A 288,358-nucleotide genomic window follows, 5' to 3' on the forward strand; every position below is an offset into this window, starting at 1 on the left:
ATTTTTATTCTGTACAGGCTTCCTTCTTTTAACTCTGTCAATTAGGTAAGAATTGTGGAGTAAAATATTGTTGATCCATCCTCAGTTTTCTCCTATTATAGCTATCAAACTCTGTAACTGTTTTAAAGTCACATTCGTCTCATGGTGAAATCCTTGTGCGGTTTCCATCCTCTCCGGCAACTGAGTTAGGTAGGACGCCTGTACCTTTGTAAAGACGGGGTTATTGATACACCATCCAAAGTGTTATTATTAAGTTCACCAAGCTCACAAGGATATTCAATGTCGTTATTTTTTCACTGCTCGACTGAGGGACCTTCCAAATAATGTCAAATCAATCTAATTTACCACAGGTGGACTCCAAGTTGTACAAAACATCTCAAGGATGATCAATAGAAACAGGATGCACCTGAGCTCAATTTCAGAGTCTCATAGCAAAGGGTCTGAATACTTATGTAAATATGATATTTCTGTTTTTTATTTTTAATAAATCAATAACAATGTCTAAAAACCTGTTTTTGCTTTGTCCTTATTGGGTATTGTGTGTAGATTGCTAAAGATGTGAATTTATTTGATATATTTTAGAATAAGGATGTAACGTAACAACATTTTGGAAAAGAAAGTTGTAAAGAGGCCACGACAAAACCCATTCTCCTTCAGGAGAGACCATCGAGAGCATTCTGACGGGTTGCATCACTGCTTGCTATGGCAACTGCTTGGCCTCCGACCTCAAGGCACTACAGAGGGTAGTGCGTATGGCCCAGTACATCACCGGGGCCAAGCTTCCTGCCATCCAGGACCTCTATACCAGGCGATGTCAGAGGAAGGCCCTAATAATTGTCAAAAACTCCAGCCACCCTAGTCATAGAGTGTTCTCTCTGCTACTGCACGGCAAGCGGTACCGGAGCACCAAGTCTAGGTCCAAGAGGCTTCTTAACAGCTTCTACTCCCCAAGCCATAAGACTCCTGAACAGCTAATCAAATGGCTACCCAGACTATTTGTACACCCCCTCCCATACACTGCTGCTATTCTCTGTCATTATCTATGCATAGCCACTTTAATAACCCTTACCAGCATGCACAGTTGAGGTCGGAAGTTTACATGCACTTTGTTTGGAGTCATTTAACTTCTTTCGGACAGGGGGGCGGTATTGAGTAGCTTGGATAAAAAGGTGCCCAGAGTAAACTGCCTGCTATTCAGTCCTAAAAGCTAGAATATGCATATATTTAGTAGATTTGGATAGAAAACACTCTGAAGTTGCTAAAACTTTGAATGGTTTGAATGATGTCTGTGAGTATAACAGAACTCATATGGCAGGCAAAAACTTGAGAAAAAATCCAACCTGGAAGTGGGAAATCTGAGGTTTGTAGTTTTTCAACTCTTTGCCTATCCAAGATACAGTGGAAATGGGGTCATATTGCACTTCCTAAGGCATCCAGTAGATGTTACCAGTCTTTAGAACCTTGTTTGATGCTTCTACTGTGAAGTGCCTTGAGCTGACCACGCGCGTTCAAGAGAGAGTTAGCTTGCATTCCATTGCATTTCTACAGACAAAGGAATTCTCCGGTTGAAACATTATTGAAGATTTATGATCAAAACATCCTAAAGATTGATTCTATACATTGTTTGACATGTTTCTACGGACTGTTATGGAACTTTTTGACTTTTTGTCTGCTCACGCCTCATGAATTTGGATTACTGGGCTAAACGCACAAAAAAAGGAGGTATTTGGATATAAATTATGGACTTTATCAAACAAATCAAACATTTATTGTGGAACTGGGATTCCTGGGAGTGCATTTTGATGAAGATCATCAAAGGTAAGTGACTATTTATAATGCTATTTCTGACTTTGTTGACTCCACAACATGGCGGATATCTGTATGGCTGTGTTTTTCTGTGACTAGGTACTGACCTAACATAATCGTTTGGTGTGCTTTCGTCGTAAAGCCTTTCTGAAATCGGACACTGTGGCTGGATTTACAAGTGTATCTTTAAAATGGGGTGAAATACTGGTATGTTTGAGACATTTTAATTATCATGCACTAAGTTGACTGTGCCTTTAAACAGCTTGGAAAATTCCAGAAAAGATGTCATGGCTTTAGAAGCTTCTGATAATTATAATTGGCATCACTTGAGTCAATTGGAGGTGTATATGTGGATGTATTTCAAGGCCTACCTTCAAACTCAGTGCCTCTTTGCTTGACATCATGGGAAAATAAAACTAAATCAGCCAAGACCTCAGAAAAAAAATTGTAGACCTCCACAAGTCTTGTTCATCCTTGGGAGAAATTTCCAAACGCCTGAAGGTACCACGTTCATCTGTACAAACAATAGTAAGCAAATATAAACACCATGGGACCACGCAGCCGTCATACCGCTCAGGAAGGAGATGCGTTCTGTCTCCTAGAGATGGACATACTTTGGTGTGAAAAGTGCAAATCAGTCCTAGAACAACAGCAAAGGACCTTGTGAAGATGCTGAAGGAAACAGGTTCAAAAGTATCTATATCCACAGTAAAACGAGTCATATATCGACATAACCTGAAAGGCCGCTGAGCAAGGAAGAAGCCACTGCTCCAAACCACTATTAAAAAGCCAGACTACGGTTTGCAACTGCACATGGGGACAAAGATTGTACTTTTTGGAGAAATATCCTCTGGTCTGATTAAACAAAATTAGAACTGTTTGGCTATAATGACCATCGTTATGTATGGAGGAAAAAGAGTAGGCTTGCAAGCCGAAGAACACCATCCCAACCGTGAAGCACGGGGGTGGCAGCATCATGTTGTGGGGGTGCTTTGCTGCAGGAGGGACTGGTGCACTTCACAAAATAGATGGCATCATGAGGGAGGAGAAGTATGTGAATATATTGAAGCAACATCTCAAGACATCCGTCAGGAAGGTTGAAGCTTGGTCGCAAATGGGTCTTCCAAATGAACATTGACCCATTGCATACTTCCAAAGTTGTGGCAAAATGGCTGAAGGACAATAATGTCAAGGTATTGGAGTGGCCATCACAAATCCCTGACCTCAATCCTATAGAACATTTATATGCAGAACTGAAAAAGCGTGTGCTGAAATAAATCATTCTCTCTACTATTATTTTGACATTTGACATTCTTCAAAAAAATGGTTATCCTAACTGACCTAAAACAGGGAATTTTTACTATAATTAAATGTCAGGAATTGTGAAAAACTGAGTTGAAATGTATTTTGCTAAGGTGTATGTAAAACCTCCAACTTCAACTGTACATAATTACCACAATTAATTTGACACCTGTGCCCCTGCACATTGACACATTGACTCTGTACCGGTACTCCCTGAATATAGCCCCACTATTGTTATTTAGTTATTTGTTTTTCTTGGCTCTTACTTTTTTAAGTGGAATTTCATAAAACTGCATTGTTGGTTAAGGGCTTGTAAGTAAGCATTTCACTGTAAGCATTTCACTACACCTGTTCTATTTTGTGCATGTGACAAATACGATCAGATTTTATTTGAAAAGTCAAGGGTTCTGAATACTTTCCAAAGGTGCGGTCACGGGGATCGTAAGAAGCGGACCAAGGTGCAGCGTGGTGAGCGTACATATTCCTCTTTATTAGAAATGTCGCCAACAAAAACGAAACAACCGTGACGCTTAACAGCGCAACACATAGAATGCCCACCCCCATCACACCCTGACCTAACCAAATAGAGAAATAAAACGGCTATCTAAGGTCAGGGATTGACAGATGCTATATATTTGCAGAAAGGCACAACACAAATTAGAATTTAATAGAATAATTGGGTACTAGGGTACTAGGGTAGGCTTGTATACCAAACAAACTTCCTTAAATCCTTTCTTAAAAGCTTCCCAACCTTGCTTCTGTTGATGGTATTTTAGGAAATACAATAACTCAGTCTCTTGAACTAAATAGATTTACGTAATGAGTACATAATGCTTGCATTTACTTCTGAGTGAAGTCCACACATTACTGTTGACTCCAAGTGATCTAGCTTAGACTAGGGCTTCTTGTACTTTAGACCTAGTCCTAGCTGAGACACTTCAACATACAGTATGAATGACTGCAAACCTTTTTGAATTATAGTTTTAGGTCGATTTTAAGTTTAAAGATCTCAATGTAGTACCAAAAATGATGTTATAATCACAATTGTGTGCATTTTCTGTGGCCAAACACTGAAAACCTTAGCAACAGGTGTCAGAGATTGCAACCACAGGTATCACAGAGTGATTTCAACATAACAAAAAATAGTGGCAGACCCATACTTAGTGTTCTAGTGAACCTCCGTTTTCTTTTGTAGTTGGCACAGTTGGCGGTGCGCCAACCTCCATCTCTACTTCTAGGTCATGTACATATTGTTTTGAATTATAAAGCACAGTTAACGTTCCATGAACAAAGCCATAAGTAATTGACATGTTTCATTTTCTACAGTTCATTGAAACATTATGCAAGTTCTACTAAAAGTAATAATATTGAACCTGCTTTCGTTTACATTACATTTCATGGTGATGACTCAGGAATTTAACACAATGTGGTCACATATGCTGCGGATATCTAACAAGGTATAAAAGGACAAGGGAGCCACTAGCATTGACAGTCAAGCTTAAAAAACCAACAGCCACCATGACCATGGGCAGGGTAGGTGGATTTTCAACTATTTTCTTAATCATTCTAACTAAATGAGTGCTTTACATATGTGTTCACTATACCTTACTGCTGCAATAGGTGTTGTATCGCATTCTTACAACTTGTCATGCAGATCATCTTCTACGAGGACAAGGACTTCCAGGGTCGTTCCTATGAGACCAGCCAGGACTGCCCTGACATATCTTCCCACCTGAGCAGGTGCAACTCCTGCAGGGTTGAGAGCGGCTGCTTCATGGTCTACGAGCGCCCCAACTTCATGGGACATCAGATGCTGGTCAGAAGAGGAGAGTACCCTGACAACCAGCGCCTAATGGGCATGAGCCAGAGTGACTGCATCAGATCCAGCCGTATGATCCCCATGGTAAGGAAAAGAGAGCATTTCCTCCTTTAAATTACAAAGTAGGCTTCTTAAAATGTCAGACCTTGGTATGAATACAAATTGTTTTAAATTCTCCACCAACAGCACAGAGGCTCCTACAGAATGAAAATCTACGAGAAGGAGAACTTTGGAGGTCAGAACATGGAGCTGATGGACGATTGTGACTCCATCCACGATCGTTACCGCATGTCCGATTGCCAGTCTGCCCAGGTCATGGATGGACACTGGCTGATGTTTGAGCAGCCCCACTTCAGAGGAAGAATGATGTACATGAGGCCTGGAGAGTACAGGAGCTTTAGGGATATGGGCATGGGTGTCAAAGGCATGAGGTTCATGAGCATGAGGCGTATCACTGACATGTGCTAAATCATCTGATTGTCAATAAAAACATTTTTTAAACGGTATCTACCAGTATGTCTTACTCATTACATACACCCTCTTCAGTTTGAAATATCACTTTCATTTTATAATATATTATGTCATAAGACATACTATACAGTGTTGATCTGTGCACATACACCTATTTTATAGGAGTTACAGCACTTCCATAGGTATTTTTCTCCTCTAAAGAGCTGTGCTCTCACTAAATCGACTGTCCATAAGTAACTACTTTACATGCTATTTGGTCACATGAGGGAGAAACAATAAACCTGTACATCTAAAACTCTGTACCTATTTGACGTGGAAGATAGGGATCTTTAAAGTTTTCTTTTGATCCAATGCTTATTCAGACAGTGATACATAATCTGAATGTGAATTAAATGTTATTTAAATGTTAATGCTAACTCACTGTAACACTCCACTTTTTCATCATGTAAGTTGCTTTACAAAAATGCTACCATAGTGCCCTCAAAGCTCATCACTAAGCTAAGACTAAGCTGAGACTAAACACCTCCCTCTGCAACTGGATCTTGTGCTTCCTGACGGGCCAACCCCAGATGGTAAGGGTAGATAACAATACATCCGCCTCGCTGATCCTCAACACGGGGGCCTGTAGTGGAAATTTCATGTATTACCAAATCATGAGAGAGCAAAACCCACACACAAGTCAGAGTTATCATAAAGTCCATCTTTAATTATATGAGCTCCATCACAACCCTGTGACTCTCAGATCAATTCAGTGTCTATAAATGAATTCTCTGAAGGTGCTTACACATTGCAACTGAGATCCTTTATAGCAAAGACACACATAGCCAGACAGCATTGGCTATAAATTATCGTTCAGCTTTGGTCTCCTAAACTATGTTCTTATCTCGCTCTTGGTACCACTCAGGACCAAAAACAAAACCTCATCCACTAGCATTTATCAAATACACCCCTCCTTTACAAGATCACAGAGACGGTGAGCCTCCTAGGCCATATACTAAATCAAGATAAGGGAAACCTCAGAGGGGACATGCAAATAGTTAGACACATTCCCATAAGAAGACAAGCCTAACCTCTCCCCAATGGGGAAAGTAGGGAGTGACTGGCACACAGACATTGTGGAGCCAAGAGATAATTGGTTCCCCCTCAATCATCCTTTCACATGGTTTAAAATATACGTTTACATATGAAAATTAATAAAACATCTTATTTATAAATGTTACCTAAAGGTTTCTGATTCTGCCACGACAGGCCCCTCAGAGTTGCATGCTCAGTCCCCTCCTGTACTCCTTGTTCACTCATAACTGCACAGGCCCCCCACAACTGCAACACCATCATTAAGCTTGCTGATGACACACCAGTGCTACTTCTGATCACCGACAACGATGAGACTATAGGGAGGAGGTCAGAGATCTGACCGTGTGGTGCAAGGACAACAACCTCTCCCTCAACGTGATCAAGACAAAGGAGATGATCATGGACTACAGGAAAAGGAGGACCGAGCAAGCCCCCATTCTCATCGACAGGGCTGTAGTGGAGCATGTTGAGAGCTTCAAGTTCCTTGGTATCCACATCACCAACAAACTAACATGGTCCAAGCACACCAAGGCAGTCGTGAAGAGGGCACGACAAAACCTACTCCTCCAGGGCCAAGCTTCCTACCATCCAGGACCTCTATACCAGGCGGTGTCAGAGGCAGGCCCTAAAAATTGTCAAAAACTCCCTTAAAATTGTTAAACACTCCAGCCACCCTAGTCAAAGACTGTTCTCTCTGCTACCGCATGGCAAGTGGTACCGGACTAGCAAGTTTAGGTCCACAAGGCTTCGAAAGTACCAGTCAAAAGTTTGGACACCTACTCATTCAAGAGTTTTTCTTTATTTTATTTTGTCTTGATGACAGCTTTGCACACTCTTGGCACTCTCTAAACCAGCTTCATGAGGCAGTCACCTGGAATGCATTTCAATTAACAGGTGTGCCTTGTTAAAAGTTAATTTGTGGAATTTCTTTCCTTCCTAATGTGTTTGAGCCAATAACTTGTGTTGTGACAAGGTAGGGGTGGTATACAGAAGATAGCCCTATTTGGTAAAAGACCAAGTCCGTATTATGGCAAGGACAGCTCAAATAAGCAGCAAGAAACGACAGTCCATCATAACTTTAAGACAATCAGAAAAATGTCAAGAACTTTAAAGGTTTCTTCAAGTGCAGTTGCAAAAACCATCAAGCGCTATGATGAAACTGGCTCTCATGAGGATCACCACAGGAAAGGAAGACCCTGAGTTATCTCTGCTGCAGAGGATAAGTTCATTAGAGTTACCAGCCCTCGAAATTGCAGCCCAAGTAAATGCTTCACAGAGTTCAAGTAACAGACACATCTCAAGAACAACTGTTGAGAGGAGACTGTGTGAATCAGCCCTTCATGGTCAAATTTCTGCCAAGAAACCACTACAATGGAGTGCTGCATCAGATGACCTGGCCTCTACAATCCCCCGACCTAGACCCAACTGAGATGATTTGGGAAGAGTTGGACTGCAGAGTGAAGGAAAAGCAGCCAACAAGTGCTCAGCATATGTGGGAACTCCTTCAATACTGTTGGAAAAGCAATGTGCAAAGCTGTCATCAAGATCAAGGGTGGCTACTTTAAAGATTCTAAAATCTGAAATATATTTTGATTTGTTTAAAACTTTTTTGGTTACTACATAATTCCATGTGTTATTTCATAGTTTGATGTTTTCACCTTTATGTAACCAGATAGGCTAGTGTTACGGTGCGTGAATGAGGACCCAAAAGCGAATTAACTTAAACAGAGCTTCTTTAATTACCAAACATAGGTAGGCTCAGACGGACCGGCAGATTCCGACAGGACAAGACAAGGTTACAGCAAACATGACGACAGTCTGGTTCAGGCATGAAACACAACAAACAAGAATCCGACAAAGACAGGAGCAGAAACAGAGAGAGATATAGGGACCTAATCAGAGGGAAAAAGGGAACAGGTGGGAAAAGGGGTGACGAGGTGGTTAGGAGGAGACAAGGCACAGCTGGGGGAAAGAGGGGGAGAAAAGGTAACCTAACAACGACCAGCAGAGGGAGACAGGGTGAAGGGAAAGGACAGAGACAAGACACAACATGACAGTACATGACAGTACCCCCCCACTCACCGAGCGCCTCCTGGCGCACTCGAGGAGGAAACCTGGCGGCAACGGAGGAAATCCTCGATCAGCGCACGGTCCAGCACGTCCCGAGAGGGAACCCAACTCCTCTCCTCAGGACCGTACCCCTCCCAATCTACGAGGTACTGGTGACCACGGCCCCGAGGACGCATGTCCAAAATTCTACGGACCCTGTAGATGGGTGCGCCCTCGACAAGGATGGGGGGGGGGGGGGGGAAGACGAGCGGGGGCGCGAAGGACGGGCTTGATGCAGGAGACATGGAAGACCGGGTGGACGCGACGAAGGTATCGCGGAAGAAGAAGTCGAACTGCGACAGGATTAATGACCCGAGAAATACGGAACGGACCAATGAACCGCGGGGTCAACTTGCGAGAAGCCGTCTTAAGGGGAAGGTTCTGAGTGGAGAGCCAAACTCTCTGACCGCGACAATATCTAGGACTCTTAGTTCTACGCTTATTAGCAGCCCTCACAGTCTGCGTCCTATAACGGCAAAGTGCAGACCTGACCCTCTTCCAGGTGCGCTCGCAACGTTGGACAAAAGCCTGAGCGGAGGGGACGCTGGACTCGGCGAACTGAGATGAGAACAGCGGAGGCTGGTACCCGAGGCTACTCTGAAAAGGAGATAGCCCGGTCGCAGACGAAGGAAGCGAGTTGTGGGCGTATTCTGCCCAGGGGAGCTGTTCTGACCAAGACGCAGGATTGCGAAAAGAAAGACTGCGTAAGATGCGACCAATAGTCTGATTGGCCCGTTCTGCTTGACCGTTAGACTGGGGGTGAAAGCCGGAAGAGAGACTGACGGAAGCCCCAATCAAACGGCAAAACTCCCTCCAAAATTGAGACGTGAATTGCAGACCTCTGTCCGAAACGACGTCTGACGGAAGGCCATGAATTCTGAAAACATTCTCGATGATGATTTGTGCCGTCTCTTTAGCAGAAGGAAGCTTAGCAAGGGGAATGAAATGAGCCGCCTTAGAGAACCTATCGACAACCGTAAGAATAACAGTCTTCCCCGCTGACGAAGGCAGTCCGGTGACAAAATCTAAGGCGATGTGAGACCACGGTCGAGAGGGAATAGGAAGCGGCCTGAGACGGCCGGCAGGAGGAGAGTTACCGGACTTAGTCTGCGCGCAGACCGAACAAGCAGCCACGAAACGACGCGTGTCATGCTCCCGGGTGGGCCACCAAAAACGCTGGCGAATGGAAGCAAGCGTACCCCGAACGCCAGGGTGGCCGGCTAACTTGGCAGAGTGAGCCCACTGAAGAACGGCCAGACGAGTAGGAACGGGAACGAAAAGAAGGTTCCTAGGACAAGCGCGCGGCGACGGAGTGTGAGTGAGCGCTTGCTTTACCTGCCTCTCAATTCCCCAGACAGTCAACCCGACAACACGCCCCTCAGGGAGAATCCCCTCGGGGTCAGTGGAGGCTACTGAAGAACTGAAGAGACAAGACAAAGCATCAGGCTTGGTGTTCTTAGAGCCCGGACGATAAGAAATCACGAACTCGAAACGAGCGAAAAACAGCGCCCAACGCGCCTGACGCGCATTAAGTCGTTTGGCAGAACGGATGTACTCAAGGTTCCTATGGTCAGTCCAAACGACAAAAGGAACGGTCGCCCCCTCCAACCACTGTCGCCATTCGCCTAGGGCTAACCGGATGGCGAGCAGTTCGCGGTTACCCACATCATAGTTACGTTCCGACGGCGACAGGCGATGAGAAAAATACGCGCATGGGTGGACCTTGTCGTCAGAGAGGGAGCGCTGAGAAAGAATGGCTCCCACGCCCACCTCTGACGCGTCAACCTCGACAACGAACTGTCTAGAGACGTCAGGTGTAACAAGGATAGGAGCGGATGTAAAACGATTCTTGAGGAGATCAAAAGCTCCCTGGGCGGAAACGGACCACTTAAAGCACGTCTTGACAGAAGTAAGAGCTGTGAGAGGAGCTGCCACCTGACCGAAATTACGGATGAAACGACGATAGAAGTTCGCGAAGCCGAGAAAGCGCTGCAGCTCGACGCGTGACTTAGGGACGGGCCAATCAATGACAGCTTGGACCTTAGCGGGATCCATCTTAATGCCTTCAGCGGAAATAACAGAACCGAGAAATGTGACGGAGGAGGCATGAAAAGTGCACTTCTCAGCCTTCACAAAAAGACAATTCTCTAAAAGGCGCTGGAGGACACGTCGAACGTGCTGAACATGAATCTGGAGTGACGGTGAAAAAATCAGGATATCGTCAAGGTAAACGAAAACAAAGATGTTCAGCATGTCTCTCAGGACATCATTGACTAATGCCTGAAAGACAGCTGGAGCGTTAGCGAGGCCGAAAGGAAGAACCCGGTATTCAAAGTGCCCTAACGGAGTGTTAAACGCCGTCTTCCACTCGTCCCCCTCCCTGATGCGCACGAGATGGTAAGCGTTACGAAGGTCCAACTTAGTGAAAAACCTGGCTCCCTGCAGGATCTCGAAGGCTGAAGACATAAGAGGAAGCGGATAACGATTCTTCACTGTTATGTCATTCAGCCCTCGATAATCTATGCAGGGGCGCAGAGACCCGTCCTTCTTCTTGACAAAAAAAAACCCCGCTCCGGCGGGAGAGGAGGAGGGGACTATGGTACCGGCGTCAAGAGCTACAGACAAATAATCTTCGAGAGCCTTACGTTCGGGAGCCGACAGAGAGTATAGTCTACCCCGGGGGGGGGTGGTTCCCGGAAGGAGATCAATACTACAATCATACGACCGGTGTGGAGGAAGAGAGGTGGCCCTGGACCGACTGAACACCGTGCGCAGATCGTGATATTCCTCCGGCACCCCTGTCAAATCACCAGGCTCCTCCTGTGAAGAAGAGACAGAGGAAACAGGAGGGATAGCAGACATTAAACATTTCACATGACAAGAGACGTTCCAGGAGAGGATAGAATTACTAGACCAATTAATGGAAGGATTATGACAAACTAGCCAGGGATGGCCCAAAACAACAGGTTTAAAAGGTGAAAGAAAAATTAAAAAAGAAATGGTTTCACTATGATTACCAGAAACAGTGAGGGTTAAAGGTAGCGTCTCACGCTGAATCCTGGGGAGAGGACTACCATCCAGGGCGAACAAGGCCGTGGGCTCCTTTAACTGTCTGAGAGGAATGTCATGTTCCCGAGCCCAGGTCTCGTCCATAAAACAGCCCTCCGCCCCAGAGTCTATTAAGGCACTGCAGGAAGCTGACGAACCGGTCCAGCGTAGATGGACCGACAAGGTAGTGCAGGATCTTGAAGGAGAGACAGGAGTAGTAGCGCTCACCAGTAGCCCTCCGCTTACTGACGAGCTCTGGCCTTTTACTGGACATGAAGTGACAAAATGACCAGCGGAACCGCAATAGAGACAGAGGCGGTTGGTGATTCTCCGTTCCCTCTCCTTAGTCGAGATGCGGATACCTCCCAGCTGCACGGGCTCAGCACCCGAGCCGGCAGAGGAAGATGGTAGTGATGCGGAGAGGGGGGCAACGGAGAACGCGAGCTCCTTTCCACGAGCTCGGTGACGAAGATCAACCCGTCGCTCAATGCGAATAGCGAGTTCAATCAAGGAATCCACGCTGGAAGGAACCTCCCGGGAGAGAATCTCATCCTTTACCTCTGCGCGGAGACCCTCCAGAAAACGAGCGAGCAAAGCCGGCTCGTTCCAGCCACTGGAGGCAGCAAGAGTGCGAAACTCAATAGAGTAGTCTGTTATGGATCGATTACCTTGACATAGGGAAGACAGGGCCCTGGAAGCCTCCTCCCCAAAAACAGATCGATCAAAAACCCGTATCATCTCCTCCTTAAAGTCCTGATACTGGTTAGTACACTCAGCCCTTGCCTCCCAGATTGCCGTGCCCCACTCACGAGCCCGTCCAATAAGGAGAGATATGACGTAGGCGACACGAGCAGTGCTCCTGGAGTAAGTGTTGGGCTGGAGAGAAAACACAATATCACACTGGGTGAGGAACGAGCGGCATTCAGTGGGCTCCCCAGAGTAACACGGCGGGTTATTGATTCTGGGCTCCGGAGATTCGAAAGCGCTGGAAGTGGCCGGTGGATCGAGGCGGAGATGGTGAACCTGTTCTGTGAGGTTGGAGACTTGGGTGGCCAGGGTCTCAACGGCATGTCGAGCAGCAGACACTTCCTGCTCGTGTCTGCCTAGCATCGCTCCCTGGATCCCGACGGCTGAGTGGAGAGGATCCGAAGTCGCTGGGTCCATTCTTGGTCGGATTCTTCTGTTACGGTGCGTGAATGAGGACCCAAAAGCGAATTAACTTAAACAGAGCTTCTTTAATTACCAAACATAGGTAGGCTCAGACGGACCGGCAGATTCCGACAGGACAAGACAAGGTTACAGCAAACATGACGACAGTCTGGTTCAGGCATGAAACACAACAAACAAGAATCCGACAAAGACAGGAGCAGAAACAGAGAGAGATATAGGGACCTAATCAGAGGGAAAAAGGGAACAGGTGGGAAAAGGGGTGACGAGGTGGTTAGGAGGAGACAAGGCACAGCTGGGGGAAAGAGGGGGAGAAAAGGTAACCTAACAACGACCAGCAGAGGGAGACAGGGTGAAGGGAAAGGACAGAGACAAGACACAACATGACAGTACATGACAGCTAGTTGAGAACAATATTTAATTTTGGATTGGAGATGTTTAATATGAGTCTGGAAGGAGAGTTTAAAGTCTAGCCAGACACCTAGGTATTTGTAGTTGTCCACATTAGGGTCAACCGATTAATCGGAATGGCTGATTAATCAGGGCTGATTTCAAGTTTTCATAACAGTCGGTAATTGGCATTTTTGGACACTAATCATGGCCGATTACAATGCACTCCACGAGGAGACTGCGTGGCAGGCTGACTACCTGTTATGCAAGTGCAGCAAGGAGCCAAAGTAAGGTTCTAGCTAGCATTAAACTTATCTTATAAAAAACAGTCAATCTTAACATAATCACTAGTTAACTACACATGGTTGATGATATTACTAGTTTTTCTAGCTTGTCCTGCGTTGCATATAATTGATGCGGTGCCTGTTAATTTATCATTGATTCATAGCCTACTTCACCAAACGGGTGATTTAACAAGCGCATTCGCGAAAAAAGCACTGTCGTTGCACCAATGTGTACCTACCCATAAACATCAATGCCTTTCTTAAAATCAATACACAAGTATATATTTTTAAACATGCATATTTAGTTAATATTGCCTGCTAACATGAATTTCTTTTAACTAGGGAAATTGTGTCACTAATCTTGCGTTCTGTGCAACAGAGTCAGGGTATATGCAGCAGTTTGGGCAGCCTGGTTATTTGCGAAATATGAAGACTATTTCTTCCTAGCGAAGACAGCCAACTTTGCCAAATGGGGGATGATTTAACAAAGCGCATTTGCGAAAAAAGCACAATCGTTGCACGAATGTACCTAACCATAAACATCAATGCCTTTCTTAAAATCAATACACAGAAGTATATATTTTAAACCTGCGTATTTAGTTAAAAGAAATTCATGTTAGCAGGCAATATTAAACTAGGGAAATTGTGCCACTTCTCTTGCGTTCATTGCACGCAGAGTCAGGGTATATGCAACAGTTTGGGCTGCCTGGCTCGTTGCGAACTAATTTGCAAGAATTGTACGTAATTATGACATAACATTGAAGGTTGTGCAATGTAACAGGAATATTTAGATTTATGGATGCCACCTGTTAGATAAAATACGGAACGGTTCTGTATTTCACTGAAAGAATAAACGTTTTATTTTTGAAATGATAGTTTCCGGATTTGACCATATTAATGACCTAAGGCTCGTATTTATGTGTGTTATTATGTTATAATTAAGTCTATGATTTTATATTTGATAGAGCAGTCTGACTGAGCGGTGGTAGGTAGCAGCAGGCTCGTAAGCATTCATTCAAACAGCACTTTCGTGCGTTTGCCAGCAGCTCTTTGCACTGCTTCAAGCAATGTTTATGACTTCAAGTCTATCAACTCCCGACATTAGGCTGGTGTAACCGATGTGAAATGGCTAGCTAGTTAGCGGGGTGCGCGCTAATAGCTTTTCAAACGTCACTCGCTCTGAGACTTGGAGTAGTTGTTCTCCTTGCTCTGCAAGGGCCGCGGCTTTTGTGGAGCAATGGGTAACGATGCTTCGAGGATGGCTGTTGTCGATGTGTTCCTGGATCAAGCCCAGGTAGGGGCGAGGAGAGGGACGGAAGTCATACTGTTACACTGGCAATAATAAAGTGCCTATAGGAACATCCAATAGTCAAAGGTATATGAAATACAAATGGTATAGAGAGAAATAGTCCTATAATTCCTATAATAACCTCAAACTAAATCTTCTTAACTGGGAATATTGAAGACTCATGTTAAAAGGAATCACCAGCTTTCATATGTTCTCATGTTCTTAGCAAGGAACTTAAACGTTAGTTTTTTACATGGCACATATTGCACTTTTACTTTCTTCTCCAACACTGTTTATGCATTATTTAAACCAAATTGAACATGTTTCATTATTTATTTGAGGCTAAATGGATTTGATTGATGAATTATATTAAGTTAAAATAAAAGTGTTCATTCAGTATTGTTGTAATTGTCATTATTACAAAAAAAAAAAAAAAAAGTAAAAAAATTGGCCGATTAATCGTTATCGGCATTTTTTGGTCCTCCAATAATCGGTATCGGCATTGAAAAATCATGATCAGTCGACTTTAAGAGCAGTTGGAGGCCACGGAAGGAGTGTTGTATGGCATTGAAGCTTGGTTAGAGGTTTGTTAACAGTGTCCAAAGAAGGGCCAGATGTATAGAGAATGGTGTTGTCTACGTAGAGGTGGATCAGGGAATCACCTGCAGCAAGAGCGACATTGTTGATATATACAGAGAAAAGAGTCGGCCTGAGAATTTAACCCTGTGGTACCCCCATGGAGACTGCCAGAGGTCCGGACAACAGGACCTCCGATTTGACACACTGAACTCTATCTGAGAAGTACTTGGTGAACCAGGCGAGGCAGTCATTTGAGAAACCAAGGCTGTTGAGTCTGCCGATAAGAATACGGTCGAAAGCCTTGGCCAGGTCGATGAAGACGGCTGCCTAGTACTGTCTTTTATCGATGGCGGTTATGATATCGTTTAGGATCTTGAGCGTGGCTGAGGTGCACCCGTGACCAGCTCGAAAACCGAATTGCACAGTGGAGAAGGTACGGTGGGATTCGAAATGGTCAGTGATCTGTTTGATAACTTGGCTTTCGAAGATTTTAGAAAGGCAGGGCAGAATGGATATAGGTCTGCAACATTTTGGGTCTAGAGTGTCACCTCCTTTGAAGAGGGGGATGACCGCAGCAGCTTTCCAATCTTTGGGGAACTCGGACGATACGAAAGAGAGGTTGAGCAGACTGGTAATAGGAGTTGCAAAAATGGCAGCGGATAATTTTTAGAAAGAGATTGTCAAGCCCAGCTTATTTGTACGGGTCCAGGATTTGCAGCTCTTTCAGAACATCTGCTGTCTGGATTTGGGTGAAGGAGAAGCTGGGGAGGCTTGGGCAAGTAGCTGCGGGGGGTGCGGATCTGTTGGCCGGAGTTGGCGTACCCAGGAGGAAAGCATGTCTAGCCGTAGAGAAATGCTTATTGAAATTCTCGATTATCGTGGATTTATCGGTGGTGACAGTGTTTCCTAGCCTCATTGCAGTGGGCTGTTGGTAGGAGGTGCTCTTTTTCTCCATGGATTTTACAGTGTCCCAACACTTTTTGGAGTTAGAGCTACAAGATGCAAATTTCTGTTTGAGATTTCTGCCCTGGAAGTTAATGTCCTCGTAGAAGATTATCTGCAAGAGACCACACATCAAATGTTCAATTCCCTGTCTCAAGTTGTTTGCTGAAGTTCTGTGAAGTTCTGTTAGTAATACACGAGGAAAGGCACCCTACTATTAAGCAATAAGGCCCTAGGAGGTGTGGTATATGGCTAAGGGATGTGACACATGACGCAACGTGGAGTGCCTGGATACAGCCCTTATCCATGGTAAATCGGCCATATACCACAAACTGAGGGGGCCTTATTGCTATCAAGAACTGTCTACCAAAGTAAATAGACCAGTAAAAAATCATTTTTGTCACTGATACACCACGGCTTTCAGACAATCGTCCTTCATGTCTCAAACCACCCGGTTTATAATATGCAATAAACTATGATGATCTAAATATCCATCCTTACCTATCTTTATTCCATTTCAAGCTATCTCCTGTACTTTTCCATTAGCTGAATCCAAGATTGGGCTGTGTTAGAGGACTGACAGGCTGACCCAGAGCTGGCTGATATGTGCACACCCTGTTTGATGTTCTTTGTGGGATTCTGTCCAATGACCTGCGGCTGCCAGTGGGATTTATACTTTATACGCACCGTAATGAGGTTTTGTTATTCACATTTTATGGAACCTGATGAATAAGCAGGTATGCAATCACTGTCTTTCTTTTTCGCTATCACGACTCACAACGAGGGAGTGCCCATGGCGCTGAAGACACAAGGAGGAAGCAGGAATGTAAAGAACAGAGTGGATTTCTTAAAGTAATTGTCCAGTGAAAATGTCACTTTTAAAAATGTATATTCTGTTAACTCATACCCAAATAATGTTGAACAATGACTCGTATTTGTGGCAAAAGCATTGGAGAAAAAATACAATCCCACCTCAAACTTGTATTTCAAACAGACCATTTAAAAAATGCTTGCTATTTCCTCATATGATATATCATACTCCTGAGGTGGATGAGCTGGCCAATTAGTGGTCTAGAGGAGGATGAGCTGGCCAATCAGCGGTCTACTTGCATGAATATTTTTTATGACTGATATACTCCTACACCATTCTGTTGTTGGGGAACGCCCACAACAATCCAACATAGAAAAGCTGCATTTTAACATACTTAGTTTTTAAAATATTGGAAGGAAAACTATGCTGTAGGTCATATTTCATTTAAATCTGGAAACTGGACAGTTACTTGCATGTTTAGGAGTCTACCGTTTTTGAATGCTGTACAGATGCACAAAATTATGGTATTTATGAAATATTATGTTAATAATCGGCTAATTTCGGGAAAGCGAGTTTAAACATTGAACCGTCAATATCACACTGAATTTATTGTTCTCTTTTCAAGAGAGAGACTTGTCTATAAAATACATTTGTCAGTCCCATTTCCCACAATAAGTAACCCTAATTTGTGGGAACTGTCATAATGCAACTGTCATAATATTTGTTAATCTCTGTTAATTATAATCTCATAATCTCTGATTAACTCCATTGTATATGATTGTGTTGTCATGTGTGTCTTTGTAAACAAACAAAGTATAGTTTCAAAACATTCAAAGCTATCATTTCAATCTCATGGACAGTCAATCCTTGCAACCATAGCTCTGTTGTTACGTTTCCCCAGCCCCATCCCCCATACAAAGCCAAGTGGTGGAATTGCCATTGGGCTGAAACAAACTCAGGATTGTGGCTTCAATCAAGGGCATGCTTCAAAGTACCAATAACAGTAGTTCGAGATTAAGGGGCTCAGCCTTTGCAAAATTGTTTTTGTAAATGAATGTATTGAAGGATGTAGGCTTTAGCTCAGCAAGTTTATACACTCCTGTGATGGTCAGCAGACCCAGGTTTAATCCCAGATGGGTCTCTTTGTGAAGGAGGTTGAAGTGGATCGGAGGTGCTTCAATAAAGTACAGTCATGGATTTTTGCCTGAGACATAAAGACTTCACTAAGCTCCCTGAAGTAACACTGGCTTACAGGGGACACACATAGCAAAATCACAAGTGTTAAATGTAACACTCAAAAGTGTCTATATAGTGCCATACCACACAGAGTTAACGTTACTGCTTCTGTCACTGGCCAACAATATTTGTTGTAATCACTTTGCACTGGTGTTAAGTGTTTAAAATATTTTAATCATGTAAAGGAGATAAAATAACCACTGAAATCATGGACAGAGATGTGGATTTAAGAAAACAGGGTCCATGAGATTACCAGGAAAGTTTCAAACATTTTGAGGCTATACATTGTTTCTTTAACAAATACTAAAAGCTCTGAGGAAGGCCTTTAGGCCCATAAGTAAAGTGTATTAAAGAGCAGTGATATTAGCAAGAGCAGCGTGCGGGTTTCTTCTTTTATTTTTCTCTCTCTCTTGTTAACAAATACCAAAATTACTAGAAAATCAAACGATGGCATAATACAGCTGTAGATTGAGGGTTAATATCTCTAATCTGTGGTTTCAGATTTGTTTGTTATCGAGTCACAAAGACCCTATAGTCATCCAAGAACTCTCTACTCTGACTGCACATAGCCCACAGAGGAGTACACACTTTGTCATTCTTGAAATATCTCAATAATTTTTCCCGATCTGAATGAGACATAAATTGAAGAATTGAAGAAAGTAATTCATAGTGGTCACTTTCAAAATGAGAAAATATCCTTGTTCTGGTTCAGAGTTTACGTTGTGTCAATCATTTGACAGCTTTCTTTACAATGCATTGCCATGCTCTTTCCTCTGTCTCCACAGTAAATTAAGAGCACATCAAAAGCCACAAGAGGATCCCATCAGCGACTACTAAATTCTGACTCGATATTGACTATTGGGATGAAAGTTCAGTCATTATCGCTTCTACAACTTCAGACTTGCACGACGAGACAACACAGTTGCAAAACGAGACAGTTCCTGAACATGATGCTAAAGACAAAATAAAATCACAAAAAAAAATGTATTAAAGATCGAACAATACTAGATGCCATAAGAAACCAATAAAGATTCCATGATAGCAGACTGCTTGGATAGGCTGGGAGAGGTGGCCATTAGAACTTTCACATCACAGTTCTGGAAATTCTTTGATACGGAGCCATTGCAAAGGGAAATTAAACTTGAACAAAACATTTGGCTGATATGCAAATCAGGCTAATTTGCTTAACAAAGGCTTTCCTTTATCGGCACATTCTGCATTTCGATATAAACCTCAGCAGTACAGCTGGTGAGTGGGAGGTGAGCAATAACAATAAAAAATGGGGAAGGTAAGAAGGAGTCTTTAGATTATATAGATAATATCAGAGAATATATGTAAAACGTGTATGAGAAACTTTGCTCGACCGAAAAAGTGCTTATACTTTTAGTTATGTTAATCTGCCTTGATTTGACTACTGACGTTGATTTGATTTTTTGTCACTTCTGTAACTTCAAGCAGCATTGTAGGTATTGCAGCTTGGCAGAGGAGCAATCATTACAGCCACATATTGGAAGAAGTACTGTATAAAAGGTATGGCTTGCATCTTACCAGGCTTTTCTGTCTCTATCTCTCTTCCAGATTGTATTCTTTGAGGATAAGAATTTCCAAGGTGGTAGTTATGAATGCAGCAGTGACAGCCCAGACCTGCACTCCTTCTTCAGCCGCTGTAACTCTATCAGGGTGGAGAGCGGCTGCTGGGTTCTGTACGAGCGCCCCAGCTATGCAGGCTACCAGTACATCCTGACCCCTGGGGAGTACCCTGACCACCAGCAGTGGATGGGCTTCAACGACAGCATCAGATCCTGTCGATCTATCAAAAACGTAAGCCTACCTACCAAAAGTACAAACTGTAAGCCTAGTTTGAAGATGGGACTGACGAATCTGATGTTTATTTGTGTCAGTAGATAGATACTGACAACTTGAGGCAAGAAGTTCATAATCATTGCTCAAAGTCTCCAGGAAACAGTTTATTGATTTGCATTACTTCTAGCATTTATTTTGCTTTTTGACAGATGTTTTCTCGATCTTAAATGTACCCATTTTACATCAGACAGACATCACTAACTTGTTTTTATTTATTTTATGCTTGTATATTTGGGTTTTGGCAATTAGGATGTTAAAATGTGTCTGACCAGATTTGGATGCAGGGCAATGCCCAGCTTGAATGGAATGCCCCAGGGTGCACCAACCAGGCAATGATCAGTCAAAAGCCAACAGACAATAAGGATAGATAAAAGGCTCATGTTTTGGCAGCAGTTTGCCTCATGTCCAGGCCCATCTACATCAGTTGTTGAAGGAAACCAGGACAACAGCCAATAAACCAATTTAAAGAGGCATCCCACATTTCTAATATAATTTTTTTGCATACTACATGAATGACAATTCAAATAATTAACATGATTACTTTAATATGATTAATTAAGGATACTGGCATTTATATATTTTTGGTTGTATTTATTTTGCAGGTCTATGGAAATTCCTACAAGATCAGATACTATGACAGGCCAGATTTTGCTGGCCATATGGCAGAGTGGAGTGAGGACTGCCCATTGGTCCACGAAGCATTCAAGTTCCATGAGTTCCACTCTGCTGTGGTGATGGACGGTGCCTGGGCATTCTACGAGCTGCCCAACTACAGGGGGCGCCAGTACTTCCTGGAGCGTAAAGAGTACCATAACTTCACGGACTGGGGCGCCACCTCCCCTGTCGTGGGCTCCTTCCGCAAGATCACAGAGTTCTAGAACCTTACAACCTCTAGAGTTCTAGAGCCCTACGATGACCTCTTTCCCAGAAACCTCTCTGCAGTGCCTTATGACACCCACCTCTGTGTGAGAGTGTTGCAGTCTAACAAATAAAACTCTGTCTGATTCCCACATACCCCATTGTCTTCATTAATTTGACATGAGAATCACCGGGCACAAGTACTGCATGTCAACACCAGTAGATCTACTCACACTGTTTATTTAGTCGTCTTTGCAACCATATCAACAACACTAAAATAGAATGTAACAGAATACAATACAATCCTGTATTGCCTTCCAAGGAACAAAGTCTTTACACAATCCTATAGAAGAAACCCATACAAATGAACACACAAACAGTTTGTAACACGGTACAGTGTCACACAATAAAAAGCCAGTTAAACATGTACAGTCTAAGGGGCAGCGTTACATTCCGTAAAGACAACCCTAGATGTCATCGCTCAACAGAAAAGGGAACTAACAAAGTAGTCTTTGACAACCAAATCAAAACAGAAAGTGTTTCAGACGGGTTCTGAAAGAAACCCATGAGGGTGTCCACTGAATGTTGGCAAAGCAACTAGAAAGGGACCTAAAAGACAACCCCTATGGATGGCCACTTGAATTCCTCATAAATTCCTCATAAAAGACAAAATAAAATAAAAAACGGACAAAAACTTAGGATAGGGAGTTACAAAAAATGTAGACCAAACCTAAGAGGGGATTAAGATTACGGCTTTGTTTGGCTACCTAAAGTGGAAGCGCTAATGTGAGACGTAACTCTCCCAACATCTCCTTTTCCAGCAGATGTACTGGGCTAGCAGGTCTTAAATACCAGCTGGGCCAGCACTGGTGAAACACATCCTCACTAACGAGATCACTCTCTGGGCCAGCTCAGGTGTAACCCATTTTAACAAGGTAACCAACCTCGAAGTGGAGAGAAAACCCAAAGCCAGTAATAGCACGCGCAGCAGACAAATACAATTTGAATCTGAGTTAAAAGTTGGATGATCGACACTTACATGTTTAAATTCAAGATGCATTACAATGAATCAGATTGTATGCAATTTTGCATTACTTTACCACTCAAAGACTTCTAAATAAAATGCTAGCATACCATGACATCTCAGCACACAACACAACTCATCAAGAGTAGGATCAAAAAGGTATTTCTCTGAGCAATGCACGCACTACCCTTCTAATATTTAAGTTTAGAAACAAGGGACATTCAGTACAACGGCCCATGTCAACATAAGCCCTTGTCACTGTGACAGTTTGCATATTACATGTGATGTACTACAACAACTTTATCCAGGATAATATTCAAATGTTCTGACTGTGAAACATGTTCACTTTCATGTTACACCTGCATCGTCATTTAGTTGTGTTGATCCTGGATCGTAATTGAATTATGTTTATCCTGTATTCAACCCGCTGAGTCGATACATATTAAAATCACATTTGGCGGCAGTTACAGCTGTGATTCTTTCTGGGTAAGTCTCTAAGAGCTTTGCACACTTGGATTGTACAATATTTGCATATTATTATTTTTAAATTATTCAAACTCTGTCAAGTTGGTTGTTAATCATTCCTAGACAGACATTTTCAAGACTTGCCATATATTTCAATCCATTTTAAGTCAAAACTGTAACTAGACCATTAGGAACATTCAATGTTGTCGTGGTAGCCAACTTCAGTGTCTATTTGGCATTGTGTTTTAAGTTTTTGTCCTACTGTTTCCCAATGTATGTTGGAAAGCAGACTGAACCAGATTTTCCTCTAGGATGTTGCCTGTGCTTAGCTCTATTCCGTTTATTTTTATCAACAACAAAAAACTCCCTAGTCCTTTCCGATGCCAAGCACACCCATAACATGATGCAGCCACCACCATGCTTGAAAATATGAAGAATGGTACTCAGTGATGTGTTGGATATACCCAAAACATAACACTTTGTTTTCAGGAGATAAAGTTTATTTCTTTGACACATTATTTTTGAAGTTTTACTTTGTGCCTTATTGCAAACAGGATGCATGTACAGGCTTTTCACTCTGTCAATTATGTTAGTATTGTGGAGTAACTACAATGTTGTTGATCCATTGTCAGTTTTCTCCTTTCACAGCCATTAAACTCTGCAACTGTTTTAAAGTCACCATTGGCCTCTTGGTTAAAGCCCTGAGCAGGTTTCCTTCCTCTTAAGAAGGAATGTTAAGAAGGATGCCTCTATTTTTGTAGTGACTGGGTGTATAGATACACCGTCCAAAGTGTAATTACTAACCTCACCATGCTCAAAGGGATATTCAATGTCCTTTTTTTACCCTTCTACCAATAGGTGACCTTTGTGAGGCATTAGGAAAAAAAAATATATACAGTGCCTTGCGAAAGTATTCGGCCCCCTTGAACTTTGCGACCTTTTGCCACATTTCAGGCTTCAAACATAAAGATATAAAACTGTATTTTTTTGTGAAGAATCAACAACAAGTGGGACACAATCATGAAGTGGAACGACATTTATTGGATATTTCAAACTTTTTTAACAAATCAAAAACGGAAAAATTGGGCGTAAAAAATTATTCAGCCCCTTTACTTTCAGTGCAGCTCTCTTCTCTCCAGAAGTTCAGTGAGGATCTCTGAATGATCCAATGTTGACCTAAATGACTAATGATGATAAATACAATCCACCTGTGTGTAATCAAGTCTCCGTATAAATGCACCTGCACTGTGATAGTCTCAGAGGTCTGTTAAAAGCGCAGAGAGCATCATGAAGAACAAGGAACACACCAGGCAGGTCCGAGATACTGTTGTGAAGAAGTTTAAAGCCGGATTTGGATACAAAAAGATTTCCCAAGCTTTAAACATCCCAAGGAGCACTGTGCAAGCGATAATATTGAAATGGAAGGAGTATCAGACCACTGCAAATCTACCAAGACCTGGCCGTCCCTCTAAACTTTCAGCTCATACAAGGAGAAGACTGATCAGAGATGCAGCCAAGAGGCCCATGATCACTCTGGATGAACTGCAGAGATCTACAGCTGAGGTGGGAGACTCTGTCCATAGGACAACAATCAGTCGTATATTGCACAAATCTGGCCTTTATGGAAGAGTGGCAAGAAGAAAGCCATTTCTTAAAGATATCCATAAAAAGTGTAGTTTAAAGTTTGCCACAAGCCACCTGGGAGACACACCAAACATGTGGAAGAAGGTGCTCTGGTCAGATGAAACCAAAATTTAACATTTTGGCAACAATGCAAAACGTTATGTTTGGCGTAAAAGCAACACAGCTGAACACACCATCCCCACTGTCAAACATGGTGGTGGCAGCATCATGGTTTGGGCCTGCTTTTCTTCAGCAGGGACAGGGAAGATGGTTAAAATTGATGGGAAGATGGATGGAGCCAAATACAGGACCATTCTGGAAGAAAACCTGATGGAGTCTGCAAAAGACCTGAGACTGGGACGGAGATTTGTCTTCCAACAAGACAATGATCCAAAACATAAAGCAAAATCTACAATGGAATGGTTCAAAAATAAACATATCCAGGTGTTAGAATGGCCAAGTCAAAGCCCAGACCTGAATCCAATCGAGAATCTGTGGAAAGAACTGAAAACTGCTGTTCACAAATGCTCTCCATCCAACCTCACTGAGCTCGAGCTGTTTTGCAAGGAGGAATGGGAAAAAATGTCAGTCTCTCGATGTGCAAAACTGATAGAGACATACCCCAAGCGACTTACAGCTGTAATCGCAGCAAAAGGTGGCGCTACAAAGTATTAACTTAAGGGGGCTGAATAATTTTGCACGCCCAATTTTTCAGTTTTTGATTTGTTAAAAAAGTTTGAAATATCCAATCAATGTCGTTCCACTTCATGATTGTGTCCCACTTGTTGTTGATTCTTCACAAAAAAATACAGTTTTATATCTTTATGTTTGAAGCCTGAAATGTGGCAAAAGGTCGCAAAGTTCAAGGGGGCCGAATACTTTCGCAAGGCACTGTACAATTACATTATGGTGTATTGTGTGTAGGCCACACACAATCTCAAAATGTGGAAAAGGTCAAGGGGTGTGAACACTTTCTGAAGGCACTGTAGCCACAGTATATCGATCCTGGATTGTAATTGAACTGTTTAGTCCTGGGTCTGTCTATATACATTTTGTGAATCAGAGGAAAAACAATTCTAACTAAAATGTGTCCTATTTATTTGAGCTACAATCAGGACCATAAAACTACATTGACTTACAAAAGTTGTTAGAAATCTGTCTTGGAGTTGTGCTAGTGGGCTGTTTGAAACTGAGCTACGTACATGGAGGACCTCTGCACAAAATAATTGAGGGTTTCATCAACAACGGCATGAAAGCTAGCAGTTGGCATTGAAAGTGGTATGCTGATAATACAGGACTGCATTTGCATGAACTGTATGAACTGCATATAGAATCATATTTGGCCTTTTTAAGACTTTGCGTTTAAGACATTTACTTCTGGGTTCTGTAAGAGTGGCCTAGCAACTACTTCCTCCCTTCCTCTATAATGAAAGGTTGCACATATCATAATGAATACATAGACAAAAGGGCATTTGTATTCCCATAAAGACAGAATCATGTATTTCATTCATTACAAAGTTATTACAATGTATCACTGCTGGACTTTAAAAAAATGATTTTAACAACATATTAGAATGACACAATACAATAGTTTCAATATTTTATTTTCATTTTGATGTGAAGATAAGGGGTTATCTAGAATAAGGGATACTGAAACAGAGTAGTACAGTTGTAACATTTTGTTGTTTGTCCATTCGATACGGACAGCCTGTTAAGAGCTTGTGAAGTCCTGGCCTAAATGTATCATGACATGGATTTTCATGGGTTAAAACATACAGTGAGACTCATTCGATTTCCCATTCGATATATTTGTTTAATGTTTATCTTAAGCTGCCCTTGGCGGCCCTGGATTGTTTTGGATCCCTCATGAACTGACTGAAATGTGGCACTTTCTACCTGCTATTGTGTGTGGATCAGTGATTCAGTGCTTTAGAACAATGCGTTGAGCCTAGATAAATATTTGAATAGCTGATTGAAATATCTGATTCACTTTGTGCTAACCATGTGCTTGGTGTTATTGTCTCTGCCATCTATAAAGAGTATACTTGCAGGCCCTGAGCTTTAGTGTCATTTACTGTGCCTAGTATTCTGAACTCTGAAGAGATGGAGAAGGTGAGTTGTGTTCCGGTGGAGATTCATATAATGAATGAGCACCTGTTCCAAAGTTTCATAGTTCTGTAATTTTTTAAACTATATGGAATTCAGAAATGTCACACGCTGTCTCTTCTCTTCCAACAGATTGTGTTTTATGAGGACAGGAACTTCCAGGGGCGGTCCTACGACTGCAAAGGAGACTCCGCTGACCTGCATGACTTTTTCGCTCGATGCAACTCTTGTCGGGTGGAGGGCGGCTGGTGGGTCCTCTATGAGCGCCCCAACTACATGGGTTACCAGTACATCATAGGTCCCGGGGAGTATGCAGACTACCAGCACTGGATGGGGTTCAACGACTGCATCAGATCCTGTCGGGTCATCAAAAAGGTAGGTCATGTAAACTAGGAGACCAACATTTTTTTTTATAGAGAAACATGATCATGGCCTTATTCAGGTTACTATCAGAACTTAGGTAGGCCCACACCTTTCAGAACTTCATAAACAGCCAATAATGACACATTCTTTGATGTTTGATCAACTTTTTCCCAGACCACTGGCCCCTACAAGCTGAGGCTGTTCGAGAGGCCCAACTTCGATGGTCAGTCCCTGGAGGTGACGGAGAACCTGCCCTCTGTCCAGGAACGTTTCCACAGCCGCGAGATCCACTCCTGCAAGGTCCAGGAGGGTTCCTGGGTCTTCTTCGAGCACCCCAACTTCCGCGGCCGCCAGTACCTGCTAGAGAGGGGGGAGTACCGTCGCTACACCGAGTGGGGAGCTCTGCATGCCACCGTGGGCTCCATCCGTCGCATCATAGCCACTGGAGAGAGATGATTGTAGTCGCATGGTGAGATTCGAATAAAGTTTTCTGATGATAAACATGAGCTTGATTCTGAGTATGATTGAGGTCACATGGAAGTTAAAGAAGAACATGGAACTTTTATATCAAAAGGCATATATTATAAAACACAATGGTCAATATCTTAGTAAATATAAATAGATGTGTATAATAACAGTTACTGTATAACATGAAAGGTGTATTTAAGGAATCCAAGAAGTAAAAACACAGAATGTTGCTCTGAGAATAAAAACACAGAATGTTGCTCTGAGAATAAAAACACAGAATGTTGCTCTGAGAATAAAAACACAGAATGTTGCTCTGAGAATAAAAACACAGAATGTTGCTCTGAGAATAAAAACACAGAATGTTGCTCTGAGAATAAAAACACAGAATGTTGCTCTGAGAATAAAAACACAGAATGTTGCTCTGAGAATAAAAACACAGAATGTTGCTCTGAGAGTAAAAACACAGAATGTTGCTCTGATAATAAAAACACAGAATGTTGCTCTGAGAATAAAAACACAGAATGTTGCTCTGAGAATAAAAACACAGAATGTTGTTCTGAGAATAAAAACACAGTGTGTAAGTTTTCCAGTTATTTCAATGAATGAAATATCCTTGATTTGGAAGAATAGGTAACACTTCACTGTAAGCACTTTATGTACTGTACTTATTCATAAAGCCTTCATAACTACTACATAAGAAATGATCAAATCTGTCATAGGCCGTTATTAACGATATGAACAATAGCATAAGATGTTATGAAGATATTTATAACGGCCTATATGACTGGCAAATCTGTTGTCACATGCTCTTCCATCAGCTGTAACAAGTGACTTAAGTATATCTGCATAATACTGATTTTTACTTAGCCTAGTTGACTTGGATCTCTTGACCACATCTACAGGCACAGCATTTAAACATCTTCCCAGATTCCACTAAAAAAAGTAAACAGTTCATGCAAACAACTAGGTAGGCTAATATATATATAAAATATTGTCCTTGCCTTTGTGGGTTGTAGATTTTAGTTCTATAAAATAAGTGGGTAGCTTCTGACAAGAAATTCATGCTAAATTCACAGGGTGGCACTCTTTCTGTTATAATTGACCACTTTGACAACCAAGGGCTCTCTTTCGGAAAAAGACACCAGTTGTGTTGCCTTTGGAATCCACAACATCCATTTAGGGATCCAAGTACTTTGCTTGAGAGCGTTTTAAATCCTGATAGAAATATGCAATACGCATGGGTAGAAATTATTATTAAGTCCAAGCAAATATGAAGTTGGGCATAAATGGCTAACTAAGAAATTGGAAGATACATAAAACAATGTACCACAATGTTGCATTAACCTTTATAAAACACACTTTTACTAGAAAACCCTTTAAAAGTGTTAAATGATAAATAATGGTGGATCCCTGGTTGTGACCCCACTCTCCGAAGGTGTCTCAGGGGGAGTGGGATATGTAAAAAATACATTTCCATTTCACACCACACACTTGTACAGGTTACACACTTGTGTGAAACGGGACAAATATAAGCACCCCCTATTTGCATTGTGTGATTGTCCTTTGGATGCTTGCCCAAAGCTGAGCTTGTTTAGTGTTACTGACTTCAAGAAGAGTGATCAGAAATTACAATCCATCTACTGTATCTGAGTTAAAACTTCTTCGGGATCGGTGTCCCTTCCACGGGACAGTTGAGCTAACGTAGGCTAATGCGATTAGCATGAGGTTGCAAGTAACAAGAACATTTCCCAGGACATAGACATATCTGACATTGGCAGAAAGCTTAAATTCTTGTTAATCTAACTGCACTGTCCAATTTACAGTAGCTATTACAGTGAAGTAATACCATGCTATTGTTTGAGGAGAGTGCACAATTTTGAACATGAAAAGTTATTAATAAGCAAATTAGGCACATTTGGGCAGTCTTGATTCAAAATTCTGAACAGAAATGCAATGGTTCATTGGATCAGTCTAAAGCTTTTGACATACACTAATGCCATCTCGTGGCCAAAATCTAAATTGCACTGGGCTGGAATAATACATGATGGCCTTTCACTTGCATTTCAAAGATGATGGTACAAAAAAAATACAAAATGACATTTTTTTTGTATGATCTTTTACCAGATCTATTGTGTTATATTCTACTACATTCCTTTCACATTTCCACAAACTTCAAAGTGTTTCCTTTCAAATGGTACCAAAAATATGAATATCCTTGCTTCAGGGCCTGAGCTACAGGCAGTTAGATTTGGGTATGTCATTTTAGGTGAAAATTGAAAAATAGGGGCTAATATTTAAGAGGCACTACAATGTTAGCCAACTCCAACTCTAAATGTGGTAGATGAAGGGTGGGGCATTGGTGTTGGAATCTTGAGGTGTATTGAACTGTAAGGACAGTCAAGACTTCATAAATACTGATCGGAGACAATAATCCATCTATTCTTTCTGGGTAACTCGATGTTGGTCGACTCTTTCTACAGTAAATGTGGTGGTGTGCTGTGTACAGTAGCCTAGATGGAGGGTGGGGCATGATGGTTGTTGGAAATGCACCTGTCAGTTCCATTGCAGATGTTAAAGCTTACAGAACAGCAGTTTGGCCAGAAGACTACTTCATGGAGGCCATCGCACAACCAGCAACCTGGAGAACAATTTAATTACATCAATAAATCAGTTTCTGGAATCAGGCATTGTAAGATCAAAAGGTCAACCTGTATACAATCACTGGGTAAACATTGTATAAAACGGGCACACTTTTAAAACAGTTGCTGCATCAGCTATTGTGCCGATATAAATGCTGAGGCTATCCAAATGACAATGATTCCCCTGGCATTGCATTTCAATGTCCCACATATATAAATCTGGCCCATGGCAGTGGTGATACCACTGTATGTGAAAGGAGGCATAAATATTGAGTTATCGAAAAAGTCGGAGATAAGCCCCAATCATGGACCGCATTGGAAAGGTAGGTCATTTAACAGTAATTTTCCTTTTTGCCCCGTCTCTATATTCGCACCAAATTGGGTTGCAAAAGTCCAGAAACCTTCCAAAAGTTACCTGTTTTTTCAGAAATCCTGGTTGGATGATCCTCGGAATCAGGAGGGAATGAGCAGAGAAGGAATTATCCAATTTGGAATCCTCCAACCAGGATTTCTGAATATTATGAACTTTGTGAAAGTTTCAGGAAATTTACAACCACCTAATTCACCTTGCATACTCCCACCTACTTGCCTTGTCAAGCAAAGTGACCTCTGCGCTCACATTTAAGTTTTACTTAAAGTTAAAGAAAATGTGGGCTACCGTGAGATCAGCCTGGTTTCACAAAGCTACTGACCCACCTCCCCTATTTTGAATCCACAGATCGTCTTCTATGAGGACAAAAACTTCCAGGGTCACCACTTTGAATGCTGTAGCGATTGCCCTGAGTTGAGTTCCCACTTTAGCCGCTGCAACTCCATCCGTGTGGAGAATGGGAACTGGGTGTTGTACGAGAGGCCCAACTACCTGGGCACTCAGTACATTTTGACCAGCGGAGAGTACCCCGACTACCAGCGCTGGATGGGCTACAATGACAGCATCAGGTCCTGCCGCGTCATCCGCAACGTGAGTCCTATCAAGGAGGCAATGGGTTTGGCTTGAAGATTGGGGGCCATGCCGGGCAATATTAGTTTGGGTTAATGCTGATCGAGAATACAATTATCTCCTTTTTATTTCTCCCCATCTCTCTCTCTTTCTCTATACCTCTCTCTCTACCTCTCTCTCAATCACACACATGTATACATACAGGTTGGCACACACAAACCTGCGTGTTACAACATACAGTGGGGCAAAAAAGTATTTAGTCGGCCACCAATTGTGCAAGTTCTCCCACTTAAAAAGATGAGAGAGGACTGTAATTTTCATCATAGGTACACTTCAACTATGACAGACAAAATGAGAAAATCACATTGTAGGATTTTTTATGAATTTATTTGCAAATTATGGTGGAAAATAAGTATTTGGTCACCTACAAACAAGCAAGATTTCTGGCTCTCACAGAACTGTAAATTCTTCTTTAAGAGGCTCCTCTGTCCTCCACTCGTTACCTGTATTAATGGCACCTGTTTGAACTTGTTATCAGTATAAAAGACACCTGTCCACAACCTCAAACAGTCACACTCCAAACTCCACTATGGCCAAGACCAAAGAGCTGTCAAAGGACACCAGAAACAAAATTGTAGACCTGCACCAGGCTGGGAAGACTGAATCTGCAATAGGTAAGCAGCTTGGTTTGAAGAAATCAACTGTGGGAGCAATTATTAGGAAATGGAAGACGTACAAGACCACTGATAATCTCCCTCGATCTGTGGCTCCACGCAAGATCTCACCCCGTGGGTTCAAAATGATCACAAGAACGGTGAGCAAAAATTCCAGAACCACACGGGGGGGCCTAGTGAATGACCTGTAGAGAGCTGGGACCAAAGTAACAAAGCCTACCATCAGTAACACACTACGCCGCCAGGGACTCAAATCCTGCAGTGCCAGACGTGTCCCCCTGCTTAAGCCAGTACATGTCCAGGCCCGTCTGAAGTTTGCTAGAGAGCGTTTGGACGATCCAGAAGAAGATTGGGAGAATATCATATGGTCAGATGAAACCAAAATATAACTTTTTGGTAAAAACTCAACTCGTCGTGTTTGGAGGACAAAGAATGCTGAGTTGCATCCAAAGAACACCATACCTACTGTGAAGCATGGGGGTGGAAACATCATGTTTTAGGGCTGTTTTTCTGCAAAGGGACCAGGACGACTGATCCGTGTAAAGGAAAGAATGAATGGGGCCATGTATTGTGAGATATTGAGTGAAAACCTCCTTCCATCAGCAAGGGCATTGAAGATAAAACGTGGCTGGGTCTTTCAGCATGACAATGATCCCAAACACACCGCCCGGGCAACGAAGGAGTGGCTTCGTAAGAAGCATTTCAAGGTCCTGGAGTGGCCTAGCCAGTCTCCAGATCTCAACCCCATAGAAAATCTTTGGAGGGAGTTGAAAGTCCATGTTGCCCAGAAAAAGCCCCAAAACATCACTGCTCTAGAGGAGATATGCATGGAGGAATGGGCCAAAATACCAGCAACAGTGTGTGAAAACCTTGTGACGACTTACAGAAAACGTTTGACCTCTGTCATTGCCAACAAAGGGTATATTAACAAAGTATTGAGATAAACTTCTGTTTTTGACCAAATACTTATTTTCCACCATAACTTGCAAATAAATTCATAAAAAATCCTACAATGTGATTTTCAGGATTTTTTTTCTCATTTTGTCTGTCATAGTTGAAGTGTACCTATAATGAAAATTACAGGCCTCTCTCATCTTCTTAAGTGGGAGAACTTGCGCAATTGGTGGCTGACTAAATACTTTTTTGCCCCACTGTATGTCCTGTGCAGGCTAAAGGCAGGCTTCTGAGGAGACAGAAAAGAACACAAAAATGGTAGATAAGAAAAATGTTGCAGCCAAGCTGTCACAACTCAAAACCTAGAGCAGTAGAGGATGCTTCTTGGAGAAGGAGAGTCAAATGTCTTCCCACATATATTTTTCTGTGTTAAATTACTGCCACCGCTCAGGAGCCACATCATGTGGGACCAAACGTTGCATATCTATACCCAGCATTTTTCCCAATAGCTATCCCAATAGCTCTTCCCATGGTCTCATCAATCATACTGTACAGCCATATGACATGAATATTCTGTAGAGTATTCAATCAAAACCAGTGACCACGTATTCGTAATAAGCAAAGAAAATATAACAAGCATACTAATATGCAGGTGTATCTTTTTCAAGCTGTAGTTGAGTGTTAGACTAGTTGATCACATGAATCCTAAAGTGCAATTTCACAGCACAAATCTGTAATCAGATATGCAATGCCTTAATTAAAACAGTTCAAAAGTTATGAGCATGGGTATGCAAATATGAAACAACACAATATATGTATAATGTGTACATGCATATCCTAAATACAAATCTTATTGGGTGTTCCCCCCCTACCACCCACCCTCCCCCCAGACATCTGGCAAGTTCAGGATCCGCCTCTACGAGCGTCCCGACTTTGCAGGTCAGATGATGGAGTTCAGCGAAGACAACCCTAACATCCCCGAGCACTGGCGTCACCCCGAGGTGCACTCTTGCAACGTGATGGATGGCGCCTGGGTGTTCTACGAGCTCCCCAACTACCGCGGCCACCAGCACCTACTGGAGAGGGGCGAGTACCGCCACTTCAACGACTGGAGGTCCAACGTGGGGTCCATTCGCCGCGTTCAGAATCTTTAGAGCTGCCTCACAACATGCATGTTTATAATCATAACTGTTATTTGCACATTTATTAATAAAATTAAAACGTTGTGCTCAAATGAGAGATGGCTCTTTCTGTTCTTTCATCTGACACCTGAATGTCCCCACCCCTACTGGTGCTTCTACACCTGCATTGCTTGCTGTTTGGGGTTTTAGGATGGGTTTCTGTACAGCACTTTGTGACATCAGCTGACATAAGAAGGACTTTATAAATAGATTTGATTGATTGATTGATCACTGCTTTCACTACTACACCCAAGAATGGTCATTTAGAAAACAGCGCATTCTTTTACATGGAGATTGACCTATCATCAGAGGAAAAGTAAGCTTGACTTGACAAATTAACTTAACACCTGTGATATCACAAACTATCGTCAAACTCCGGTGTTATATTTTACTGTAAACTGAGACTCCTCTATACTGGTGGTTTCTAAAACAAGTGGTATATTTCATTAATTTAAATTACTTTAACGGTTAAAAAGTAGTCACTTCAATTAACTTCAGCCATGAAAAGTTTGGATGCCGCAGCTATCAAGACTTATTGCAGTCAGACTATCAAGACGTATTGTAGTCAGACTATCAAGACTTATTGCAGTCAGACTATCAAGACTTATTGCAGTCAGACTATCAAGACTTATTGCAGTCAGACTATCAAGACGTATTTCAGTCAGACTATCAAGACTTATTGCAGTCAGACTATCAAGACGTATTGTAGTCAGACTATCAAGACTTATTGCAGTCAGACTATCAAGACTTATTGCAGTCAGACTATCATGACTTATTGCAGTCAGACTATCAAGACGTATTGCAGTCAGACTATCAAGACTTATTGCAGTCAGACTATCAAGACTTATTGCAGTCAGACTATCAAGACGTATTGCAGTCAGACTATCAAGACTTATTGCAGTCAGACTATCAAGACTTATTGCAGTCAGACTATCAAGACTTATTGCAGTCAGACTATCAATACTTATTGCAGTCAGACTATCAAGACTTATTGCAGTCAGACTATCAAGACGTATTGCAGTCAGACTATCAAGACTTATTGCAGTCAGACTATCAAGACTTATTGCAGTCAGACTATCAAGACTTATTGCAGTCAGACTATCAAGACTTATTGCAGTCAGATTATCAATACTTATTGCAGTCAGACTATCAAGACTTATTGCAGTCAGACTATCAAGACTTATTGCAGTCAGACTATCAAGACTTATTGCAGTCAGACTATCAAGACGTATTGCAGTCAGACTATCAAGACTTATTGCAGTCAGACTATCAAGACGTATTGCAGTCAGACTATCAAGACTTATTGCAGTCAGACTATCAAGACTTATTGCAAAGTAAACTCCTTGCAGACGATAAAGACGTACAGCAGACTATCAATACTTATTGCAGTCAGACTATCAAGACTTATTGCAGTCAGACTATCAATACTTATTGCAGTCAGACTATCAAGACGTATTGCAGTCAGACTATCAAGACTTATTGCAGTCAGACTATCAAGACTTATTGCAGTCAGACTATCAAGACTTATTGCAGTCAGACTATCAAGACTTATTGCAGTCAGACTATCAAGACTTATTGCAGTCAGACTATCAAGACTTATTGCAAAGTAAACTCCTTGCAGACGATAAAGACGTACAGCAGACTATCAATACTTATTGCAGTCAGACTATCAATACTTATTGCAGTCCAACAATACTTTTTGCAGACCATCAAGATTTAATGCAGACTAGCAATATTTGTTACAGACTGTCAAGACTTATTGCAGACTACAAAAAATGTATCGTAGACTATCAAAACATATTGTAGACTATAAAGACCCATTGCCAACAATCAGAATAAATCACAATCACTTTACATTCTAATTTGACTTAATGAATAGGTGCTGCCAGCAATAGACAATGTACAAACAGAATACAGACAAAGTCAACATAGTCAACGTACAGGATATATAATATAAGTACAATAAACATAAAACATAAAACTCTGGAGTAAAAGTTGATTTACAGTGAGGATATACAGTGCAATTTACAGAGGGAATATATATCTATATACAGATGAAGGGATGCTGCCGTGACAAATACTTTATATAAAGTGTATATACAGTGTAGTGCAGATGTGTACATAGTGCAAATGCAGTATAGTACAATCAAGACTTATTTCATACTATCAAGACTATTGGAGACTATCTAGACGTATTGAAATCTATAAAGACATATTGGAGACTATCAAGACGTATTGGAGACTATCAAGACATATTGGAGACTATCAAGACATATTGGAGACTATCAAGACGTATTCAAGACTATCAAGACGTATTGGAGACTACCAAGATGTATTGGAGACTATCAAGACGTATTGGAGACTATCAATACATATTGGAGACTATCAAGACGTATTGGAGACTATCAAGACATATTGGAGACTATCAAGATGTATTGGAGACTATCAAGACGTATTGGAGACTATCAAGACTATCAAGACGTATTGGAGACTATCAAGACATATTGGAGACTATCAAGACATATTGGAGACTATCAAGACGTATTGGAGACTATCAAGACGTATTGGAGACATTCAAGATGTAGTGGAGACTATCAAGACGTATTGGAGACTATCAAGACATATTGGAGACTATCAAGACGTATTGGAGACTATCAAGACGTATTGGAGACATTCAAGATGTAGTGGAGACTATCAAGACGTATTGGAGACTATCAAGACATATTGGAGACTATCAAGACGTATTGGAGACTATCAAGATGTATTGGAGACTATCAAGACGTATTGGAGACTATCAAGACATTTTGGAGACTATAAAGACATATTGGAGACTATCAAGACGTATTTGAGACTATCAAGACGTATTGGAGACTATCAAGACATATTGGAGACTATCAAGACGTATTGGAGACTATCAAGACGTATTGGAGACTATCAAGATGTATTGGAGACTATCAAAATCTATTGGAGACTATCAAGATATTTTGCAGAATCATACTGTCAATGTTTGCGAAAGCATTTCACTCTTCTTTGTTTCCTGACTCTCTATTCTCTCATTGAGCCAGCATCTACTGTACATTGCCTCCCAGCCTGGTTGTCAAATTGAAGCTTTCCCTCAATCATGCAATACTCCCCTCTACTGGAAATGCTCAAAAAAAAACTTTCATTACAGAATTTTGTGGGGAAATAATTTTTTTATTGTTATTTTATTTGATTACCCGTTTTCTCCCCAATTTCATGGTATCCAATTGGTCGTAACAGTCTTGTCCCATTGCTGCAACTCCCGTATGGACTCGGGAGAGGCGAAGGTCGAGAGCCGTGCGTCCTCCGAAATACAACCCAACCGAGCCGCACTGCTTCTTGACACAATGCCCACTTAACCCGGAAGCCAGCTGCACCAATGTGTTGGAGGAAACACCATACACCTGGTGACCGTGTCAGCGTGCATTATGCCCGGGCCTGCCACAGGAGTCGCTAGAGCGCAATGGGACAAGAACATCCCTGCCAGCCAAACCCTCCCCTAACCCGGACGATGCTGGGCAAATTGTGTGCCGCCACATAGGTCTCCCGGTCGCGGCCGGCTGTAACAGAGCCTGGACTCGAGCCTAGTTGCACAGCTAGCACTGTGGTGCAGTGCCACTCGGGAGGCCAGGGGGAAATTAATATTGAATACATTTCTCAATGGGAGCACTTCCCTTGACTTCTGATCAATACAAATGTTTTCTGTCAGTAACATGAAATGCTATAGCGCTTTACAAATTGCACTAAAACTTGTAGATAGAGATCGAGTGTAATTACTGTAGGGAGACTGTGAAGTTTTCAAAAAAATGATGTGGTAAAGGTAGTAAGACTGTGTATCGTCTCTGTTTGTAGGCACTAGGTGGGAGGGTTGGAGAGAGAGGGGTGTGTGTGATGCGTCAGGTCAGGGGGTAGGCCTACGTGCATCCGCAGAGCGTGTAATGTGGTATGCCAGGAGTGCAGCACCGTTACCATTGAAGGTGGTCAATAAGCAGCATGCAGTTAAACCTTCTAACAAAAAGGTCAGACCACCGTGCTGATGACTCATGGGATTTGCCAACAAGGGCCCAGAGCATGCCAGTCCTGCTTTGTGCTGATGTGAGCAGGCACAGGGCTATCTGAAACAACACAGGCCTTATCAACACAAAGGCCAGCACTTTCCCCCAGCTGGGTCACTGACCTCTACTGTACCCTTGTTAACCTATACTGGCCTCTTCTAGCATGTGTAGAGGTTCAGAAAGACAGACAGGCTATACAGTGCCCCCTGCTGTTTGGTTTGGTGTGTCACACCAGGGTCATTTGGTCATAGCATAATGGCCTCCATTCAGATGGGGAAGCCAGCCAGCCAGCCATGCTTGCCCTGGTCAACAACTGGGAGGGAACACACTTGAATTGCCAATACAGGGAATGTTTCAGTGTTTTGACTTTGGGCATGGATAAGAATACCTTCCAGGAAGATGTATCAAGCCAAAGCCATGCCACCAGGCCAATTCAGGTGTTAATTACCTGGTACCTGTGGGATCTGCCACTGCATCTCTGTGTCCAATGGAGACATCTGACACAGAGACGTAGCAGGTTGCCACCATAAGATCACAGCTTGGGGAATTAGGCTACTCTTCAGAGCCTTGCTGCTACTCATCTTCCGCTGGGGCGCAGGGAATGACAACTGACACAGAAGGAAAAACTACCAAGCAATATAGTACAGAGATGCACTATAGAGGATATATACTGTCAAAGTCAGGGAGAGATAAACAAACATGTCCCTCTCCGATATGGCAGTGGTGGAAAAAGTACCCAATTTCCATACTTGAGTAAAATTTAAGACACATTCATAGAAAATGACTCATGTGAAAGTCACCCATTAAAATACTACTTGAGTAAAAGTCTAAAAGTATTTGATTTTAAATATACTTAAGTATCAAAAGTAAACATATAAATCATTTCAAATTCCTTATATTAGGCAAACTAGACAGCACAATTTTCTTTTTTTATTTTATTTTTCTTACGGATAGTCAGGGGCACGCTCCAACACTCAGACATCATTTACAAATGAAGCATGTGTGTTTAGTCAATCTGCCAGATCAGAGGCATGTAGGGATAACCAGGGATGTTAACTTGATAAGTGCGTCAATTGGACCCTTTTCCTGTCCTGTTAAGCATTCAAAATGTGACGATTACTTTTGTGTGTCAGGGAAAATGTATGAAGTAAAAAGTACATAATTTTATTTACGGACTGTAGTGAAGTAAAAGTAGAAGTTATCAAAAAATAAAATAGTAAATTATGTACAGATACCCCAAAAAAAGTATTTTTACTTAAGTACTTTAGACAACTGCGATGGTCATGTTTGTGGTTTGTGAGCTGGACCACACTTAACATGCTTATGGCTCCAAACCTCTTTCCTCCATCCAAGATTCAGGCCAACATCCCCCATCCTCTCTGAGCTATTTATTTATGTTGGGGTCAGTGATAGGGCCCCACAGCTGAAATGAATTACTTGAATCCTATTGGAAAGAATGTGAAAATAAACTTTCCAGACCAGAGAGTTGCCATGTATGGCTGTGATGGATGAAAGGGAAAATAAAGGAACTTAGCTAGAGAAAGAGAGGGAGAGCGAGAAAGAGAGAGAGAGAAAGAGAATCTGAAAATAAAAAATGACAATAAAAAAACAGGAGAGAAGCAAAAAAGAAAGAGAAATGAAAGGTGGTGAGGTGACTCCTTGACAAGGGCCTAACCATCTCTGTAGGTTGACTGAGTACAAACAACACAACAGTGTTATATATCTCCTTGGGATAAAATTGCACCAGGTTTAATACCTGACAACATTATTATATTACACTAAGAAGTTAACAATGCTGCCAATACAGTTAACAGCCAGAAGCTGTGATGAAATCCCCCCCCCCCCCCCCCCCCCAGAGGTCTGTCTAAGAGGTTGACACGCTGAGGTACCTCTTATAGCGAGGGTTTTGCACACCAAACCCGATGCCAAGCCTAACCCGACATCAGCTATTCTCATGATCAGTTCTCTCTGCAATAATCTTAAAAGACTGTTCAATAAATGATGACCATTTAGGCACGTAACACAAGGGGATAAAATTAAAGCCATATTTGACTCAGCTCAAACGGATTTAAGACGATGAGGTCCAGTGTTACTAGAATGTCTCTGATCCGAAATGATGCTTTGATAAAAATGATATTTTTATGATGCCATAAAAAAAAAAACATATTGCATTTGTCATGAAACATTGAAACTTCAAAAACGATCACCCCACACTAAATATTGCAGTATGTATATACATTAGCCATACATAATGTATATACATACTGCAATATTTAGTGTGGGGTGATAGTTTTTGAAGTTTCAATGTTTCATGACAAATGCAATATGTTTTTTTTTTATGGCAGTGTCCCCTTTTCAGCTGAGCTTTTTGTAGTTCATCTAAACCACATCCACTTTTCAGCCATCAGGTCCGGAGATTTAATTAAAACAAACATTGTTGCTCATGAAAGCTTTTCATTAGTGTCATGTCACTCACAAACCCTTCTTTGGACGGGTGCAGAAAGAGATGAAACAGAAGTAACGTTTTCCTCACACGTTGTTTAACAATGATGTAATGATGGGAGCCATGAAAGTGCTTTTGTAAACAACATCAATAAATCCAATAAAGAAATGTTTTAATTTGTCAGACTAATGTCTTTAAACATTCACAATTTACGAACTCAATTACAAGATCCATTTTAAAACCGGCGTCTATCATCCCGAGAGAATTATGGGGAATGACTTTGGAACGATGGGGATGGGAAGATAGATATGTAGTGGCGTCATTTGTCTGCTATGGCTTGTGATCAAAATATTCTCCCTAAAAAGCAAACAAGGGTCACACAGGCCTAATTAATATTCAGCTTTCTGCTGATAGTGTTCTTAAAATAATCTTCAGTCCATTAGGGTGAACAGAGGTGCATCGGTCTTAATGATTTTCTCTCAGCAAGTGCTCATGAATTGATCGTCTGACAGTGCCACTCTCCCTCCATCTCTCTCTCTCAGTCTTTCTGTTAGTAAGAGAGGAGCGGCCACGCTGGCTTACTGTATTTCTGGACATGCAAGCAGACAACTGCCATTTAAACTAGTTGTATCTAGTGTAAGAACCATAGAGTGAGGATGCATCAATCATTCTAGAATTGATTCAGTGTTTTGGAGGCCATGTGGTTGAGGTCACGTTAGGTCAGTGTGCTGTGGATTGTCTGCCCATCATACTCCCAGCTGGCAGTGACAACAACCTCCCTGCCCGCCACACAAAGGCATGCTGGGACATTAATTAGGGCCCCTGGGCCAAGCAGGGAGGACGTCCCACTGGTCCTATACTGAACCTGTCAGTAAGTCAATACGCATCTCTCTCTCTCGGACCTGTTGGACACAAGCACCACTCTCTGACAGTGCAGATGGAGAGCGGGATGATTAGGAGTCACGGTTTAGGATTATAAGCATGTGGCTAGTAACAAAAGGGTATTTGTCCACAACACTAGAATAATCTAGTCCACATCAGTGACAGATAGTATTGGATACACATTGCACGTTGTCGGTTGTCATGTGTGCAGTAGAGCCAAAGATTAGTATGAAATAAACCAAGATAGAACACAGCCTGTTGTTTCTAATGGGGAAAAAAATTGTCATAGTGGACAGAACAAGAACAAGCTATCAAGGTCCTATTGGCACGTTCTAGCATCATCTGCATATTTCCGCTAGGGAAGTGCGCACGTGCAATAACTAAATTCTAAATAATGCATTTAAAAAAAATACTTTTGCAAAGGGTTAGGTTACAAACCTTAGTCCACTCTGTTCATAACAGATTTTAGTTTTGGGAAAAGAAAACTCTATTGAGATCAAATGTTTCATCAATGAGAAAGTTTGCAGAATGTCGGCCAAAATTAATCTCGTTCCGTCTTCTCCCACTACCTGCCAGTGGGCTTCCTCTGGAAATGCCAAGCGGATGCTTCACATTTAAACATCCAGTGAAACATCTGTCTCATTGTTCGATCTGTGGCAGAGCTCTTTAAGGTCAAGCTTTGTCTAATACTACACTATTTACAATGTTATTTTGTCACCAATAGGTGGCAGCATTGCTCATTACAGTCCTTGACTGTTGGTTGACTTTGAACATTATGACGTCTGTCTAAACTGGGCACCTTCAAAGCATCATTTTTGCATAGTAGTCTTACCATTTTATATACAGTTGTGACATTGCTCAGTGTTCAAGTCAGCAGAGTTAAGATGTATCCCTGTCGATACTGTATGCGTCATATCTGTACTGTATCAGGTTGGTGTCCTGTAGCTCCATTTTACAGTAGAGTTGCTGATTTATAATGTCCTTATCAAGCCATACAACACAACCAAACTGAAGCAAGGGTGAGGTGTAGCCTATAATTACGCAGAAACAGCAATATGACTGTCTGACTTTGTCCTTGATCAAGGCAGTCAATAGACAACTCAAATTACTGTCATCTTCCTCTAGCTATCGATCCTACACATGCTTTCCTTCCTCTCTCTATATCTCTCAGTCATGCACACGCGCACGCACACACACACACACACACACACACACACACACACACACACACACATACACACACATACACACACACACACACACACTAACCTTTGTGCAAAGGATTTACCAGAGGCAGATGTGACGTCAACAAACCTGAATAAAAGGATTGCCATGGAAACCCATCTCCCTCCTCCTTTTCCCCATCCTGCTGGATCTTCAGGCATGAATGCAGTGCTCCTATGACATCAGACTATTTTCAACACGTACATCACATCAAGAAATTGATCACATTTTCTTACATGCATGATGTAGGCCTAGTACATGTTTACAAACATCAATTATTAAGGTTTCTCTCCCTTACCACTTACCAGTAATCATTTATTCACATGTTCGTATGGCGTGTAGGTCTATTTGACACAGTCCTACTTATGCTTAAGGCTATTTGTTAGTTTGCTTTATACATGACTGACTTGCAGCAAAACATTGTGTTTAGATTTGTTGAATAAGTTACAGGCCCTACACAGACTGTAGGGAATGGTGTATTGATTAGCGAGTACTAGACCTAGCCTACACATCACATTTATAATGTCAGAAAAGAACTTGATTTGCATGTTGAATGGACATTCAACTTTTAAAAGGCCCTCTAAAAAATTTATTGTACAATATTGTAACATGGTGACCTCTCACAAAAATGATGACCCCTAAAATTCAGTACAACATATTATCATGCCAAAATAAATCTGAAATATTGCTCTTTATTTTATAAATGTACGACCAATTTCAGAACAACATTTTGCAACGTTCACTGTGACTGCATCACCTTGGGTATGGACCGATTTTAGTGGCAATAATTCTTAATTTGTATTAGGTTATTGAATTTGAATGTAATACTTTTGCATTTGTAATGCACAAATTAAATCATTGAATTCATAAATTGAACTTGTATTTCATGATTTAAAACTGAATTGAATGAATATTGCATTCAGTTAAAAAAATAAAATAAAAAAGCTTAATTTTTCAGCTTAATTTTTCAGCAGTCTTATGGCTTGGGAGTGGGAGCCTTTTGGACCTAGACTTGGTTCTCCGGTACCTCTTGCCATGTGGTAGCAAACAAAAAAGTATATGATTTGGGTGGCTGGAGTCTTTGACAATGTTTTGTGGCTTCCTCTGACACCGGTCCTAGATGGCAGGAAGCTTGGCTCCAGTGATGAAGCTCTCGACCCACTCCACTACAGCCCCCTTGATGTGAATGGGGGCGTGTTCAGCCCTCCTTTTCCTGTAGTTCACAATCAGCTTCTTTGTCTTGCTCACGTTGAGGGAAAGGTTGTTGTCCTGGCACCACTCTGCCAGGTCTCTGATCTCCAACCTATAAGAAGTGTCACAAAACGCAATTTGGCCCCCATAAGAATTTAGTTAAATAGTACTGTCATAGCCCTTCTGAGGACTTTCCACTCCCTATTTAATCTTGCGACAGACTGGGTTAAAACCAGGTCTCCTGCATGTGACCAGACTCTGTTAGCCCACTTAGCTTCCTGAACTCATACCTACCTATAGGCTTGAGCTTTCAAGTCCCCCCACCGCACCATTCCTTGACCTCATACTCAGAAATAACAGCACCAATATAACTAACTGGGCTTGAAATTAGGCCTATGGCAGAACAGCAACACTTTTTGTGGCAAACCGAAGCAGACAGATTTGTGCGCCCCATTTAATGAGAGTGCAACAGAGGTGGTTTGGTTATCCATGCATGTGAGGAGCAACCTTGCCTGAGACCTGATAAACGTGTTAGTTTGACTGCTGGGGTTCTAACCCAGGTATCCTGTGCGCCAAACTTTTCAGGTCTCAGACAAGTTAATCATGTTCCAGAGAGTCTAAGCTTTCAGGAATGGGGTCATAACAGCTTATAGCCAAAACGGTCCAAACGCTAGAGCCAAATTCATAGGAAGAAACTAAATTTAACATGCCACATTGGCTTCAGAAACCACCAGAATGCTTCTGTTGATCTGTGCTACCTTTTCTGGCTGGCAAAGTACCAGGATTTTGTCTCTGGTTTTGAATATGAATTTAAATTACTGAATTTGAAAACTGAATCTGAATACATCCGAGAAGTTGAATATATGAAACTATTCAACTTGAAATTATAGTTTGTTAATATCTACCATATTGAAACTGAATATGTAAATATTGAATTTGAATATTCAATTAGATAGAACATTCATTTGAAAACTGAATGCAATATTAATTCAATTTCAAATCATGAAATACGCATTCAATGATACAATTTGTGCATTACAAATTCAAAAATATTAAATTCAACATCCTAATACAAATTCAAAATTCTGAAATTCAAGTACAGTTTCTGTTGGCACTGAAATATCTCCATACCTGGGACTCACTTTGCGGGAAAATGATAGAGACTAACTCTACACAGATAGTCAACCAGACACAGCAGGACATTTCAAACAGTCAACGAAGGGGTTGAATTTCTTCAAATGTTTTGCGTTTGATACCTGAAGGATGAATGCCATGTTCTAGACAACTGGGAACTCGCAAAAAAATAAGCTCCGAATGTGAAAATTTGTTTTCACCGGTCTTCCAACTCGGAATTCCACGATGGGAACTCTGGCCTCTTTCTAGAGTACCGACTTGCCGACCTGAAGATCACAGCCATCATGATTTGACCTAGTTCTTTTCAGCACTATGAAATGAGCCACCTGCGATTCCCAACATGGCAGCATCTTGTCATTGTTGCTAGCTCTCTGAATGTTCAGAATCATAACAACTCACGCCTTCCGGCCACATCAATGCATGAGCATCATTTCCATAAAGTTGTCAGACAACCCATCTATAGAGAACAATAGTAATGGCGTCTTTTTGTAGGCACCATAGTGTCACGCCCTGATCTGTTTCACCTGTCCTTGTGCTTGTCTCCACCTCCCTCCAGGTATCGCCCATCTTCCCCATTATCCCCTGGGTACTTATACCTGTGTTTTCTGTTTGTCTGTTGCCAGTTCGTCTTGTTTGTGCAAGTCAACCAGTGGTTTGTATCTGCTCCTGCTTTTTCCCACTCTCTCTTTTCTGCCCTACTGGTTTTGACCCTGACCCTGAGCCCGCGTGCCTGACCTCTCTGCCTGACCACTCTGCCTGACCACTCTGCCTGACCTCTCTGCCTGACCTCTCTGCCTGACCTCTCTGCCTGACCTCTCTGCCCAACCTGAGCCTGTCTGCCGTCCTGTACCTTGGCCCCACTACTCTGGATTATCGACCCCTGCCTGCCTTAACCTGTCGTTTGCCTGCCCCTGTTGCTGTAATAAACATTGTTACTTCAACACAGTCTGCATTTGGGTTTTACCTGAAACGTGATACATAGAGATAGATAAATAAATAATGTGCCTTTAAGCATCTGTGACAGCATGGGCAGCGCCATTGAAGCTACAACCCATAGGAATCCACACCCGGTTGACTACATTGACTACTTTAAAATGGTGGAAGGCCTCAATGACAATGTCCATGGTAAAACACAGGCTAATGAGATCTTTACTTTATTCAATTTTAAAACATACAATCTACCTTCAGTGAAGACGCTCAAACATTTACATTACATTCAGTCATCTGGCAGACACTCCCATCCAGAACGACCCACAGGAGAAACCAGGGTTAAGGCTTACGAGATCTTATATGTTTTGCTCTATTATTTCATCTTCATCAACTAACATCACTTTTGGTGAATTTTTAAGGATTTATGTAATCAAAAAAAGCACATAAAGGCTTCATAATTCAAAGGTCATTCATTCTAGTCATATCTTATCCAGAGCAACTTACAGTAGTGAGTGCGCATATTTTCATATTTGTTTGTGCTGGTCCCCCGTGGGAATCGAATGATTACATGTAAATAACCTGTCCATAGGGGTTTCAAAACATCAAGAAGAACATAAGACCAGTCCTCTTCATACATGCTTGGCAGTGACTCCAACATCTGCAAGTTTAGTATAAAATTAATTTACTCCCATTCAACACAGCCTAGTCTACATGAAGAAGATAGCCTTTGCTCAACTGTCCTTTGACATTACTGTGATGTGCTGTATCAGAGCCAAGGTGTCCCAGATTTTAGGGTAGATGAATATTGTTGTTTTTCAAACCACCTGAGCTGAGCCATAAAGACTACATCAATAAGATAACAGGGCTTGTCCAGCTCTAGTCATTAAAAGGCTTGATATCATCTTTATAGGATCCTAGTAAATTCATCTGAGATCCTCCTACCATAATCAACCGATGACTGGCAATCTTGCTTTTCACTTTGATTTTGTATTTTTTCTTTAATTCAATTGAGATGATGATATGCATCAGCATTACACGTCTTGGATGATCTAAATGTAACCTTTATTTATACTGGTTAGACTGTTGTTGTAGTGATTGTAGTAACATTGATTGTACAGTAAATGCCTCAGAGCCTGTTTAAGTAACACCACAGATGGCTTTCATTGTATCCTACCTCGTCCTCGCTTTCCCGCTTGATTATACATTGCCTGCCAATCTAAACATTGGTTTAAATGGGATGAGGAGCAGAGCAGCCCAGGCTGTAGGGCTGCAGAGTGTCTGCCTGTGCAGTGATGCTGCCTGCTGTCGCTGGGCTGGCTCAGAGTGTTTATAGTGTGAGGGGGGGACTCCTAGGAGGCTGCTATTTTTAGCTCTGCTTTCATCATACCTCTCTGCTCTGTGCAGCGTGGAAGGAAGGGATGGTGGGAGGGAGCCCCGGGCTGCATTCTAATGAATATGACAGCTGAATCTGGATGGCAGCTATAAAACAACTCTTTCTGTAAGGTTGCGTGTGTGTTGTGTGTGTGTGTGTGTGTGTGTGTCGGCTGTGAAACAACTCCATCTGCAAAGGGGGGCCCCTTCTCTCTCTATAGCAACGTTGATGATGGTTGTAAATCCATGGAATGAGCTAGCTGAGGAGGGGATGGGATGGGAATTAAGAACCACTCTTTGGTCCCTTTCATTTTCTTTCCCTTGTTATTTTTTGCATGTTGTTTCCTCACTGTTTATTTATGCTGCGTTGAGAGTGAAAGTGCATCACACAATCAGGATGATGTGATGGTGTTCGAATTGTATCTGTTGAACAACTACTACAGTAGAACAAGCTATGTTATTGTGTGTCTTGTAGAGCGACACATTGGAACCCCAAGCAGTGTTAGGGTTTATTGTGAAGGATGGCAGACAGCTTTATGTAGTGCAGTCTTGTGTAATGCATTCAGTGACACTCTGGCTGCCCAGCCAGTGTTTCTCCTCAGGTTGCCACAACAGATGGTAAAGTGTTCTTTCTGCTCTTGATGCTTTTTTAAATGACGTAATAGCCCCTTCATATGTCATTTTTAAACAATACAATTCATAACATAATCACAAGACAAACAGTAGGCTAATCTTCCCTTTCTGAGGCTGTGACCAGATGGGTAGGATACAAAGCAGGATAAATGAGTTAGCCAGCTAACATGCCTAAATATTATGAAATAACTTTGTATTTTTTGAAAGATACTTTTGAAATGGGCATGGTCTACTCAACAACCAAAAATACATGTCTAAGTTTAGCTTTCTTAATTAACCTGAAAATCAATAGTTATTTCTGGTTGTTTGTCAAAGTTAGCTGGCTAACTTATTGATCTTGCTTTGTATGTAGTATATCCCTCAGCTCTGGTATATAGATGTATGCTGGTTAAGGCCCTTGACTGTAATTAGAAACATTAAACACACACACACCCCAACCCCTTATGGAGGGCCATTGGAGCATGAGACCTCTAGGAGAGAATACTCATGAAATGAGAATCTAACCAATACCTCCCTGGCCTTGCCAGTCAGTCCATCCTCTGTGTGTGTATTTTTGGATGTATTTAAAGTGAAGCTATAACATATCCTGAAGGAATCACCATGGAGATAAATGGCAAAACAAGCAGATAATGGAAACAAAGTTCCCTCAGTCGAGGCCTATTGTTAGACCTCTGGTCTGAGGGAAGAGAACAGATATCTATTTGATCATTAAGAGTGGTGTGTTTTGAACCTCTGCTCCTGTCACTATTGCCCTTTGTTCTGTTTGTCCAGGTCTTGTAACTGGAGGCTTTTGTTCTATCTGAAGTCTTCATTTAAACTGGAAGGATTTATAACAAGAAATGTTACCAAGCAGAACTATTCTCAGTAACACAAATTGAGTTTGCAGACAAGTCCGACCTCCCGAAATGCCTCAGGATTCAGCAGCACGTATTTGTCTGTGGCTCGTGGCAGGTTGCATCGCAGGGACAGTTATAATATAGCTGACACTCTCTGTGAAAACAATGTCCTCATGAGGACTAGGCTAGATGGGCTAGACAGTCCCTGCAGTGAAAGCTAAATAGACACATTACACCTTCAAAACACCTTGTCTGCATCCCCGATGGCACCCTATTGCCTATATAGTGCACTACCTTTAACCAGGACCCATAGCGCACTATATATGGAATACGCTGCCGTTTGGGAGGCACACACTGAGATTTTCCATCATGTGATGAGAGTGCCGAGATCGCTGGGCAATCTTGCCAAGGCTCTTGACTGAAGAATATCCTGCTGGATGTTATGTGGCTGTTTGAGTGAAACCACAGGCAGGTTAAAAGAAAGTTGATATATTTTAGTCGTCATTTTTCTCACCTTCACTCCCCCGCCACCAACCTCATCACTCTTTCAACACCTTGTTTTTCTTTGTCTCATTATATCCCAAAATAGCTAGATTATTTGTCACAAACGGCAGACAAGCATCGATCATCATGTCACCAGAATAAGTTAGATTTATTTATTGGAAAGGAGCATCTAGCTCATCACCGTGCACTTTCACCACCCTGTGAAGTTCATCATAACATACTGTATTTAATCTGTAGCATAACAAACTGCATGCTTTCCTGAGTCATTCCCAAGTCATAGTGGGAGGACCTCACAGCACATCATCGCATGACTCCAAGTTTGCTTTGATATAATGGTTATTATATCAATATTTGCACATAAAGGCGTTTCCACTGTAATTTGTCATATATATTCATTTTACAGACACGAAAAGATCCCACGTTGTCTAGCGTACTTAGTTTTGTCGACATTTGGAAAGTTTACAGAAAACGTTGCTGTTTCCATCAGGCCTGTCATGATATATTTTATCGGACTTGCACTTTACTTGCATAAAAAAGGTTGGATGGAAACCTGGTTAGTGATTTGAAAGGATAGTGTTGTTTTAGTCTTTGTAAACGTGGCTTGGATTCACTCAGCCAATAACACAGTCAGGCGATCATTTAAAGTCCAATTGTTCTCCTTTATTGGTATACATATAGCTGTGATGAGAAGACAGAGAAAAGAAGAGCCTGGTTAAGGTCATCATCCATCATCCTCCTAAATACAGCTGCGCTTGTCTTGTTTGAATGTGTGTGAATTTGATTTACAACGTGGAATAACAGAGGAGGTTAGGGCAGATGAGTCAGTTTCACCAAAGAGAAGGAGCCCACTACTGTTTATTCAATTTATCCAGGAAGACAAATAGTGGGATTACCCACAAATAAAATAAAATACGATTTTTAAAAAAGTGGGATTTCGTAGTATAATGCCAGTGCCTGGCTTCTCTGGAATCAATAGTCCCTGCCTCTATGGTCGAAAAGAAGCATAAAGCCTAAATTAAAGTGTACAGTACAGCTGGTTCAATTTCTCAGCCACATAATATGGCTTGTTATCTATCTAAACAATGTTAATCAGCCTTACTAGCCAAAACAGCTTCTCTCATATACATTCATTACATTATTCTAGCCTGTACATTGGTGGCTAGAACAGAAACGCTATGTGAAACAACCTGCACTCCACACACACACACACACACACACACACACACACACACACACACACACACACACACACACACACACACACACACACACACACACACACACACACACACACTATAGACACAGAGGACGATTGATGGTGTGTTCTAAAGAGATTGGAGACAGGGGTAATCGTGTGGGACACTACAGAGCGTCTCTCTCTTAAGTAGCTGCAGTTACTCTGACATCGTTGACAAGGTGAGGGTCGCCAGAGTGGGTGGGGCTGAGCGCAGGCGGATATGGCTCCTGTGTAGTGATGATTATCTGACAGGAGATAATATTTGCGTCCCAAATGGCTCCCTATATAGGGCACTACTTCTGATGAGCCCTATGAGCCATGGTCAAAAGTAGTACACTACATACACTAGGTAATGGGTTGCCATTTGGGACAAAGATAATGACAGAAGTTGGCTCCCCAGGTACAGCAGGCAACGAGGCTGGTACAGAAGAGGATCATTTTAGGACAGTGTTAGCAGCATTATTGTTATAATGGCCTGGAGTGGCTGGGGAGAACACCGTGGGTGAAAAACACAGAGGAAAGGAGGGAGAGATAAAGTATTTCTGTACAGGGTAGGGAGGTGTGTGTGTGTTTGTCTTTACTTCTGTGTATGTGTATGCATTTTTTCTTTATTTCTGTGAGCTTGTGTGTGTGTGTGTGTGTGTCTGTGTGTGTGTGTGCGTGTGTGCGTGCGTGCGTGTGCGGGAGGCTGCTTTTAGTGACAAAAGTGAAAAAGTTAAATGAGGAATGTAGTAACTGAGTTACAGTTCATATAAGGAAATCAGTCAATTGAAATAAATAAATTAGGCCCTAATCTATGGATTTCACATGACTGGGAATACAGATGGTATCTGTTGGTCACAGATACCATAAAAAATGGTAGGAGCGTGGATCAAAAAAAACAGTTTGTATCTGGTGTGACCACGATTTGCCTCAAACATTCCTCTTTTGCATAGAGTTGATTAGGCATTGCGGCCTGTGGAATGTTGTCCCAATCCTGTTCAATGGCTGTGCAAAGTTGCTGGATTTTGGCGAGAACTGGACACACTGTTGTACACGTCAATCCAGAGCATCCCAAATATGAGCAATGGGTGACATGTCTGGGTATGCAGGCTATTGAAGAACTGGGACATTTTCAGCTTCCAAGAATTGTGTACAGATCCTTGCGACATGGGGCTGTGCATTATCATGCTGAAACATTAGGAGATGACGGAGGATAAATGGAACGACATTGGGCCAGGATCTCGTCACGGTGTCTCTGTGCATTCAAATTGCCATTGATAAAAATGCAATTGTGTTCATTGTCCGTAACTTATGCCTGCCCATACCATAACCCCACCGCCACCATGCTGGCCTTCTAGGCAGAGTTGCAAAGAAAAAGCCATATCTCAGACTGGCCAATAAAAATAAATGATTAAGATTAAGATGGGCAAAAGTACACAGACACTGGACAGAGGAACTCTGCCTAGAAGGCCAGCATCCCGGAGTTGCCTCTTCACTGTTGACGTTGAGACTGGTGTTTTGCGGGTACGATTTAATGAAGCTGCCAGTTGAGGACTCTAGACACTGTTTCTCAAACGAGACACTCTAATGTACTTGTCCTCTTTCTCAGTTCTTTCTATTCTGGTTAGGGCCAGTTTGTGCTGCTCTATGAAGGGAGTAGTACACAGCGTTGTACGAGATCTTCAGTTTCTTGGCAATTTTTTTATAAGGAAAAGCCTTCATTTATCAGAGCAAGAATAGACTGACGAGTTTCAGAAGAAAGGTCTTTGTTTCTGGCCATTTTGAGCCTGTAATTGAACCCACAAATGCTGATGCTCCAGATACTCAACTAGTCTAAACAAGGCCAGTTTTATTGCTTATTTAATCAGGCCAACAGTTTTCAGCCGTGCTAACATAATTCTAAAAGGGTTTTCTAATGATCAATTAGCCTTTTAAAATAACAAACTCTGATTAGCTAACATAATGTGCCATTGGAACACAGGAGTGATGGTTGCTGATAATGGGCCTCTGTACGCCGATGTAGATATTCCATAAAAAATCTGCCGTTTCCAGCTACAATAGTCATTTACAACACTGTATTTCTGATCAATTTGATGTTATTTTAATGGTCAAAAAATGTGCCTTTCTTTCAAAAACAAGGACATTTCTAAGTGACCCCAAACTTTTGGACGGTAGTGTATATATGTCCCCCCCACTTCTAAAACCAAAGTTACATATTTGTGCACAAAATCGGAGAGAAATAAGCTTTTTGTGCACATGGAACATTTCGGGGATCTTTTATTTCAGCTCATGAAACATGGGACCAACACTTTACATGTTGTGTTTATATTTTTGTTCAGTAACAGTTCAAACAGAGTTCAGAGACACCAGACACTGACTTATCAGGACCATCATGCATTATGTTTTACGGACAAGAAAATAGTGATTGTCCCCTGTTCGGTCTCTGGCTTGTTGGAAAAACAGAGGGCTTGTTATGAAGTTGTGGTTGCAGACTGGAGTTTGGGAAGAGGGGAGTTAGTGTAGTATGTTGTCACGGACCGAGGTGCAGCGTGGTGAGCGTACATTTTCCTATATTATGTAAATGTCGCCAACAAAACAAGAAACAAAGAAACGACCGTGAAGCTTACTAGGGCTATAGTGCCACTAACAAAGTCAACTACCCACAAAATACAAAGGAAAAAAGGCTGCCTAAGTATGATTCCCAATCAGAGACAACGATAGACAGCTGTCCCTGATTGAGAACCATACCCGGCCAAAACATAGAAATAAATAAACTAGAATGCCCACCCTAGTCCACCCTGGCAACGATAGACAGCTGTCCCTGATTGAGAACCATACCCGGCCAAAACATAGAAATAAATAAACTAGAATGCCCACCCTAGTCCACCCCACCCTGGCCTACCCAAAATAGAGAATAAAAGCCTCTCTATGGCCAGGGCATGACATATCTCTTATTTTTCTTCTTCTTTTATCCCATCCCTGTGTATCTTATCCATCTCCCGTGTGCATTCTCTCTTGGCTTTATGATTTATTAGGGTACGAATGGAGCATTCGCTGGGAGATTGCATTGGGGCAAATCTGATTAGGGAATGATCATCTAGGAAATACAATAACTTGTTTTTGGAAATCCATCCAACCGGTATCCACTCCCCTCCACTCCCCTCATTATAGAATTGTATGGTCATTAGGTTCAACTGGAAATTGGAAAGAAATGTAGGCAACCTTAATCTATTTCCAGACGATGACACTCTGATGACAATTTTATTAATTTTTATTTGACCTTTATTTAACTAGGCAAGTCAGTTAAGAACAAATTCTTAATTTCAATGACGGCCTAGTGGGCAGCCTAGTGAACAGTGGGCAGAACGACAGATTTGTACTTTGTCAGCTCGGGGGTTTGAACTTGCAACCCTCCGTTTACTAGTCCAACGCTCCAACCACTAGGCTACCCTGCCGCCCCTGGGCGTGGTCCATCAGATCAGATAATATGTTTGACGTATAGAACATCCTCTGCCAAATCCTCTGCCAAACCGAGGGAGAGGGAAATGACCATGTGAGAAGAGAGCACTCCAATCACAGAGAGAAAAATTATTTACATTGGTTGTGACAAGATCCCAGTAGAGGAGATTCATATCAGGCCAGCGCAGGATTTAATCATCAAATGAATCTACTCAGTAAGTATGGATCACAAGTGTGTTTAAGTGTGTGTGCGTGCATGTGTATGCGTGCGTGTGTATTTTGGAAGGGCTGAGGGATTACGTTGTGAAGAGCCTGCTTCTTTAGTAGATTGATTCATATTTCAGGGGAATGTTCATCATGTCATGGTAGTGTGTGACGATTTGCAAATCCGACATTTAAAACTGATGCATCGTGGGTGCTTTCTACTTTGTGCTTTTCTTCATTGTTTTAAGAGAATTATGTTATTTTCTATTCATACTATATATCTTCAGTACATTTTGAGAACGGGCCAGTAAGTCAAAAATGAAATAGCTTATTTCCTCCTTATTTTTAAATGGGCAATCAGTCTTAGTTCCAGTCAATAACGGTATAACAAACCCACGCAAGGTATTTAAAGGACCGGGAGGGTATCGTTTCTAATGCACTGTGGTGAAACCACAGGACAAAGTCAGCTGTCTGGAGATGAATACACTAATATATTCTGGTGTATTCTCCCTGCCAAGCGTGGGTAGTTGGTACAAATGGAGCGTTTTAATAAAAAAAACTGCTAAGACACAGCGAACCAGGATGAAGACAGGCTGGCAGAGCAGTGCCAAGGTCTCCCACACATAGCCTAGCCTACACACTAGGCTTGGGTGATATACAGTTTATACCGTATTCAGTTTTTTTCCAAATACCAATGCTATGATTTTCAATACGCAACAAAATAAATAAGTAAATAAAAAATAAAACAATTATATATATATATACACTTTATTTTAAGAATGTGAAATGTCAGAATAATAGTAAAGAGAATGATTTATTTCAGCTTTTATTTCTTTCATCACATTCCCAGTGCGTCAGAAGTTTACATACACTCAATTAGTATTTGGTAGCATTGCCTTTAAATTGTTTAAGTTGGGTCAAATGTTTTGGGTAGCCTTCCACAAGCTTCCCACAATAAGTTGGGTGAATATTGTCCCATTCCTCCTGACTGAGCTGGTGTAACTAAGTCAAGTTTGTAGGCCTCCTTACTCGCACACGCTTTTCCAGTTCTGCCCACAAATGTTCTATAGGATTGAGGTCAGGGCTTTGTGATGACCACTCAATACCTTGACTTTGTTGTCCTTAGGCTGACCAGATGGCTCATAAAAGGACAGAGAAATGACACTGTAACTTGACTGCATGTGTTTCTTCTGTCAGACAGGCCATCCACAGCCATGTTGCCTTTTAGAGAAGTCGGAGCATGTGGTCCAACTTCTAATATTATGAAGCATTCTGTTTTATCACGAAGATGTTATTCCTCTATAAACCTGTCCTATACCATGAAGCATGCATTTTTGTGTATATTGTGGTTATTATAGTATGTTATGTGCATAGTACCTCTATGATGTTAACATGTCCATCCATTCATCTACTGTGTTGTATGATTAGTGTTCAACAGGGTTTTCCAGTATTTCCCTGGTTTTATAGCCGTGCAACACATTGCATCGTTATGCACGTGTCCATTGAGATGTTTTCCAGCACGTTGGCCTCCTCCATCTCTGCACGGCCAAATCCAGGGAGATTACCGTTGTTATGGTTACGGAAAGCTGCTGATGTAATTCGGCCAGTTCGTCAGGTTGGACAAAGGTGGGCAGTGTGCTTCCCCCCTCTCCCCCTCCCTCCCTCTCTTCTTTCCCCCCTCCCGTCTTCCCTTCTTTCCCGCCCCTTCTACAGTGAGAAAATTGAGGAAACCAAAACATCATTGATGGGTTGGTTACAACATCATTGATGAATAGTAAGGTGATTAAAATGAGATCGTTCTCTAAATCTCTCTTTTCACGTGACTAATTTTCGAGGTGAATAATTGGAAAAACGAAACAAGGTGGTTATTTTGGGTACATTTCCCTCTACCCCCCCCCCCCCCCCTCTCAAATTGGTAATCAAGTCCCCTTCATAACGATGGTTGGAAGCATGGTAATCACATCATAGCCATATTTACTGGCATGGGAGGGTCAGGCTGGACAGACAGGGTGTATATTTACTAGGGTGCAGCTGGAACACATCAATAATCGTGAGCGGAAATGCAAGGAAATGTTCCTAGGATGTCTTTCTAGCCAAGTGTATTTGGTTCCCATTAATTTGGACATTAAACCGGGCAGCTAATTGTCCATTAGGGCTTAATGTATTTTTTTTCCCTGCAACTCCAGTCCTGGTGTGTCTTATGATGGCAGTGTTGTTGCCATTGACAGGCTACACACTGTAATAAGACAGAGAGAGGCAGCAAACTAAAATGTGAGTCGCTGTGACTTAAGTTATTGGGTAGGCCCCACTGTAGTCATTACAGAGCAAACTCAATGGACCAAGTACAGCAATCTCTCTCTCTCTCTCTCTCTCTCTCTCTCTATGTCTCTCTCTCTATGTCTCTCTCTCTCTCTCTCTCATGTCCAGGAAATGGTCAACGAAGATAGTGGGTGTGGTAAGGATCGACCATAAGTTAATCAAAGAGTCATCTATCTATGATGCAGGTTGCCCTGGTGAACTGGTGCGTTCTGCATTGTGTGCATGTACCTGATTTGAAAATGCCATTGGTCTGATTTGAATGGCAAATTTGAGGAAGTACCCATCGTCGTGACATTTCAATGTTTGAATAGAGGTAGGCTATCTGTGCCACATGGGGCCATTGTCCCTGTGAACGTGAAGGGACTCCCAGTCAAGCCCTGGTGCAGGACTGCCCTGTTCCGTTTTGTCCTTGAATAGCCAGGTGCAGCCTAACTCAATAATTCATCATGTAGACTACTTTGAATGGCCTTGAAAGTGTGTTTCAGGAGAGCAGAAAAAAAGGTTTATTAAATACTACAAGACTGCATAAAGAATGCCCCTTACCTCTCCCTCTGTCCTCTCCCTACCCCTCCCCTCGCATCCCTTACCTCTCCCTCTGTCCTCTCCCTACCCCTCCCCTCGCACCCCTTACCTCTCCCTCTGTCCTCTCCCTACCCCTCCCCTCACATCCCTTACCTCTCCATCTGTCCTCTCCCTACCCCTCCCCTCCCCTCCCCTCGCATCCCTTACCTCTCCCTCTGTCCTCTCCCTACCCCTCCCCTCCCCTCCCCTCGCATCCCTTACCTCTCCCTCTGTCCTCTCCCTACCCCTCCCCTCCCTTCCCCTCCCCTCGCATTCCTTACCTCTCCCTCTGTCCTCTCCCTACCCCTCCCCTCCCCTCCCCTCGCATCCCTTACCTCTCCCTCTGTCCTCTCCCTACCCCTCCCCTCGCATCCCTTACCTCTCCCTCTGTCCTCTCCCTACCCCTCCCCTCCCCTCGCATCCCTTACCTCTCCCTCTGTCCTCTCCCTACCCCTCCCCTCCCCTCGCATCCCTTACCTCTCCCTCTGTCCTCTCCCTACCCCTCCCCTCGCATCCCTTACCTCTCCCTCTGTCCTCTCCTACCCCTCCCCTCGCATCCCTTACCTCTCCCTCTGTCCTCTCCCTACCCCTCCCCTCGCATCCCTTACCTCTCCCTCTGTCCTCTCCCTACCCCTCCCCTCCCCTCGCATCCCTTACCTCTCCCTCTGTCCTCTCCCTACCCCTCCCCTCGCATCCCTTACCTCTCCCTCTGTCCTCTCCCTACCCCTCCCCTCGCATCCCTTACCTCTCCCTCTGTCCTCTCCTACCCCTCCCCTCCCCTCGCATCCCTTACCTCTCCCTCTGTCCTCTCCCTACCCCTCCCCTCGCATCCCTTACCTCTCCCTCTGTCCTCTCCCTACCCCTCCCCTCCCCTCGCATCCCTTACCTCTCCCTCTGTCCTCTCCCTACCCCTCCCCTCGCATCCCTTACCTCTCCCTCTGTCCTCTCCCTACCCCTCCCTCCCCTCGCATCCCTTACCTCTCCCTCTGTCCTCTCCCTACCCCTCCCCTCGCATCCCTTACCTCTCCCTCTGTCCTCTCCCTACCCCTCCCCTCGCATCCCTTACCCCTCCCTCTGTCCTCTCCCTACCCCTCCCCTCGCATCCCTTACCTCTCCCTCTGTCCTCTCCCTACCCCTACCCTCCCCTCGCATCCCTTACCTCTCCCTCTGTCCTCTCCCTACCCCTCCCCTCCCCTTGCATCCCTTACCTCTCCCTCTGTCCTCTCCCTACCCCTCCCCTCCCCTCGCATACCTTACCTCTCCCTCTGTCCTCTCCCTACCCCTCCCCTCGCATCCCTTACCTCTCCATCTGTCCTCTCCCTACTCCTCCCCTCGCATCCCTTACCTCTCCATCTGTCCTCTCCCTACCCCTCCCCTCGCATCCCTTACCTCTCCCTCTGTCCTCTCCCTACCCCTCCCCTCGCATCCCTTACCTCTCCCTCTGTCCTCTCCCTACCCCTCCCCTCCCCTCGCATCCCTTACCTCTCCCTCTGTCCTCTCCCTACCCCTCCCCTCCCCTTGCATCCCTTACCTCATACTCTGTCCTCTCCCTACCCCTCCCCTCGCATACCTTACCTCTCCCTCTGTCCTCTCCCTACCCCTCCCCTCGCATCCCTTACCTCTCCATCTGTCCTCTCCCTACCCCTCCCCTCGCATCCCTTACCTCTCCATCTGTCCTCTCCCTACCCCTCCCCTCGCATCCCTTACCTCTCCATCTGTCCTCTCCCTACCCCTCCCCTCGCATCCCTTACCTCTCCATCTGTCCTCTCCCTACCCCTCCCCTCGCATCCCTTACCTCTTCATCTGTCCTCTCCCTACCCCTCCCCTCGCATCCCTTACCTCTCCATCTGTCCTCTCCCTACCCCACCCCTCGCATCCCTTACCTCTCCCTCTGTCCTCTCCCTACCCCTCCCCTCCCCTCGCATCCCTTACCTCTCCATCTGTCCTCTCCCTACCCCTCCCCTCCCCTCGCATACCTTACCTCTCCATCTGTCCTCTCCCTACCCCTCCCCTCCCCTCGCATCCCTTACCTCTCCATCTGTCCTCTCCCTACCCCTCCCCTCGCATCCCTTACCTCTCCCTCTGTCCTCTCCCTACCCCTCCCCTCGCATCCCTTACCACTCCATCTGTCCTCTCCCTACCCCTCCCCTCGCATCCCTTACCTCTCCATCTGTCCTCTCCCTACCCCTCCCCTCGCATCCCTTACCTCTCCATCTGTCCTCTCCCTACCCCTCCCCTCGCATCCCTTACCTCTCCCTCTGTCCTCTCCCTACCCCTCCCCTCGCATCCCTTACCTCTCCCTCTGTCCTCTCCCTACCCCTCCCCTCCCCTCGCATCCCTTACCTCTCCCTCTGTCCTCTCCCTACCCCTCCCCTCCCCTCGCATCCCTTACCTCTCCCTCTGTCCTCTCCCTACCCCTCCCCTCGCATCCCTTAACTCTCCCTCTGTCCTCTCCTACCCCTCCCCTCGCATCCCTTACCTCTCCCTCTGTCCTCTCCCTACCCCTCCCCTCGCATCCCTTACCTCTCCCTCTGTCCTCTCCCTACCCCTCCCCTCCCCTCGCATCCCTTACCTCTCCCTCTGTCCTCTCCCTACCCCTCCCCTCCCCTCGCATCCCTTACCTCTCCCTCTGTCCTCTCCCTACCCCTCCCCTCGCATCCCTTACCTCTCCCTCTGTCCTCTCCCTACCCCTCCCTCCCCTCGCATCCCTTACCTCTCCCTCTGTCCTCTCCCTACCCCTCCCCTCGCATCCCTTACCTCTCCCTCTGTCCTCTCCCTACCCCTCCCCTCGCATCCCTTACCCCTCCCTCTGTCCTCTCCCTACCCCTCCCCTCGCATCCCTTACCTCTCCCTCTGTCCTCTCCCTACCCCTACCCTCCCCTCGCATCCCTTACCTCTCCCTCTGTCCTCTCCCTACCCCTCCCCTCCCCTTGCATCCCTTACCTCTCCCTCTGTCCTCTCCCTACCCCTCCCCTCCCCTCGCATACCTTACCTCTCCCTCTGTCCTCTCCCTACCCCTCCCCTCGCATCCCTTACCTCTCCATCTGTCCTCTCCCTACTCCTCCCCTCGCATCCCTTACCTCTCCATCTGTCCTCTCCCTACCCCTCCCCTCGCATCCCTTACCTCTCCCTCTGTCCTCTCCCTACCCCTCCCCTCGCATCCCTTACCTCTCCCTCTGTCCTCTCCCTACCCCTCCCCTCCCCTCGCATCCCTTACCTCTCCCTCTGTCCTCTCCCTACCCCTCCCCTCCCCTTGCATCCCTTACCTCATACTCTGTCCTCTCCCTACCCCTCCCCTCGCATACCTTACCTCTCCCTCTGTCCTCTCCCTACCCCTCCCCTCGCATCCCTTACCTCTCCATCTGTCCTCTCCCTACCCCTCCCCTCGCATCCCTTACCTCTCCATCTGTCCTCTCCCTACCCCTCCCCTCGCATCCCTTACCTCTCCATCTGTCCTCTCCCTACCCCTCCCCTCGCATCCCTTACCTCTCCATCTGTCCTCTCCCTACCCCTCCCCTCGCATCCCTTACCTCTTCATCTGTCCTCTCCCTACCCCTCCCCTCGCATCCCTTACCTCTCCATCTGTCCTCTCCCTACCCCTCCCCTCGCATCCCTTACCTCTCCCTCTGTCCTCTCCCTACCCCTCCCCTCCCCTCGCATCCCTTACCTCTCCATCTGTCCTCTCCCTACCCCTCCCCTCCCCTCGCATACCTTACCTCTCCATCTGTCCTCTCCCTACCCCTCCCCTCCCCTCGCATCCCTTACCTCTCCATCTGTCCTCTCCCTACCCCTCCCCTCGCATCCCTTACCTCTCCCTCTGTCCTCTCCCTACCCCTCCCCTCGCATCCCTTACCACTCCATCTGTCCTCTCCCTACCCCTCCCCTCGCATCCCTTACCTCTCCATCTGTCCTCTCCCTACCCCTCCCCTCGCATCCCTTACCTCTCCATCTGTCCTCTCCCTACCCCTCCCCTCGCATCCCTTACCTCTCCCTCTGTCCTCTCCCTACCCCTCCCCTCGCATCCCTTACCTCTCCCTCTGTCCTCTCCCTACCCCTCCCCTCCCCTCGCATCCCTTACCTCTCCCTCTGTCCTCTCCCTACCCCTCCCCTCCCCTCGCATCCCTTACCTCTCCCTCTGTCCTCTCCCTACCCCTCCCCTCGCATCCCTTAACTCTCCCTCTGTCCTCTCCTACCCCTCCCCTCGCATCCCTTACCTCTCCCTCTGTCCTCTCCCTACCCCTCCCCTCGCATCCCTTACCTCTCCCTCTGTCCTCTCCCTACCCCTCCCCTCCCCTCGCATCCCTTACCTCTCCCTCTGTCCTCTCCCTACCCCTCCCCTCCCCTCGCATCCCTTACCTCTCCCTCTGTCCTCTCCCTACCCCTCCCCTCGCATCCCTTACCTCTCCCTCTGTCCTCTCCCTACCCCTCCCCTCCCCTCGCATCCCTTACCTCTCCCTCTGTCCTCTCCCTACCCCTCCCCTCGCATCCCTTACCTCTCCCTCTGTCCTCTCCCTACCCCTCCCCTCCCCTCGCATCCCTTACCTCTCCCTCTGTCCTCTCCCTACCCCTCCCCTCGCATCCCTTACCTCTCCCTCTGTCCTCTCCCTACCCCTCCCCTCCCCTCGTATCCCTTACCTCTCCCTCTGTCCTCTCCCTACCCCTCCCCTCGCATCCCTTACCTCTCCCTCTGTCCTCTCCCTACCCCTCCCCTCCCCTCGCATCCCTTACCTCTCCCTCTGTCCTCTCCCTACCCCTCCCCTCGCATCCCTTACGTCTCCCTCTGTCCTCTCCCTACCCCTCCCCTCCCCTCGCATACCTTACCTCTCCCTCTGTCCTCTCCCTACCCCTCCCCTCGCATCCCTTACCTCTCCATCTGTCCTCTCCCTACCCCTCCCCTCGCATCCCTTACCTCTCCATCTGTCCTCTCCCTACCCCTCCCCTCGCATCCCTTACCTCTCCATCTGTCCTGTCCCTACCACTCCCCTCGCATCCCTTACCTCTCCATCTGTCCTCTCCCTACCCCTCCCCTCGCATCCCTTACCTCTCCATCTGTCCTCTCCCTACCCCTCCCCTCGCATCCCTTACCTCTCCCTCTGTCCTCTCCCTACCCCTCCCCTCGCATCCCTTACCTCTCCATCTGTCCTCTCCCTACCCCTCCCCTCGCATCCCTTACCTCTCCATCTGTCCTCTCCCTACCCCTCCCCTCCCCTCGCATCCCTTACCTCTCCATCTGTCCTCTCCCTACCCCTCCCCTCGCATCCCTTACCTCTCCCTCTGTCCTCTCCCTACCCCTCCCCTCGCATCCCTTACCTCTCCATCTGTCCTCTCCCTACCCCTCCCCTCCCCTCGCATCCCTTACCTCTCCATCTGTCCTCTCCCTACCCCTCCCCTCCCCTCGCATCCCTTACCACTCCATCTGTCCTCTCCCTACCCCTCCCCTCGCATCCCTTACCTCTCCATCTGTCCTCTCCCTACCCCTCCCCTCGCATCCCTTACCTCTCCATCTGTCCTCTCCCTACCCCTCCCCTCGCATCCCTTACCTCTCCCTCTGTCCTCTCCCTACCCCTCCCCTCGCATCCCTTACCTCTCCCTCTGTCCTCTCCCTACCCCTCCCCTCCCCTCGCATCCCTTACCTCTCCCTCTGTCCTCTCCCTACCCCTCCCCTCCCCTCGCATCCCTTACCTCTCCCTCTGTCCTCTCCCTACCCCTCCCCTCGCATCCCTTAACTCTCCCTCTGTCCTCTCCTACCCCTCCCCTCGCATCCCTTACCTCTCCCTCTGTCCTCTCCCTACCCCTCCCCTCGCATCCCTTACCTCTCCCTCTGTCCTCTCCCTACCCCTCCCCTCCCCTCGCATCCCTTACCTCTCCCTCTGTCCTCTCCCTACCCCTCCCCTCCCCTCGCATCCCTTACCTCTCCCTCTGTCCTCTCCCTACCCCTCCCCTCGCATCCCTTACCTCTCCCTCTGTCCTCTCCCTACCCCTCCCCTCCCCTCGCATCCCTTACCTCTCCCTCTGTCCTCTCCCTACCCCTCCCCTCGCATCCCTTACCTCTCCCTCTGTCCTCTCCCTACCCCTCCCCTCCCCTCGCATCCCTTACCGCTCCCTCTGTCCTCTCCCTACCCCTCCCCTCGCATCCCTTACCTCTCCCTCTGTCCTCTCCCTACCCCTCCCCTCCCCTCGTATCCCTTACCTCTCCCTCTGTCCTCTCCCTACCCCTCCCCTCGCATCCCTTACCTCTCCCTCTGTCCTCTCCCTACCCCTCCCCTCCCCTCGCATCCCTTACCTCTCCCTCTGTCCTCTCCCTACCCCTCCCCTCGCATCCCTTACGTCTCCCTCTGTCCTCTCCCTACCCCTCCCCTCCCCTCGCATACCTTACCTCTCCCTCTGTCCTCTCCCTACCCCTCCCCTCGCATCCCTTACCTCTCCATCTGTCCTCTCCCTACCCCTCCCCTCGCATCCCTTACCTCTCCATCTGTCCTCTCCCTACCCCTCCCCTCGCATCCCTTACCTCTCCATCTGTCCTGTCCTTACCACTCCCCTCGCATCCCTTACCTCTCCATCTGTCCTCTCCCTACCCCTCCCCTCGCATCCCTTACCTCTCCATCTGTCCTCTCCCTACCCCTCCCCTCGCATCCCTTACCTCTCCCTCTGTCCTCTCCCTACCCCTCCCCTCGCATCCCTTACCTCTCCATCTGTCCTCTCCCTACCCCTCCCCTCGCATCCCTTACCTCTCCATCTGTCCTCTCCCTACCCCTCCCCTCCCCTCGCATCCCTTACCTCTCCATCTGTCCTCTCCCTACCCCTCCCCTCGCATCCCTTACCTCTCCCTCTGTCCTCTCCCTACCCCTCCCCTCGCATCCCTTACCTCTCCATCTGTCCTCTCCCTACCCCTCCCCTCCCCTCGCATCCCTTACCTCTCCATCTGTCCTCTCCCTACCCCTCCCCTCCCCTCGCATCCCTTACCTCTCCCTCTGTCCTCTCCCTACCCCTCCCCTCGCATCCCTTACCTCTCCCTCTGTTCTCTCCCTACCCCTCCCCTCGCATCCCTTACCTCTCCCTCTGTCCTCATCCTACCCCTCCCCTCGCATCCCTTACCTCTCCATCTGTCCTCTCCCTACCCCTCCCCTCCCATCGCATCCCTTACCTCTCCCTCTGTCCTCTCCCTACCCCTCCCCTCGCATCCCTTACCTCTCCCTCTGTTCTCTCCCTACCCCTCCCCTCGCATCCCTTACCTCTCCCTCTGTCCTCTCCCTACCCCTCCCCTCGCATCCCTTACCTCTCCCTCTGTTCTCTCCCTACCCCTCCCCTCCCCTTGCATCCCTTACCTCTCCCTCTGTCCTCTCTTACCCCTCCCCTCCCCTCGCATACCTTACCTCTCCCTCTGTCCTCTCCCTACCCCTCCCCTCCCCTCGCATCCCTTACCTCTCCCTCTGTCCTCTCCCTACCCCTCCCCTCGCATCCCTTACCTCTCCCTCTGTTCTCTCCCTACCCCTCCCCTCGCATCCCTTACCGCTCCCTCTGTCCTCTCCCTACCCCTCCCCTCGCATCCCTTACCTCTCCCTCTGTCCTCTCCCTACCCCTCCCCTCCCCTCGTATCCCTTACCTCTCCCTCTGTCCTCTCCCTACCCCTCCCCTCGCATCCCTTACCTCTCCCTCTGTCCTCTCCCTACCCCTCCCCTCCCCTCGCATCCCTTACCTCTCCCTCTGTCCTCTCCCTACCCCTCCCCTCGCATCCCTTACGTCTCCCTCTGTCTTCTCCCTACCCCTCCCCTCCCCTCGCATACCTTACCTCTCCCTCTGTCCTCTCCCTACCCCTCCCCTCGCATCCCTTACCTCTCCATCTGTCCTCTCCCTACCCCTCCCCTCGCATCCCTTACCTCTCCATCTGTCCTCTCCCTACCCCTCCCCTCGCATCCCTTACCTCTCCATCTGTCCTGTCCTTACCACTCCCCTCGCATCCCTTACCTCTCCATCTGTCCTCTCCCTACCCCTCCCCTCGCATCCCTTACCTCTCCATCTGTCCTCTCCCTACCCCTCCCCTCGCATCCCTTACCTCTCCCTCTGTCCTCTCCCTACCCCTCCCCTCGCATCCCTTACCTCTCCATCTGTCCTCTCCCTACCCCTCCCCTCGCATCCCTTACCTCTCCATCTGTCCTCTCCCTACCCCTCCCCTCCCCTCGCATCCCTTACCTCTCCATCTGTCCTCTCCCTACCCCTCCCCTCGCATCCCTTACCTCTCCCTCTGTCCTCTCCCTACCCCTCCCCTCGCATCCCTTACCTCTCCATCTGTCCTCTCCCTACCCCTCCCCTCCCCTCGCATCCCTTACCTCTCCATCTGTCCTCTCCCTACCCCTCCCCTCCCCTCGCATCCCTTACCTCTCCCTCTGTCCTCTCCCTACCCCTCCCCTCGCATCCCTTACCTCTCCCTCTGTTCTCTCCCTACCCCTCCCCTCGCATCCCTTACCTCTCCCTCTGTCCTCATCCTACCCCTCCCCTCGCATCCCTTACCTCTCCATCTGTCCTCTCCCTACCCCTCCCCTCCCATCGCATCCCTTACCTCTCCCTCTGTCCTCTCCCTACCCCTCCCCTCGCATCCCTTACCTCTCCCTCTGTTCTCTCCCTACCCCTCCCCTCGCATCCCTTACCTCTCCCTCTGTCCTCTCCCTACCCCTCCCCTCGCATCCCTTACCTCTCCCTCTGTTCTCTCCCTACCCCTCCCCTCCCCTTGCATCCCTTACCTCTCCCTCTGTCCTCTCTTACCCCTCCCCTCCCCTCGCATACCTTACCTCTCCCTCTGTCCTCTCCCTACCCCTCCCCTCCCCTCGCATCCCTTACCTCTCCCTCTGTCCTCTCCCTACCCCTCCCCTCGCATCCCTTACCTCTCCCTCTGTTCTCTCCCTACCCCTCCCCTCGCATCCCTTACCTCTCCCTCTGTCCTCTCCCTACCCCTCCCCTCGCATCCCTTACCTCTCCCTCTGTTCTCTCCCTACCCCTCCCCTCCCCTTGCATCCCTTACCTCTCCCTCTGTCCTCTCTTACCCCTCCCCTCCCCTCGCATACCTTACCTCTCCCTCTGTCCTCTCCCTACCCCTCCCCTCCCCTCGCATCCCTTACCTCTCCATCTGTCCTCTCCCTACCCCTCCCCTCGCATCCCTTTACCGCTCCCTCTGTTCTCTCCCTACCCCTCCCCTCGCATCCCTTTACCTCTCCCTCTGTTCTCTCCCTACCCCTCCCCTCCCCTTGCATCCCTTACCTCTCCCTCTGTCCTCTCCTACCCCTCGCCTCCCCTCGCATACCTTACCTCTCCCTCTGTCCTCTCCCTACCCCTCCCCTCCCCTCGCATCCCTTACCTCTCCCTCTGTCCTCTCCCTACCCCTCCCCTTGCATCCCTTACCTCTCCCTCTGTCCTCTCCTACCCCTCCCCTCCCCTCGCATACCTTACCTCTCCCTCTGTCCTCTCCCTACCCCTCCCCTCCCCTTGCATCCCTTACCTCTCCCTCTGTTCTCTCCTACCCCTCCCCTCCCCTCGCATCCCTTACCTCTCCCTCTGTCCTCTCCCTACCCCTCCCCTTGCATCCCTTACCTCTCCCTCTGTCCTCTCCTACCCCTCCCCTCCCCTCGCATACCTTACCTCTCCCTCTGTCCTCTCCCTACCCCTCCCCTCCCCTCGCATCCCTTACCTCTCCCTCTGTCCTCTCCCTACCCCTCCCCTTGCATCCCTTACCTCTCCCTCTGTTCTCTCCTACCCCTCCCCTCCCCTCGCATCCCTTACCTCTCCCTCTGTCCTCTCCCTACCCCTCCCCTCGCATCCCTTCCCTCTCCCTCTGTCCTTTCCCTACCCCTCCCCCTGTTACACTCCACACTGTTTACCTTTCCACCACGACCACAGCGGCCTCTCAATAAACAGCAGCATCTTCAGTTCAGTCGTTCCCATGCAAATACACACAAACCCCCAAAAGATATGATTACGAGAGTAGCAAACACACTCAGTGGGCTGGATTGACTCTCAGCTGCTGTTGCAGCCAAGGTGACAGTAAAAACAATATGAGGAACTGTGGAAAAAGCAGTTAAATGATATAGCCTACTGTAACTAATCATGGCCCAACACTGTGTTTTATTACATTACCAGCTAAACAATGGTTATCTATGGAACTGTAAATGGAAAAACCTCATTGGGTTATTTTTCCGTTGGTCTACCCACACACACACAGCGATAATCTGAAGCAGAATGGGCGATATCACCAAATGGATAAGGAGTGCCTTGCGCAAATGTGGGTGTTACTTGACAGTTTATTACGGGTGATGTTTTGTTATGCAAGTTATGAAGTTGTCAACCAAGAGTCAGAAGCACCAATTCAACCAATGAGCTTTAGAGTTGCTCCCCACGTGCTTTATCTTGAGTCTTGAAAACCTCTGCACTATCGAAACAACCTTTGCTTGAGGGGTCTAATGCACTTGAATGTTTTTATGCAATTTCTGCATTTTTTTTAAATTAAAGATTGAATAATTGAAACTTGGGTGTTTAATTATTAAGAGGTGTTCAGGAAGCCAAGGTTTGAAGGATAGGGCCAGCGATCCATAATAAGGACGCTGGCAGCAACGGGGTGGCAGGTAGCCTAGTGGTTAGAGCATTCGACTACTAACCAAAAGGTTACAAGATCGAATCCCTGAGCTGACGAGGTACAAATCTGTCATTCTGCCCCTGAACAATGCAGTTAACCCACTGTTCCTAAGATGTAATTGAAAGTTAGAATTTGTTCTTAACTGACTTGCCTAATTAAATGAAGTTAAAATAAATTAGAATAAATATATTCTCAATAGGAGTTGTTATGGGGATGGAGACAAGGCTTGACAAGGCCTGTTCTTCCTGGAGAGTCCTGCATGCTACTTATACTTGGAAAAGTCTTCTCATTAGTGTAGGTTGTCTGCGTGTGTGTGTATGTCACCGGGTGACCATCCTCTCCAGGGACACAAGATTCCCTATAGCCTCTAAACTTAGTGTCAACTAGATCCACTCACACACACACCTCCTCACCTCCAGAGGCAAAGGTCAATGTTTCCCAATAAAGCCTTTGGTTTGGACAATATTAAAGAATAGTGGATGGAAAACATAATTCATAAAACCATTCATCAATATGCTGCCTTGGCTTTATTGATCGCCTGGGTGGAGCCAATACTTAAATGTACAGATGGGTTTCCTGTCAGAGGTGTAGTTGTATGTAAAGATAATGAGCACTACCATTTATGGCTAGTTTTATAGGTTTGAATACATTAGCAGGGCTTGCCATGAACTTTTTTAGCCACTTATCTTTCGGTAGGACTGATGTTTTTCTTGTCTGAAAGCTCACGTCACTAAAAATAGACGGGTCTGTAACGCCATGGGCCAAAAATGTGACTGAAAATTGTGTTGTATGATGCAAGGAGCCACTTTACAAAATAAAGTGAATTATTATAATTATTATTACCCTACCGAGAATCAGACAACATGTAGGCTGCCCTCTGCCTAGAGCTGGGCAATAGGGCCAAAAAGTAATATCATGATAAATTAACCCATTGAGCTCATTAACTTTTAAATGCACAGTTACTTTCCATTAGTGGCAGAAAAGTAGACATACAGTACTTTATCCAGTGCCAAGTCGGACATGAAAGAAGTTAGCTATTTAACTAACATGTTCAGGGAATGCATGATGGATATTTTGTCAAAATAGGATCCAGAATGATCAGATTTATTTTGGGGTCTGAAGAGATACCTTTTCTTTAATATTTTTGGTGCATGTTTGCCTAAGCTATAGGCCCCATGCTACATACTGTATTTCAGGATGTGGGAACGCAAAACATATTATCTAGATTGCTAACCTTAAATACAGTCGTGTAAAGCAGTTAAGTAAAAATACTTTAAAGTACATCTTAAGTAGTTTTTTGGGGTATCTGTACTTTACTTGACTTTTTATATTTTGGACAACTTTTACTTTTACTTCACTACATTCACTCCATACATTTTTCCTCACACCCAAAAGTACTGTTACATTTTGAATGCTTAGCAGGACAGGAAAATCAAATCAAATCAAATCCAATTTTATTTGTCACATACACATGGTTAGCAGATGTTAATGCGAGTGTAGCGAAATGCTTGTGCTTCTAGTTCCGACAATGCAGTAATAACAAGTAATCTAACTAACAATTCCAAAACTACTGTCTTGTACACAGTGTAAGGGGATAAAGAATATGTACATAAGGATATATGAATGAGTGATGGTACAGAGCAGCATAGGCAAGATACAGTAGATGGTATCGAGTACAGTATGTACAAATGAGATGAGTATGTAAACAAGTGGCATAGTTTAAAGTGGCTAGTGATACATGTATTACATAAGGATACAGTCGATGATATAGAGTGCAGTATATACGTATGCATATGAGATGAATAATGTAGGGTAAGTAACATTATATAAGGTAGCATTGTTTAAAGTGGCTAGTGATATATTTACATAATTTCCCATCAATTCCCATTATTAAAGTGGCTGGAGTTGAGTCAGTGTCAGTGTGTTGGCAGCAGCCACTCAGTGTTAGTGGTGGCTGTTTAACAGTCTGATGGCCTTGAGATAGAAGCTGTCTTTCAGTCTCTCGGTCCCAGCTTTGATGCACCTGTACTGACCTCGCCTTCTGGATGATAGCGGGGTGAACAGGCAGTGGCTCGGGTGGTTGATGTCCTTGATGATCTTTATGGCCTTCCTGTGACATCGGGTGGTGTAGGTGTCCTGGAGGGCAGGTAGTTTGCCCCCGGTGATGCGTTGTGCAGACCTCACTACCCTCTGGAGAGCCTTACGGTTGAGGGCGGTGCAGTTGCCATACCAGGCGGTGATACAGCCCGCCAGGATGCTCTCGATTGTGCATCTGTAGAAGTTTGTAAGTGCTTTTGGTGACAAGCCGAATTTCTTCAGCCTCCTGAGGTTGAAGAGGCGCTGCTGCGCCTTCTTCACGATGCTGTCTGTGTGAGTGGACCAATTCAGTTTGTCTGTGATGTGTATGCCGAGGAACTTAAAACTTGCTACCCTCTCCACTACTGTTCCATCGATGTGGATAGGGGGGTGTTCCCTCTGCTGTTTCCTGAAGTCCACAATCATCTCCTTAGTTTTGTTGACGTTGAGTGTGAGGTTATTTTCCTGACACCACACTCCGAGGGCCCTCACCTCCTCCCTGTAGGCCGTCTCGTCGTTGTTGGTAATCGAGCCTACCACTGTTGTGTCGTCCGCAAACTTGATGATTGAGTTGGAGGCGTGCGTGGCCACGCAGTCGTGGGGGAACAGGGAGTACAGGAGAGGGCTCAGAACGCACCCTTGTGGGGCCCCAGTGTTGAGGATCAGCGGGGAGGAGATGTTGTGGCCTACCCTCACCACCTGGGGGCGGCCCGTCAGGAAGTCCAGTACCCAGTTGCACAGGGCGGGGTCGAGACCCAGGGTCTCGAGCTTGATGACGAGCTTGGAGGGTACTATGGTGTTGAATGCCGAGCTGTAGTCGATGAACAGCATTCTCACATAGGTATTCCTCTTGTCCAGATGGGTTAGGGCAGTGTGCAGTGTGGTTGAGATTGCATCGTCTGTGGACCTATTTGGGCGGTAAGCAAATTGGAGTGGGTCTAGGGTGTCAGGTAGGGTGGAGGTGATATGGTCCTTGACTAGTCTCTCAAAGCACTTCATGATGACGGAAGTGAGTGCTACAGGGCGGTAGTCGTTTAGCTCAGTTACCTTAGCTTTCTTGGGAACAGGAACAATGGTGGCCCTCTTGAAGCATGTGGGAACAGCAGACTGGTATAGGGATTGATTGAATATGTCCGTAAACACACCGGCCAGCTGGTCTGCGCATGCTCTGAGGGCGCGGCTGGGGATGCCGTCTGGGCCTGCAGCCTTGCGAGGGTTAACACGTTTAAATGTCTTACTCACCTCGGCTGCAGTGAAGGAGAGACCGCATGTTTTCGTTGCAGGCCGTGTCAGTGGCACTGTATTGTCCTCAAAGCTGGCAAAAAAGTTTTTAGTCTGCCTGGGAGCAAGACATCCTGGTCCGTGACTGGGCTGGATTTCTTCCTGTAGTCCGTGATTGACTGTAGACCCTGCCACATGCCTCTTGTATCTGAGCCGTTGAATTGAGATTCTACTTTGTCTCTGTACTGGCGCTTAGCTTGTTTGATAGCCTTGCGGAGGGAATAGCTGCACTGTTTGTATTCGGTCATGTTACCAGACACCTTGCCCTGATTAAAAGCAGTGGTTCGCGCTTTCAGTTTCACACGAATGCTGCCATCAATCCACGGTTTCTGGTTAGGGAATGTTTTAATCGTTGCTAATTCACGCGCTTATCAAGAGAACATCCCTCGTCATCCCTACTTCCCCTGATCTGGCAGACTCACTAAACACACATGTTTCATATGTAAATGATGTCTGTACATTAGAGTGTGTCCCTGGCTTTCCATAAATAAATTAAAAACATTAACATTTTGCCAACTAGTTTTCTTAATATAAGGAATTTTAAATGATTTGTTATTTTACTTTCACTTTTGATAATTAAGCATATTTTAGCAATAACATTTTCTTAACATAATTGCAAAAAGGTTTTTTGTTGATCAATTAGCCTTTTAAAATGATAAACTTGGATTAGCTAATGTGTGTGCCATTGGAACACAGGAGTGATGGTTGCTGATAATGGGCCTTTGTACGCCGATGTAGATATTCCATAAAAAAATCTGCCATTTCCAGCTACAAAAGTCATTTACAACATTAACAATGTCTACACTGCATTTCTGATCAATTTGATGTTATGTTTAATTGGACAAAAATAATGTGCTTTTCTTTCAAAACATAGGAAATTACTGAGTGACCCCAAACTTTTGAATGATAGTGAATGTTTGAAACGAAATACTTTTAGAATTTTACTGAAGTAGTATTTTACTGAGTGAGTTTCACTTTTTCTATTAATAAGGTATCTTTAATTTTACTCAAGTATGACATTGGGTACTTTTTCCACCACTGCTAGAATATATGATACTGTTAATAGATAGAAATTACTGTTACAGTGCCTTGCAAAAGTATTCATCCCCCCCATCCCCGTTTTTCCTATTTTGTTGCATTACAACCTGTAATTTAAATATATTTTTATTTTGATTTCATGTAATGGACATACACAAAATAGTCAAAATTGTTGAAGTGAAATTTTGACTTGACTTGTTTCAGAAAATAAAAAAACATGCATATGTATTCACCCCTTTGCTACGAAGCCACTAAATAAGATCTGGTGCAACCAATTACCTTCAGAAGTCACATAATTAGTAAAATAAAGTCCACCTGTGTGCAATCTAAGTGTCACATGATCTGTCACATGATCTCAGTATATATACACCTGTTCTGAAAGGCCCCAGAGCCTGGAACAGCACTAAGCAAGGGGCACCACCAAAAAGCGGCACCATGAAGACCAATGAGCTCTCCAAACAGGTCAGGGACAAAGTCGTGGAGAAGTACAGATCAGGGTTGGGTTATAAAAAAATATCCCACAAACATCCCACAGAGCACCATTAAATTCATTATAAAAACAAATGGAAAGAATATGACACCACAACAAACCTGCCAATAGAGCGCTGCGCACCAAAACTCATGGACCAGGCATGGAGGGCATTAATCAGAGAGGCAACAAAGAGACCAAAGATAACCCTGAAGGAGCTGCAAAGCTCCACAGCGGAGATGGGAGACTTTAGCCATACACTCCGCAGAGCTGGGATTTACAGAAGAGTGGCCAGAAAAAAAGCCATTGCTTAAATAAAAAAACAAAAAAAATAAAAAAAATAAAAATAAGCAAACACGTTTGGTGTTCACCAAAAGGCATGTGGGAGACTCCCCAAACATATGGAAGAAGGTACTCTGGTCAGATGAGACAAGCTTTTTGGCCATCAAGGAAAACACTATGTCTGGCGCAAACCCAACACCTTTCATCACCCCGAGAACCCCATATTTTGAATTGGCAGGGACTCGGAAACTGGTCAGAATTGAAGGAAAGATGGATGGTACTAAATACAGGGATATTTTTGAGGGAAACCTGTTTCAGTCCTCCAGAGATTTGAGACTGGGACGGAGGTTCACCTTCCAGCAGGACAATGATCCTAAGCATACTGCTAAAGCCACACTCAAGTGTTTAAGGGGAAACATTTAAATGTCTTGGAATGGCCCAGTCAAAGCCCATACCTTAATACAATTGAGAATCTGTGGTATGACTTAAAGATTGCTGTACACTAGCGGAACCCATCCAACTTGAAGGAGCTGAAGCAGTTTTGCCTTGAAAAAGGGCAGAAATTCCAGTGGCTAGATGTGCCAACCTTATAGAGACATACCCCAAGAGACTTGCAGCTGTAATTGCTGCAACAATGTTTTGACTTTGGGGGGATGAATAGTTATGCACGCTCAAGTTTTCAGTCTTTTTGTCTTATTTCTTGTTTGATTCACAAGAAAAAATATTTTGCATCTTCAAAGTGGTAGGCATGTTGTGTAAATCAAATGATACAACACCCCCCAAAATATTTTAATTCCAGGTTGTAAGGCAACAAAATAGGAAAAATGCCAATAACATGGCTATGTCCAACACAAACCTCCCATTGGTAGTAGGGACATCGAACGTCCCTTTGGACTAGGGTTGAATATTTTCACAGTATTCTACAAATGTTCCATCCCGAGAATAAATCCCTTTTTTCCCGGGTAACCGAGTATTTTCCCGCTAAAACATTCAAAAGCATTATAAAGCATATAAATACAGTATGTCCAGATTTGATCCAGCTTCGACCAGAATGAAAATTCTAATCTGATGCTACCTGAGCCTGATAAGTCATGTATTAAATACATTATTAACGAAATATAATGAGCCCAAGCCCAAAAAAGCCCAAATGGTTGTGCCATTATCCAATAAATACAGTGGGGAGAACACGTATTTGATACACTGCCGATTTTTCCTACTTACAAAGTATGTAGAGGTCTGTAATTTTTATCATAGGTACATTTTAACTGTGAGAGACGGAATCTAAAACAAAAATCCAGAAAATGTCAACATTAATTTCCAATGGGATTGTACTTAATCAGGTACAAATGGCTTTGCCCTGGCTATTGGTAGGTTTATATAGGCTACTTGATGTAGGCATATTCACCGCAAATGGTGCTCATAATCTCAATGACGTGCTCTGTTTGTAAAGTGGTGGTATTTCCTCAATACTGAGTGTTGTGAAATAATTGCTATACTCACATAAAGCTTACAGTACAACAGTAACAGTAGATGTTTTCAAAACTGTTTTTTCCCTCAAGTACATTGTGAAATCTTGCTCAAGCTTTGTTTGATTGTTCTTATCAGAACGCATGTGCAAAGCGAGGAGAGGGAGTGAGAGCTGGCAGTGAAACAGGGGCAGGGCAGATACAGAACATAGTACACGACAATGACATTAATACGTGCTAGTAGCTAAATAGTTAACTACTGAGTTGAATTGGCTATCTAGTTAGTCTGTTGCATATCTATCATTATTTATTTTATAGGATACTCTACCTGCTGCTGCAGTGTCTCTCTCTCTCTCCTCAAGCCACAGCCCGCTCGTTTTATGAGAATAGGAAACCTGTTTGCTGACAAAAACATTGCTGTAACTGGTCAAATAACTCACTAACTAGCAAGGAATATCAACAAATGTGCTTATGTGATTGCAAGCAACTCTGCACACTCAGGGCCTCCCGGGTGGCGCAGTGGTTAAGGGCGCTGTACTACAGCGCCAGCTGTGCCATCAGAGTCCCTGGGTTCGCGCCCAGGCTCTGTCGTAACCGGCCGAGACCGGGAGGTCCGTGGGGCGACGCACAATTGGGCTAGCGTCGTCCGGGTTAGGGAGGGATTGGTCGGTAGGGATCTCCTTGTCTCATCGCGCACCAGCGACTCCTGCGGCGGGCTGGGAGCAGTGCCCGCTAGCCAAGGTTGCCAGGTGCACGGTGTAGCCTCCGACACATTGGTGCGGCTGGCTTCCGGGCTGGTTGGGTTGTGTATCGGATTGGGTTCGGTTCGTCTCTCCCGAGCCCGTACGGGAGTTGTAGCAATGAGCAATGTAGCAAGATAGTAGCTACTACAACAATTGGATACCACGAAATTGGGGAGAAAAAGGGGTAAAATTCAACAACAAAAAAACTCTGAGCGCTCAACGATCACTTGTCTCTCAATGCCCACATTATTTTTCCGTATAGCAATGTGAGGATTTGACAGTACTCAGTAACTCTTTATCTAATTTCACTTAATGTGACACTTGAAATCCAATCGATTGTCATGAATGTGAATTGTGAGTTCAGTTCCTCCTTTGCTGTCTAGGTTGTTTCTAGTTTGCACACACACACACACACATCAAATCAAATCAAATTGTATTTGGTCACATAGATGTGATTAGCAGATGTTATTGTGGGTGTAGGGAAATGCTTGTGCTTCTAGCTCCGACAGTTCAGTAATATCTAACAAATTACACGACACATAACCAATACACACAAATCTAAGTAGGAATGAATTAAGACTTTATACATATGGACGGGCGATGTCAGAGCGGAACGGACTAAGATACAGTAGAATAGTATAGAAAACAATATATACATACGAGATGAGATATGTAAACATGAATAAAGTGACTAGTGTTCCATTCCTTAAAGAGGCCAGAGATGTCTAGTGTATGCCTATAGGCAGCAGCCTCTAATGTGATAGTGATGGCTGTTTAACAGTCTGATGGCCTTGAGACAGAAGCTGTTTTTCAGTCTCTCGGTCCCCGCTTTGATGCACCTGTACTGACCTCGCCTTCTGGATGATAACGGGGTGAACAGTCAGGGGCTCAGGTTGTTGATTTCCTTGATGATATTTTTGGCCTTCCTGTGACATCGGGTGCTGTAGGTGCCCTGGAGGGAGGGTAGTTTGCCCACAGTGATGCATTGGGCAGACCGCACCACCCTCTGGGGAGCCTTGCGGTTACGGGTGGTGCAGTTGCCATACCAGGTGGTGATACGGCCCGACAGGATGCTTTCAATTATGCAGCTGTAAAAGTTTGTGAGGGTTTTAGGTGACAAGCTTCCTGAGGTTGAAGAGGCTCTGTGGCGCCTTCTTCGCCTCACAGTCTGTGTGGGTGGTTCACACACAAACACACAGATGTACAAACAGTTTGATGACCTAGCTTCCTGTCTCTCCCCCTGCCCTGTTCCGGTGGGGCGTCCCGGGCCACTGGCTGCTCGATGTGCCCGATATGGATCTGATTATTGGCTGCAGTGTAATGTATCTGCATGGCTGGGCTCAGACTGGCTATCACCCAGCTGGGAGACTCATACATTATCACAGGTAGAACCATGGTCCTACTCTGGTGAGGGATTATCACGGCTGTCTAGGTGTGTAGAGAAGAATCAGGCGCAGAGATTTCCAGGGGAAAGATGCACTTTAATGCGGCACCAAAAGTAAATGCCCAAACACGCAGGGCGCAAAACACTGACCATCCCAAAACAAGGGGTAACATGGTTCAGAGCACAAACAACACCAACGACACAACGTGAACATCAAAATAATCCCGCACAACAAAGGGGCGGGTTCCACACGCTAAATAGGGAAGCAAATCAAACACACACAAAATGGGAACAGGTGTAACAAATGAGACAAAACTAACCGAAAAGAAAAAGGGATCGGTGGCGGCTAGTAGGCCGGTGACAACGACCGCCGAGCACCACCCGAACAGGCGGGGGGGAGCCAACTTTGGTGGGAGTCGTGACAGGGATGGGTGTATTGGGACTAAGTGGCCGAAGTGGTTGTATTTTGTACTGGATTGTGTAATTGTATTTTTAAAATATCAAATATATCTTCTATCTAATCTGTCAACCAGAAAGTTGTAGTTTGGCATTAGAAAGCTAGTAGTTATTATAGTACCTTCTCCCACCTATATACAGTATATATATATATATTTACCTTTATTTAACTAGGCAAGTCAGTTAAGAACAAATTCTTATTTTCAATGATGTCCTAGGAACAGTGGGTTAACTGCCTGTTCAGGGGCAGAACGACAGATTTGTACCTTGTACCAGCTCGGGGATTTGAACTTGCAACCTTTCGGTTTCCAACGCTCTAACCACTAGGCTACCCTGCCGCCCCATATTACTGGTAAGCATTATTGAGATGGTGTTCTTACATTTTTGTTCCTCGCCTACATTGATGAATATAATGGCTTTAGTGAGGTTTAGACATAATAATTCTGTGAAACTAATCCTGTGAAACTAAACCGAAGATCTCAAAGGCATCCAACACACTACTTAGCAGGTCAAATATTTACACTCCAATGTCTTATAGTAAACAAATACATTGTTCTTCTGTTTTTCCTCTCAACAAACCCACAAACAAACAAAAGCATCCAATTTCTCCCTGTGCACACTTGCTGTAGCTATTCTATTGTGGCCACTTTTCACGAGATGGTGTATTCTCACACCTACCAATCCATGGGGGTTCAGTTCAGATCACCTACCCTTGACTGTCTGATTGAACCATTTTCTTCCAGGTCTGCTCTCTCTGTGAGCTCTGTGGTCCAGTCTGAGGTGCCAGGGAACCACGCTGCTCTACCATGTGTTACTCGGATTACTAGAGGTTTCAGTCACAGTCAAACCCCCTGCACTGCAGGGATGCACACGCATGCACATGTACGTATGTACCATGCACGCCCATACTGTATGCATGCACATATGATAACACATGCACACCCACACACAGGATATTACAGCCACCACGCAAGACGTAGGAGGAAGTAAGAGGCCGTAGATCAACATACATATTGGATGTATAGGGAACGTAAGGACACACAATCTCTGTTACAACAGCAGCAGGTTCTCCCCACGACAATCAACCCCTCACCTCAGTCACCCCCCCCCCCCTTCAACCCCTGTGTGTGTTAGTATGTGGAAATGCATGTCTATGTGATACAATTTTGATTGTAAACTAAAACTGTGTGTGGTTTCTGGTTTGTGATGCTATCGGTGATACTCACTTGAAAAAGAACAGACACATGAGAATAGGAACACGGCAGGAAGTGAAACAGCACACCACAATATTACACACACACCTCCCATACACAATGACACACATACACCTTGGCATGCCCTTTAGAGCATTAGTTGACAGTGTGCGTTAAGTGCTGTCATTCACTCGTGTAGTTTATAACTCAATGTTTCTATTGTATTACGTAGACAGTATTATGTATAAAGTTGTACATCCAGTGTCACTATTATGTACAGTATTTACGTTTTATGATTGTCTATTGTCTATTGTCATTTACATTTTTGTATATATATATTTTTTTACTGTATATTCAATTTCTATATACAGTTGTTTATCAGGTTCTTGTTCTAGACTCCGAAACCCATACAGTAGTTGGTTTTGTCACCCTATTCCCTATATAGTGACTAAGTACAGAATAGGGTGCCATTTTGGACACATCACACATGCAGTACCTTCAAAAAAGTATTCACACCCCTTGACTTCTTCCACATTTTGATGTGTTACAGCCTGAATTTAAAAGGGGATTCAATTCAGATTTTGGGGGTCACTGGCCTACACACAATAGCCCATGTTGGAATCAAGATTTTTTTTTAATTAATAAAAAATGAAAAGCTGAAATGTCTTGAGTCAATAAGTATTCAACCCCTTTGTTATGGCAAGCCTAAATAACTTTCATAAAAATGTGCCTAACAAGTCACGTAATGAGTTGCATGGACTCACTTTGTGTGCAATAATGCTTTTTGAATGACTACCTCATCTCTGTACCCCACACATAAAAGTATCTGGTAGGTCCTTCAGCCGAAAAGTGAATTTCAAACACAGATTCAACCACAAAGACCAGGGAGGTTTTCCAATGCCTCGAAAAGAAGGGCATCTATTGGTAGATGGGTAAAAAATAAAAAAGCAGACATTAAATATCCCTTTGAGCTTGGTGAAGTTATTAATTACACTTTGGATGGAGTATCAATACACCCAGTCACTACAAAGATACAGTCCTTCCTAACTCAGCTGCCGGATAGGAAGGTAACCGCTCAGGGATTTCCCCATGAGGCCAATGGTGACTTTAAAACAGTTACAGATTTTAATGGCTGTTAAGGAGAAAACTAAGGCTATATCAACAACACTGTGGTTGTTCCATAATACTAACTTAATTGACAGAGCTTTCTTTCTTGAATTCAAAGTGTTGTGTTTGGGGCAAATCTAAATTAACACATTACTGAGTACCAGATTCCATATTTTCAAGCATAGTGGTGGCTGCATCATATTATGGGTATGCTTGTAATCGTTAAGGACCTGGGGGTTTTTCAGGATAAAAAATGAAACGGAATTTGAGCTAATCCATACTGGGAGACGAATTCACCTTTCAGCAGGACAATAACCTTAAACACAAAGCCAAATCTACACTGGAGTTGCTTACCAAAAAGACAGTGAATGTGCCTGAGTGGCCAAGTTACAGTTTTGACCTAAATCTACTTGAAAATCTATGCAAGACCTGAAAATGGTCATTATGGGAATAGTGTGTAAATGGGCAAACAAACACAAAAATAATCAATTTTGAATTCAGGTTGTAACACAATGAAATGTGGAATAATTCAAGGGGTACGAATACCTTCTGAAGGCACTGTAAGCTCTCCAGAGGAACTGTATTGTTGTGATGTTTAGTGGGTGTTGCATGGGAGGCAGGCCATCTCTATTTAGTGCGGTGACACTTCTGTAACTTTCAGAGAAAACCACCCTATCAGGCACGCCTCCGAAACCTTCCCAAGGCGGTTAGACACTTAAAGGTCATCAACGACAGAGTCCACACATGTGCCCAGTGCCCCCACCCTTATTAGCCAACTTGAACTTAATGTGTGAGGCTGAGGGAGGATAGGGTGCAAGTGGAGTCGTGAGAGAGTCGTGAACAGCACTGCAGTGAATCAGAATTGATTGATTTGAATTGATTAGATAAATAAAAGTAGTAGGCATCTCCAACCGGAGACAGCATTTACATACAAAATGATCGAGGATAAAAACACAATAAAGACTGGAAGCTTATTTCCATTGTCCTCTTTGGCAGCAAGGTAGCAGGTGGGCAAGATGGACACTTTACACTCAATTCAATCAAAAACAACAACAGTAGCACAAATTAAAAATATTTACAATTTACAACAATATCAACAGCCCAGAGCCCGTTTAAGAGTCACCTCGTAAAAGAATACCCCTAATCAAATCACCATGTTATTTCTCATTGACACATTACAGTGATACTCTTATGACAGTTTTCTGGTAGCTTGGTAAACTGTTCCACAGAACAAGGAGATTTGAGGTTGTAACTGAAGCAGTAACCTTTCTTCTACTTTCCTTGACAGTTGTTGCATCATGGAGCTTTGACTACAGGTTGTCTACCAACATGAAGGACTTGAGCTAAATAAAGTTCTCTAAGAGTAGTGCTGTACTGTAATTGCGGCTTTGCCAAAAAAGAAAGAAAGAACAAGCCAGATTAAAACAGTCTGCTTTTGATCAGGCAGTAGGGGTGGAGCACTCTGGAGCTATTTTTATCCCTTTGTCTGCCACTCAAATAAAGCAATGGACTGTTGGTATTACTAAAGCCCCTTGCACTTTGATAAACTAAAGGCTGGCTGAGATTCGGGTGATAAGAACATATAGCTTTGTCTGATATTCAGAGTGGTAAAAACATAGCTAATATTTGAGCTGATAAGAACATTATTTGGCTGATATCCAGGAGGGAAAGAAAACCCTTATTGTTATCCTCCCAATCTGACCTTTAAGTTAAGTTGCATCATCCCTCATGACATTTTAACAGCCTAGAATCTTCTGAAAGTCTCACTGAATATCAAAACATTCTTTAGAAAGTGGAAAAGACTTTAGATACAAGTAGTTTTTTTCTGATGCTAAAGCATTTTACTGGCACTGTGGAGGAACTCAACAAAAGCAATGTTCCTTTGAGTACGTATTCACCCCCCTAGGGTATTGTTTCTGTTGCCTGTCCAGGGGCTCGTTCTGTTTGGGACGAGGCTTTCTTATGGCATTGTGTATGTCCTTCTACAGAGCACTCATGGCATAGGGCTGTTCTCTCTGTATACTACCATCCTTCTAGGTGCTTGGCATTATGCCCCCTGCCTATCCACGCTATTAGAAAGAAGGTGAAGAACCTAAAGAACCTAAAGAAACCTTGTTGGTTCCGGGTAGAACCCTTTTGGTTCCAAGTAGAACCATTTTGTGTTCCATGTAGAACATAGGGTTCTACATGGAACCCAAAATGGTTCTACCTGGAACCAAAAATGGTTGTCCTATGGGGACAGCCAAATAACCCGTTGGAACCCTTTTTTCTAAGTGTGCATGGCTACTTGTATCACTTTAGTTCTTGTTTTGTTTGGCTGATGTCCTTTTAGTTGTGTCAGAGAAATAGCCATAACTCTTTTAATAATTACAGTTGTATTGAGTTAATTTATTTAAAGTAACTGTCCAGTGTTTCCAGATTTCTATGAAATATGACATAATTAATTACGATATGAGTGAAATACGTACTTTTCTAAGTATGAGTGGGTGTATATCGGTCATAAAAATATTAACATGAGTAGACTGCTGATTGGCAAGCTCAGCCAGCAGAATGACATAATTCTCTATGAGGAAATAGCAAGTTTGAGGTGTTTTTTAAAAGTGTTTTTCCTCCAATGTATGGTTTGGGCACAAATACAAGTAGAAGACGAGTCAACAACATTATTTGGGTATGAGTTAACAGAATATTAACTTTTAAAATAAAGATTTTCACTGGACAGCTACTTTAAAGAAGCTGAAATAAGTTCAGTGTAAGATTAATTGGCAAACAAACAGAGGTGAGGTAGTGAGAGACAACAGAAGAGATAGAAAAGACTGAGAGAGAAAGAAAGGGCATGCTCTCTCCTGTTTCTCTGACTATACATTATCCCTATTTAGCTCACATTTGCCAGGAAATAATGCAGGATTTCTGTCAAATTAACATCAACTTGTGTGTGTGTGTGTGTTACGCGATTGTGTTTAGAGGTAGGTGAAGGAGTCAAGAGCAGGAGAGCAGAGATGTCCGAGTAGCGTTTTTTACCGGGCAAGTCCACAAACATATAGGTCAGGTACAATACCAAAATAACGCCCTCGACAAAAGAGAAACCAGTTACTCACGGAAAGAGGAAAAACTACGCTCCTAAACTTATACACACTCGGTATAATACGTGAAAATAAATAAGGCACAACCTTAACGAGCAAGATGACACGAACAATCCCGCACAAACCTAAGCAGGCAACAGGGGTAATTATACACACAGAAATTAAAGCAAATGAAAGCAGGTGTGAAAGAAACAAAGACAAAACAAACGGAAAATGAAAAAAGGATTGGTGATGGCTAGTAGGCCGCTGACGCCGACCGCCGAGCCCCCCCCCCCCCCCCCCCCCCCGAACAGGGAGAGGAACCACCTTCGGTGGAAGTCGCGGCAGTGTGTGTTGCTGTGCATGTGTGTGATGATGGTTGTTTTTGAGTGGAAGACACACTTGAATTTTCCCATGAATTGTCTTTTCTAAGAAATGTCCTGCGCAATAGGCCAATACATTGAAATTAAATATTTGGAATTCTCTGAGATATACATACTACCAACACACAGGATGCACTGTGAGTGTGTGAGGGAGGGAGATGGGGAGGGAGAGGGAGAGGATGAAGGGGAGGGGGAGAGGGAGAGAGAGAGGCACGAGCTCTAGTGGTTTACAGGGTAGGGGGGCTGGAGGCGTTGTGGCAAAGCAGTGTCGATAAGAGCGAGAAAGATAAAGAGAGAGATTGATGGAGAGAGTGGGAGAGTGAACAGATCTATGTAATCAGGGTGTCAGAAAAAAAAGTGCAGGGACATTTTCAGCCTGCTAAGGCTGGGAAAATAATCACATAGGATCTGCAAAGCAACACTCACTAGGGCAGAGAGAGAAACAGAGAGAAGAGAGAGAGAGGGACGAAACTGAACAGAGAGAGTCGGTGACAGTGAGAGAGACAGAGAGCGAGAGAGAGACAGAGAGAGAGGAAGCTATATAGCAACAGAGCAAAGGAGAGGAACTAAGCAAAAGGGAGAGAGAGGAAAAAAGCTTAATTAATTCAGGCTGAATGGGAGGGAGGGATGTTGCTACCTCTGCCGGGGCTCCAGTGCCTTTGCTGTGCCTCTCTGTGTAGCTGGAGCTGTGTTGTGTAGCTGTGGCTCTGCTCTTTGTAGCTGTAGCTGCCGGTTTGTGTTGTGAGTGGCTCGCTGCTCTGCTCACGGGGGAAGGGAGAGCAACCCATGCCCCGGGCAGCTTGGAACGGACTGCCTATCAACCTATACTGAAGGAAGGAACACACACACAGACAGCAAAACTGCTGGGATGGGCAGAGGTATGGGACAAGCTGTGATTCTCTGTATCTCTTTCTCTGTCACTGTTTCTCTCTCTGTTTCTCTGTTTATCTCCATGTTTCTCTCATTCTCTGTTTATCTCCATGTTTCTCTCTATCTCTTTTCGCAGACAATCATTGTCCATTGATTATTACTTTCTGACCAGCCCTTGACCGCTTTCTCGCTCTCGCCATCTGTCCCTGTTTCGCTGGAATGTGTGTGTGCATGTGTGTGTGTCTGTGTGAGTGTGTGTGCGTTTATTTGTCCTTCCATCTTGCCAAGTGCCTTTCACTTTCACTCATTCTGTTTTGTCCTAAGTAACAGTGTGTGTTGATATCTTGGTTGTTGTGGTCAGTCTCTTAGTGAAAATGATACTAAAACTTGTTTCGGCCTAATGGGGGCCAGTGTGTGTGCTTGTGCTTATTGTGGCTATGATGGATGTATGGGTAATATGGTGGAGCCATAAAGAAACACAGTTACTCTGTCATTCCACTGAACTCACCCTACTGTCCTTTCTCTCAGACACATCAAGCAGGATTTATTTCTTATATTTAGCCATGCTGGATGATGTCTAAGACGGATAGTCATGTTTTGGACATATTTGTAGAATGTCTACATACACAAAAATGTGGATGAACAGTAGGGGAGAGTGGGGTAAGTTTTTACATTCAGCATCACTCCGTCAAGGGAAATATAGTGTTCTTTCTATCAAAGATATCTACATATATTTCAGGATGTTGTGTATCCCTGGAAATAATCAGAATTATTGTAAACAAAACAGTTTTGAAAAAATTGCTTGTCCAAAATAAGTGGTCTCTTGGCACAACTTACCCCGGGTAGGTAAATTGAGCCACAGCTCAGGGTAAGTTAAGCCATCTACAAATTTCTGTACTGAATTAAATATTACCACTACCTTTTTAAAACCATGTCCATCTTTATTTATTTTATCTTTAAACCCTGATGAAGACAGCTTGTCTGTCGAAACGTTGGGCATAAATATTTTTGCATCTGAGCTCTTAGAGTGTGTGGCTCTCCTTTATTTTTTTCAAGTGTTCCACTCCGCTAGCCAGCACCTCGCCTAAATAGGTGTGCGTTTCTTTCACCTCTAGATCTTTATTTCACAAACACAGTTCAAGACAATCCCAATCACATTTTCGTCTTTTAATCCTTTTAAGCATATTTGAAAACAGGCTTAACACCTAAAACATCTTTGTTATTTTTTTTTAAACACTTTTAACACAGGCTCTATTGTTGCCCCATATTCCAGCGATAATGCCTTGCAATACGCCTGGGAAGAAACCACTTGCTCAACTTGCCATTGGTTCAACCATTGGCTCAACCTACCTCATGACCATTGGTTCAACTTACCCAAAGGCAAACATGTTGATAATATTAGCCCACACAGCTATAAAGATGCATTTTCCTGTTAGGTTAAGGACTTCATATTCGAGCTTATATTGCATCCTCCTAACTGATGTTTAGAACAATCTGAAAATGATCTACTTTGGTTTAGAAACGGGCATCAGGAAACCTCTGACATGGTACATTCATTTGACTTGGTGAAAATCATTTGTTTTTTACTTTACTTGCTTATCACTTTTCCCAAGTGGTTTCTTCCTTTACAGACTCCATGAAATGATGACCTCTTCCTAAATATTTTGTCAAATGATCCATTTTGAGTATGGTTTGCCAGAAACAAGGGTGGCTCAACTTACCCCCTTTTTGTCATGGTTTATTTCTCACAAGAACTTGTGTTGTCAGAAGAGTTGCATTCTCATAAATAGATTCTAATGTTGCACATTTTCACACATTAAAAACCACGCAGCACATTCTTGACTGTGCTGCTGTGAGACGGGTCGAGTGATAGCTGTCACAGATTTCCAGTCCTCACCTCTGTTTGTCAAGGCTGTCACCGTTTACCTCAAGCTTTGCTCTCTCTCTCTCTCTCTCTCTCTCTCTCTCTCTCGCTCTCGCTCTCATTCTCTCTCTCTCTCTCTCTCTGTCTCTCTCTCTCTCTCTCTCTCTCTCTCTCTCTCTCTCTCTCTCTATCTCTCTCTCTCTCTGTCTCTCTCTCTCTGTCTCTCTCTCTCTCTCACTCTCTCTCTCTCTCTCTCTCTCTCTCTGTCTCACTCTCTGTCTCTATCTCTCTCTCCCTCTCTCTCTCTCTCTCTCTCTCTCTCTCTCTCTCTCTCATTCTCTCTCTTTCTCTGTCTGTCTCTCTTTCTCTCTCTCTCTGTCTCTCTCTCTCTCTCTCTGTACCATGTGATTCAGGCGCCAGACTTTGATCAAATCGAATCAGCACTCTTAATTACGCCTCATCATCCAATTACTGAAAGCAATGGTTATTCACGCCCGGACCGGATGCCTGAATCGCAGGCTGGGTAATAAACAATGTAGGATGCTTCTGTTCTTGCACGATACACAGAGTGAAGACCTGCCTGTCTACAGAGAATGAGGAGGAACGAGAGTCTCATTCACCACCACCACTAATTGACTATGCTGATCACGTTCTCTGAGCTCAAAACAAATCAAATCAAATGTTATTGGTCACATACACATGGTTAGCAGAAGTTATTGCGAGTGTAGCGAAATGCTTATGCTTCTAGATCTGACAGTGCAGCAGTATCTAACAGGTAATATCTAACAATTCCACAACAAAATCTAATACACACAATCTAGTAAAGGAATGGGATGAGAATATATAAGTATAAAATATATGGATGAGCAGTGACAGAGCAGCTAAGATGCAATAGATAGTAAAGAATAGATAGTGAAGGATACAGTATACAGTATATACTGTACATATGAGATGAGTAATGTGAGATATGTAAACATTCTTAAAGTGACATTAATAAAGTGGCTAGTGTTCCATTTATTAAAGTGGCCAACAGAAAATTGCATCCCAAATGGCTATTTTCTATGTGGTGCACTATATTTGCTTGGAGCCATACAGAAGCAGTGCACTGCCATTTGGGATTCAACCAAAGACATAAGTTAAGCCTAGTTATCAGAAAAGGCAAAGATGCCCATCTGTAACCATATTATTAGAATGAGAGGTTCTATGTCCATTCTATTCATTTCTAATTGTGTGGTTACAGCTTCTCATCTTTGCCTTTGAATGGAGAATCCTGTTCTACTCATTCTAATTCTATGGCTGTAACTAATGTTGGGTGACATGTTGTTGCTTTCTCTCTTGAGAAGTTGATCAATAGTCCTAGGTAAAATTAAAATAATGCAATGTCTGATAATAGCGATTTCATTACAATGGTAGTTAATAGTGATTTCATTTGTCAAACAAGTCAAGTGCAATTGGACAAAATAGTCATAACCCGTGGTTTATACACTTTTCTCTTGGGTATTCGATCTAATGTGGAGTCGTGCTGAATTATCAAGTTAGTTATTGCTTTTGTAATGAATAACCCATTCTGTGAATGTCTGTAGATAGGGAGCCGCCTCTCTGTGCTAGTGGTGGCAGTTTAACAATCTGATGGTCTTGAGATAGAAGCTGTTCGTCCTTGATAATCTTTTTTGCTTTCCTGTGACATTGGGTGTTGTAGGTGCCCTGGAGGGCAGGTAGTTTACCCCCGGTGATGCGTTGTGCAGACCGCACCACCATCTGGAGAACCCTGCGGTTGTGGGCAGTGCAGTTGCCGTACCAGGTGGTGATACAGCCCGATAGGATGCTCTCAATTGTGCAGCTGTAAAATTTAAGGAGGGTTTTCAGGGACAAGCCACATTTTTCCAAGCTCCTGAGGTTGAAGAGGCACTGTTGCGCCTTCTTCACCACACTGTGTGTGTGCGTGAACAATTTTGGTTTGTCGGTGATATGTACACAAGGAACTTAAAACTTTCCACCTTCTCCACTGCTGTCCCATCGATGTGGATAGGGGGGTGCTCCCTTTTCTGTTTCCTGAAGTTCACGATCATCTCTTTTGTTTTGCTGACATTGAGTGAGAGGTTATTTTCCTTACACCACACTCCGAGGGCCCTCACCTCCTCCCCTGTAGGCTGTCTTGTCATTGTCAGTAATCAAGTTTACCACTGTAGTGGTGTCTGCAAACTTGATAATGGAGTTGGAGGCGTGCATGGCCACGCAGTAGTGGGTGAACAGGGAGTACAGGAGGGGGCTGAGAACGCATTCTTGTGGTGCCCCAGTGTTGAGGATCAGCGGACTGGAGATGTTATTTCCTTCCTTCACCACCTGGGGGCAGTCCATCAGGAAGTCCAGGACCCAGTTGCACAGGGCAGGGTCGAGACCGAGGGTCTCAAGCTTAATGATGAGTTTGGAGGGTAATATGGTGTTGAATGCTGAGCTGTAGTCAATGAACAGCATTCTTACATAGGTATTCCTCTAGTCCAGGTGGGATAGGGCAGTGTGCAGTGTGATGGCGATTGCATCGTCTGTGGACCTATTGAGGCGGTAAGCAAATTGGAGTCGGTCTAGGATGACAGGTAGGGTGGAGGTGATATGATCCTTGACTAGTCTCTCAAAGGACTACATGATGACAGAAGTGAGTGCTATGGGGCGATAGTCATTTAGTTCAGTTACCTTAGCTTTCTTGGGAACAGGAACAATGGTGGTCATCTTGAATTATGTGGGAACAGCAGACTGAGATAGGGATTGATTGAATATGTCCGTAAACACACCAGCCAGCTGGTTTGCGCATGCTCTGAGGACGTGGCTAGGGATGCCATCTGGGCCGGCAGCCTTGCTAGGGTTAACACGTTTAAATGTTTTACTCACATCCACCATGGAAAAGGAGAACCCACAGTCTTTGGGAGTGGGCCTTGTCGGTGGCACTGTATTGTCTTCAAAGCGCGCAAAGAAGTTGTTTAATTTGTCTGGCAGCAAGATGTCGATGTCCGCGACGGGCCGGTTTTCTTTTTGTAATCCGTGATTGTCTGTAGACCCTGAGACACACGTCTCGCGTTTGAGCCACTGATTTGCGACTCCACTTTGTCGCTATACTGATACTTTGCTTTTTAGATTACCTTACGGAGGGAATAACTACACTGTTTGTATTCGGCCATGTTTCCAGTTGCCTTGCCATGATTAAATGTGGTGGTACATGCTTTCAGTTTTGCGCAAATGCTGCCATCAATCCACGGTTTCTGGTTAGGGAAGGTTTTAATAGTCACAGTGGGTACAACATCTCTTATACACTTCCTTATAAACTCGCTCACCGAGTCAGCGTATACATCAATGTTATTGTCTGAAGCTACCCTTCCTGTTTTAGTTTCTGCCTATTTGATTGTGAGGAATTCTAGGTCAGGTGAACAAAAGGACTTGAGTTCTTGTACAATTACACCATGAGTTGTTAATCATGAAACATACACCCCCACCCTTCTTCTTACCGGAGAGATGTTTGTTCCTGTTCCTGTCAAAATCCTGTTGGCTGTAATGACTCCAACAGCATGTCCCCAGCTAGCCATGTCTCCATGAAACAGATTATGTTACAATCCCGGATATCTCTTTAGAAAACAAATCTTGCCTTAATTTCGTTGACTTTGTTACCTAGGGACTTGACATTAGCGAGTAATATACGTGGAAGCGGTGGGTGGTGTGCACGCATCCGAAGCCTCACTAGAAGACTGCTCCGGCACCCTCTTCTCCAACGGCTTTGTTTTGGGTCGGCGTCTGGAATCTGTTCATAGAGATAGAGACCTCTGGGAAATCAGAGGGTGCGCATGCCTGTGTGTGCGTGTGTAGTGTGTGTGCCTGCGTAGGTGTGCGTAAGTGTGTATGTTATATGTGTGTTTACTGTAGGAGGGTCTGTGGTGCCACTTAGATTAATGTTTACAATCATCCACGATATAAGGAGGTTGTCAGGGTTAAGTTAGGTTTGTAATAGCAGGTAGTGGTTAAGGAAGTTAAAAGATGGGGGACATTGACAGTGACATCCCACTGTAGCCATTGTGGACAGCTCCTGTTTCGTGACATGGAGTGAAAAATTATCAATAAGTGAGTAAGAATATTCCTCCAGTGGTTCCATGTGATTAACATGACCAATCTCATAGGATGTCTCCAGGTGATTGATTACTAACAGAAAATTGCATCCCAAGTGGCTACTTCTTATGTAGTGCACTATATTTGCTTAGTGCACTGCATAGTAAATAGGGTGCCATTTGGGATTCAACCAAAGACATCTGTTAAGCCCAATTATCAGAAAAGGAAAAGATGCCCATCTGTAACCATATTATTAGAATGAGAGGTTCTACGTGTGTGGTTTCCGCTTATCATTTTTACCATTGAATGGGGAATCTTGTTCTACTCATTCTAATTCTATGGCTGTAACTAATGTTGGGTAACATGTTGTTGCTTTCTCTATTGGGAAGTTTTTTTAATAGTCTGATAATAGGGATTTCATTACAATGGTAGATAATAGTGATTTCATTTCAAACTATTACAGACTGCAAAGGGAAGCACAACCGAGAGCTGCCCAGTAACACGAGCCTACCAGAGGAGCTAAATAACTTCTATGCTCACAGCGAGGCAATTAACAATCAAACATGCATGGGAGCATCAGCTGTTCCAGACGACCGTGTGATCACGCTTTCTGCAGACGATGTGAGTAAGACCATTAAACAGGTCAACATTCACAAGGCCACAGGGCCAGACGGATTACCAGGACGTGTACTCTGAGCATGCGCTGACCAACTGCCAAGTGTCTTCACTGACATTTTCAATCTCTCCCTGTCTAAGTCTGTAATACCAACATGTTTCAAGCAGACCACCATGGTCCCTGTCCCCAAGAACACTAAGATAACCTGCCTAAATGACTACCGACCCGTAGCACTCATGTCTGTAGCCATGAAATGCTTTGAAAGGATGGTCATGGCTCACATCAACCCCATTATCCAATAAACCCTAGACCCACTCCAATGTTCATACTGCACCAACAGATCCACAGATGATGCAATCTCTATTGCACTCCACACTGCCCTTTCACACCTGGACAAAAGGAACACCTACGTGAGAATACTGTTCATTGACTACAGCTCAGCGTTCAACACCATAGTGCCCTTAAAGCTCATCACTAAGCTAAGGACTATGGGACTAAACATATCCCCCTGCAACTGGATCCTGGACTTCCTGACGGGCCGCCCACAGGTGGTAAGGGTAGGTAACAACACATCCAACACCCTGATCCTCAACACGGGGGCCCCTCAGGGATGCGTGCTCAGTCCCCTCCTGTACTGCACGGCCAGGCATGACTCCAACACCATCGTTAAGTTTGCTGATGACACAACACTGACAATGTTGAGACAGCCTATAGGAAGGAGGTCATAGACCTGACTGTGTGTGGTGCCAGGACAACAACCTCTCCCTCAATGTGATCAAGAAAAAGGAGATGACTGTGGACTACAGGAAAAAGAGAACCGAACATGCCCCCATTCTCATCGACGAGGCCGTAATGGAGCAGGTTGAGAGCTTCAAGTTTTTGGGTTTCCACATCACCAACAAACTAACATGGTCAAGCACACCAAGACAGTCGTGAAGAGGGCACGACAAAACCCATTCCTGCACAGGAGACTGAAAAGATTTGGCATGGGTCCTCAGATCGTCAATAGGTTTTACAGCTGCACCATCGAAAGCATCCTGACGGGTTGCATCACTGCCTGGTATGGTAACTGCTCGGCCTCCAACCGCAAGGCACTACAGAGGGTAGTGCGTACGGCCCAGTACATCACCATGACCAAGCTTCCTGCCATTCAGGACCTCTATACCAGGCGGTATCAGATGAAGGCCCTAAAAACTGTCAAAGACTCCAGCCACCCTAGTCATAGACTGTTCTCTATGCTACCGCACGGCAAGCGGTCCCAGTGCGCCAAGTCTAGGTCCACGAGGCTTCAAAACAGCTTCTACTTCCAAGCCTTAAGACTCCTGAACATCTAATCAAATGGCTACCCAGACTATTTGCATCCCCCCCAACGCTGCTTCTACTCTCTGTAATTATCTATGCATTGTCCCTTTAACTCTACCTACATGTAAATATTACCTCAATTACTTCGACACCCTCTGTATTTTGTCCCGCTATTGTTATTTACTGCTGCTTTTTAATTATTTGTTATTCTTACCTCTTACCTTTTAAAATGTATATTTTTTAAACTGCATTGTTGGTTTTAAGGGCTTGTAAAGTAAGAATTTCACTGTAAGGTGAAATACCTGTTGTATTCGGCGCATGTGACAAATAACATTTGATTTGATTTGTCAAAAAAGTCAAGTGTAATTGGACACAATAGTCATAACTCGTGGTTTATACATGTTTCTCTTGGGTACTCGATCTAATGTGGAGTCGTGCTGAATTATCGAGTTAGTTATTGCTTTTGTAATGAATAACCCATCCTGTGAATTTTTATATTCAGAGCCCGTAGTAAGATACTCTACATGACTAAATCTAAAATATGTTTTCATGTTCCATAAAAAACCCTCTTACCTCTGATGTACAGGTGTTCATTTTCATCATATAAATGTTTGCCTCTCAGTCTGGTTGTCTCCCAGCCCCAGGCCTCTTCAGAACCAGCCCTCCCAATGCTGGAGCTGGTCAGAAGGGATAAGGAACAACCTGAGTCTGGGATGTGAACAGGTCTGGTCTTGCTTGCCCATGCATGGCCTTTAGTATCTAGTACAGTATACTGTAGCTTGGCTTCACCACTACCACAACAGACACAGTTCCACAATTTCATACCAATCCCCCTGTTGCCATGACACCCAGCAGCCCCTCCATAAATACTTGTGGTATTTCTGAGCCTCCCCCCGCCCTCAAGAGAATAGAGAGCCCTAACAGCCTGGCTGCTGAGCTCTGATGCTTTCTCAGCTAAGGAGGTGCACAGGGGGAAGAAAGCTGAATAAAAACAGTCAAGCTACATTTTGTGTGATGAGGATTTAGGGGAGGCACTAAGTACAGGATCCTATTTAGAAAGATGACGAAGATGAGTTGTGATTACATGGATGAGAGGTGCTAATTCTGTGTTTGTCTCAGATCAAGAAGAAGGATTGTGTGTGTGTGTGTGTGTGTGTGTGTGTGTGTGTGTGTGTGTGTGTGTGTGTGTGTGTGTGTGTGTGTGTGTGTGTGTGTGTGTGTGTGTGTGTGTGTGTGTGTGTGCGCATGCGTGCATGTGTGTGTTGGACTGTTTCAGCATCCTGTCTGACGTACCGACAGAGCAAATCATGGACAAATACCATTTATGGGCAAAGTCCAAGCTCCCTCAGTCCAGGGCCCTAAGGTTGACTATGCTCCAGTTCTCTCACTAAACTAACAGGAGATGAAAGATTTGACTTGAACTTTGCCTTTGGTCTGTACCCCTTTCCTCATGTCCTGTCAGAACATCTAATGAAATTCAGTCCTCCAATCCACAGTTATCGGCACAAGAGTGATGAGCTGCTATACTGTAGCTGATAATGAGCCTGGCTGAGTCAGGAAGGACGATCAAAGAGCAGGGCTCAAGTGGTTCAATCCATTTTAGACTGACCTGTATACCCTACTAGACCTCAGTGGGCTGCTGGATGCTCAATTAATAAGGCATGATGCTTTTTCCTCTGTGTATCAATCCGAGTGTGTGTGTCATTCAAATGTACTATTAGTCCCATTCAAATTGAGTTATGGCAAGGCAGTTCATAGAGCTTCATGGAACTGATCCTAGATCGATGACTGTGATCGTTTGAGAATAAGCTAATACATGACATATTTTAAGGTGTTGCCTATGTGGTCTTCACAATGATGAAGAACACACATGCAAAGCAGGTGGCACCCAAATAAACAGTAGGGGGATTGCAGGTGTGCGCAGGTCAGGCCCATTCCTTACGGATTGATGTTCATAGTGACCTTATAGGTTTAGGGTCAGTGCATATCAGAGATAATTGCGTGCTAGTGTTCTTTAGCTATGATACCTGAAAATGTATTTTGCAAGCTATGAAAGAATCCCTGACATTTTTCTTTAGGGCATTGATTTTTTGGTGAGTAGCTGTTTGAGGCTCAGCATTCATAATGACAAAAATACTTTTAAAAAGTTTATATTTATTCCTCCTTTGCATTGCTTTAAACACTAAGTGGACTACACAATTGCAGTTTAGTATTTAGTATTCAGTTGTTTGGAGTTTGGGCTGTGATGCTGCAACATGCAGACCAGGCAGACACAGGCTGACACAAGCAGACACAAGCTGAACTGTTTTTTTTTATTTTTTAAATTGCCCAGAAAGTCATCTGGACCTCCAGCTTGTCTGTAAACAGAAACTGTCTTTAGATTTTAGGTGCAACTGCCATGACAACTGCCAGTCAAAATTCCTTCCTCAACCATCTGTCATTTTCTTTCCTCGATTGCCCTCTCACACACTGAGACCATTAGGGTTATGGAAAGGGTTAATGTCAATTCCATTCAGTCAAGTCAGGAAGAGTTTTTCTCATTCAGTGTATTTATTGAATTGGCTGAATTTAAATTAACTTGACCCTTACCCTGGTTACAGTCAGAAGCCTTTGACACAGTGACACTTCGGTTCAACATTAGCTTGTCCTCTTTCCTGAGTGCCCCACTGTTGACATGGTTTTCTTTTGTTACCCAGTAAATGGGTTGTGTTTTTTCCAGACCAGCAGTTATTCCTATTTCTGTCCCCGTCTCATCTCTCTTCCCTACACACACACAGGCACATAATCTCAAGTGGAATAAATAAACAGTGAGTGACGATAACTTGGCTATACAGTATACACAGGGTACCAGTGCCGAGTCAACTGGCAGGGATACGAGGTCATTGACTAATGATTAGAGCATTGGGCCAGTAACCGAAGGGTCGATGGTTCAAATACCCCAGCCGACAAGGTGAAAACCTGTTGATGTGCCCCTGAGCAAGGCACTTAACCCCAATTTGCTCCAGTGGCACCATACTACTATGGCTGACCCTGTAAAATAACACATTTCACTGCACCTATCTGGTGTACAAAACATTAGGAACACCTGCTCTTTACATGACATAGACCGACCAGGTGAAAGCTATGACCCCTTATTGAAGTCACCTGTTAAATTACTTCAATCAGAGTAGATGAAGAGGATGAGACAGGTTAAAGAAGGATTTTTAAGCCTTGAGACAATTGAGACATGGATCTTGTATGTGTGCCATTCAGAGGGTGAACGGGCAAGACAAAAGGCTTAAGTGCCTTTGAACGGTAGTAGGTAGAAGGTGACAGGCACACTGGTTTGAATGTGTCAAGAAATGCAACGCTGCTGGATTTTTCACTCTCAACAGTTTCCTGTGTGTATCAAGAATGGTCCGTCACCCATCCAGACAACTTGACACATCTGTGGAAAGCATTGGAGTCAACACGGGCCAGCATCCCTGTGGAACGCTTTCAACACCTTGTAGAGTCCATTCCCCAAATTAATTTGAGGGCAAAAGGCGGTGCAACTCAATATTAGGAATGTGTTCCTAATGTTTTGTACACTAAGTGAATGTGACAATAAAAACATTTATTCATATATTTTTTTGGTAGGGATAAAGTGACTATGCAACAGGATAGATAATAAACAGTAACATTTAGTATTTAGCAGCCTTATGGCTTGGGGGTAGAAGCTGTTAAGTTTCAGACTTGGTACATCGGTACCGCTTGCCGTGCGGTAGCAGAGAGAACAGTCTATGACTTGGGTGGCTGGAGTCTTTGACAATTTTTAGGGCCTTCCTCTGACACCACCTTGTATAGAAGTCATGGATGTCAGCTCAGCCCCAATGATGTACTGGGCCATGCACACTACACTCTGTAGCGCTTTGTGGTCGAATGCCAAGCAGTTGCGATACCAAATGGTGATGCAGCCAGTCAAGATGCTCTCAATGGTGCAGCTGTATAACTTTTTGACGATCTGAGGGCCCATGCCAAATCTTTTCAGGCTCCTGATGGGAAAGAGGCGTGGTAGTGCATTCTTCACGACTGAGTTGGTGTGTGTGGACCATGATAATTCCTTGATGATGTGGACACCGAGGAACTTGAATATCTCGACCCCCTCCACTACAGCCTATGTGGATGGGGATGTGCTTGGCACTCCGTTTCCTGTAGTCCATGATCAGCTCCTTTACTGAGGTTGTGGGACTGCCAGGTCACTTACTTCCTCCCTATATAATGTCTCATCATCGTCGGTGATCAAGCCAACCACTGTTGTGTTGTCAGAAAACTGAATGATGGTGCTGGAGTCGTGGACTGCCACACAGTCATGGGTGAACAGCGAGTACAGGAGGGGACTAAGCTCACACCCCTGAGGGGCCCCCGTATTGACAGTCAGCGTGGAGGATGTATTGTTGCCTACCCTCACCACCTGAGGCCAGCTCATCAGGAAGTCCAGGATACAGTTGCAGAGGGAATTGTTCAGTCTCAGGGTCCTGAGCTTAGTGATGAGCTTGGAGCTCACTATGGTGTTGAACACTGAGCTATAGTCAATGAACAGCATTCTCAAATATGTTTTCCTTTTGTCCAGGTGGGAGAGGGCAGTGTGGAGTGCAATAGATATTGCATCATCTGTGGATCTGTTGATGTGGTATGCAAATTGGAGTGGGTCCAGGGTGTCTGGGATGATGGTGTTGATGTGAGATGCTCTCAGACATGGTTCCGCGTTGCTTGCCTCTGAGAAAATATAGAAGGATTTTAGCTAGTCTGGTAGGCTAGCATCACTGGACATCTCACGGCTGGGTTTCCCTTTTTAATTCATTATAGTTTGCAAGCCTTGCCACATCCCCACACTCATACAAACAAGTCACTTCAAGCTGACAGCAGATAGAGGGTCAGGGCCTATACTGACTGATGAGGAGACATTGTGATGCTTTTATCATGAGTACCACAGCCACTTCCTGAAGAGGGGATCCTGCATTCCATTGTTGCTTCCTGCCAGCAAGCATGTCCACATTGGCACAATGTGTTGCTATCGAATATATTTATATACTTGAGATGTTTCTCATTTTTCTTTTGGAAAAGTTTTATTGATACATTTCCTTTAAAAACAGCTCATACATTTTTTACATCATTGATACATAAAAACGGCAACAAAGCATAAAACACAGCATTTGAAAGTTACATTTAAATTTGTTAAAAAGTACATGTTGTTAAAACCAATGAAAACAACCATGGATAAAAGTACTTTCCTTGTAAAAACATCAAATCTGTAAAAGCCATTTAAAATGTGTACTAATGATCTAACAAAGGTAAAACATTTTTAAGACATGAAAAACCATGTTAAAAAGTCACTTTGTTAAAAGGCTGTCTTCAGTCCCTTGTACAGGAGGGGGGGTGAGTCTTTATCAAGCTCACCTCATCCTGCTCTTCTGAATAGATCATCGTCCCGTCCTTCGGGGCCCAGAGGAGATCCCTCCCCTAGGCGCATCGCCCTAGGCGCCGCAGCGCTGTCAGGCCGTGGCCGCCGGGACCTAGGGTGTTGTGGGGGACCCTTCGCCTGGGGTCGAGGCCCCCTTCCTTCCGTACCACCCCAGGGCTTCCGTGGCTACCATGGCCACTGCCTGGGGGGTGGTCTCTACGTTTTTCGCTACCAGCAGGTTACGGGAGGACCACAGTGCTTCCTTCAGGCACGTGAGGGTGGGCCAGAGCTTGGCGAAGGCCTTCGATGGAATGGGCCTTCGGCCCACCCCATACAGCACGAGCTGAGGTGTTAGGTCCTCCCCTGCTGGCAGACACGAGGTGATCAGGGGGCCTGCTTCCTTCCACAGGTCCCTGGCGGCTCTGCACTCCCAGAGCATGTGCCTCACCGACTCTTCTTGGCCGCAGCCTGGTCGGGGGCACGCGGATGTCCTCGCCATGCCCCGTGAGTGCATAACGGCCCTGACCGGGAGGATCTCGTGGGCGACCATCCAGGACAGGTCCCGATGCCGATTCAGGAGAGCAGGATGGGCCACGTTGCGCCAAACCGTTGTGGGCTCACCTATAGCGAGCCCGCGCACTGGACACACTGGTTCCCGATCCTGCACAAGAGAGAGAAGAGAGCGGTGTTTTGTTAAAACCGTGACTGTTTCTTTTTCCAGTTTAAAATGTCTTAAAAACTTCTGGAGCTGGGCGTAGTGCGGGGGTAGCAGGAAAGAGACTGGGGCTCGCAGGTCGACTGGGATCAGCCTCAGAGTCCTGAGGTAAGATCCCAGCCAGAACCGTGCGAGGGCCTGGGTCTTGTTGTTGACCGGGGAGGTGGCAAGAGTCAGATGTAACGCTGTGTAGCGGCTGCCCAGGAACAAGTAGAGGTCAGGCAAGCCTTTCCCCCCCTTGGACCTGGGCCTCTTGACCACCTCCCTCCTCAGCCTCTCCCACTTGCCTCCCCACAGGAAGTAAAACAGCGTCCGCTCCAGGTCTAAAATGCTCCTTCGAGGGGGGATAAAAACAGAACTGATTAATAAAAGCACAGGTAAAATCACAGCTTTAATGATTAAAACCTTGCCCTCAAAAGTCAGCTGTCGTAGTCCCCAAAAACCCAGTCTCTGTCTTACCGTCCCCAGGATTCCGCTCCAGTTACCGCTCCCTCCTCCCCCCCGGTCAAACTTTACCCCCAGTACCCTTATGTCCGTCAGTTTAACTGTCAGAGGTAGTCTGGTCAAGTCTGGGTCTGCCCACGGTCCGAAGAATTGGGCCTCTGTCTTGTCTCTGTTCAGTCTCGCCCCAGAGGCTCGTCCGTACCAGTCAGTCCTGTCCAGAGTCCTGTCGACGGATAAAAGGTCGGTACATAAAATGTTGACGTCGTCCATGTAAAAGACGCACTTGGCGGTCATCCCCCCACTCCCCGGGATACCCACCCCACTGATCCCTTGGTCCCTTCTCAAGACCTGTGCCAGTGGTTCAATACAGGCCACGAACAGAAGGGGAGATAACGGACAGCCCTGACGGACGCCGCAGTGTACTCCCACTGCTTTTGACAGATGCCCATTTACAAGGATTTTGCTGGTGATGTCCCCGTACAGCAGTCCCACCCAAGCTAAGAACCTGTCCGGGAAACCCATTTTTTGCAGTACCTTAAAGAGGTACTGGTGCGAGACCCGATCAAAGGCTTTTTCAAAATCTAAATTTAGGACTACAAGCCGCATGTTTCTGTCTCTCGCATAACAGATGGCATCTCGGATCAGTATCAGGCTGTCCGTGATCTTCCTTCCGGGCACGGCACAGGTTTGGTCCGGGTGGATCACCTCCCCTAAAACAGAAGACATTCTGAGTGTTAAAACCTTGGTAAAAAGTTTACAATCAAAGTTTAAAAGGGTAATCGGTCTCCAGTTTTTCAGGTCCGTCCTGTCGTTTTTCTTATGTAAAAGAGTCACGATCCCCACTCTAAAACTGTCGGGTAGTCTGTCGAGGTGTTCGAAGTCAGTAAAAACAGTCAGAAGTTCGTCGGCTAAAACATCCCAAAAGGTCAGATAAAACTCCAAAGGGAGGCCGTCCTCCCCCGGTGATTTACCTCTCTTAAAACGTTTCAGTCCTTGGTCGATTTCTGTCCTCGTCAGGTCTTTTTTCAGGTCGTCTGTATTGGGTAAGGTCTTGTCGATGTATGTTAAAAGGTCCCCCATTGTTCCCTCGCACACATCTTTTACCCCAAACAGTTCCCCATAAAAGTCCTCGACCACTTCCTTTATTCCCTCTGTGTCTGTTTTTAAAACCCCGTCCTTGTTTCTCAATCCTGTCATAATCCTACCCTTACTAATTATTTTCTTAAAAAAGTACCTAGTGCACTTCTCCCCCTCTTCTAATTCCCTTTCCTTGCTTCTTAAAATAACCCCCTTGCTTCTCTGTTCTGCTAAAAGTGCCATTTCCTTCTTTACTTCTTTAATTTCTTGGTTAAAATCAAGGCCCTGTTGGCATAGGTTAAAATACCTTTCCAGTCGCTTTTGCTGTCCCACCATGCGTCTATCTTTTTCTCTGCTTTTTTCCTTTCCTATCTCTCTAAAGAAGGTCCTTGTCCTTTCCTTCACCATTTCCCACCACTGTGCTCGCGTGTCAAAGAAGTCCTGTAGCGTCTGCCACTGGCTGAACTGCTCTCTGTACTGACTGATGTTTCTCATATGTCACATGTACTTTATTATTGGCAGTGTACAAGTTTAATTTTTTGAGGACTTTACACCAAGGAACATTTAAACTGGAATGGCACTCTCAGTAATGGTTGCACAAAAATAACTAGTGACCTTAGAACTAACTATAAGGTTCTATCTGAAAAAATATGTTTCCAAGATAATTGGTTTTAAAGTTCAGAACACTCATTGGTTTGAAAGATGTCAGCAATTTTTAATAAATATCATGAATTGGGTAATTTGCAAACCACGCCCTCAAATATTTTAATGAGCACCCATCTCTACATTATGAAATAACTGGGCTTGGTATGGGCTAGCCCGTGCGGGGCTTGGTGTGGACTAGCCCATGTTGGGCTGGTGTCCTCTAGCCTGTGTTGGACTGGTATGAACTTCGTGTGGGTTAGCCTGTGGTGGGCTTAATATGGGCTAGCACCTTGTTGGGCTGATGTGAGCTAGCCTGTGCTGGGCTAGTGTAGGCTAGCTCATGTTGGGCTGGTTTAGGCTAGCCCGTGTTATCAGAATGGAAGATAAACTGAATACTGGGTGAAACATGCGTGTATCAAGAGTCTCAGAGTAGGAGTGCTGACTTAGAATCAGACGCCCCGTCTATATAATCTTATTCACTATGATCTAAATTGATACTAGATCAGTACCGAGATGCTTGTGGATTTGAGTCCTAGCTGTGCCTGTCTGGCATTGGCTGTCTTCTCATTACCTTTGACTGATTGTGCTCTTTCAAACTACCCCTCACTCCATGTATTTCCTTATCTCTCTCTCCCACTACCTCTCTACCCCTCTCTCGCTCCCCCTCTTTCTCTGCCTCCCTCCTTTCTTCCTCCTCCCCTCTCTCCCCTTCTCCCTCTCTCTTTCTCTAGGGAAGGTGATGTCTTGCACCTCCATTCCTCTTTTATCGTCGTGGTGATCAGTGTCCTAATTTGGCAGTGCTGTCTCGCTAACATGCTCCAGCCATTCAGGCGAGATAAACGGCTCACTCCAGTGCAAGTTGTGCATTTATGTTTCAGTAGGTACTAGCGAGGTAGAGTACACTCGAGGTGGAGTACACGCTCGCTCCCTTTAGTACTACCTTGATTTATCTTTACACGTTTTGCAGGTCGTTCTTAACACATTTTGCATGTCTGTTTTCTGAAATGGGAGAGAACCGGTAAACATTTGCCCTGGTCGTAATAGAACTAGGGAGGGACGGTAAAGTTTGTTTCCCTTGGCAGTGTAAAGATAAACAGATCTGGGATCAGACTGCGCTGTCTTGACCTTGAATACTGGCAAGACATCACCAACAGATCTGGGACTAGGCTACCCTTGGAGAGGAATACGATTCAGATGCTGATCAGTAGGTGGCTGATTGTGCTCTCAGAATTTGGACACACACAGGTGGAAGAGGAAAGTGTGAGTGTTATTTTGATTGCTGTGTTCAAAAGAAAGACTGTAGGTGAGTGTGTGTAAGAGAGAGAGGTAGAATCAACTTACAACATATAAATGTAAATATGTTCCTTTCAATTTTGTTTTTAAATCACATCAACACATTATTGCAAGATATAGAGCTTTCAAAAACCTCAGCCGAATTAAATATTAAAGCTTACAGTAGAGGAAGAAACAGTGGTCAGTGAGTCTGGAGAGAGTAGTACTCAGTGTACTGTCTGACGACACTGCATATGGCTTGAGGACATAGAAAACCTCTGAGTCACCATTGTCTCTACAGTACCAGACAGGTCAGGGGTTGACTGGCATAATTTTAATTTAACAGACATTTGAGGAATTTAGCAGACCCATATGCATTGGGTGCGTAACCACCCATGGTGCTCAGAATGACAGCTTGTCATTCTGTGCGATTCCAAACAGACTTTGGGGCAGTTGTAGGACAATAGATCCCAAATTCATACAACCACTAGACCTAGGCTACATTATTGTAATAATGGAACTGTGAGTCGGGAAGCAGGTGAAACGTTGAATAAAACAAAACCTGGAATGAGACAATTCCATGTGGCTACAAGCCGGTACACAAGAATAATACCAACTAGTGAGTGAACATAAGAGTGACATATAAAGGGGAGGACATGATGAAGGTAATGAAGTCCAGGTGTGAATCATAATGATTAACAGGTGCGCGTAATGATGAGTGCCAGGTGTGCGTAATGATGAACGGTGGTGGAACGGTGGTTACCGGCGACGTCGTACGCCAGAGAGGAGGAGCAGGAGAAGATGTGACAATTATTAAGTAGGTTAAGAAAGAATTCTTATTTACAATGACGGCCTACCCCGGCCAAACACTAACGACGCTGGGCCAGTTGTGCGCCGCCCTATGGGACTCCCAATCACGGCCAGTTGTGATACAGCCTTGAATCAAGCCAGGGTCTGTAGTTACGCCTCTAGCACTGATATGCAATGCCTTAGACCGCTGCGCCACTTGGGAGCCACTTGGGAGCCACTTGGGAGCCCACATTATAGGCAGTAGGCAACGCACAAATGTTCATTGCATAATGCAATTAGCTGGAAAACACCTTTGTCAGAAGTGCCATGCACATCTCACTGGGCACAAACATCAATTCAACATCTATCCACGTTGGATCAATATAATTTATTTGAAATGACGTAGAAACAACTTGATTCAACCAGTGTGTGCCCAGTGGGATGTCAGCGATTTCATGTGTGTAATGTATAACAATTTAATTGTCAGCCAACTTACAAGCAAATACTTAATGAAATTATTGTAACAAATCAACTGGCAATGTTGCTAGCCAACTAGCATGCTAACGATAGCCCTACCAGCCAGCTAACGTTACTTTAAAACTGAATGAGTCAGCCAGTTGCTATTAATAGCTAGCTTACAGCTACATTAAAATAAAATAAAAAGTTTTGGAAATACATAACGCCATCTAACCAGTTATCAAATAATGTTAGCTATATGCATTTATCTTAGCCAGAAAGCTAGCCAGCCAGCTAAAGTTAGCTATTTAGCCAACTAGCTATTAGCTTAGCCACCCTAGCCAACCACCACATTTACTGAAACATAACCGCATATTAAAAGCAAAGAGAAAGCAGAGACTTACAGATTGATGGTTGGGGCCCATCCAATGAGTGCAGACTGAGTTAGCTATCAAAGCGAAGGGGAGGTAGGTGCTTCACCTGGCCGAAATCCAAAATAGCTAAATTCCAGATGTCAGTCAGCTAGAGAGCTACTAAGCCAAGGTGGAAAAATTTACAAAACTTCTCTAGCCTACTTCACAGAGAACATGCCGAAAAGTTGACAAAACAAAAAGGAGAATAGGCGAAGTACTACACAAAGAGGTAGCAGTTATGATTTTCTCTTTAGTTTTGAACCCACAGCAAGAAAGCACTAATGGGTTCCCACTAAATAAAACAGCCACAAATGTGAATAGTATTAGGTGCGTCCAGCTTGTGCTAGCTACCGAGCTAGCATACGAACTCGGTAGCACAAAGTAGATCGTCCTCATAACGTTGAGAAATAGTGCATTGTGGGTAGTTTAGAGGTTATCCGGAAATAAGTGAATAAATATGTAATAACTCTAAACAACTATGTTTACACTTATAGGTAACCAGATCGTGACTATAACTAAGTTACTACGTTTTTGACCACACTGTGTTGTTACATTGGTGAGTAAAAATGAAAGGCTTCCTACGCTTTAAGTACAGTATATGTTTTCAAAATGCCTAGTGCTTCCAGCTCATTGCAAAGTGGTGTGTGACGCGCTGAAGCCTGCCTACCAATGTTTTTAATTCTCACAGACAGCTGGCGGGCAGCAGTTTTACTTAGCGGCTTTTCATTTTTTTTATGCTCCAGCCATGTTTTTTTTAGCGACCAAAAGCCGACTTTTACCAGGGAACAGATAGAGCATGTTGAGTGGAGCCCCATCAGTGTAGTAGTGGAAGTGCTCTGCAGAGCTGGGAGACAAAAAAAGACAAGAAGCTGAGTATGAACACAAAGTCGTCAATATCCACTTTCCTTTCCTCTCTTTTCTTCACAAAATCAAGTCTGAATGGCTGAAAAACTCACTGCAGTCCATTAGAACACTGAACAGAGAGAGGAAGTCTGTGTGAGCTTTTTTCTCATTTAATTTTGGCAAGTTTCTGATTCATAAATAAAAGGGTTGCACGTTGCTCATTCCATGACTCTTCTTCCTGTGCAACGACTTAAAAATAGAAGCCTTACTCATACCACTCACAGGCCGTGTTTTGTCATTTATTATGCAGACTGGGGGAGGTGTGTATGCAAGGATTCCCCGATTCCTATTCTGTATAATTGTGCTCATAAAGAATGCTCTGTCTTCCCACGTACTCTGATGACAGTGAAGGCACCATGTTGTGCATTTCGTATACATGCATCATATTAAATCTAGAATTTTTTGGGGAACTCCAATTAACAATATCTCCTTTTCTTGTGAAATTACAGAAATATAGAAGCTTTACACCACTCATAGACCTTGTTTTGTCAGGAAGGAGATTCGAGTGCAGGATTCCCCATTTAACATTTTGTATACAGTGCATTCGGAAAGTATTCAGACCCCTTGACTTTTTTTTACATTTTGTTACATTACAGCCTTATTCTAAAATGGATACAATATTTTTTGCCCACATCAATCTACACATAATATACTATAATGATAAAGCAAAATCTGTTTTTTAGAAATGTTAGCAAATGGATTCTAAATAAAAAACATATTTTTTTTTTTTTTACATAATTCAGATCCTTTGCTATGAGACTCGAAATTGAGCTCAGGTGCATCCTGATTCCATTGATCATCCTTGAGATGTTTCTACAACTTGATTGGAGTCCACCTGTGGTAAATTCAATTGATTGGACATGATTTGGAAAGGCACACACCTGTCTATATAAGGTCCCACAGTTGACAGTGCATGTCAGAGCAAAAACCAAGCCACGAGGTCGAAGGAATTGTACGTAGAGCTCCGAGACCGGATCTGGGGAAGGATACCAAAACATTTCTGTAGCATTGAAGGTCCCCAAGAACACAGTGACTTCCATCATTTTTAAATGAAAGAAGTTTGGAACCACCAAGACACTTCCTAGAGCTGGCCGCCCGGCCAAACTGTGCAATCGGGGGAAAGGGCCTTGGTCAGGGAGGTGACCAAGAACCCGATGGTCCCTATGACAGAGCTCCAGAGTTCCTATGTGGAGATGGGAGAACCTTCTAGAAGGACTCCACCAATTAGGCCTTTATGGTAGAGTGGCCAGACGGAAGCCACTCTTCAGTAAAACGTACATGACAGCCCTCTTGGAGTTTGCCAAAAGGCACCTAAAGGACTCTCAGTCCATGAGAAACAATATTCTCTGGTCTGATGGAACCAAGATTGAACTCTTTGGCCTGAATGCCAAACATCACATCTGGAGGAAACCTGACACCATCCCTACGGTGAAGCATGGTGGTGGCAGCATCATGCTGTGGGGATGTTTTTCAGCGGCAGAGAATGGGAGACTAGTCTGTATCGAGGGAAAGATAAATGGAGCAAAGTACAGAGAGATCCATTGATGAAAACCTGCTCCAGCAGGGCAACGACCCTGAGCCAAGACAACGCAGGAGTGGCTTTGGGACAAGTCTCTGAATGTCATTGAATGGCCCAGCCAGAGCCCGGACTTGAACCTGATTGAACATCTCTGGAGAGACCTGGAAATAGCTGTGCAGCGACGCTCCCCATCCAATGCGACAGATCTTGTGAGGATCTGCAGAGAGGAATGGGAGAAATTCCCAAATACAGGTGTGCCAAGCCTGTAGCGTCATACCCAAGAAGACTCTAAGCTGTAATCACTGCCAAAGTTGCTTCAACAAAGTACTGTAAATGTGATATTTCTGTTGTTGTTTTTTTAAATGAGCAAAAATGTGTATAAACTGGTTTTTGCTTTGTCATTATGGGGTATGGTATGTAGATTGATGAGGGAAAACAACATTTTAATACATTTTAGAATAAGGCTGTAATGTAATGTGAAAAAAGTAAAAGGGGTCTGAATACTTCCCGAATGCACTGTTATTGAGTTCATTCAGTATACTCTGTCCTTTCAACCCACTATCACAGATTATCATTAAATAAACACAAATTACTTGTTTGAAATTTGTGATAGGCACACAAAGTTTTTTGTGTCCACCACAAATGTTCTTCATAAAGCATTCGTGCCCAACTCACATTTTTCTTGTTGTGTCGAACATTAGCTAGGTTAAGGTTTAAGGTTAGAATTAGGGGTTATGGTTAGGTATGAGTGTTAGTGGTAGGGATTAGGGTTAGGTAACATGCTAGCTAAGTAGTTAAAAAGTAGTAAGTAGTTGCAAAGTTGGTAATTAACTAAAATGCTAAATTTGTCTATCATGTGGTTAAAACACGCAACATTTTGGCTGCGTATTCACCTACCCCTCCTCCCCAACCAACCTCCCTCCTATTGTTTCTGCCTTAATAACTTACTACGTTCATCTGTGATTGAAATGCACTGTATAAAAATAAGTGTGGTGGACACCATTTTTTTCTTTTCGTTTTTCTATCACGAATTTAGCAAAAGTAATTTGCGTCTATTTCACGATAATTTGTGATAGTGGATTGGTCCTTCCACATCGTGTGTGGACGTCACAGGTTGACTTGCACTGCAAACAATCATGTTTTGTGTGCATTCACATGCCCATGCACACATACTCCACACTAAGACAGAAACTGATCCATAAGGTGCCACTCTGCTGCTGAACCTCCCCCTACCTCTCCCTCCTCCTATTGTGCATCTCCTTGTTGTGTGCACACTTACTGTATGATGTCAGAGTTGCTAGGCAACCTTGTGAGCAAGCCAGAATCCCTCTCTGCACAGAGGGGAGGCCCTATCCTATTGATTGGCAAGTGCTTCTGTCTCCCATTCGGCCCCCCACACACACACACACGCACGCACGCACGCACGCACACACACACACACACACACACACACACACACACACACACGCAGACAACCAGCTCCACTCTTCTCTTTGTCCTCTACCTCTACTGTAGGTCTCCAATCTCCAAGCATGCATGCTCTACGTCTGTACTTCTGCAGCCTCATTATCACAGTGTAGTAGTGGTAGTGCTCTGCAGCAACGAGAGGCTGAGTATGAACTTAGAGGTGGTAATATCCACTCTCTTTTCCTCTTTCTTTTCCTCCCCACATCAACAGTCTGAATGGCTGATTGACTCACTGCAGCTCATTAAGGACAGCACTTCTTTTGTACTGAAATGTTTTTTTGCACATCCTCCCCATCATAGAATTAACTAAGAATAATGTTTACGACCACACATAACAATAACTGTAGCGACCCTGTGTTTATAAACGTGGTATTAACTTTGCCACTTCAGCATGCTTTTGTGGCACAGTCGATGTCACGCAGGGCTACGGGACAGAAGGTTGAGGGTTTGCCGACCACCGCGGACAAGCACCCTCTCCCTGCCTGTTTCATTAGGCTTACACTATGACCAAAGCCGGCAGCAGACAATGATCAGCTAGTGGGAAATCGGATTTTCCAAATGAAGATGCCATATTTATAATTACATAAAATACATGCAACAAATGTTCCACCAACAGGATTTTGTGACAATGCAATAAACAAAGCACACTGACTTCAATCTCGACAAACAGTAAATAGGTCCCTCCTTACCTTGTCGGTATCTCCGAATGTCATTCATATTTTGGGTGGTTTGTGACAGATGTCTCTTTCATTCATCAAATGCCCGCCGCACAGTTTAGATTGTTTAGTTGATTTTATTTGTCAGTTCAAAAAAATGCATAAACACAAAGAGTAAAAAAAAAAAAACAAGTGACCGGGATTGCACATTAAAGTCAGGGACTTATTTCCATCGGGGTCCTTATTTTTCCATCGGGGTCCCTATCAGTACATGCAATTACATAGATACAGACACATTACAGAGATACAGACACATTACAGAGATACAGACACATTACATAGATACAGACACATTACATAGATACAGACACATTACAGAGATACAGACACATTACAGAGATACAGACACATTACATAGATACAGACACATTACAGAGATACAGACACATTACAGAGATACATACAAATGTTCACACATTAGCCAGCTTTTAACATTCTTTTTAAAAGTGGTTATGGTTGGTATGGTTTTGAGTTGCTTTGTTCCACTCAAACGCACTGGTATATTTAAACCAGTGAATATTAACGTTTCTGGCTCTGGTAATACGCTGGTGTACATCTCTAACAAATGAAAAAGAGTTAAGTTCCTGGGGGCTGAGTCCGTGATAAGTCTGTGGACCAGACCAAGTTGAATCAATTGGGGAGCGTAATAATTACAACAACAAGAAAAAAAGTTGAATAAATACTACTTTTTTCCCCACAGATAGACAGCCTAGCCGCTTAAAATGCTCAAACTCCAGAAGAGAATGAGAGGGGAGTTTACAATTCTTGTTTTGGCTGGTCTGTAGCTTATTCTTTAGATGTTTAGGGCTGCTGGTGAACCATGATGTGCAGGATTAATCAAAGTGACACTGGACTAGCGCACCTGCCATTGTCTTTAGGGTGTCTATAGGTTTCCATCCAATTGGTGACAAATTTCCATGTGAATATTCAAAAATCTGCATTAAAAACAATATGCGCATTTTCCAATCAGATTTGTTTCCATCAAATTGACATGTGGATACAACTCTGTGAGTAAATATGTAGTGCACATAAAAATAACTTTATCGCATAAATTCCCAGGTACCGAATAAAAAATACAAGTTAAATGGGTTTCCATCGCATTTGAATCTCTAGGCCTACTGATGGTTTTGTCACAAAAAAATGTTGTGTAGGTACAGCGAGTGTGCCCACTCTGGTACTACACATGTGTTCCAGCGAACAGCTCGCACATACAATGCAGGTATAGCCTACTACATGATGAGATAATTATGGACAAAAGTGGGTTTTTTGTGGGGTTTTTTGTCAAACGGCAGCCAAGCATCGATTATCATGTCACCAGAATAAGACCGTCAGTATTTATTGAAATCAGCATCAAGCTCATCAACATGCACTTTCACCACCCTGTGAAGTTCATAATCATTTGTTTAATCTAGCCTAATATATTGCACGCTTTCCCATGATGTTGTGACCTTTTTATCCGACATGTACTTTACTCACATAAAAAGGTTGGATGGAAACCAGGTTAATGTCAGGCCATGTTGATGATGCTGGAATTAGATTTTGGACGAACGTGTGCATGCTTACAGGAGACTTTTTAAGTAGCCTAATCAGATTAAAACATTGTGACTGGTTGTGATTATGCCACGTATAAAATGTAACACATTTGAAAAGTTAAACAACAAATATGTTGACTATATTGAAGCGTTAGGTTCTAGGTGTGTGGAAAAGCTGCTTGGATTGGAGAGGAGGCAGAGCGCACCTTAAGCTTTCCTGAAAAACGGGGCCTTCCAGGTTATTATAGGACGACTTGGGAGAATGATGATCTGCAACAGACAGAGCATCTTAGTATCAGAAGTAAAAATACAGCCAGACTGGCCTGGTACTGTACCTTTCTAGACACATAAACTGTCGAGAGTACTGATCCACAAGGTGCCACTCTGCTGCTAAACCTCCCCCTACCTCCCCCTCCTCCTATTGTGCTTGTGTGCACACTTACTGTATGACGTCAGAGTTGCTAGGCAACCTTGTGAGCAAACAGAATCCCTCTGCACAGAGGGGAAGTCCCATCCCGTTGATCGGAAAGTGCGTCTGCCTCCCCCTCGGCCCCTCCCCTCATTTCCACTACCCTACCCTCTCTCCTTCCCCCGGATTCATGCACAAACACACACAACCATACACACACACACACACACACACACACACACACACACACACACACACACACACACACACACACAACCAGCTCCACTCCTCTCTCTGTCCTCCACCTCCACTGTACATCTCCAATCTCCAAGCATGCATGCTCTACGTCTGAACTAGCCTTGCTGCAGCCTCATTATCACAGTGTAGTAGTGGTCGTGCTCTACAGAGCTGAGAGATGGAAGGCTGAGTATAAACTTAGAGGTGGTAATATCCACTCTCCTTTCCTCTCTTTTTTCTTCACAAAATCAACAGTCTAAATGGCTGAACAACTTACTGCATGCAGTCCATTAGAACACTAAATAGAGAGAGGAGGTCTGGCAAAAGGATGGTTAGATTGATTCTCTCTGTCTGTGTCTGTGTGGGCTTTTTTCTCATTGGCTTTTGGCAAGTTTCTGACTCAGAAATAATAAGGGTTGCATGTTTCTCATTGCATGATTCATTCAATCATCAGGGGGGACCACAAGACTGACTCTTCTTCCTGTGGAAAAACGTAAAAATAGAAGCCTTACTCATACCACTCACAGGTCATGTTTTGCCATTGTCCTGCAGACTGGGGGAGGTGTGTATCAAAAGGATTCCCCGATTCCTAGTCTGTATAATTGAGCTCATAGTATGCTAGTAGGCATCATGGTTTGCATTTCACATATCACATGCATCATAGTCATTCTCAGATTTTTCGGGGAACTCCAAGTAAGTAACAAGATCAAATTTTCTTGTGAAATGACACACGCGCACGCACGCACACGCACACACACACACACACACACACATACACACACACACACACACACACACACACACACACACACACACACACACACACACACACACACACACACACACACACACACAAACACACACAAACACACACACACACACACACACACACACACACACACACACACACAGACAACCAGCTCCACTCCTCTCTCTGTCCTCCACCTCCACTGTACGTCTCCAATATCCAAGCATGCATGCTGTGCTGCTGCCCCATTATCACATGCCACCCTTGAACGTTGTTTGGACGTGGAAAGTTATCAGGTACGACAGAACTTTCATTTTTGAACAACACCTTTTTCTCCTTGTCTGCCTGTGTCACAACTTCTGCCGAAGTCGGTCCCTCTCCTTGTTCGGTCGGCGTCGCCGGCCTCCTAGCCATCGCTGATCCACCTTTCATTGTCCATTTGTTTTTGTCTTGTCATCCCACACACCTGGTTCCAATTCCATAATTACATGCTGGTTATTTAACCCTCTGTTTCCCCCATGTCCTTGTCCGGAATTGTTTATTGTAAATGTATTTGCACGTTATGTCTGGCGTGCGAAGGGATTTTGTCCCATTGTATATATTGTTTTTGTTCACAGTGATTTTTATGGTTAAACTGCGCCGTTGTAACACAGTCTTTGCTCTCCTGCGTCTGACTTCTCTGCCGCCAGTTCGCACTCATTACAGCCTGTAACTGGCTGTGAGACAGAGGAGAGAAAGGGGAGACTGATAGGCTACACATGGAGAATGTTTGTTTGGTCTATTTTAGTATATTTACAAAGTACATGACCGCAGGCTGACCAGTTTTGAACACATTTCTGTTTTTAGACTTCCTTCCAGGCTTGATTATCCAATAATTGGGATTCATACTTTCTTTTTTTCTTTTTCTTTCTTTTTTCTGCCCTTCCTTCATTCTCAAACCCATAGCACCTTTATTCAACTCATCTGTTTACAGAAACAGTATGGCCGTGTCTGGGAAAATGCCAAGAAATGTCACTGTCTGAAAGTGACACTGTGGTGCTTCACAGTTGGGTTTTTATATCCATTCACCCTTGAGATAGGCTTACACAAACTCAAATCTTCATTAGTCTAAGTGTATTCAATCAGTTAATCTATATTTAGTCAGGATAGTCCACTCAGCCATTTGTGAAGTAATGGCATAACCAGGTGTCGACCTGAGCAAAAGTCATACTTTTTTTTGATTGATTCATCGAGTCATTTGTTAAGAACTGATAGGCAGGAGAACTGAGACGTGACCTCGCTAGCTCCAAATATGATGATTTCCATATATTCCACTAGCTTAGTACTCTCAAAGGAATATGATAATATTCCATTTTTTTGGGACTCCGAGTTGGAAGTAAACTGTTCCTGTGGGGAAACATATTCATATGTATTGCTGTTATGGGAGAGTAACAGAAATAACACCAGCCATGATTAATGGACAAACTTAAAAATGATGTTATGAAACTCTGGATCACACTAATGATCAAAATGAACAGGAAAGAATATATTGTACCTCAGGTTTGATAAAGCTGTGCCAGGCTAGCTTGACAGATGTAACCTGGCCCAGTGCTGGCAAAGTACTGCCCAAATCAAACACCAACTGGGCACTTTAATTATATCGGGACACTAACACCCACCTGGCTCCCTGCCAGGCTCCCTCAAATAGTAAGAAAATATTGGAAGAGCGCACACACAAGCTCAGACAATCTGCTCTCAAATTACTTTCCAGGAACTGGATGATTTGACAGGAACATGGACAAATACAGACCATACTCATAGAGATCAGACCATCTGTGTTTGGTTGTATAGGTACTGAAAATAGGCCTAGATGCTGCCCCATAGTCTATGTACAGACAAAGGTCTCTTTATGTTTTCTAATGCCATTAGAGTAGTGGATCCTCCATATTGTCTGACCACCTCTTCAGTAAAGTAGGAGAGAATGAGGTATGCTGAGCCATTTTTTACATTCAGCATCACTACTTTAACTTAATAGAAGTTAAGGGAAATATAATATTCCTTCTAACAAAGATATTTACATGCACTGAGTGTACAAAACATTAAGAACACCTGCTCTTTCCATGACATGACAGGTGAATCCAGGTGAAAGCTTTGATCCCTTATTGATGTCACCTGTTAAATCCACTGCAATCAATGTGGATGAAGGGGAGGAGACAGGTTAAAGAAGGATGTTTAAGCCTTGAGACAATTGAGACATGGATTGTGTATCTGTGTGCCATTCAGAGGGTGAATGGGCAAGACAAAATATTTATGTGCCTTTGAATGGGGTACGGTAGTAGTTGCCAGGCGCACCGGTTTGAGTGTGTCAAGACCTGCAATGCTGCAGGGTTTTTCACACTCAAAAGTTTCCCATGTGTATCAAGAATGTTCCACCACCCAAAGGACATCCAGCCAACTTGACACAACTGTTGGAAGCATTGGAGTCAACATGGGTAAGCATCCCTGTGGAGCGCTTTCAACACCTTGTAGAGTCCATGTCCCGATTAATTGAGGCTGTTCTGAGGGCAAAAGAGGGTGCAATGTTTTATACACTTCAGGTGTTTTGTATATTTCAGGATGTTGTGTATTCTTGGAATTCATGTAAACATCACAGTTTTGAAAACGTAGCTTTTCCAAAAATGTGGTCTCTTGGCATAGGGACAGGGTAAGTTGAGCCGCCTTGGGGTAAGTGGGTGGCGGTGTCCTGTGACAGTGGGTGATGGTGCTGGTAGGTCAAGGTTTAATTCATGGGGATGTGGTATATTGCATATCTTAAATGTATGCCTATATTTAGATATAGATCTCTCTGTTAAATATCACTTACCCTTCCACTTCTTGACCAGTTGTCTGGGACAGGGATGTTGTTTCAATGTGCCAATTCGTAGACAAGTTCTCTGCATTTGAGGCTACTAAGCCCATGAAACTGGTCCACAAGATTCTGAATATAATTAGCAAGCTCAGCCTCCATGTAGTCAGAAAAGACCTTGTGTGCCTCTGCTACTGTATCATTGCCTCTCCTTCGAACATGTTTGTTTTCTTTTTTGTTCATGTACTGTACGTCTTCAGTGCCATTCAGTTTATTTGTTCATCCCTTGATGCTGCTCGAATGGACTTCTTCCCTTCTCTCACTTCCTTGCCTGCTCGCTCAAGAACCTGAAGGGGCTAGACCCCTGCTTGTTTTACGTTTGTGAACACAGGGCATGATGATATCTGCTCTATAACAATGCACTACCTTGAGTTCATATGCATGACACACTGCAACAATATTGTGCATTAAACTGGCAACATGTTATAATCATTTGTCTGTTGGCTATTGGCTCAACATACCACAAGGCAAATATTCTGACTATATGATCCCGCACAATTAAAAAGATGCTAGGTTTGGAACCTCAAATGCTGTACAAAATAATCTTAAAACGTTCAACTTTGGTTTAGATACAAGCATCATGAAACCTATAACACAATACATTCGTTTGACTTTGTCAAAATCTAACCTGGACTCAGGGGTAGACATAACATAGTAAAATTAAATCTGGGGAAACTCAATATAGTCTGATATGTAACGTTTTATGGTATGTATTCATTTGTGGATCTCCATCATCCATTTTGTATGAATGACAATTTGATGTGGCTAACGTTAGTTAGGTTGTTAGTTGACTAATGCTAATGTTATCTAGGTGGCTAAGATTAGCTAGGCTAGGGGTTAAGGTTAGGAATTAGGTTAAAGGGTTAAGATTATGGTTAGGGGAAGGGTTAGCTAACATGCAAAGTAGTTGCAAAATAACTAACAGTAGTAATTAGTTGCATAGTTTCTAAAATGCTAAACTTGTCCATGATAAGATTTGAACACGCAACGTTTGGGTTGCTAGTTGTTCGCTTCATACACCTACCCATACACCCTGACAAACCACCCTCCTTTCATTTTTGTGAAGTAACCTTCTGTCTTTACGTGTCCTGGATTTTCATGTGCTATGTTACATCTAGTCTATGAGACCTGGCTGGAAAGTCCTTTTTCTCTACCTAACTTGTTTACCACTTTTTCCATGTGTTTTCTTCCTTCATCTACTCCATGAAATGATGATCTCTTCCTAATTATTTGCCACATAATTCATTTTGTATCTGGTTTCCTAGAAACAACCCACTGGGCATAGACGTCAATTCAATGTCTATTCCACATTGGTTCAACATAATTTCATTGAAAGTAAGTGGAAACAATGATGATTCAACTAGTGTGTGCCCAATGTGGGAAGGGCTGGCTCAACTTATCCCACTCTCCCCTATAGTATACTTTTAGTGCCACCCAGGGATTTCCCCACCATATTTAGACACTGTATTCTCTCTCTCACACTAGAATGTCAAAGAAAATTGTATGTCACATTCTTCGTGAACACTAGGTGTAGACTGACAGTGAAATGCTTACTTACGGGCCCTTCCCAACAATGCAGAAATAAAGAAAATAGAGAAATAATATAAAAGGTATAACACGTAATAATAAAAGTAATAATGAATCAAATCAAATTTATTTTTCACATACACATGGTTAGCAGATGTTAATGCGAGTGTAGCGAAATGCTTGTGCTTCTAGTTCCGACAATGCAGTAATAACCAACGAGTAATCTAACCTAACAATTCCAAAACTACTACCTTATAAACACACGTGTAAAGGGATAAAGAATATGTACATAAAGATACAGTGCCTTGCGAAAGTATTCGGCCCCCTTGAACTTTGCGACCTTTTGCCACATTTCAGGCTTCAAACATAAAGATATAAAACTGTATTTTTTTGTGAAGAATCAACAACAAGTGGGACACAATCATGAAGTGGAGCGACATTTATTGGATATTTCAAACTGTTTTAACAAATCAAAAACTGAAAAATTGGGCGTGCAAAATTATTCAGCCCCTTTACTTTCAGTGCAGCAAACTCTCTCCAGAAGTTCAGTGAGGATCTCTGAATGATCCAATGTTGACCTAAATGACTAATGATGATAAATACAATCCACCTGTGTGTAATCAAGTCTCCGTATAAATGCACCTGCACTGTGATAGTCTCAGAGGTCCGTTAAAAGCGCAGAGAGCATCATGAAGAACAAGGAACACACCAGGCAGGTCTGAGATACTGTTGTGAAGAAGTTTAAAGCCGGATTTGGATACAAAAATATTTCCCAAGCTTTAAACATCCCAAGGAGCACTGTGCAAGCGATAATATTGAAATGGAAGGAGTATCAGACCACTGCAAATCTACCAAGACCTGGCCGTCCCTCTAAACTTTCAGCTCATACAAGGAGAAGACTGATCAGAGATGCAGCCAAGAGACCCATGATCACTCTGGATGAACTGCAGAGATCTACAGCTGAGGTGGGAGACTCTGTCCATAGGACAACAATCAGTCAGTCGTATATTGCACAAATCTGGCCTTTATGGAAGAGTGGCAAGAAGAAAGCCATTTCTTAAAGATATCCATAAAAAGTGTTGTTTAAAGTTTGCCACAAGCCACCTGGGAGACACACCAAACATGTGGAAGAAGGTGCTCTGGTCAGATGAAACCAAAATTGAACTTTTTGGCAACAATGCAAAACGTTATGTTTGGCGTAAAAGCAACACAGCTCATCACCCTGAACACACTGTCAAACATGGTGGTGGCAGCATCATGGTTTGGGCCTGCTTTTCTTCAGCAGAGACAGGGAAGATGGTTAAAATTTATGGGAAGATGGATGGAGCCAAATACAGGACCATTCTGGAAGAAAACCTGATGGAGTCTGCAAAGGACCTGAGACTGGGACAGAGATTTGTCTTCCAACAAGACAATGATCCAAAACATAAAGCAAAATCTACAATGGAATGGTTCAAAAATAAACATATCCAGGTGTTAGAATGGCCAAGTCAAAGTCCAGACCTGAATCCAATCGAGAATCTGTGGAAAGAACTGAAAACTGCTGTTCACAAATGCTCTCCATCCAACCTCACTGAGCTCGAGCTGTTTTGCAAGGAGGAATGGGAAAAAATGTCAGTCTCTCGATGTGCAAAACTGATAGAGACATACCCCAAGCGACTTACAGCTGTAATTGCAGCAAAAGGTGGCGCTACAAAGTATTAACTTAAGGGGGCTGAATAATTTTGCACGCCCAATTTTTCAGTTTTTGATTTGTTAAAAAAGTTTGAAATATCCAATAAATGTCGTTCCACTTCATGATTGTGTCCCACTTGTTGTTGATTCTTCACAAAAAAATACAGTTTTATATCTTTATGTTTGAAGCCTGAAATGTGGCAAAAGGTCGCAAAGTTCAAGGGGGCCGAATACTTTCGCAAGGCACTGTATTTGGTTAACTATTTAACAAACTATTTAGCAGTCTTATTGCTTGGTTCATTGACATCACTTGTTGTGCGGTAGCAGAGAGAACAGTCTATGACTTGGGTGGCTGGAGTCTTTGACATTTTGTAGGGCCTTCCTCTGACACCACCTGGTATAAACTTCCTGGATGGCAGGGAGATCATTCCCAAGTGATGTACTAGGCCGTACGCACTACCCTCTGTAGCGCCTTGTGGTCGGATGCCAAGCAGTTGTGGTCTGCCTATATCAAACTAGGTCTCTCTAGTCATCCCTCCTCTCTGGGCCTTTCAAATCAGCTTATGCTTTACAATACCTAGAAGTAATTACATTTTTACTATTCTGATTCTCAGAATTTACACTGTATTCTCTCTCATTATTGTTCTGTCAGTCTACACTTGAGGTCTACCTAACTAGTATACTAAATCTCTCTTGTAATTTCCCTCTCCTCTTTCTGCCAATCAAGTCATCCCATGCCACAGTACTGTTAAATATTGTAGTTTTACCAAGAAGTCATTTCATCTTTACAACTTCTAGGAAGAGAATGCATCAGAAAAGCTCTCATAGAATTGGATCAGTTGCAAATCACAGTGTGTGTCTATTCAGTATTCTTGCACATGTTGCATGCACGTGTGTAAATGTGTATGTGAACATGAATAAGTGTGTGTCTGCGTTTGTACATCTGTATACGCGTGTGTGTGTGTGTGTGTGTGTTTGTGTTAGTACATATGTGGTTGACGAGATTCAACTTTGATCTCTCCACACCAACCCCAGGAGTCCAATTTACACCTCTGTGATGAGCTCCCATGGCTAACATCATCACCTAACTCTCACTGAGGGTAGGGCAGCTTTCATCACACAACCTTGGCCTCAGTTATAGGTCCTCTCCCCGATCCTTCCCCTGTGTTGCTGTTTCTCCTTCTGTTGCATTTAAACCAAGTGTCAGACTCATTCCACGGTGGGCTGAGTGCCTGTGGGTTTTCTTTCCCCTCTTGATTGATACATTTGATTGATAAATTAATGTCACAAATTGGTAAGGAGCTCCCCTCACCTGGTTGTCTAGGTCTTAATTAAAAGGAAAAGCCAAAAACCTGCAGACACTCGGCCCTCCGTGGAATGAGTTTGACACCCCTGATTTACACCTTACAGATGTTTGATGCTCGAATCTTTCTCCCCACCCTCCTCCCTGTCCATGAACGGGTACATTTTGTGTGAGTGTGTGTATGTGCGCAAACATGTGCGCATTTGTGTGTGTGCGTGTGTCTATGAACTGGTAAACTGCTGTGCATTTTCCACCTGGCTGCATCCCTGTGAGGATGTCCACCCAGAGAGATGTATTGATTTCTCCTCCACAGAGCAGAGCTGGCTCCATTTAGGAGAGACACTTTTTAACTCTACGTACTGTATGTGGTTTTTCTTTATCCAGGACGGGATAAACAACAGGGGTATAACCTTTCTGTTTGTATTCTATGTATGTACTCTGTGTTCTTAAATGGTGAAAGATGGTTTGATAAAAGCTAAGCTGCACCTTCTCTCTACCCCCCCCCCCCCTCCTCCCCCCTATCTATCTAGGTCATTATAGGTCATTGGTGCAGCAGACCTGCTAAGGGACCCTGTGTGGACTGACTGTGGGCTGTGGACATATCACTTCCTACCAGAGATGAGGGGAACAGCTTGAGTCTGACGTCAGAGAGCGGGAAAGACCTAGAGACCTGCCTCTAGCTGGACCTCCATATCACATACTGCCCGTCCTTATCCCCCTTCCCCCACCCCACCATCTCTGGCATCTGTTTCTACCACCACCCCCACTCACTGGGAAGGATTTGGGATGACAGTTAACCTCCTCAGCTCTACCTCACTCCTCTTCACCACCCAGGGATAACCAGCACTAGAACCTCTGTACCCTGAGAGGCACACTACCATCCTCCCTCACCTCCCCCAGCTGGCATCATGATGGGAGATGGAGTTGGGAACTGGGAGTGTCTGAGTCCATCTGAGTTTGGACAGCTGCAGCAGTACAGCGAGTGTGAGTACTAGCAATACCTGTTATACCCATAGGTAAATTGAGCTAAAAATGCCAATACCTTTGTCAGACCTGGGTCACATACTGCACATTCAAACACTGATCTTGAGTTAATTTTCGCCAAAAGTGCACACTAAATCAAAGCATTTGACCCAGGTCGGATACCTGTGATACCCAGCATGAGAGTCAATTGCCAGGTTGTGCAAGGAGTAGGGATGGAAATTTGAAATAATTTCACTATTCGAATAATATCCAGATTTTTGGAGGGGATATCCGGATAGTCGAAATACATGTGTTTAAAAAAAAAAGGTTGTTTGTACTGGGGTACTTGCATGCTGCTGAGGCTGCGAAACACAGGGGAGAGTGGCTTGCTGCTGTTGCAGCGGGGCTGGGGAGGGGGAGGCAGAGGCTTGGGATATTTCGTTGCACTCCCCGTTCTTGTCTACAGCAACTCCATTCAGACTAAACATCAGCCTACCTGTCAGTTGCTCGTTGTAGCCTACTCCTTCTCATTTTTATTTTTATTTTTTTATTTTACCTTTATTTAACTAGGCAAGTCAGTTAAGAACAAATTCTTATTGTCAATGATGGCCTTTGAACAGGGGTGGCAGGTAGCCTAGTGGTTAGAGTGTTGGATTAGTAACCAGGAGGTTGCAAGATCAAATCCCTGAGTGAACAAGGTAAAAATCTGTCATACAACCATCATTAAAAGTAAGAATTTGTTCTTGACTGACCTGCCAAGTTAAAAAAGAGTCAAATTAACAGGAACATTTAGCTAACTTCATTCTGTAATTTTAATTCCAATTTGCATGGATTAGAATGGAGTCTCTGACTGCAGTGCCACTTTGATTGGCTGACAATAACAACTACTTTCACGAGTGAAACCTGTGTGGGCTGCACTGTCTTTTTATGGGGCGAACGTTATAAAAACTACATTCAAAAGTGTTTTTCATCAAATTAAGAGCTTGAAATGTCATGTTATATCATTGTGTGTAGCAATGTCACATGGATCATGTAATCAAGTAAGTAATCAAATACTAACATCCGTTCGGATATTTGAATATTTTATTTATTTAACCTTTATTTAACCAGGAAGGGCTCATTGAGATTTAAAATCTCTTTTTCAAGAGCGTCCTGGCCAAGATAGGCTGCACCAAGTCATTAAACAACATGACAAACAAGTAATCTAGTAAAAACCATAGAATTCACAAGAGTATAACAAAATCAAAAACAGCTAATTAAAAACATTGACAGGTCAGGGAATCAGTCTCAAGATCATTCATCAGTGATTTAGAAATACCAATCGGGACAAGTTCTTACAGTTTAAAAGTATTTTGTAAGGCATTCCAAGACCATGGCGCAGAGTACATAAAAGCCCTTTTACCAAATTCAGTTCGGACATTTGGAACAGTTAGCAGGATAAAGTCCAGCGAACGAAGAGTACCCACCACATTTCTGAACAATAAAAATGCCCAAATAAAAAGGTAGTAAACTCCCCAAATGGCTTTGTAAATAAAAATATACCAGTGCCTGAGCCTACGAGTGACTAGAGAAGGCCAGCCAACCCTGGTACAAAGTGCAGTGGTGCGTAAGGATTTTATAGTTTAAAATAAATCTCAAAGTGCCATGGTAAAGGGTGTCAATTGATCTCAAACACTGAGCGGAAGCATTCATATATAAAATATCCCCATAGTCTAGTAAAGGCATAAATGTAGCTGATACTAGCCTTCTTCTGGCTTCAAAAGGAAAACAGGCCTTATTCCTAAAATAAAATCCCAATTTCAGCTTCAATTTTTTTGTAGGTTGTTGAATATGCAATTTAAAAGAGGCCGTCATCAATTAAAATTCCAAGATATTTATATGAGGTTGCAACCTCAATCTCCTTGCCCTGACAGGTAGTAATAGGTGAAAGGTTCAGAGGTATATTTCTTGCTTTAGAAAACACCATTAGCTTAGTCAGTATTGAGGATAAGCTTCAATTGACACAAGGTATGTTGAATAGTATAAAAAGCAGTTTGCAAGTTCTGGAAAGATTTTGTAAGAGACGAGGCACAACAGTAAATAACAGCATCATCAGCATAAAAATGAAATTTTGCATTTTGGATATTTTTGTCTAAATCATTTATATAAATAGTGAATAAGAGAGGACCAAGTACGAGAGCCTTGGGGCACACCATTAAAGACAGACAATTTAACAGACATAAGACCATCAAATTGAGTGCACTGAGTTTTATCAGACTGATAGTTAGCAAACCATCCAACTGCATGCTCTGAAAGACCTACACTCGACAATCTCTGCCTTAGTATAGCATGATCAACTGTATCAAAAGCCTTAGAGAGATCAATAAAAAGTGAGACAGTGCAGTTTTTTTTATCAAGGGCTTCAGTGATATCATTTAACACCTTCATGGCTGCTGTAATTGTGATATGCTTCTTCCTGAAGCCCGATTGATACATTGATAAAATAGAGTTAGTAAATAAAAACTCTTTTAGCTGTTCATTCACAAGCGTTTCAAGTATTTTCACCAGGGGTGACAGCTTTGAGATGGGCCTATAATTATTTAAAAGAGTTGATCTCCCCCTTTTGAAAGTGGTAGGGTTAGATCATTCCAGGGTTAGATTGAACAGATATGTAAGTGGTTCAGCTATGAAATCAGCTGCCAGATTTACAAAGCAGGGATCCAAAAGATCAGGACCTGCAGGCTTTCTCTGATCTAAGGATTTCAGGGCTTTATGTACCTCCTGCACTGAGAATGGCAAAAAGCAAAAAGTTTGACCAGCTCTCACTGGTTCATCCACACAGGGTTGAACAGAGACAGAGGACACTGAATCAAACAGCCTACCAGATGATACAAAGTGCTCATTGAAACAATTCAGCATTTCAGTTTTGACATATACAGCAACAGAGTCCTTCAAAACACAACACAGTAATTCATTAACATTACTGTTACCAGACATAGACTTAATAGCCTTCCAAAACTTTCTAGGGTCATCCAGGTTATCAGTGGTAACAGACAAAATATTCAACCTTGGCCTTCCTGAGAACAAAGAAAGAGAAGAAAGAAATGTTCTAATAACCATGGCTATTCCGAGTAAGGAGAGGCCAAAGCAATGCATCTCCCCCTTTGAAGCCTAACTTCCTACCCATTTGCCTAGGTGGTATAACATAGGCTGTTGTTTTTATTTGTGCTTGAAGTCAAGTGATTCATGCAGACTAGTATTTTTCCCCTCCCAATTGACTATTTCTAGCATTACACTATTTTGCTTGATTTTTCCTTTAATGAGGTGACTCATCCGTATCAGCAGTCTTCCCACCACAGACATTTGCTAGTCAAAAGAGAATACATCACTAGTCTGGCTTTCCCTGTAATAGATTAGGTTTCGTTTTACAACTTACTGAGCAGATACAAAGCCACACAACACCTAAATAGATTGTGGTGTCTGAGAGAAACCCAGTTTTTCTATCTGAGGATTCCTATATGCATAGACCTACTGTAACTAAGAAAACAGTACTTATATTCCTTGGACATATGCAGTACATCTGTTGTCTAGGGATATACTCAAGTGTTGAGTGAGCTTGTCATTGAAACAGAAATGGATTAAATACAAAAGTCTAACAAATAAACGGTTCTGTGTTAGATTACATCACCTCTAGTAAGGACAAATTGCTATGGTATATCTTTGCCTTGTTCATCTGTGTAATTTATTGACAGCCACAGCTAACAATACTACTCCTGGCTCTTTCTTTTTCATTCTCTCTATCCAGAAACACTTGTTTGTTTTGGTTTATTTTATTTGATGTAGTTTTGCTCAGTAACATAGCGATCCAGACGAGCTGGAAGTAAGCAATACTGTATGTGACTCCATATGTGTCCATGGTGAACAGTCAATCTCTACAGCCAACTAAACCACTTAAGTGGTACTGTACACTCCTGCGTTGAAACAGGTGAAAGGTGCACACTCAGTAGGTGCGTTTGTGTGGATGCTAAATATCACACAGTATTAATTCACTGGCGTGTCACTGGGCCACTCAAGGACATTCAGAGACATGTTCAGAAGTCACTCATATGTTGTCTTGGCTTTGTGCTTAGGGTCGTTTTCCTGTTGGAAGGTGAACCTTCGCCCCAGGCTGAGGTCCTGAGCGCTCTGGAGCAGGTTTTCATCGAGGATCTCTCTATGCTTTGCTCAAGTCATCTTTGCCTCGATCCTGACTAGTCTCCCAGTCCCTGCCGCTGAAAAACATCCCTACAGCATGATGCTGCCACCACCATGCTTCACCGTAGGGATGATGCCAGGTTTCCTCCAAATGTGAAGTTTGACATTAAGGCCAAATAGTTAATTATTGGTTTCATCAGACCAAAGAATCTTGTTTCTCATGGTCTGAGAGTCTTGGGTGCCTTTTGGCAAACTCCAAGTGGGCTGGCATGTGCAATTTACTGAGGAGGGGCTTCCGTCTGGCCACTTTACCATAATGGCCTGATTGGTGGAGTGCTGCAAAGATGGTTGTCCTTCTGGAAGGTTCTCCCATCTCCACAGAGTAACTCTAGAGCTCTGTCAGAGTGACCATCGGGTTCTTGGTCACCTCGCTGACCAAGGCCCTTCTCCCCCGTGAGGCCAGCTCTAGGAAGAGTCTTGGTGGTTCCAAACTTCTTCCATTTAAGGTTGATGGAGGTCATTCAAATAAAATAAAATAAAATGTATTTATATAGCCCTTCGTACATCAGCTGATATCTCAAAGTGCTGTACAGAAACCCAGCCTAAAACCCCAAACAGCAAGCAATGCAGGTGTAGAAGCACGGTGTGTTCTTGGGGACCTTCAATGCTGCAGAATATTTGTTTTACCCTTCCCCAGATCTGTGCCTTGACGCAGTCCTGTCTCGGTGCTATACGGACAATTCCTTCGACCTCGTGGCTTGGTGTTTGCTCTGACATGAACTGTCAACTGTGGGACCTTATATAGGGTGCGTTCATAAATTCACTCTGGAGTGCCAAAGAACTTTCAGAATGTGCTCTGGGCATTCGTAAATTCATAGCGTTGTCAGATTGTCTGTTTGTAAATTCAGGGTGTTTTGCTCTCGGAGCGTTTAGAGTGCACACTGGACGCTCTGGCCGAGGAGTAGGGTTGATGCGAGCATTCTGACCACACAACGGCAGTCAAGCACCCAAGCTAACTGGCTAAAGTTAGCTAGCTTGCTAGCTACTTCCAAACGTAAATAAGAGAACACCTTACTCTGACCATTTTACTTGCCTTAACATAGCTGGTTAGGCTGTTTTCATGTTATCCAGAGCTTTGGTGACCGCAACAATTGAACTAAGCTTTTTTGTTTACTGACACCGGCCATATTCAGCGGGTGTTGAGTGTTCGTAAATGTATCAGTTATTCTGCGCTCTTGCACACTCATGTCCAATCAATTGAATTTACCACAGGTGGACTCCAATCAAGTTGTAGAAACATCTCAAGGATGATCAATGGAAAGGATGCACCTGAGCTCAATTTAGAGTCTCATGGCAAAGGGTCTGAATACTTATGTAAATAAGGTATTTCTGTTTTTTGTTTTAATACACTTCTAACAAATTCTAAAAACCTGTTTTTGCTCTGTCATTATGAGGTATTATGTGTAGATTGATGAGGATTTGTTTTCTATATAATCCATTTTAGATTAAGGATGTAACGTAAGAAAATGTGGAAAAAGTCAAGGGGTCTGAATACTTTCCGAAGGCACTGTATATATATATATTATTTATCCTGAGCTCCACTCTTAGGCCTGTTTTCTGTCCCTGGCTGAACATCCCCTCTCCGCAGAGCAGAGTGATAAAGGGCTTGTTTATTTTGATGCTGCTGTGCTAATGAGAGGAGGATATTTGATATCTATTTATGCTGGGTTGCTAATGGGCCCTCAGTCACATGTACTGTAGCACCTAGACCCCTGGTGATGGAGATGTGTCTGGGACCTGCTGTTAGGGACCACAATGCTGGCGGTGGCTGAGTGGGTGGGTAGATGGGTGGGTGGGTGGCAGTGTCTGTTATACCGTACAGCAGATTGGAGTTAATTAAGTACTTGTTTATCTTTCAAATACTTTTTGTGTTTTATTGAGCCTGCCTTGAGTGACCCGGTAGGTGGGATTTGCACTTTTGGGACTATTCCATTTGTTCCATTGTGCGAGACAAGCTCAGGCAAGTGCATATGAAATATTTGAAAGAATGCAAATACTATTTGAACCCAGGTCTGGTGTGTTGGATGGATGACCGTGTCTGTGTTCATGTTACTATATACATGACATGTGTCTGTTTCCAATATGGGTTAATAAAGGAGAGATATAATATGTGAGGTGAAAGGTTAGTGTCCATTACAAAGCCACATGTCAGTTCAATGAGCCCAGCTGCACTACACTGAAAAGCTTGCTTCGTCCCAACTGGCACCCTATTCCCCCACAGTAGTCTAGCGTAATGTACTGCACTGTATTGAGAATAGGGTGCCGTTTGAGATGCAGCCGTTCTTTTACTCAGTGTTCTGGTCTTATCTTCCCCTTGCGTTACTAATTGGCTCAGTGCTGTTTTTCTCTTCTATAAAGAATTAATAAAGGAAATGAAGTTGAAGGCAAAGGAATGCTGATGACGTACGATGCTGATTTACTGTTAACCTTCAAGCTATTGGCTGTGATTCTTCAGTCCCCACTGCATTTAGCCTACTGGCTTCTGTTCTGTTGTGATTCAATGAGAGTCTGCCTTACATTTACATCAAAATGTTGGTCCTTCAGTAGATGCTCTTATCCAGAGTTGTAGTGACAACAAAGAAAACAGATTAAACTAGCTAGAGCTACAGTCTAGTTAGCTGTCTGATCTGGTTAATGGATGCTGTTATGGTAAATACACTGGACATACTGTAGCATATGTTGTCTCAGTTCATGATCTATTAATAACTGATTCAGCGAGCAAATACTTTATGATTGCTCAGATCAGAGATTTGCCTCGGTGCGTGTACCTGTGTACACTCATACCTGCATGCATAGATGTGTTTGAGCAATTTAGTGAATGAGAATGCCTTCTCCAGAGCCGGCCCTAGCCACTGGGCGACATAAGCGACCGCTTAGGGCAGGGTTTACCAAACTCGGTCCTGCACCCCCCGGGTCCACGTTTTGTTTTTACCCAAGGACTACACAGCTGATTCAAATAACCAACTCATCATCAAGCTTTGATCATCTGAATCAGCTTTCTAGTGCTAGGGCAAAAAACTAAACAGAATGTAGTTTTTTAAGTGCAATTTCTAAATTTGGTTGTACAACAAGTCAGTCACTTTTTTTCCCCAAGATGGCGTAGCAGTCGGACATGTGTTTATCTTGTCCCGTGTACATAGTCATTTCCTCTGTTTTTTTGTATATACTTAGTATATATTTTAATCTCACTTTCCATCTACGAACCGAATATACTTTCCTGCAACCCTCCTCACCCAATGTGGTATGGATCTGCTATTTTTATACTTTAGAATCGGAACCCCCATCAGAAGCAAGCCAGCTAACTAGCTACTAGCTAGTAGTCAGTTAGCCACTGCTAGCGGACTTCACCGTTAACTCTGACACCATCCAGCTTCAGCTCGGTCAATACCTGCCAGTCTGCACAGCGCGATATCAACCTAGAGATTGGTGTGGTACGAACTCATTGGTGAGACCCGGGTCCATGCAGATTCACGGGCTATACGACGTTCAGAACGAGGTTGGTAGAGGCAACTGGTTAATTAGCGGCTGTGGTAGAATCGATATTCTGATATTCTTTGAGTTAATTTGGGAAATAGACACTCAATAAAAACTACTTTTCCCATGGTGCCCCAGGTTAATGAGTTAAATAATTGCTTGATTCAGTTAATCAAGCAATTAGAAACTTTAATCATTCGATGAACAACAGTTGTCACATTAACTAATACAACGTCACGACAGGTGCCACAGAGTTCAATTCTCGGGCCGACTCGTTTCTCTGTATACAGTATATCAATGATGTCGCTCTTGCTGCTGGTGCTTCTCTGATCCACATCTGGCCCTTCTTTTGACACTGTGTAAACAAACCTCCAAGCGAGCTTCAATGCCATACAACACTCCTTCCGTGGCCTCCAACTGATTATAAATGCTAGTAAAACTAAATGCATGCTCTTCAACCGATTGCTGCCCGCATCCGCCTGCCCGACTAGCATCACTACTCTGGACTGTTCTGACTTAGAATATGTGGATAACTACAAATACCTAGGTGTCTGATTAGACTGTAAACTCTCCTTCCAGACCCATATTAAGCATCTACAATCCAAAATTAAATCTAGAATCAGCTTCCTATTTTGCAATAAAGCCTCCTTCACTCATGCTGCCAAACATACCCTTGTAAGACTGACTATCCTACCGATCCTTGACTTTGGCGATGTCATTTACAAAATACCCTCCAACACTCTACTCTACTACAAATTGGATGCAGTCTATCACAGTGCCATCCATTTTGTCACCAAAGCACCATATACTACCCACCACTGCGACCTGTATGCTCTCGTTGGCTGGCATTTTTCGATGGGAAGCATGTGGACACCGTTAAGTCAACTCACCTGGTTAGATAAGGGTTTAACACTGCATTCCCTGCATCCATGACTTGCCTCAGTATGACGTAACTGGCATTGGGAGGAGGACAGGTTATCTCTGGGTCTGTAGGGGGAAGCCTCCTGTAGCATCTTTCAGCCCTGAGAGAGATTAGCATCTCTGGGTGTAAATCACCATTACCCATGGCCGGTAGGAACACACCCTACCCTGGTCCCTGTGACTCACACCCTGCCTGGTCAGTCAGTCTCCTCAGATCTCCCAACACCTCGTTGGCCTTTGTTTTAGAGAGAGGAGAGAGCGGGTCCAGCCTCACTCCACAAAGATGATTTACTTAGATAAGGTATGCTATGTTTTTTCCAAATCTAAACTACTCAGCTCACCTAACACGAACTGGACTGCTGCATATTAGAGAGAAAGTGAGGCATGCAAACCATAGATCTAATTCTATACCCAACTCCAGAGATTATTCCATATATTTTAAGGTATTTTGTACTAGAGAGAATAGAGAGAGAGTGGAGTGTTTATCCAACCTATTATATTTCTGTGGTCTATATTTCTTAACTGAAATGATTTAATGTGCTATTTCTTGTATTAGAAAGAGAAGAGAGAGTGGGGTGTCCAGTCTAACTCCACAGAGTTGATACATTCAGATAATGTTTGCTCTGAGGGTTTTTTGTATTCCAAGGAAATTTCCTGGCTTAATTGGTCTATTTGTTTAATTAATTAGCTAAACTTATTTTCACCTCTGTGAAATGTTTGCCTCATGATCTACCCGGATGTTCCTCTCAGATACAGCTAGCGCCCAAAAGACAATCATCACATCCAGCAGCACTTTCCCGCTAAATGATACGCCTGGTGCCAAAATGACTAAATGATGAGGTTTATAAAGCCTCTCTCATCCCTGTCTCATTCTCAGATTCCACCAAGAAGCTCAAGGATGTTCTGGAGGAGTTTCACGGTGAAGGAGTCCTCTCCAAGTACAATCCTGAGCAGGTACAGTACGTCACTACCTCAACCCTTCTCTCCCTCCCTCCCACCTATCCTCTCTTCTACACTCCACTCTTCTCTTCTCCTTTTTCCCTTCATTTTTTTCCTCTCCTTTCCCTTCCTCTCCTCACTGTCATTCTTATCCTTTCCTCTGTTCTCTTTTCCTCTCCTCCCCTCCTCTCTTTTCCTCCCCTTCCTGAGTGAGATCATCATTATTTTTGTTAAGACCCTGGCAATCCCCTGACTCCCCTGAGTCCCTGCTCCATCACTGATACACTAAGTCATCCGCTGTGTTTAGACAGTAGTAAGGTGAGCAACACTTCCTCCCTACCTCGCACTCACCATCAATGTCCAACTGACTCCCTTTAACTTCGAAGTGACGACAGAGGGCCGACGAGTTATGAAGGACAAGTGGAGCTGACATTTTTATTATGGTCTGTCTGAATGGGTCACCGCCCCACTCCCCCTACCCCCCCGCCCCACCACCCCCGCCCTACTCCTCTCCCAGCCAGGGTGCATCCCTTCTTCCTCCTTATAACTCCAGCACTGTGATATGAGTAACAGCCTCACAGAGGCTGGTTGGCGCCATCAGAGCCCTGTTGGATTCAGACATCATGTGGCCTGTGTTGTGATCACCAAAGCCAGCAAGTGCAGGCGCCAGGCCGGTGGTATTTTCTGCACTGTGTGGGAAGGAGCGAGGTGACTCTTCCCACTGGGAACAAACTGGTTGAATCAACATTGTTTCAACATAATTTGTTAAAGTATTGTGACATGGAATCTACGTGGAAAATACATTGGATTTGAAAAAAAGTAATCAACATACTGTGGTTTGGAGGGTAAGATTTCAACCACAGGATTATGCCATCATGGTAACCACTTTTTAACATTGACAAACCTCGTATAAAATATGTTGAATTTATACCTTTGAAACAACGTCAGATGTCAGATCTTCAACATAATATCCACTATAAGAAAAAAAACAATAGGCAGGGCAGCACCTCCTCTTGGAGAGTTGATCTATCTACAGCTATTAATTCAGTCTACCATCCAGGGTTTTAACCAAGCCCAGTCCTGCTTAGCTTTTCTATCTGTCACTGACTACTACCAATGTGCTATCGTGAGAATGATTGCTTAGAAATCTCCACTTAATAGATTCACTGTTGCTATCGAAGTAGGTTCAACAAAGAAAATGAAATGTAACCATACTATAGCAATCCTATATCATCAATGATGCTATTTAGGCCTATATAGCATTTGGGAAGTCATCAACAGCTATTGTTTAAATTCAGCCCAGGATTTAACTCAACATTGACAATACATATTGGCCTAGGGTTTCAAGTTTTGGTTGATTTCAAATGGAATCTACTACAACTTAATAATAAATATGTTGGATTCACGTCTCCATCTCAACCAAAAACAAAAGTTGAAGAAGAGGATTTAAATCAAATCAAACTGTATTTCAAGTTTGACTATATTTAGTCCTATTCTTTACCTTAGATTTTTGGTTCAAACGGATAAGTGAATCCAACACATACATTATTAATTTCTAGACCAACTGGAAATAAAGCCAGACTCAGTGGCACAGATGGAGCTATCCATGCAGAAGATACATCTCCTTCAAAAGTTGATATTTGGTTGCGTTGACAACCAAACACAATTCAATACCACTCTTGCAATACGTTGAATAGCCTGTTAACTTTTCCACAAGTTAACAAATGATATGTTGGACTCAGGTCTCCATCTCAACCAAATCTAAAAGTTAAAGTATAGGATTAAGATTAAGACAGTGGCTCAGATGGAACTATCCAAGCTGTAGATACAGTGCATTCAGAAACTATTTAGACCCCTGGAATTTAAGCAAAAAAAAACGTTAAAAACACTGATATCACCTTTACAATAGTATTCACACCATTTACTCAGTACTTTGTTGAAGCACCTTTGGCAGCGATTACAGCCTCAAGTCTTCTTGGGTATGACGCTACAAGCTTGGCACACCTGTATTTGGGGATGTTCTCCCATTCTTCTCTGCAGATCCTCTCAAGCTCTGTCAGGTTGGATGAGGAGCATCACTGCACAGCTATTTTCAGGTCTCTTCAGAGATGTTAGATCGGGTTCAATTCCAGGCTCTGGCTGGGCCACTCAAGGACATTCAGGGACTTGTCCCGAAGCCACTCCTGTGTTGTTTTGGCTGTGTGCTTAGGGTCGTTGTCCTGTTGGAAGGTGAACCTTCACCCCAGTCTGTGATCCTGGGCGCTCTAGAGCAGGTTTAATCAAGGATCTCTCTGTACTTTGCTCTGTTCATCTTTCCCTCAATCCTGACTAGTCTCCCAGTCCCTGCCGCTGAAAAACATCATGATGCTGCCACCACCACAGTTCACCGTAGGGATGGTGTCAGGTTTCCTCCAGATGTGACACTTGGCATTCAGGCCAAAGAGTTCAATCTTGGTTTCATCAGACCAGAGAATCTTGTTTCTCATGGTCTGCGAGTCCTTTAGGGGCCTTTTGGCAAACTTCAAGCAGGCTTTCATGTGCTTTTTACTGAGGAGTGGCTTCCGTCTGGCCACTCTACCATAAAGGCCTGATTGGTGGAGTGCTGCAGTGATAGTTGTCCTTCTGGAAGGTTCTCCCATCTCCACAGAGGAACTTTGGAGTTCTGTCTCTGAGTGACCATCAGGTTCTTGGTCACCTCCCTGACCAAGGCCCTTCTCCCCCGATTGCTCAGTTTGGCCAGGCAGCCAGCTCTTGGTGGTTCCAAACTTCTTCTATTTAAGGTTGATGGAGGCCACTGTGTTCTTGGGGACCTTCAATGCTGCAGACATTTTTTGGTACCCTTCCCCAGATCTCGGCCTCGACACAATCCTGTCTCGGTGCTATACGGACAATCTCTTCGACCTCATGGCTTGGTTTTTGCTCTGACATGCACTTTCAACTGTGGGACCTTAGGTGTGTGTGTATGCCTTCCCAAATCAATTTCTGACATGGAATAGCCTTCATTTATCAGAACAAGAATAGACTGATGAGTTTCAGAAGAAAGTTATTTATTTCTGGCCATTTTGAGCCTGTAATCGAACACACAAATGCTGACACTCCAGATACTCAACTAGTCTAAAGAAGGCCAGTTTTATTGCTTCTTTAATCAGGACAACCGTTTTCAGCTGTGCAAACATAATTGCAAAGGGGTTTTCTAATGATCAATTAGCCTTTTAAATTATAAACTTGGATTAGCTAACACAACGTGCCATTGGAACACGGGAGTGATGGTTGCTGATAATGGGCCTCTGTACGCCTATGTAGATATTCTATTAAAAATCAGCCGTTTCCAGCTACAACAGTAATTTACAACATGAACAATGTACTACTTTTGTAAGACAGTAAATAGCCTAATGTTAAGGCTATCTTACAAACTAATGTAACAGTATTTACTCAACCTTAAAATGAGTAACACATCCATGGCCACTTTGAGTTTACTGTATCAATACATGTCTTATGAAAGCGTGCATGTTCAGGGTCACAGGTCTGTGGAGATCTTCACAATTGCTATAATAATCTGTGCAGAATCTCAAACGGCATTGATCACTTGTACCATGTAATCTCAACTAACTGCAATCCAGGTCATTTGGTTGTGCGACTAGATCAAGCACAGTGATAACACATTAAGTTGCTGTGTAAATAAACAAAAGATCTGACATCTTGTTCCCATTTGAACTTTGATGTACTTTTAGATAGTTGAAAGCATAGTGATAACATATTGGGAATTCAACAAACTTGTGGCTGTAATGGTTTTCTTCGTGAGAAGGAGAGTCGGACCAAAATGCAGCGTGTAGATTGCGATCCATGTTTTAATGAACAAACGTAAAACACGAATCAATGCAAACACTACAAAATAAAGAACGTGATGAACGTAACGAAAACCTAAAACAGCCTATCTGGTGAAAAACACATAGACAGGAACAATCACCCACAAACACACAGTGAAACCCAGGCTACCTAAATATGGTTCCCAATCAGAGACAATGACGAACACCTGCCTCTGACTGAGAACCATATCAGGCTGAACATAGAAATAGACAAACAAGACATGAAACATTGAATACCCACTCAGATCACACCCTGACCAATCAAAACATAGAAAATACAAAGTAAACTATGGTCAGGGCGTGACAGTGGCTGTCTTTTTGAGTGGGTGAAAATAGGTTAGAAACTCATTGATCAACGTATCTACCAAATATTACCCAGTTCTCCACGTTGAAATGACATGGTGTGCCCAGTGAGTTGTACTCGTGTCATCAATTATTCATGCTCTTGGTGACTCACCAATCCTCGCCTGTCCTGGAAGCTGCCCTAAACGCCAGTGGCACACCATCAATGGCCTCGCCTCGCCCATCTCAGACTGTATTTCTCCGTGATGGATGAGCGATAAGGCAGAAAGGGGACTGTAAACTAAGGGTGGATGGGTTTCCACACACACACACACACACACACACACACACACATTTCACAGCAGGCTCTGAAGGGGGGAATGTCATTCAGGTGGTCTAATTCACGACTGGGCCATTCAGTTGAGCTCATCTGCCTGAGAATGTACAGTGGCAAGAAAAAGTATGTGAACCCTTTGGAAATACCGGGATTTCTGCATAAATTGGTCATACAATTTGATCTGATCTTCATCTAGGTCACAACAATAGAGACACAGTTTGCTTAAACTAATAGCACACAAACAATGATACGTTTTCATGTCTTTATTGAACACGCCATGTAAACATTCACAGTGCAGAGTGGAACAAGTATGTGAACCCTTTGATTTAATGACTGGTTGACCCTCCTTTTAGCAGCAATAACCTCAACCAAACGTTTTCTGTAGTTGTGGATTCCTCTTCGCAAAACTGTTTAAATTCAGCAATATTTTTGGGATGTCTGTGAACTGCTCTCTTGACGTCATGCCACAGCATCTCAAATCAGGTTGAGGTCAGGACTCTGACTAGGCCGCTCCAGAAGGCCTATTTTCTTCTGTTGTTGATTTACTTCTGTGTTTTGTGTCGTTGTCCTGTTGCATCACCTAACTTCTGTTGAGCTTTAATTGGAGGACAATTACATCTCATAGTGTTGTGTGTTCCTTCCTTACAAACAACACAACTTTAGTTTCATCTGTCCACAGAATATTTTGCCAGTAGCGCTGTGGAACATCCAGGTGCACTTTTGCAAACTTCAGACGTGCAGCAATGGTTATTTTGGACAGCAGTGGCTTCTTCCGTGGTGTCCTCCCACATACACCATTCTTGTTCAGCGTTTTATGCATCGTTGACTCGTCAACAGAGATGTTGGCATGTTCCAGAGATTTCTGTAAGTCTTTAGCTGACACTAGGATTCTTCTTAACCTCATTGAGCATTCTGCGCTGTGCTCTTGCAGTGATCTTTACAGGGCGGCCACTCCTAATGAGAGTAGCAACAGTACTGAACGTTCTCCATTTATAGAATTAGTCTTACCGTGGACTGATGAACATCAATACTTTTGTAACCTTTTCCAGCTTTCTGCAAGTCAACAAGTCTTAATCTTGTGTCTTCTGAGCTCTCTTTTGTTAGAGGCATGGTTCACATCAGGCAATGCTGCTTGTGAATAGCAAACTAAAATTTTGTGAGGGTTTTTTATAGGGCAAGGCAGCTCTAACCAACATTTCCAATCTCGTCTCACTGATTGGACTCCAGGTTTGTTGACTCCTGACTCAAATTAGCTTTTGGAGAAGTCATTAGCCTAGGGGTTCACATACTTTTTCCAACCTACACTGTGAATGTTTAAATGATGTATTCAATAAAGACAAGAGAAATACAATCATTTGTGTTATTAGTTTAAGCACACTGTTTGTCTATTGTTGTGACCTAGATGAAGATCAGATCAAATGTAATGACCAATTTATGCAGAAAAACAGGTAATTCCAAAGGGTTCACATACTTGTTCTTGCCACTGTATGTCACTTTAGTGACGAGGACCCGAGGAGTGACAAGAACAAGTTAATATGTATTGAGAGCACAGGCAGGGTGGAGAGACAGGGTTTGCTGTGCTGCCATAGTGTGGTGGTTTGACTTGTGCTCTGGTGATAGGTCTATACTTGAGTTTTTTATGCAACATTCTGCAGTTTTTACTTCTTTCTCATGGCTTTCTTGGCTCAGATAGCATGGCGTCTCCTTATCCTTACCCTTTACCCCCATCATAGCCTCTCTCTGTCAAGACTGCATGTGCCCTCCAATTTTAATCATAAATATATCCGAAGGCCAGGCATGATGACACACCTAGCTAGCGTGTGCACATTATTTTTTACCTGTTGTGTTCGCATGGCTTCCAGAATGGATTTGATTGATTTCTCGAGGCCATCAATGCTAAAAGGGAGATGGAGACAGCTGGATGGAGACCTTCCAGAAATGCCTATCAAATCACTCTGGGTGTTCTTATTGCAGACAAGCTTGTCTGTCTTACGATATGTGACCTTATGGCTCCATCTTTTTTCTTTTTTTGGATACGTTTTTGGAACTTGTGTGCATGTTTGTGTGTGCATTTTTCTCAAAATCTGCTGTTACATGATGCAAAGTAAAGCTTCACCAAGGAGGAGAGGAGAGGAGAGGAGAGGAGAGGAGAGGAGAGGAGAGGAGAGGAGAGGAGAGGAGAGGAGAGGAGAGGAGAGGAGAGGAGAGGAGAGGAGAGGAGAGGAGAGGAGAGGAGAGGAGAGGGATATGAATGATGGTTCAGCGGGTCTGGCCTGCCAGCCCAGTGCTCTCTGTCTCTCTGTTTGGGTTAGATCAACAGCACAGAACCACTGCTGTGAGGTCCGTCAATCATACAACACATTAATAAGATATAATCAGATTCAGAATCACCTTTATTTACCAAGTACAATTACACATATCCAGAATTTGCCTTAGTGAGAAAGTGCTGCCAGCAATAGAAAATATACAAAAACAATAAAGACACATAGACATCATAAAGAATATACAATATTGGAACAGTAAACATAAAACATACAACTCTGAAGTATAGGCTGATTACAGTGGGAATATACAATTTACTGAGGGGATATACAAATGTATACTGTATATACAAAGGTATGTGGACACGCCTTCAAATTAGGGGATTCTGTTGCTGGCAGGTGTTTAAAATTCGAGCACACAGCCATGCAATCTCCATACACAAACATTGGCCGTAGAATGGCCTTACTGAAGAGCTCAGCAACTTTAGACTTGGCACCGTCATAGGATGCCATCTTTCCAACAAGTCAGTTCGTCAAATTTCTGCCCTGCTAGAGCTGCCCCGGTCAACTGTAAGTGCTGTTATTGTGAAGTGGAAACATCTAGGAGCAACAACGGTGCAGCCGTGAAGTGGTAGGCCACACAAGCTCACAGAACTGGACCACCGAGTGCTGAAGCGTGTAGCTTCACTCTGTTCTTGGTTGCAACACTCACTTCCGAGTTCCAAACTGCATCTGGAAGCAACGTCAGCACAAGAACTGTTCGTCGGGTGCTTCATGAAATGTGTTTCCATGGCTGAGCATCTGCATACAAGCCTAAGATCACCATGCGCAATGCCAAGCGTCGTCTGGAGTGGTTTAAAGCTCGCCGCCATTGGACTGTGGCGCAGTGGAAACGCATTCTCTGGAGATATGAGTCACACTTCACCATCTGGCAGTTTGACGGACGAATCTGGGTTTGGCGGATGCTAGGATCATGCTACCTGCCCGAATGCATAGTGCCAACTGTAAAGTTTGGTGGAAGAGGAATAATGGTCTGGGGCTGTTTTTCAAGGCTTGGGCTAGACCCCTTAGTTCCAGTGAAGGGAAATCGTAATGCTACAGCATACAATCACATTCTAGATGATTCTGTGCTTCCAATAGTTTGGGGAAGGCCCGTTCTTGTTTCAGCATGATAATGCCCCCATGCACAAAGCGAGGTCCATACAGAAATGGTTTGTCGAGATCAGAGTGGAAGAACTTGACGGGGCTGCAGAGAGCCCTGACCTCAACCCCATCGAACACCTTTTGGGATGAATTGGAACAGCAACTGCGAGCCAGGCTTAATCGCCAAACATTAGTGCCCGACCTCACTAGTGCTCTTGTGGCTGGCTGAATGGTAGCAAGTGCTGGTTACAACGTCTAGTGGAAAGCCTTCTCAGAAGAGTGGAGGCTGTTATAGCAGCAAAGGGGGGACCAACTCCATATTAATGCCCATGATTTTGGAATGAGATGTTCGAAGAGCAGGTGTCCACATATTGTTGGTCATGTAGTGTATCTAAAAGGCTTGATTCTGCAGACATACTGTACATGAGGCATTGTTCGTTCAGATAGGAGGGAAAGGCCAGTGCCAGTTGCGCACTGCAACATCACCCACCTTACAATCTGAGCGGAGGCAGACAACATTTTCAAACTATTTAAACATCACCCACCTTACAATCTGAGCGGAGGCAGACAACATTTTCAAACTATTTAAACATCACCCACCTTACAATCTGAGCGGAGGCAGACGGCATTTTCAAACTATTTAAACAACACCCACCTTACAATCTGAGCGGAGGCAGACAACATTTTCAAACTATTTAAACATCAACTTAAGTGTTTAAAACCTGGATAATTTTTTGGTCATTTTATGAGGTATGTCTCACCTTGTTCCAACCGTAGGAATGTTAAGGGGATTGTTTTATAAAGACTTCCTCATATACCATTGAAACCAGTATTTATGTTCTGAACTTTCTTTGATGTCCAGCAGCCAAAGACACACTTCTAGTCCTATTAACAACCCACGCTTGTTGTTGCATCTTTAGATCTTCCCTCTTTCTACATTTCTGAAGTATATTTTCATCGCTGTCATTAAAAAACACTCACATTTGCGGTGCACTTTTGACAACAGTGTTTTCCAGCTAATTGTATTTTGGGACATTATATCCTACTGCCATGTGCACATTGCTGCACTTTTAATGCGAAGAAACAGCTTAACAGTTTATCAACATATAAGCTAAACGTTCTTATCTGTTGCATCAGCCTACTTGGTTTTAAAATATTTGTTTTATCTACAGGGATTGTATTCATTTGGGATCTATCGCGTTCCACAACTGTCCCAGAGTATGTTTGGAATATTTAATTTAATAGAATAAGTCAACTTTTGTACTATTGGGGATATTAGATTGACATAGTGGATTGGCTAGTGCTTTTTCTGTTCGTTACACATCTTTTGTTGGTTGACGAAAAGTAAATGTGGACAGTTCTTCTAACATCTTCAACATGCCCCTCGGAATTCAATAAGAAGGAAATCAAATGTGAGTGAGAGGTGCTTCGGATCACGGCGTATTGCAGGCGGGAGAAGGGAATTCTAATTATTATATTCAGCCCAAGGGCACAATGGCCAAAGTGGCCGTAAGGCATTATTTTTTTTAGCAGGCATTATGGCCGTCGATGCCGCCGGGAGATTAGAGTCCTGTACTTATGACTTAGGGGTTAGAAGCTGTTCTCGGTCTCGTCATCGTCGGTGATCAGGCCTACCACCGGCATGTCATCAGCAAACTTAATGATGGTGTTGGAGTCATGGGCAGCCACTATATAAGCAGAGGGAGGGATGCTGCTGTGGCGAATATATACAGTGCATATGCAGTGTTTTGTGGATGTGTACATAGTGCAAGGTAGTACACTGGTACTGGCATTCTGTAGGTAGTACACTGATACAAAGGGTTGATAGGTAACCTGAATAGATGCATTATGTCCCACAAACTTGCCATAGGCACAGCATAGCTTGTTTGCCGTTTTTATCTTGAATTATTAATGCATAGTGCATACAGGTTAATTAATTTGATACATTTTGGGGGTTAACTATGGCAGATATTGTCTGTAAAAAGTCCAGAGATTGGATGCTGCATGCATGCGTGTGTGGAAGGGAATGAGGACTAGCTTCCAAAAGAGGGTGTGGCCTCACCCCTGGCTAACCCTAGCTCTAACTGCTTCCACACCCTTTACTACTGCTGCCAGACCACTATAAAGTAACCCCTATGTCTCCTTCTTACCTCTTCCTGTTCCCTCTGTCAAACAGAAGCAAGACGTTCTCAACCAAGTAAGCCACACCCACTGCTGGGGGTCTGCATGATCTGTGGTTTCCGTGTATACATGTACGCTACAGACTGCATGTAACATGTAACATACTTAACCCTATATCATCAGAGGCACCAAGGCAAAGGTCAAAGGTCAGGTGTCAGAAATCTGTGGTTTCAGTGTCTAACACTACAGAATGCATGTAGTATACAGCACATAACCTTATCCCATCAGACACCTATAGCATGCTGTACAACAGTACTCATAATGCTCTCCCACAGTCAGAGGTCACAGGGGTCAGGTGAAGTGCTTCAGTTTGCCAGCTATGTGTCTTTGTGACGCTCAATTTACCAGCATGTATCAACAGTGTTTCCATAACAGAGGAATGTTGATGTGCCGTTTTTTTCTCTTTCTTTTTCATTTTGTTTTTCAACCGCAAGACTAATGGCACTGATCACTGTCTGAAAGCCAGTTCAGACAACCTCATGTTGTTTCTGTAAAGGTATCTGCCCTGAGTAATCTCTGTCAATTATTTTACTCTGTCTGCTTGCTGATAAAGTGAGTCAGGATTGTTTCTGTGTACTGTCTGTATGCCTTTTACGTTTGAAGGTTTATACTAATATTACACTTTTAAAGGCTAAAACCACAGCCAGCGCACCACCCTGTCTGAAATCCATGAAATCAACTGATTTATGTTTTCTCCAAATTGGCCATTTCCAGTCTCCTCTCCTAAAGCTTTTTTCAAAAAAGGCCCAAAGCGATAACTGTTATCATCATGCTCTGTCTGTGTTGTAGAGAGATGATTGAACACAACATACTTATCTAAAACACAATACTGCAGACCATCAATAGAACTTCCAGCATACAGGCAAACAACTTTTCTAAAGGATTCATTCCTTTTTATATACTGAAACAGATTGTTTCTACTGCAGCAGTATGTGGTTTACAACACTTCACAGGTGTTGCCTTCCCACATAAACAAATTAGGGACGTATGGTGATAGCCTTTTACTCAATGTCACCATTGTGTACTTTTTTGCTGCCCAGACTCTGTTGTTTACAACATTTATATCCAAGGTATCTGACTCTTCTTTTTCTCTATCTCTCCATCCATCCGTGTGAGCAGCCCATAGACTATGAGGGTTTCCAGCTCTTTATGACCACATACCTGGAGAACGACATCCCTGAGGAGCTGTGTCAGCACCTGTTCACCTCCTTCAAGAGCAAGACAGGGGGCTGCTCTCCTGAGGTGCCCCGCGCTGGAGCAGGACTGCTGGGTGAGTAGTGGCCTCCTTCAACCTGGTGGTGATTTACTCTGGCTGGGACTGGTGAAAACCTGGGTTGTGTTCAGTAGGGCAGTAGGGTTTATTTTTATTTTTTGTGTTATTGGAGAAGTTCAGGTAATACCTTCCCGTTCCAAATTGTTTCTCAATGTTTTCTCCCTACTGAACATTCCCTGGTAGATATCAACAGTGTCTTTCCTGGCCCTCAAAAGTGTTTTGGATGGAGTTAGGCTAAATCGTTGGTGTACTATTGTATGCATCTCCCAAATTAGATTCCCTCGCAGGTTAATGCTTGTCTCAGGGAGAGTGTCCCTCGCTACAGATTGTAGTCAAGGGAGTTAGTTGTAGTCTGCACTCACAAATTCCTCAAAACACTTTCCAAAAAAACACACAATGCAAACACTGCTGCTTTACTTGCCATGGCAGATCCCTCAGGAATACACACACGCACACATGTTCATGTACCACTTTACTTGCCATGGCAGATCCCTCAGGAATACACACACGCACACATGTTCATGTACCACTTTACTTGCCATGGCAGATCCCTCAGGAATACACACACGCACACATGTTCATGTACCACTTTACTTGCCATGGCAGATCCCTCAGGAATACACACACGCACACATGTTCATGTACCACTTTACTTGCCATGGCAGATCCCTCAGGAATACACACACGCACACATGTTCATGTACCATTTGATTGAACTGTTTAAGCCTAAAGTGGTGCTGGAGTGGCCACAAACAATGACAGTGGTTTAGGTTCATTACTTCCACTGCACCTGGACAGCTTGTAAACTGTGTGTCCTCCTCCACCATATGGGTTTATATGTGGTCTCTATCAGCCTGCCTGGCTGTCCCTCACTGCTGAACATCTGAACACTAGGGGACAGATGGGAGTAATCTAACCCCTCTCCAAATGGAAAGATGGAGGGATTTGCATGCGAGCCCACCCAACCATCTGAGATGGAGAGATGTAGCGATAGAGAGAGGGGGGGAGAGGTGGTGTTACTCCTGAGCCTCTTCATTTGATCAGATGTGGAGAAGAAGAAAAGGGACAGCCTACACTGCCATCTGGTGTTTGATCTCTCTACTAACCTCCGTGGGTGTGCAGAAATGAGAGGATCAGATAGATAGATACACATTTACCCAGCTAGTGTCTGTCTTTCTCTTGTTTTCCTAATATGTCTGTCTGTCTGTCTGTCTGTCTGTCTGTCTGTCTGTCTGTCTGTCTGTCTGTCTCTCTCTGTCTCTCTCTCTGTCTCTCTCTCTGTCTCTCTCTCTGTCTCTCTCTCTGTCTCTTTTCTCTCCTCTCTCTCTCTTTTCTCTCCTCTCTCTTTTCTCTCCTCTCTCTCTTTTCTCTCCTCTCTCTCTTTTCTCTCCTCTCTCTCTCTCACACTCTCTTTTCTCTCCTCTCTCTCTCTCTCTCTCTCCTTTCCTCTCTTTCTCGCTCTCTCTCTTGCTCTCCCTCTGTCAGAGTCCCATCATGGTTTTATCATTCAGGACCAGAAAGGCTTGCGTTTCCTTGCCTGAATCAATCTCCCAGTCCCCAACAAAAAGAGACAGGGATAAATAAGTATTTTTAGTGTGTTTTTGACATTATTATTCACTCCTTTGTCTTGATAGAAGGTATCTTTTGTTGTGTGTTGGGCAGGCAGGGGCCACAGTTCTCTAATAGGTTGATATTCTGCTTTCCTCTCAGGGCCAAACAGACTATCTGTCTTTCTTGTATGACTTTTGTGACTTCCTGTCCTGTCCTTCCTTGCCTACAGCACCAGTAGAGGATTTTACTATACGGGCCAATAGGAACCTGCTATTGACCCTAGCAATGCATGACCCTAGCAATGCACTGGTTATAAGAATGTTTGTTGTTTGACTATAGACAAGGTCCCATAATTTGTCAATAGTCATTGAAGCACTAGTCCGCTTCTTTAGACTACTGCAACCTCTAATCTGCTTTGCCTTTTTATATAGCTTTCTCTTCTCTTTAAAATGTCACCAGATACATGTTTACTGTATTTTATTATAGTTTTATTGAATTGGAATTTTTTTGAATTTTGCCTTGGTTATAAATAGAATCCACCCTCATATTGCCAGACATTTCTATGTATATCTGACTCCTTCTCCTTCCCCTTTAACACAGCCTATATCACACTCCTTCTGTTTCCCATTTAACACAGCATATATCACACTCCTTCTCCTTCCCCTTTAAAAACCTCTTAGCGCACAGATCCTGTTAATGGGATCAAAATCAAACATATCCGGTGAAGCTGGAGCGCACCAAATTCAAATGACAAAATTGTAATATTAAACATTCATGAACATACAAGGGCCCTACATCATTTAAAAGCTTAACTTCTTGGTAATCCAATCGCGTTGTCAGATTTCAAAAAGGCTTTAAGGTGAAAGCATACCATGCGAATATCTGAGGACAGCGCCCCGCATACGAAAGCATTATAAACATTTTCCAAACCAACAGAGGCCTCACAAAAGTCAGAAATAGCGATAAAATAAATCACTTACCTTTGAATATCTTCCTTTGTTTGCAATCCCAAGGGTCCCAGCTACACAACAACTGGTTGTTTTGTTAGATAAAGTCCTTCTTTATATCTCAAAAAAGTCAGTTTAGTTGGTACGTTTGATTCAGTAATCCACCCGTTCCACTAGTTCAACATGCGTACAAAGGAATCCCAAAAGTTACCAATAAACTTAGTCCAAACAAGTCAAACAACGTTTCTATTCAATCCTCAGGTACCCTAATATGTAGATAAATGAGCCACCTTGAAAAACTACAACTGCTAATTTATTTTTCAGAAAACAAGGCTGAAACCCTTTCTAAAAACTGTTGACATCTAGTGGAAGCCATAGGAACTGCAATCTGGAAGCTATTTATTTGTATATCACATAGACAAGCATTGTAATGAACAGTGAGCTCAAATAAAAAACTTCTGGATGGATTTTCCTCTGGTTTTCACCTGCAATATCAGTTCTGTTATACTCACAGACATTATTTTTAACAGTTTTTAGAAACAGAGTGTTTTCTATCCAATGCTACACTCCTTCTCCTTCCCCTTTAACACAGCCTATATCACACTCCTTCTCCTTCCCCTTTAACACAGCCTATATCACACTCCTTCTGTTTCCCCTTTAACACAGCCTATATCACACTCCTTCTGTTTCCCCTTTAACACAGCCTATATCACACTCCTTTCTCTCCCTTCCTCTATTTCACATCCTCTCACTTTTTCTGTCTTGCTTTTCTTGCCCTGATGTGTCTGCAGAGCCACGTTCCATTGATGCAGGCATCTCTATACAGACTGAAGTGGCCTGTGCCCCCATAACAGGTACCACTGCAGGACAACAGGGCAATGTTTAGATAATCCTACTAAGACTCATGGTCCAGTTACTGTCTGTCAACAGTGTTTGACTGCTGTTATAAAGTGACTTGTGATCTGTGTTTTGGAGCAGGTGACATGATAGTAGTCTGTACCATGGCTCAGTGGAATTTAGTTTGTTGTAAACTGTTGTTTTGTGTGTCTCACCTGACCTTTCTTGTTTCATCTGTACCATCCTTGTTATTGTTGTGGAAAATGGAAAAAATGTCCCGTTTTTGGTTGTTGTGAAATGCTGAAACCTTTTCTATTTGTCATTTTGAATCTCTCTTCATGACCCATGGTTGGAAAGTGAGGTATCTTTACTTTGTGTATTTTGTTGTGTAGGCTTAATCCTCAATGCTAAATGTCTGCTTCTGTAAACACAACTGTTTGCAAATTAATGAGTCCACTGCCTACCTATCTTGCTTTATCTTTCCTGAAATCATCTTTCCCCCTTATCTGTCTTCTAGGAATGAATGGGAAGAGCATCCTGACAGCAATGGGCCGGCACACACCAGAGCATTCCATTGTGATGGCCACATGTTCAGGTGCCGTGTCTACCTCTCCCTGCTCCTCCCGTTCCTCCTCACAGCACTCTGGGACAGGGGCCCACACACCCGGGGGTTCCTACCACTCACCTGCCTGCACCCAAGCCAAACTCTCCACAGGTAGCAGTAGTAATGCTCTGACCCCCACCCCAGCCAAGTCCCCAGCCTCCCCTCGCCTCTCCCCAGGTAAATACCTTGTTCAGGTGCTGTAGGCAATTACACTGTTTTCCTGGAAAAGTTGTGACGCATGCTGTATTAGACTATGGTATTACCGTAAACAATGAATTCCAATGACATCAATGTTGGAGAAATGTTGTGCCTGGAACATTACTAATACCACAGCACTAAAAAACACTACATGACCAAAAGAATGTGGACACCTGCTCCTCGAATATCTCATTCCAGAATCATTCATATGGAGTTGGTACCCCCTATGCTGCTATAACAGCCTCCACTCTTTTGGGAAGGCTTTCCACTAGCCGAATCCACGTAAAAGCACTAGTGAGGTCAGGCATTGATATTGGCCGATTAGGCCTGGCTCGCAGTCAGTTCCAATTAATCCCAAAGGTGTTCGATGTTGTTGAGGTCAGGGCTCCGTTTAGGCCAGTCAAGTTCTTTGACACCAATCTCAACAAACCATTTTTGTATTGACCTCACTTTGTGCACGGGGGCATTGCCATGCTGGAACAGGAAAGAGTTTTCCTCAAATTGTTTCAAGTTGGAAGCACAGAATCGTCTAGATTTATCTTCACTGGAACTAAGGAGCTGAGCACGAACCATGAAAAACAGCCCCAGACCATTATACCTCTTCCACCAAACTTTACAATTGGCATTATGCATTCAGGCAGGTAGGGTTCTCCTGGCATCCGCCAAACCCAGATTTGTCTGTTGGACTGCCAGATGGTGAAGGGTGATTCATTACTCCAGAGAACGCGTTTCCAGTGCTCCAGAGTCCAAAGGCGACAAGCTTTACACTGCTCAAGCCAACACTTGGCATTGTGCATGGTGATCTTAGGCTTGTATGCGGCTGCTCAGCCATGGAAACACATTTCATGAAGCTCTGGACATTCCCGTTCAGCACTCGGGAGACCCATTCTGTGAGTTTGTGTGGACAACTACTTTGCGGCTGAGGAGTTGTTTCACCTAAACGTTTCTACTTCACAATAACAGCACTTACAGTTGACCGGGGCAACACTAGCAGGGCAGTGACAATGACAATGAATGTCACTGAGCTCTTCAGTAAGGACATTCTACTGCCAATGTTTGTCTATGGAGATTGCATGGCTGTGTGCTCAATTGTATACACCTGTCAGCGACGGATGTTGCTGATATAGCCGAATCCACTCATTTGAAGGGTTGTCCACATACTTTTGTACTGATTATCACTCACAGCAAGGCATTTTAGCTAGCAGTTTGATAAAGTGTGCTGGTTAATATTGTCTGAGCTGTGGCCATTGGTTTCTGTTAGCTCAATACTTTGCATGGCAATGTAGGGCATGTGTATTGGTAGCTACCTCAGCTTTACCAGCTTTACACAGGCTATGGTATTTATTGGATTTGATTTATGTGCCTATCACATCATATCACCATATCTATATCACCATGCCATATCACATTTCAATCTGCCATGTTGCTTAGTCCTGCTCATGGTCATTGCTGTATTACATCACCATCATCCATTGATCTCTTGTTACATTACATCCATAGAGAGGATCAGAGCGGAGAAGAGGAGGAGTCCATCACCCCAGAAGGGCTCCCCTTTACTCTCCCCCCAGGTGGTGTTTCTGAAGGACATTGTGTGTTACCTGTCCCTGCTGGAGAGGGGCACACCAGAGGACAAGTTGGAATGTGAGTTATAGGGGTTGGTTGGAGGCAAGTTTGTAATGACTTGTGGTTGAAAGACCAAGAGGGTCATGTGGAGTCAAAAGGTCTGTCCCTAAACCACTCAGAAAGACATCCTACCATAATTTGCGAGGATTAGTCTAATTAATTAATTCAGGTAATACACTCAAAAGAAATCCTGGGTTTTAAACAACCCAATTTTGGTTATTTGGTAACCCAGCGCTGGGTAAATATTGGACAGAACACATGCTGGGTGATTTTGACCCAGCCAGTTAGGTTGCGTGAATAACACAACAGGTTGGGTTTTCAGTTCAGTTCAGGTTTTAATTCACTTTCATACTGGGTTGACCCAACAGCTGGGTCTTTTTTTAATGGAATAGGTTATTTTCAGGAGGTGTGGCCTATTAGGGGCGTGGCCTTCAGATCATTTTATGGGGCCACATGTGAGTGAAAATGTCATTCCTGCTCAGGTTGTTTGTACACTGAAAATTAATATTTTTGCATTTTACATATTTTAGAATAAAATTACAACATTGGGATATGCATACGCTCTTGAGGAACTCATATGTGTAAGCCTCATTAAAGCTACAAAAGTGTCAGTGTTCAACTTTATCATGTGATAACAATACAACAGACAGATAAACCAGAATGACATTCACTCTTGCAGGTGACCAAAAATAACTATCTGAAAGCTACGCCCTACTAAGCCACTACTAAGCTTTTCTCTCCCCTCCAGTCTTCTGATCTGACCCACTGGGTCATATTTCAATAACCCAGCATCAACAACCCAACCTCACTCTTTTTAAAGAAAACCACCCAACTAAGTGACCCAATGCCTGCAAACCAGCAGTTGGGTCATCCAAAAAATCCACCATTTTTTTAATTGTACATTTAATTATTTAAGCAAATAATGTTTACAGACATATCTATGTGGCCAAATACAGTCGAGCTCTCACACAGGCACACACAGGCACACACACACACACACAGGCACACACACACACACACAGGCACACACACACACACACACACACACACACACACACACACACACACACACACACACACACACACACACACACACACACACACACACACACAACCTGCCTACACACCTGCCTGCAGTGGCCTCAACACTCAGCAGTACAGTGTAAGTGAGTGACTGGTTGCTAGCAGTAAATCAGGAGCAGGGCTCCCCTGGGGATTATCTCAGCACCTGTCCTTGTTAGCCCCTTGACATCCTAAGCCGTGGTGTGTCTAATAGACTTCTTTAGCATCGGGAGCTATGTCTGCACACCCTGACACAGCTAATCTCAGCTAACCGATTCTGACATCTCAACAACACAGAAGTACATGTCACGCTCTATTACCTCCCCCTGCTTCAACACAGGAGTGGTGTCGTGTAGCACTCTAATATTTCCCCTGCTTTCCAGAGGGGGGTCTGACTGGGAATGTTAGCAGTGCTAACAAGAACTCATTATAGCTGAATCATGGGGTCTCTTTTCTCTCTTTCCCCTCTAGTCATGTTCCGGCTGTACGACACAGATGGCAATGGAGTACTGGACAGCTCGGTAAGTCTGTCCCTCTCTCCTCTTTTCTCATCTCCTTTTCTCTCCCCTTTCTAGTCCAATTACATACCAACCTTCCCACTGGGCAAGACGTTGATCAATGAGATTACAACCTTTATTCACCCAGTCAAGAAGAGCCAAAAGTTAGTTGAATTTCAAATGTGTTATCACTAGGCTTTCAACCATCTAAAAGCACAACCAAATTCCAAAGAATAAACTATCAGATTTTTTGTTTAGTTGTCACCCAAATGTCTATCACTGCACTTTCAACCATTTAAAATCACAGCACATTTCAAGTGGGAATACAATGTCACATATCTTGTTAATTTATACAACAGATTAATGTGTTACTTATCAATGTGCTTCATCTAATAGCAGAACCAAATGACCTGGATTGTAGTTGAGATTACATTAAAAGTACATGGTGCAAGTGATCAATGCCGTTCAAGATTCTGCACAGATTATTATAGCAATTGTGAAGATCTCCACAGACTTGCGACAACCTACGTATGCTATCTTGAACATTCACACTTGATATGATTACATAAAAATACATTGATAGTTACAGTACTTCTCCATTTCAACCAAAAATCTATCAAATCAAACTTTAAATGCACGTTTTAAATAAAGTTTCATTTGATTTAGTCCTATTCTTTAGCATAGATTGTTGGTTGAGACGGAGATGTGAATCCAACATATCAATTATTATCTAAAAAACTGGAGGCCTCTTATACTTCAATGTTGTGATGCAAAAATACTAGGGAAATGCATAGCACTCAGAATTAAAAAGGTTTTACCGGGTATTGTTCATCCTGATCAGACAGTTTTTTTTTTACATGGACGATACATTAGAGATAATATACGACAACTACTAGAAATAATAGAACAACATGAAACATCTAAGAAGCCATGCCTGGTATTTATAGCGGATTTTGATAAAATAAGACTTGATTCTAGTTATAAATACCTGGATTTTTTTCAATTACAATGAGTCTCTTAAAAAATAGGAAAAAGTTATGTATAGCAACCCCAGGTGTAAAATAGTAAATAGCAGTTACTTCTCAGAAAGTTTTGATTTGTCAAGGAGTTAAACATGGGTGTCCACTGTCACCATATCTATTCGTTGTGGCCATCGAAATGCTAGCTATCAGATCCAATAACAACATTAGAGGATTAGAAATCCAAGGCTTAAAAACAAAGGTGTCCATGTATGCTGATGACTCAAGTTTTATATTAAGTCCACAAGCTAGATCCCTGCAATGTCTAATTGAAGATCTAGATAACTTCTGGACTCTCTGGACTAAAACCTAATTACAGTAAGTGTACAATATTACATATTGGATCTTAAAAAAACACACATTTTACATGACTTTGCAGTTTACCTATAAAATGGGCTGACGGTGAAGTAGACATACTTGGTATTCATATCACTAAAGACATAAATGAACTCTCCACAATCAATTTCAATAGAAAACAAGTAAAAAGATCCTGCAAAAAAAAACATTTTGCTTTATCTGGGATGCTAAACCAGACAAGATAAAACGTGCCTATCTATATAATGAAAATGAACTGGGTGGGTTGAGATGATTAAATATAAAAACACTAAACCTCTCTAAAAGTTTCACTTATACAAAAGTTTTAATTGAACCATAAATGGTTCTCAAGTAGATTATTGAGAAAAGCTCATCCATTGTTTGAAAATGGCGATTAATTGAAAATTAAACCTTTTTCAAAGTCTCTCTCTTTTCCAAACCAGCATTACAGAGCTGGTTGCAATTTCAATTTCATCTCCCTGAAAAATAGAACAAATGTTACAAATACTATGTCTGAACTCAAATGTGCTGGTGGATAAAATACCTGTATTTATGAAAAGGGAATAACAAACAAAAAAAGATACAGTGCCTTGCGAAAGTATTCGGCCCCCTTGAACTTTGCAACCTTTTGCCACATTTCAGGCTTCAAACATAAAGATATAAAACTGTATTTTTTTGTGAAGAATCAACAACAAGTGGGACACAATCATGAAGTGGAACGACATTTATTGGATATTTCAAACTTTTTTAACAAATCAAAAACTGAAAAATTGGGCGTGCAAAATTATTCAGCCCCCTTAAGTTAATACTTTGTAGCGCCACCTTTTGCTGCGATTACAGCTGTAAGTCGCTTGGGGTATGTCTCTATCAGTTTTGCACATCGAGAGACTGACATTTTTTCCCATTCCTCCTTGCAAAACAGCTCGAGCTCAGTGAGGTTGGATGGAGAGCATTTGTGAACAGCAGTTTTCAGTTCTTTCCACAGATTCTCGATTGGATTCAGGTCTGGACTTTGACTTGGCCATTCTAACACCTGGATATGTTTATTTTTGAACCATTCCATTGTAGATTTTGCTTTATGTTTTGGATCATTGTCTTGTTGGAAGACAAATCTCCGTCCCAGTCTCAGGTGTTTTGCAGACTCCATCAGGTTTTCTTCCAGAATGGTCCTGTATTTGGCTCCATCCATCTTCCCATAAATTTTAACCATCTTCCCTGTCCCTGCTGAAGAAAAGCAGGCCCAAACCATGATGCTGCCACCACCATGTTTGACAGTGGGGATGGTGTGTTCAGCTGTGTTGCTTTTACGCCAAACATAACATTTTGCATTGTTGCCAAAAAGTTCAATTTTGGTTTCATCTGACCAGAGCACATTCTTCCACATGTTTGGTGTGTCTCCCAGGTGGCTTGTGGCAAACTTTAAACGACACTTTTTATGGCTATCTTTAAGAAATGGCTTTCTTCTTGCCACTCTTCCATAAAGGCCAGATTTGTGCAATATACGACTGAGTGTTGTCCTATGGACAGAGTCTCCCACCTCAGCTGTAGATCTCTGCAGTTCATCCAGAGTGATCATGGGCCTCTTGGCTGCATCTCTGATCAGTCTTCTCCTTGTATGAGCTGAAAGTTTAGAGGGACGGCCAGGTCTTGGTAGATTTGCAGTGGTCTGATACTCCTTCCATTTCAATATTATCGCTTGCACAGTGCTCCTTGGGATGTTTAAAGCTTGGGAAATCTTTTTGTATCCAAATCCGGCTTTAAACTTCTTCACAACAGTATCTCGGACCTGCCTGGTGTGTTCCTTGTTCTTCATGATGCTCTCTGCGCTTTTGACGGACATCTGAGACTATCACAGTGCAGGTGCATTTATACGGAGACTTGATTACACACAGGTGGATTGTATTTATCATCATTAGTCATTTAGGTCAACATTGGATCATTCAGAGATCCTCACTGAACTTCTGGAGAGAGTTTGCTGCACTGAAAGTAAAGGGGCTGAATAATTTTGCACGCCCAATTTTTCAGTTTTTGATTTGTTAAAAAAGTTTGAAATATCCAATAAATGTCGTTCCACTTCATGATTGTGTCCCACTTGTTGTTGATTCTTCACAAAAAATACAGTTTTATATCTTTATGTTTGAAGCCTGAAATGTGGCAAAAGGTCGCAAAGTTTAAGGGGGCCGAATACTTTCGCAAGGCACTGTATATTGTACATTGGAATGGTAGAGTTGTCATTCATGCAGTTATCTTTATTGTTGGAAAGGTCTGCTCAATCCAAGATTACAACCAATTGATTACAGCATTACCTAAAAAATGGAGGAGGCAGGTGGCAGCGGGAGGAATAAAAATAGCATAAATAGGAAAGTATACCAGTTTCATTTGAGGACCAGGATGTTGACAGCTGTGCCATGCAGATTACAAAATACTTGAGAAGAGATTTGATGGACCGATTCTATGGTAGAGCATGTATGAGTTGATATATAAAACGAAGCAAGATTGAAGAATTCATGCTTTCATCTTAAATTATAAATCTTTATCTCACAATCTGTGGATACTATTCGATTAGATAGAAATTGTACGTTAAACATCACAGCATAGTTGAAAGATATGTTGCATAGAAATCCGAAGAGGGTGGCCAGCAGAGATAGGTGGGAAGGGCTGAGGGAAGCTGAGGGTTGGGATTGGTTTATTTTAGTCTGAATAATCTTGAGGGGGGGGGGGTGGGGGGGGCGACGACTGTGAGGGGTGGGTCTCGTATGGTTGAGGGGCAGCTCACTGGGAACTGTGGGAGGGGGGGGGGGGGGGGGGGGATCTTGGAGGGCTGGTGGCCTGGCAGTTGGGAGCTTGGGCCAGTGGCTGATAGTTTGCTGAGATCTGTCGACATGCCCTTGAGCAGGGCGTTGATCCTGGTTGCTTCTGTGGGTCGCCCTGGATGTTAGTCTGTTAGATGACTGAATGTAATGTAAATGCTGAGTGGCTTCACTGCAAGTACATCATATATTTTAATATTCAACAAAAATTTTACAAAAATTTAAAACAAACTGGAATTAAAGCTACACAGATGGAACAATCAAAGCAGAATATACATCTTCAAATGTTGATATCCTGTTGCTTTGACAACCAAACACAATGAAATGTAACTAAACATCATTACATTTGAAATCAACCAGAGCTTGAAACCCTAGGCCTTATGAAAATAGTCACACATCTTGACTTTAACATTTTGTTCTGTAACAACCTGAATAAAAAATGGATTACATTTAGATTCTGTCTCACTGGCCTACACATAATGCCCCATAATGTCGAAGTGGAATTATGTTTGAGAAAATTTTACAAATTAATACAAAATTCAAAGCTGAAATATCTTCAGTCAATAAGTATTATACCCCTTTGTTCGGGCAAGCCTAAATAAGTTCAGGATAAAACATTATTGCATAACAAGTCACATAAGTTGCATTGACTCACTGTGTGCAATAAAAGTATTTTTGAATGACCTCATCTCTGTACCCCACATATACAATTATCTGTAAGGTCCCTCAGTTGAGCAGTGAATTTCAAACACAGATTCAACCACAAAGACCAGGGATGTGTTCCAGTGCCTTGCAAAGAAGGGCATCTATTAGTAGAAGGGTACAAATCTGACATTGAAGTTATTAAATACACTTTGTATGGTGTCTCAATACACCAAGTCACAACAAAGGTACAGGCGTCATGTCACGGTCATTGTATGGAGGACACCAAGGCGCAGTGTGATAAGCGTACATTATATTTTATTAAACGAATGCACCACTGAACAAAACTAAACAAAATAACAAAACGAACCGTGAAGCAGGATGACTAGTGCGAACAAGCAACTAAACATAGAATAATAACCCACAAAACCAAAATGGAAAATGGCAACCTAAATAGGATCCCCAATCAGAGACAACGATAAACAGCTGCCTCTGATTGGGACCCAGTTCAGGCCACCATAGAGCTACATATACCTAGACATACTGAAACCCCATAGAATTACAAAAACCCTAGACAGGACAAAAACACCTGGACAATACAAAAACTAAACCAACCACCCTCGTCACACCCTGACCTAACCAAAATAATAAAGAAAACAAAGATAACTAAGGTCAGGGCGTGACACGTCCTTCCTAACTCAGTTGCCAGAGAGAAAGGAAACCGCTCAGGGATTTCACCAATGGCTGTGATAGGAGAAAACGGAGGATGTATCAACAACATTGTTGTTACTCCACAATACTAACCTAAATGATGGAGTGAAAAGAAGGACGCCTGGACAGAATACAAATATTCCAAAACATGCATCCTGTTTGCAATAAGCCATTAAAGTAAAACTGCAGAAAATGTGGCAAAGAAATTAACTTTATGTCCTTAATACAAAATGTTTTGTTTGGGGCAAATCCAACACAACACATCACTGAATACCAGTCTTCATTTTTTCAGGCATGGTGGTGGCTGTATGATGTTATTGGTGTGCTGTGTCATCAGCAAGAACTACAGAGTTTTTTTAGGATAAGAAAGAGCGGAATAGAGTTAATCACAGGCAAGATCCTAGAGGAAAACCTGGTTCAGTCTACTTTCCTACAGACAATGGAAGATAAATTCACCTTTCAGCAGGACAGTAACCTAAAACACAAGGCCAAAAATACACTGGATTTGCTTACCAAGATGACATTGAATATTCCTGAGTGGCCTAGTTACAGTTTGACTTAAATTGGCTTGAAAATCTATGGCAAGACTTGTCAAGCAATGATCAACAACCAACTTGACAGAGCTTGAAGATTTTTTTAAAGAATAATTTTCAGATATTGTACAATCCAAGCGTGCAACGCTCTTAGAGACTTACCAAGAAAGACACAGCTGTAATCACTGCCAAAGGTGATTCTAACATATGAATGAGATACTTCTGTATTTCATTTTCAGTAAATGTGCTAAAAATGTGTTTTCACTTTGTTATTATCGGGTATTGTGTGTAGATGTGTGTGGGGAAAAATCTATTTAATCCTTTTTGAATTAAGGCTGTAACACCACAAAATGCGGAATAAGTCAAGGGGTATGAATACTTTCTGAAAGCACTGTATTGTCTATTTGAGGTTAATCCTGGGTTTAATTGAAAAAAACGTCATAGCTAAGCAGGGCTGGGCTAGGTTGAAACCCTGAATGGGAGACTGAATTAATAGCTGTAGATAGATCAAATCTCCCGTGTTTTTCTTCTTCTTATAGTGGATATCATGTGACGTTGTTTTAAAGGTACAAATTCAATATTCAGTACCAGTCAAACGCTTGGACACACCTACTCATTCAAGGGTTTTTCTTTATTTTTACTATTTTATACATTGTAGAATAATAGTGAAGACATCAAAACTACTAAATAACACATATGGAATCATGTAGTAACCAAAAAAGTGTTAAAAAAATCTAAATATATTTTATATGTGAGATTCTTCAAAGTAGCCACTCTTTGCCTTATGTGTGGATGAGGTCATTTATTATCAAGAAGACTACCACAATGTTGTTGTTGTTGTGGTCTAACGTTTTGCCCTCTTCCTGTGTGTGTAGGAACTGGACCGCATCATCAATCAGATGGTCCACGTGGCAGAGTACCTGGAATGGGACTCTACAGAGCTGCGACCAGTAAGAATGCACACAGCCTTATGTGTCTTGTTTTCCCTGGTCCCAACATATTTGAGCGTTGGAGTAGGTCGACCTGAACAGGCTAGCTTAACTACAGTGACAAGGAAATAACGGAACGTTGCAGTATCACAATTTGACAAGACTTTACTGGTCTTTCCTCCTCGTCTCCTCCTAGATCCTGAAGGAGATGATGGAAGAGATAGACTATGACCGGGACGGAACGGTCACCTTGGAGGAGTGGATCAGGGGAGGCCTCACCACCATCCCTCTGCTGGTCCTGCTGGGCATGGAGACGGTGAGGCACTTTGTGTGTGTGTGTGTGTAATATAATATGATAATGGATGCCATTTAGCAGATGTTTTTATCTAAAGCAACTTGCAGTACAGTGAGTGCATACATGAGTGCATACATTTTAGTAAGTGTATGATCCCTGTGGGGAGAGAGAGCAAGTGTTTGTGTGTGTCTCTGTGAGTGCGTTTGGGGCGGCAGTTCCAAAAAATCAATTCAGAAAGATCTTTTTGTGGTGATGGATTACTTAAAAAGAAAAAAAGGATTAGCCCTCTCTTAAGCACTCTGGTCTATCATGCCATTCTCTCCACTGATCTCTTGCTCTCTCTCTCTCTCTCTTTCTCTCTCTCTCTCTCTCTCTCTCTCTCTCTCTCTCTCTCTCTGTGTAGAATGTGCAGGAGGATGGGCAGCATGTGTGGAAATTAAAGCACTTCAACAAGCCAGCCTACTGTAACTACTGCCACACCATGCTGCTGGGAGTCCGCAAGCAGGGCCTCTGCTGCTCTAGTGAGTCTGTGTGTGGCCCTCAGTTCCACTCTCTCTCTCCTTCAGTCCCTATTTCTGTCCCTTGTTGGCATTCACTACTCTACTCTCTCTGTTCTGTCGCTTCCTGGGTGCCTTTCAGTTCCTCTCTCTCTTTCAACCAGATGCTTGTCTCTATTTCTCTCTGACTCTGTTATCCCATCCTCCATTCTGTGAATAACAAACATGATTGCGTGACTAATTAATGATCTATTATCAAGGCAAATGTTATGTTATCGCTGGGTCATTTTATTACATGTTTCAATGAAAGGGTTGGTCTGGTGTTTGGTGTTCATCCACTGGTTAACTGTCTCTCTGTGTACCTCTGTGTTTCAGTATGCAAGTACACAGTCCATGAACGCTGTGTGTCCAAAGACATCGCTGCCTGCATCAGCACCTACGCCAAGTCCCGCAGACACACTAATGTGAGTACTATACATACGACTAAACACACACACAAACACAGACAGTAATGATGTTGTCATGTGTGTCATAGCAGTATCTATTATGTGCCTATGTTTTAGAAAAAGTGTGACAAATATTGAGAAATGTAGGTCTACACTTTACTATATGACTCACAATTCTCTTGCGTGCATTACTCATTCTAGTGTAATCCTCTCAGTCAGTGAGCTTGACTGTGACTCAGGCCTACAATATCCTACCTTAAGTGACTCTTTAGTGTGATGCCTTAAGCTGAGAGCTAACCCACAGCTAACCCCTAACCTCCATCTGACTAACGTTGTGTGAATAGAACGCCCTGTCGTTGCTAAGCAACCTGTTCTGGCAGTTGGCCGAGTGCTAAGGACTGGAGAGGAGCAGGAGGATCATGGGAACAGGGACTCACACACACACACACACTCTCTCTCTCACACACACACACACACACACACACACACACACACACACACACACACACACACACACACACAGGATCATGGCGGCAGGGAGATCATGCAGAGCTACTTATGTTGTTAACCGGTCTCTATATATAACCTCTGATTTAATTAGAGCTCTTCTGGAACTCACAGACCTTGAAATTGTCCCTACTCTGTTTCAGCTCCACTTCACTTTCTCAAGTCTGGTTCACTAGCAGATGATGCCTTTCAGAAGGCCTTTTATTTTTGTAGATATCTGGCACTAAATATAGCCCATTTAGCACTGGATTTATGTTGTGACCTCGTGATAGTTACTGTCTCTATCTTTCTCGTTCTTTCTCTCCCCCCCCCCCCCTCCCTCCCTCCAGGCTATGCAGCACGTGTGGATGGAGGGAAACTCTCCCACTAAGTGCGACCGCTGTCACAGAAGTATCAAGTGCTACCAGGGCTTAACGGGCCTACACTGTGTGTGGTGTCAGATCACTGTAAGTAGTACACACTCAAGGCCATAACTACATATGAGGACACTGTGTGTGGTGTCAGATCACTGTGAGTAGTACTCACTCAGGGCCATAACTACATATGAGGACACTGTGTGTGGTGTCAGATCACTGTAAGTAGTACACACTCAGGGCCATAACCACATATGAGGACACTGTGTGTGGTGTCAGATCACTGTAAGTAGTACACACTCAAGGCCATAACTACATATGAGGACACTGTGTGTGGTGTCAGATCACTGTGAGTAGTACTCACTCAGGGCCATAACTACATATGAGGACACTGTGTGTGGTGTCAGATCACTGTAAGTAGTACACACTCAGGGCCATAACCACATATGAGGACACTGTGTGTGGTGTCAGATCACTGTAAGTAGTACACACTCAGGGCCAAAACTACATATGAGGACACTGTGTGTGGTGTTAGATCACTGTAAGTAGTACACACTCAGGGCCATAACTACATATGAGGACATTGTGTGTGGTGTTAGATCACTGTAAGTAGTACACACTCAGGGCCATAACTACATATGAGGACACTATGATAATACAAATATATATATTTGTACACAATAAAGAAAATCAATTATGAGTAAACATGAAAATATTGCTCCCAGCATTGATCAAAGCTCAGAACACTTATATTCTTGATCTGACTGAGTTCTAATCGCGACTGGCTCTTTACGAACTAGTGGAATCATGAACAGTTTTTTTTTCGTTATGTTCGGCTGCGTCCCCTGGATTTGCTTCACAGATTTGCATTTTTAGCAGCACAGGCCGAGGGCCTGAGACGTGAAACGAACTACCCCAGCTCGGTCAAGCAAGCAAGCTGCTGACAGTGTGTTTGCCAGATGCCAGACAAAATGCAATTTTAGAACTGCCAGCAACTCGTGTCGCGTCTACAGACATCCCCCAAACAAACAAAAAGCAACTCTCGGAGTATGACTGGGAAAATAGTTGCTTAAAAATGTTTCAGTAATGTTGAATTGCTCTGGCTAGTATTATAATTTTTTTTAATGTTATTTTTTACCCTTTTTTCATGATATTCAATTGGTAGTTACAGTCTTGTCCCATCGCTGCAACTCCCTTACTGACTCAGGAGAGGTGAAGGTCGAGAGCCATGCATCCACCGAAATACGACCCTAACAAGTCGCACTGCTTCTTGACCATCAATCAATCAATCAAATGTATTTATAAAGCCCTTCTTACATCAGCTGATGTAACAAAGTGCTGTACAGAAACCCAGCCTAAAACCCCAAACATCAAGCAATGCAGGTGTAGAAGCACGGTGGCTAGGAAAAACTCCCTTGAAAGGCCAGAACCTAGGAAGAAACCTAGAGAGGAACCAGGCTATGAGGGGTGGCCAGTCCTCTTCTAGCTGTGCTGGGTGGAGATTATAACAGAACATGGCCAAGATGTTCAAATGTTCATAGATGACCAGCATGGTCAAATAATAATAATCCCAGTAGTTGTCGAGGGTGCAACAGGTCAGCACCTCAGGAGTAAATGCCATTTGGCTTTTCATAGCCTTTCATAGCCTTTTCATGGCTTTTCATAGCCGATCAGCCGAGTATCTCTACCGCTCCTGCTGTCTCTAGAGAGTTGAAAACAGCAGGTCTGGGACAGGTAGCACGTCCGGTGAACAGGCCAGGGTTCCATAGGCAGATCAGTTGAAACTGGAGCAGCAGCACGACAAGGTGGACTGTGGACAGCAAGGAGACATCAGGCCAGGTAGTCCTAAGGCATGGTCCTAGGGCTCAGGTCCTCTTAAATCTTAAATTCACACAGGACACCGGATAAGACAGGAGAAATACTCCAGATATAACGGACTGTCCCGAGCCCCCCCGACACATAAACTATTGCAGCATAAATACTGGAGGCTGAGACAGGAGGGGTCGGGAGACTGCTCGCTTAACCCGGAGGCAAGCCACACCAATGTGTCGGAGGAAACACCGTACAACTGGCGACCGTGTCATAGGCCTATATTAAAATGCAAAAAATACAGTTCTAAAAATGTCATACGTTTTCATTTATATCGTTTGTTGTTTGTCTTAATCTCGATCACCCACTGGAGTTGATAGTTTACCCATTACCTAGCTTGTTTTTACCATTACATCACTGATATTAATATAGAATTGTAAGTGATTAATACAATCATCTGTGTGCTCCATTGATGTCTGTTTGTGCGGAGGTTGATTAGTAATGCCTACGAATACAAAGTGAAAGCTTCACTAAAACGCAAAGCCTGATTATGGCCCTGTACGCACTCCCCTCTACTGGAGAACTCCTAGAATTGGGCCAATGTTTCTGTTCATAGTGCCTCAAATGCCTCAGAGAGCTTCTGATGATAACAATGAACCTGAGGAAGTTCACGGGAATAGTTTGTAATCTACCTATTTTCTCATTTCTACTTTACCTTATATGTCCACTAGATGTCCCCATTTAGGTAAATGCTCAGATGAAAATTCAAACTGTGGTTCCTCAAACCACCAGTAAGGGGAGTTCAAAGATCTTGCTAGGGTTGTCAATTTATATATATACTGTATATATAGTTTAGCAATGTGCTCATCCCTGTAGCATCACAGCAGGCATTTATTCATCCTCAGTCTTAGAAGCAGCTACTGTACTATACATTATATCTGGTACTGTTATGCAATATCTGGCACTGTGTCAAATGCCTATTTTTGTTTTTCTTTTCCACTCTTCTCCTTCGCCTCATTCTCCTTCTTCTACTCCTTCTCTGCTCCTTTCCTCCCTCCATCCTCCTCATCCTCCTTCCTGATCAGCTCCATAATAAGTGTGCGTCCAACATGAAACCAGAGTGTGATGGAGGAGCCCTTAGAGACCACACTCTACTCCCATCCTACATCTGCCCTGTAGTCCTGGTGAGATCACATGCCGTAAATCACATTCTGAATCTCTAAATGTTTTATCTCCAATACTTTCAATGCTGAAAAAAAAAACTTGAAATATATAATTATAGACCCACAAAAGTATACTGAGGGGTGGACGGTTCATAATAATGGCTGGAATGGGCTGAATGGAATGATACCAAACACATGGAAACCATGTATCTGAGGTACATTTATTCCATTCCAGCCATTACTATGCACCCGTCCTCCCCAATTAAGGTGCCACCGGCCATCTGTGACATACATCTTTTGTCCAATTTCTCTGTCACAATTCATATACGCATGAACACATTTATATTTCTGTCTATTTATGTGTCTCTATGCCTGCTGGCCTATCTATCTGTCTATAGGACCGTCATTCTGTTGTGAAGCGGGGTGAAGGGGACTCCCCGCCCAGCACCAGCCCTGACGACCCGAGTCAGAGCTTCAAATTCACAGGAGACGGACAAGCACTGCAGGTGAGTGAATCGAGCCCAGAGCATCTTCAGAGCCTTGGAGTCTGTTGTGTTAGCTCATGGCAGGCTAAAATGTGGATTGTGTATCTATGGATATACAAGATATCTCATGAGACTGTCTCTGCTCTCCTGTCCAGATCACTCCTCTCCCAGGCACACATCCCCTCCTGGTCCTGGTCAACCCAAAGAGTGGCGGGAGACAAGGGGAGCGGTAAGTGACAGAGCACAAATTTCCTAGGTGGTAAAGGTCCGGAGGGATATTGTCTATCGGCATAGTAACAAACCCCCCCATCTCGTGACCCATGTGACCCCAAACTGTTCACTCCCCTCTTGTTGGCACAAAGAAAATATTGCCATTCTAAAGCTAATTTCCTACAATTCGACAATTTTGACATAGGGCAGATAATTTGTTTTGCAGGTTTATAGCTAATTTCTTGCAATTCTACATATTTTGCCATGTCTTATGTGTGTTCATATGATACCTGAGTGAGCCAAATTGGCACCTTTAATTGGATGGGTAAAAAAAAAGCAGATATGGTGAAGTTATTAATTACACTTTGGATGGCGTATCAATACACCCAGTCACTACAAAGATACAGGAGTCCTTCCTTCCTTCCTTCCATTCAGTTGTTGGAGAGCAAGGAAACAGCTTAGGGATTTCACCATGAGGCCAATGGTGACTTTAAAACTATTTAATGTTTGTGATAGGAGAAAACTGAGGCTGGATCAACAACATTGTAGTTACTCCACAATACTAACCTAAATGACAGGGAAAAAAAGGGTGCCTGTCCAGAAACAAAATATTAAAGTAAAACTGCAGAAAATGTGGAGAAGAAAAATACTTTATGTCCTGAATACAAAGTGTTCTGATTGGGGCAAATCCAAATCAAGACATCACTGAGTACCACTCTTCATATTTTCAAGCATGGTGGTGGCTGCATCATGTTATGGGTATGTGTGTCATCAACAAGGACTAAGCAGTTTTTTAGAATACAAAGAAACAGAATAGAGCTAAGCACAAGCAAAAAAAAAGAGGAAAACTTGGTTCGGTGTGCTTTCCTACAGACACTGGGAGACATATTTACCTTTCAGCAGGACAATAACCTAAAACACAAGGCCAAACAAACACTGGAGTTGCTTACCAAGACGACATTAAATGTTCGTGAGTGGCCTAGTTACAGTTTTGACTTAAATCGGATTAAATATGGCAAGACTTGAAAAGGGCAGTCTAGCAATGATCAACAACCAACTTGACAGAGCTTGAAGAATTTGTTTAAGAGTAATGTGCATATTTTATAATCCAGGTGTGCGAAGCTCTTAGAGACTTACCCAGAAAGACTCAAATCAAATCAAATGTATTTATATAGCCCTTCGTACATCAGTTGATATCTCAAAGTGCTGTACAGAAACCCAGCCTAAAACCCCAAACAGCAAGCAATGCAGGTGTAGAAGCACGGTGGCTAGGAAAAACTCCCTAGAAAGGCCAAAACCTAGGAAGAAACCTAGAGAGGAACCAGGCTATGAGGGGTGGCCAGTCCTCTTCTGGCTGTGCCGGGTGGAGATTATAACAGAACATGGCCAAGATGTTAAGACGTGCATAGATGACCAGCATGGTCAAATAATAATAATCACATGCAGAACAGTTCAAGCTGGAGCAGCAGCACGGCCAGTTGGACTGGGGACAGGAAGGAGTCATCATGCCAGGTAGTCCTGAGGCATGGTCCTAGGGCTCAGGTCCTCCGAGAGAGAGAGAGAAAGAAAGAGAGAATTAGAGAGAGCATACTTAAATTCACACAGGACACCGGATAAGACAGGAGAAGTCCTCCAGATATAACAAACTGACCCTAGCCCCCCGACACATAAACGACTGCAGCATAAATACTGGAGGCTGAGACAGGAGGGGTCAGGAGACACTGTGGCCCCATCCGATGATAACCCCACCCACTTTGCCAAAGCACAGCCCCCACACCACTAGAGGGATATCTTCAACCACCAACTTACCATCCTGAGAAAAGGCAGAGTTTTGCCCACAAAGATCTCCGCCACGGCACAACCCAAGGGGTGGCGCCAACCCAGACAGGAAGATCACATCAGTGACTCAACCCACTCAAGTGACGCACCCCTCCTAGTGATGGCATGAAAGAGCACCAGTAAGCCAGACTCCCAGCTGTAATCACTGCGAAAGGGGATTCTAACATGCATTGACTCAGAGGTATGAATACTTATGTAAATTAGATATTTCTGTATTTAATTTTCAATAAATTTGCTAACATTCCTAAAAACATGTTTCCACTTTGTCGTTATGGGGTATTGTGTGTAGATGGGTGAGAAAATAAATATATTTAATCCATTTTTCATTCAGGCTGTAACAACAAAATGTGGAAAAGAGTAAGATCGTGCCGACAGATATGGCAGATCTGCTTCTAGCGCCTAAGAGAATGTGCATTGTTTAGTTTTTTTTTGTGTGCTCTTTCTTACATTATTAGCCCAGTCATTTTTTTGTGTTATTACATACAGTCGGATATAACTTTTCGATATCAGAGCGGCAGTAACTCACCAGTATTACGACCAATAATATGACTTTCCCGAATTGGATCCTTTGTTCGTACCCCCCAGGGCAATTTAATTTATTCCAGAGGCTGCTCCAAAACACAACCAATGGAGAAGAGGTAATCGGAGTGGACTTCTAGTCTGACTCAGGAGGCGTGCACACCATTCACCGCTTCTGAGTATATTACTCGCTAATGTTCAGTCTCTAGATAATAAAGTAGCAGAGCTCAGGGTGAGGATCTCATTCCAGAGAGACATCAGGGACTGTAACATACTCTGTTTCATAGAAACATAGTTCTCTTGGGATATACTGTCCACATCCATACAGTCAGCTGGGTTCTCAGTACATTGCGCAGACAGGAATAAAGAACTCTCCGGGAAGAAGAAAGGCGGGAGTGTATGTTTCATGATTAACTACTCATGATGTGATTGTGATAACATACAGAAACTCAAGTTCTTTTGTTCACCCAACATAGAATAGCTCACAATTAAATGCCAACCGTATTACCTCCCAAGATAATTATTTTTGGTCAAACTGATACCATCACAGCCCTCAAAGAACTACACTGGACTTTATGCAAACTGTAAACCACATATCCTGAGGCCGCATTTACTGTAGCTGGGGATTTTAACAAAGCAAATCTGAGGAAAGCGCTTTCGAAGTTCTACCAACACATTGACTGTAGTACTCGCGCTGGGAAAACATTGAACCACCACTACTCAATTTTTTTAAATGCCTACAAGTCCCTCCCATCGGCAAATCTGATCACGACTCCATTTTCCTCCTCCCTTCCTATAGGCAGAAACTCAAACAGGAAAGAGAAAGGGGGATACCTTGTCAGTTGTACAACTGAATGCCTTCAACTGAAATGTGTATTCCACATTTAGCCAACCCCTCTGAATCAGAAAGGTGCGAGGGGCTGCCTTATAATCGACATCCACGTCTTCGGAAGTACTCGTGATGAGGTCTATTCAAAGCTGGTCTGACCAATCGGAATCCATGCTTCAAGATTGTTTTGATCACGCGGACTGGGATATGTTCCAGGTAGCCTCTGAGAGTAACATTGATGTATACGGTGACTAAGTTTCTTCAGGAAGTGTATGGGAGAAGTTGTACCCACTGTGACAATTAAAACCTACTCATTCCCACAAAACTGAAAGCATGAACCACTGCATTTAACCATGTCAAGCTGACTGGGAATATGGCCGAATACAAGTCAATCAAACATGCAAAACGTCAGTACAGAGACTAAGTGGAATTGCAATTCAACAGCTCAGACACGTGACTTATGTGGCAGGGTCTACACTTGCTTCCGGAAAAGCTAAACACCTTCTTTGCCCGCTTTAAGGATAACACAGTAACGCCGACGCAGCCCACCACCAAGGACTGTGGGCTCTCGTTCTCTGTGGCCGACGTGGGTAAAACATTTGTGTGTTAACCCTCCCAAGGCTGCCGGCCCAGACAGCATCCCTAGCCGCATCCTCAGAGCATGCACAGACCAGCTGGCTGGAGTGTTTACGGACAAATTGAATCTCTCCCTATCCCAGTCTGTTATCCCTACTTGCTTCAAGATGTCCCCCATTGTTCCTGTACCCAAGAAAGCAAAGGTAACTGAACTAAATGACTATCATCCGTAGCACTCACTTCTGTCATCATGAAGTGCTTTGAGAGGATATCATATCACCCTAGACCCACTTCAATTTGCATACCGTCCCAATAGATTCACAGATGATGCAGTCACCATCGCACTGCACACCGCCTTATCCCATCTGGACACAAGGAATACCCATGTAAGAATGCTGTTTATTGACTATAGCACAGCATTCAAAAACATAGTACCCTCCAAGCTCGTTATTAAGCTCGGGGCCCTGGGTTTGAACCCCGCTCTGTGCAAATGTGTCCTGGACATCCTGACGGGCCGCCCCCAGGTGGTGAAGGTAGTTAACAGCACCTCCAATTCGCTGATCTCAACACAGGGGCCCCACAAGGGTGTGTGTTCAGCCCCCTCCTGTACTCCCTGTTCAGCCATGACTGCATGGTCATGCTCGCCTCCAACTCAACCATCAATTTTGCAGACAACACAACAGTAGTCAGCCTGATTACCAACAATGACGAGACAGCCTACATGGAGGAGGTGAGGGCCCTGAAAGAATGCCAAGAGTGTGCAAATATGTTTTGATTTGTTCAACACATTTTTGGTTATGACATGATTCCATATGTGTTATTTCATAGTTTTGATTTCTTCACTATTATTTTACAATGTACAACATTTTACAAATAAAGAAAAACCCTGGAATGAGTAGGTGTGTCCAAACTTTTGTGCATTGGGTTTGCACTTCTTTTTCAACAAGACAGTCACACGACCTCCACCCAATTGTGATGGTTTGGGAAGAGTTGGACGGCAGACTGTTGGAAAAGCATTCCAGATGAAGCTGGTTGAGAGAATGCCAAGCGTGTGCAAAGATGTCATCAAGGCAAAGAGTGGCTGCTTTGAAGAATCTCAAATATAAAATATATTTTAGTTTTAACCCCTCATCAATCTACACACAATACCCCATAATGACAAAGTAAAAACTGGTTTTAAGACATTTATGAGAATTTGTAAAAAATAAACATTAAAAATGTTTTTTTAAATGGAAATATCACATTTACATTAGTACTTTGCTGAAGCACCTTTGGCAGCAATTACAGCCTTGAGTCTTCTTGGGTACGACACTACAAGCTTGGCACACCTGTATTTGGGGAGTTTCTCCTATTCTTCTCTGCAGTTCCTCTCAAGCTGTCAGGTTGGATGGGGAGTGTCGCGGCACAGCTATTTTCAGGTCTCTCCAGAGATGTTGGATCGGGTTCAAGTCCGGGCTCTGGCTGGGCCACTCAAGGACTTTCAGAGAATGGTCCCGAAGCCAGGGCCGTTGTCCTGTTGGAAGGTGAATCTTTACCCCAGTCTGAGGTCCTGAGCGCTCTGCAGCAGGTTTTCATCAAGGGTATCTCTGTACTTTGCTCCCAGTCCCTGCCGCTGAAAAACATCCCCACAGCATGATGCTACCACCACCATGCTTCACCGTAGAGATGGTTTCCTCCAGACATGATGCTTGGCAGACATGCCAAAGAGTTCAATGTAGGTTTCATCAGACCATAGAATCTTGATTCTCATATTCTGAGTGCCTTTTGGCAAACTCCAAGCGGGCTGTCATGTGCCTTTTACTGAGGAGTGGCTTCTTTCTGGCCACTCTTCCATAAAGGCTTGATTGGTGGATTGCTGCAGAGATGATTTTCCTTCTGAAAGGTTCTTCCATCTCCATAGAGGAACTCTGGTGCTCTGTCAGAGTGAGCATTGGGTTCTTGTTCACCTCCCTGAACAAGGCCCTTTGTTCTTGGGGGAGCTTCAGTGTTTGTGTGGTACACTTCCCCAGATCTGTGCCTCGACACAATCCTGTCTCGGAGCTCTACGGACAATTCCTTCGACTTCATGGCTTGGTTTTTGCTCTGACATGCACTGTCAACTGTGGGACCTTATATAGACAAGTGTGTGCCTTCCAAAATCATGTCCAATCAATTGAATTTACTACAGGTGGACTCTAATCAAGTTGTATAGTCATCTCAAGGATGATCAATGGAAACAGGATGCACCTGAGCTCAATTTTGAGTCTCATAGCAAAGGGTCTGGGTAGCTATGTAAATAAGGTTTTTCTGTTTTTGTTTTTTATACATTTGCTAAAATATCTTAACCTGTTTTCGCTTAGTCAATATTGGGTATAGTGTGTAGATTGATGAGGATTTGTTTTCATATAATCCATTTTAGAATAAGGCTGTAACGTAACAAAATTTGGAAAAAGGGAAGGGGTCTAAATACTTTTTGAAGGCCCTGTATATATTCATTTTTTTGGTCACGACCCGTGGTCCGTATTGACCCCATTCTGGGTCCGGATCCTGACCGCTGTCCACCAGTTGAGAATGGCTGACATAGAACGTCTCAGATTATTCACTCTGATTGAAACACTCCTGCAATATGTGTTTTATAGAGTCCTGTAATGCTACTGCCAAAGTGTTCTAAACCTTTGGCTAGCTACTCATCATATACTCTAAATAATGTGAAGCTAACATAGCTAACAACAATGACTACATTCAAGAATTTTAAGGCTTTGTAATTGCAGAGGATTTTAAATTTGGTAAATAATTATGGTCATTTCGCTGTTCCGACATAGTCCTAAAGTCCCAAGTGCCATTCTGGCTGTAAATGAATGTGTTCACTGTTTCAGTTCTCTCTCCTCTGTCCTCCCACCATGCATTTCATAGCCCTGTGAGGACACTATTTTGGCTTCAGAAACACCATCACCATAGCAACATAGTCTTAAATACCACTTAAAGGTAGAATTATTCTCTATTAATAGATGTGTTCTCATAACAAAAATAAACATTTACTCTCTGAGTACAAAAAGCAAGCCTATTTATTTCTCCCTTTGATGTAAATAAGGACATGTTGGTGTCACTGATTGGTCTTGTTTTTGTAGATGAGCATTTTAAATGACATACAGTTCTCTTAAATTAAGTAGTATATCTCTACTATTTTCTCTTTTTGGGTGAACTTGGTAACAGTTAAATTGACGTGTTCTTTATGACACATTCATAACAGTATCCTAACACGTTTACTGCCCAAATTATCTGCCACACTACTGTACATAGTATGAGTTGCATTCTAGGACAAATGGTTAGTTCATCGTGACACATTCTAACCTAGCTGTCGGTTTTCCGTTGTCTCCTCTACCCACTCCTCTTCATCCTCTGTTCTCACTCTGACCAAAGTGCTGTGTGGGTATCGGAAGCTAACACAATTACCAGTGCAAGGCTCCATGAAGAGCACTGTGGAGGCTTCAATAGAATAGCCCTCTGATGCATCTCCCACTTTTCAAGGTTACAGGAAACTACTGTGTCATTGGGCACAGTAAGCTATAGAGATATTGACCATTTGTGGAGCAGAACATTTACTGTAGATGGTGCTTTTAAGTAAAACTTGTACTATTTGGATGGTGCTTCTTTACATGTTATATGTCTGTCTTTGTATCCATGAAGTATTACCTCTCTCTCTCTCTTTCCATCTCTCTCTGGCTCCATTTGTGCACAGACAGTTTGTGAGTTTGTCAGTTTGTGTGTGTGTGTACAGTAACTTTAATACTGCTGTTATGTCTCCTGCAGGGTATTGAGAAAGTTCCAGTACCTGCTGAACCCCAGACAGGTGTACAGTCTAGACCGAGAGGGACCCATGGTGGGGTAAGTCTCATCCTCATCATTCACAGTCCCATGGTGCCACTTCTCAAGGCAACACTTGCTCTATGATTGGATCTATACAAAAATATTTTTTGGTTTGTTATAACATTGTCGTGTCTTTGGCTATGCCGGATTAAGTGATATGACATGCTATTCTATAAAATAATTTCTCCGTAATTAATATCACCTGATTGAGCTAATCATGTAAATGTAATTAACTAGAGAGTCGGGCACCACAAAATAATATTTATAGAGCTGTTATCGTCCGAATAAACTCTTAAAGACCTAGTAATATTTTACATCAATAGCAGTCAATATTAATCCTCATCTTAATTCAGTCTCATCTGAAAGTTGTAATTTCTTGGTTATCGGCACGAACCCTGGCTAACAATTTGAATCAGCAATACAAAATTGTGTTTAGTTATTTATTTACTAAATACCTAACTAATCACACAGAATTACCCATACACATAATTAAATCATAACTTGATTACAAATGACATCATAAAGTAAAACGTCCCTAGTGGGCGGAACAGATATGACAGCTTGTTACACAAAAGAAAAGGGTCTGGGTTTGAGTGAAGGTGCGGGAAGACAGGAACAAAGGTGAAGCTGTGCAATCGTAAATACAGTACCAGATGCATTCTAAATTACCGCCCATTTGGGAAAGGAAAATGCAATACATATTTACTCCGAGCTGCGCTTCGGTAGGTTGGTGGTAGATGGAAGGCCGTGTTGCCAAACCGAGTCCTTTGAAGAATGTCTCTGGTTGTCAATTGGATATGTTGTAGTAACGTCGTTGGGTGATAGACGGAATACTCTGTCTGTTCCTTCCTAACCCTCGCTGTTGCTAACTCAATGTCTAGGAGGTATCTATCACTTCTGTAGTGAATAAGAGTTCAAAGTTCATACCATTCGCAACCAAGCTCACGCTGATGTTGGCTTCGTTCTGTAGTTATTATCTGAACCATTCTGACATCGGACCATCGTCCTCACATCATTGGAACAGAAAGTTATATTGTCGTCAAGGGCTTATATAGGAAGGGAGAGGAGGGCGTGTTTGAAAAGTTTTATAGCCCTTGTCCCTTCACAGGGCGGGCCACTGATTGAGCAGAGCCATATCTTATGAAAACCCAAATCTCACATTTTTGAAGCTAAAATCACATTTCATCCCATCACAAATAATTTCATATTCAAACATTTAAATAGAACAACAATTCCATGTGAATCCGATAACTCTGATGTGTAGACTTTCCACTGTAGAGTTTATGTCATCTTATCATTGATGAGAATGTCTCAGATGACAACCGAACTGACATCATATTAATTAAGTAACACCGCATGTGTTTCATTGGTCGGATTACCAGAATATAGTTAATTCCCCCCCATCTTCTGATGTTCCCAGAACCTCTATGTTAACCAAGGGTTTTGTAAATTTAACCTCAGTAGGGTAGAGAGAGGAAAAAGGGGGGAAGAGGTATTTATGACTGTCATAAACCTACCCCCCAGGCCAAAATCATGACAACATGCAAAGTAATGAAGTGTGCCATGTAAAAAAACGTTTCGGATTGAAATAGTGAAATTGTTGAAATCTTGGATCCTTAGAAAGTTTTTTTTTCTCGAATTTTGTTCTGTCCCAGATGGAACTTGGTTGTGCAACAGAACATACTGTAGGCCATGGTTTACTAGGCTTCAAAGTGTATTCTCCCTACTGAACACAACCCTGGCAGTAAGCTACTGCACCATCAGACAACCTCTATCCTCTCCGCACACACACACACACACACACACACACACACACACACACACACACACACACACACACACACACACACACACACACACACACACACACACACATGCATACTTCACCCACTTGACACACAAACACACACCTGATGTGCGTATCATCCTAGCCAGAGGGACACCTTGTACCTGAGTTGTGCAATATGGAACAGTTCATTCAGGAGAAATGCCCTATAGAACATCAATAGACATGAATGCTTTCTCTGAGAGCGGCCAACCTATTCTATCCCTGCCTCCCCCACTCCTCCCTCTGCTGTCACGACTAGGGCTGCTCTCTCTCTCAATAGCCCATTGTAGGAGGAGAGACAAACTACAGTGACGCACTTCTCTCCCAAAGATGACCACTAGTAGATAATGGACAGGGCATCAGGACAGTCCAGGTTAAATGAACATGATGTAATGCCATTATTGTGGTAGTTGTATAATTATTTGTGATAATTTGCTCTGCCTGTCATAACGAGAGCAGTGATGAAACTGATGATGGTGTATGTATGGGGTAGTAAAACACGCAGTCGGTCACTCGGTGTAACATTATATAGTAGGGATTAATTGAAGCTCAATGTTAAATTCAAATCTCCCTACTATCATATTTAAGCCAATATGACACCAATGTCGACATAACTTGGCAAAATCAACTTGATTTGTATTACCGAGAACCAAATACCAGATTTTTAACGGGGTCTTTAGCATTAAGAAAAAATACAATTTCTTGTCCTGACCTAGCTCCATATCTAGGAGTTGGATAAGAACAAGATTACAGCATCCATAAAGTGACCATTAGACTTGCCACCTTTCGGACTGAATACGTTTGTAAGGGCAACAGCTTTAATTACATGTATCATTTACTGCTCTCATGTGCCAATAGAGAACCAAAGATGTGCTACTTTTTTGTAGCATTTCTGACAATGCTAATATCTTTTCAGCTGAATCTCAGTTCTAAAACCAGACCAGCAACTCGATTGCGGCACAACAGGAGCTAACTGGGCCATTCCTACTATGCAATGCCATTTGGACCTCAAACTTTTTTGGATTTTTTTTTTGTTTTAGCATTCTATCAGAAAAAGTCAGTTGTGGAAAAAGTACCCAATTGTCGTAGCGCAAAACACCAGTATCAACGTCAACAGTGAAAAGGTGACTCATGGATGCTGGCATTCTAGGCAGAGTTCCTCTGTCAGTGTCTGTGTTATTTTGCCCATCTCAATCTTTCCTTTTATTGGCCAGACATAGCTTTTTCTTTGCAACTCTGGCTAGAAGGCCAGCATCCCAGAGTCGCCTCTTCACTGCTGACGTTGAGACTGGTGTTTTGCGGGTATTATTTAATGAAGCTGCCAGTTGAGGACTTGTGAAGCATCTGTTTCTCAAACTAGACACTCTAATGTACTTGTCCTCTTGCTCAGTTGTGCACTGGGACCTCCCACTCCTCTTTTCTATTCTGGTTAGGGCCAGTTTGAGCTGTTCTGTGAAGGGAGTAGAACACAGTGTTGTACGAGATCTTCAGTTTCTTGGCAATTTCTCGCATGGAATAACCTTCATTTCTCAGAACAACAATAGACTGACAAGTTTCAGAAGAAAGTGCTTTGTTTCTAGACATTTTGAGCCTGTAATCGAACCCACAAATGCTGACGCTCCAGATACTCAAATAGTCTAAAGAAGGCCAGTTTTATTGCTTCTTTAATCAGGACAACTATTTGCAGCTGTGCTAACATAATTGCAAAAGGGTTTTCTAATGACCAATTAGCCTTTTAAAATGATAAACTTGGATTAGCTAACACAATGTGCCATTGGAACACAGGAGGGATGGTTGCTGATAATGGGCCTCTGTACACCTATGTAGATATTGTAGCTGTTTCCAGCTACAATAGTCATTGACAACATTAACATCGTCTACACTGTCTATCTGATCAATCTGATGTTATTTTAATCGACAATAAATGTGCTTTTCTTTAAAAAATAAGGACATTTCTAAGTGACCCCAAACTTTTGAACAGTAGTGTGTGTGAGTATATATACAGACTAAAAACATGAAACATGGACAAATAGATACTACTGAATGTTTATATATTTTTTTTGCTTTACACCATAGTTTTCCCACTAAATAATAATTGGTGTCATTGTAGGAAAGGGTTGTTTTCTTGAATGGAGAATTACAGCAAACTAAAAGTGTAGAAAGTGATATCAGGGACACACATAAAGTATAAAATAATAATAAATGCAATAATCATGAGAAAAAACATGTTATTGATGAAAGAGACTTTAACTAGGACTATAAAAGAATGAAGAAAGATTTTAATCATTTAATTATTTTATGGCTAATATTTCTTGTGGAAGTTGATAATTAACACCTGGGGACATGGCAAAACTCCTTACATCCACTGTCAAGTGTTTAACATGCATAGAATTCCCTTTCAGGATCCATATTTTTGTTTTTTTTAAGGTAAAGGACACCTGACCTTATATTTAAAGCCTTTTGGAATTCAAATTTTACACTAAATAAGATCTGATATTTCCTGGGGACAGAAAAAGGCACTGCATTGTAGGAATGAGAAGCAAGCTACAAGCAAAGGAGGTAGCTATATTTTGCTATAGAAGGTTTTTATATGACTGAAGTCATTGGTGTAAACTAAACCAGAGCACAAATATAGCTATGTCCTTGGCTGCTATTATAGCTAGCCAGTTAGCTACTAGCCAACGAGACTGTTGCATAACTGTATAGACCGTAGACCACAACTCAACATTGACAATATCTCTTAGCTAGCTACATTCTTCCATAAAGCATAGCTAGCTAAGTAAAGTTCATAGTCAACAACTTTGGGAAAACGTTTTCGAGAGTCACGTCTGTGGACGTCGAAATCAAGACCACACCAAAAAAAGGTGGCCGGTCCGGACAGGACCATAAAAAGAGGTCCAAAAGACATCCTCCGTAGGTCCCTTTAGTGAGAAGTAACAAGTAATAAACTGGAGGGGGTTCTGGGGGAACTCCCACAGATATTTGCAGGGATTTCTTTCCAAATGCTCACTCGGCAAACGTATCAGTACTTTGAGAGTCACTTACATAAACTGGTATGTTAACGTTAACGGGATCGATATGACAACAGCCAGTGAAAGTGCAGGGCGCCAAATTCAAAACAACAAAAATCTCATAATTAAAATTCCTCAAGCATACAAGTATTTTACACCATTTTAAAGATACAATTCTCGTTAATCCAGCCACAGTCTGATTTCAAAAAGGCTTTACAGCGAAAGCTCCACAAATGATTATGTTAGGTCACCACCAAGCCACACACAGCCATTTTCCAGCCAAAGATAGGAGTCACAAAAAGCACAAATAGAGATAAAATGAATCACTTACCTTTTATGATCTTCATCATATGACTCTCATAGGACTTCATGTTACACAATACATATATATATATGTTTTGTTCGATAAAGTTCATATTTATATAAAAAAATCGGAATTTACATTGGCGCGTTACGTTTAGAAGTTCCAAAAACATCCAGTGATTTTGCATAGCCACATCAGTTTACAGAAATACAATATAAATGTTGAAGAAAATACAAGTGTTAGACATGGAATTGTAGATATACTTCTCCTTAATGCAACCGCTGTGTCAGATTTCAAAAAAGCTTTACGGAAAAAGCAAAACATGCAATAATCTGAGAACGGCACTCAGAAAAGATTTATATATATCCGCCATGTTGGAGGCAACAGAAGTTAGAAATAACATAATAAATATTCACTTGCCTTTGATGATCTTCATCAGAATGCACTTCCAGGAATCCTAGTTCCACAATAAATGTTTGATTTGTTCGATAATGTCCATCATTTATGTCCAGATAGCTACTTTTGTTAGCGCGTTTGGTAAACAAATCAAAACTCACTAGTTGCAGACGAAATGTCAAAAAGTTCCATTACAGTCCTTTAGAAACATCAAACGATGTATGGAGTCAATCTTTAGGATTTTTTAAAACATAAATCATCAATAAGGTTCCAACCAGAGAATTCCTTTGTCTTCAGAAAAGCAAAGGAACGCAGCTCCCTCTCATGTGAAATGCGCGTGACCAGCCTGTGGCACTCTGCCAGACACCTGACTCATTCCCCTCTCATTCAGCTACACTACAACATTGAAGCCTCAAACAAGTTTCTAACGACGGTTGACATCTAGTGGAAGCCTTAGGAAGTGCAACTTGACCAATTGTTGAGTATTCGTAAATTCATCAGTTATTCTGCATTCTTGCACAAGTACACTCAGATGAGAGTGCTCTAAAATCGGAGTAGATAGCCACAGCGAATTTACGAAGGTACCCAAATGTCCATTAAAAACGCACAATGACTATACCACTTAGCTAAACTATGAATGACGGGAATAATCAAGTCAATAAACGTTGGGTAGTTAGTATGATACAATATAGTTAATATACTGGCAAGTTCGATGTATTAGTAGCCAACTAACATTAGGTAGCTAGCTAACATACCGGTACATACTGCTGTAATGATATGCTATGTGGTTTAGTAACTTTAGTAACAGTGGTTTTAGGAAACAGCTGAAGATTTAACAAAGGTTTTAACAATGAACTTTGTCTTAAGATATTTTTTGGGAAACCGGGCCTTAAATTAAATTATGTGTGACTAAACATGTCTTTTTTTTTATTATTATTATTTTTTTTACATAATTTGAAGCTCAACTTAAATTTTTGAAAGACACCTTTTGCATGTGGAAATGTTGTATAATTTTCTATAATCACCCGGTGTAAAAACCATGGAAATTAAAAACAAACAAATATGTTTTAAGTGAGGAGTAGGGATTGGCTGACAAAGAAAGGAAATCCACATGAGCACCACAATGCCGACACCCATGGTCTACCAAGATTTTCCAGTACACAACATGGATCTACTACAGTAGCTATGTCGGTCTATTGTACAATGTGTATGCAGGTTGCTTGAAATTCAAACCTTCTCAAACAGCCTAATTTGTAATCTTCAGAAGAAGATTGGCCTTTACCGTGTCTTGCCATATATAGTGCCTTCAGAAAGTTTTCATTTAGTTTTCTTACAAGGTGGGATTGATATGGATTTCATTGTCATTTTTTTGTCATCGATACACACAAAATACTCTAATGTCAAAGTGGAATAAAAATTAAATGAATTGACTACATAAGTATTCAACCCCCTGAGACAATTCATGTTAGAATCGCCGTTGGAAGTGATTACAGCTGTGATTCTTTTTGGGTAAGTCTCTAAGAGCTTTGCACACCTAGATTGTGCAATATTTGAATTTTTTGCATTATTCTTTAAGCTCTATCAAGTTGGTTGTTGACCACATTTTCAAGTCTTGCCATACATTTTCAATACGATTTAAGTCTAAACTGTAACTAGGCCACTCCATAGCTCTATTCCGTTTTTTTTCATCCTAAAAAAACTCTCTAGAACTTGCCGAGGACAAACATACACTTTACATGATGCAGCCACCATCATGCTTGAAAATATGAAGAGTGGTATTCAGTGATGTGTTGTTGTTGGATTTGCGCCAAACATAACGCTTTGTATTCAGGACATGTTTAGGCAGTTTTACTTTAGTTAAACAGTATGCATGTTTTGGAATACTTTTATTCTGTACAAGCTTCCTTCTTTTTACTCTTTCATTTAGGTTAGTATTTTGGAATAACTACAGTGTTGATTGATCCAGCTCCTGTCACAGCCATTAAACTCTGTAACTGTCTCAAAGACACCTTTGGCCTCAAAGGGAAATCCCTGAGCAGTTTCCTTCCTCTCCGGCAATGGAGTTAGGAAGGACGCCTGTATCTTTGTAGTGACTGGGTTTATTGATACACCATCCAAAGTGTAATTAATAACTTCACCTGTCTCAAAGGGATATTCAATGTCTGCTTTAAAAAATACCCATCTTCCAATAGGTGCCCTTCTTTGAGAGGCATTGAAAAACCTTCCTGGTCTTTGTGGTTGAATCTGTGTTTAAAATTCATTGCACGACTGAGGGACCTTACAAATAATTGTATGTGTGGGTACAGAGATGAGATAGTCATTAAAACATAATTGAAAATACTATGATTGCACACAGAGTGAGTCCATGCAATTTATTAGGTGACTTGTTAAATATAAATATACATTCATTTAGATTTGCCAAAACAAAGGGTTGAATGCTTATTGACTCAAGACATTTCAGCTTTTAATATTCAATTAATTTGTAAGAATGTCAAAAAACAGAATTCCACTATGACATTATGGGGTATTGTGTGTAGGCCAGTGACACAAAATCTACATTTTAGGCTGTAACACAACAAAATGTGGAAAAAGTCAAGGGGTGTGAAAGCTTTCTGAAGGTGCATTGAAGGTCCCCAAGAACACAGTGAACCTCCATCATTCTTAAATGGAAGACGTTTGGAACTACCAAGACTCTTCCTAGAGCTGGCTACCTGGCCAAAATTAAGCAATCGGGGAAGAAGGGATTTGGTCAGGGAGGTGACCAAGAACCCAATGGTCACTCTGACAGAGCTCTAGAGTTACTCTGTGGAGATGGGAGAAACTTCCAGAAGGACAACCATCTCTGCAGCACTCCACCAATCAGGCCTTTATGGTAGTTTCAAGACAGAAGCCACTCTTCAGTAAAAGGCACATGGCAGCCCGCTTGGAGTTTGCCAAAAGGCACCTAAAGGACTCTCAGACCATGAGAAACAAGATTCTCTGGTCTGATGGAACCAAGATTGAACTATTTGTCCTGAATGCCAAGCGTTACGTCTGGAGAAAACCTGGAACCTTCCCTACGGTGAAGCATGGTGGAGGCAGGGACTGGGAGACTAGTCAGGATCGAGGGAAAGATGAACGGAACAAAGAACAGAGAGATCCTTGATGAAAACCATATATTTTAGAATAAGGCTGTAACGTAACAAAATGTGGAAAAAATCAAGTGGTCTGAATACTTTCCAAAGGCACTGTATTTGGATAAGGTTATTTGGCTCTGTTATGTAATCCTTACCGGCCCGTTTCAAGGAGAAACAAAAATAGGAATCAGCTTTCCTTTTCACACCAAAATAAACACAGTTCCTTTCTCACATTCAGACACGGTTGTCAAGAGTGGTAGATATGAAAACAAGGATGGCATAAAAAACAAATTACCCCAATCCTCAGGGTGGCACTCTGCCCATTCAGGAGATAATGTATGGGAGACTGGCAGTGTGCTCCGTCCAGTGGCGGGCGTGCGCAGTTTCACCATGGGTAAAGAGGACGGTGACAAAAGGGTACGGTCTGCAGTTCATCCTCCTCCTTTTCGTGGTGTCATTACGTCAATGGTCTCCGAGGTCCTAGCGCCTGTCTTTAGTCAGGAGATTTCCTCTCACCTTCAACAACAGGCTATTCAGGTGGTGCCCGTGTCAGAAGTACAGAGCGGTTGGTGCAGCTGGTACTTCTTACTCCCTAAGAGCGATGGAACGTTGCATCCCATCCTGGACTTGTGTGTTTTATACAACCACCTCAAGGTTTGCATGTTCAAAATGCTGACACTTTGCTGGCTATTGCAGTCGGTGCGTCCCAGTGATTGGTTCACGTCCATAGATCTGAAAGATGTGGCTATACTGTACATCCTCCCCACAGAAAGTGTCTGAGATTTCATTTTGAGGATGTGGCCTACAAGTTTCTGGTCCTACCTTTCGGGCTCTCCCTATCGACCCCGCACCTTTTCTATGGTGGTGGAAGCGGCTTTGGCACCGTGCCATGGGATCAGAGTATTGGCCTGTCTGGATGATTGGCTGGTAGTAGCGGAGTCGAGAGAACAGGTGGAGCTCCACACTACCATGCTAGTTTCCCATATTCAGTCTCTGGGGTTCATAGTGAATAACAAGAAAAGTTGCTTGACTCCGGCTCAATGCATTCAGTTTCTTGGTCTGGTTGGGAATAAATGCTTTGGCGTATCAGTGTCTGTGGGCCCTGCTCTATGAGTTTCCTCCGATGGACCTGATTCAGCCTACCGTGGAGAGGGTCCAACAGCAGGGTATTTTTATTCTGGTTGCTCCCTGTTGGCCCCGACAACCCTGGTTCCCGGACTCATGGAGGATTCCGTGCCGTTGGGATCTATTGAGTTTGGCACCCACAAACGCAGATATGGAATCTGTGGGTTTGGTCCCTGAAAGGTTGAATTTTGACAGCATGTGCCCCCTATATGAGAGGGTTGTATACATATAAGTGGTGCGTTTGAGGGTTGATGTCAGGTTAAAGGAGTTTGTCCTTTTCAAAGATCTTTGGTGGACATTGTTATGTTCTTGCAAGAGCTTTTTGAACAGGCCCTTTCTTTTTCCACATTGAAGGTTATTATGGTAGCCATCTTGACGTGTCATGTAGGGATTGATAGCTCTACCCCAGGGTCTCATCTTCTGGTGGTGATGTTCCCTAAAGGCATGCGTTGGCTCAGACCACTGTCAAAGCCTACGGCACTGACCTGGGACCTGGCTTTGGTCCTGGACGCTCCGTTTGAACCATTGGACTCTGTGGACCTGAAGTTATTTTCCTACAAGACTGTCCTGCTCATGGCTTTGGCATCACCCAAGCACGTTGGGGATCTCCAAGCAACAGTACACCCTTCCTGTTTGGAGTTTGCGCCTGGCAACTCCAAAGTGACGGTAGGTCTTAAAGCAGCTTTTGCTCCCAAGGTTATGCCTATGTCTTATAGGCCCCATGGCTTTCAAGCTGTTTCCTTTCTCACATCCTCGGTTTGCTTCCAGTGAACAACAGAGGTTGCATGGCCTGTGTCCGGTGCGCGCATTACGCACGTATATGGATAGGACCAAGGATATCCTCGTTTGTGACAACGTTTTCTTTCTCTAATCCAGTTTGGGGTAGGGCATTCTCTAAACAGTGTCTTTCTCATTGGATTGTGGAGGCATATGACAGCAAAGGACAAAGGTTGCCTAGCGGTGTGGGTGCTCACTCCACTAGGGGTCTGGAGGCTTCTTGAGCATTGTTCAGGGGCATGACGATTGGTGATATCTGTGCTGCAGCGAGTTGGAGTTCTCCACCTTTGTAAGGTTTTATCACTTGGGTGTAGGGCTGTTACAGTGGCCCTATTACCACTACACCAGCAGTCAGGAGTCATGACCGCAGTCAAATTCCATCTTGGTAAGTAGCCTTCTCCAAAACTGTGCTCTGATAACGCTGATGGTCATTAGTAGCCTACCAGTCGCTAATGGCCGATACTCAGTGCGCTATTGTCCCTCTAATAACTCTGGCATCAATAAAAATGCAAACACTTCATGAGAGCCCTGGCATTCAAAGTTAAAGTGGAATAGGATCATGGAAAACGAGCATAGTGTTAAGAGTAATTGTAAAATCTAAACCGCTGTGAAATATGTTTTCCATAATCAGAAATATTGTACAAAACTGAAAGTAAAGGACGCAAAAACAAAACTTAAGACTGGGAAGCATAGAAATAGCACACATAGAAGTACGTAGAATATTGGAAATGTGTTTTGAAAGTTCAATTTATGTTGCACTGCTGATTCAATCATATCATATTTTGGAACCAATCTTATTGGTGTCCTATGGAATTCATAAAATCTTATAGGATAAAGTTCTATAGGATAGGTCATATAGGATTCTAAAACTATAAACATCAATAACTTTAAATGCTGTTTGTTCATATGCTGTTTTATTGACATTCGAGTGTCAATTGACAAGGAATGTCCAATGAATGTCAACAATCTTTGAGAGTTTAATATTGATGAGGGTTGGAGGTTATAAGGAAGATAATCCACTATTCACATAGCAGTCTGGGTGGTTACGGGGTATCCTTACATGGAAAACATATTATAGTGTGAGACTGCTGTTGTGTGATTGTTATGTAGGACTTTTATTTGGATTAGCCATTAGCCATTAGTCTGGCTCTTGATAGCTTTACTCATCACATGTGTTAACCTATTTTGTTGTTAGCTAATGTTATGCGCGGGTTTGTTAGGGAACACACAGGAGTCGTGGGTGAAGTTTAGCCATGCTTTGTTGTAATTACCTGCTGGGCCTCAGCACATGTCATGTCATCAATAAACCCTGATGAAGACAGCTTGCTGTTGAATAAATGATTGCATCTGAGCTTCCAGAGTCTGAGTCTTTTCCTCTTCCTTCAATGTCATCAATACATGCCAGCGTGGTGGATCAATCTGATGTCATGACAAATAAGTTGCTATCTTCATTCTCTCCTCGTCTCTTGTATAACTCCTCCATTGTTGGTCATCCTTGCATCACTTACAAAGGCATATTTGTCAGGACAGTGTGGATAGATACATATCTCAATACCGTATGTAGAGTTGTAAACCAGCCCAAGCTGACCTCATTTGTACACTGTCCAAATGTATATTTGTCAGGACATTATGGATACATATCTTAATGCGTACAGCCAAAGACAGGCCTAATGTTGTCTGGCTATATAGCATAGGAGACACAGGGTTAATATAGACCCAGACAAATTCTCCAGTGTCGTTACCATGGGCTCCATGGCAACAGGCTCAGTCACCACCAGGCTTTTCGAGTGGCAGATTGAAGCTGAGTGATTTGTTTAGAGAATACAATTAGTTGTTTTGTGTTGATTAAGAGTGATGTCTCCATCCTAATGCAGATGGTCGTTTGGCCCCGTTGTTGATGCGCTTTCTCCAACTAAGCCCACATGCATAAAACATTGTCACGATTTGTCAAGCCTCATGTGGTGAGGTTAAAGGATATTAATGTTTAATGTTGATGTGCAAATGTTTTGTTAAATGTGATACATACGCAGCTCGGTGCTGTACCTACAGATTTCCCTGGAGTGCTGGCATGCTTGTGTTGTGCGTCACTAAGGGAGAGTGCAGTTCTCTTCAACTGCCAGGAGAGAGGGCAGTCTGTCGCACTGTTGTCAACCACCATGTCAGTGATACACACAAATCAAATCCAATTTTAATAGTCACAGGTGCCGAATACAACAGGTTGTTTCACCTTACAGTGAAATGCTTACTTATGAGCCCCTAACCAACAATGCAGTTTAAAAAAAATTTGAATAAGAAATAAAAGTAACAAGTAATTAAAGAGCAGCAGTAAAATAACAATAGCGAGACTATAAACAGGGGGGGTACCGGTACAGAGTCAATGTGCGGGGGCACCAGTTAGTTGAGGTAATATGTACATGTAGGTAGAGTTATTAAAGTGACTATGCATAGATGATAACAACAGAGAGTAGCAGTGGTGTAAAAGAGGGGGGGGGGGGGGGGGGGGGGGGGCAGGCAATGTAAATAGTCTGGGTAGCCATTTGATTATATGTTTAGGAGTCTTATAGCTTGGGGGAAGAAGCTGTTTAGAAGCCTCTTGGACCTAGACTTGGCGCTCCGGAAAGCTGTGTGGTAGCAGAGAGAACAGTCTATGACTAGGGTGGCTGGAGTCTTTGACAATTTTTAGGGCCTTGGCAGGAAGCTTGGCCCCAGTGATATACTGGGCCGTACACCCACCCTCTGTAGTGTCTTGCGGTCGAAGGCCGAGCAGTTGCCATAGCAGGCAGTGATTTGATTTGATGCTCTCGATGGTGCAGCTGTAGAACCTTTTGAGGATCTGAGGACCCATGCCAAATCTTTTCAGTCTTCTGAGGGGGAATAGGTTTTGTTGTACCCTCTTCACGACTGTCTTGGTGTGCTTGGACCAAGTTAGTTTGTTGGTGATGTGGAGCTCTCAACATGTTCCACTACAGCCCTGTCAATGAGAATGGGGGCGTGCTTGGTCCTCTTTATCCTGTAGTCCACAATCATCTCCTTTGTCTTGGAGATGATTGTGGACTACAGCCGCACACTATGTGGACTTTGACACAGCCGCACATGATTGTGGACACAGAAGCACACTTATGCACACACACACACACACACACACACACACACACACACACACACACACACACACACACACACACACACACACACACACACACACACACACACACAGGGTGTTTGTGATGTTTGCACTGCAGCTGTTTTTTGGGGGCACATGAAAACACCTTTGTCCTGGCCCAGATTCAAGGTTGCTTTGAAGGTGACCCAGACACTCTGTAAGGCTGGACACCAGCCACATTAATGCATCTGTCTCTCGCTTTCTCGCTTTATTTCTATCTCTCTTTCTCTCCGTGACTGTGTGTGTGCGTGTGTATTTACATATTTATGTATTTATGTCTTCCAGGCTCAACTTCTTCCATGATGTCCCTGATTTCCGGGTGCTGGCATGTGGAGGGGATGGGACAGTGGGATGGATCTTAGACTGTATTGGTGTGTCTCAATTCTATTGGATTAAACTCATGTACTCATGTGATGCAATCCATCAGAATTGTAATCATTATCTTATTGTTATCTGTCCATCTGCAGACAAGGCCAACTTCACCAGAGATCCCCCTGTGGCCATTCTCCCTCTGGGCACAGGGAACGACCTGGCAAGATGCCTACGCTGGGGCGGAGGTGAGGAGCTGTGTGTGTGTGTGTGTGTGTGTGTGTGTGTGTGTGTGTGTGTGTGTGTGTACATCGAACGCAGTGAGAGTCTTGTTTTACTTTTTCCTGCTCACTGAAAGCTTCAGTCAGCATTATTTTCCCCAATATCCTCACAATGCTCCTGTTGTGTCCTTGTGGTCCCTAACCCATCCTCATAGACCTTATATGAAAGTGCTATATAATGCAAAGCAGAGTTCTTATATAATCCCTGTTTGCTTATTGGCTGGGCCTGTTTTGGGGCCAATAGTTGTGACCCTGATTATGACTGACTGCTTGACCTGACCCTGGCTTGTAGAGGCCAGCAGAGCACTTTAGCCAGGCGGCAGGCATATGATGTTATGATGCTTGTAAACTAAATAGACAGATAGTTCCCAGGGGCTTTTTGACCAAGCACAAGTTGAATACATTATGTTCTCGGAAAAATCATTTAAAAAGCAGCTGGATTCTTTGAATTTTTCTGACCAGATTTACAGCTGTACAGTATTAGACAGTAGCTGTGAGTGACTGTGTGTGAGAGCGGTAGCTGTGTGTGAGAGCGGTCTTTGTGGAAACATATTGCACATGCTTTTTAATTCCTAGCACAGTAAACCAATCATCTAAATTGTGTTTGGTGATACAATTTCCTATTGGTCTCCTATTAAGTGGTAGATGTTATATGACAGATGGTATAGGCCTGTTGCAACTATGTGAGGCAGGATTGGGCTGTATGTTAGCCTGTGTGTGTCATGGGTATTGGAATATACTTGTATGCTTTTGCAAACATGAATGAGTATAAGTAGTCTGTGAATTGTTTGTTTAATATTCAGGGTATGAAGTATGCTAATTGACTTCTTACATTACATCCTCATTGCTTTCTCCCTCTGTGATTTGGTATAAGTGTGAGCACAGACTGTTGGAGATCACATGAGGGGGAACAAGTGTCATCATACATGGCCCCTGGCTAGGAGATAGGAGATATTCAGCCTCTCCTGGAGGACAAATAGTAGAAGTAGATTTCAGATGTTTCTTTGTTATTACAACGAATGTGTTTCAGCGTGACGCCCTCTTCAAAACCCTGGAGCTCCCCATGCGCCTTGTTTAGAGAGGGAGGTAGCAATAGTTTTCCTTTCCCTTCAGTCATCATGTGTTAGTAGCACAGGAGGGGGGAACATGTGTCATCACACATTGGCCCCGGCTCTCAGGACGTGAGTGGCAGAGTCCCCTGGTGTTCTCAGTGTGATGGGTCCTCATTATACGCTCACACCCCCATGACAGCCAGTGATATAACACTAACGGCCCACCTCTCAGCAGCACTGAGCACAATCATCATCAGAGTCATTGTGGTTCAGACCCACTGGGTCTCAGACACAGAGGACCTGGTTACCGGAGCCCGAGATGGGGTTCTATCCCATGGCACAGTGTAATGATGGCTCTATTGTGTAGGCTCATACTGTTTACCAACACTCTCTCAGAGAAGCCCGTCAGTTGGTTGGAGTTCTATTTCCTGGCATTGGACTTACTTACTTGCTCCTCTTCATCCCCTCTGGGACATAAGGCCACAATGAGGACTTTACTGTGTACACTTAAACCATTAGGCTGTCATTCACTGTGTGACGACTTCTTAGTCCTCTGGAGACACGCAGGAGGAGAGGGATGTGGGTCTTTTCAGATGTACTCCCTTGAAACCATTTCCTTTTTCTCTTTGCTGAGGCCTCTGACCTCACATTAAATTAAATACCGAAAGCACTATGCAACTTGATGAATACTAGACCTACTTGCATTTATAAAAGTTGGTCTGAGAGCCCGGGTCTGAGAGTGTGGGTGACCTTAGTGTGTGTGATGGCTTTGATGGCTTTATCTCATTGCGTCCTATGTCTGACTTCTCACCTGTCTCTCTCTCCTTTCCTGTAGGTTATGAAGGAGGCAGTCTTCTGAAGTTCCTGCGGGACATAGAGCACAGCACAGAGATGGTTCTGGACCGATGGAACATCGACATCGTCCCTGTTGACAAGGAGGAGAAGGGAGACCCTGTCCCCAACAGCATCGTCAACAACTACTTCTCCATCGGAGTGGTGCGAGAACAGCACACACCTCTACACATAGACACACTACACACGTAAACAGACGTCCATACATGCATGCACACACACACTCACATACACACACACACTATAGTTATTCGTTTCACCAGGAAATGTTTGTTGACATGCAGAACCAATTTTCAGACAGGGGTTCCGGTGGTCCTTCCCCAGAATTGCTTTGACATTTTAAAACAAATTTCCTACAATTCTACACAGTACGACATGACTTATTATGCCTATTTTGAGGGGTACATGGGTATTTTGAGGGGTACATGGGTATTTTGAAAACACAGTATAAGTGGAAGGATACGTGGAAGGACAATTCTTCACCATCTTTTATGAAGGTATTTCAAGGCAAGTATTAGGAATCCATAAAAGATGAAGACTGAGTTGTATTATAGTCGGACTTCGACTACCTTATGCCCAGTCCACATGTCCCCCTATCCCCCGTGGCAATTTAGCTTTTGGGACATAGGCTCAGTACTATGCCACAGTATGGGATTGCCTATCCCAGCAGGAGTTAAACAATTTGCAGAATCCCCGGAGGTTTTTAAGCCTCTCAGGCAGGTTAATTACTGTATTTCCCCTTTTAATGGGAAAGAACCAGCATCGCCCTGGTCCCCGTTGCTTAGCAACCATTTATCGCTCTCCTCACGGTCCCACTGTTCAAAACAAATTACCATGGGCATGCCTCAAACGTATTAGACTAGAGGGACCAGAAGGACAAGGTCAAATGGGTGCTGTCTCAGTTGTTGTCTTGATGTCGCTTTCAATCAACCCCTGACACTTCAGATGGATGTTTTATATCTCTGTTATCAAATCTATGGTTGCTTAACAGTAAGGTGCCTGCAGCACCTCATTTGAGAAAGCAATCCCTTTTATGGTCTTTCCTCTCTTTATTTTCCTTTGCAGGGAAGCCTAAAAATACACAAACAGCCAGGAGTAGACAGTGAGACTTAGCCAAAGTTTGATTGGTTCAGACATATTATGTACCAATCACAGGTAGGACAAGGATGAGGGAGGAAGGGGCGAACTTGGCAAGGATACGAGGCACTATTGTGATGTTATGCAACCCGGCCTCCCACTGGTCCCAAGCCTGCCACATATTCAGCAGGTTTCTGCCAAACACATGAATCTACCATCCTGTTACTGCTGTGCTATGAGTACACCCTAGCCTGCTGGACCCATATACTGTATGTTTGTCCTGTATTGCCAACAATGACAATATTGAAAGCAGTTGACTGGGATCAGTACTTTGTCTCATAATTTTCAGCATATTGCTGATCGAAGGGAAAGACAAAATGGTTTAATTAGAATGTGGATGTTATTAGCAAACGACCAACCCTCTGACCTTTCTATCTAGACAATGGGTCTTTCTCCACTGTGTAATGCCTGTGTCAGAAGGGCCAGAGGATGAAGGCTAGGGGGTGGCCAGGGGACAATGCCCTCTCTGTGGGATTCAGATGTGGGCCGGGTGGGTGGTAGTGCCAGTGCCAGGATGGTCCAAACTTTGGTTGCAGCCACTGTCAAGCATTTACCCTGGCTGTACACCATTTCTAAAGAAGTGCTGGCTACATTTAAAACTGTTATTGATGATATAACAGTGATTTACAGTCCATTTACATTCAAATATATCTCAATTCTGTGTTCCTGAGAGGACCTTTTAAGCTCAAACTGATCCCTTCGAAGGATTCTGTGTTTATGTAATCCACTATGCCCAATGCCATTCCCATGTTGTTGATGGCGCTTTTGGTCTGCTGTAGGCTAGTCCTAGCTCTCTGCCCTGATCTAATGCGGCATGGCATGGCCCTGTAACAGGGCAACAGATCTCATCTCCATGGCTTCAGTTGCCAGGGACAGATGGCTGCATATCTGTGCACCAATGACACCTGAGCAAACGAGCGCTAGCGCGATGACTCACGCCGTATCATGATGTAATCATTAGCAGCCCCGAATCAGGTTCAATGTCCATATCCATATTGGGGCATCACTTCCTGCCATCACAGTCACAGACCTTCCCCTCCCGGGACAGGGATTGGGTTGCCATGGCGTTGGCGCTCTCAAGGCCAATTTTCGAATCTCAACTGTCATCTGTTTCTTGTTGCAGTGAGTTAATTGAGGATGACGTGGTAGCCATATTGACTGTCACTAAGAGAATGCTCTAGGCTAGAGATAAAGATGTGTTTTGTGGTATTGCTAATTTGTTCCCTGCCTCAGATTACTTTGTATTGCTTTTGGGCATCAGTGCTCTGCACTAAGTACACACTAAAACTTGATCATATTAAATAACAAATAAAATCTAACAAAATCATACAACATACATCCTAAGAAGAGTCAACCATAAATCCATATTGAGAAGAGCTTCATATAAAATCCTTCTCTGGTCACTGTCAAACTTTAGTCTGGATACAATGACTGAAGCGTGTCTACAGGAAACCAACTCTTTGACAAGATGGCTTCATGTCAGCCATTCTGGATCTATTTCATCATACATACACTACATTAACATTAACCCTCAGTCATTACTGTAACCCTAACACACTGATCAGATGGGAGAGGAGTCTACATGTACATATGGCAGGCGCCTTGGGTTTCAACCCCAAATCCTGAGCCTCACTTCAATCCCACATCCCCATATTGCATTCCAAGACTTCCTTCCTTCCTTCCCTACCTTGCCTTGCCCTCTTAAAACCCCTGTAATTCAAACAATTCAGCCCCACTTCAGTCTCACATCCCCACGGAAATCCCCAAGACTTCCCTCCCTGCCGTGCCTTTACAGTACTGTATGTATTAGGCACTCCATATACTCCTATAATGTATTGCATCCCTGCACCCTGAGTGATCCCGTTCCCAACCCTCACCCTGAAAATAATCTGTGTGAGGAATTAGTGAGAGGGAAATCACACCATGTCAGCAGCCATTAAAGAAGCCACCTCACCCCTTCCTCACCCCAGCCCCTTAGCTTGAGGAAGCCGATCTCTCCAGGGTGCGAGAGAACGATGAAACGGGTCCTGCCATCAACAAGCTATCTGCTCTCCAAGCGTGGCTCTATGCCTAGCTATGTGAAGTGGAGATTGCCTGGGACTGGCTCTGACCCTTCTACCATGTAATGCTCTCTGGCTCTCTAGCTATGTGTTAGCTATTGCTACTTACCCACCGTGTTACTCTGTGGTCTGTGGATCCAATCCACAGTGACCTGTCCTGTGTGTTGACAGCAGGGTGTGTAGTGCTTGCTCAGGGGACAGCCAGGCCAGGCCTCTAGGGAGGGTAGCGGGAAGTGAAGGTTAGACTGAGGGGATAAAGATGGGAGAGAGAGACGTGCAGGGGGAGGAGTAGTGCTGGCAACACCAAAGGTCAGGGGAAGTATCAGTGACAGGAAGTTAGCGTCTGCCAGGTTCAGACCAGGTTACTGCGGTAATGAATGACAGTGCTGAGTGACACCTGGCTGGGTCTTAAAGATAGGGAGGGAAAAAACCCCCCACCCCGTACTCTTCTCTATGTCTGTCGGAACACACATGCACTCACACAGATACACATCATAGGTACTGTACACATCATACACAAAGATACAGTATAAACCCTTTTACAAAATGAACCCGCATATTCACATAAAATATTTGTCTCCCTTTCGCACACACACACACACACACACACACACACACACACACACACACACACACACACACACACACACACACACACACACACACATACACACACACACAAACACACAAAGATACTGTATATAAGCAGAATGCATTGCTTACATAAAAACACAATTCTCTCAGGAACAGGTCCCCAGCGTTAGCGTTAGCACCTGCTACCTACAGCTATGATGACAGGGGCACAGATGGACTCCACACAGGCACAGTGGCACAGCAGCTTGCTACAATAGGCTCACTATGACCCTGTATGGGCATTCAGATCTAGAGCTCCGGTTCCGTTTGACCATCCTAATTTATCTTATTCAAAAGCAATTTCAATGGAAATTCTCAATTTAGAATTTAGTCCAGGCCTTGGCTTAATCTGTGTCCAGGAAACCAACCAATAACAGTTTTGTAGAGCTGTATTTGTCAAATTGCAGAGTGTGATGCCCCTAACCAATGGGTGACTGGACTGGATGGATGGCTTTGAAGTATGTCTCAGTGCTGCAGAATGGGGTGAGGGTTGACGGGGGGAGGTAGGGGTGAGGGTTGACAGGGGGGAGATAGGGGTGAGGGTTGAGAGGGGGGAGATAGGGGTGACACCCACTTTTCCCCAGATCACACTTTGATGTTCCCGAAAGGGCACCAACCAAAATGGGTTGAAAAAGCAACCTATTTCTACCTCTATCTGGGGGCTGTGATAGAAATGGTTCTGAGGTGACATTTATTTTCCAGCGAGTGATTTGTTTGTTTGTCCACTCCCCATCCTCCCTCCCGCCCCCACCATGTGCCAAACATCAAATGGCAAGATCAAAACAACCTTCGTCACACAGAGTCAACTATGGTGGATAGCAAATGTCACATATTTACAGTGACAGTATTTGGGGACAGTATAGGCTACTGGCCGGTGCTTGCTCTAGGAGCACTGGACACAATCCAGTGTCGCATATAGTTGCTATTTGTTGTGTTTTTTCGGAGGCTGTTGTGATACTGTGACACTGCGAGTCACATTAAGGTATTGCCCTAGATACAGGACATGCAGTCCTTCAATAAAAACAAATGTCATGATTTCTTTCCCACCTCTTTCCCTCCCTTTTTTAAACATGGCTCAAGGCCCAGAGGTTAACAACAAACCAACTCCCTGCATCTATGTTCTAATCACTATGCCTAGTATTTGGCGTATGGTGTGTGGTTTTCATCCAGACCTCCAATAACACCTGTCCCCCCAGGTTCCAGTTTAAATGCATCCCATATTCACAGCCAAAGAGCCTGACCAAGTGGGCAGGTGCAGAGCTATTTTGGGACCCACTAGTTGATGATGTTGTGGGACATGTGTTAAGTTTGATGGAGGGAGAGCCCTGGAGATGACACAGGCTCCAAAGGATATTGGAGGGAGGGTGACAGGGTGAGGGTGATGCGGCGTGCCTTACCCCCAACCTTCCAATCTTTTCCGGTCTCCTTTCTGGCGACCGCTGAAACACCTGCACAGGCGGGCAGGAATCCAACCAATGCCCCAACAACCGATGGTTGGTCTCTCTGTAGGGCTCCAGGTCCGTTTCCTATTAGTGCCATGACCTGTGCCAGGCTGAATGGCGACCTGAACTCTGGTCCCTAGGGCAGTGGCTGGCACGCAGGGGTCTGGTCCCACTTCCTCCTTCTGTCCCATGTGGTGGGAAAAGAAAGGGAAGGAGGGAGAGAGGGAAGAGTGAGAGAGAGAGAGACCTGCTGACTGCAGGATGTGGTAGTGTTGAGCTGCCTGCCAGTCAGCATTCGACTGCCTGCCTGCCTGCAGTCTAAATATAGGAGCAGATCTGTTACAATGACAGGTCTGATTTGTCAATTATTCCCTCCTTCATTCTCTATGGCTTTCTCTCTCGCTCTCTCTCTCTATTGCTCTCTGGATCTCTCCCTCGTCTTTTCTCTGGCAATATCTAATTCTCTCTCTATCTCTCTCTTCTTCCACTTCTCTCTCTCTCTTTTGACATTCTGTCTTTGCTTTAATCATTCTTTGTGTTAGCAGAATGTGCTCTAGCTTCAATTTCAGCAATGTCGCCAAGACTTTTTTCCATTGTTGAGAATAGGTTTGACCTGATGGCCTTTCCAAAGGTTCGTTGTCCATTTATTTCTATGAGCAGATCAAAATGCCAAAAATAATTGCCATCTTCATTGCAGTCTAGTAACTATTCTCATAGCCACCATCATCACCATCACCACAACTGGTAGGAAGCCAGCTGTCTATCTTTCAGGGCATGACGTCCATCGCCGCATTGACCATTTCCTCCATACCCCATCTTCTCTGCCTGTCCATTACCGGATAACCTCTCCTCCCCATCTAGTAAAATCACTTATTCATCCAGCGTGATGCTTTTTATCCTACAGTACAAAGTCACCATCTCTCATTCTGTGCTCTGTCCACCACACAAGACTAATATGAGTGAGATCACCCTGCCCTCAGGCCTCAGGTCATGGCAGAGCTAAGACGGGCTCTGGAGAACACACACACCCATACCCCATATTTATAAGTGGGGTCATTCCTAGTGTTGGAGCCATTTGACTGATTACGTTGACCCCCTACCCCCAGAGGTCATCCAGGGCTGGGGTCAAACACACAACACAGGGGGTAGGCAGGGCAGGGGGATAGGTGGTGACTTTTTAACCCTGTTATCATCCCTAGCGCAGTCCTAGTATCAAATAGGCACAGGATCACAAGCACAAAGGTGATGCCCCAGTAGTAGCTTAAAACTGCTCTATGTCTCCCACTATAGGATGCCTCCATCGCTCATCGCTTCCACTTGATGAGAGAGAAGCACCCAGAGAAATTCAACAGCAGGTGAGAGATTGATATAGACTTTGTTTCACTTAAGTTAAGGTGTATTGGTGTCCCTGTATTGTCTCAAGCTGCTACTGACACAGTGAATGGTCACTACTCATTAGCTGCTCTCAACTTCCATCAACCAGATAGAGTCCCTCCATGCTGGGAAAACCTATAGCATATTAGAATAAATTAATAATCAATGGTCAGGAAAAACCCTGCCTGCTTAGTGACATCAATAGATTGGCATTGCCTGGCTTCTGTCTATGATGGTAATGGAAACTAGCTAGCTGATTTTGTGACATAAAGAAGGCAGCCAAAGTACAGTGTCTATGCTAACTGACTAGCTGGCTGGCTGGCCGGTCCTTACTACCATTTTGAGTCCTGTTCTGATGTAATGGCTCTGAAATGTTGTACATGGGTCAAACAATAATGGAAGTAGTTGTGCACACCGGTTTGTACACAATTTGTCAAAATATTTTACTGAGGCATTTCTGACATTTTGCATGGTAATATGCAAAGATATTGTCCAATTTGTCACAAATTTGCTGACGAAGGAAAACATTTGTTAACTTGATTGAACAATATTATGCAGTAAATGTGGGGAGCCAGGTAGCCTAGTGGTTAGAGCGTTGAGCCAGTACCCGAAAGGTGCTGAGCTGACAAGGTAAAAGATATCTGTCGTTCTGCCCCTGAACAAGGCCATCATTCATCATCCGGTAGGCCATCATTCTAAATAATAATTTGTTCTTAACTGACTTGCCTAGTTAAAAAAAAAAAATTTTGTACTGTAGTGATCAGTCAGATTTATGCAATAATATTGCAGGCAGATCGCTCAAGAGTGGCTTCAGCGGGAAGTGCCTTCAAAACTGGACACTAGGGGCAACAGTGAGCGCTATTACCATCAAGTAGGCTTGGGTTTTGCTAGGGCGATGTGGATCAGAAGATTTTTGTTGTTATTTGTTTTAACCCTATCCCAAACCTTAACCGTTACCTTAACCATTTGGAATGAGTGCCTAAACTTCATGTTTTAACCCTATCCAAAACATTAACCCTCAACCTTCTAAATTTGATGTTTGAAGCAACTTAGAACTTTGACTTTTGGAGAAACGGAATAATACTGAGTAGGAGGAGTCAACCCAGGGTGTCAAAAACACAGAAGTTTGACATTTGGAGCAACTTTGAAATTTGACATTTGGAGGAATGTGGATAAATGTCTAATTCTGCAGTGTGAGAACTTGTTGCTGATTTAACTGTTTTATGCAGTAATAGTGCAGTGATTGGACAAATTTACGTCCTCACAGAATCACAAAATCCTGACGGGACTGAATATTGTCCATTGAATTCCTTGCCAGTCAGTCCTTGTGTAATAGAAATGCTCATATTAGAAGCAGCCGGAATCCACGCAACTCTTACTACCAGTCAAATGAATGACATGAATCATTTAGAACACCGGCTCCAGCTGTCAGTTCACACAATGGAGGCTTGCTTCACATGACGGAGGTAGATTCAGATTCAAAGTGTTTAATAGTCACATGTACAGGGTTGCAGGTGTGATTGTAGGGTACAGTGAACATCTTAGGCTTCGTGCTCCAATATGCATGACTAATTGAAATAAAATATTGAAAATGGTCGTAAAAAACAACAATAGAAATAATACTATATACAATGCATTCAGAAAGTATTCCGACCCCTTCACTTTTTCCACATTTTGTTATGTTACAGCTTTATTGTAAAATGTATTAAATAAATATTATTCCTCATCAATCTTTACACAATACCCCTTAAGGACAAAGTGGAAACAAGTTTTTAGAATTTTTTTCAAATGTATTAAAAATAAAAAACAGAAAAACCTTATTTGCATAAGTATTCAGACCCTTTGCTATGAGACTTGAAATTGAGCTCAGGTGCATCCTGTTTCCATTGATCATCCTTGAGAAATCAGCCAGTTGAAATCATGAATCAGCTGACATAATTTTTATGGATATATACATAGAAATGAAAATTGAAAAAAGGTAAAACAAAACATTTTCGATTTCCAGGTGAAATTGCGCCACATTAGCTCATTATCCAAATACATGTCACTAGAAAACAGCTGAAACAAATGCAAATGCTGCTACTTTGTTGTTATTCTGGCTGCAATTTGATGTGACTGTAAGTTAGCCGTAGTTCGCTAGCTAGCAAGCAAGGGATAAGAACGTTGCCAGCCAGTATGACAGTGGAACATTGAGAATGGTTTGCCAGCCCTCCACTTCGTCTCGGGCCTAACAACACCCATACCGATATGACCTCCAAACACCGGCTTCTCAGGCATTATCATTTAAATAACAACTGTGGCAGTGATGAATAAATGTATGTCCATTTGGTGGAGACAGAGTAAAGACTGTTGAAGAGGTGGGGGGAATGGCCATAAGGGGAGCAGCATGACCATAAAAAAATAAAAATAAAATTGTAATAAAAAAGTTATGATATACATATTAACAACTGCAACAGTGATGAATAGGGGGGGGGAGCAGCAGGAGAAAGAATGTAGTTGACTATCACTACGGTGTCCGTGTGGTTAGATCATTTCAGCCTCTCTGAGATGTGTACGCAGAGGAATTTGAAGTGATTGACCATCTCCCACGGTGGCCCCGTTGATGAGGATGGGGGCGTGTCCAGCCTGGTTCCTCCTGAAGTCCATAATCAGCTCCTTTGTTTTGCTAACGTTGAGGGAGAGGTTGTTTATCTGGCACCAAACCGTCAGAATGAGAGAGACCACTGTGACTGACCCAAAATTAAGGAAAGCTTTGACTATGTACAGACTCAGTGAGCGTAGCTTTGCTATTGAGAAAGGTCGCCATAGGCAGACCTGGCTCTCAAGAGAAGACAGGCTATGTGCACACTGCCCACAAAATGAGATGGAAACTAAGCTGCGCTTCCTAACCTCCTGCCAAGTGTATGACCATATTAGAGACACATATTTCCCTCAGATTACACAGATCCACAAAGAATTCAAAAACAAATCCAATTTCTATGAAATCCCATATCTATTGGGAGAAAAGGCAATGTAAACATGTTTTCCGTGCCAATAAAGCCCCTAGAGAGAGAGAGACTCCCTGACTGACTGAGGTTGAAGCTGTCATCTCTATTTAAGGAAAGGGAACAAAGTGTAAGAACCAAATCACAGTTCTCAGCTCAATTATGTCCCATTGTGTCAAATTGCAGCAATTGAGGGAAAGAGGAACATCATTTGGGAGGTTGATGGGCTTAATGGGCAGCAACAGTGATGTCATGATGTCTCGATGTGTGACTGAACTGTACTGTATGTACTAAATACCTTGTGGATTTTTTAAATAAAGACGTTTCTCAGAACTGGATTGTCCCCCACCCCGTCACACACACACCCTCCCAGTGGTCTTTTACAGCGCATCGTAAGTCCTTTGATGTTCATCTGTTTCATTTCCAGTCTTTGCTTGTCTTTAATAACCCCCCCCCCCCCCCCCCCCCCCCCCCGATGCCTCCTCTACTCACTGACTGACTTTCATTGAGATGCGCAGTAAAAAGCACACATAACATAGCCCAAAGCTGGATGGGCTTTTGAGAATGCAGTTGGAAGTGTATGGCCTGCCTGTCTTTCCTCTTTGATGGCAGTCGCAGTGTGTGTGTGTGTGTGTGTGTGTGTGTGTGTGTGTGTGTGTGTGTGTGTGTGTGTGTGTGTGTGTGTGTGTGTGTGTGTGTGTGTGTGTGTGTGTGTGTGTGTGTGTGTGTGTGTGTGTGTGTGCGCGCAGCGGCTGGTTCAAAGAGGGCTGTGTGTAGTGGCTGGTTCAGGAGAGGTGAGAGGAGAACTATTGTCTGCATAGCTGCTACTGCTGCTGCTGCCAGTGAGCCTGGCAGACTGTTTGGAACTGATCTACAAGGCACTCGGTGGGGTGCTTTACACAAGCGGAAGTGAAAGTGTGTGGGTGTGGGTGCGTGCTAATGTGTACCTGTGTGTGTGTCTGTCGGTGAGTTGGTAGGTACAGTATGTGGGACATATAATCTAGGCCAACACTGAACCTTTTCCTTGGTGACTAGGGGATGTTCTTTTACTTTGCCTTTGTTGTGGTGTTCAGTGAAGTATGTGTCAGCAGGTGGTCTGTGACTGAGAGGGACAGTGACTGACTTAGAGTCCTATCTCCCTGTTGCAGCTCTTTATGTTGTATCTATGACACACACATACACACATGGGTGCCTCTGTTGTTGTTTACCACTGTGTCTAATTAGCCATCTGTAGGCTAGTCCATGTATGGAAGTTCTAAAGAAGGAGGGGGAAGCTTGTTACCAGTTTGAAACTTAATAATTCATGCACAAGACAAGACTTATGTCTCAGACCTAGATTTCCTCTCCCCATTCATCCAAAGACACGTGGCAGAACAACAGGAGGTAGAAGGATGGTTGAAACAGACAGGCAGAGATATTACAGCATACCTCAGGTTAATCAGGATATTGTCGTAAAACTGTTGTGAACTGCCACAGATTGATAGCCTGGACCCAGATCTGTCTTGCCACTTAGGTGCCTTCCAGATTGAGACCAAGAGCCAGAGACGAGCAGTGGATAAAGAGATATGTGGAGGACACATTCTTTATTTCAGTTCTATTCTAATTTTAGATATAAAATAAAATCTACTTCTGCATGGGGAGTTATTTCATGTGGCTTGATTATTGCTACAATTCCAGTCAGTGGGTTTCCAAGTCAAACATTATATTTATGCTGTTCCCAAATGCCACTGGACCTACGAAAAGGAGAGAGGTTGCCATGGAGTTATCCTGCTGACAGAATGGCTGGTTATCATGATTGTTATTTTGTCACATTGTAAAACTATTTAACAGAAGATAGACACTGTCTGGGCATCCCAATTGGCACCCTATTCTAGTGCACTACCCTTTTCTAGGGCACTACTTGGACCATAGGGTTCTGAAAGTATTCCCCAGAATATCAACACTGTGATGCTGTTGACTCTGTGACTGACTGACTCTCTGTCTGTGCCATTTGGCTGGTGTTCCGGACACAGAGACAATGGTAGCACTGCTGGCCAAGGATGTTTGCAACAAGGCTGTAACACATCAACTTTGGTTTGTAAAACTTCTGGGGCTTTTTTGGTGCAGGACAGTGGCTCTATATCTAGAGATGATTAGACTACCAGGCACTTTGGTCTCCCATTACTGTGAGAGCCAGAGAGAGAGAGGGGACTGGTGAGAAAATATCACTCAATGAGTGACCTTTGACATGGCTGAATTCAGAGAGTGAGTGGCCTAATGGACTATATGCCTGAGTGCTTTGTTGTGCTCCATGTCACACACAAACACACACACACTCACACACATACACCCACCCACGCACACACACACACACACACACACACACACACACACACACACACACACACACACACACACACACACACACACACACACACACACACACACACACACACACACACACACACACACGGCCCCTCTCGCCACTGTGTGAGATCTGACACCTTAGCCAACGGAGGAGCCATCAGCATGTGTAAGCCCCAGTAGCCTCAGTAGCCTCAGTAGCACCAGTAGCCCCAGTAGTACCAGTAGCACCAGTAGCCCCAGTAGCCCCAGTAGCTCCAGTAGCCCCAATAGTCAGACCACAGGGAGCATGGAACCTTGGTGCTAATGACCACAGAGACATAGCACAATGCAATGGGGTGCGTGCGTGTGTGCATGCGTGTTTGCATGTGTGTGTCGGGCCCCAGGGGGAAGGGGTGGAGAGGAAGTTTTAGATTAGTGTCAGATTGCCCTGTGAGAAAAAAGTAAAACATCTCTTGATGCTTTTGTTGGTCTCATTACAATGACACTGTAGGGTCTTGGTTAAGTCCAATGGACAATCAGTTTCCCAATGGTTTCCCAGCGGTAACAATGCAGATTAGAAGAGAGGCAGGGCGTCTAGGCTGCATTTAGTCAAAGAATGTAACAAAAGACCGAGCCTCACCTTTGACATTATGATATATTATATTTCTCTCTTACAATTCAGCCACCACAGAAAGAGGAGGGGGCAGGGGCTTTGACAGGAATTGTGAATGACACCCACCTAGATGTGAGAATGGAACACTCCTGGCCAGAATGGGCTAATGGGGCTCCTCCTTCTCTAGGGGAGAAGATCTTTATTCCTTTATTCATCCCTTTACAGTCAATATGTAGTAGACTACAATAGACTTTTGTTGGGCACTACCAAGAGCATTCACAGTCTGAGCACAGAGCACTGACCTGGATCTGTGCTGCTGTGCCAGCTGCTGTCAATATGAATTATTCTCAAGCTAATCGGGACATTGCTTCATTATTTTCACATTGATGAATCAAGTTCAATCAATGCAATCTGCTTTGCTTTGTGTGTGATGAGCAGAAAGAGACTCTGTCTATAGCAAGGTCATCAAAATTGTTACATTTACAACATATATATATATATATATATATATATATATATATATATATATATATATATATATATATATATATATATATATATATATAATTAATGTAATGGTTGGACAATATATGAAGATACTCCAAACATTTAGAACGTTTAAAATCCATCAGATATTGACTGAATTGTTGCACATAAAACATTTTACTGGCACAGACAAATAATTAATGGAGTTCAGGGATTTTTGTGAGAATTAAGGTATTCAATTTATTCTAACATTTCTTAGAAGGCACTCATTCAGAGCATTCAGAAAGTATTCAGACCCCTTCCCCTTTTCCACATTTTGTTACATTATAGCCTTATTCTAAAATGTATTAAATAAAACATTTTCCTCATCAATCTACAGGTCTGAATACTTACAGTTGAAGTCGGAAGTTTAGATACACTTAGATTGGGGTCATTAAAACTCGTTTTTCAACAACTCCACAAATTTCTTGTTAACAAACTATAGTTTTGGCAAGTCAGTTAGGACATCTACTTTGTGTATGACACAAGTCATTTTTCCAACAATTGTTTACAGATTATTTCACTTATAACTCACTGTATCACTGTATTCCAGTGGGTCAGAAGTTTACAATCACGAAGTTGACTGTGCCTTTAAACAGCTTGGAAAATTCCAGAAAATGATGTCATGGCTTTAGAAGCTTCTGATAGGCTAATTGACATCGTTTGAGTCAATTGAAGGTGTACCTGTGGATGTATTTCAAGGCCTACTTTCAAACTCAGTGCCTCTTTGCATGACATCAATGGAAAAGAAATCAGCCAAGACCTCAGGAAAAAAATTGTAGACCTCCACAAGTTTGGTTCATCCTTAGGAGCAATTTTCAAACGCCTGAAGGTACCACGTTAATCTGTACAAACAATAGTACTCAAGTATAAACACCATGGGACCACACAGCCGTCATACCGCTCAGGAAGCTCTGTCTCCTAGAGATGAATGTACTTTTGTGCGAAAAGTGCAAATCAATCCCAGAACAACAGCAAAGGACCTTGTGAAGATACTGGAGGAAACGGGTACAAAAGTACCTATATCCACAGTAAAACGAATCCTATATCAACATAACCTGAAAGGCCGCTCAAGCAAGGAAGAAGCCACTGCTCCAAAACCACCATAAAAAAAAGCCAGACCACGGTTTGCAACTGCACATGGGGACAAAGATCGTACTTTTTGGAGAAATGTCCTCTGGTCTGATGAAACAAAAATAGAACTGTTTGGCCATAATGACCATCGTTATGTTTGGAGGAGAAAGGGGGATGCTTGCAAGCCGAAGAACACCATCCAAACCGTGAAGCACAGGGGTGGCAGCATCATGTTGTGGGGTAGCTTTGCTGGAGGAGAGACTGGTGCACTTCAGAAAATAGATGGCATCATGAGGAAGAAAATTATGTGGATATATTGAAGCAACATCTCAAGACATCAGTCAGGAGGTTGAAGCTTGGTCGCAATTGGGTCTTCCAAATGGACAATGACCCCAAGCATACTTCCATAGTTGTGGCAAAATGGCTTAAGGGCAACAAAGTCAAGGTATTGGAGTGCCCATAACAAAACCCTGACCTCAATCCCATAGAAAATGTGTGGGAAGAACTGAAAAAGCGTGTGCGAGCAAGGAGGAATGGGCCAAAATTCACCCAACTTATTGTGGGAAGGTTGTGGAGGGCTACCCTAAACAATTTAAAGGCAATGCCAACAAATACTAACTGAGTGTATGTACACGTCTGACCCACTGGGAATGTGATGAAAGAAATAAAAGCTGAAATAAATCATTCTCTCCACTATTATTCATACATGGCTTCCCTGAGTTATAGCTTAATCTCCTCCCAACGAATCAGTATAGTTGATCTGGAACTGGGATAACCATTGTATCACTCTTACTTAATAAGCACCTTTATCAACTGCAGGTCTTTAGGTTGATGTAAACTGGTCATCTGATTGGATTAACTGAGATCCCAGAACAGGGTTAGTTACTGGGATTAGTATTCCCCAGCATTCACACACGCACAGCCCCTCCCTAGTCTCGCCTCATCTCCCACTTCCAAACCAAACACCCCAGGCATTTCACATTCTTAAAATAAAATGGTGATTTTAACTGACCTAAAACAGGGAATATTTCATCGGATTAAATGTCAGGAATTGTGAAAAACGGAGTTTAAATGTATTTGACAAGGTGTTTGTAAACTTCCGACTTCAACTGTATGTAAATGTGATATTTCAGTTTTTTTCAAAGTTGCTAACGTTTCTAAAAACGTGCTTTTGCTTTGTCATTATGGGATATTGTGATGTCATTATGGGATATTGTGATGTCATTATGGGATATTGTGATGTCATTATGGGATATTGTGATGTCATTATGGGATATTGTGTGTAGATTGATGAGAGGAAAAAACTATTTCATCAATATTAGAATAACGCTGTAACCTAACAAAATGTGGAAAAAGTCAAGGGGTCTGGATACTTTCCGAATGACAATGTACTGTATTGCACTGAGCCAATTTCAGCCATTACCAGGATGTGTTTGACAGGTCATTTCAAATATTTCCGTGGTCGTAACATTAACGGGTTAAAATAAAGCAATCAATCCAGTGAGATTTAAGTGACAAGTGGATTTGTCATGTCTCAAACACAGGAAATAAATAGATTGCTGGAAGACAGATCCTCACGTGGGCAGGGCATGCGTGTTGCTACTGTCTGCCTCCCATGGTAGCACTCCAGCTCTCTGTTTATGTAGTGTGTGGTCATGTGTTGGCCTACAGTATGGTTTTGAGTGTCCAGATAAGTACAGCACACTGTGTGTTAATGTTTCTTTTAACCGTTTAAACCGGTCATGTCGTGCTGTTGTGTTCCTGTGGTGTAAAGGAGAAATATACCTAGTCCTCTCTGTTGCCTGACTCTCTGACTCGCTGCCAGACATTAGCTCTCCACTGACATGCTTCCTCAGATCATATGGCATGTTTCATATGGTGTTTTTATTTTTAGGACTCTGAGAAAGATCATACACCATGTGCCTTTATAACTAGTGGATCTATGTCAGATTTATTGGTGTGTGTGTGTGTCCCTTCATATCAACTGTTACCCTACAAGGTCCAGAGCCTGCTGGTTTATTGTTCTACCTGATAACTAATTGCACACCCCTGGTGTCCCAGGCCTTTGACTAGAGGGGAACAATGAAAAAATACAGTGGAATTGGCTTCAAGGTACAGAGTTGAGTTTGGGGGCTTTATACAATAGGTGAGCCAGGTCACTTACTCTATCTGTCTTTTCTATTCTCAGATCTGTATAAACCCTGTGGCTCCTCTCCTCACCCCTCCTCACCCCTCTGTCTGCTGCTGCAAGCTACCTCGTCAGTCATTGGCAGAACCTGTCAGTGTAGTGGGGAAAGGAGAGGGTAATCAGGGCTTGTCTATAGCCAGGAGCCAGGGTCAGAGGTTATAAAACCATGGGCGGGGTTGTGTCAACACAACATTTTAAATGATTATTCATACATGGCTTCCCTGAGTTAGAACTTAATCTCCTCCCAACGAATCAGTATAGTTGATCTGGAACTGGGATAACCATTGTATCACTCTTACTTAATAAGCACCTTTATCAACTGCAGGTCTTTAGGTTGATGTAAACTGGTCATCTGATTGGATTAACTGAGATCCCAGAACAGGGTTAGTTACTGGGATTAGTATTCCCCAGCATTCACACACGCACAGCCCCTCCCTAGTCTCGCCTCATCTCCCACTTCCAAACCAAACACCCCATGCCCATTTTATCATCAGCACCTCCCTCTCTTCTGCCTCCCACCCCCTCCTATCTCTGGGTGTAACAGTGCAAGCCATGGCACAGCCATACACACACAGCCTCCCTCTGTCTGTATCTCAGTCAGGATCAACCAGATAAAGGCTGCTGGGTCCTTCCATCAAATAAGTACCTTTTGGGTTGTGTACCTCAGTCAACAAAGTTTTATTTCACCTCATTTTAACTTTCTGTCATAAATTGTTCAAGTTAATAAAATAAAAAAATCCCATCTCAAGAGGTTAAATAAAAGCATAGTAAGTGCCTATTAAGTGCAAAATAAAGTAACCTTGCATGCATCATTTTTTCCCCGCAATGGTTGGTATTCTTAAATGTTGACCTTGACGGGAAAGTTTGCATATCTCCGCGTAAATCTCAAACCCTGCTTGAACACAACTTCTAGAAAAAAATAGGCTTATTGTTAGTTTGGGGGAAATGGGAGGTGTTTGATGCACCTCCCATAATCATGGTAGGCTAAAAAGAACATTAAAACGTGGGCCTAATGATAAAACGGATGCATTTTCCATTGGTAAGGAGATCGCATAGCTGCATGTCCTCTAATAAGTTTATTTTACTTGTATTATATAGGCTTAAATCATAATCCTATTGCAGGACTTCTCTCTCCTTTTCTGACATAACTGGTTTCAATTATTCCCACGACACAACAAATAGTAGGCTACTATTTATCAATCGCTCATTCAATAGCCAAGCATGCTGGAAAGTAAATAGACCGGTAGCCTTGACAATAGACCTAATCCTATGTGACAGTATGGGTAGGCTCCAGTATTGCTGTGCAATAGGATTAGGAGCGTGAAATCGTAGCCTAACCTATTTAATTTCAGAGCCTATACCAAGCCAGGAGATATCAATATATGATTGTGTTTATAAACAAAATATTGAACAACAATTCATAATTTGCATGGAAGTGTGGAGTGTAGCATTTACTTTTAAATTGCTTGAAAGGACAATCAATCCTGCAGAATGCACGGCCAGTGCTTGGCATTCGCTAGGCAGCGTGCATTTTGTTGTTTGGAATGGTCACTGTAACATTCTGCCCACACCTCTACAGAAATGTGATCAAATTTGCCATTGCACTTTCTTTTAGGAACCATCATGGCCCAGTTCCAACATCTCAAAATAATACAGCAAACGAGGGCGTTTTTGTTACCATAAAATGTGAATGGAGGGCGTTTTCCAGGAGGTATTGTAGCACTCGTTCACCACCGCACAAATATAATATGGCTCTAGTTTATCAATGAAAATATGTATATATGTTGTGCGCGACAGTTTGATAAATCCCAATCATTTGTGGCGCACAAAACTCCTAGACCTAGAATCTAATTGTATGCCAGAATGTAATAAGAAATGTAGCACGGTTGATAAATGAGGCCCACAAAACGGGCAATAAGAGCAGAACCAGGTCACCTGCTTCTCCACTACGATTTGACTATTAGTTGTTCAATGTTTCTTTTGATATATTTTTTTTCAAAAGGAATAGTTTCACCATTTATATGAAACTTCAGTTCACGTAACAGGGTTGACCTTAAAGTGAGGGATAGGTATTTCGTATGATTAGATTAATCACTAATCACATTAAATAAATAATCATTTTCAGAAATGACTGTCAAAGCACCAAAATAACCAGGGCTTTACAATGATGGTGAAAAGTTGGAGAAATGTTGGGGTTAAAACAGAGGAACGTCAAAATGCGGATGTCTTTATTCATATTAAAAATCAGATTCATTGAATTTGCCATGTGGTCTATATTAAAGGGCACTTCATTTAATATAACAGGATTTGAAAATGAAATATTCGTGCACAATGTCATATTTTCGTGGAACGACCCTACTGTTGCTGCCCATGCAAGCCGAGGTAAGCTTTGACTGATCTGTACCAGAGATACAGGAAGGGAGGGAGGGATGAGGAAGCAGAGGGGAGGTCAGTTGGTCACTGCTCTCACTGGGGATTAGGAGAGATGGTTATCACTCTGATGGGGGTGGGGGGGAGGGTTTGAAGGATGAGTGGGCGTAGGGGTTTAGTGCCCCAAGGACTTTTGTGAATCTGAAGCCACTGTTTTAACCACAACACTGTCATTTCATACCACCTGTATCTAGGTCTACGTTTGTATCCCCCTCCCTTTCCCATCCTTAAGATGCTGCTAACCACAATGTCCTCCCTCCCGTAATTAAATATCAATCCATCCATCAACGTTGGTTCTCTCTCTAGTGTGTTTTGGCTGGGCTCCAATCAGGAAGACTGATCAGTCTTTGCCTCCTGAGGCCACAGTTAGCCCAGTTTGAACCTGTGAACCCCTTCCTTTCCATTCACCAGCCCTACATACAGACAGGCACAGCCTTGCATGTTGAGCTGGAACTCTCAAAGCATACGAATGAAAAACCCTTTTCTCATCAGTATACAAAATGGTCTCTGAGTCTGAAACACTAGTGCCAGAAGGCTGTGAGCCTAGGCCAAATGCAGCTTTTATTCAGTACATTTTCTGAAGGTTTTTCTCAGCACTCAGAGGGATACAAGCAGGGCTTGTGGAGGTACCTTTCTCTCCCTGGCGCTCTCCTCTGTCCAAAAGAGAGAGAAAAAAACATTTCAGTTAATTGCATTTTTATAGGGCTTCTCAAGTGGAATCTAGCTAATGAGGTTAGGCAGTTTGGCTCATTGAGAATTGAAACCGTGTCTAATTGTGATCTCAAATATGCTCATAATCCTATAATTGACAGAGCAGGGGTTTCTAGTGAACCGTGAGGTGAGTGTGAGGAAGACTGAACATTGAACTATGTCTTCAAGTAACACTGGATGATTATGGGGTAGTTATTGAGGTGGCAAGCTGCTTTGAACTATATTTACAGTTTGAGACTCTGGAGGGACATATATTACAAGTACCTAGCTAATGTAGTAAAAAGCATACACTACCGGTCAAAAGTTTTAGAACACCTACTCATTCAAGGGTTTTTCTTTATTTTTACTATTTTCTACATTGCAGGATAATAGTGCATTTTTATATTTGAGACTCTTCAAATAGCACCCTTTGCTTTGATGACAGCTTTGTACACTCTTGCCATTCTCTCAACCAGCTTCAAGTGGAATTATTTTCCAACCGTCTTGAAGGAGTTCCCACATATGCTGAGCATTTGTTGACTGCTTTTCCTTCACTCTGCAGTCCGACTCATCCCAAACCATCTCAATTTGGTTGAGGTCGGGGGATTGTGGAGGCCAGGTCATCTGATGCAGCACTCCATCACTCTGCTTCTTGGTAAAATAGCCCGTACACAGCCTGGAGATGTGTTGGGTCATTGTCCTGTTGAAAAACAAATGAAAGTCCCACTAAGTCCAAACCAGATGGGATGGCGTATCACTGCAGAATGCTGTGGTAGCCATGCTGGATAAGTGTGCCTTGAATTCTAATGTCTATTGCTCTTGCTTCTTGGCCCAAGCAAGTCTCTTCCTCTTATTGGTGTCCTTTAGAAGAGGTTTCTTTGCAGCAATTCGACCATGAAAGAATGATTCACACAGTCTTCTCAGAACAGTTGATGTTGAGATGTGTATGTTCCTTGAACTCTGTGAAGCATTTTTTGGGCTGCAATTTCTGAGGCTGGTAACTCTAATGAACTTATCCTCAGAGGTAACTCTGGGTCTTCCATTCCTGTGGCGGTCCTCATGACAGCCAGTTTCATCAGGGCACTTGATGGTTTTTGCGACTGCACTTGGAGAAACTTTCAAAGTTTTTGAAATTTTCCGTATTGACTGACCTCGTCTTAAAGTAATGATGGACTGTCGTTTCTCTTTGTTCCTTTGAGCTGTTCTTCTCATACTATGGACTTGGTCTTTAACTAAATAGGGCTATCTTCTGTAAACCACCCCTACCTTGTCACAACACAACTGATTGGCTCAAACACACTAAGAAGGAAAGAAATTCAACAAATGAACTTTTAACAAGAAACACCTGTTAATTGAAATGCATGAAGCTGGTTGAGAGAATGCCAAGAGTGTGCAAAGCTGTCATCAAGGCAAAGGGTGGCTACTTTGAAGAATCTCAAATATAAAATATATTTTGATTTGTATAACACCTTTTTGGTTATTACATGATTTCATATGTGTTATTTCATAGTTGTGATGTCTTCACTATTATTCTACAACGTAGAAAATAGTCAAAATAAAGAAAAACCCTTGAATGAGTAGGTGTTAGAACATTTTGGACCGGTAGTGTATATCTCCCTCTAAAGCTTAGATTGACACATTGTGTTTGTTTGGTTTATTCCCACTGTACTGAAATACACTGATGTCTAGTCTAGAGAGCCCTGCTGCACCACTGTGTAACAGTAACATGGTACCGGCTTTGCCCACATGGCAACAGAGCTCGCTTTACCAACAACCATGTTGTCAATATCAGCAAGACAGCTAGACCTGTGTTTGCCATGTTTCTGGAACACACTGTAAAACGGACCTGATTTCTTGTTAGCATAGAAGAAGTACAACACATTACTTTTTGTTTTGACCAGACTGACCGTGAAATAATTGTGCCTTTCACTGTAGTCGTTGAGTAGAACAAGTCCTCAGGGAAGCAGTAAATGTTCTGAGGCCTGGTACAGGATGAGGTGCAGACGGAGGTGTTGTGTAGGACCATGCAGTGAACGACTGAAGGCTGATTCTTGCAGTCTGAAATGTACAGCCTTGTCTGTCTGATTGATCAGTATCGACACACTGTCTGTCTCTGTCTGTCTGTCTGTCTGTCTGTCACACACACACACACACACACACACACACACACACACACACACACACACACACACACACACACACACACACTCCCAATACTGGCTCATGTTGCCCTTGGGGATTTGAATCTCTCTTCACAGCCAGTGATGTTCCTTTCCCACACCTAACAGCTGTCTCACTGAGGTTTCTTTGTGTAGCCCATCAACCTTTCACCAGGACTGGGGAGGTACAGTAGAAGAGATGAAATAGCAGGGCTCAGTAGGACAGTAGAGTCCAAGTCTTTACAATCCAGATCCATTTAGATAGGCAATTCTTTCCCCTGGGGACAAGGATGTTGTAATCTGATCATAAAATGGAGGAAATCAAAATGATTCATTATAGTTAAATGTAATTGCAGTTAAGTTAATTTCCTTACCTCTCTGTTCAGTTCCTCTCTCTCTCTTGAATCCAGGCTGTGTTGACAGTCAGAAGCATTAATCCTTTGTCTTTTGTTACATGATTCTTTGTTGTATCATGATGCAGGACTAAAGCACTAGGGAGAATCATTGGACAGTGTGCAGGGCTTCCCTTTCCTAATCTACTGTATGTTTTGCCCAGTACAGGTTTTCTGAAGTTTAGGATGTGCATATCACCTCTGTATGCATCTTTGTTACTAGTGTAAATCACAGAAAAAGTGATACATCTACATTTACAAAAATGCCACACAGGTCTCCTCTGGCAAGCCAAACTCCAGGGCAGAACTAAACATGAACTTCAACTTTGTAGGGCTAAAGGTTGTTGTATGTTTTTGAATTGGGGTGGTGGTGGGGGGGGAGGGGGGTCATTAAACATGATCTTATGGTAGGCTTGGTCGCTGTTCCACACCCAAAGTCATTGTTGTCATGCAAGCCTTTGCTGAAGCGAAAATGACCGTGTGGAGGTGTCCTGTGTGCTTCATTGCTCTGAAAATGAAATGCTGTCCCCTAGTTAAGTTTAGGTGTTGGGCTGCATTAGCAGTGCTTCGACCTGATCCTCACATGACAGCAAACATGACAGAAAACTGTCAAAAGTTGTTGTGTTTAATTTCCCTACCCTGACAGGACTTGGATAGTAGACAACTAAACTCAGCAAAAAGAGACACGTCGCTTTTTCAGGACCCTGTCTTTCAAAGATAATTCGTAAAAATACAAATAATTTCACACATCTTCTTTGTAAAGGTTTTAAACTCTGTTTCCCATGCTTGTTCAATGAACCATACACAATTAATGAACATGCACCTGTGGAACGGTCGTTAAGACACTAACAGCTTACAGACGGTAGGCAATTAAGATCACAGCTATGAAAACGTAGGACACTAAAGAGGACTTTCTACTGACTCTGAAGAAAACCAAAAGAAAGATACCCAGGGTCCCTGCTCATCTGCGTAAATGTGCCTTAGGCATGCTGCAAGGAGGCATGAGGACTGCAGATGTGGCCAGGGCAATACATTGCAATGTCCGTACTGTGAGATGCCTAAGACAGTGCTAGAGGGAGACAGGACGGACAGCTGATTGTCCTCGCAGTGACAGACCACGTGTAACAACACGTGCACAGGATCGGTACATCCAAACATCACACCTACGGGACAGGTACAGGATGGCAACAACAACTGCCCGAGTTGCACCAGGAACGCACAATCTCTCCATCAGTGCTCAGACTGTCCGCAATAGGCTGAGAGAGGCTGGACTGAGGGCTTGTAGGCCTGTTGTAAGGCAGGTCCTCACCAGACATCACCGGCAACAACGTGGCCTATGGGCACAAACCCACCATCGCTGGACCAGACAAGACTGGCAAAAAGTGCTCTTCATTGACGAGTCACGGATTTGTCTCACCAGGGGTGATGATCGGATTTGCGTTTATCGTCGAAGGAATGAGCTGGAGCTGGATCGATGTGGAGGTGGAGGCTCCAATGAGATTGTTGTCATTGCAGGCAATCCCAATGCTGTGCGTTACAGGGAAGACATCCTCCTCCCTTATGTGGTACCCTTCCTGCAGGCTCATCCTGACATGACCCTCCAGCATGACAATGCCACCAGCCATATTGCTCGTTCTGTGCGTGATTTCCCTCAAAACAGGAATGTCAGTGTTCTGACATGGCCAGCGAAGAGTCCGGATCTCAATCCCATTGAGCACGTCTGGGACCTGTTGGATCAGAGAGTGAGGGCTAGGGCCATTCCCCCCCAGAAATGTCCAGGAACTTGCAGGTGCCTTGGTGGAAGAGTGGGGTAACATCTCACAGCAAGATCTGGCAAATCTGGTGCAGTCCATGAGGAGGAGATGCACTGCAGTACTTAATTCAGCTGGTGGCCACACCAGATACTGACTTTTACTTTTGATTTTGACCCCCCCCCCCCTTTGTTCAGGGATACATTATTCCATTTCTGTTAGTGACATGTCTGTGGAACTTGTTCAGTTTATGTCTCAGTTGTTGAATACTGTTATGTTCATACAAATATTTACACATGTTAAGTTTGCTGAATATTAACACAGTTTATTCCATGTACCGTAGGCTTCCTATGCGTTGACATATTCTGCCAAAGAATCAATGAATAATGGAAATACAGTAAAAACCAGTGCAACTGTAGTACCCCTGATGACACTTCCTCTCTTTCTCTTCCTGTTCCTTCCTGTTTGATTGACAGAATGAAGAACAAGTTGTGGTACTTTGAGTTTGGCACCACAGAGACCATCTCCGCCACTTGCAAGAAACTCAACGAGTGTATCGAAGTGGAGGTGAGTCACCGGTATTCCCTTTAGCTGGACTTTTTTTGACAGCACCAAAATGTTATTTTCTCTCTCTCTCTCTCTCTCTCTCTCTCTCTCTCTCTCTCTCTCTCTCTCTCTCTCTCTCTCTCTCTCTCTCGCTCTCTCTCACTGTCTCTGTTTCTCTCTCGCTCTCTCTCTCTCTCTCTCTCTCGCTCTCGCTCTCGCTCTCTCTCACTGTCTCTGTCTCTCTCTCGCTCTCTCTCTCTCTCTGTCTCTCTCTCTCTGTCTCTCTCTCTCTGTCTCTCTCTCTCTCTCAAGAGTTTCACTTTGGCTGGAGATCAGTTGGTGATTTAAATTGTTTATCAACACATCTTATGGACATCTTGGGATGACAAAGTTTAAACAGTTCACCGCTGTTGTTTTAATTTTCTTTTAAATGACAGACTTTAACCTGCAAACAAAAAAAAGACATCTTAAAAGACATCAAAGTGAAATTAAAACAAATTATTTTAATCCCGTGGGGAAGGTAGCTAGCTATTCTTATCTCTCAGCGAAAGCTTCATTATACACACAACAGTGGCGGTCAGTGCTGTTTAAGATTAGGGAGGATGATCCTGTTTTTGTGAGCATGGCCTTATTTCTATTGCAGCAAATTGGATGACTGTCATTCATATTCCATTCACCCAGCTTAATGTAACATCTATAGGTTTAGGCTACTACATTATACTCAAATTTTCCCTGTACCCATCATGAGGTTGCTACAAAGTAGGTGCACAGGTCGATATAATGTTTTGTAATCAAGGTGACAGACAGTGACACATTCAATACCGCCTTGCACACTACATCTATACACCCCTGATCACACGCAAACACAGTTCACTTTCATAGCAGCCACATAAAAACAGCATGATCCTTCTCGCAACTATCTACACGCTCTCCTCCTCTCACTTTTTTCCTTCGCTTGTGGACTTCAGTGCACAACACATCAGCTGTTTGTAACCAGGTGAAAAACGTTCATATAATGACCGCTAACCACTACACACAGCCTACATCGTTGTCACGTCAATTCAACATACTGTATCTACTAGAACTAACACAAGTACCGTGTACAGTCAGAAAGTAGTTTAGCAATTACACCGGCGGGCCCCAGTGGCAATAAATTAATAAAAATCAAAAGATTACCTTGAATTGGAAGAGTTCCGGTGTTGGATAGCCTGCTAGCCAACATAGCATCCCTCTCTGTTTGAGCAAGGTGTTTGAGTAGGCAAAAACAATACAACCAAATATAGCTAGCTCTCTCTCTCTCTCTCTCTCTCGCTTCTCCTTAATTTTGGAATAAATTAATTTGTTCAAAACTGTTCAACTATTGTCTTTCTCTCTCTTTGAGTCAACTACTCACCACATTTTATGCACTGCAGTGCTAACTAGCTGTAGCTTACACTTTTAGTATTAGATTCATTCTCTGATCTTTTGATTGGGTAGGCAATATGTCAGTTCATGCTGCAAGAGCTCTGATAGGTTGGAGGACATCCTCTGGAAGTTGTCAAAATTACTATATAAGTCTATGGAAGGGGGTGAGAACCATGAGCCTCCTAGGTTTTGCATTGAAGTTAATGTACCCAGAGGAGGACGGAAGCTAGCTGTCCTCCGGCTACACCATGGTGCTACCCTACAGAGTGCTGTGAGGCTACTGTAGGCCTTCATTCCAAAACAGTGTGTTTTAATCAATTATTTGGTGACGTGAATATATTTAGTATAGTTGCATTCAAAAAGGATATCTTTAATGTTTCGCTTTTTATTTTTATGAAATTGACTGAGGAGCCTCCACTATTTTCAGTGTGTAACAGACAGACACACAGACAGACCTGACAGACAGACAGACAGTCTGCCAAGCAGTCAAATCCCCGGTTTAATGCCTTGAAGCAGAGAACAGAGTGATGGGTGGTAAAATGTGGTGTAGCAGGATTCACCACTGAAGTTATATCGCCCTGCAAGATGTAATTAAACTGGGCTATTAAAAGCTTCACAGAGTAGACTGACAATGAAAGCACTTTCTAGACTGTGTGTGTGTGTGTGCGTGTGCGCGTGTGTGCGCGCGTATGCGCGTGAGAGTATGTGTGAGTCATATTCTGTGTGTGTTCCTGAAACTGTTTTTCATGGGCACTCAAACCTAAATATTTCTTTGCTCTGACAGCACTTGTGGGTTGAGGTACATTCAAACATAATTTGCTTTCACCGAGGGTGGTCGCTGAATATTGTGAATGTGTTTTCTTTTTCTGTTTCTACATTAGCTTATTTGAACACATTTGTTGATAGGGACTTTATGGAAAAGTGCACACTTGGACCGACAATGTCGAAGTGTACACAAAGAATGTGTACATTTTCTAGTTAATCACTAGCTGGGACACAGAGGTTGTTTTCTTTTAGAATTTCGACACACAGTCTGGTAGAACGCACAAAGGCAACATTATGTAATGTATTGATACAAACATGCACTGTGATGCTACTGTAAAAATGATTAATTGTATACCATTGCTCCTCCCAATATCCACACATGGATACTGTTATAAACAATATTCTATTATTCTCCATCACAGTAGAAGGCCCCTTTGATTTTCAATCTGTATCAGATAGCCTTATACTGTCTGTGGTTCACATGAAACATACTGTCAGGTGACACCATTCATTAGCATAGCTTCAATGAAAACACAAGGATGTAATCTCTGTAGTTCTTGCCTTGAATGGATGTGCAGAAAAGACAATTATCTCTAAGTACCTTTTGAAGAGGAGCCCTTTTTGACACTGTTTTTTAAATTTAACTAGGTAGTCAATTAAGATCAAATTCTTATTTACAATGACGGTCTAAACCGGCCAAACCCGGACGACGCTGGGCCAATTGTGCGCCGCCTCATGGGACTCCCAATCACGGCCGGTTGGGATACAGCCTGGATTCGAACCAGGTTGTCTGTAGTGACGCCTCTAGCACTGAGATGCAGTGCCTTAGACCGCTGCGCCTGTAATTAGCAAGTAGCAGCGCTGCGAAGCCTCCTTGAAGATACTCTAGGCTATCTATTAGGGTCCACAGTTCTGTCTCAGCCATTGTTTCAAGTATTTGTTCATGATCTCTCTCTCTCATCTCCCCTCCCCTCTGTCTCTTTCACTCTTTCTACCTCTCTCTTTCTCTCGTTCTCCCTCTCTCTCTCTTTATCTCCCTCTCCCTCTCCTCCTCTTTCTATTTATTTATTTCTCTCTTTCTCTCCTTCCCTCCCCCTCTCTCCCTCACTCTACCCTCCTCCATCACTTCCCCTCTCTCTTTCTCCCTCAGTGTGATGGTATCATCCTGGACCTCAGCAGCACGTCGTTGGAAGGCATCGCCGTCCTCAACATACCCAGCATGCATGGCGGCTCCAACCTGTGGGGTGAGACCAAGAAGAGGAGGAACTACAGCCGCATGAGCAAGAAGGTTCCAGACAGGATGCCCGCCAGTACCGTCACCGATATAAAGGAGCTCAAATTCTGTGTTCAGGGTGAGTCAACTAAACCCTTTTCACACTATCCTGATCTTTTCCGTGTCCTTTTCAGAACAGTTCCAGTAACTAATGTGGATGCATAACCAGGCCAGCTCAGTACAGTTTGGTTCAGCATGGCTTGCCTCAGCTCTGTAGTGGGAAAAGGCCTAAGTTGGGAAGTGGGGCCAGTTCTGGCCTCTTCAATATACCACTATATAATGTTCTTGATTTCAGCCATTAGGATTTAGTGTAATGTGGTTCAATGGGTGTCAAAGGATCCATTGTGTCTGATTGGTCTGCCATTTCTTGACCACATGAGCCTCGTAGTTGTATGCCAAACACTATGTCATTTCCACACTTAGGGAAGTCTTGTATTCCCTTCCCTCTGCTCCGTAGCCCAGGCTTGCCATATGGAACGAGTTAGCCTGCACTTTCTGTTGAAGCTTGTCTGTGAGAGACTGGGAGAGATCATTAAACAGTTCTAGTGTCATTTTGTAAGTGTTCATACATTCACCCACCAGCCAGCGACCAGTAGAATGTCAACTCTTTTTTAATTTACTTTTTAATTTTACCTTTATTTAACTAGGCAAGTCAGTTAAGAACAAATTACTATTTACAATGACGGCCTACCCCGGTCAAACCTGGACAATGCTGGGCCAATTGTGTGCCGCCCTATGGGACTCCCAATCACGTCCGGATGTGATACAGCCTGGATTTGAACCAGGGACTGTAGTGACGCCTCTTGCACTGAGATGCAGTGCCTTAGACCGCTGCGCCACCCGGGTGATGATGTGGCCCCCATGAACATCTGTCCCAGAGGACATTGGGTACGAGCTGCGCCGAGCCGCTGACACACACACACACATTGGGGACGAGCTGTGCTTGCAGGACCTGGCGCACACTGGCCAAGGTCGGTGACAAGCAGCTGTTTTCGGATGCCATGAATTAACCTAGAACACTGAACACTTCCTCAGAGGCTGGGCTGCTGGATGCTGGGCTAGCGGGTCTGTGTCACTCTGCTGAGAGGAGGAGAGGAGAGGAGAAGAGGGGAAAGGAGGGAAGGAGAGAGGAGGGGAAGGGAGGGAGGGAAAGATAGAGGAAGGGGGAAAGAGGAGAGAAGGGGAGAGGAGGAAAGAGGAGAGGAGAGGAGGGGAGAAGAGAAGACGAAAGGAAAGAGGGGAGGAGAGGAGGGAAGGAGAGAGGGAAACAGAAGCTCGCTCTCCCCTTATTTAACTGCCCCGCACCCCCTATATCTGTCCATCTCTCTTTCTCTTGTGCCTACAGTCTTCTCTGGCCTCATTATTACTGTCCCAAAACATGCCCTGTGTGTAAGCAGACAGACATATGGTAGTGAGGACGATGGTAGTGAGGATGATGATGATGGTAGTGGTTATGATGATGATGACGATGGCAGTGAGGAGGATGATGATGGTATTAAGGATGATGATGATGATAATGGCAGTGAGGATGATGATGGCAGTGAGGATGATGATGATAATAATGGCAGTGATGATGATGACGATGGTAGTGATGATGATGATGACGATGGCAGTGAGGATGATGATGATGATGACAGATTCTTTGCAGTGAAAAGGCAGATTCTTTGTCCTCTATTTGTTACATCACTTCCTGTCTATGACACTCTCACTCTTCCTCCTCGCTCTTCCTCTTTCTCTCTCTTCCTTAACCACCCCGCATCTGTGCTTTTCGTTCCTGACTGAACTAGTTTGAATCCTGTTTCCATGGAGACCCTCGGCTCCACTGAACCAGAGAGAGAGGCAGAAAGAGACAGGGAGAAATGAGAAAGGGGTGGAGAGAGGGAAAGACAGAGAAAGCTGGAGAGAGAGGGGAAGCCAGAGACTGAGAGATAAATGAGAGAGGGGTGGAGAGAGGGAAAGACAGAGAAAGCTGGAGAGAGAGGGGAAGCAAGAGACTGAGAGAGAAATGAGAGAGGGGTGGAGAGAGGGAAAGACAGAAAGCTAGAGAGAGGAAGACAGAGTAAGCTAGAGAGAAGGTAGAAAGAGTAAGTGAAAGAGAGAGAGAGAGAGAGAGAGAGAGCAAACAAGGAGGCTGCTGCCAGCTGTGTGACTCATATCATTAATCTTTAACTGCCCTCCAGGCAGCCTTCACCGGGCTCAACTGCTTGTGCCTTAGCAACAGTTGAGCCTCTATGACCTGCCCTTCAGCATTACCGTACTGTAACATACTGTACAGTACGCTCTCACGTTGTCACCCTCCCCCCCGGCCTCTCACCTGACCACCTAAACACGCTCCCTCCAAGACCAACGCCCCAGCCTCTCTCTCTCTCTCCCTCTCTCTCTCTCTCAAGAGATTACTGAGTGACAACCCTGTCCCCTCCTGTCTCCTCTCAGATGCATACACACAAACAGAGTGTATATGAATGCATCTCACGCAATGTCATATTGGCTGTGAGCACAGTAACTTTTGTTGTTGTTTTGTGGACTATGGTGTGAACGTGTTTTGGCAATAACTTTGGTAATTGACCAGTTAACTGAGACATGAAGACATTTCATTCTTTCATTTCATTCTCAAATAGTCTGTTTTGTGACTTGTGAAGTTCCATAACATCATTGTCTCATGTCAGATAGCCGTCTACACTGATCTGCCTGATAACTCACAAACACTCATACAATATCCTGTCCTAACATTCAAAAATGTCACAAAGGTGCCATCGTCCACTGAACCCTCTTTCATCCTCAGTCAAAAAAGTGTCAGAGTTAATCTCACCAAAAAAACTATAAACCTGTAGCTAATATTAACGGTTTTTAATGAGAAAGTATTCATTACCTAATTCTACATTTAGCTAAGGTGTTTTGTGATGGTAGAATCAGTATTTATGAAATTTGAAATGTGCATGAAAATGATCTAACTAAGTCTCTGAACCAGTCTAACAACTCCTGTTCACACACTCAATGTGACGTCATCTGACATGAGACCATGTCCATTGCATCTTATCATTCATTGGTGTTGCCCCATCTGCATTTCTGACTCCTGAACTCCGCATCAGTGAACTGTCATGGCTCCTACTACTAGCCTAATTACAGTCTGGCATTCCTGGCCCTTTTCAGGTCAATGAAAAATCGATATCATCAAATGTCAAGCAATGTTTGTTTGCCTCAGGCACACTGATTAACAGTGCTTTTAAGCTGTCAGGTCATGACTTACCTTTAAACGATCTGCTTTGCTTGCTATTTGCACTACGCTCACAGCACTGTGTTTTACGACTTTTTGTTTTGCATGAGTGTCTGTGTGTCAGTATGTGTGTCAGTATGTGTATGGGTGTCTGTGTGTCAGTATGTGTATGGGTGTCTGTGTGTCAGTATATATATGAGTGTCTGTGTGTCAGTATGTGTGTCAGTATGTATATGAGTGTCTGTGTGTCAGTATGTGTATGGGTGTCTGTGTGGCAGTATGTGTATGGGTGTCTGTGTGTCAGTATGTGTATGGTTGTCTGTGTGTCAGTATGTGTATGGGTGTCTGTGTGTCAGTATGTGTGTCAGTATGTGTATGGGTGTCTGTGTGTCAGTAGGTGTATGGTTGTCTGTGTGTCAGTATGTGTATGGGTGTCTGTGTGTCAGTATGTGTATGGGTGTATGTGTATGAGTGTCTGTGTGTCAGTATGTGTGTCAGTATGTGTATGGGTGTCTGTGTGTCAGTATGTGTATGGTTGTCTGTGTGGCAGAATGTGTATGAGTGTCTGTGTGTCAGTATGTGTGTCAGTATGTGTATGGGTCTCTGTGTGTCAGTATGTGTATGGGTGTCTGTGTGTCAGTATGTGTGTCAGTATGTGTATGAGTGTCTGTGTGTCAGTATGTGTGTCAGTATGTGTATAGGTGTCTGTGTGTCAGTATGTGTATAGGTGTCTGTGTGTCAGTATGTGTATGGGTGTCTGTGTGTCAGTATGTATATGAGTGTCTGTGTGTCAGTATGTCAGCCTCCTTCACTCACGCCGCCAAGCTTACCCTAGTAAAACTGACTATCCTACCGATCCTCGACTTCGGCGATGTCATCTACAAAATGGCTTCCAACACTCTACTCAGCAAACTGGATGCAGTCTATCACAGTGCCATCCGTTTTGTCACTAAAGCACCTTATACCACCCACCACTGCGACTTGTATGCTCTAGTCGGCTGGCCCTCGCTACATATTCGTCGCCAGACCCACTGGCTCCAGGTCATCTACAAGTCCATGCTAGGTAAAGCTCCGCCTTATCTCAGCTCACTGGTCACGATGGCAACACCCACCCGTAGCACGCGCTCCAGCAGGTGTATCTCACTGATCATCCCTAAAGCCAACACCTCATTTGGCCGCCTTTCGTTCCAGTACTCTGCTGCCTGTGACTGGAACGAATTGCAAAAATCGCTGAAGTTGGAGACTTTTATCTCCCTCACCAACTTCAAACATCAGCTATCTGAGCAGCTAACCGATCACTGCAGCTGTACATAGTCTATTGGTAAATAGCCCACCCATTTTCACCTACCTCATCCCATACTGTTTTTATTTATTTATTTTTCTGCTCTTTTGCACACCAATATCTCTACCTGTACATGACCATCTGATCATTTATCACTCCAGTGTTAATCTGCAAAATTGTAATTATTCGCCTACCTCATGCCTTTTGCACACATTGTATATAGACTCCCCCTTTGTTTTCTACTGTGTTATTGACTTGTTAATTGTTTACTCCATGTGTAACTCTGTGTTGTCTGCTCATACTGCTATGCTTTATCTTGGCCAGGTCGCAGTTGCAAATGAGAACTTGTTCTCAACTAGCCTACCTGGTTAAATAAAGGTGAAATAAAAAAAAAAATTAAAAAAAATGTGTGTCAGTATGTATATGAGTGTCTGTGTGTCAGTATGTGTATGGGTGTCTGTGTGGCAGTATGTGTATGGGTGTCTGTGTGTCAGTATGTGTATGGTTGTCTGTGTGTCAGTATGTGTATGGGTGTCTGTGTGTCAGTATGTGTGTCAGTATGTGTATGGGTGTCTGTGTGTCAGTATGTGTATGGGTGTCTGTGTGTCAGTATGTGTATGGGTGTCTGTGTGTTAGTATGTGTGTCAGTATGTGTATGGGTGTCTGTGTGTCAGTAGGTGTATGGTTGTCTGTGTGTCAGTATGTGTATGGGTGTCTGTGTGTCAGTATGTGTATGGGTGTCTGTGTGTCAGTATGTGTATGGGTGTCTGTGTGTCAGTATGTGTATGAGTGTCTGTGTGTCAGTATGTGTGTCAGTATGTGTATGGGTGTCTGTGTGTCAGTATGTGTATGGTTGTCTGTGTGGCAGTATGTGTATGGGTGTCTGTGTGTCAGTATGTGTATGAGTGTCTGTGTGTCAGTATGTGTGTCAGTATGTGTATGGGTCTCTGTGTGTCAGTATGTGTATGGGTGTCTGTGTGTCAGTATGTGTGTCAGTATGTGTATGAGTGTCTGTGTGTCAGTATGTATATGAGTGTCTGTGTGTCAGTATGTGTGTCAGTATGTATATGAGTGTCTGTGTGTCAGTATGTGTATGAGTGTCTGTGTGTCAGTATGTGTATGAGTGTCTGTGTGTCAGTATGTGTATGAGTGTCTGTGTGTCAGTATGTGTATGAGTGTCTGTGTGTCAGTATGTATATGAGTGTCTGTGTGTCAGTATGTGTATGAGTGGCTGTGTGTCAGTATGTGTGTCAGTATGTGTATGAGTGTCTGTGTGTCAGTCTGTATATGAGTGTCTGTGTGTCAGTATGTGTATGAGTGTCTGTGTGTCAGTATGTGTATGAGTGTCTGTGTGTCAGTATGTGTGTCAGTATGTATATGAGTGGCTGTGTGTCAGTATGTATATGAGTGTCTGTGTGTCAGTATGTATATGAGTGTCTGTGTGTCAGTACGTGTATGAGTGTCTGTGTGTCAGTATGTGTGTCAGTAGGTGTGTCAGTATGTGTGTGAGTGGATGGGGAGTTTTTGCATTTTGAATGTTTTCAAAATGCAAAAATATGCAATTGAATGGTTATTGTCATTTACTCTTCAGCACTGTGTTTGTGTGTCTTTCTTGTGCACGTGTGTCACAAGTGCGTGTGTATGCGTGTTTGTGTGTGCATGTGCATGTGAGGGAATGTTGTGCTTTAGTCTAGCTACATCCCACAGAGTTGAACCTTTATTAAATTAACTTCTGGGAAACAGAATGCAGAGAAGAGCGGAGAAGGACGTCTCTTCGAGAGGCAAAGGGAAAGGAGTGCGTGTGAGAGTGTGTGTACTTGGTTTCCTACATTATCAGGACCCCAATGTCCTAACATTTCACCTTAATGTCCTGAAAAGGTTGGAAAACAAAACTGTTTGGAAAAGAGGGTTTTCATCAGGTCCTGAATTTGTTCCAATTCTATTTTAAGCTTAAAGGTCTGGTTTAGTTAAGGGTTAGGTTTAGGGGTAAGGGAACATAGGATTTTTAATGGTGATAGCATTTTTACAACCCAAAGAAATCCAGAAATTTCCAAAAAACACAGCTGTGTGCATGTACATGTGTGTGTACAGCATATGACTAATTGTTGATGACACTTGTTTACTCTGCAGCAATAAGATCATGCTTTTTTAAGCTGTGCTCTACAGATAATACAATCAGTCAGTTTACCACAGAGTGAAAACCCTGCTGGCCTGATTCTCCAGACTGACACCACAAATTTCTGATTCACCTCCTACAAATCTCCTACAACTAGAAGGTTCACCCTATGGAAGTGTCACACAACTGGGAACAGGAGATAGCTAGAGTCAAGCCAGCTCGAGTTACAGAGCAAGGAAGGAAAGTGGTGAGTGTAAAATACTGTCTGTCTATAGATTAAGTCAGGGGTTATTTACTGCTGTTGATGGGGAGGAAATGGATAATGGTCAGAGGAGGGGAACACTTGAGAGGAGGTGCTGATGGGTCCTTTAGTGACCGGGACAGGGCAGGAAGCACCCTTGTTACCACCCTCCTCCTCCCCAACTCTATCTCTTCAGTCTCTCTCTCTCGCTCTCTCTCTCTCTCTCTCTCTCTCTCTCTCTCTCGCGCTCTCTGTCTCTCTCGCTCTGTCTCTCTCTCTCAATTCAATTCAATTCAATTCAAGGGGCTTTATTGGCATGGGAATCATGTGATAACATTACCAAAGCAAGTGAGGTAGATAATATACAAAAGTGAAATAAACAACAAAAATGAACAGTAAACATTACACATACAGAAGTTTCAAAACAATAAAGACATTACAAATGTCATGTTATATAATATACAGTGTTGTAACAATGTACAAATGGTTAAAGTACACAAGGGAAAATAAATAAGCATAAATATGGGTTGTATTTACAATGGTGTTTGTTCTTCACTGGTTGCCCTTTTCTTGTGGCAACAGGTCACAAATCTTGCTGCTGTGATGGCACATTGTGGAATTTGGGAGTTTATCAAAATTGGATTTGTTTTCGAATTCTTTGTGGATCTGTGTAATCTGAGGGAAATATGTCTCTCTAATATGGTCATACATTGGGCAGGAGGTTAGGAAGTGTAGCTCAGTTTCCACCTCATTTTGTGGGCAGTGAGCACATAGCCTGTCTTCTCTTGAGAGCCATGTCTGCCTACGGCGTCCTTTCTCAATAGCAAGGCTGTGCTCACTGAGTCTGTACATAGTCAAATCTTTCCTTAAGTTTGGGTCAGTCACAGTGGTCAGGTATTCCGCCACTGTGTACTCTCTGTTTAAGGCCAAATAGAATTCTAGTTTGCTCAGTTTTTTTGTTAATTCTTTCCAATGTGTCAAGTAATTATCTTTTTGTTTTCTCATGATTTGGTTGGGTCTAATTGTGCTGTTGTCCTGGGTCTCTCTCTCTCTCTCTCTCTCTCTCTCTCTCTCTCTCTCTCTCTCTCTCTCTCTCTCTCTCTCTATCTCTCTCTCTCTCTCTGTGTGTGGTAAAAGGTGTGCCATTGCAGGTTAAAGCCTGGCCAGGTTCCCACAACCTCTCCCCTGCAGGAGTCATCTCCACCCACCCTCCCCCTGAACAGCTCCTAGTTTAAGTCCCTCCATTGCCATAGTGTGGGCTATTTCAGGGCTCTGCCATACAGATTATTGTTGTTGCTCTCTCTCACACAGCTAAAACAGAAGGGTTAATTTTCCCTCCTGTGTTGTTTGCCATGACAGAAATAGATACAAATATAATAAAACTACCCACCCAGAGAGGATTGTGGGAAGAGCTATTGCTTCCTGGCACATACTTACAACAGTCTAGAAATTCTGGTTCAATGAGCCAGGCTTTCTTATGGGATAATAGGAGCCTTTTCAGAAGTGTCCCTCATATCTGAAGAGTTTGAAGTTCAATTGGGTTTTTTCCCTTGAGAACTGAGTCATAAAAGATCAGTGTCGTTTAGGAATGACATTAGAACATAGTTTGGAGCATCTTAACAAGAGATGCATAGACAGCTAAAGAGTATGTGAATATTATTGTTATATTAGATAGCATGTGTTATGTGAACAGAACGTGTATAAATATACAGCATGTGAGAAAGGAAGGTGTAGGAAAGGTTAGTGAGAGGAGAGGAGCTAATAATGGGTATGTGTATCATTCCTGTATACTGTCAGCAGGCCAAGCAGGCCACACCTGCCCACACACCTTTACTGCCCACGCACCTTTACTTTACCGGAGTAACAGTTTCATGGTGGGGTCTAGTTCCTCTTGACCATCTGTCCTCACTCCGGCCTCCACTGCGGCCACCCCGAGACAATGACATCCGGACTGAGCCAGGAGCTAGGGGACATAGGAAGGAAACAACAACAAACACTAGTTTATAAATAAATACCAGAGCAATTATTGGAACAAGTACTGTACTTAGGGGCTGTTTTGGTTGTTCTCAGGGGGTTCACATCTACATATAGTATCATCAAAGCAATTGTATCCAAGTGGTTCATTATGAAAACTATTGAACTGGTGTGGAGAATAGCAGGACTGGTTGCCAAGGACTGATCACAATCCTCAAACATTATTTTGTAGAACTGTTTCATATTTCTCCTTTTCTCCTCTCTCTCACAATCACATCCCATTCAAAAATGTAGTCCTTTGAACTGTTGTGTGAACAGTATGTTTCACTGCATCACATTAGTCTTAACCTAATTGTTGAGCATCTCTGTACTATACCCAGCGTGGGTTTGCCCGTGGCACGGCAGGAGCAAAAGTCGTTTGGCCAGCTACCCGCCATCCATCCCACAATGCACTGGGTTTCTGTGTTATGTAAGAGCTCTATTCTGCTCTATTATTAGTTCTACCTCATTGTCGAAGCGCTGCAGTACAGCAGCTCAGATCTGATGGAGCGAGAAACATTGGAGAGGAGAGAAAAAAGTATCATGATGATTCTCTCTCTCTCTCTCTCTCTCTCTCTCTCTCTCTCTCTGTGTCTCTCTCTCTCTCTCTCTCTCTCTCTCTCTCTCTCTGTCTCTCTCTCTCTCTCTCTCTGTCTCTCTGTCTCTCTCTCTCTCTGTCTCTGTCTCTGTCTCTCTCTCTCTCTCTCTCTCTCTCTCTCTCTCTCTCTCTCTCTCTCTCTCTCTCTCTCTCTCTCTCTCTCTCTCTCTCTCTCTCTCTCTCTCTCTCTCTCTCTCTCTCTCTCTCTCTCTCTCTCTCTCTCTCTCTCTCTCTCTCTCTCTCTCTCTCTCTCTCTCTCTCGCATTGCTTTATTGGCTTGAAATACAATTTGTAGATATTGCCAAAGCTGTATAGTGGTACAGCATTTCAGTAAATGCAATGAGGATAATGAAATCCAGTTTATAATAATCATGTATACAGGTACAACACTACTGCTGTTGTATTGTGTAATCTTTAGTTGATACATTTAATTCGATACAAATATGATTATGAAAAAATGAACAAATAAAAAAAAATGTACATGGATGATGGTTACACTGTGTATCACTTGTAAGTTATATACAATGTAAATACTTCAGAGAATTAATGTTCATGGGATGTCCCTGAGGTTATGGCAATCATATACATATCTGGCAGGAACACCCAGAATAATTCCCAGTTTTGTGTCATTAGTAAATGCACAGAAGTTGTGAATTGATTGAGATATATACAGTGGCAGTAAAAGGTTTGGACACAGCTACTCATTCCAGGGTTTTTCTTAATTTTTTAAACTATTTTCTACTTTGTAAAATCATAGTGAAGACATCAAAACTATGAAATAGTGTTAAACAAATCTAAATATATTTTTTTATTTGAGATTCTTCAAAGTAGCCACCCTTTGCCTTCGCACAGTCTTGGCATTCTCTGAACCAGCTTCATGAGGTAGTCACCTGGAATGTATTTAACAGTTGTGCTGTGTTAAAGTTCATTCAAAATCAAATCAAACTTTATTTGTCACATGCGCCGAATACAACAAGTGTAGACTTTACCTTGAAATGCTTACTTACAAGCCCTTAACAACAGTGCAGTTCAAGAAGAAGAAAATATTTACCAAGTAGACTAAAATAAAAAGTAACACAATAACAATAACAATAACGAGGCTATATACAGGGGGTACAGGTACAGAGTCAGTGTGCAGGGGTACAGGCTAGTTGAGGTTGGGGCGAAGTGACTATGCATAGATAATAAACAAACAGTTTATAGCAGCACTGTACAAAAGGAGTAGCAGCACTGTACAACAGCGAGTAGCAGCACTGTACAAAAGGGAGGGGGGTCAATTGAAATTGTCCGGTGGTAATTTTATGAATTGTTCAGCAATCTTATGGCTTGGGGGTAGAAGCTGTTGAGTAGCCTTTTGGTCCTAGACTTGGCGCTCCGGTACCGCTAACCGTGTGGGAGCAGAGAAAACAGTCTAAACTGGGTGACTCGAGTCTCTGACAATTTTATGGGCTTTCCTCTGACACCGCCTATTATTTAGGTCCTGGATGGCTGGGAGCTGGGCCCTAGTGATGTACTAGGCTGTTCGCACTACCCTCTGTAGCGCCTTACGGTCAGATGCCAAGCAGTTGCCATATCAGGCGGTGATGCAACCGGTGCTCTCGACCCATGACAAATCTTTTCAGTCTCTGAGGGGGAAAAGTTTTTGTTGTGCCCTCTTCACGACTGTCTTGCTATGTTTGGACCATGATAGTTCGTTGGTGATGTGGACACCAAAGAACTTGAAACTCTAGACCCTCTCCACTACAGCCCCGTCAATGTTAATGGGGGCCTGTTGGGCCCGCCTGTAGTCCACGATCAGCTCCTTTGTCTTGCTCACATTGAGTGGGTGAACAGGGAATACAGGATGGGACTAAGTACACACCCCTGGGGGGCCCCAGTGTTAAGGATCAGCATGGCAGACGTGTTGGTGCCTACTCTTACCACCTGGGGGCGGCCCATCAGGAAGTCCAGGATCAAGTTGCAGAGGGAGGTGTTTAGTACCAGAGTCCTTAGCTTAGTGATGAGCTTCGTGGGCACTATGGTGTTGAACGCTGAGCTGTGGTCAATTAATAGCATTCTCATATAGGTGTTCCTTTTGTCCAGGTGGGAAAGGGCAGTGTGGATTGCGATTGCGTCATCTGTGGATCTGTTGGGGCGGTATGCGAATTGGAGTAGGTCTAGGGTGTCCAGAATGATGGTGTTGATGTAGGCCATGACCAGCCTTTCAAAGCACTTTGTGGCTACTGACGTGAGTGACACGGGGCAGTAATCATTTAGGCAGGTTACCTTAGCTTCCGTTGGGCACAGGGACTATGGTGGTCTGCTTCAAACATGTAGGTATTACAGACTCGGTCAGGGAGAGATTGAAAATGTCAGTGAAGTCACTTGACAGTTGGTCCGTGCATGCTTTGAGTACACGTCCTGGTAATCCGTCTGGCCCAGCAGCTTTGTGAATGTTGACCTGTTTAAAGGTTTTGTTCACATCGGCTACTGAGAGCATTATCACACAGTCATCCAGAATAGCTGGTGCTCTCGTGCACAATTCAGTTCACACTTCACACTTCTGGTTGGGATATGTACGTACAGTCACTGTGGGGACGACGTCATCGATGCACTTATTGATGAAGCCGATGACTGAGGTGGTGTATTCCTCAATGACATTGGATGAATCCCGAAACATATTACAGTCTGTGCTAGCAAAGCAGTCCTGTAGTGTAGCATCCACGTCGTCTGACCACTTCCGTATTGAGGGAGTCACTGGTACTTCCTACTTTAGTTTTTGCTTGTAAGCAAGAATCAGGAGGATAGAGTTATGGTCAGATTTGCCAAATGGAGGGCGGGGGAGAGCTTTGTATGCATCTCTGTGTGTGGAGTAAAGGTGGTATAGGATTTTTTTCCCCTGGTTGCACATGTGACATGCTGGTAAAAATTTGGAGAAACGGATTTAAGTTTGCCTGCATTAAAGTCCCCGGCCACTAGGAGCTGCTTCTGGATAAGAATTTTCTTCTTTGCTTATGGCGTTATAGAGCTGGTTGAGAGCGGTCTTAGTGCCAGCTTCATTTTGTGGTGGTAAATAGACGGCTACGAATAATACAGATGAGAACTCTCTTGGTAGATAGTGTGGTCTACAGCTTATCATAAGGTACTCTACCTCAGGCAAGCAACACCTCGAGACTTCTTTAATATTAGACATCGCTCACCAGCTGTTATTGACAAAAAGACACATACCCCCACCCCTTGTCTTACCAGAGGTAGCGACTCTGTTCTGTCGGTGCATGGAAAATCCCGCTAGCTCTATATTGTCCGTATCTTCGTTCAGCCACGTCTCTGTGAAACATAAGATGTTACAGTTTTTAATGTCCCGTTGGTAAAATAATCTTAATCGTAGGTCATCGATTGTATTTTCCAATGATTGCACGTTAGCAAGAAGAATCGAAGGCAGTGGAAGTTACTCGCTCGCCTCCGGTTTCTCAAAAGGATGCCTGATTTGCGGCCCCTTTTCTGCCGTCTTTTCTTCACGCAAAAGGCGTGGATCTGGGCCTGTTCCAGTGAAAGCAGGATAACCTGCTCGTCGGACTTGTTAAAGGAACAAGTTTTTCCAGTCCACGGTGAGTAATTGCTTTTCTGATGTCCAGAAGTTATTTTTGGTCATAAGAGACGGTAGCAGCAACATTGTGTACACAATAAGTAAAAAAATAAATTACACAAAACGCAAAGAAAATGACAAAATAGCACAATTGGTTGGGAGAATGTAAAACGTCAGCCATGTTCTTCGGCGCCATCTTTTGGCATTAATGCGTTTGAGTCAATCAGTTGTGTTGTGACAAGTAGGGGTGGTAAACAGAAGATAGCCCTACCTCTGCAGCAGAGGGTCAATTTATTAGAGTTACCAGCCTCAGAAATTGCAGCCCAAATGAATGCTTCACAGAGTTCAAGTAAGACATCTCAACATCAACTGTTCAGAGGAGACTGCGTGAATCAGGCCTTCATGGTCGAATTGCTGCAACGAAACCTCTACTAAAAGACACAAATAATAAGAAAATAATTGCTTGGGTCAATAAGCACAAGCAATGGACATGAGACTGTTGGAAATCTGTCCTTTGGTCTGATGAGTCCAAATTTGAGATTTTTGGTTCCAACCACCGTGTCTTTGTGAGGCGCCGAGTAGGTGAACGGATGATCTCTGCATGCGTGGTTCCCACCGTGAAGCATGGAGGAGGTGTGATGGTGTGGGGATGCTTTGCTGATGGCACTGTTGGTGATTTATTTACAATTCAAGGCACACTTAACCAGCATGGCTACCACAGCATTCTGCAGTGATACGCCATCCCATCTGGTTTGCGCATAGTGGGACTATCATTTGTTTTTCCACAGGAAAAACACACCTCAGGTTGTGTAAGGGCTATTTTACCAAGCAGGAGAGTGATGTAGTGCTGTATCAGAAGACCTGGACTCCACAATCTGGCTTCAACCAAATTGAGATGTTTTGGGATGAGCAAAGCTGTCATCAAGGCTAAGGCTTTGAAGAATTTAAAATATAAAATATATATTTAGATTTGTTGAACACTTTTTGTTTGCTACATGATTCCATAAGTGTTATTTCATAGTTTTGATGTCTTCACTGTTCTACAATGTAGAATATATAAAAAATAAAGAAAAACCCTTGAATGAGTAGGTGAATGAGTAGGTGTGTCCAAGGAATTTTAATTATAAGGAATATATCAATGTAATAAACAAAAGTAACATAATACAATATGTAAATATTTAACATTTGTATAACATTTCTAACATGTTGCTATATAATTATTAGGCAATGAATATATCCAGCTATTAGATATAGAACATGTTCTATTAGGTTGAATATTCTGTATGTGTTTATTTACTCAGCTCTGCTCTTATTAAATCATCTCATGTACCAAGAAGAACTCTGCTGTTTCTGGATAGTCCAGTCCCTGTAGAGTCCCATCTGTCATGTGAAACCTGCGTATGTACTAGTGGCTGCATAGCGTTCATAGTGTCACTAGTCCCTCCGCCACTAATCCAGGGCTATTCATGCCCAGTTTTCTCTTAATGGATCGCAATCCTATTATTCTTTCTGGGAAAAACTACTGGGACTGAGCCTGAGGTTGCATCCCAAATGGCACCCTATTCCCTAAATAGTGCACTACTTTTGACCAGACCCCTAGGGCATAGGGTGCCATGTGGGACACAAGCCGAGGGTTTAGTTAGGACGCGTCCTTGGTGCTCCAGTCTGGTCCCCTGGGTTGTGGAAGGACGAGGCATTGGCTGACAAAATAGCCACCACCTCTGGGACGCCCTGGGTTAAATGTCCCCAGTGGACCAGGGAAACAGAAAGATGGGGGTGTTTGTATTTAGGATGTGTCCCATGTCTGATCAGTCAGTGGGCATCCAGGGCACAGGAGCACAAAATGGCCCCCATAGGCCAGGCAGGCAGGCAGAAAGATGGGGATGTTTGTATTTAGAGTGATTTCCCCTGCTCTGACTGATTTAGGATGGTTTCCCCGCTGGTTGATTAAGGAAGGTGTGACCATAACTGATGAGTGGGCATATACCCGGGGCACAGGGGTAAAGGGGAGAGGCTACAGGGCTATTTGTTCCCATTTGTCCCCATGGCAAGGGTGTTTTGTCCCCTCGGTCAAACCCAGCAGATCTATTCTCACAGCAATCAGTTATTTTCTGTGCATGTCAAATACTGCTTTCTCAGCCCAAGCATCATTTCAGTTGTGTAGAAAAAATTGAGACCACAAAATGTATTTAGGATGACTCACTCTGAAAACTAAAGTCAAAGCAGAAGTACATTAAACATCAGATTTCGCTGTAGGCTTACACTGTGTGTTTGTAGTTTCCAGTGTATTAATGATACTTTACAGTTGTATTTGCTTTAACCCCATAGGTAATGTGTCATGCTGTGGAGCCAGCATCTTTACTTGTGTTTTACCTTTGGTGATTTTGAATGGTTCACCCCATCCCTCATCTGTCATTTGCTGCAAAATTGTCATGTAAAATATTTAAGAGTGCGAGAGACTTACTGACTTACTTATTCCCATATGAACTTTAACAGCATCTTGCGTGAAGCACGAAATGGCTAAATTCTTAAAATGGAACACACATGACCTGTACTTTATGTATTGCAATTCCACAGAATGCAGCACAGCATATATGTTTATAAAGACTTTAAGTAGTCAAAATCTAACTTATAAGAAGCATAAACTCCAAAGAAGTAAAAATCCAATACTTCACACTAGTGTGTGTATTTTGTCTCATCTGCTCAGCTGTGCTGAAGATATAGATCATTTTAGCAAGAACAATGTATAGCCACTTTGACCTCTCACAGACTTTGTGGAAGTAATCTAATTTCCTTTGTGTACATTACTAAGTGTTCACCACCAATGACAGTTCATCTCACACAAGCTTCAGCTTGCATCAGATCCCTTGTGCAAGCCAAGCCAGTCGTCTCCTCCCTCCCTCTCAAATAAAGCAGCCACGCGACCGTTTCCTGTTTGTTGCATAAAGGCAGAACGGTTCGGGTGACAGCGATGTGAAACTGCCCAGGGCCGTACAGCACGCCTATAGCCCTAGTCAATCAAAACAGGCATGACTACACACACACACACAGTCACAGTCCCCCTATAGCCTAGTCAGTCAAAACAGGCATGACTGCACACACACACACACAAACACACTGTCACAATTCGACTATAACCTAGTCAGTCAAAACAGGCATCCCTGCATGTTAGGGCTTGTATGGGACAGGAGTGAAATTAGGTACGGGGCCCTTTGAGATGGTCCGATCAGTGCTGTGTGTGTATGTGTTTGTGCGTGTCTCTGTGTGTGTATGTCCCTCACTGGGCTGAGGATGGCTCCAGTGATTCACTATCGCAGACAGACAGGCAGGCTCAGCTCTCTCTGTGTGGATAAACTAGGCAGGAAAACTAGGCAGCTGGCAGAGCACAGGCCCTGCACTGTTAATCAGTTCAGGAGCACCTGAGATCTGCTCACACTGACATGGCTGATTAACTGGGGATATGGTTAAGTTAGACAGAGAGTGAGAGGGAGCAAATGAGAGACATTGAGATTGTAGTGGATAGAAAGTAGAGGAAGAAACCAGACCTGAATAGTTGAAGAATCTATTTAAATTGTATGCGGAAAATCTATTTCCTGGGTGCTTTATGAAGGCATTAATTACCTTCTTTAGCTATCTAAAGTTCCTGAACCATAAGCAGATGAGGATGTGTGTATTCTTAACGAGAGGATGAATAAAAATACATCAGTAGAGAGATAAAGTGGAGTCGCAATTCAACGGCTCAGACACGAGACGTATGTGACAGGGTCTACAGACAATCACGGACTACAAAGGGAAAACCAGCCACGTCGCGAACACCAACGTCTTGCTTCCAGACAAGCTAAACACCTTCTTTGCCCTCTTTGAGGATAACACAGTGCCACCGACCAAGGACTGTGGGCTCTCCTTCTCCGTGGCCGCCGTGAGAAAGACATTTAAATGTGTTAACCCTCACAAGGCTGCCGGCCCAGACGGCATCCCTTGCCGCGTCCTCCGAGCATGCGCAGACCAGCTGGCTGGATTTAAACGCTCCCTATCCCAGTCCGCTTTCCCCACTTGCTTCAAGATGTCCACTATTGTTCATGTACTCAAGAAAGCAAACTGACTAAATGACTTTCGCCCTGTAGCACTCACTTTTGTCACCATGAAGTGCTTTGAAAGGCTAGTTAAGGATCATGTCACATCTAGCTTACTTGACACCCTAGACCCACTTCAATTTGCTTACCGCCCCAAAAGATCCACAGATGATGCAATCACATCGCGCTGCACATTGCCCTATCACTCTGGACAAGAGGAATACCTATGTAAGAATGCTGTTCATTGACTATAGCTCAGCATTCAACACCATAGCACCCTCCAAGCTCATCATTAAGCTCGGAGCCCTAGTTCTGAATCCCGCCCTGTGCAACTCGGTCCTGGACTTCCTGACGGGCCACCCCCAGGTGGTGAACATCGGAAACAACATCTCCACTTTGCTGATCCTCAATACAGGGGCCTCACAAGGGTGCTCAGCCACCTCTTGTACTCCCTGTTCACCCATGACGGCATGGCCACGCACGAGTCCAACTCAATCGTCAAGCTTGCAGACGACACAACAGCAGTAGGCCTGATTCCCAACAATGACGAGACAGCAAAAATAACCTCTCACTCAATGTCAACAAAACAAAGGAGCTGATCGTGGACTTCAGGAAACAGCAGAGGGAGCATGCCCCTATCCACATCGACGGGACAGCAGTTGAGAAGGTGGAAAGCTTCAAGTTCCTCAACAGGTGCATCAAAGCTGGGACAGAGAGAATGAAAAACAGCTTCTATCTCAAGGCCATCAGATTGTTAAATAGCCATCACTAGCCACCTTCCACTGGTTATGCTACCCTGCACCTTAGAGGCTGCTGCCCTATATACATAGACTTGGAATCACTGGTCACTTTAATAATGGAACATTAGTCACTTTAATAATGTTTACATACTCATTTCATTTGTATATACTGTATTCTATTCTACTGCATTTTAGTCAATGCCACTTCGACATTGCTCGATCCAGTGTTTATATATTTCTTAATTCCATTCTTTTACTTTTACATTTGTGCGTATTGTTGTGAATTGTTAGATACTACTGCACTGTTGGAGCTAGGAACACAAGCATTTCGCTACACCCGCAATAACATCTGCTTTATATCTGTAAGTGACCAATAACATTTGATTTGATTTATTTAAAAAATAGGGGCCACAATCAAAAGGTACTACAGCCTGTCTTCAGCTGTTTTAGCCCCCTTCTATGACCTAACTAAAACTCTTCAAATCTCGTTAATGCATTTTACCATTCTCCATTTCCTTTGTTCTTTCTTTGCTCAGAAAGTATTAACTGATCTCCCTCTCCCTCTCCCAGACCTGAGCGACCAGTTGCTAGAGGTGGTGGGTCTGGAGGGCGCCATGGAGATGGGGAAGATCTACTCAGGCCTGAAGAGTGCTGGCCGCAGACTGGCCCAATGTGCTAACGTCACCATCAGGTCAGGACCCTTTCTGCAACTATCCCCTCTGTCTCTCCATCCATCCCTCCACCCCACTTCCATCCCGTTGTGTCTCCGTCACCAAATACAGAGCTGAGTCCCGCAGACAGAAGTGTCTCCTGCTCCCTTCTCTTCCTCACTTCACAGTCTTTAAAACAGAAGTGTCTCCTGCTCCCTTCTCTTCCTCACTTCACACTCTTTAAAACAGAAGTGTCTCCTGCTCCCTTCTCTTCCTCACTTCACACTCTTTAAAACGGAAGTGTCTCCTGCTCCCTTCTCTTCCTCACTTCACACTCTTTAAAACAGAAGTGTCTCCTGCTCCCTTCTCTTCCTCACTTCACACTCTTTAAAACGGAAGTGTCTCCTGCTCCCTTCTCTTCCTCACTTCACACTCTTTAAAACAGAAGTGACTCCTGCTCCCTTTTCTTTCTCACTTCACACTCTTTAAAACAGAAGTTTATTCTGAGCCTCTGTGTCCAGTAAACAGAACATTGACCTGCTGACTCACTCATTACAGCCACAGAGAGTCTGGTCATCATGGCCTGACAGATTAGCTTTTTCACACGTCTGAGGGCACTCAGGCCACTTTTGGATATGCCAACCAACCAATCTGTTTTAGAAAAGTGGAATTAGTTCACATGTTGTTGTTGCTCTAGCAGTTCCCGCTCCATTAAACATTCACAGTAAGGCCAAAGTTAAAGTACAGTTTATAGCGTAGTCAGTCAAAGCTTTCCCCTCACCTGTTTCAGCCTACCCTTCATATTTTCCGAAAACAGAATTAAAATAACATTCATCAGTCATTCTCCCATACTGAGTTTCCCTAGCTGGTGAGGCATACATGAAAGGCTTAAACTATCTTTGTGTGTGTGTGTGTGTGTGTGTGGGGGGGGGGGGGGGGGGGGGGGGGTCTGTGAGTTTGTTTAGAGTGGGGGCCTGTCTGGGAAAAGGACTCGTGGGAACAAAGACAGCAGTGTTTGACTCTGGTCCTGGGATGGTATGGACAGTATGAATGGGAAAATCGGGCCTCAGAGGTGCATGTGATCTGACTCTGACCCCCTATCTCTCTACTCACAGGACATCCCGGCTGCTGCCCATGCAGATCGATGGGGAGCCTTGGATGCAGCCCCCATGCACGGTCAGAGACTCACCACACACACTAACACACACCCTACACCCACGCTACACCTCCACCTGCCTCCCTTCCTGCTCCCTATGCCTTTTCAATTTCCTTCTCTCCTTCTCTCTTCCCTCCATCCCTCTCCATCACACTCCCCACCTTCACTGTGACAGCTGTGTTAATTGAAACAGTGTTTTGTCACAGCGGACCACTGACTGGTTATGTCATTAGAGGAGGAGGAAATGCTCGCTGGAATCCATTCACACATCACGTAGCAACAGCAAAATGCCCTCTGCTATATATAGAACAATTCAATTTAAATAGTGTTGAGAAAAGAAGTGTGTCACCCTAAACCTCAGCGCCCCATCCTCCTTTATGCAGTTGAACCTGCCGGGATGTCAGGCTGAGCTGAGGCACAGTGTTCGATGTTCTGTACTTTGTTGGTTATTTGGATTTCAAGGTCAGATAGTTGCTCTGAAAAGTGAATCTTCTATCTGTGGGTTAGCATGAAAAGCTGGCTATTTCTTTAGCAGGAAATGATGGTAAAATAACATAACATTATATGTTAAGGATTTAGAAGTAGAAAAGAAGGACCAGACTTCTGGACACTTCCTGGTCAAATGTCCTTTTGTCCCTCCTATGGATGAAGGCACATTGGTTTCTGAAGCAAACTTCCATTGTCCTACAAGAGTTGCTGAATATCGTTTCATCTTGTCCCTCCTCCCCTTACAGATCAAGATCACACATAAGAACCAGGTCCCCATGCTACTGGGCCCTCCTCAGAAGACCCCCTTCTTGTTCTTCAAGAGACGCAACAGAAGTCGGGACTATGAGTGAGGAGGACACTTCAAACTCCCCCCTCTTCACAAACACATTCACCAACCCCTCGGGACAACTCAATAGGTCCCACAGACCAAGGCATTGCCCCTTGGACCTACAGTACCACTTCAGAATGAACTGACTTCCTCTCAGTGTAATGACCACTTCCTGTGTATCCATGTTCTAGCTTCTAGAACTTCCTGTGAACTCTGAACTCTGACCCTGCCACTGGCACACTAGCTCAGTCAACCTCAGCTCCAGACTCAGCTTCAGCCCCAGACCCATCAGTAATGCCACACTGCCTTGGCAAAACACAGTGCCAGCAGCATATAGGTTCATCTAGGATACTGCCTTGGATCTCAAATGGAGGGATAGAGAGATGGAGTGATAAGGAAACACATAAAGAGAGAGAGAGACAAAGAGAGAAGCAGCAGAAGGGGAATGGGAAGAGAAGAGTAGAAGAAAAGAAAGAGCGAGAGCAAGGGATGGGATGATTGACATACAGCAGATGAAAGTAGTATGGCTGTGTTGTGTGTGTGCGTGCGTGCGTGTGTGTGCGTGTGTGTGTGTGCACGTGTGTGTATGTGCGTGCGTGTGTGCAAGTTCTCTCTCTCTTTGAGGAGCCTGTTGAATAATGGATCAGAGCTTGTAGAGTATTCACTCCAGTGTCTCTCCACGGCACAGAACACTGCACTGCCTGAGAGATGAAACGGAAAGAGATCATCTATTATTGACTGCTTCGTTTACGCTTGACGGTGGCAGCAGGGCAAAACACACAGTAACGATGGCCTGGGAAGCATGGGAAACTCAAACTAACATGCAGGGATTTTTTCCCCCCAGCATATTTGCTCACAACAACCATCTTTAGCCTAGTTTTGTAGAATATCAATAGCTGATCTGGTGTCAGGTCAAACAGATGGCAAGGACTGGAGGTTTGTCTGTTTATCTTAATGTGGCTTATTCACATACTGTAGACAGGTCACCCACCATCTTAGTAAGTGTATAAACCCCTCTGAGACTCAGTCACACAGGTCCTCAACTTAGACTGGTTTTATTGTTCTCCTCCAAATGGCAAGGCCATTGGTCCTTCGAGCCAGATCAGTGGAACAGAGCCCAGTGTACAGGGGAGACCAAAAGAGGTTGGAGAGAGACGTGGACCTTACTTATATGTATCACTGTAGCGACGTGAGATGAGAGCGGAGTCCCATGTCCCCCTCAGAAGTGCCGAGTAGGATCAGCTATAGGTTGAAGAAAGAAACCCAGTGTAGAGAAGACCAAAGGAGTTTGGGGTGAGGAGTGAGGAGTGGACTAGATATATATCACTAGAGAATGTGAGATAAGTCTGTTGCCCAATCAGAAGAGCCCAGTAGGACCTCTGTAAGTTCAGTGTAGAGGGAGAGGAGACTGAAGGAGGGTAGGTCCTTACTGTAATGTTAAATGTATCACCGTAGAGATCAGAGAAGTCCCGATCAGAAGTGCCCACTAGGATAACTTTAGGTTGAATAAGCAGTAGTACCTGCTGCCTAGTAGGATATCTATCTATAGGTTGAATCAACAAACCTCATCCATAGGTTGAATCAACAAGCCTCATCCAGCTACAGATGTCCCAGAAGACTTTTAGAGATTGAAATGGATTCAGCTAGCTAGTGCTGGTATATAACAGCCTGCCCTGACTGCCCCAGGCCTTAGGGGTCTGATTTACCATAGCGTGGACAGGGACTAAATTTAACCTGCTATTTCGGGAGGATCTATCCTGTGAAACACTATTCCTAATTACAGTGTAAAAACATTAGCTCGCAATGTGAAGTGTCCAAGAGTGCAAAACTAGGAGGCCAGGGATGAGGGCTCGCTGGCTGTAAAATGGTGGGTGTTATTCAAATCATGTTTGTTGCTGGATGGCACCATTGAAGCAACAGGAAGATATGTTATCAATTGAAATCGGCTGAACTGAAAATTACACATAGGAGTCAAACCTAACGGCAAAAGCTGAACAGGCAAGACACCCGTGTGGCAGAATGTGGTATCCATCTACTAAGATATACCGCTACCCGTATGAAAATATTACTGTCCCAACTATAGTGGCCAACTATATATGAGCAGATACAGTATTTGTATATTCTGGAAGATGTGTATTACACATACATTTTTATTTTTATTTTATTTAACCTTTATTTAACTAGGCAAGTCAGTTAAGAACAAATTCTTATTTACAATGACGGCCTAGGAACAGTGGGTTGACGGCCTAGGAACAGTGGGTTGACGGCCTAGGAACAGTGGGTTGACGGCCTAGGAACAGTGGGTTGACGGCCTAGGAACAGTGGGTTGACGGCCTAGGAACAGTGGGTTGACGGCCTAGGAACAGTGGGTTGACGGCCTAGGAACAGTGGGTTGACTGCCTAGGAACAGTGGGTTGACGGCCTAGGAACAGTGGGTTGACGGCCTAGGAACAGTGGGTTGACGGCCTAGGAACAGTGGGTTAACTGCCTAGGAACAGTAGGTTAACTGCCTAGGAACAGTGGGTTGACGGCCTAGGAACAGTGGGTTGACTGCCTAGGAACAGTGGGTTAACTGCCTAGGAACAGTGGGTTGACTGCCTAGGAACAGTGGGTTAACTGCCTAGGAACAGTGGGTTAACTGCCTAGGAACAGTGGGTTGACGGCCTAGGAACAGTGGGTTAACTGCCTAGGAACAGTGGGTTGACGGCCTAGGAACAGTGGGTTGACGGCCTAGGAACAGTGGGTTGACGGCCTAGGAACAGTGGGTTAACTGCCTAGGAACAGTAGGTTAACTGCCTAGGAACAGTGGGTTGACGGCCTAGGAACAGTGGGTTGACTGCCTAGGAACAGTGGGTTAACTGCCTAGGAACAGTGGGTTGACTGCCTAGGAACAGTGGGTTAACTGCCTAGGAACAGTGGGTTAACTGCCTAGGAACAGTGGGTTGACTGCCTAGGAACAGTGGGTTAACTGCCTAGGAACAGTGGGTTAACTGCCTAGGAACAGTGGGTTGACTTCCTAGGAACAGTGGGTTAACTGCCTAGGAACAGTGGGTTAACTGCCTAGGAACAGTGGGTTAACTGCCTAGGAACAGTGGGTTAACTGCCTAGGAACAGTGGGTTAACTGCCTAGGAACAGTGGGTTGACTTCCTAGGAACAGTGGGTTAACTGCCTAGGAACAGTGGGTTGACTTCCTAGGAACAGTGGGTTAACTGCCTAGGAACAGTGGGTTGACTGCCTAGGAACAGTGGGTTGACTGCCTAGGAACAGTGGGTTAACTGCCTAGGAACAGTGGGTTAACTGCCTAGGAACAGTGGGTTAACTGCCTAGGAACAGTGGGTTGACTTCCTAGGAACAGTGGGTTAACTGCCTAGGAACAGTGGGTTGACTTCCTAGGAACAGTGGGTTAACTGCCTAGGAACAGTGGGTTGACTTCCTAGGAACAGTGGGTTAACTGCCTAGGAACAGTGGGTTGACTTCCTAGGAACAGTGGGTTAACTGCCTAGGAACAGTGGGTTGACTGCCTAGGAACAGTGGGTTAACTGCCTAGGAACAGTGGGTTGACTGCCTAGGAACAGTGGGTTGACTGCCTAGGAACAGTGGGTTGACTTCCTAGGAACAGTGGGTTAACTGCCTAGGAACAGTGGGTTGACTGCCTAGGAACAGTGGGTTAACTGCCTAGGAACAGTGGGTTGACTGCCTAGGAACAGTGGGTTAACTGCCTAGGAACAGTGGGTTGACTGCCTAGGAACAGTGGGTTGACTGCCTGTTCAGGGGCAGAATGACAGATTTAGTTTTTGTGTTTTTAATAATATATTATAATATATCAGTTATATCAGTTCTAATATATTATAATATATTATTAGTGTAGAGCTTTGAGGCATCCCACTGGGCAAACACTGATTGAATCAATGTTGTTTCCATATCTGTTCCACGTTGAACCAACGTAGAATAGACATTGAATTGACATCTGTGCCCAGTGGGATAGTTTAGAAGAGTACATACAGATCAGTGTTCTTCAGTGGGTCACTTGAATAACTGTCTGGGGCTGGTTCACAACACATTCCCTTTGGTGTCGAGCACCCTCATACCCTAGGATGTAGGGGTTAGGGTGCAGGGCCCAGGGGGGTGAGGGCAGTGAGCCTCCATAATACACTGAGTGTTTGTCCCAAATGGCACCCTATTCCCTTTGGTGCCATTAGGACTCACCAGAGCACCACTCATGGGGCGAGGCTTTGATGTCTTCGCCCCGAGTTCCCTTTAAAACCACACTGAGCCGAGACTCTCGTGTCCAGGCCCCACTAAACAGAGACACATGTCCAATGACCATGGGGTAGAGGTAAAACAGTGGTTTAGTCCCAAGGCACCCTAATCCTAATATAGTTTACTGCTTTTGACCAAAATCCTATCAAAAGTAGTGCACTATATAGGGAATAGGGTGCCATTTGGGACACAGTCTTTATCTCTGTGGACCACAGGGTCTGTCTGACCCTGCAACACCTCTAACCAGTATGTATGGGAAACATTTCAATGACCACATCACCTCTACAATCCTAACATAGCATCATTGGTCGACGGTCATTGGACACATTTTTTGTGTGTAGTCCTTACGGAGCCTGGATCGAGGCAACTCAGTAAAAAGTGTGCATGTTTACAGTTTACTTTTCATTAATGGGAAAAGGATGATTTTAAATTGAAACCGTTTTAATTATGTGTAAATAGATACTTGATTATATATTTTATCTCACCACCGCATGCCTGCTGAAACAAAGGAGACAGAAAGAAATGTCTGTCTGCTTGAGGAGAGACCACGCTGATTGTTGCAACCCTCTCCCTCAAGCTAGGACCTGTCCTGCTGTCGGGTGATATTAGCTATTCAACCCCCTCAACCAATCCTTTGCTTAAAAACCCATGATCTTGTGTATTTACTTTGTCTTTCCCTGTTGGTAGCTAGCATAGCATGTTGATACTTCTGTGCAAGAAAAGGACAGTGATGGCTTGTCTTGGTCGAATAGAGAGACTTTCCAGGAGAAATGTACACCTTTGCCAAGCGGCCATTTTGGGTTTCATCATCAGGAGATGGAAGAGAGACACCGACACGACATCACAACCACAGAACTTAATCCTATCAGACGCTATATCAACCTTCAATGTTTGTGTCATTCACCAGTTACCACTCATCTCCAATTCCGGTCATCAGAAATGACCAATAGCCTTAACCAACAAACAAACAAAAGGAGCGGCTTTCTCTTGCTTTCTCTGCCAGGACACAACAACAGCACAATTGCAATGCAAGCCACCCACTTAGAAGGAGTAAAAAAATATATAGAAACAAGTCAAAGAATGATGGTGACTATCTCCTCTTACTCTGTGTTGCAATAACTCACTGCCATCACCAACTACCCGCCTGGTCTGTACCATCACTGCCTATGGTGTTGGTCCACTTCCACTTCCAACTACATCCACTTCTAAGAGGATTTGGTTTAGCCCAGGTTGTCAACGACGTCTGTAGAATGTGGCCTTTAAAAAGTAGGAGGGCTGGTGTGAAAACATCTGTTTTCTTGTTGACAGAGTGTCCCTTGGCGGGTCCTGGAAAAGGCTGCCGTTTGGGACGACGCCAATAAGTTGTCCACCGTGATGCAGCAGGGATTTCTATGTACTGCACCACATCTACTGTTATAAACATAGCCATAGTGTGTGGCCGTGGCCTCTGTCTTTGTTGATGTACATGATGTGATGTGACTTGTTGAAACCACGCTGCCTCTGAGGTAACCTAATGTAGGAGGTGTGAGAGATCCCCTACATACTGGTCTTGACAAGAAGAAGAAAAAACTGTCAGAGGAGGTTCTCTTCTGCACTGTTCAACCAATCCAGTAAATGTGGAGGAGGAGTTAAGATGGAGTGTCACCTTGCTAATGTCCAAAAGCGGAAATCGAGTCACAGGTTGTCTTTTAATTTCCACTGAAAACCGGAACATCCGGTTGTTGGGAACTCGGCAGAGGCTACCTCTGAGGTGACCTAGAGGAGGGAGTTTGAGTGGTGGTTAAAGGGGGTGTTTGTGGTGGTGTTTGTGGTATATCAAATAAACCAATTATGATGATAGTGTACACAGTCTATTACAAGTAGGATTGTGTAGTTAATATCTAATATCACTAATATCTACATTCTTCCACTGAATTGAGACAACCGGGCACAAAAAAGGCTCCCATATCCACGCAAGCATACCATTTAGAATATGGCCAATACGTTGCTGCATTTTAAGTAGTATTTCATCTGGGATTATTGGAATGGAGCCAAAGACAGTCTTCGTCACCATCCTCCCCTTGTGTAACTATTATCCCCTTGTCTCCACTGTCGCTCCCGCTTCAAACCTTGTTTTATTTCCACCTTCAGAGACTCACATAGGCAGTGAGGTTTATCGTACTGTCACTGTCGTTGGTGCAATCCTATTCTTAGGCATGGGCAGATTAACTAACAGTATTGAGTGACACTAGTGGCCAGGACACATGCAGTAGATCCATGCATACAGTCCATTTCATTCCTGAGTGTGATGTTCTACATGTATGCATAAACCCATAGGCCTGTTGTGTTTACCATAGAAATATAATTAATAGAAAGGGCTTAGAACATTTGACAATAGCAATTTGACTGCTAAATTCATGGGTACACTCAAAATGGCTGCCAATCCTCCCATTATTGCATCATTGACTTGAAAGGGGAGGCCCGTTCTACTTATTCTAGTTCTGTGGTGTTTACCCCCTCAGGGTCAGTGTGGTATGTAGCTATCCATACGCCTGTAGCACCCAATGAGGATCAAGGGCAGACAGTGACAGTAGCCCCCCCACCCCCCACCCCCCCACCCACTCCTTCTCTGTGATTGGACAAAAAGAGGACTGTGAATCAATATTCTCATCTTGTGCCCTAGCTGTGTCTACTGTCTGTCATTCTTCCTCACCGGTATGTTTGTTAGCTGTATGTTGGCATCCTCCATTTTGATGGACAAAAGATTTATCAAATAAACAGAGGTTGAATATGCTATGTACTCTGTTGGGTTTTGTTTTGGTGATATGGTCCAATGAGATGTTTGTTTTATTCTCTACAACATTTCTACACACACGTACACACGCACACACACACACACACACACACACACACCTGGCTCTGTCTTCTACTTAAATGTATTGGATTTAAATGTAATCAGATATTGTAGAGCTGTTATGTTGACGATAAGGACTACTTAGTGTGGCAGGAGAAATGCTAAGGTTTCAACGCAGGGCACTCATCATGACATGATCACAGAGACAAATATTCTGGATCCTTATTGCGAACAGAGGTGCACAAATTAATGTCAAACTGTTACAACTTGCTTTTGTTTTAGACTGAAGCAGAGATAAGGCTAAAATGACTATCTATATTGATATATATATACTGAATCAGTGAAATGCACACTAAGGAACACACCCATATCACTGTCAAACAGAGTGAAGAGACAATGGGAGCGTTTGACATTGCAGCCAACTTTAAAGGTGAGTCGAGATTGACTGATCTACAAATCACCTTGCATCATAAATAACTACTCAATAACTATCTTATTTGTAGATCAGTCAGTCAGTCACAATTTACCTGTGATACATCACCGTTTTGATGCTCTCGAACACGGCCAATGACTAACGTGATTGAATGACCAAACTGCAGAAGACCCATATCCCCCACCACACCCATGACACACTGCTCCTTCACCCACCCCCTCTAGCCATGCTCCTTCCCCTCTCAAGACCTCGGGTCCATGCGCACACACACGCAGGTTGTTCTCGTCCCAGCCCACCATAAAATGCAGCTTTGTTTTTCCTATGTCTGAGGGGATTGTTTCCAACTTTGATGATATTAAAGCAAATAAGCCTAGAACCAAACTTAACTAAATGTTTACTTCCCCTTACAGCCTTTGCAGGAGTTATGAAGCCTAAATGTGTACTCTTAACCTCTTAAGTAACCCCATGCTGTGCCCTCACATCAATTTAATATCTAAAATGCAGCCATTTGCACTGACAACCCCAAACTATCAAATTAATATAACTTAAAGAATGCTGGGCTATTTGGAGTGCTAAGTGGAGAGCTCTTTCCTCTCGCCTCCTTTATCAAGGTCTTCTAACTGTGAGGAGTGTATGCATTAACATATGGAGAGCTCTTTCCTCTCGCCTCCTTTATCAAGGTCTTCTAACTGTGAGGAGTGTATGCATTAACATATGGAGAGCTCTCTCCTCTCGCCTCCTTTATCAAGGTCTTCTACCTGTGAGGAGTGTATGCATTAACATATGGAGAGCTCTTTCCTCTCGCCTCCTTTATCAAGGTCTTCTAACTGTGAGGAGTGTATGCATTAACATATGGAGAGCTCTCTCCTCTCGCCTCCTTTATCAAGGTCTTCTACCTGTGAGGAGTGTATGCATTAACATATGGAGAGCTCTTTCCTCTCGCCTCCTTTATCAAGGTCTTCTAACTGTGAGGAGTGTATGCATTAACATATGGAGAGCTCTCTCCTCTCGCCTCCTTTATCAAGGTCTTCTAACTGTGAGGAGTGTATGCATTAACATATGGAGAGCTCTTTCCTCTCGCCTCCTTTATCAAGGTCTTCTAACTGTGAGGAGTGTATGCATTAAAATATGGAGAGCTCTTTCCTCTCGCCTCCTTTATCAAGGTCTTCTAACTGTGAGGAGTGTATGCATTAACATATGGAGAGCTCTCTCCTCTCACCTCCTTTATCAAGGTCTTCTAACTGTGAGGAGTGTATGCATTAACATATGGAGAGCTCTTTCCTCTCGCCTCCTTTATCAAGGTCTTCTAACTGTGAGGAGTGTATGCATTAACATATGGAGAGCTCTTTCCTCTCGCCTCCTTTATCAAGGTCTTCTAACTGTGAGGAGTGTATGCATTAACATATGGAGAGCTCTCTCCTCTCACCTCCTTTATCAAGGTCTTCTAACTGTGAGGAGTGTATGCATTAACATATGGAGAGCTCTTTCCTCTCGCCTCCTTTATCAAGGTCTTCTAACTGTGAGGAGTGTATGCATTAACATATGGAGAGCTCTCTCCTCTCGCCTCCTTTATCAAGGTCTTCTAACTGTGAGGAGTGTATGCATTAACATATGGAGAGCTCTTTCCTCTCGCCTCCTTTATCAAGGTCTTCTAACTGTGAGGAGTGTATGTATTAACATATGGAGAGCTCTCTCCTCTCGCCTCCTTTATCAAGGTCTTCTAACTGTGAGGAGTGTATGCATTAACATATGGAGAGCTCTTTCCTCTCGCCTCCTTTATCAAGGTCTTCTAACTGTGAGGAGTGTATGCATTAACATTTGGAGAGCTCTTTCCTCTCGCCTCCTTTATCAAGGTCTTCTAACTGTGAGGAGTGTATGCATTAACATATGGAGAGCTCTCTCCTCTCGCCTCCTTTATCAAGGTCTTCTAACTGTGAGGAGTGTATGCATTAACATATGGAGAGCTCTCTCCTCTCGCCTCCTTTATCAAGGTCTTCTAACTGTGAGGAGTGTATGCATTAACATATGGAGAGCTCTTTCCTCTCGCCTCCTTTATCAAGGTCTTCTAACTGTGAGGAGTGTATGCATTAACATATGGAGAGCTCTTTCCTCTCGCCTCCTTTATCAAGGTCTTCTAACTGTGAGGAGTGTATGCATTAACATATGGAGAGCTCTCTCCTCTCGCCTCCTTTATCAAGGTCTTCTAACTGTGAGGAGTGTATGCATTAACATATGGAGAGCTCTCTCCTCTCGCCTCCTTTATCAAGGTCTTCTAACTGTGAGGAGTGTATGCATTAACATATGGAGAGCTCTCTCCTCTCGCCTCCTTTATCAAGGTCTTCTAACTGTGAGGAGTGTATGCATTAACATATGGAGAGCTCTTTCCTCTCGCCTCCTTTATCAAGGTCTTCTAACTGTGAGGAGTGTATGCATTAACATATGGAGAGCTCTTTCCTCTCGCCTCCTTTATCAAGGTCTTCTAACTGTGAGGAGTGTATGCATTAACATATGGAGAGCTCTCTCCTCTCGCCTCCTTTATCAAGGTCTTCTAACTGTGAGGAGTGTATGCATTAACATATGGAGAGCTCTCTCCTCTCGCCTCCTTTATCAAGGTCTTCTAACTGTGAGGAGTGTATGCATTAACATATGGAGAGCTCTCTCCTCTCGCCTCCTTTATCAAGGTCTTCTAACTGTGAGGAGTGTATGCATTAACATATGGAGAGCTCTCTCCTCTCGCCTCCTTTATCAAGGTCTTCTAACTGTGAGGAGTGTATGCATTAACATATGGAGAGCTCTTTCCTCTCGCCTCCTTTATCAAGGTCTTCTAACTGTGAGGAGTGTATGCATTAACATATGGAGAGCTCTCTCCTCTCGCCTCCTTTTTCAAGGTCCTCTAACTGTGAGGAGTGTATGCATTAACATATGGAGAGCTCTCTCCTCTCACCTCCTTTTTCAAGGTCTTCTAACTGTGAGGAGTGTATGTATTAACATATGGAAAGCTCTCTCCTCTCGGCTCCTTTATCAAGGTCTTCTAACTGTGAGGAGTGTATGTATTAACATATGGAAAGCTCTCTCCTCTCGCCTCCTTTTTCAAGGTCCTCTAACTGTGAGGAGTGTATGCATTAACATATGGAGAGCTCTCTCCTCTCGCCTCCTTTATCAAGGTCTTCTAACTGTGAGGAGTGTATGTATTAACATATGGAGAGCTCTCTCCTCTCGCCTCCTTTTTCAAGGTCCTCTAACTGTGAGGAGTGTATGCATTAACATATGGAGAGCTCTCTCCTCTCGCCTCCTTTATCAAGGTCTTCTAACTGTGAGGAGTGTATGTATTAACATATGGAGAGCTCTCTCCTCTCGCCTCCTTTTTCAAGGTCCTCTAACTGTGAGGAGTGTATGTATTAACATATGGAGAGCTCTCTCCTCTCGCCTCCTTTATCAAGGTCCTCTAACTGTGAGGAGTGTATGTATTAACATATGGAGAGCTCTCTCCTCTCGCCTCCTTTTTCAAGGTCCTCTAACTGTGAGGAGTGTATGTATTAACATATGGAGAGCTCTCTCCTCTCACCTCCTTTATCAAGGTCCTCTAACTGTGAGGAGTGTATGTATTAACATATGGAGAGCTCTCTCCTCTCACCTCCTTTATCAAGGTCCTCTAACTGTGAGGAGTGTATGTATTAACATATGGAGAGCTCTCTCCTCTCGCCTCCTTTATCAAGGTCCTCTAACTGTGAGGAGTGTATGTATTAACATATGGAGAGCCCTCTCCTCTCACCGGTGTGTAATTGTTTAATTACTCTTCTCCAGCAGAGACACAGAGACAGGCGTTTGAGCAGAAAGCGAGAGCAAGGAGAGAAGATCTCTCTCTGGGTAAGTCCCAAATGGCACCCTATTCCTTATTTAGTGCACTATAGGGCTCTGGGTCATGGGCCCTGGTCAAAGGTAGTTCACTACATCGCAAATAGGGTGCCATTTGGGACGCAGACGTTGTGAAGCTATTAATAGCAAGGCAAGACAAGCCACATCTTGTCTGGCGTCGCGGAGAGCATCATTTGACCTCAACACTGATTTTTCTAGTTTTTTGTTATCTTGGAAATAGCACATTGACAGTCAGACATTCCCTTTGGTATAACTGCCATGAAGACTCAATTATTAAGATTTGAGAGTGATCCACTTATTTAATACTACAGTACAATGATCCGGCTGTGAGGGGACCTAGTTAGCTGAAGTGAGGAATGAGAGATGGGCCTAACAGGGGACCCTGAAGGAAAGACTGAAGGGACTCTGAAGGAAAGACCCAAATTTGATAAGGCTTTAATGAAGGCTATTGCTCACTATATTTTATCCCATTGTGGGCTAAAAGAGGTCCCAATAAACAATCAAATAAACACACACCTCCCTGGTATACCAGCAGGAGTTACTGGGACATCACTTTGGGAAGAAGAAGAGCTGGATTAGCTTACATAGCATAAGGAGCAGAGATCTGTGTCACACTGACCCAGTACCTGCTGGCACAAATAAGGTTGGGACGGGAATAATGCTGCTCACTGTAGGCCTCCTCAAGATGGATGCTCTCGGACACAGAGATCCTTCAGGAGAGGTTTGTACTTGTACACATGCATCAGTCTTTGGCTGCTTTTACACAGTCAACCCAATTATTTTTCAGAGCTGATCTGATTGGACAAATGGACAATTAGTGAAATAAAATATTAAAATTGGTCTACTTGTGTAAACACAGCCAATGTGGCATGTGTCGCATTTATTTAAGGAAAGACTTGGAATACAAATACATTATGCTCGCTCTCGAACAATGCCCCCGCTAGCTCCCACACACACACACACACACACACACACACACCTCCCACCACATCCGCCCCAACAGAGAGGGACATACAGGCCAATAATAAAAAGACCCTCTACTGTAAGTCAACCTCTACTCCCCAGACCTTAGGGCCAGGCAACAAAGACTCTACTATACATACAGTATATTTATCTATTCATACTATTCATGTCCATCCTCCAATCTTATAATTTTATTTTTATTTTTATTTCACCTTTATTTAACCAGGTAGGCTAGTTGAGAACAAGTTATCATTTACAACTGCAACCTGGCCAAGATAAAGCATAGCAGTGTGAACAGACAACAACACAGAGTTACACATGGAGTAAACAATAAACAAGTCAATAACACAGTAGAAAATAATAATAATAATAATAATAAAAATGTTTTAAAAAAATAAAGAAAAAAAGAGTCTATATACATTGTGTGCAAAAGGCATGAGGAGGTATGCGAATAATTACAATTTTGCAGATTAACACTGGAGTGATAAATGATCAGATGGTCATGTACAGGTAGAGATACTGGTGTGCAAAAGAGCAGAAAAGTAAATAAATAAAAACAGTATAGGGATGAGGTAGGTAAATTGGGTGGGCTATTTACCGATGGACTGTGTACATTTGCAGCAATCGGTTAGCTGCTCAGATAGCAGATGTTTAAAGTTGGTGAGGAAGAAAAAAGTCTCCAACTTCAACGCTTTTTGCAATTCGTTCCAGTCACAGGCAGCAGAGAACTGGAAGGAAAGGCGGCCAAATGAGGTGTTGGCTTTAGGGATGATCAGTGAGATACACCTGCTGTGCTACATCCCAGCTATTGGCTTTTAGGGATTCTGTTTTACATACATCACAGCTATTGGCTTTTAGGGATTCTGTTTTACAGAACAGCTGTTGGATATTCCCCATATATTTCTCATTGGCGTTTTTAGGAGAGGGTTTAGGTTTATATACAGATGATAATGATGATGAGAATGGTTTACTACTTTTCTTGTGACCAACCTTGGATTCTTTCTTTTTTTTCTGTGTTGAGTTCAGATCACAGACAGGCAATAATATTCAAAAAGTACATAGATAAAGAATTTAAAACAGTAAAAAAAATGTAAACATGGATACAGGATAAAACACCAAACAAACCAAAAATAAACAAGTTAATGAAATAAGAAGTCAATAATTGTCCTGTCCGTCCCATCTCCCCTCTACCTCCCCCTTCTCAGTAGGTGCAACCCATTCCCACTCAAGTGGTGAAGGTAAGAAACAACACTTCCACTTCGCTGATCCTCAACACAGGGGCCCCACAAGGGTGCGTGCTCAGCCCCCTCCTGTACTCCCTGTTCACCCATGACTGCGTGGCCACGCACGCCTCCAACTCAGTCATCAAGATGACACAACAGCAATAGGCCTGATTACCAGTAATAACGAGACAGCCTACAGGGAGGAGGTGAGGGCCCTGGGAGAGTGGTGCCAGGAAAATAACCTCTCACTCAATGTCAACAAAACAAAGGAGCTGATCGTGGACTTCAGGAAAAAGCAGAGGGAGAACGCCCCTATCCACATCGAAGGGACCGCAGTAGAGAAGGTGGAAAGCTTCAAGTTCCTCAGCGTACACATCACTGACAATCTGAAATGGTCCACCCACAAAGACAGTGTGGTGAAGAAGGCACAACAGCACCTCTTCAACCTCAGGAGGCTGAAGAAATTTGTCTTGGCCCTAAAACCCTCACAAACTTTTACAGGTGCACAATTGAGAGCATCCTGTCGGGCTGTATCACCACCTGGTATGGCAACTACACCGCCGTAGGGCTCTCCAGAGGGTGATGCGTTCTGCCCAACGCATCAACGGGGGCAAACTACCTGCTCTCCAGGACACCTACAGCACCCAAAATCACAGGAAGGTCAAAAAGATCATCAAGGACATCAACCGCCCGAGCCACGGCCTGTTCACCCCGCTATCATCCAGAAGGCGAAGTCAGTACAGGTGCATCAAAGCTCGGACCGAGAGACTGAAAAACAGCTTCTATCTTAAAGCCATCAGACTGGTAAAATAGCCATCACTAGCCGGCTTCCACCCGGTTACGCAACCCTGCACCTTAGAGGCTGCTGCCCTATATACATAGACTTGAAATCACTGGCCACTTTAATAATGGAACCCTAGTCACTTTAATAATGTTTACATACTGCTTTACTCATTTCATATGTATATATTGTATTATATTCTACTGTATTTTAGTCAATGCCACTCCGACATTGCTCCATCTAATAATTATATATTTCTTAATTCCATTCTTTTACTTTCAGATGTGTGTATTGTTGTGAATCATTTTTAGATACTACCTGCACTGTTGGATACTACTGCACTGTTGGAGCTAGGAACACAAGCATTTCACTACACCCGCAATAACATCTGCTAAATATGTGTATGTGACCAAAACATGTTTTTATTTTTTTTATTATTTAGCTGTCCCTCAGCGGTTTTAACTGAAAAAACAATGAATGAACCCAGCCATTCACAAATATAGGACGGACCTGCGCTACGATTGGTCCTTGAGCACTTCATGTATAATTAATGACTTTAAGATACCCATTGGTTACTTACTTGAAGGACAATGCCAATGAGCCAATACGCGTGTGCCTCTCTGTATAGCCTACTCGAGCCCCAGGGAAAACTAACCGTCCATTAACTATAGGCTCAGTCAAGTTTTGGGAGTCGGACGGACTGCATAAATTGATCACTAAACGGAGACAGACGACGTTAGTGTCTTTTGTGGATTTTTTTTATTGCATTCTTTCCATACTGTAACGGAATTGAAACACGCACAGGGTGAGTAATATATGAATGCTTTCTATTTTCAATTTGCCTGGATAGGCCTCTGTAGCGATCTATTATATCCATAAGTTTACGAGTGCATGCAACAGCAAATGTATATCTCTGCCATGGGCTAAAACGGATCGCCATCTTCTCCAAGAAAGCGTTTACTTTAGCAACCATTTTCTTTCGCTTTGTATTAAGTTGTGCCATGCACTATATTCCTGTTTTTAAATTGTGCTGTGTATTTGCGTGTACCTTTATCTGAGTCTGCATATTTTAGTTTTCTAATCTCCGAGGTCGATCGGCTGTTTGTGATTTTATGAATGGAGAGGTCAGGTTTTTTCTCTGTTCCATACGGATCGAGTTTCACTTCATTGACAAAAACAAGGGTTCGGTGAAGAGAGGGGGGTACTAGGGGGGTTGGGTAGAATGTTATTCATCTCCTATTAGCTGCAATTTTCTTTTATAAAATGGCTAAGATTTTGTAGTAGGATGTTTTTTCAGTAACTATTTGAAACCAAAAGCGTTTTAATGTCATTTAGTTTTTATATCTTATAGTATAATTATCAAGTGATTTGTCTTGCTTTTCTTGATTGCCGACAATGTCCCACTACCGAGTTTTTGCAGAAGTTATATGATCGAAGGCGTGAATAACATTTAAATTGTAGCTTTATTAGGCTATTATTCTAAATTGTGATAACGTATTTTAGAATAGCTATGGGCCATTACCTAATGCTACTGTTTTCACAGCGTGTCTATATGTGCCTCATTGTGTACACTATTGGACTGGCACATTGTATGCATTAGGAAATGCATCTTTTCAATGGGTTGCTACTATATGTCTCTTTAATGATTGGCCAGCTATGCCTTTATTCGTCAGAATAAACGGGGGTTAGTCTAGTGACTGACTCGTATCACTCTTGAGGAGGTTTAGAGCGCGAGAAGTATCGGTGTGGAATGGAAGGACGTGTAGGCAGGCTAATGTTACTGTTTTCTATTCCCGGACTTTATATATTTTTCACTGTAACGTGCTTTGCAATGCCCAGGGGACACGACAGCTGTGCTACATTTTTATATTTAAAGGGCAGTATCTACTACAAGTATTTTGCCCCAGAATGGTGACATAATAAAGAGCCGTTTCCATTGGACTTTGTCTTGTCTAATACGGTTCTCCACTGTCTCAAGTTGTTTTGGGGTTAAACACTGTACAGTGACACTCATCTGTGCTTCATACAACGCATGGTCACCCAGTGCAGTATCCTGAGATAGGTACAGGGCTAAGACCCATCCTTAAGTTTTCCCAGCTCAGTCTTAGCTGATTATTATTGCAGTCTCCTAATCGCCTGCACAGATGGTTGGCTTTGCCTTATGTAAGAGTTACATAAGTCACACAACTAGAGTGTATTTACATTGTGCATGCTCTTAACCAGCATGTTCACTTAAAAGCACGAGGGGTGCTTATTGTATAGGTGCTGATTATAGCTCGGTAGTAAGGTTTCAGCTTGCTTTCAGGTCTGTCAATATGAGTGAAGGATAAACTAGGTGACTCCCAGAGTACTCAAGAGTTTTGCTCTAAACATGTTTCTATGTTTCGTCCACAGTTGAACAGCTAGTACATAAAGTGACCCTCGCGCTATCGCTTTAAAGCGAATACCTTTTTCTGGGAACCTTTGGAGACCCAGATAACATGGACCGATTCTACGACCAGCAAGTCCCATTTATGGTCCCACCCAATGTAAGAATGCTCCTCATGTCTGGTGATCTTCATAGAATTACTAGAACCATTGATTTTTGAATGGTGATGCTGGTTCTACTTATTCTATTTCTATGGTTCTCTTTATCAATCCTAAGCATGGACATCATCATACGCTCCAATTCAATATCTACACGTCCATACTACTTGGAATGCAGAATGTATTGGCCATGTATTATAAATGGTATTCTAATGTGGATATTGGAAGAGAGCCATAGATTTAGCCTTGTCAACTTTCCAGCTAGAAGTGGATTGGATGGGACGTGGCGTTCAGTCTCAATCATGAGTCACACCAGAGCCATTTACATACATAAATGGCTCTGAGTGACACAGAGAGCACTAACATGTTGGTTGTGTTTTCATCATTGCAGCAGAAATCTCATGTGGAGGAACCATACAGCAGACCAGTCATCGACAACAGGAAAAGGAAGTTTGTAGACACAGAACTCGCCCAGGACACGGAAGGTAATTGGACAACTTAATTCCCCTTTGTGACCTTGTCACAGCATATCATCATTTTTTATTTAACCTCTGTTTCAGACCTGTTCCAAGACCTCAGCCAGTTACAGGAGATTTGGATTGCAGAAGGTGAGTTATCTTGTGCGTATACCACAGAGTTGATACCGAATGCTTCCCTTTTCTGCTGAATTTATTTTGATGTATTCTGTTGCTCTCAGCATCACATAACATCACTTGCCCTCTGGTAGACATTGGTTATGTTAATTAATAACTATCCATATCTGACGGCTTTGGCCAAGCATTACAATTCCCCTTGAAGTAGCTGCCTTCTGTGCATGCAGAATAATAAGGCTACTATTTAGAAAATAAGGCTAAATGTGAGATAATTGGTCAAATGTCTTGGGTGTTTTAATTATATTCCCAACAGATGGTTAAGATGCATCGAGCAATTGGGCAGATTACCGATTAACCTAAGCTGGTCACTTGAAATATTACGTTTTTCTCTCTGTGCACTCAATTAGAGCAAAGTCCCATGAATGAGCAACTTTGCTGACTAGGATAAAGCAAAAATTGTTCTATACTTATAGCAACACTTCTTTAAACACACCTTTTAATTGTCGTTATTCAATTTCTTATTAGACAGTTTCCCTCTTTGGTCCACAACACCAGTAATACAAAGGTGAATTCATTAGGGACTAGTCCATTGTTTTGAGATTGCGACAACTATAGTCCCTGTTTAAAGTGCCCAAGTAACGGCCAACTTAGTCCCCCCCCCCCCCCCCCCCCCCCCCCCCCCCCCCCCCCCCCCCCCGGTGGGTTGAACAAAATACCTTTGGCTCTTTTTGAATCAAGACCCTAAGATGAGATTGACAGTTCCAATGTTGTTCACCGGGCAGGGGCCCAGTTAGTATCTACTTGTTTAACTTTCCTCTCTCTCCCTCCACAGCCCAGGTACCTGATGACGAACAGTTTGTCCCAGATTTCCAGTCTGATAGCTGTGAGTACCTGAGATGTATTATTTATACCAGGCTGGTATGTGGGGCCGGTGGGATCCAGCCAGAGCCGTGTGTCTTCTGGATCTAGGTATCCGTGCTGTTTTGAATCCCAGCCAACTTTGTGAAACGTTTGAGTATTCTGCAGACGTCAGAGACCGTGTCAAGTGCCCCCAAGCACACAATGTAGCTAGATCTGATCTTGGGACTATTGCTGTGCTTGACAACCTAGGCCTGCAGGATTAAACTGCTTCACTGAACGAGCCATTTGCCCTCAAAGTTTTACTCAGTTTGCTCTTGAAGTCTTTACTCTGCTACATTGACTGGGTTCATCTTTAAGATAACAACCCCTGACAAGATCTTGCTTGCCTTTTCTTTCTTGCTTTCATTCTGCCAGGTCCTGACTTCATTCTTTCCCTCAACCACCTTTCCTCTGGGAATAGACCCCCCCATTTTTGGGGGGTGTTATCAGACGATTGGCATGGGGCATCACATGAGCCAAGCTCATCTGATTTCACACTTTCATGCACTCACACTCAGCTTCTGGAATGGGTCTACCCACCTCTATCCAAAAGACTGTCCAGTCTTTCTCCCACCTCTCCTAGAGTTTCTGTACAGCTCCACTTTCCCCCATTTGTCTGCAGTGTACAGAGCCTTTATATGGCAGCCAAGGGAAATATTTGAGTTATGTTCAATGGAGTGTATTTTACAGTTTGTTTTTGTCTGATGTGGCAGCAGAGACAGGATGTGGTTTCTCAGTCTTTGTTAGTGTATGGATCCTGATCTACATGGTAGCCTAGCATGTTCTAATGTATTGACCACTAAGCTGAGATGTTGCACCATATTATTGAGGTTGATGCCGTCACATCACGTGTGTTTAGATAGTGAGGCCCATGCTAGGGTGTGTGTAGTAGACTGTAGAACGCCAGTTTGTTCACTGTGGTTTCTGCAGTATAGTTCTTGACATAGCTGTGCGTTTGTAAGTGTGCAGGATAATGTGTGTGCGTGCGTATGTGATTGGCAGCAACCCCTTTAGCCGGGCAGGGGGCCAGACTCTCACAGGCCCTCTATTCACCAGCTCCATGTGGCCCCTGCCGTGCCTGCAATCATCCGGCCGTCACATGGCAGCCAATGCGCTGCGCACACACATTCCTCCTGCATTGTACTGTACTGAGCCTTGCCCTCCCATCATCTCGACCCCTGTCTAGAAGTGTGGGGGGGGGGGGGGGGGGGGGGGGGAGTGCCCTAATCTCCCATTTTCTATCCATTATACAGTCTTTCTCTCCTGAAGCATTACTGCATGTTGCTCTGCTCTGGGCTTCTATAGCATGCATATACAGGGAGTTGGGCTCATGTGCCTATTGTTTCCCTCGCTTCTGTCCCTGGTCCATCAGACCCAGGTTTAGGGTGATGCATCCAGCTCCTGACACTCCTCTCGCCCGGGTATCCAGTTTCACTACCCCATTATGTGGCGCCGGAAATGGGAGCCGATGTGAGACTGGAGATCTAGTGGGCTAATGGTTACAGTGAGGGGAGGAAAATCATTGAGTTACGGCCACACTGATTCATGGGTATTGACTGGGACTGCATCCCAAATGGCTCTATGGGCCCTGGATCAAAAGTAGTGCACTGAATAGGGTGCCATTTGGGACAAAGTCTGGGTCCTTAATGGAAATCAAAGGGGAGATTTTAGATGTGCACGTGCAGACCGTGGTGATAGTATGATACTGATGGAGGTTTTATTTGGCTGACCCACATGAAAAAAAAGTTTACTTTTGAATACTACAGTTCTTACTAGAATACTATACAACACATGTGTCCCTTGATCATTTTTAGTCCTTACTATAGAATGTTACAGCATATAATTTGCATATACCACGCCCATTCCCCTCCTTTATATTGCAGTTTGTGCCACCCATAAGTGAGAAACCTACATGCCAAGTATAAACCAAATATTGTGTTCCCTACAGGTTATAGAAAGAGCAGAAGAGCTGTACTATCCATTCAGACCCCAGTTCTACCTACTTACAGGTTATAGAAGGAGCAGAAGAGCTGTACTATCCATTCAGACCCCAGTCCTACCTACTTACAGGTTATAGAAAGAGCAGAAGAGCTGTACTATCCATTCAGACCCCAGTCCTACCTACTTACAGGTTATAGAAAGAGCAGAAGAGCTGTACTATCCATTCAGACCCCAGTCCTACCTACTTACAGGTTATAGAAAGAGCAGAAGAGCTGTACTATCCATTCAGACCCCAGTTCTACCTACTTACAGGTTATAGAAGGAGCAGAAGAGCTGTACTATCCATTCAGACCCCAGTCCTACCTACTTACAGGTTATAGAAAGAGCAGAAGAGCTGTACTATCCATTCAGACCCCAGTCCTACCTACTTACAGGTTATAGAAAGAGCAGAAGAGCTGTACTATCCATTCAGACCCCAGTCCTACCTACTTACAGGTTATAGAAAGAGCAGAAGAGCTGTACTATCCATTCAGACCCCAGTCCTACCTACTTACAGGTTATATAAAGAGCAGAAGAGCTGTACTATCCATTCAGACCCCAGTTCTACCTACTTACAGGTTATAGAAAGAGCAGAAGAGCTGTACTATCCATTCAGACCCCAGTTCTACCTACTTACAGGTTATAGAAAGAGCAGAAGAGCTGTACTATCCATTCAGACCCCAGTTCTACCTACTTACAGGTTATAGAAAGAGCAGAAGAGCTGTACTATCCATTCAGACCCCAGTCCTACCTACTTACAGGTTATAGAAAGAGCAGAAGAGCTGTACTATCCATTCAGACCCCAGTCCTACCTACTTACAGGTTATAGAAAGAGCAGAAGAGCTGTACTATCCATTCAGACCCCAGTCCTACCTACTTACAGGTTATACAAATGTGCTCTTTTAGTATTTCTTCAGTAGGTTTTCTGAAGGAAAAATTCTCCACTTCTATGTCAAAGATAATAAAATAAAAACAGTACATTCCTTACTATAGTGAAATGTAAATACCACAGTTCACTTAGTCTGCAAAAACACTACAGTGAATACTAATTTTTGTACCATAGTACTTTTTCATGTGGCGTCAGCTGTCATTAACATGTGACAAATGGTTGAGGGGAGAAGACAAGACTCTGTCCAATGCCCATACCATTGAAAATGATCAACGAAGATATTGAATAAGCACCCATTATCTTCACTGTTTATGGGTTGAATTAGCTATAGCAGTGTTTGATGTGTTGCCCCTTGTCCTCCTTCTCTCCTCAGTGATGTTTCATGGCCCCCCACAAACCAAGATTAAACGGGAACTGAGTCCTTCCAAAGAGCTTTCTCCTTGTGGCCAGGACAGGAGTCTCATGCCGTACGGAGAGAAGTGCCTTTACAGCTACAGGTGTGGACTGTTTTTTTCTATCCAACTCACCAACAAGACAAGAGCCCAGTATTATCACCATGCTGACCCAAGCCCTCTGTCTGTCTTTGTCTGTATCTCCTTCCCTCCACAGTGCCTATGAGAGGAAACCCAGTTTGGGCTACAAGCCATTGACCCCTCCCTCTACACCTGTGTCACTGTGCAGCTCTACCAACACCCCAGGGACACACCCACTCAGTGAGCAGACTCCTCCCCCTCAAATACCCAATCAGAACCAGGTGCTTGGGCCACATCCACTGCAGCACGGGCAGTCTGGCAACCAAGCAGTTGGCTCCGCCCACAGCCAGCAGAGGCCGCTCTCCCTCCACAGCCAGAGCCCGCCCTTCGCAGTGCCCTGCCCACCCTCACACCACAGTCAGGATGGCACCTACAGCCCTGAGCACAGGTGAGTGGTCCGGTCATGCTGTGCTGAAACAACTCACTAGGGTTGAGTGGCAGGAACCCGGTTACTGAGATTTACTGCGCTTCACTGCCCAAAACCACTCCCCTTTTCCCAGGATAAATAACTGAAACCAGTCAATTATAATAAATGATTTATATGAACATCATGGCGTGAAATGGAACTGTTAAATTATATGCTATGTGTAAATCTGGCTTCCCTACTGCCTCTGCATAATGAATCAACGTTCAGGGTGGGGACAGACAGCCCATCTCATTATGGAGCGCAGTTCAATGCATGTAGACTTATCAACTCATGGTAAATGTTTTTCTTGTGACAGGTAGGCCTACATTTGCTGCAGCATAGTCTATGCCACACTAATATAAAGACTGACTGTCTAATTTACCCATCTCCATCTGGCTTTTAGGTCACATTTTGTAATTGTGAAGATATACCGTACCAGTCATAAGTTTGGACAGTTTGGTTTTTCTTTTATTTTTACTATTTTCTACGTTGTAGAATAATAGTGAAGACATCTAAACTATGAAATAACACACATGGCATCATGTAGTAACCAAAAGTGTTAAAGAAGTAACTATTTTTGATTCTTCAAAGTAGCCACCCAGCTTCACCTGGAATACTTTTCCAACAGCCTTGGAGTTCCCACATATGCTGAGCACTTGTTGGCTACTTTTTCTGCACTGTGCGGTCCAACTCATCCCAAACCGGACCTGTATATAGCCGCGCTATTGTTATGTCATCTTATTGTTACTGTTTATTTAGCAAATATTCATAACTCTATTTCTTGGTTAAGGGCTTGTAAGTAAGCATTTCACAGTAAGTTGTATGTGGCGCATGTGATACAAAATTTGATTTGATATGCTTTTGAATGACACTTCTGGTTTTGTTGGGAAATACCAGGTTACCCTGGAGAAAAGTGATTTATTGCCCCTGGTAAATATTCTGAATATGGAGATTAAACATCCAACATTGACCAACCGGTGAAGGACTCCTTCCATGTGTTTACTAACATGTAAACTAATGAGCGTGTGTGTATATCTCTACTCTGACTGCTCTAAATGTACACACCCATCTTTATCTCAAGGAGACATGAGCTCACATGTTTCCATTGCCCTGTGAGACCCAATGTGCCATTTAAACACCAAGCTCAGTGGAGAGTGTCAGGCCTTGTGACCTTTCACTAATGCCGACTTTAGGGTTGGGGAAGTGCACTTATGATGTTGAGGAAGGGCCACGGGTGGCAGGTCACTGGTAGCGTGACAGGCTCCTCTGGAGATTGTCTAAACCAGACCCCCGTGAGAATGACCCACGTCCCCTTACACACCACCTGTCACCCCCACCTGTGACAGGACTCCTGGTCGGATGTGTTGGAACGCAGGGCATGTCATCACCAGCCAGTAATGTGGAACCAATGTGCAGCCAGAAGCCATTGGCCTTGTCTCTTTGGTGTCCAGGCCAATGAGCTCTGTCTAGAAAAGGGAGTCTTACTGTCACTGGAGAATCTTTTTATATTTGCTAGCTAGTGACACCTGCCCCCAACATCTCATTTACAGCGTGTATTCACTGGCTTGATTGCAATAAGTGAGCCAATTTGGCTCCTGAGTGGCTTGTGTGTCTTGGTCTAAAGCTGGATTCTCAAGTTCATCAATAGTTCAAGAGACTCACTCTCTTATACTTAAGTTTATCACCAACAGTTTTCATTCACTCAATCTGTTTTTAAGCAACAGTTTATCAATAACCATAAGTAGTTAATTAGAATATTTCTATATCAACAGCTTTCATTAATAACCACCATCCAACCACCCTCCCATGTCTTCCTCCACCCCAGGTTCCAGAGGCAGATGTCGGAGCCATGTCTCCCCTTCCCTCCCTCTGAGAGCCAGGATCGCCCCCAGTTCCTAGCCCAGCAGCAGGCCCCCAGCCACAGCACCCTGCCCAGGGATGGGAGGCCCCCCTACCACCGCCAGATGTCTGAGCCCCTGGTCCCTGGTCTACATGGCTTCAAGCAAGAGCTGCTGGACCCCCGCTACACCGAGGAGGGTGTCCCCTCCATGGGCTCTCAGGGTGCCTTCCACCCCATGGCCATCAAACAGGAGCCCCGGGACTTCTGCTTCGACTCTGGTGAGTGGCTGGCTACCTCCAGGCTGCTCTGGATCAGTCTGACCCAAGGTGGCTTGGGTCATAAGTTGTAGCTGACCCACAGGGTTCTCGTTGGGTTGAGGGTGTGAGTCTTGACTTCCAATTATCTACCCTTCTCAAGTGTGCACTCAATGTATTAGGTTGTTGTAAGCACAAGCTTCCACCCTATTTCTTCCACCAGTCCTTTCCTTCCATAAAAGGACGTGCGTATTTAGGAAAGGAGGATGGGTAAGCCGGACACAACCTTGGGGCTCTCTGATTATGGTTGCTGTCCTGGGAGAGTTAGTTAAAACCCCTCTTGCCTTGCACAGCGCTGTATCAACACTCATAACACACACGACCGCGTGGTTCTTAAATCACACTGCTCTCTGACCCTCAGGCCAGTAAACATGAATCTCTGAGCCCGGCTTAAGGCTCTGCCAACAGGTAAATAGGTCCGTCATCCCGGCCAGGGTCAAGGAAACCTACTTCACTAGTATAGGGCTACCTAGGATAGATTTGGGCCACTACGCTGTGTTTACAGAGGGAGCTAGTTTGCAAGTATGAACTTTACTACCATTACATTGAAATTAATTCAATATGCAGATTGACTTGCCAGATGCAGCCAGATACAGTTGTCTCCCATCCCAAAAGTCTTAGCTACACAATCCAACACTATTTACCTATAGGTAAGGTGGCAAAATAAGAACAATTGTGTACCCCCCCACCAAAGCACCCCGGCTGTTGTCCCTCTTCTGCCACCAGTGCCCACCTCTCCTTCCTTCCCTCTGCCCAGGCCAGCTTTGCACTGTCCCCCTCATTCTCCCTTTCAGATTTGATTGAGAGGCCAGTGATGTAATGCTAAGCTTCTTACAGCCTATAAATACGTACATCAACATAAAGGCTCACTGGCCCAGCCTCTGTCTCCCTCTCTCTCTCTGGATGGATTTGTGTATATGGGCATAGCCCATACGCACATACTTAAACAGGTGCTGGGCTAATAAAGAATACTAGTAAAAAACAAGAAGGCCCGTCCACTGTTAAAGCTCCCAATTCACTGCTTTTGACAATGATCCAAAACGGCTCTTCAGGTCAAAACAGAGTGTCTACATCCCAAAATATACACATTTCACCTCACGTAACCATTAGGGACATGACACATGGTGGGTGAAAAAACAAATGGATAAGCCACCAGGGAGACCTATTGTGACCTCCATTGACTGAAAATATTCCTGCTTTTGTAGAGTTTTTTTTTTTAAATTTTATTATTATTTTTTATTTTTATATATTTTTTTAACATTAATTTTTTTGTTTTACATTTTGATTGAGGGAGGGGTGTGTCTTTAGCATGGACCTATACAGGAATTCCCAGTTATGTGGAGACAGCTCCCCACCCCCCCCCCCCATACCCCTAAAAAAGAGCCTTCCTATCAGCCAATAGTCGCAAACGCAGGATTTGTAGTACAGTGACCATGACAAACAAGCCGACCATCTGGATGAGCGTTTCAGACAGCGGGGTTACCCAGACGAATGGCTGCACGACGCAAGGGAACATTATGAAAATATGACCCAGGATGATTTATTTTCTGGAACTACATGTACCCATATCATTGATCTCAATATATGGGCATAGCCACCATCATAGGGCTCTCCTGGTTGGGACAGCTCACCAGATAATGGATGTCTGAAATGGCACCGTATTCCCAATCTAGTGCATTACTTTTGTGTTATCGTCAAAATTGGTGATCTATCTATCTATCTATCTATCTATCTATCTATCTATCTATCTATCTATCTATCTATCTATCTATCTATCTATCTATCTATCTATCTATCTATCTATCTATCTATCTATCTATCTATCTATCTATCTATCTATCTATCTATCTATCTATCTATCTATCTATCTATCTATCTATCTATCTATCTATCTATCTATCTATCTATCTATCTATCTATCTATCTATCTATCTATCTATCTATCTATCTATCTATCTATCTATCTATCTATCTATCTATCTATCTATCTATCTATCTATCTATCTATCTATCTATCTATCTATCTATCTATCTATCTATCTATCTATCTATCTATCTATCTATCTATCTATCTATCTATCTATCTATCTATCTATCTATCTATCTATCTATCTATCTATCTATCTATCTATCTATCTATCTATCTATCTATCTATCTATCTATCTATCTATCTATCTATCTATCTATCTATCTATCTATCTATCTATCTATCTATCTATCTATCTATCTATCTATCTATCTATCTATCTATCTATCTATCTATCTATCTATCTATCTATCTATCTATCTATCTATCTATCTATCTATCTATCTATCTATCTATCTATCTATCTATCTATCTATCTATCTATCTATCTATCTATCTATCTATCTATCTATCTATCTATCTATCTATCTATCTATCTATCTATCTATCTATCTATCTATCTATCTATCTATCTATCTATCTATCTATCTATCTATCTATCTATCTATCTATCTATCTATCTATCTATCTATCTATCTATCTATCTATCTATCTATCTATCTATCTATCTATCTATCTATCTATCTATCTATCTATCTATCTATCTATCTATCTATCTATCTATCTATCTATCTATCTATCTATCTATCTATCTATCGATCGGTGCCATCTAAGACAACCAATGTGTTGCAATTGGATAGAGCATATTATGCTGTAACAGACTCAACATGCGTTGACAGTACTAGAATAAACGTTTTGTAGAAATGGCCTTGAAGTGTAATAAAGATCTGCTCCTCAGCAGAGGACAGTAAATGTAGGGTGGTTGGGGACACTTCACTTCTGCCACAGTGACACAGAAGTTAAAGGGGGCGGGGCTTGATCCCATGGGCGACAGAGGCGTAACTTGATTGTTGTGATTTAATATCTGAAAGCCCAACCCGTTCTAATGCCGATGGGTAATCCTATTTGGGGGCTCAGTGGACATGCAAGGCCTGTTGCACGCTGCATAGTGTGCTCTGATCAGGGCTTAGCCCGCTCCAACAGATGTGGTGGGATAGCTAGTGGACATTTACAGCCCAGCTGTTTTGCTGCTAGGTCAAAGCCAGTTGTGTAAGAGGAGGAAGTGCTGCAGCAGCAGGTAGAACAGTAGTAAACCTTTTTGTTCCACACTGTTCATCCTCGTCACCAACCACGTGAATGGGTGGGACCACAAATGCAACTTGAATAGTTTGTGCCACAATTCGAACAGAAACCGAACATATCCCAGTGACACACATACAGTAAATGGATACTGCTTGTATGTATGAGCTCCCTTTACTAGTAAATATGTACAATCTCTCTTTACTAGCAGCGGCCAAATATAGTCATGGCAGAGGTTGTGTTTAGAGTGTATGAGAATGGAAAGAGGTTACATTGACTGCCTGTCTTCTCCCCTCCCTCTGTTATAGAAGTGCCTATCTGTCAGTCTACATTTGGAAGAGCAGGGACCTTCTACCAAAACAACCATGAAAGTAAGTTATTGTAACCGTTTTCCCGTCTTAGCAGAGGAGGGTTTCAACTTTATTTGACATGTGATAAAAGCATTGTAAATCGTATTTATTAGAGCTCTTGCAATAAAAACATTACTAGGAAGGTGTGTGTGAATAGCAGCTAATAAAACAAGGGAAACTCTCTCAAAGCCATGGTAGCCGTTGACCCTGTTGGGACATATTTCCCTGTTAAAGTGCTGCATGGTTGGGTAATAGGGCAGGCCGGATGGTAGAGCTCAACATTAGAATGACGTCTCTCGGGATGTTGCATCTATCAACGAGTCCTGTTTAGGTTTTCACTATGTGAGCATTTCAACACAGCTCCGCAGCACTGCATGATATTAGCTCAACAGAATTTTCCACTCTTGGGAGGCTGCCCGGCTACATTGCTTTGTGAGCAGTTTAGTCCCCCTGGAGGCCGCATTCCCACGCCCTAGCTAATGTCTCTCTCTCATATTACAGGTTTCTCCTTCAGAGAGCTTCACCTGTACTACGACGATACCTGTGTGGTTCCTGACAGACTTGAAGGTAAAACATATATACTTTCACACCCCTGGATCCTGTCCCCTGGGGGGGGGGGCTTTACACGCAGCACATGGAGGACTCTCTCTCAACTGCTGCCAGCAGTGGAACAAAGGACAGGATTATTAGGATGTCCGTTGCATCACTGACTAAAGAAGGAGAAGAACTGTAGAAAGTCTCCTTTGAGCAGCTGAGATGGCAGGCGGGTGTAAAATGAGCAGCCTGCTCCACTTCACTGTCTCACCACCCTGTAGCTGACTGTGGTGGAGTACAGTTCTCAGATACAGCTTTCTGTTTCTCGCTCTCTTCCCCCTCTTCACAGGGAAGGTCAAGCAGGAGCCCTCGGTGTACCGTGACTGCCCTCCATACCAGCGTCGCGGCTCTCTGCAGCTCTGGCAGTTCCTGGTCACCCTATTGGACGACCCGGCCAACGGTCACTTCATCGCCTGGACAGGCCGGGGCATGGAGTTCAAACTCATAGAGCCTGAAGAGGTCCGTTGGGAAGATGTTTTGTTTAAATCATGGTTTTATTGTAATGTTACATTGATAAACATGGGCGATTTGGTGTTTTTTTTTTATTTTTTTATCTTCTACAATGACTTGAAGTCAGGTCTGTGCCCTAGTCCTAATAATAGTTCAGACTATTGAAAGCTAGCTACTCAACTTTTTTAATTAAAAAAAAAAAAAGATGTTCAGTATTTTCTGTCTCGTCTCTTCAGGTGGCTCGCCGCTGGGGCATCCAGAAGAACAGGCCAGCCATGAACTATGACAAGCTGAGTCGTTCTCTGCGATACTACTACGAGAAGGGCATCATGCAGAAGGTAAAGGCAGGTTCACTCTTTCTATCCTTCCCCATTTCTACTTAGCAACAGCATTAAGCTGCCTTCGGAGCAAGCTAGCTATTGGCTTACTTGAATAAACCTTGGGGGATGATGCTGCAGTTCCGCAGGGTCTAACCATAGTTGCATATAATGTTTTGTGTTTTATTTAATTCTGTGGTTCAAACTAACTTTATCCTCTGATTGGTCTATTGCAGGTTGCTGGTGAGAGGTACGTGTACAAGTTTGTGTGTGACCCTGAGGCCCTGTTCTCCATGGCCTTCCCTGACAACCAAAGGCCCAACCTGAAGGCCGACCCAGACAGTCTGCCCTATGGTCAGGTGGACGACGACACCCTGCCTCTCACCCACTACGACAAGAACACCCCTTACCTGGGGGATTCTGGGGAGCAGTGTGTAGGAGGCCTACCCTTCCCTGACGGCTACGGCTACTGACACGCACTTCCCCTACTACTAAACCCAACCCAGAGATCAAACGGCTGAGGCGGAGCAAGAAACTATCAAACCCGAAACCTTCCTCTCCTCTTACCGCTAAATTACTCCTCCAATCTTACAGATTAATTTAACCCTCCCTCCCCCTGAAAACGACTGAGGAGAAACCTGCACCAACCACCATCTCTGGCATCATCTACTATACCAAGAGAGGGGGGGGCCATGGAAGTGTGGAATGGACTCCAGTGGTTCCGCCAACTTAAGGCGAGGTGGCGTTGTTGCAATGGAGACCAAGAGGACGTGATGGCGGGCCAGGGGCTGCATTATGATGACAACATGCAGGAGGACTGTCTGATAGGTCTCTCTGCGCAGACTGCAAGAATTGTACCAATTCTGATTGACAATCTGCTTTTTCTAAAAGAGTATAATAAGTATCTTAAGTTAATTCTGACAAAATATATAAATGCAGCACTATTCTATAGTTGCCTTTTTCGTCCCCCATAATTATATATTTTCTGCCACATATGAACAATAAGATCTGTGTAAGCAAGGACTTTAATTTGCAAAAAAACTCCAGACCTATTTGTTTCTGTAGGCTTAAACGTTAGTGTAGAAATGTCTGTTAGTATGCTGGCTTTTCTACAGTTGGTTAAAGATCTAGACCTAGTAGTGCTCTAACCCACTGGGACATTCTATGGTTTCAGATTAGATGGATGGATTCCTCCAACCAGAGGCCTACGTTTTGTTTGTTTAATGCCGGCCCGGCTATATTTTTATCCAGTAATTATTTAGTGTTTGTTCTGTTCTGCTGGGTTACCTGTGAGTGCCCTACTAGCGTAAAACTCCAGGCTCTCAGCTGTGGCTGCATCTGAAACAGCACGATTCCCTATATATAGAGCACTACTTTACAAAGCCCACCAGTCTATGGTCAAAAGAATTGCAGTATAAAGGAAATGGGGTGAATGTTGGATGCGGACTCGGGGCGACCAGACATTCTCCTTTATAATGATACTCCACACCATTTTTTTTTTTTTCTTCATAAACTCACTCCTTATATTGCCTCAGTTGTAACTGACTGACTAATTAGCACTCCACCTCCTTAAATAAAAACTAGGCACTGCAGGAATCCTTTTTCTTTTCCAAAAGGGACACCTCAGTCAATTTTTCCTAGAGATTTTGAATTTATACATGCCTAAAGTTATTAAAAAGGTGAAATCTTATTTTTATTTTATTGGGTGCTTGACGTTTCCTCAGCAGTGAGTGTACTATATTTCTCAGATGCACTAGGATGGCATTGTTCAGGACTTTGCATGCGAAGGGGTGAAATTCTACACCGTTCCCTGGACTCCTTTCTGCCAATCACAGGTTGTCAACAAGAGACCTCTGCTTCTCTTTGCATGACGGTGTATTCAAACAAATAAACTGTCCACTAACATATCGCTTTACTCTACTCTGGACAAAGAAGCAGATTGTGAAACTTCTCTGCATTTTGTTCATGTTTTGTTTCTTAAATGGGGAAAAATACAAACTTATATAAATATATATTTTTGCTAAGTCTGCAACTGTTTTGATTTTATTGTATAAGCCTGTATAGTTCTGCCTATAACAACATATGCATCTTAAATATATATCAGGATCCCTGTGACTCGACTATTACTGCAGACAGTTTGCTTTAGAGGCCGTTTTTGGTGAATGAAATGGTGAAGAACAAGAATATTGTCTTATTTATAAAGGGTAGTATGGCTGGGGTTCATACAGTGTGTCTGCATTCCAAATGACACCCTACTACCTATATAGTGAACTACTTTTTGACCGGAGCCCTATTGTCCCTGGTCAAAAGTAGTTTACTATATACATTGAGTTTACAAAGCATTAAGAACACCTATTGAGTTGCGCCCCCTCCCCCTCCACAAGGTGTCAAGTGTTCCACAGGGATGCTGCCCCTTGTTGACTCCAAAGCTTCCCATAGTTGTCAAGTTGTCTGGATGTCCTTTGGATGGTGAACCATTCTTGATACACATGGGAAACTGATTGTGAAAAATAACTAACGCTGCAGTTGACAAACCGGTGCGCCTGGCACCTACTATACCCCGTTCGAAGGCACTTCAATATGTTGTCTTGCCCATTCACCCACTGAATGGCACATACACAATCCATGTCTCAATTGTTTAAAAAGGTTAAAGGATTTTTTTACTGGGGCGGCAGGTAGCCTAGTGGTTTGAGCGTTGGACTTAACCGAAAGGTTGCTAGATCGAATCCCCGAGCTGACAAGGTAAAAACCTGTCGTTCTGCCCCTGAACAAGGCAGTTAACACACTGTTCCTAGGCTGTCATTGAAAATAAGAATTTGCTCTTAACTGACTTGCTTAGTTAAATAAAGGTTAACAATAAATCTACACTGATTTGAAGTGGATTTAACAAGTGATCTCAATAAGCGATCATAGCTTTCACCTGGTCAGTCTGTCATGAGGTATTCATAACGTTTTGTACATTCAGTGTAGTGAAAAGGGTGTCATTTCAGATGAAGAGATGTGTGTATCTACCTATAGTCTTCCCTGACCAAGGGTTGTCTGCACTTGTATAGGCTTCACCTCTCCCTCTTCACAACGTGTACCTTACACTGAGTTTATAATGATCTGTACTGGGTACAATAAAATGTCCTTTCTGCTTCACTTCCTGTGGTCTGGTCTGTTGTGTCCTCATTCCCTTTCCTGTTCCCAGAGGCATCATGCCTATAGGGGGACAGGGGCATGTGGCCCCTCAGATTTGTCCTGTAAATACATTTTTTTTTTTACACTATCAAGTTAGATTTACTAGCTTGTCTTACTATCTTAGCTGCAAAATAACCACCAGTCAGGAGGATAGACTGAAGAGATGCTAGATGCTAGATGTGCTGTATTACATTGAATTAAGCATAATGATTATGGCTCTAAATGGACAGGCGGTGTAGTCACCCCCACCCCCCTCAGATTTCTGGGGTGCATGATGCCCCTGCCTGTTCCCTCATCACTGACAGACTGCATACCAAATGGCCCCCTACTTCCTATATAGTGCACTGCTTTTTCCAGAACCCTGGTCAAAAGTAGTGCACTATATAGGAAATAGGGGGCCATTTGGGATTCCACCCACAGTCAGCTGATCTGCACTGAAGGTCACTGTGCTCGGCTTTGCTAATTACTGACAAGTCACATGCCTTTTCTCTGTTTGATATTTCCTTTGTCAAAGATTACCCTCGATTCCCATTGCTACCGGTTGAGCAACACTGAAGAAAGAATAAACCAGGACTCTGTGGAAAGCAGTGGCAATTGTTACTGGTTAAATAAGTAAAATGAATAAGGGCACTGAGTTTGTTTGGCCCTTTTTTAAGCTGGCATGACGACATGTCAGAAGAATTGTTGAAAGTTGGAAGTGGTCATTTGATTTTTTTCCTCAAGCAGGCTAGTTTTAACTCTGCGTAGGAAGACATTCCCTTAGCCTGCGCCTGTACAATGACAAACAATAGCTGCTTTTCAGCGATTATACATTTTCATAAATTGGTTTACAATACAGTAGTCTTGAAAATACCATATTTTGAATTACAGTACTAGTATATTCATGTCATATTTGTACATTTTACGTAGGGAAGTACGCAAAGAGAAATGACGCAGGAAACACGTAAGCCAGACAAATTATGCAACAAAAAAGCAACCTGTGTATTAATAAATATTTCAATTTTTCTAGGAATTAAAGATTCATGCTTTCATGACAGTCGTGCAAAACCTCAACAAATAATTCATAATCTAGAATTACAGGAACCTGTTTAGGACAGAGGAGTAACTTACAGATAGTGGTTATTTTACTCATACTAGCTAAAACAGGGAAACGCAGATCCTATGTTCTCGACAGAGACCAAGCACAAACTGTGCCCAGCTCTTTATTCTTTGTTAATCAAGGGCTCTTTAAAAGCTCAGAGTGTGTCAGGGCCAGAGAGGGGTTTGCCCTCCATTACTTGTCTGGCTCATCACTCTCTACATCTCGCTCTCTCTCTCCCCATCGATTGGAAGAGCAGAGAAAAGAGAGAAGAGTGCTTCTCATTGCTGTTAAAGGCCCTTTGGGGGTCCCAGAGGGACTCACATGGCCCTTCGATCAACTGCATCTAGGCAGCTAGTGGGTTTCGCTGAAGAGCCCATTGTGTCTGCATCCCAAATGGCACGGAGTCTGCCTGCCCTGATGCTATGGAGCATCACTTAGCCATTAACTGATGTTTATTTAATCAACTCTGCTACACTGTAGGTGCTCGCCCCACTGTATGTTTCTGACTGAGTTCAAAATCTAGACACTGCACAGATGTTAGGTTATCAAGCCATTGAGTTTCGATTATTCATTTTCACAGTTTTAAAGGAGAGAACCGACGATCTATATAACATACACTACATTCCGGTACACTAGCCTACATCTCTAAGCCACTATAGGGACTCGCAAAAGGAGACCAGGCCTACTTCATGTATATCGTAGAGACTAATTCACATGTAGCTTGTAATTCCTTCACAAAAACAATTCTCCCGTGTGAGGTAAAACAATACAAGATAGAAAACCTTTTTGTTTTCATGTAAAATGTGTGAAATGTACAGGTTTGCTAAATGGTCCTAAACTATAGTACTCTCTGTTTGTGAACTACATTGAGAGAACAGTTGCACTTCTGTATGTAAAATAGATGAGTAGGGGCGATTGTTTTGGAACTCTCTTGGAAAACCTGCTTGTGAAGGTAGTTGACTATTATCAGTGGAGTGGTAGGCCTACTCAAAAGATGACACCACAAATTCGGTTTATTCTACACAGTAAATAAATACAATCTAGTTCATTTTCAGAAATGTCTGACCAAAGTCTTATCAATGTTCCTTCCAGCTCTCTCTCTCTCTCTGTCTGTCTCTAATAATCTTCCCTCCCCCTCACACCCTCTCTCTGTCTGTCTCTAATAATCTTCCCTCTCCCTCACACCCTCTCTCTGTCTGTCTTTAATAATCTTCGCTTCCCCTGACACCCTCTCTCTGTCTGTCTCTAATAATCTTCCCTCCCCCTCACACCCTCTCTCTGTCTGTCTCTAGTGATCTTCCCTCCCCCTCACACCCTCTCTCTGTCTGTCTCTAATAATCTTCCCTCACCCTCACACCTTCTCTCTCTCTCTGTCTCTAATAATCTTCCCTCCCCCTCACACCCTCTCTCTGTCTGTCTCTAATAATCTTCCCTCCCCCTCACACCCTCTCTCTGTCTGTCTCTAATAATCTTCCCTCCCCCTCACACCCTCTCTCTGTCTGTCTCTAATAATCTTCCCTCCCCCTCACACCCTCTCTCTGTCTGTCTCTAATAATCTTCCCTCCCCCTCACACCCTCTCTCTCGCTCAATCAGGTTTTAGCACTGATCCCTATTTGATGGGCTTGAGCCACTTACCGAGGACGCAGTGATCAGATTGAGGCTGATCAGATGTCACATCACTGTGGAAATGTCCAGTCTTAGAAAGCCACTTAACCTTCAGCCTGCCCACTTCACTCCTCCCTGGAAATAATAGTGCATCTAGATAGCAGACCTGGGTTCAAATAGTATTTGAAATAATTTCAAACATCAACATACATTTGACCATACAGACAGCTAATTACTGCATCAAAAATGACTTATTGATCCCCTCTCCAAGAAACAAGATGTGGCAGACAGACAACTAATGCATACAGAGCTTTTAGTCCAGCACCACAGGGCCAGGACTCACTGTAGTTTGTTGCTTTCATGCAGTACAAGCGGTAGGAGACACCCTAACTCACAGTGGTTCCTGGTTTGTGAAGAAGAGGAATGTTTGATAGGAACATTTAGACAATGTTATGAATATAATGTAACACTAACAGGCTATTTCTCTTTTTGAGATTAAAATACATTTCTTAAAAGCATTTGGGACAACACAGATACTTTCTTTGGGTTATCTACAGATTATTATTTCATGAAATACAACTAATGATGAAATGTGGCCTATTAAGGTCAATTAAAATACCAGTGAGTAGGATACAGGAACAGATATAGAGGGAAAAGCAAAAGGTGTCTATCCTCACGTTCACCCCTGATTAGACCCAATCCTGATCTCTCTCAGAGCTGTCACACTGCCCTTGATCCTCTGTATTACACAACAGACTTCACCTAGTGGACACACACACGCACACACCTTGCGACGGAGAATGTGTTGTACTACCGCTTCATTGAACCATACAGCCCTCCAGTGGAAAAGCAATGTTACTACATCTACAAAGAGGGCTGTGGGCAGCAACACATGCTCGTTGAAAATAAGAAAATCGTGATTGAATGATGATCTATTAGGTAATTTAAAACTGTATTATACAATTAATACCCAGGACTGTAATTGGAAATGTGGATGTTTCATTGTGCAGATCTCAGTGCTAAAATCATCACCATCACCATGTGAGTAACAACAGACAGTGTTAGCTAACGTTAGCTAGCTAGCTAAATGTTGTCCAGTTCATTATTTTAACCATAAGGACAAACATAAACCAGCCAACTAGCTGCATTTGATTAGCTAGCTATTAGCTAGGATTATACAAATCGTGGTAAAAATGAATGAATATGTCTGTCAAAGAAACCCGCCAGCTAGCTATCCACTTTAAAAAGTGAAAGTGCTTCCGTTTTCCAATTCTTACCATTTCCATACATGTTTTTGCTCATGAAATTCATAGCAAAAAAAAAAAGTCATAGCAAAGATGGTGGATAAATGAAGATAGTTCACACAGGCCATTTACCATTGAAAAAAATGCTCAGTTCCGGTCTCCTTAACTGAGTGCGTCTCCCGTAGACACCAATGTAATGGCAGCTGGGTCTTACTTAATATATTGACTAAGTAGACCAGACCCAGGTGGTGAGGTGTCTTGCTTCCTCTTCCGTCTCTGATTCATAGCACACCTCACTTGTTGTTGAACAACAAAGTACAACAACAGTAGCAAACCAGACTAAATGCCTGAGCCTCTAATTACGTTTCGGTGTCGAAGAACCTGATTGGCTGTCAAAAATCAATCGACAGGTGGCGTGCACGTGCAATGTTTTAAATAATCGCTTCACAACATAATCCCACTTCGACCAAGGTAAATTGACACAGCATAATTTGTCAATATTTATCGACAAACTACTTGATATTCTTCGTTCCAGTGATGTTAGAGCTAGAATGTCGCTGCTTTTAATGTATTGCAAACACCTGTAAAAAAAAGTTTACCTGCGTTAGGGTATATTTAGTAATGTCATGGTACTGTTATAAATAGGCTTCCATATCTAGTTTAATTGGTTCATATTCAAATAAATCTAAATTACTCAGTTAAATGCTAGTTATTAATAGCTAAATGACTAGTCATGTCCACATATTCAAACCGCATCTATTCATTTATGGCCTTCGTCGAAGTGCATCAGCTCCATCTAATAGTTGGTTGTATGTTTTTCAGAACATGTGGTATCCCTTCCCAATGCTCATGCCGTTGTCTCTGTCGCCGGAGCCACAGCGTCCATCAGATATTTCTCAAACGCCCTATGCATCAGGGATGATTCAGATGCATATGGTACCTTGTGACCAACGTTTCTTTCAAAATGCAATGGACGGGTTGGCTGGTAAGTCAGAGGGAAGTGCTTTTAAAGATGCAGTATGCAGAAATCGCGCCGCCATTTTCTGGTTGCAAAAATTCTAATAGTTCGCTTAACTTCGTTTGTGAAAAAAACAAGTATTGGATAATCATTGTACTATACTAAACCACTGTTATATATATAAACCAAAAATATTGTATTTTCAGCTGTTTGAAATTGGTGTACAAAACCGAAAGTAAAATATGCAAAAATGAAAGTACAGAAATAGAGCACTTATAACAGATCTCTCATGTAGACTTTCTTCCAATGAGAATGACAGATTTATAACTCGCATTTCTATGTGCATTTGGTCAGGTCACCAAAAAATGGCAAATTGCAGCTTTAAAACCACTGTTTAAAACCCCATCCTCCTAGTGGTGCAGCGGTCTAAAGTTGTCTCTTCCATGCTTCCCAGCCAGAACAGTTCGGAAGGGTTTGTGCACATATTATTATTATTTTATGTTTTTGTTTGTTTGGGACTTTTACAATTTTACAAATAAGATGTTTGATGCAGTATTTCTCAATGAAAAAATGTGCATGAAAATGAGTTGGTGGTTGGTCAACAGTAGGTATTCTTCAAAGTCTTCATCATTCAACGAGAGACTCGTTTTCATGCAAATGTTTTCATTGAGAAATACTGCATCAAACCTCTTAGTGTAAAATTGTGCGACTTAGATTTCTTGAGTCATCTTAGATTAGTTGACTATTTTGAGGAAGTGTATACTGGCTATGGTGTCTCAAAATGGACAAACAGTACTATTGCTGTTTTTTTTTTTAAGTGAAGGTCTTTTAAGAGAGTATGCAAGCACACACGTTCGGCTAGGTGCCAGCTGAACTGAAGTATGTTGACGCCTTATGGCACTGAATCTACAGCTTGGGTTTCGATCCTAGGCTGTCACACAGCTGGCCGTGACCAGGAGCACCATAGGGCGGCGCACATTTGGCTCAGCACCGTTGGGGTTAGGGGAGGGTTTGCCCGGAGGCTTTCCTTGACTTATCACACTCTAGCGACTCTTTGTGGTGGGCCGGGCGTGTGCAAGCTGACTTCGGTAGTCAGTCGAAAGGTGTTTCCTTCGACACATTGGTGAGGCTGGCTTATGGGTTAAGCGAGCAGTGTTTTTTTTTTAAAGCAGCTCGGCTTGTCCGGTCATGTTTCGACCTTCGCCTCTCCCGAGCCCATTGGGTAGTAGCAGCAATGAGACAAGATCGTAACTACCAAAGGGATATCATGAAATTGGGGAGAAAAAGGTTAAATTATTTTTAAATTAAGCACAAGAGGAATGCTTCTTCTTGCAACCCAAAACTCATAACCAATGGAATGCACTTTCACTTTTTAACTTGAGCTTTACAAATTCATTACAACATATGTCCAAACCATTTGTTCTCCCTCATTGCCTTGGGAAATGACATGCATTAATAATGTGCCTTTACCTCAATACAGACCCTCCGTCTTTGTCGATAGAGGACTGCAGGAAATTCCTTCTCAACAGGTATAGAGCATGTCTATTAGTCCCAGCACATTCTTTATGCTGTAATGTGAGGATCATGAACATTAAATAATCTATTGTGCATCCCATTTCTCAACCCTTCTGCTGAAGTGTGCACTTGCACACACTCCCTGTCATGGTTTCAATAATGGTGGAAATTCTGTCCAGCTAACACTTACACCAATCCAATGCATTTCAATTCAAGAATAGGAGTATGCAAGTGCATACTTTGGGAGAGGTTTGGCGTATCGGGAAGCAACCTAGGTCTAACTCTGCATGTTACAGGTCTGTGTTTGACTTGGTGAAAGTCACCCATTTCCTGGAGCTGACAGACCCCAAGCTGCTGGGTTGGTACTTATCGCTGCCTGTGGAGGACAGGAAGCTCATACAAGGTACAGTAGTGACCAGGGAAGGTTATATAATAGACAAACAAAAACTCCCAATAGTGTCCTTTATAGTTTTGCCCTCAAATTACGAAACAGTTGTATAGAATCCCTATCCAGGGCCGCCAATTGCCTGTAAAATATTAATCCTATTGACAGCCTACTTTCTGTAGTCTCAGTGAAAACAGAGCCACGGATTCATTCTTTCCCTTTCAACTTTCTGTTCCACAGAGGAAGGAGGACTCCATCGGTTTCTGCAGAGGCATCCGGCTCTGAACGTAGCCAGACAACTGGTTTATGTGAAACGTGAGTTATGGCTTTGCTTGACTTTAACTGTTTTCTGTTGTAACCCTGGTTGAATTATCCTTGAGCACTGGCGTACCTGTGCTCATAGCATATGAACACATCATAAACCATGTCAAAATGTGTAGATTAACAGGAAATTAGCTTTTAAAACAGCAAACTTTTCTTTCCGCCTCATGACGATGTGTAGAATATCATGAGATTAGTTATAAATTGTAAATTTTTGCTCTGCCCCATGGCAAAATGTGTACATTTGCAGGAAATGTGCTTTAAAACGGCAACTGTTTATTTATGTCCCATGGCAAAATGTGTAGAATTACAATACATTTTTCTGAGAACATGGCCCCTTAAACCTTGCAGGGGGCCTTGTGAAACGGAGGTACACCACTGTCCCAGAGAAAGAATAGCCTATATATCAGAATGACATATACCTGTAAAATGTCTTTACTCTGTATATTTTACTCAATTAATAGTTGTATTATACTTTTATAACACTTTATATTTGATCATGTTAAAATGTTTATTTTGTGTACAGAACAGGTGAGAGGTTGCTGGAAACCTCCTGCTGTTACGCAGACGATGTCGTCAAACCTAAACAAGTATGTGTTCTCTCCTGTCAATTCAGATAACTACATTTGTTGGTCACCAGGTGTGATTCTACAACCAGTAGTTGACTAGAGGAAAAATAACAATTGTCATAAATTTAGCATAGTTTCTGCTGTTCTCAGATCCAGAAGGCCCACATTCTATGGTGTGATTCAGTGTCCCAACTGTGGAACCAGTTGTTCTTCAGGAGCTAAAATATGCCGACGCTGTAGCACACCTATCCATAAGGAGATCCCGGCATGCCAGTCAGGTGTGGTTTTAAAATCATAATTCAAAACAGACTGTAATATTTGCATTGTGTGGACAAATTTGCTATCTTGGAAGGAACATGCCCATTCATAGTTGTATACTAGTGCACAGTCAATGGGTAATATTAAATGTCTCTCATTCCACACTAGCAGTTAAGTAATAGTACTTTATGAATCCCACAAAGTTACATTGATTTCACCACCACAGCATAAGTTGTTTTCCTTTAGCTCTGTTTCTTTATTTTGATACAACCATGTTGTTGTCTTCCTCATAGAAGAGGAGAAAGAGTTAGGTCTTCTTCCCAACAACGTGAAGGAGGAGCTAAATCTGTTCAACTGTTCAGGGCACGGAGGAGTCCAGTCAGTCCAAGCCCACCACCAGGCGGAAGCAGGAGCAGTGCAACAGTTCAGGGGATGTCAGCCTCAGTCCTTTACTACTACTACTACTACTACCTTCCCATCCACAACAGTGGGCTGTCTGGTCAACCTTCAGGATAGCTTCCAGTCAGCCTGTGGTGATACCAGTGGCAGCCATATTGGAGCCACAGAGGATTCTCCAGACCAACAGGAGGCGCACTTCTCCAAGGTCGAGCTGCTCTCTTAGCTGTGGGAGGAAGGGCGTTGGCAGGATGGCAACAACTGCAGTAGTGTGGTGGTATATAAGGATCCGTCTGCCCAGACTAGCTTCTCTCTGGATATGGAGCTGGAGTTACAAAGCCAGAGAGGAAAAACCCTGAGCCAGTCTGCCATCGAAAGCCAGGAGGGTGAATCCATGGCCAACTCCATGCATGACCAGATGGCAGACTTCCCCATGTTGGACCTGGAGACTCCTCCAGAGTACTACAGCTTCAACAGCACTAGGATGGACCGCACAGAGTGGAACGACACCAGCATCAACACCAGCCAGTTAGCTGAGCCGGACCTCGACGACTCACTATCACTCATGGCCACCATGGGGAGCACTGAGCAGCCTAGCGGCGCAGTGGAGGTGGAGCCACCTGAAGGCAGTATGGTGTCTTCCTGCGCTGGAGACCGCAGCGAGTACTGTGATTGGACTTACGACAACTGCCCCGGCAACCTAGCAAATGAGGAAGAGGCCTCGAGATGCGAGCTAGAGAATAACGGTGTCGACTACCGGAGCCTCATGAAAGAGGATGGGAGTATTCTCATGTATAAAGCAAGTAATGAGGGGACACCTGACTTAAACGTGACACCCCCTCAAGGCCAAACCAAGATGGACCAGTCTGGTTGGTCTAGAGAGAGTCGCAGTGCACCCCAAAGCCTGAAGAAAGAGGAGCTGTCCATCTATGAGGAGTCCTTCTTGTCAATAAGCCCTGGTGGGGCATCGGCGGACGTCGTGACCACCACACAGCATGAGAACGGTATGTCTGCGTTCTCGCTAGTCAATCTGAACCAGACTTTTGATCTCTCGCCTTCACGGGTCACAGAAGCCAGGCTAAGCACAGCCGACCATTCAACAAATACTTGGCCTGCCGTCGCTAAACATGTGTTGGTTGGTATTGACCACAGTCTAACAGGCTGCAACCAGAACACACAAACTCAGGGCACAGCTACAACTGACAAGTCTGTCATCACTGAAGTCCACATGGCAGACCTGGAGTATCTGACTGAGGTACAGTTAATGCTCCTCCTTTAATGTTTGTAATCATTCAGATTTCCTTTTTACTGAAATACATTTCTTCAATATCTAAATGTCTTAAGGAATTCATCAAGCTGAAATTTTCTCAAGAGGAACTGAAAGAGCTGAAAGAGCAAATGGCAAGGTATTTTAGACACTTCATTCTGTTATACCTCCATTTCCATTTATTTTTTTTAGAGATCGTGAAAATATCCATGGTTCTATTCTATCTGCTGAGGTGCTGATCATGGCTATGTCTGTTGCTGCCTGTATCAGCTCTGCAGGCGGTGTGAGTGTGAGAGATGGAAGAGGCTGTGACAACGCGGTCCGTGGTGAATGTGACTGTGGCCAGCGTGCCACGCGGGCAGAGCTGAACCTGCTGGCCCTGCAGTATGGGATGTGCCAACGGCACTGCTGGAGACGCTACTACACCTCACCTGAGGGAGACCGTCTGGTCCAGGGGTAAGGGACAGGAGATATGACAGCTTGGCACCTTACAAAGTTGTGCAGAACTGTCGTACATAATTTATGTCCAGGGTAAGGGACAGGAGACAGCAGGGCACATCACAATTAAACTCATTGTTTTATTCAATGAGTTCAAAAGATCATTGGACATGTATCTATTAGTTATTTCTATCTGATCGTGCATCTCTCCTGCTGATCATTCAGTTAGGCACTATAATGGTCATGTAGCTGTTGCATACACCTGCTCTGTTATGGCAGCTCTAAAAATCCTCTTAATTGAACATTTTTATTTTTAGTCCAGGAAAGGCTTAATCTGGATCCAGGAAACCAACGCTATATTATTCCTATGTTATCATTCCAGTATGTAAACTCAGCAAAAAAATAAATGTCCCTTTTTCAGGACCCTGTCTTTCAAAGATAATTCGTAAAAATACAAATTACTTCACAGATCTTCATTGTAAAGGGTTTGAACACTGTTTTCGATGCTTGTTCAATGAACCATAAACAATGAATATGCACCTGTGGAACGGTCGTTAAGACACTAACAGCTTACAGACGGTAGGCAATTAAGTTTTCAATTCTGAAAACTGAGGACACTAAAGAGGTCTTTCTACTAACTCTGAAAAACAAATTATTATGCCCAGGGTCCCTGCTCATCTGCGTGAACGTGCCTTAGGCATGCTGCAAGGAGGCATGAGGACTGCAGATGTGGCCAGGGCAATCAGACTGTCGGCAATAGGCTGAGAGGCTGGAACTGAGGGCTTGTAGGCATGTTGTAAGGCAGGTCCTCACCAGACAGCACCGGCAACAACGTTGCCTATGGGCACAAACCCACTGTCGCTGGACTAGACAGGACTGGCAAAAAGTCACTGTTTTGTCTCACCAGGGGGGATGGTAGAATTCGCGTTTATCATCGAAGGAATGGGCGTTACATCAAGGCCTGTACTCTGGAGCGGGATCGATTTGGAGGTGGAGGGTCCATCATGTTCTGGGGCGGTGTGTCACAGCATCATCGGACTGAGCTTGTCATTGCAGGCAATCTCAACGCTGTGCATTACAGGGAAGACTTCCTCCCTCGTGGTTCCCTTCCTGCAGGCTCATCCTGACATGACCCTCCAGCAATGCCACCAGCCATGCTGCTCGTTCTGTGCGTGATTTCCTGCAAGACAGGAATGTCAGTGTTCTACCATGGCCAGCGAGGAGCCCGGATCTCAATCCCATTGAGCATGTCTGGGACCTGTTGGATCGGAAGGGTGAGGGCTAGGGCCATTCGCCCCAGAAATGTCCGGGAACTTGCAGGTGCCTTGGTGGAAGAGTGGGGTAACACCTCACAGCAAGAACTGGCAAATCTGGTGCAGTCCATGAGGAGGAGATTCATTGCAGTACTTGCAGCTGGTGGCCACACCAGATACAGACTTTTAATTTTGCCCCCCCCCCCCCCTCCTTTGTTCAGGGACACATTATTCCATTTGTTAGTCACATGTCTGTGGACGTTGTTCAGTTTGTCTCAGTTGTTGAATCTTATGTTCATACAAATATTTACCCATGTTAAGTTTGCTGAAAATTAACACAGTTGACAGTGAGAGGATGTTTATTTTTTTTGTTGAGTTTATATCCCTATCCCCCTGTAGGACTGAGGGCCCTCCTGAGAGCCTGGTGACGGTGCTGCAGGTCCTGGAGGTAGACTACAGAGAGATGAGGAGACGGGTCCTGTCAGGTATACCCCTGGACCAGCTCAGGCCCCTGTCTGTCGACACCCAGAGGATCACCTCAGGGACCAGCTATGTCCCCCAACATGTAAATTCCCTCTGGTGCCCTTCCTTCCTCTCAGTACATTTTGTTTGTACTATGCAGTGTGGATCTCATGGTTGTTTTTCCCCTTTTCAGATAATTGACGAGTCTTTGGGAAATGCTCTGTCTGAGTATGTATTTGACTAATTGAAAAATGAGGGAGGGAATGAATGAATGAAGTTGGCTGTTTTTAAGATATTTTCTATTCTCCAGTGCCTCAGGTAGGAGCTCCCAGCAGTTGCAGGTAGAGGATGCCCGTGTTGACGACGCCAGTGTAGGTGGTGATGGAGAGTTAAACAGACCCAGTCTGTCCCAGTCTGTTTTATCAGTCCTTGGACAGGATGATGGGATGGTTGGCAGGATCAAGGCAGAAGGGCCCGTTGGTAACCCAAAGGCTGAGGACTGCAGATCTGTGAAAGCGGTCATCCACCTCCCCCAGCAGCCTGTAGTCAACCGGAGGCCCAGGCCAGGTTTTGAGACCTGTTTATTCATTCATCAATGGTTTATTTGAATAGGGAGGGATCGATACAAACACATTGGCGCATTGAATTTATAAACAAACAATACGTTGCACTACAGTGTTCCACAGTGTTCACAAAGCTGGTTCCGATCCACCTGGATTTCCGAACTCTCGCTCTCAACAGGTGGAACCAAAGACCACAACTCGAGCGAGGCGTGGTTCGATGCAGAGGAGGACCTTGAGCCTGATGGTGTAGAGCTGAAGGAAGGAGGTCTGGCTGAGGTCCTGGTGGAGGAAGGAAATGGCAAGAATAGGGTTGAGGGGGAAAAGCTGCATGACAGACATACCCCTAAAGATTTTTCGTTCACGGGTATTTGAGTTTCAAATGTTTCAATGTGCGTTGTACATAATTTGACTGAATCTTGCTGAATTTGATATTTCGGTAACACTACCTACCGGTACATAAGGATTTCATAACACATTCATAACCCACACCTAACACGTTAATAGGCAGTGTTCATAAACATTAATTCATATTTAGGAGGCGTTGGGGAGAAGGATCAGAGCTCCTTCCTGTGCGTCACAGACCTTCCCAGTGATGTCACGGAGGTAAGCCTCAGCATGTGACAATGTCTCTAACTCAATCAATCTTCAATTCCTTGCATCTGTTGCGTCAAACGTTTTGGAGAAGTTCCAAGGTCCCTTCCCTTGGACCTTCTTCTCCAATGCTGTTTGAAAGGAAGCAAGGAGATTGAGGAATCTCGGATAAAAGTGGGAATGTTGAAGTGATTTGGCCACCAGGGGCCAACAGACCCTAATAAGTCTCCTGTCTGTCTTCATAGAGAGAAGTTATGCTCTGGTTTGAGAAGTATCAGGCTTCTGAAGTGAGCATTTCCATCTTCAGCAACAACCTCCGGTAAAATAAAACCAGTGACCCTGTAGAATGAAACTACGTTAAGGAATGTATAAGCGTTCCAAGGCAACTTAACTGTTACATCAATATTTCAATATTATAACATCAACATACTTTTGTATAAAGATATTGTCCCCTCACATGAGGCAATGGAGTACATGTCAATGTTAACACCTTCTCTCTCTGTTCCATGCAGAGTTGCCATAGTGACTGTGAGTGGTCCAAAGATGGCTGACAGTGCAGTGAGTGAGATGGACGGGTGCAGTATGCATGGACAGAAGGTGCATGTGGCGCACATCTGCAGCCCAAGCCACACTGGTAACCAGAGCCAGGGTCAGGGGCGGCAAACCCAGCAGCAGCATAGTCCCTCAGCCAGCACCAAGGCAGGGCCCTCTGGAGACACTCCATGCCCCCAAGACTCCAAGAGGAGAAACACCCATATCACCACCCCACTGATGGTTAGGTTCTCTACAGTTTGTTTTGTAGATGGGAATTTTATTTGTTTTCAACCTGTTGCAATGCGTGGATTGCTCCCTGATTGATTGGTCAATAATGATTGCTTCTCATGTCTTTGGTCTCTGTTCTCGTCTGTCTCTCCAGCCCCTGCAGCTCAGCCTCCAGAAGAGGACCACCGTGTGTGACTCCCCCACGGCGTCGGGGACCTGTGTGCCCCAGCACTACGCCACCATGGGTAGCTTCGATACACTGATGGCCCATTTGTCATTGCGCCACCCAGAGGCAGGGAGGCAAAGGATTGTAGATGCCCTGCTGGAGCTGAGGGCCAAACACCAGGGGTTCCTCAGTGGCCTGCCTCTCAAGACCATTGTAAACATGACCTCTGACCTGCTGACACGATAAGGACTCCACTTTCTATTCTATTGTTGATATTTGCCTTTGTTGAAACACAGGTTACAGGTTTGCCCAAAGCCAGGCTTTTGATTTACTTGAATGTAGTAAACAACTTATCCACTGTTTTGTTTGTTCCTCACATACGGAATGTTATTACTCTACTCTTTTGCTACAATACTCAGTGAATTGTTTTATCTACTTTTGAACCTGAAAAGTGCAAATATTAATAATTTTTTTGTAGTTTGCAAATTGTTCAATTACAATTTAATTGTTAATTCAAATCACGGTAGAATTGCAAAGGAGTTTTGCAGAATGTTTTATGTTCTGTTTCAGTTAAAATAAATCTGAGAACCTGAAATGTTCTTGGATATCAGGGTAGGTTGTGTTTAAAAATACATTTGTTTTGTTCTCAACGGGACAATTTGCTTAATAATGTCTGGAAGTGTAGTTCATGTATCCTTCCAGATTCTACCATTTTCCCCTTTGTCCACCCTTTCAGTATTATAATACTGTTATTGACAAAGCTACAGTGCCTTCAGAAAGTATTCATACCCCTTGACTTATTCCACATTTTGTCAGACTGAATTCAAAATGGATAAAATAGATCTACACACAATACCCCATAATGACAAAGTAAGCATGTTTTTAGTTTTGTCATATGTAGAAAATGAAATGCAGAAGCATCTCATTTACATAAATGTTCACACCCCTGAGTCAATACTTTGTAGAAGCACCTTTGGCAGTGATTACAGCAGTGAGTCTTTCTGGGTAAGTCTAAGAGCTTTGCACACCTGGATTGTGTAACATTTGCCCATTTATTATTTTCAAAATTGGTTGTTGGTCTTTGTTACAACCATTTTCAGGTTTTGCCATAGATTTTCAAGCTGTAACTCAGACACTCAGGAACATTCACCCGCTTCTTGGTAAGGAATTCCAGTGTAGATTTGGTCTTGTTTTAGGTTATTGTCCTGCTGAAAGGTGAATTGATCTCCCAGTGTCTGGTGGAAAGCAGATGACCAGGTTTTCCGCTAGGATTTTGCCTGTGCTTAATGCCATAATGTTTTGTGTTTTTTATTTTTATTTTTTTATTTTATTCTCCCCAGTCTTTTACGATTACAAGCATACCCATAACATGACGCATCCACCACTGTGTATTTTCCGAAGGCACTGTAATTAGCCTGTTGGATGTATAATTTCTGTTTGGATATTGTTGCTTTAATAAAAGAGACTATAGTTTGGGATGTTGTGTGGGTTGTGAATTGAGCTTCTCTCTCAGCCCCAGCTGGCCTTGATGTGCTTGTATAACATGCATAGGCATACATCTCTCTTTATCATGCAAATTCTCACGTTTCAGGTAATGGCCAGCAGATGGTGCAAGCTTCCAGATTTTGTTGATCGCTGAATACTAGACTGAAAAATCTACTGAGCCGGGCCAGTGAGGTGTAAACCATAGGGTATTACTGCGCATGTTAAAGTGGTGCTGATTACATTAGTAATCAATCAAATTTATTGATAAAGCCCTTCTTACATCAGCCGATGTCACAAAGTGCTGTACAGAAACCCAGCCTAAAACTCCAAACCGCAAGCAATGCAGGTGTAAGCATGGTGGCTAGGAAAAACTCCCTAGAAAGGCCAGAACCTAGGAAGAAACCTAGAGAGGAACCAGGCTATGAGGGGTGGCCAGTCCTCTTCTGGCTGTGCCGGGTGGAGATTATAACAGAACATGGCCAAGATGTTAAAATGTTCATAGATGACCAGCAGGGTCAAATTATTAGTGGTTGTAAAGGGTGCAACAGGTCAACACTTCAGGAGTAAATGTCAGTTGGCTTTTCATAGCCGATCATTCAGAGTATCTCTACCGCTCCTGCTGTCTCTAGAGCGTTGAAACAGCAGGTCTGGGACAGTTAGCACGTTCGGTGAATAGGTCAGGGATTTCATAGCCGCAGGAAGAACAGTTGAAACTGGAGCAGCAGCACAACCAGGTGGACTGGGGACAGCAAGGATACCTCAGGGCAGATGGTCCTAGGGCTCAGGTCCTCCGAGAAAGAAAGACAATTAGAGAGAGCATACTAAAATTCACACAGGACACCGGGTAAGACAGGAGAAATACTCCAGAAAAACACTGACCCTAGCCCCCCGACACACAAACTATTGCAGCATAAATACTGGAGGCTGAGACAGAAGGGGTCGGGAAACACTGGCCCTATCTGACTATACTCCCGGACAGGGCCAAACAGGCAGGATATAACTCCACCCACTTTGCCAAAGCACAGCCCCCACACCACTAGAGGGCTATCTTCAACCACCAATTTACCATCCTGAGACAAGGCCGAGTATAGCTCACGAAGATCTCCCCCATGGCACAACCCAAGTGGGGGCGCCAACCCGGACAGGAAGATCACGTCAGTGACTCAACCCACTCAAGTGACGCACCCCTCCTAGGGGTGGCATGGAAGAGCAAATGTAAGCCAGTGACTCAGACCCTGTAAATGTTGTGGAAGAAACTATACTGTTTAACTTTCTGCTCATATTTCCATCAATATATTATCTGTATACTTACTGGGATAATACATTTTTAGACTGGGCCAATAACCAGTTTGAATATTCGCAATTAGCCTATTCTCCTCAAATGGCAGTCAAGTAAACTCTAAATTGTGACCTATTATGCTATGGCAACCACACGGCGAAGGGCTGTTATTATGTATGATGCATCGCTGAATGCCTGGATACAGCCCTTAGCCGTAGTATATTGGCCGTATACCACAAACCCCTGAGGTTCCTTATTGCTATTATAAACTGGTTACCAATGTAATTAAAGTAGTAAAAACAAATGTTTTGTCATACCCATGGAATACGATCTGATATACCACGGCTGTCAGCCAATCAGCATTCAGGGCTCGACCAACCCACTTTATAATGACTGTTGTTGCCCTGCCTGGCAAACATGGATGTGTGTCTGTTATCTGTGTCAATGCAACGTGTTGAAGTCATCTGAGGTGGTTAACAAACGAAAGGGTTAACCATAGAAAATGATAGAGGCCTCTAGTGGCCAAAAGGCTGTTTTAGTATGGGCAGTGCCATTGAGGGCTTCCACCGTGCTTCCGCCATTTTAAAGTAGTAAGCTGGGTGGTGTTCCTATTGGTTATAGCCTCAACAGCGACGCCGATGCTGTCACAGGCGCTATAATGGCATCGTCTATCTCTATGCGAATGGGCGGAGACTAGCGGCTGGATTTGCAACTATAGTGACTGATTAAAACACACATTTGCTAGGGAAAAACTATTCTAATAAACTGAAATTATATTCTACATTTAGACCGAACTTCTACTTTCAACTAATTTTGACTGGCAATTATTGCACAAAAATAAGGTATTATAACCATTTGAAAAGTAATTGAAAACAATAACCAATGGTGTCAGTTATGAGTGAACTCCGGACATCATGGTAAACTGGCTCTGCATAACTACTTTCAAAAATCACAGCTTTTGACTCCTTAAACCCAACATTGCAAAATATTGTTTTCCTCCTGTTGTGCGGAATTCGTCAGAAGGACAATGAATTGTAATGTTTGTTTGGAGGTCGCGTTTACATTATGAGGCCGATTAGCTTTGCTGGAGTTCAAATGGACAAAGAGAATGGTTCACTAGTCTTCACCGACCGAGCAGACAGAACCTGGATCTAAAGTGAGGTTCGACTGCCGACTTCAGTGCCACAAACATAGACTTTTGAATATCGGACCCACTACGAGGAAATTATGTGGAGCCCATGGCAGTTGGTGTACCGTACAGCCTTCGGCTGCATGGTTCTGGAAATATTTATTCACAATGTTGCACAAGGTAAGAGTTTTTTTCTTCTTGAAACTGAGGAGCAAAACATTATTCTCGAAACGTGTTTTAAATGGCCTATACTGGCTGTAATCCACGGGAAAGTGTTCTAGAAGACTAGTTTTCGTATGCAGTCGCTTGTTATTGTCCAACTTTTAATACACTATCGTTATAGTAGCCGTGAAATCTATGCAACAATGTTGCCATACACACTCGATTGTTTCCCTGTGAAAACTAAATAGCCTGTTGTGGTTGTCACTCTTTCAAATGTTTGACACGTTGCATTGAAGTGTAAATTCATGTTTGAATAATAAAGGCTATTTCTAAACCAACATCTTCGATCATATACCTTTACATCGATTTAAGCAATATGTTTCACGCTGACGTGGAAGAAATGATCTAAATTGTAATTGCCATATTCCACCTGCGCTTGAATAAGAAAAATACTAAATATGTGTCTATTACATGTCTGTTCTCGTGAATTTGATTGTGTGGAAATCTAATGTAATGAACGATCAACACTGTTCCAGAGATTCTGTTTGGTTACTTTTACTACTTTCTCATTAGGACTCAATGTTTGTATGAGTGGCAGCGCTACATCCTGTGAAGAATGCCTCCTCATCTCTCCGAGCTGCGCCTGGTGCGCGCAAGAGGTAGGGCATGTGCCTCACTCCTCCAGTGTTAGGTTTACTTACAATGCACCACTGTGGTGGTGAGATTAGTAATACTCTCACAAAATGTCTAAATGTGACATACTGAACCCAATAGTTGTCTTAGTGTGAGGTGAGGACTCTCATACTGTTGTGTAGTGTTTCGGGTTCACATGCAAAACGAAAAGCCATCATCACTCCTGAGCATGTTTGAGCCAACAGGATGTAAGAGTGCACCTGTGCAGTTCTGTAAATTTGTTCTCTGTACATAGTGGATTGTCTACACCTGCTTTCAGACCTACAATTGTCTCACAGAACTAAAAGGAAAATGTAGAAGATTACCCATATCCTTTCATTTCGCTTACCAATACTCAACTGAAGCGGAGAGGCAGGGCTGAGAGGCAGACAAGTGTGTACTCTAGCTTTTACATTGCATGACAGGTGTCATTAGTTTGTTCTTTCCTCAGGAGTTTGGCAGGGCGAGGACCCTGACGTCGCGGTGTGACCTGAGTCAGAACCTGCAGAAGAGAGGCTGTGAGGCCCATAACATAGAGAGTCCTAGTAGCACAACCATGGTAGTGAAGAGCGAACCCCTCAGCTCCAAAGGCTCCGGGCCGACCCAGTATGATGTCATCCAGATCATGCCCCAGAAGATCTCCCTGAATCTTAGACCAGGTAAGCCCAGTCCTAGCCTAGTGATCCAGTCTTTTTGTGCCATGTAGGCCTATGTCATGTATGAGACCAGGCAAGCACAGAGAATCAACCCTCTCAGAGGACAATGTGACAGGGTTTGAGCACAAAGGTAACAGGGTTTGAACCAAAGGTTGGAGAGACATGAGCTGTATATGGAACACTGTTTACATATCTTTACTGAACAAAAATATAGAAACGCAACATGTTACAGTTCCTATTAGGAAAATCAGTAAATTGAAATAAATGTATTAGGTCCTAATGGATTTCACATGACTGGGCACGGGCGCAGACATGGGTGGGCCTGGGAGGGCATAGGCCCACCCACTTAGCAGCCAGACTGGGATGCTGGCCCAGCCGATCAGAGCAAGTTTTCCCCCACAAAAGGGCTTTATATAATAGATAGAAATACTCCTCAGTTTCATCAGCTGTCCGGATGGCTGGTGTCAGACGATCCCGCAGGTGAAGAAGCCGGATGTGGAGGTCCGGGCTGGCTTGGTTACACATGGTTGTGAGACCGGTTGGACAGACTGCCAAATTCTCTAAAACGGCATTGGTAGAGAAATGAACATTTGAAATAATCTGGCAACATTTCTGGTGGACATTCCTGCAGTCAGCATTCCAACTGCACGCTCCCTCAACTTGAGACAACTGTGGCATTGTGTTGTGTGACAAAACTGCAAATTTTAGAGTGGCCTTTTATTTTCCCCAGCACAAGGTGCACCTGTGTATAATGATCATGCTGTATAATCAGCTTCTTGATATGCCACACTTGGATTGGGTTATATTGGCAAAGGAGAACTACTCACTAACAGGGAGGTAAAGAAATTTGTGCACAAAATTTGAGAGAAATAAGCTTTTTGTGCATATGGAACAGTGTCGATTTTAGCATGTATATCTTGGTGGGGCAAAATAATATAAGTGGAATGCATGCCAGCAAAGCCACAACACTAAACAATACATGAATTGCACTATAACGGTGACAAAAGGTGCCCACAAACTGTTAAGGCCTACATAAAGCTGTCCCAACATCTTACCACTGCTACACCTGGCTATCAGCGGAGCCTTATCTGGCAACGAATCAGTTTAATTCAGCCTAATTTACTGCCCAACTATGTCATAAGGGGACAACGAGCGCATGAGGCAATCCTTAATTTCGACTAAGACATTAATGAGCGAGAGATACTGACTACGTCCATCCCAACTATTTGTTTAGCACTTTTGAAATGTACAGCAACAGAATTCAGAACATGGGCCGTTCTTAGTGTTCTCCTTGTACACCAAGTTAGAACCGTAGGATAAATATAGAGGGCATATAAGCAGACAATGAAAGCTCTTACAATATTCAATGATTACATTTCTCTAAAACCGGTTATAGGCTACATGTGCACCACCAAGTCAGAACAGTAGGTGAAATTAAGTGGGTTAAATAGAACAAATTATTAGGGTGACGCACATGTGCTACTAACATCTTACTACACAACATACGCTTAGTATTACTTTCTTAACTGCACTATACATATCTCCCTGGCATATTACATAATTTATACAGCAGCATACAATACATTTTTGGACTCCCCTTGTGCTGTGCTCACTTGAAATGGAAGGTGGTGCGGCGGTCCTTCGTGGGCAAATTTTGTCATCGTAGTCTGGCATTCTCTGTATTTATGGTGCTTTCAAAACCACTGGGAACTCGGGTGAAAAAACAAGGTTGATTCATGATGACGTCATTGATCTCCGGTCGTAGCTCTAGAAAGACGCCAGCTTTACAATTCAAAGTTGGATGAAAGTTCGAAACGTATATCCCAGTCGTAGTTTCTTTATCCCGAGTTCCCAGTTGTCTTGAACTAACTAAAGTCAGATTTTGCCGTTCCAAGTAAAGTTGTTTTGAGTGCTGCACAAATCATGCTTCATTGACAGCATGGCCGATGTTGAAAGTTTATCATTTTAAACTTGGAAAAGTGCCCCTTAATCCCAGATGTGGGACCACACAGCCACTGAATAGCAGGCTAGTGATTGCTTTGCAATGCTTGCAGTTAGCCACTGTCACTGATTCCTTCCAAACCACTCATTGTTGAATTTGCGATTTCCAACTTGTTTTGTAATGTTTATGTCCGATGAGCACTATGTTTTATCTATAATTTCTCGTCATTATTTATCTTCATATGACAAGGATTAAAAACGTTTTGCCAGTAGATTTTCGACTTGATTTATGATGACTGCTAGCTAAGATTTTGAAAGTATGATGATGACATGATCAGTCCAATCAAAGCTACTGTAGATGTCATTTTATCTGTGGCAAATAACCTTTTTTTTCACTTTTATTTAACCAGGTAGGCCAGTTGAGAACAAGTTCTCACCTTGAGCCTTCTTGGATGGGCACTTCTTATGTAACTCTATGCCAGCACACAAGGGGATAGCATTTTCTAGCTCTACCCTCAGACTTGGCGGTGACGTAGTGTGTGTCCCCCCCCCCCCCCCCCCCCATGAGTGACAGAACACTGCGCAACACTCTCTGCCTTACTCAAGAAAACAAAAAAGAGATGTTTGTATGCGGCTTTATTAACTCAATGATATATATTTTTTTACATTCTTTGCAAGCTGATATGTGACACGTGTTAATGCCAGAATAACAAGCAATAAAACTTTTTTTTTCTAATAACGAGGCAAGTCTCAAATGACGGGTTGCCACTGGTTTGAAACCTTTTTCTGATCTTTTATTTCAGCTCATGAAATATGGCGACACTTTACATGTTGCGTTTATATTTCTGTTCAGTATAATTGGGGGAAAAACCACTTTTCTTAGAAAATATTAAGTCAACCCACTGTACAGGGAAAATGTAGGATGCTGTTTGATTTGTAAACCTATCAAAGCAATGGCACAAATCAATCAATTTCCCCCTCCCGCTAGGTGACCAGACCTCATTCGAAGTGCAGATGCGTCAGGTGGAGGACTACCCTGTTGACCTGTACTACCTGATGGACCTGTCTCTGTCCATGAAGGATGACCTGGACACCATCAGGAACTTGGGCACCAAGCTGGCTGACGAGATGAGCAAACTCACCTCAAACTTCAGACTAGGCTTTGGCTCCTTCGTAGACAAGAACATGTCACCATTCTCCTACACAGCCACCAAGTACCAGGACAACCCCTGCAATGGGTGAGAACCGAGGAAGGGCATTGTTACTGACTGCAAGAGCACGACCATGTGTTTTTGGTTGATTTGGGAATCCAATAGGGAGTGCAGCTGAAATAATTTGTGTTCATGTTGGGATTTTGTGGATTTCATCTAGGATCAAGTGTCATATCAATATTTTAGTATATATGTCGAGGTGCTGTATTTCTACTAAAATGGAAGTGAGGGCCCTTTGCTTAGAATGTCTTCCTCTAAAACTAGAGTAATAGTGTGAGAGAGGGAAAGACTGTATCACTGTGTCAGTTCACAAACCACTTTATATCTTCTTATACCATTCACACTTCAGGGTCATTTTTCTGTGAAAGTGGTAATTGACCCTGTCCTGTCCACTCTGTTACAGTGGGGTCCGAAATGATTGACACCCTTAATGAGGATTAGAAAAATGACTGTATACAATAATTATTCAAATACTGAGCTGTAGAGAAAGAGATTGAAAAGAAAAAAAGATGACTTAAACAAAGGTAGGAGTAAAAATGGACACCCCTGTTTTCAATACCTTTCTTTCTTTTATTTATTTAACTAGGCAAGTCATTTAAGAACAAATTGTTATTTACAATGACGGCCTAGCAAAAGGCTTCCTGGGCCTGGTATTTACTTTTTTTTTTTTTTTATAATAATTGTGTGTGTATATGTATGAGACAACACACATCACAGCAAGAGAGACAACACTACATAAAGAGGCAGCAACACATGACAACACAGCATGGTAGCGGTACAACCATTTATTGGGCACAGACAACAGCACAAAGGGCAAGATACTACAATACATCACACAAAGCAGCTACAACTATCAGTGAGAGTGTCCATGATTGAGTCTTTGAATGAAGACTGTCCAGTTTGAGTGTTTGCACTCGTTCAAGTCGCTAGCTGCAGTGAACAATGCCTCACCCTGCGAAGATAACTGTACTGAGCCTTTTTCTAAAATGTTTTCTGAGTTGAAGAACACATTGGGTTTGTTTTTTGGACTGCCGCATTCAATTCAAACTCTATTTTCATGTCATCTGACCATATATCCTGGTACTAGGTAAAGTTCATTATGCCATTAACCAATCCAAGTGCCAATGCCGTTTAGCAAACTTCCAGGCAATTACATTTGTTTGATGACATGAGAATAGAGCTCTTTGGCAACGCACACCAGTGGTGGGTCTGGCATCAAAATGAGAATGCAGAAATGAAAAGAACCCCATATCTACTGTAAAATATGGTGGTGGATCTTTGATGTTATGGGGATATTTTGCTTCCGCTGGAGTGAGGCCCTTGTTAAGGTCAATGGCATCATGAACTTTACCCAGTACCAGGATATTTTAGCCAAAAACCTGCTTACCTCTGCCTGGATGCTGAAACTTGAAAATGCAAGTTGATCTTCCAGCAAGACAATAACACTAAGCACACACAATATCAACATTTTGCAATGACCATCTCGGTGTCTGGACTTGAAACTCATTGAAAACCTGTGGTTTGAATTGAGGGATGTCCATAAGTGCAGATGAAGGATATCAAATATATAGAATGATTCTGTATGGAGGAATGATCTAACATCCCTCCCAATGTGTTCTCCAACTCATTAAACATTTTAGAAAAATGCTCAGCAAGGTGAGGTATTGACAACAGGGGTGTCAATTTTGACCCCTAGCTTTTTGGAGGAAAAAAATAGTACTTGTTAAGCAAACTCTTTCTCTAAGCAATTGTATTAGTATAATCTAATTTCCAAATGTTTTTGAGCATACACTATAGCTCAGTATTTGAATTATATATATAGTCATTTTTGTTCATCTTTATCAAGTGATGCTGAGGCTTGCTGTGGATGATGATGATGATAATGGCAGCAGGCTGAAAGGGAACAGAATAGAACATAGAGGTTGAAAGCAGCCGCCCACACATCACACACCACATTTGCCCTGGAGGTGAGATTACGCCGCACTTACTTAGTGCCATCATCACGCATCACTGCCCAACTAGGTTATGCCCTGGGGTCCTGTGTGTGGACTGTGTGTCAGTCAGGCAGTACTGCAGGAAAATGTTAGGGGCAGAGGACAGATCATGCCGTTTGGGCCTCTCGTCCTTAACACACCTCTTCCCTTGCCAAAACCATCAAATGCCCCAAAGGATATGTTTCCTCCAGGATGAATTGTGTGTTAGAATGTCACTGAGGTCTTCCTCTTGAGGAAACTGCATTATACCATGTTAAATGTAGCCAGTATTTGAAATAGTTTGCCTGGATGAAAGCCTGTGTGGAGGTGCCAAATTGGCAGGGTTTGCACTATTTCATTGGTTCCACTGTGCCAGACAAGCTCAATCAAACACAAACCAATACTATTTTAACCCAGGTCTGTTACATACATAGCATCATTTATTTTAAAAGTTCCCTCTCCACAGATACAAGCTGTTCCCCAACTGTGTCCCTTCCTTCGGGTTCCGCCACCTCCTCTCCCTGACGGACAAGGTGGATCGCTTCAACGAGGAGGTGCAGAAACAGATGGTGTCTCGCAACAGGGACGCTCCGGAGGGAGGCTTCGACGCCATCCTGCAGGCTGCTGTCTGTAAGGTGAGCTGAGGCCGGGGTGTGATTAATGGGATGTGACCGGCTGGCATGCCAACCTATAACCCTGACCCTAACCTTAATCTTAAACCTTAATCCTAACCAATCAGAACCAGGTTTTCTGTCAGTCAAGTCCCTTTAGGTTTTCTCCTGTGAGCTATCAGTCAGGTAGACATGATGGATTGAGGCCCTGGTCTGATTTGTCGC

General features: G+C 43.5%; 9 protein-coding genes across 15 annotated transcripts in view; all 9 read left to right on the plus strand.

Moving 5' to 3' along the window:
- The first annotated feature begins 4,756 nt into the window (after nucleotides 1-4,756).
- Nucleotides 4,757-5,395, plus strand: LOC110505326 (gamma-crystallin M3-like). Its single transcript, XM_021584505.2, has 2 exons — nucleotides 4,757-5,011; nucleotides 5,114-5,395. The coding sequence occupies exons 1-2, from the start codon at nucleotides 4,757-4,759 to the stop codon at nucleotides 5,393-5,395; spliced, it is 537 nt and encodes a 178-aa protein (XP_021440180.1).
- Nucleotides 5,396-19,605: 14,210 nt separating this feature from the next.
- On the plus strand, nucleotides 19,606-21,718 carry LOC110505333 (gamma-crystallin M2-like). The gene is made up of 3 exons (XM_021584518.2): nucleotides 19,606-19,614; nucleotides 19,905-20,147; nucleotides 20,792-21,718. The coding sequence occupies exons 1-3, from the start codon at nucleotides 19,606-19,608 to the stop codon at nucleotides 21,065-21,067; spliced, it is 528 nt and encodes a 175-aa protein (XP_021440193.2). The 3' UTR covers nucleotides 21,068-21,718.
- Nucleotides 21,719-26,262: 4,544 nt separating this feature from the next.
- Nucleotides 26,263-27,084, plus strand: LOC110504333 (gamma-crystallin S-1-like). Its single transcript, XM_021583112.1, has 3 exons — nucleotides 26,263-26,271; nucleotides 26,365-26,640; nucleotides 26,803-27,084. The coding sequence occupies exons 1-3, from the start codon at nucleotides 26,263-26,265 to the stop codon at nucleotides 27,082-27,084; spliced, it is 567 nt and encodes a 188-aa protein (XP_021438787.1).
- Nucleotides 27,085-30,040: 2,956 nt separating this feature from the next.
- Nucleotides 30,041-33,397, plus strand: LOC110505342 (gamma-crystallin M2-like). Its single transcript, XM_021584527.1, has 3 exons — nucleotides 30,041-30,058; nucleotides 30,454-30,696; nucleotides 33,134-33,397. Exons 1-3 carry the CDS (start codon nucleotides 30,041-30,043, stop codon nucleotides 33,395-33,397), a joined length of 525 nt encoding a protein of 174 aa, XP_021440202.1.
- A 48,836-nt stretch (nucleotides 33,398-82,233) lies between these two features.
- Nucleotides 82,234-231,608, plus strand: LOC110504343 (diacylglycerol kinase beta). 3 transcript variants are annotated; one of them, XM_036974675.1, is made up of 27 exons: nucleotides 82,234-82,846; nucleotides 117,392-117,845; nucleotides 127,330-127,406; nucleotides 137,457-137,477; nucleotides 138,581-138,731; nucleotides 142,024-142,086; nucleotides 142,587-142,850; nucleotides 144,372-144,512; nucleotides 146,028-146,077; nucleotides 152,959-153,033; nucleotides 153,209-153,328; nucleotides 153,711-153,828; nucleotides 154,180-154,268; nucleotides 155,087-155,203; nucleotides 158,005-158,103; nucleotides 158,481-158,588; nucleotides 158,723-158,796; nucleotides 166,330-166,404; nucleotides 180,392-180,477; nucleotides 180,574-180,663; nucleotides 182,584-182,744; nucleotides 189,163-189,227; nucleotides 206,854-206,944; nucleotides 210,243-210,444; nucleotides 228,778-228,898; nucleotides 229,973-230,033; nucleotides 230,748-231,608. In XM_036974675.1, exons 2-27 carry the CDS (start codon nucleotides 117,770-117,772, stop codon nucleotides 230,850-230,852), a joined length of 2,700 nt encoding a protein of 899 aa, XP_036830570.1. In that variant the 5' UTR covers nucleotides 82,234-82,846; nucleotides 117,392-117,769; the 3' UTR covers nucleotides 230,853-231,608. The 3 variants fall into 3 exon arrangements, with proteins under 3 accessions (XP_036830570.1, XP_036830572.1, XP_036830571.1); XM_036974677.1 differs by lacking the exon at nucleotides 142,024-142,086; XM_036974676.1 differs by lacking the exon at nucleotides 137,457-137,477.
- Nucleotides 231,609-245,847: 14,239 nt separating this feature from the next.
- On the plus strand, nucleotides 245,848-263,140 carry etv5a (ETS variant transcription factor 5a). 2 transcript variants are annotated; one of them, XM_021597432.2, is made up of 13 exons: nucleotides 245,848-246,005; nucleotides 247,595-247,728; nucleotides 248,118-248,211; nucleotides 248,287-248,334; nucleotides 249,152-249,202; nucleotides 252,462-252,585; nucleotides 252,698-253,009; nucleotides 254,853-255,145; nucleotides 258,597-258,659; nucleotides 259,140-259,205; nucleotides 259,522-259,691; nucleotides 259,919-260,026; nucleotides 260,236-263,140. In XM_021597432.2, the coding sequence occupies exons 2-13, from the start codon at nucleotides 247,681-247,683 to the stop codon at nucleotides 260,470-260,472; spliced, it is 1,614 nt and encodes a 537-aa protein (XP_021453107.1). In that variant the 5' UTR covers nucleotides 245,848-246,005; nucleotides 247,595-247,680; the 3' UTR covers nucleotides 260,473-263,140. The 2 variants fall into 2 exon arrangements, with proteins under 2 accessions (XP_021453107.1, XP_021453108.1); XM_021597433.2 differs by having other exon boundaries at nucleotides 259,919-260,020.
- A 4,283-nt stretch (nucleotides 263,141-267,423) lies between these two features.
- Nucleotides 267,424-271,774, plus strand: LOC118936648 (RNA-binding protein 44-like). Of its 4 annotated transcripts, none has more exons than XM_036974690.1 (8): nucleotides 267,424-267,581; nucleotides 267,933-268,095; nucleotides 269,549-269,597; nucleotides 269,880-269,986; nucleotides 270,209-270,283; nucleotides 270,816-270,879; nucleotides 270,988-271,136; nucleotides 271,479-271,774. In XM_036974690.1, exons 2-8 carry the CDS (start codon nucleotides 267,936-267,938, stop codon nucleotides 271,736-271,738), a joined length of 864 nt encoding a protein of 287 aa, XP_036830585.1. In that variant the 5' UTR covers nucleotides 267,424-267,581; nucleotides 267,933-267,935; the 3' UTR covers nucleotides 271,739-271,774. The 4 variants fall into 4 exon arrangements, with proteins under 4 accessions (XP_036830585.1, XP_036830589.1, XP_036830573.1 ...); XM_036974694.1 differs by having other exon boundaries at nucleotides 267,436-267,581; nucleotides 271,009-271,136; XM_036974678.1 differs by having other exon boundaries at nucleotides 267,440-267,581; nucleotides 271,410-271,774.
- LOC110520256 (RNA-binding protein 44) lies at nucleotides 271,733-278,492 on the plus strand. The gene is made up of 11 exons (XM_021597437.2): nucleotides 271,733-272,767; nucleotides 272,857-272,918; nucleotides 273,050-273,235; nucleotides 274,870-275,035; nucleotides 275,126-275,160; nucleotides 275,243-275,499; nucleotides 275,674-275,859; nucleotides 276,031-276,098; nucleotides 276,332-276,405; nucleotides 276,599-276,860; nucleotides 277,003-278,492. Exons 1-11 carry the CDS (start codon nucleotides 271,832-271,834, stop codon nucleotides 277,258-277,260), a joined length of 2,490 nt encoding a protein of 829 aa, XP_021453112.2. The 5' UTR covers nucleotides 271,733-271,831; the 3' UTR covers nucleotides 277,261-278,492.
- Nucleotides 278,493-280,449: 1,957 nt separating this feature from the next.
- itgb5 (integrin, beta 5) overlaps nucleotides 280,450-288,358 on the plus strand; it is a 96,899-nt gene continuing 88,990 nt past the window's right edge. The window contains exons 1-5 of the mRNA XM_036974695.1: nucleotides 280,450-281,087; nucleotides 281,643-281,728; nucleotides 282,193-282,400; nucleotides 285,327-285,576; nucleotides 287,989-288,157. Of these exons, the coding sequence (XP_036830590.1) occupies nucleotides 281,006-281,087; nucleotides 281,643-281,728; nucleotides 282,193-282,400; nucleotides 285,327-285,576; nucleotides 287,989-288,157 (795 nt within the window). The 5' untranslated portion in view covers nucleotides 280,450-281,005. The remainder of the gene's footprint in view (nucleotides 281,088-281,642; nucleotides 281,729-282,192; nucleotides 282,401-285,326; nucleotides 285,577-287,988; nucleotides 288,158-288,358) is intronic.

Source organism: Oncorhynchus mykiss, chromosome 3 (genome assembly GCF_013265735.2).
Source record: "Oncorhynchus mykiss isolate Arlee chromosome 3, USDA_OmykA_1.1, whole genome shotgun sequence".
Taxonomy (NCBI): domain Eukaryota; kingdom Metazoa; phylum Chordata; class Actinopteri; order Salmoniformes; family Salmonidae; genus Oncorhynchus; species Oncorhynchus mykiss.

Excerpts from the sequence above, each read along its gene's own strand:
- LOC110505326 (XM_021584505.2), top strand. The coding sequence starts at position 4,757 with ATGCAGATCATCTTCTACGAGGACAAGGACTTCCAGGGTCGTTCCTAT. Across the intron at positions 5,012-5,113 it reads CCAGCCGTATGATCCCCATG|CACAGAGGCTCCTACAGAAT; the intron begins GTAAGGAAAAGA and ends CTCCACCAACAG.
- LOC110505333 (XM_021584518.2), top strand. Across the intron at positions 20,148-20,791 it reads CCTGTCGATCTATCAAAAAC|GTCTATGGAAATTCCTACAA; the intron begins GTAAGCCTACCT and ends TTTATTTTGCAG.
- LOC110504333 (XM_021583112.1), top strand. Across the intron at positions 26,641-26,802 it reads CCTGTCGGGTCATCAAAAAG|ACCACTGGCCCCTACAAGCT; the intron begins GTAGGTCATGTA and ends ACTTTTTCCCAG.
- LOC110505342 (XM_021584527.1), top strand. Across the intron at positions 30,697-33,133 it reads CCTGCCGCGTCATCCGCAAC|ACATCTGGCAAGTTCAGGAT; the intron begins GTGAGTCCTATC and ends CCCTCCCCCCAG.
- LOC110504343 (XM_036974675.1), top strand. The coding sequence starts at position 117,770 with ATGATGGGAGATGGAGTTGGGAACTGGGAGTGTCTGAGTCCATCTGAG. Across the intron at positions 127,407-137,456 it reads CCAAGTACAATCCTGAGCAG|AAGCAAGACGTTCTCAACCA; the intron begins GTACAGTACGTC and ends TCTGTCAAACAG. Across the intron at positions 142,851-144,371 it reads CTCCCCTCGCCTCTCCCCAG|AGAGGATCAGAGCGGAGAAG; the intron begins GTAAATACCTTG and ends TTACATCCATAG.
- etv5a (XM_021597432.2), top strand. The coding sequence starts at position 247,681 with ATGGACCGATTCTACGACCAGCAAGTCCCATTTATGGTCCCACCCAAT. Across the intron at positions 248,212-248,286 it reads ACTCGCCCAGGACACGGAAG|ACCTGTTCCAAGACCTCAGC; the intron begins GTAATTGGACAA and ends CCTCTGTTTCAG. Across the intron at positions 260,027-260,235 it reads GCATCATGCAGAAGGTAAAG|GTTGCTGGTGAGAGGTACGT; the intron begins GCAGGTTCACTC and ends GGTCTATTGCAG.
- LOC118936648 (XM_036974678.1), top strand. The coding sequence starts at position 267,936 with ATGTGGTATCCCTTCCCAATGCTCATGCCGTTGTCTCTGTCGCCGGAG. Across the intron at positions 268,096-269,548 it reads TGCAATGGACGGGTTGGCTG|ACCCTCCGTCTTTGTCGATA; the intron begins GTAAGTCAGAGG and ends ACCTCAATACAG. Across the intron at positions 269,598-269,879 it reads AGGAAATTCCTTCTCAACAG|GTCTGTGTTTGACTTGGTGA; the intron begins GTATAGAGCATG and ends TGCATGTTACAG.
- LOC110520256 (XM_021597437.2), top strand. The coding sequence starts at position 271,832 with ATGGAGCTGGAGTTACAAAGCCAGAGAGGAAAAACCCTGAGCCAGTCT. Across the intron at positions 276,099-276,331 it reads TTCCCAGTGATGTCACGGAG|AGAGAAGTTATGCTCTGGTT; the intron begins GTAAGCCTCAGC and ends CTGTCTTCATAG. Across the intron at positions 276,406-276,598 it reads ATCTTCAGCAACAACCTCCG|AGTTGCCATAGTGACTGTGA; the intron begins GTAAAATAAAAC and ends TGTTCCATGCAG.